Source organism: Indicator indicator, chromosome 1, assembly GCF_027791375.1.
Source record: "Indicator indicator isolate 239-I01 chromosome 1, UM_Iind_1.1, whole genome shotgun sequence".
NCBI classification, from domain to species: domain Eukaryota; kingdom Metazoa; phylum Chordata; class Aves; order Piciformes; family Indicatoridae; genus Indicator; species Indicator indicator.
In genome coordinates this window covers 22,707,704-22,996,061 of record NC_072010.1, presented here as the reverse complement: position 1 = coordinate 22,996,061, position 288,358 = coordinate 22,707,704, and the positions used below count along the sequence as shown (strand labels likewise).

General features: G+C 40.8%; 3 protein-coding genes across 3 annotated transcripts; 1 reads left to right on the top strand and 2 right to left on the bottom strand.

Moving 5' to 3' along the window:
- Positions 1–1,318: 1,318 nt before the first annotated feature.
- Positions 1,319–9,901, bottom strand: POMP (proteasome maturation protein). Its single transcript, XM_054382063.1, has 6 exons — positions 9,870–9,901; positions 8,242–8,339; positions 7,249–7,309; positions 5,041–5,142; positions 3,151–3,244; positions 1,319–2,148 (listed from the first exon to the last, which is right to left on the bottom strand). Exons 1-6 carry the CDS (start codon positions 9,870–9,872, stop codon positions 2,081–2,083), a joined length of 426 nt encoding a protein of 141 aa, XP_054238038.1. The 5' UTR covers positions 9,873–9,901; the 3' UTR covers positions 1,319–2,080.
- A 45,528-nt stretch (positions 9,902–55,429) lies between these two features.
- FLT1 (fms related receptor tyrosine kinase 1) lies at positions 55,430–169,631 on the top strand. Its single transcript, XM_054387153.1, has 30 exons — positions 55,430–55,470; positions 65,042–65,155; positions 65,467–65,687; positions 75,570–75,694; positions 82,355–82,517; positions 82,605–82,741; positions 84,276–84,450; positions 86,961–87,078; positions 88,991–89,160; positions 89,573–89,732; positions 106,047–106,161; positions 115,580–115,688; positions 123,356–123,646; positions 128,794–128,940; positions 130,832–130,963; positions 136,946–137,052; positions 140,093–140,231; positions 148,299–148,403; positions 151,816–151,929; positions 152,668–152,756; positions 154,481–154,640; positions 155,077–155,174; positions 155,738–155,860; positions 156,960–157,071; positions 158,642–158,741; positions 160,046–160,151; positions 160,238–160,368; positions 160,776–160,860; positions 161,731–161,822; positions 167,239–169,631. Exons 1-30 carry the CDS (start codon positions 55,430–55,432, stop codon positions 167,441–167,443), a joined length of 3,984 nt encoding a protein of 1,327 aa, XP_054243128.1. The 3' UTR covers positions 167,444–169,631.
- A 4,084-nt stretch (positions 169,632–173,715) lies between these two features.
- On the bottom strand, positions 173,716–252,399 carry PAN3 (poly(A) specific ribonuclease subunit PAN3). The gene is given in 22 exon segments (XM_054381098.1): positions 173,716–174,649; positions 177,530–177,668; positions 178,466–178,530; positions 179,937–180,066; positions 181,389–181,528; positions 187,216–187,303; positions 187,721–187,886; positions 194,506–194,607; positions 194,710–194,826; positions 194,977–195,138; positions 196,225–196,288; positions 196,928–197,032; positions 197,683–197,930; positions 207,028–207,178; positions 214,516–214,677; positions 223,533–223,595; positions 225,669–225,739; positions 227,577–227,643; positions 238,996–239,117; positions 246,391–246,453; positions 246,456–246,533; positions 251,985–252,399. Coding segments are annotated over 22 exon segments (2,859 nt in total). The 3' UTR covers positions 173,716–174,508.
- Between the last annotated feature and the right edge of the window lie 35,959 nt (positions 252,400–288,358).

Here is a 288,358-nt window from a genome sequence, read left to right as displayed (position 1 = left end):
AATCATTGAAGAAAACCACCTAGATATTACATGCAGCCTTCTAAGCTGTGGGCACTTTTTGCTGCAATAATGAGAAACTCTGTTACTTGTCTTAATGTAGTTCTGGTCTGATACAATAGTATCCATCTTTCAACCAACACCAGGAAAGGCCAACTAGGGTGGCCACTGAGGTGGGAAGGTATAAGGTACCAGTAACTATATACAGCTATGTGATGGCTCCCTGTTCTCTGGAATAATGCTGGTAGGAAGGCAGATCCAAAAACCCTCCTAAAAATCCATGTCAGTACCTTAATTTGCAGACTTGGCAAGGTAATCCCCTCAGCCTTTCTATCCTGATTCTAGAGTAAAACAGGCTACTGAACCCCAAGCTTGCTTTATAACAACTGTTTACTTTTGCTTTTATACAAAACTGCTAAGAAGCCTGTCAATTATAAAATAGCAGCTGATTCTGGTATTTAATAAAAGGTATCAGCTCACAAAAGGGCCAGGACAGCTATGGAAAACAAAACAGTGAGTAGGTCTACACTTGCATATGCGATGTATTGGTCCAATGTTTAACCTTACTGAAGTACATTAAATAGCTTGTATTTCATAGCACAAGCCTCTAATCTCTCCCTCTCTGAAGAAAAAGACAATTTTAGAAGCTTCACTTCTTAAATGAAACAAGTTTAAATACTAAACTAAATAATACCACCAGCAAAGTGCCTCATACTCATCCCAATGTTTTTAATTCACTGCAAGATTTTGCAATACATGCACATAAAAGCACTGTAAAATTCATAGGATGGAAGCTCAAGGCTTTTGCCCACATGGATAGGGAAGCTGTTGCAGCTTTAAGCACACTGAAAAGCACAAGAAGATATCTGGACTGTGAAAAGAGGTTTAGAACACTAAGTGCAGTTAGCAGTTTAACCAAATCATTTTAAAACTGATGAATAAAGGCAGCTCCTGTCTTAGAAATATTGCTTCTACCTCTTTCGTACTGCCTTTTTTTTTCTTCCAACATGCCACATCATATTGAGGTACCCTGTAGGATTTGTAACAAACATACACATACAACATCAGAAAAGTTGTTACAACCCTGAATTTAATAATACCCCCATCTTAAAGCCAGCTTCTTTAAAAGGTGTATTTAAGTATAGGTCTCTCATGCTCCCTTAATGAAGGGAGATTTTGGTAAACTCGCAAGAAGTATGTGTATTTATCATCTAAGTACCACCATATCTTCATGTTCTCATTGCAGCAGTACTGTCATAATTAGGCACTGCACTCTTTCTTAATCTCTGACTACTAAAATACCTAGATCTAGGAGTGCTCTTTTGGATTATACTCCCAAATGGATTTTAAAATACCTCTTTAAATTCCAAGGGGAACTTGCTTCAGAAACCACAATATCCTCTCAGGGACACATATTTAAAAATCCAGACCATGTAACTCCCTTCTTACAGTAATAATTCCAATTCTACAGAAAAACTTTAACATCTCATTCATGAAAAACTCCACAGGGCAGAGGTGAAAGATGATAAAATGTACATAGGAGGATTCCATCAGCAGTGCAAAAGTTAAAGATGTGAACTCTGTGTTGGGGATAAGAGACTCTTGCTTTATGATTAAATATATTTTGGAACGCAGTAGCATTTATAGCAAACTTTTATTCAATAGTTTAAAAACTGTATGGCAATTTTCATGAACAAAGAGTTACTCAATGGAAAACACCTTTTTTTCCCCTCATAAAAAGTTCTTCTGCAAACATTCGTTAAATGCATTTACCTACAGTAATCAGTTTTAAAATGCATGGGTATTTCTGATTTCCTGTACACATATATGGCATTTCCATAATTAAGAAGCTATCGTCCTGAGCAGTGTATGAAGAGACATCATTTAAACTACCTAGTTACAGGACATTTATATAATTAACAACAAGCACAGAACACTTTATAGACTTTAAACATTTAATATGCCTTTTCATCAAGGAAGGCAAAAACTGCTTAACACTCTGAGTGTCAATGTAGTTATCATGCATTTAGATCTGCAGTATAAAGACACACACAAAAAAAACGTTTTTGTGGAGTACATTTTGTTACAATAAACCAAGCTTGTATTCCATCATCATGTGTGGTTCTCCCATAACCTCACTCTGTGAAGGATCTGGGGGGAAAACAAAAAGAAAGAAAAAAAATAAATAAGAAAAAAAAAAATCAACAGCATGAGGCTTTTACCAAGCTACAAAGAGCAACTATAAAAATGACCTTTTTATTGTCTCTTTTTTTCCATAATGCTTAGTGCAAGTTACTTGACTGATCTTTGACAATGTTGTGCAATGCCAGTGCGTAACTCCTAAATTGTTATGCAAAGCAATGATCTGGTAAAACCAAGTAGTTATACAGAAGCACAATCTCCTATAGCCTGACTCTTGTTCTGCATTTAAGAAAACTCGGGGCTGATTGAAGCCTTTCCCCAGAGGTACCCCACATCCTTCCAGAGCAACTTCACTGCCCAACATAAGCTCACACTCCTTCCTCCTGTTAGCTGGGACATCCTTCTTTCTTTTCTCCACCTTATCACCTACTTTCACAGAAATTCTATGCCCTTAAATACCTCCAAGATTTTCTTCATTCTATAAAGCATGGTTGACATTAGCCACTGTACTGAAAGGTTATCAAGCAATGCATAGAGGACACAAGAGATAACCACTGACACTATGATCTTCATTTCCATATGAAAAACTTGAATTAAAAAAAAAAAAGCCCACAAAAAATATTTTGGCTGCACTTTGGTAGAAATGGGTATAGCAGGAGTGTTTTCCTTCCATAAATAAAGCATGTTAATGCCTCTGATTCCTTCAGAGATGCCAAAATTACCTAATTCAGCTCCAGCTGATAAATAGAACCTTTCCAAAAAAACTTTTAACCCACTCACTCTTAGCACTTTATAAATATGTGACAGCTTGTTGTAAGCAATGTTAAATAACCAAATTCCTATAAATTATTGTGGACATTGCTCTGTCCCCTGAGCCTCTAGGAATTCAATTTTTAATTTGTATTTTGTGTGTTTAATTCTCTTGTTCTATAGAGGCAAAGAACTTCAACAGTTCCCAAATTTTACCTTTAAATGTTTCCATTCCATATATTCAAAATGAAATATATTTACCATTAAGGATATCCTCAAAGCTGATGCATTCATCATTTCCCCTCAGAGTATCCAGTGCCATGTTTGAGCTGTAAAGAAATGGGAAACGCTGGACCTGTAGAAAGATAAGAGTTCAAGTTTCTGCAAGTCTGAAATTCAGAGGACTTATATTTGCATTTCTCAGTTAGAAGTGACTGAGAAAAGCAAAAGACAAAGTAATTTCCTCCTTCAAAAACAACAATGAAATAAGAGAACTACTCTTAGTAGCTCACAAAAAGACAGCAAAACTCACCTAACACCACCATCTTCTATTATCTCTATTTTTAAAACCAACAGCCTTTCAGCAGATTCTTAGCTTTCCCTGCAGCATGGCTACTACAGCAAATAGTGTAGTTTAAAAGTAGGTTTTTTAGTTCTCTGTTATCACATAAAACTGGGGAGGCTGACTGCAACAAACACATCTATACCCTGAGGTTAGTATTGGGCAATTGATCTATACTGTAGTCTTTGGAAGCAACATTCCAAGTTTCCTACATCTCTGACACAAGTCAGGAATCTAAGTGAAAGCGCTATATTGATTGTCACATTTAAACATTGTCTATTTGCAATTAATCTCAATAATTATTTCCCTGATCCCCAACAATTCTCAAGCTTCAAGTCTATTCCCAGTCACTGTCATCACTCTCTTCTGTACCTTTCACCCACAGCATTACAAAAGAGTTTCAAGTGGTACACACAGCATTCAGACCCTAAATATGCTGAGAATGGCATATCTCTACTTACAACTGCATTCACTAATAGTAGTGATACTTCACTCATACCATGAACACCTTTTGACAACCATAAAATTACCATGTAGCTATCTCTTTACAGATAGAACACATCAGATTTCCATATTCACTACTGGTACAGTTGTCCAAAATTCAAATACACTATTTCAGTAAATATTTCACAACAGTGAAATTAAACCACAGGAGAATTTGAATATCTAACATGAAGCCTCATCTATCTCATTTTCTGCCATGTGCTAACAAGTTAGGAAAATTATTTTTCCTCACAAGAAAGCACATCTAAAAATCCAGTGGTACTTTCATACATCCTGGCTGACTTTCTTATCTTCAGAACCCAGTATTTCTACCAAGTTTAATGCAGCTCCCTGTGGTTCAGTAGCATCTGATCCACTGGGAGTATAAAACTCAATTGGAAAAACAATTCTTAATAGCCTGACAATCATCAACAAGCCAAAAAAGATTTACTAGGGCCAATGAGCTTTCTGTGTTTCCTAAGAAACAGTCTCCCTCCAGTTACTCTTCATCCTAAGACAAAAAAGCCAAACCAAAACCAGACCCAGTTTACCAATTAGGAGTTAAAACCTTTGAACTTAACTCCCTGTAGACCTCCTCTGATCTTACAAGAAAGACTATGGAACAAATTAAGCACACAGCAAATTCTCTGCCTCAAATTTCACATTACCATGTCTCCCATATCACTACCTGCTTCAGACCTCTAAGTCTCTTTTCCCTGCAGGTGCAGAGATTCCTTCCCATGAAGGTCATACATTCTACAGAGCAGAGTATTCATTTGAGGAATTAACATTCAATTCCTCTTGCTTTTCTCTGACAGCTTAGACGAAGCTAGTCTAGAGAAAAACTACAGCAGTTATCACTTCACCAGGTAACCAATAAAACCAAAAAAACAACAACAAAACCACCCACAGCAGCAGAAAGGTTTTAGCACATTGACAGTTCTGGAAACTATTGGTTGGTTTTAACAAAAGCAGTCCAGTGAAAGAATTTTTTGGAAACACCATAAGGTATTTCCACAAAAAAAAGATGTCTTTTTGAAAGCATGTTTCAAAAGGAGAATTTTTGCAAGTGACTTAAGGTATACCAGTTGAATAAAAATGCCTACCTGTTTCACTGCTCTGAATTCCATCTGCAGCTTTAAAGGTGCATGAAGTCCTTGAATATTTCTCAGTGTAGCAAAGTTTGTTTTATCTTGATTTAACTGGAACTAATACAAACAACATAAATCCTTATTTTAGAAAAATATTACCACAGTGCAACCACAGAATATTTACGATACCCTACTTAAACAAGTTTGCTTATTAAATTCATATGCAAAAACTCAGTGATACCATCATGTGTCTCAAATGTACACAAAAGATGGTGATACAGAAATACCTGCTTTATGAAACCAAAACTGGGTTTTGTGGGATTTTATTATAAACCAATACTAGCAAACTTATTTTGTTATTTTTGACAATCAGAACATGTAACACCACCAAGTGGTGTAGTTTTGCACTACTTTACTACAATACTGTCAGCACAAATTGGAAGCTAAGTGATTTAAAGTAAGAACATAAACTTTGATGACTAACAGTTAACATCAATTATAGATTTAAAGACTCTACTTGAAAATTTTTCTGATCAAGTACAGAGAACCACATATATTCTATATGACTCAGGCAAAAAAAAAGCTGGTAAATTCACCAACTGCTCTAAACCTAGTCAAGAAAATCTATTTAGTAGAGGGTTCTTTTAATAAGAAAGTGCTGGCTCACTATACTGAAGAACACAAAAGTAACATGCCTAATGTTTAACCTAGACTTATATAATCCACTCTCAGACTTGGTTTTTTTAGTAGTGACTACACGTCTGTAATGTTGACATAATGCAATATTGTAAAATAAAACAAAAATTACAAATCTTTTATTTTAAAACCTGTACTCAATCACCATGACAAAAGCCTACTAATATGAGAGTATCATCCTGTTTATGCAGAGGGATTTTAAAAGGAAAAATAAATAAGGAAACCCAGGAAAATACAAGTCAAAGGCGTAAAATGCCTTCATAACAATCTGTCTTGAACCTTCTTCCAAGTTACCAGAAGACACTTATTCATATGCCTTACCCCAAACTTGCAATACTGGTTATGTTGTTTCCCATTTCTTTTATTTTATAAAGGTAGGGGTCCTTATATGGGTAGCATAAAGATTTTGGTTCTACCAGTGCTACCTGAATAACTTACCATTTATGGCAGTAAAAACAAGCATAACAATCTCAGGCTAAAATAAGTATTTTCCCATTCAAATGTACATGAAAATAATTACTGGCTAAATTAGCCAAACAAACTTTCAGACAAACTAATCAAACAATAAGTGAAAAAAAAAAACAAAACAATTTAAAAGCTTCACATACTTCTTAGGGGGTCACATAGTCTATTTTAATTCTTTCTCTGCACTTTTTCTCTCTAGCATGCAATCTTTTAATTATGCAGGTTTCATTTATTGTATTTATAAATAAGCTCCTGAAAGGTGCCACATTCGCGTCATCCTTTTAACTCAAGACAGCACTAGCACTGGCTAAAATTAGAACACATTAGGCATTGTATTCAGATCTTGTCATGATGATTAGCTTAATTTGGAACATTGCACCCAAATATTGCTTTTGCTTCAGGATGTTTTATTACACCAGATCTTCTGCGTTGGTAAGAGGCACCAGAGCTGAGATTCAGCCAAATCAACTCTTTAGCCAAATCTGTCAGGCATCTCCCTTTACCTTCAACCTACGGTCCACAGACCACTCTTAAGCCATCCACAAGTGATGACTAAGCCAGACAAGACTGTACGCTTACAGCAATCATATATGCAGAATTTCTAGATGAGATCAAATAATTTAAGGAAACGTATTTACAGGTTCACAGACTAAGAAGTCTGAAAATAAAGATATATGGCAGACTTACAGACAAAACAGAAGCATCAGCCTTCCAGAGATGACAGGTATGACCTCCATCTAGCTACAGAGGCTGCATACACAACTAGATCAGTAATTTCTAGGTAACGTAACCTTACTAAGCAAACCTCTACTTGGAAACCTGCTTACATACCTTACGTGGGTTTAAACGGGGAAAGTTACAAGTGGGAGATTAACCCTAGAAAAATTTGGCAACAGTGTTATTTGTAGATGAAATTGTTACTGTTAACATCTTTCTTCTGGTTAAAGGCCAGACCCTGCTCATTACTTGTTACCTTAAAAAGTGGTCCCTCTAACCACATTGTTAATGCAACCTTCAAAATTAGTTACGAGTGAAGACAGCTAAATTTAATGTTCTACTTACATTTTTTTCTGACAGCTCCAGAGGGTGGCTGGGCAACAATTCACTTTTCACACTCCTAAACCTAGAAATACAAGTAAAAAGAAAAATGAAATAAAAACATAACAACAACAAAAACAAAACAACCAACCAACTAGCCAAACCAAAAACAAACAAACAAACAAACAAACAAACAAACAACCCCAAACAAAAACAGATTGAACTTCACTTTTTAAATTGTGTTACAAAACTAATCCTGGACACAAATATCAACCTAGAGACAGACAAGTTTAGCACACTTGGAACTACCAAAAAAACAAAAATTAAAAGCTTAAGTGTGAAGCAACAAATAAGATCTCTAATTAATTTCAAGTGTCCTTTTTTTTATGCTTGACAAAACAGAATGATAGCTTTTGTTACTTCATCACCTTCAGAAATAGAGAAAAATATTAATAAGTAAAAACATTGCAGGTTTAGTTATCTCCAATCTACATGGTATCTGATGTTAGAATTCTCCAAGCTTTTAGAACCAAATACTGTACATCCCTCTCAGAGCTGTATTACCCACGTTTTAAACTCCATGAATTTATTTTACATTCATTATGCAAGATGCATATGTAGTTTCACACTCGTGTAAAATGTCAGTAAACAAAGACACTATTTTTCCTACATTAACTTTGTATTTTGTACCAATACTGAAATTAACGATTTCCCATAGTGCTATGGCATGCTCATATACATGTACTTTATACCTAGCATATCTTGCTAGGTCAGCTTCCTTCTAAAAGGGTCAAACAGGTTAAAGTACATTAATATTACCTACTTCTTGAAGTGAAAGGTTTCACAGAAAAATTCAAACTTGAAACGCAATCTACTAAATAATATATGCTTTAGGCTACAGCTTCCAAGGTACATCTGCTGAAACTTTCCTTAAAAGTCAACATCTAATACATCCTTTCTTCCTCTGTCTTAAGTAAAACACCAGCTATGGCACAATTCAACAGAAGTCAAGCGTACCCTCTGCGCAGAAGATCATGACCTTCAAGTGTTTCTGAAGCTGAAAATTCAGTAATTGGGATACTATCCTTCAACAGAGAAGAAGAGCCTCTAGAATTCTGCAACAAAACCAAACCAAACAAACAAACACACAAAAAACCCAAGCATTAGTTTAACAAAAACAGATCCCTTTGGTATAGGCCATTAGGCCAGGCAAGTGAAACAAAGCCTCCTTCAAGTACTCATATACACGTGTGTGTCCCTGCCCCGCAAAAAACCCCAAATCAAACATCTAAACACAAACCCCACACTAAATCAGAATTTTTTCAGAGTCTGATGACAGTTAAAGGTACTGATCACACGTTTTTTGGATATGCCTGAAACAGCTGAACTTACAATTACCCCTTGTTCATTCCCACTCTAGGCTACAGAGATTGAAAGGAAGACGGCAGGTCATGTTCAGCTGACATGACAGGAAGGCGTATATCTGAGCATTCCTTCATTGACTTCAAAATAGAGATACAATCAAGATGAAAGTGATTTTATCCATGGTTTACGGCTGCCATGAAGAGCACAAGGCATATTGAAGCAGTCTAGTATATCAATTAAGAGAGAAAACAAAGTAAACCCAGTAACTTGCAGCAGAAGACCACAAAAACACACCTCCAATGACTTACTAAAGTAAAGCCATCTTAACCCAGACTACTAATTTCAGGCCAGCTTGCCTGATTTTAGTGAAGTAAATTTAGGATTGTTCATACAAACTGCTCCAGCAATAGGCCAATGTATAATAAATTCTGAAAGGTGGCAGCAGTAATCTCTGACAGGCAACAGTAATGAGTTGTTCAGCACAGGAGTTTCCTCCAGCAGTACTGTCAGATCCAACTGAAAATTCATGCTTATAGTCAAGACCTTTTATACAAACGTGTTAACGGTCACTAATTTAACAGCTATTAGAAAATCCTAAAATACCTGTTACTATATGCATAGAAAGCATACCAACTAACGTACTCAGCTGTTACCAGGCCGTTCTGAGATTGCTCTAAGTGAAACTACTAAAGATACACTACCTAGATGGTGACAACAGGAAAGCAAAAATCAAACGTTAGGAGAAAACCAAAATTACTCCCAAAAAGTAATGCTCTCAAGTCACGCCAGTGCCCCGTTCCTCTTAGGTGATCACATCACAGGACTGAGGGATCACCTCCTGCCACGAGAGTTATCGCGCTGGCTGCAGCTCCGTGAGGTTGAGCATTATTAGAGCTCTCGCCTCCTCATTCACGTTAACCCCCCACTCCCCTTCCCAAGAGGGGTTTTAAACCCGGCCACGCACCCTTCCCCGTTTCCTGGCTCCAAATGTCCATGAAAATACCTAGCGGATACCGGACCGCGCAGGGAAGGACGAGGGACGCCTCTCCCCCAGTAAGGGCCCCAGCCTGGCAGTACGAGCACCCGCCGTGACCACGCCGGACCCCCATGACTCAGCACGGCCCTAGCGTCCCCCGCCCAGTGGCCGCCACCCTGCTGACCCCAAAGACTGAGTAAAGGGCGGGTGAGATAGACAGGCGCCCGCGCACCGAGCCGATCCATCTCGCTCCCCAGCGAGGCCGACCCCCGCCTTAGCGCCACCGCCACCAGCCCGCGCTCACCATCTTGGCCCCGCACACTCAGCCACTTCCGGCTCCTCCCCCTCACTTCCGCTCCGTAGCTGGCACGCTGCGTCAGACGCAATCAAGGGACGGCACCTCTGCTCGCGTGACCGGCGGGGGGCGGAGTCGCGGCTGCCCCGGGCGGGTCGTCTGCTTCTGGCCAGAAGTGGTGTGCGGGGCGACGGTTCTCCCTCTTCCCGGGCTCTTGCTCGTAGGCTGACCACCTGTACCCATATGCCGGGAGAATCTGGCTGTTCTGGTATCACAGAATGCATCAGGTTGGAAGGGAACCTTGAAGGTCATCTAATCCAACCCCCCTGAAGTAAGCAGGGACATAGTCACAGAATGGTTTGGTTTGAAAGGGACCTCCAAAAGTCATCTAGTCCAACCTGCCATTCTTGCACAAGATCAGGTTGCTGAGAGCCTTGTTGAGCCTAATCCTGGAAATCTTCAAGAATGGGGCCTCAACTACCTCCCTGAGCAGTTTGTTCCAGTGTTCTACCACCCTCATGGTAAAGAACTTGTGCCTAACACCCAATCTAAATCTACTTGTAATTTGAAACCATTGCTCCTTATCTTATCACTACACGTCTTCTGTAAACAATCTGCCTCCAGCCACCTTGTAGGCCCCCTTCAAGTGCTGGAAGACAACTATTAGGTCTCCCTGGAGCCTTCTCCAGGCTGAACAATCCCAGCTCTCTCAGCTTGTCCTTGTAGGAGAGGTAGTCCAGCCCCAGGATCATTTTCATGTCCCTCCTCTGGACCCACTCCATCAGGTCCAGGTTATTCAGAGCCCCATCAAGTTTGACCTTGAATGTCTTCCGGCATGGGGCCTCCACCACCCCTCTGGGCAACCTGTTCCAGTATTTCACTACCCTCACTGTACAGAGCTTCCTCCTAATGTCCAATCTAAATCTACCCTGCTTGAGTTTAAAACCATTGCCCCTCATCCTTTTGCTACATGCCCTTCTGAACAGTCCCTCCCCAGCTTTCTTGTATGTCCTCTTCAGATACTGAAATGCTGCTATAAGGTTCCCATGGAGCTTTCTCTTACCCAGGTTGAACAACCCCAGCTCTCTCAGCCTGTCAGCCTCAGAGGGATGTTCCAGCCCTCTGATCATCTTTGTGGCCCTCCTCTGGACTGCTCCAGGAGGTCCATGTTCTTCCTGTGTTGAGGACTCCAGAACTGGACACAGTACTCCAGGTGAGGTCTCATAAAAGCAGAGCAAAGTCTCTCTCTCTTGATCTGCTGTTCACACTTGTTTGATGCAGTCCAGGATACAGTATCACCCAGCAGGAGATGGAGTTGGCTTCCCACAGTAGGCCAGGGAAGCCATATTGTAATGCTAGGGGGTTGTACTTTTCTGCGTTGAAACCATCCTCCCGCAGTGGGCCACAGGCAGCAAAGGCAGAAAGCTTGACTGACCCCAAAATGTCACAGCACTGATGGGCCAAGGTAGTGAAATGAGGCAGCAAAGTTTCATGAGGTAAACACCACCTCAGGAGCTGGGCCAGCTGCAGAGCCTCCCTAGGCAGCACTGCATGAACAGCAGGTGTTGAGGTGCACTGTGTTACCAGAGACCTCAGGCAGCCTTCAGGGCCCTGATGTGTCAGTGATCAACAGGGACAGGTCTGTGGCAGGTTAACCTTTGGAAGTTAGTTTTGTGAAGAGTAGGTAAATGCTGGTTTAGTATGCACATAATAATAGCAATGGTAATGGTATGGTAACAGGATTAATATTAGCTTGCACTTAAAAAAATTTGAAAGACTCCCTGGCAATCATGAGAAAGTTTTCCATTTTGCTACATAGCTTCAGATGTACACCTGGCATATTTGTTTTACATATTTCTTCTGAGACCTGTAGCTCACTCAGTGTTTTTAGATCTTGCCCTGGTGCTACAGGTTCTGCGCATGACAACTGAACACCAAATCTTGCATGAAAAGCAATATTTAAATGCTAACTTTGTATATGTTTTAACGGCACACACAGCTTTTGAAACAGTTACTGAGAACACCATATGCTTTATGCTGACTTTTCTTCTTTCTCAGGCAAAATTAGTTCACCACTTCAAAAAAACCCCACATTCTCAACCAAACTTCTGGCCCTTTGTATTCAGCTCTTAGCTTAAAGCAAAGACTTCAAAAGAATGAGAATGGAGGATTGGGGTTTTCAAGTAATTTTTAGGAAAACGGGTACCACAAAGGTTTCTCTGATCTTATAATTATAATGGGTACTCGGATATTGTGATGCTGAATTCATTATTATAGAATAGATGTGAATACAAAAAACAAATCAAGTTCCTGTTTAACTGCAGCTTACAGAAAAAGCTGGGTTTGTCACTAAACGTATTTATTTATTGACTGAGTTTGTTGATCCAGGATATGACTGTAGAGATGAAACATCTAACTTTCAAAGTAATTCTTGCAGGACACAGACAGGATGCAATCACTCCATGTACATTTTTGACATCACTGCAATCCACAGTCTAGGCTGCATAACATAAAAGAACATACGTTGCAAGAAAGATCTGGTTTTCCTTTAAAGGCTTTCAAGCTAGGGAAAACTTCCAGACATAAACACAAATCACACACATATTTTCTCATCAAATTACCAAGTATTTTCAATTGCAGCAAGGTTTGATTTTTTTTTTTGCAACCAGCTTTGTTTTAATGCTCTCGCAGTGAGAATCCCAGTGATGGATGATTAGAGCAATATCTCATTTCTCTTTGCAGCCCCACTGTAAGCTAAGAGGAGGAACAGGAGCCACTGTTGGGCTGACCAAACCTTTGATCAGAAATGAGAATATGGTGAGCAGTGAATGCCTTGACTGCTCAGAAGCAGTAGGCATGGCTGCTCTCTGTTTTAGACTGCCCCCAGCACTGGGCTCACTGGAGTGCAGAGAGGAGCCTGTAGGCACTGCACCAGGTGTAGCAGCCCCAGCATGCAGGCTCCTGTGCTGAAACCTCCTGCTGGGGAGTGTGGAAGGTCTGGATACTCTGCAAGGCCAATAGTGAGAGGGTAGGAAGTGAGATGCAGTGGCTGTGGAGGAGGACAATTTTGTATGTGAATGCTCTTAGAAGAGTATGTGGACATACTCTGAAATGTGTGGTCACTCTGAAATTAGTGTGAAAATGGCTATTCTCCTCTAAAATAATTATTTCTGTAAAGTTAGGATGATTAATTTTGCATGGTCCTTTTAAAGATACTCTGCAAATTATTATTTTTTAAAGAAAGAATTATTTTTTATCTCTTTTTTTAATAGAAAGTCTGAAATGTGTGAATGTTTTAAGTATTTTCTGGATGTTTTTTACCTCAGAGTTTTTGGAATGTCAAATCTGGTCTTTTTGGTTTAGCTGGGAAACTTCATTGAGGTTTTAAGTAATCCTTAGACCATGGATTCTTTCATCTTTTTTTAATGAGGTAAGTCTTTACTTTTTTTTTTTTTAGGGGAAAAAAAGGCCATTAAAAAAAACCATACTGTTTCAAATGCTCTTTTACCAATTAAATTGGTATTAACAAACATAAAACTTCATTAAACAACATTAGACAGCCTGACTTAAAGCAAATTCCTGTTTCACTTACTTAGCTTTTTCTTGCCTGGATCCCAACATGGCATCATTTCATGAGAGGTCTGTACATTTCTTGTTCAAACCTCAGGGAGAGACTCAGCCAACAGACTCAAAACAGAAGCACAACGTGGCTGGTGGGGCAAAGGCTGCCACATACCAGCCTCCTCTGCCCATAGAAGAGGAGATCTATGCAAGCCAGCTCTCTTCTGGGAACTCCACTGCTATGTTAGAGCAGTTTCTGAGCTAATATATCCTGCCTCTCCACTAAATTAAGTGGTGCTTCTTTCCCATTCCTGGACTTTTTGTGTATAGAGAGATGGAAGATAGAAATACACATTGATTCACACCACATCAATCCTACTTCATAACAGCAGAAGGAGTATACTGTTCAAGGAAACTTGCCTTTGTATTCATGGTCTTTAATATGGATGCAGTTTTGTTGCTTTTCAAAACAGAATTCCTTAGATGTGTCAGTGGGCAATCTGCTCCGAGTACGTGAACCTCTGTCAGAAAACCTTTGTCCTGTGGGACTGGGAAACTTTTTTGCTGGTTTCTGTCAACAGCCAGTTATAACCCGTTAAAGTGAAAGTACTTTTTATTTGCTTTTAATCAAATCAAATAAACACATTTTCTTTGATCTTTAAGAAGTCCTTTCTTGTTAGCTTGCTTTATACTTTTATGTTTTGGCATTCATTGTAAATCTAATTATTTTTAAAGTTATTTTGTTTTAAATTATTAAACCTTTTCTGAATTTAAGATAAACAGGGGCATGTTTTTGCTAAAGAGTAAAAATAAATTTCACACAAAACTGCAAAACGTAGCAAAGATAATAATGTGTAGGCGTCAGAGTGTTCCAAAACAAGACTCTCTAGGGGCCCTTCTGAACACATGGCTACGTTAAAACCATGTTCTGAAAAGGCTCAGGAAACCCCTGACTCTAACCCACCCTTTCCTGAAGCTGGTGAAAGTATTTAGAAAAAAAGCTACTGTTGCAGGGACTGGGGGAAAAAAAAAAAAAAAAGGAGAAGAAGAATCCCACATATTGCCAAAGCAGATGATTCTTTTCCTGTTTGTTTACCAGCAAATCCTACAGTTTATGAGATTTTCTTGAGTTGAAACTTGCCCAACTTCATCATTCAAATTCATTAAGCAGTCAAATAGATGACCAGAAAAGGCACATTTTTATCTCTCTCTGAAATGTAACTGGTTTAATGTGCTGTAGGATCCAATAGGGTAGTAATATGAACAATCCTTCATTTCTTTGTTTGATTTATAAGTCATTAGTTAATTTTAATGAACAGGTAGTATGTCTGTAGAAGTGTCTTCAGTTCCTTTTTTAAGAGGTCAAACAAGGGATACTAATTGTTTTTTAATCCAATTTATGCACTTGGATTACAAAGAAGTCCTTGTTGTCTTGAAGTTATGACTTATTTTGTAGCCTGTCAATGCTTTTGTAGGTCTAGGGCTTCTTTACTTGTAGTAATCTGTTGTTCGGACTCTGAGAAACCTGGGGTTTTCTTTTCTGTGCTCTTTTTTGTGGTCTCAGAAAAGCAGGAGGCTGTAATGGGGAAAACCAGTCACTAGGGGATGCTCAGTAGCCAAACACCCTGGACTTACCTCCTCGGCACTCGCCAGCCTCTTCTGTTCAGGCTGGCTAGGAGTTAGATGCTTGTGACTTATTTCGAGTACTTTTTCTCTTCGCTCGCAACGCTCTGCGAATGATGAAAAAAAAAAAACAAAAACAAGGTCGAAGGATAAAAAACAATGTATACACAGCAGCTGAAGCTACGTGAGCAGTTCCTGGGGGAATGATGGTAATTTTATTTCCCTGTTAAAGGGCTGAATAACTATTTTCAGTAAACTCTATTACCTCCTGGTGACAATATTAAACTAATCCTTCAGCCTGAGTCCAACCTTTACCCTAGCCAGTATTCACGTAGTCAGTACCTCACTGCCCTTTTTTTGACACTGAACCCAAATCCCTCATGAGAAATAACAGAAAAATATTTTTCCCTTCCCTGTTAGCCTGGAGTGATTTGCCTCATAGAAACATAACCACCCACCATGTATAGGTGAGACTAAGAGCACGTTTCCTGTGAGAGTGTCTTCCTAAGGGAAACCTTGAAAATAATTAATAGTAGTCACAGCTGAAAGAATTGAATGTAACATCACTTCCCATTCCTGCTACTGTGCAGGAAAAAAATCACCCAAGAGTTTACCAAAATGCCTGGCAGCAAAAAGGGAGTTTGAGACTGCTCTGACTCATAACCACATCCATTAAGCAGCAAGATAATCAGCAGTCACCTTAATTTCCTGTAACAGCCGAAGACAATGAGGCAATAGTCACCAAACTGAAAAGCTGGCATTTTGCACAGAAAATAGAGAATTTCAGGGAAAGGAATAAAAAAAAAAAAAAAAAAAAAAGGAAAGAAAATAAGAAGGCATCACTAAAAAGAACATTTCTTTTCCCTACAAGAAACTGTGAACAGAAGATTTTCTCCATGTACTTTTTCTGTCAGTCTAAAACCCAAAGTGTGACAGCTTCTAATCCAACCACAATGCACTGCTTAAGAACGTTAAGTCATTAGTCACGTGGATGGCATGATGATGGCTGGCTTAGCAATGGTTAAGGCTCAATCTTCAAAGATAATTATGCATTGAACTTTTCAGGATGTGAGCCAGCTTGCCTAAGTTTAGCCAGCAAAATCAGAAGTGAGTCTAGTGTCTCCTGAATTTTGGCGAAGCTTGGACTTTTATTTTAATCTGATGCCTCATTTCTGCCAGAAAACTGTAGTTTGCTTGCATGTAGGTGAAGAGAAGTTGTAGCTGAGAGTAAAGAGCTTGTATGCAAACCTTGACACATGTAGAGAGCTTGCTTGAATTCAAAAAGGGCTGCACATGGGTGCAACGATCCCACGGAGTGGACCTCTCTGAGTCGTGGCTGGAGCTAAACAGCAATGTTGTTTTTGTACAGAAGAACTATTTTCTTCAGGAAAAGCTTTTATGAAATTCAACACCATGATATTGTAGAGGGTGTTGGCAGTTAATTAATTGTTTCTATGGAGAAAATGTATTGCAACTTTTATTTTTGTTCATTTTTCTGGAAGCTATGATTATACATTTTCCATGGATGATTTTATTCATATTTCCTTACTGCAGGTTTTCCACACAATGGACTTAACTTTTCTTGCTCTTTGTATTGCATCTCTTAATTCCGAGGCTGTACAGCTACTAGTTTATAACATTAATTACTCTTTTGTTATATGTGTGATACTAACAGCTTAAGCCATGCTCCTCTGCTCAAGTTTAGTGTTGAAAGATGCTGAAAGTGTGTAGCTGAAACTTTGCTTTACAGTGAGATATCCTATTAGTTTATATAGCACCGTGAGGAAATGCTTGTGACAGAAACTGTCAATGAATTCAAAGAATGGCAACCCTATACCTATAAGGAAAAGAATGTTGCAGCAGATAGCTTGATACAAGGTTATTTGCACAAAGTTATGGCAGCACATACCTCTACAACCTTGCAGTTTTGTAGAGGGATTTTTATATAACATATTGAACTAATGCTAAAGGGAAAGGAAACCAATTACGATAATACCATCAAGCATATTTATAATTTAGGAATAAATTAGGAACTCCGTTTTTGTAATGTAAGATTGTGAATTGGATTCAGAATGAACTTCCAGGTTTAAAAAAAAAAAAGGCAAATATTTTAAAGAATTAGATTTAGGCTGGAACAAAGAAGATGCAAATTAGCTGTGAAAACTTGTCTGGTTTCTTCTTCAGAAGGATTTTTTTAAGTTGTAAAAGATTGCCGGAAAAACAAACCCCAAGCCATTCATTCAAAGGAGCAAACAGTCCTGAAAGGGTTTGGGAAATATATACAGTGGACATTTCAAGAGAGACTGTCATATCCTCCTCTGAGAGTAAATTTGTGTGAATACCTTTGTGGTGGAGGATCAGAGTGGGCAGATCAAAGTAGTATATGGGCTCAAGGGACACGAGGAGGGGGAAGGGAGGTTCACATAGGATCACATTTGGATTCAAGGGCTCTCCTTGGCTTACTGAGTGCTGTCCACTGGTGTTACAAAGAGTCATGCTCTATAATTATTTTCATAACTTCTTAATAAATTTACATATGAAGTTAATTTAATCCCGTTCCTCTTTCTTCTTCCTTGAGTGTTCTTATTATTCTGGGAGGTTGTGCTGGAGCCTCATTGCTTTGATCGTGAAAATGTCCTATCTGGGCAGAAATCATTCAAAGACAGTTTATACCTGTTTGTTCCAGTATATTTTAGTTCACGTGATTCTTCCCTCATGAAGAGGACATGAAGCCTCCAGGCCATCTGTTCCTTTCATAATCCCAGTAACCCTTCCCAAAACACTCTCCACTTTGTCATTTATTGAACATAAAGAAGTCAGACATTTGTAGAGTGTTTCAGATGAGGTCACACCAGTCCATACAAAGCTATGGTAATATAGTTCTCATATCCATATAGGATCATGTGGGTTTTTTTAGTAGTTGCATCACACTGGTGCTTCATAGACTATTCTCAGGCTTTCTCTTCATCACTGATCTTTAACTGGCAAGTTCCTGGTTTGCTACAGAAAGTCTTGTTCTTAATCTCTAGTCAATGACCTTGTTTTATTCTGTTATTTTTCTATTATTCTAAAGTAATCTGCAGGTTATTAGTCTGATGTTCCTTTGGTTTGACACCTCCTGACTTTCTGGGCTACTATTAACTTTATTAGCATATTTCTACTTGTGGGACCATTAGTTATGGAAATGTTGTATAAGACTTAGGAAGTCAAATATGTCAAATCATCCCATTCCAAGGCACTTCATTACAGTCTTCTCTCTGAGTAATATTTTATTCAAATTTCAGTTCCACTATTAGCACCCTTTTCCTCCATATTAAACAATATTTTTCCTTGTGACATTGCATCAAATACTAAACTAAAATTATGCTAGATGAGAGGTGTGCTTTACTATTTTCAAAGTCTCCTTTATACAATCAAGGAAGGCTATTATATAGCTTTGACACAACCTCCTCTTAGAAAATCGATTTTTTCAGTCTTATGTTATTTTCCAATTACTCAAAGCCTAATTATCCTCTCATCCAAAGTTTATTCTAAAATTATTTATATTGTTAGAATCAAATCTATCCCTTCCATCTCTTTCTTAAATACAACTCCTACATGAACCACTACTCAATAGACAAAACTACTACAAATTTATAAGACTTATTTGAAATCTTTATTTTAAGATTTGTGAATGCTGTGCTGATTATTTGGAAGACGAAAATTACCTAAATCATTAAATTTAGTCTATTTGAGTTTTAAAAATTTTCTACCACCTTGGAAACAGACATTTCCAGTTCTACAGATTTCTTCAGAATTAACATCCAACCTTGCTGCCATGTTGTATCTTCTTATTCTGCTTGGAAAGTGAGACAGAATACTCATTTTGGGCAGCACTGCTCTTGCTAGAAATTGGATCTACACTAGATTTTACAAACAACTGTACCTACATTAAAAATATGATTGTTATTTTTCTAAATGCTTCTGTTTGAGTATAGGAGACTGACTATCCTGAAAAGATGAAAAAAAACCTTTGAAAAAGAGAGGAAGGAAAGTGTCTGGAGCCTTCTCCCCTGGGATATTTCTGTCTAAAGAGCATAAATAAGGATAATGCCCTAAAAGGTGTGCTGTAATGTTGCTTCTCAGTGCACAAGATTTGGCTAAGGGAGGACAGAATTTTCTTTTTCTAGTCTAGAGGCAACATGTGGATCTGCTCTGTGTTCAAGGGAAACAACTTCATTTTTATTAAATGCTGAGAAGTAGCATTGGGATTGGGTGGTAATATGTTTCAACTATCCTCCCCCTCAGAACAGAGATATTTCTTTCTTATTTCACAAGTCACAAAATTATGTTAAAGAATTATATCCATTGTGTTCCCAAAGCCCCTCAGATAAGCATTTCCCCATTCTTTATTAAATAAAGAAAATATTATTGACATCAGGAGTAAAACTTTAGCATTTTGTGTTACCCATATTTAGGTCTCTCTGCCAACACATTTTGGTTATTCCTTGAAGCAGTCCTCAGCTCCAACCTAAAATATATGCTTCTGCACTTTTCCTGGATGATTGTCAAAGACAAATTAAAAATTGCACTCTGTTCTTGAGTTATGTTCCCAAAAGTCTACTAAATGGAGACCACCAATTCCTTCATTAATAATCTCAACTAACTTCTTACTAATCTGACAGTGAGAGGCTAATGCACTAATCTACTGTTTCCATGGCACGTTTCCCCAGGCCTGTTCTGGCAGTTTTCCTTAGCACCTTGTGAAGTTATTCATCCTTCATTTCATACCCAATGCTCTTGCTTTCTTTAGCCTAATGACAGATATTATGAAAAAAAATCTGTTGTTAGTCAATGTCTTCATCTGCTCTGCTTCCAGCCACAACTCGCCCATGTTGTTGGGACTGATAATTTATTGAGTTTGCTATTTCTGTGGTTTCCACAAAAGCTGCCCCAGATTCCAAAAAAAGAAGAGAATTCCTCTGAATGTAGATTACAGAGATAAGGAGCATGAAATGATGTGTTTGGCCTTCATTCTAGATAGACTTATCTATTATTAACCTCTGTCTGGCATATTTGAACATAATAAGAGGTGAATGGTAGGTGATAAGAAAGAGAAGATTTCAGGATTAATTCTGTGTTCAAAGGATTTTACATATGTCCTACTCCCCCACATCCTTTCCTAGCAGTTTAAAATCATTGCAAGCTACTGACCTGTTGTAAGTAAAACATCAATACGATAGTCTTCATAATATTGTTAACATAATTTCATCATTTGGAGAATTATGGAGGAACTCAATACATTTATTTGGAAGTAAAAAACTGCAGCAGGAATCATGGAAGAGGGACTCCTTGAACCTGTATCTGTTTATTCACAACAAAATATTAGAGAATATGGCTGTCTTATAGCCAAAAGAAGGATATTATGTGCTTACCTACTGGACTATGGAAGGTAAAAAACATTTTAATATTGTCTCCCTCTCATATTTTTTTTTGCAATTTGTTGTTGTTTTTTTTTTATTTTATTTTATTTTATTGTGGCAAAGTCTAAGCCACTGACCTTGCAAAATATGTTATCAAAATTTTGGAAAACACATCCTATTTTGTCTATGAATTCTGTGAATGCAACAAGGGCATCTTTTTCTTGAAACTTTGAGAGTTCAGGGAGTCAGTGTGTAAAATGGAGTCATGACACCTCATTGGGAAATCTCCCTGCATTACCAGGTCACCCCTACAGCCTCTTACTTTCTTTGTCTTTTCCTGAGTGAAGAGCCTTTTGCTTCTCTTGCAATATGTATTCTGCTTTGCCTTTCCTCCTTACAAGCAGTGAAATCCATATCACAGGTGTATTTTACGAGGTTTTTTCCCAACCCAAGCAGGAGAGAATCAGAAGAGGAAAACAATAAAGATGTAAAATAAAACATTTGCTTCTTGCCATCTAGGTGATTGTACAGACTCATTTATAGCAGGCTATGCACCTTAACTGCAAAGTTTATAGGTAGGTAATGTTTGGTCCTCACACTGCAGCCTCTTCCTTCCTCTCTGCATTGCTGTTCCTTGGAGCTCACAATGTGTCTGCATTTTCCTAAAAAATCAGTGCATCTTCCTCTCCAGGAAGTGGCTTGTTCTTTTATAGCAAAGCCAATCTTTGTCCTCTTTAAATGCCCTATATCCTCTGCTGTCTAGGGACAACACCCCTGAACACATCTGTCTAGACACACTAGAGACTGCCTTCCCTCTTCCTATACTGGAAAACTCACATTCCTTTAAAACAGACTTTACAGCAAACTTCTTGTGTCTATTCAGGTGGAGAACTGTGATTTTGAAGAGTATTTGTCCTTACACACAGTTGTTTTCATAAACATGAAAATGTAATATGAACTGTAATTTTCCTAAGTTAGCCTGTATGGGTCACTTCTCATTCATTCTTTCCCATGCTATAAAAAACACCCCAAACAAAATAAAATACATCATAGTATTTTCTAAGTAAGCTGGATCCTAACATTTCAAAAATAAAGGACAAACTATTAGTTCCCTGTTGATTCTTTGTGGCCCACTGGTAGGGAATGTGGGGTGTCCTCTAAATGTTATTTGATAAAAGCTGAGGCTAGGCACCCTGCTGTTTTTAAGGATCACGCTGAGACAAACTGCTGGTAGGATATGCAAGACAGCAGATTTGTTTATCCTTATTTCTCCGCTCACATCCCTGAGCACACATGGTTGCTGTTTTTGTTTTGACTAATTTTGACTTTTTTAAATGTGAGAAAAGTGGTTAAAATGAGGTAATCCCTGTCTGAAGCTGGGACGCGTGTGAAAGAGTGGAAATGCTGACAGGCCTCTCTGGCTGGAGCAGTGTGAATAGCTGTCCTCCAGGGCTAGTTGCTCTCCTGCCCTCCCAGTCCCATTCATTGCATTGTTCTCAGGGAGGAGGAAATCAGACAGCAGTGTAAGGAAGCCGGCATGCTTCATACACACTGGTTCAGTGGGTTTGTCCAAGACCTTGTAGCAGCCCAGAATGTGGTGAAAAGCTAGACTGATATATTTGGTGCTCTTATCTGCTTGAATCTGCCTTATGATTTTCCCAAGACCCAAGCAGTGTGGGGTTTAAACTTCTTAAATTATAACCCATCATTAAAATGTACCATCAACAAAAATGGATTTTGATAACTTTTTCTTTTTTTGATCTTGGATTTTACTTATCCTTGAATGTATAGGTTTCAGTGGTTTCTTCAAATAGAAATGATTTTCTTCTTAAGAAAAGTCAGGAGGTGAAGTTTGTAGACCATAAACTCAACCTTTAATGTTTTTGTGTCATTCTGAGTAAGTGATGTGGATCTACAACGCCCTAGACATAGACTAAGAAGCTCCTGGGGATAGAGACACATGCTTATAAGACTGTAAGTAATACTGTGGTAGAACATGTGTACATCATCATTATGCTAATTAAATTAAGCCAGGCTAACTGTAATTCCAGGAAGAATGTTGGAGTGGAAGACATTAGAAGAGAGAGCTGAGGCAGGGCTTTCTAGAAGCATGGTTAGGAAAATAGATGTGGCAGCACATAGTATGTTGATGAATTAATTTGCTTTTTGGGAGAACTCCATGCATTTATATGAGTGATAAAGTAGTTGGAAAACTGTTTTGCTCTAAGATGGATTTTTTCTTTTACTGAACTCAGGGTTGTGCTAGAGACTCACTTTTCCTTTACTTATGTATTGCTTCAGTACTGCATCACACCTGGAGAAGTAATCACATTTGGATGTGTGGAAAGTGCAGGAAGATAGGCCACTAGTTGCAAATACAGAACACAGCATCTAGTACACTTCATATGGAAGAAGTCGTGTTTCGTTTTTGTGGTGATCCTGGCATTAAAAGAGCACAGAGCAAATTGAAGAGTGCAAGGGATTTGTGCTGTTTTGAAGAACTAGCAAAGATCTCTGTCTATATAAGCAGTCAATGTACTTTTCCTAGGACAATTCCAAAGATATTTTTTCCCAACCCATCATTCATATTTAACCCAAGTTTAATTGGAACCATTTGTTTTTCATCCAGAAGTTTATTTCTTGGAAGTCATTGGGACAGACTTGTGATTGTAATAATCTAGGGTTTTAAATACAGAGATTACAGTGTGTTTTTGTCAATGTATTATTTACAACAGTGCCAAAAACATAAACAAAAAAAAGCAAACCCCCCTGAAACAAATAAAAAAAAATCACCCCCCCAAAAAAACACTTCACCAATTGCAATTATTGAGAGATTGAAGAAAAGAGACATCCATTTTACTTCTTATTCTGCTCTGATTAATTCTACATCTGAGGGCTTCTGGCATGAGGAAACAGTTTTGCATCATAGCTTCCTGGGTGAGATTCTTCTAAGCAAGTGCAGATGTCTATATGGTAGATGTCTACCCTGGAGCTAAACCTCCTAGCTTTGCTTTCAATGATGCTCTTATGGCACATTTTGTCTTAGCTAAGATGCATGACTCAGAACTTAAAGAGCTGCATCCTCTCCTTTGCCCAGTTGGAATCTACTTATTAACTTCATTTTAGTGTTATATGAAGGACTTACAAATATCTAAGTATTATTAGATTTTTCCTGTTACTTGATAAATCAACAGATGATTTATAGTGAGATTAAGTTATTTGCCCCAAATCACAAAAGAGCCTATAAAAAATGTCAGAAGTGACAAATGGTCTCCTTGGTTCCAGTCTGGCAGGCTAGACTAGGCATCCTTCTCCTCTTCAAGTATTTTTGAGGCTATTTATAGACACTTTATCTCTCTACATCATGGAGCTATATTTATTTCTTGATTCTGTTTCAGGAATAATTCAAACACATGCTTAAATGCCACTGAAACTAAACTTCATTTTATCGTCTCATTTAGCTGTTTCCCTACATTGTGTTCTTGTCAAGATCTCGCAAATCATAGAATAATTAAGCCTGGAAGGGATGGTAGGACCTCATTTGGTCTAAATCCAGTCCCCCACTCAAAATGGGCTTTGAAATTACATGTTGCTCAGGGCCTTGAGGCCTATGAGGATTCTGTTCCTGCCTCTTCTCTCACCTGAGCATCTCAGTAGGAATTTTTTTTTCCTTATATCTAACAAAAGCTCCCCAGCTACAGCTTGCCTACCTGAGAATAAACTGTTTTCTATAACCACTGATTAATTAGTTGTAGACAGCAATCAGACCTTTTGCTTAGGCTTCTGTTCTCCAAGCTGAATGAACCCAGTTCTCTCTACCCTCACTCCCTATGTCATGTACTCCATCCCCTTAAACATTTTGTATCTTTTCTCCCGGTCTTGCTTTGGTTCTTCTGTGTCTTTTGAACTGAGGATCCTTAAAATGGACTTAGTCCTTTAGATTCTATGATTCTATGATTTATCTCATAAATGCTGAGCAGAGCATGAAAACCACTTTCCTCAGTCTGCTGGCTGTGCTCTTGTTAATGCAGTGCATGGTTATTATTCAGGGAGTGCACAGGAATGCTGATGCAGAGGAGGCAATATAGAAGAGTAGACATATCACTACGCATGTCCTGTTTTTATTCATAGCCATGTGAGATCATTTCTGTTTTGTTACCTGAAGGCTGACTCCTGCCACAGGCAAGAGTGAATCCACATTGGGAAAAGTCCACAAATTCAGCAAACACTAACTGCTTTTGACCTTTGTTTCCAAAACCTTTCTTGTTTCAAAACTGTATTTGAGAAATTATTCTGTAGTTTGTCTCTGATTAATGCAATGTATTACTTTAATGTATGGTTTCCAAGAGTCTCAACTGAACAACAAATTGTTCTCATTAGCATTTGTGAAAGATGCTGAATGCTCTGAGTAAGGGTTGTGCTCAGTGGAATTTTGGCAAACTCAAGTATCCCAGGGAAAAATCCCATTAGATTTGGGGATTCACACCAGAAAAAAAAAAAAAAAAGTCTTCATGGTGTAGTTTCACTTTTGACTGATACAACATAGTTATGTCAGAGTATAAGTGCTGAGCAGAAGACCAAACCATTAAATCAATGAGAAACGATGCTGCTCATCTTTTTATATAGGTGCTGGGTAGTGATGGCTTCAACCTCTTTGAAATGCAAAGCTAGAGGAAAAAAAAATGGAGAAAACAGAAGGAGAACAATAGGGCAGAGCTGTGGGTGACAGCATCTTCCAGCAGATGTAGATAGCTGGGAGATGGGAAGTGCAGAGCACTCCACCAAGTGCATCTGCCATGTGGTTCAGACACACCCTTTGATATCACCTGCAATCCTACAACTGGTCAAAGCCAAAACACATCCTAATAAGCTTTACCATGCCCCAGACTCTTGCTGATTTTCTGCCCAGTGTGTACAAGATTTTCCTAAATAAGTCTGTGAAAAAGTGTGCAGACTGGAGTGACACGTGCCCTACTGTACTTCTGTACACTCTACTGTACTTAAGAGTGTAAGTTTAAGTTTCTACCACTAATTATTGTTTTCATCACTTAAGTAAATTTCCTTCTCTTTTGGATGACTTGGCAAATGTTTAAAACTCTTTTAGGTGCTTAACTTTTCTTTAAACACACTTATTAATTTTTGGTGGTGGGTTTAGTTATTGTTCATAGCCTTTTGTGGTCCCTGACTGACATTTCCTATTATTTAAACAGCTAATTAGCTGTAATTTATGAGGTGTAAATGTGTTTCCATGCTTTGACAGGCCAATGCTAATCTCTAAACTTCAGTAGCATGTAGGAATTTATTGCCTGTTAATTATGCCCTAGGGCATAGTGACTTTTAAAAGTGTAATAACAATCATCATGCCTCCTTGTATAGCTATATAAATACATATATATATATTACTCCAGTGCTTGTATTGTTGTACCATATGTCTAGTTGGCACTATACTGTCAGTTGGTTGGCAGGCGTTCAAAACTACACTGATTTTTCAAACAAGGTGGAGTTTCAGATATTAATACTAATATAAAATACAAAGATGTTTTGTAACACTTCTGTCTACAAGTGGTTGCTTTAAATGGCTTTACTTTTTTTTTTTTTTAATTCTGTTTGTCCTAATGAACAGCAAAAGTGCCAGATTGTGTGGATGTTACCTGATTTTACTCATTATGTGTAAAGCCCTTCACATTCTGTTGCTTCTGTAAGGGCTTGTTTGGCATTATCCTATATTCTTTTGATATTTTCTATGTTCTGTGTCAGCAGATGTGCTTCTCCATGTGTGACTCAGTGATAACACACTGAGTTTTCACTTCACTTATCAACGGATTCGCCATTATGTCATAAATGCTGAATGTTTTGTGGGATCTTATTCAGCCACCCACTCTTTCTTCCACAGGGTTTTTCTCAGAAACACTAAAATTAGTCAAGATTCCTTTTTTTTTTTTTTTTGTGGCTTGAAATATATTTCTTAATGTGACTGTGAAGTCATGCAAGGATTCATTATTAGTTTATGGCAAATTTACTATCAGTTCTCTTTGTTTTCTAAGCTGATACACATCCTTCAAAAACATACCAGATGGAAAAACATGAAGGGACTAGAAGAACGATACCATGCTCATAGTGGTGAATATTTTAGTCAAGGACTTCTGATGCAAGTTTCTGTAGTATCAATTTAATGCATTGCTTACACATTTTGGAATCCAAATGTGATTCCCTTAAAACTCCTAAGGAAATGACTCTATAACTGTGAGTGATTAGATACAATATATAGAGAGAGTGTGTGTGATTGGAAGGGGAAGCAGTGTCCTTGATTGCACAGTTATATTCTGTTTGGGCCCCATTCCCAAGCATCTAAAAATATGCTGTGCTGATCCCTTTGATTCTGGTGCTATATCCTACCTCTTACTTCAGCTGCCACTTCCTTTTGGCTTACCTTCTTTGCGTTCTGACCCCACAAGATACACTGTTTAAAATTGCTTCAACCATAGATATCTAAAACTAGACACCCAAGTAGGTAACTGTGTCCTGTTATTGCAAAGGAGGCAGAACATTTGTACCTTCCATTAACTTCATTGAACAATGTCAATTCTTAGCACCTTTAGAGTTAAGGAAGTGTATTTTCATGCTAAGAACCTAAGTGAACTTTTTAACCCATGTCACTCTTAGGAGTCAGGCAGAAAACACAATACATTCTTCATATTAATCCTTCCACAAAGTAGATTGTGCCTTTGGTTTTTGTTCAGGAAAAAAACAAACACACCACATTTCAACGGCAAACTTATGTTCCAAATAATGGCACGTTCCTACCTACTTATTGTACTGCTGCTGTAGAAGGCATTGGATAGATGGATTTCAATGGGAAAAGGAGTGCAAAGAGAGACTTGCTAAAGGCTTTCCAAAGTGTTCACAGATATGCTGCACATTTTTGCATGTCTTACAGAGCATATAGAAATGCAACATTTTCATAGGCAGATAGACTTTGAACAGTAAGTTACATTCTCTAAAACAAAAGGAAATAGGGAATGAAATCATATGGAATAGTAAATAATACAGGCAATCTGACAGTAAAAATGGTCAACAGGAGATACTGAAAGTCTTTAAGAAGATTTTCCCTAATTTCTTCTCACAAACACACTTTTTGTATCACATGAAAAAAAAGGCTTTCAGGAGGGTTAGAGAAATGTCATGCTTTTGCAGCCATATTACAAGACAGAAGATCACATCTCATCTGTCCTGAGGGACAACTGCAGAGGGAGGTTAATGCAATGAGCTTCTGCACTCTGTGAGCTGGAGAATATCTCATACTGTCACTGGACATGGCTGGAGTTGGCAGGGTTGGTGTTTGAGTGCAGCAAGGCTGTGTACATTTTACCTGACCATTAGCTGAGGAAACAAAACCCTCTAGTGTTCCTAAGAGGTCTGTTTTCACTCTCATCTAATATGATTTTTATTTATTTTGTGAATGGTCTGTGAGTCTAAGATCAACAAATTACTACATTTAGTAGCAGGAATGGAAAGGGCAATTCTACTGACACTGTGTGGGTTGGGATGGAGGAGTTTTTGCACTTCTCCTCAAGTTGCTTCCTCATTAGCTTAACAGTTTCCCTGCTGTCACCAATGTATCTATGTTTACAGTCTTTTCCACTATTGCAGTCTTATCTCCTGACATTACTGTCATCTCTCGCTTCCCTGACACTTCTTCTCAAGAAGTGAAGTAACTACTACACTTACTGATCATCGGAGATGATGTTGTTGCCTAATTTTGTGGGCAGGCAGCTTACATGCCAGTCTCTGCAAGTCTTGACTGTCAGCCCCCGCTGCTTTCTGAAAATCAGTATACTTCCAATTAAGCACTTCACTGATGGTAATTCTTGCTGTGATGGGTGCATCCATTCCCTCACCAAATTAACACTGTTTAGCAAGGCAACACTTTTCTCTGTATTCTCACAATGTAGAAACTGAGATTTGGGTCTGGGATCTCACTTTTCTCATGCTCCAAGTATGATAATGATATCGACTGTTATCACTGCATTACTGATGCTTTCTGTCTCTTGTGCAAGGGATACCCCATGATGATTTGCTTCCAGCCTGTCTTCTTTACTTCTGAAGCATATGAAGCTTAATAATGAAGCTTAATAATGATACTGATGTCCCTGAGCAGGTGTGTTCAGACACATTGCTTGTATTTGTAAGTAAGTTTTAGTGCACTTCTTTCTTTCATGAATAAGCATTTGGCACAGTGTGGCTTATTGATTGCCAAGATCCTGCAAGGATACAGAAGCCCATCATGTAATGACTGTATACAGCCACTTCCAGTGCTCTGTGGAGATTCTACCAGCTCATCCACTGAAGTCCATGAACCCAGAGGAAAATCCATCAGTAGTCCATTACTTCAATGAAACTTTGATACATTGCAATAAAGGTGGGGGTGTAATAACGCTGATAAAAATTAAAAACAACAAACTAATACAAACATCAGGCAGTTAAGTGATAAGAACATATTACATATGCCCTTCAGCTGAGATATGCTGTCAGCAGAGCGGGATGGGTAATTGCTTATCCTTTTCTGTAGTTACTGAAATCTAGGTTTGCTATAACCTGTTTCAGTTATATAGCACAGAGGTTGTGGTTTGCCTTTCAAGAATGGCTTTAATTCTGGCCAGTTGAATAAAATCATGCTGAATAAAAGTCAAGCTAGGTTAAGAAACTGTTGGACATGTGCAACATGGGTCATGGATGTCCCCAGTTCTTTCTTGGCAGGAAGGGGATAAATAGCTTCTGTTCTTGACCTTTTTCTTCACAAAACAAAACAAACCAAAACTCAAACATTAAGCAGGTATTTTGAAACAAACCAAACCAAACCAAACCTTTTTATATACATTTTGGTAATGTTCCTAAATCTTCTCCTGTCTTATGTTGGTAACGTGTTCTGCAAGTTCTGCTTACAGTGCTCAAGGGTGCATTATTAACCACTATGAGCAAAATGAAAATATAACTTCTTGCTTTGTTTTTTCTATCAACTTCCAGCTGTCTGAGCAGAAGAAATAGTTTTTAATATAGGTTTCCCATATTTCTTCTTATCAAAAACCTATACTGACAAAGGATTGGTTCATCTGCCTGCTATTAATCATCAAATCACCAAATCAGCTGATTTTTCAGAGACTATTTTTAAGTCTTTCCTCATTCTACAGCATTAGTTTCTCTAATATTCTTTGATTCTGATACTAGTCTTTCCTTTTTTTCCTCCTCTGATTTGTTAATGACTACTTCCATTTCTATAGGAATCATATTACTAATTTTTTTTTAATGCCTTTGTGCCCAGGGCCACTTCTGTCTGTCAATACACTTCATGTTTTCTTTTTTAATTACCATCTGGAAACACCTAGTAGAAAACCACAAAAATTAAGTATCACCATATTCTGGAGCAGTGATGGTGATATAGCTTTGAGGAAGTACTCTGTAAAACTATTAAAAACATTTTAAAGGCTTAAATATTTAAACATTAATATTTAAAAGGGTGAAGTGATTTATGACCTGGACATATTTCTTCTGTAATTGCAACAACTAGAAAGAGAGATTGAAGAAAAGATAAATGTGTGGTTAGGATACGTTAGCCCGATGTCCTGGGCTCTCTTTGCTGTTCCATGAGAGATTTTTTTTTTAATTATACAGAGATGTCATTTAATCTTCTTGCTCTTCTATTTCTTTCCAAAAAAAGAAGGAAGATGCCAAGGCCCTGTCAGCTGATACTAGTAGCTTTGAACCTTCAATAACCATTCCTGATTTCCCAGCAGGTATAGCTTAAATTTAGATAGAACAGTGTGAAAGAAATAGAACAAATGAAAGGAAGCAGTAGCCTTTCTAAACAAAGAAGCAGTTAAAAGTCTCAATTAAATAAGAACCAAAGCACTAACAAGAAGAAAGAAGGAGAAATATATGGAAAACCTCATCAAAGAAGCCATACTCCTTTGTGAAGAAAAGTGAAATGGTCTTTCAGATCTTCTGACTGGTGAATTGACAACAAACAAGATGAGTCCTTGTAAATGTTCAAAACAAAACAAGCAAACAGCACTCCAAACAAACAACCACCAAACAAACAAACCAAAACAACAACAGGGAGAAACTATAGGCATAACACTCTTTAAGAGTGCCAACAGAAAATGAAACACTCTACTAGGCACTGTCACAATTCCCAGCACAATGGAAGTGAAAGATGCCAAAAAAAAAAGTCAACCCCCCAAAAAACCCAAACAACCAAATTAGAAAGGTGCAGGTGAAGACTAACTTATGGAGAAACACTTAAAGGTCCTGATGGTCATGATGAGGAAATGTCATTAAGTCTCTGTTCTCTGAAATAAAAGGAAGTTGTAAACACAATGACAAAGAAAGGTGACCAAAGTGACTGTGGCATCTGAGTGTGTGCTATACTCTGTTCATAGGCAGACAGGCCCTCTGCAGTATTATCCAAAGCAAAATAAAGGAAACAACTGCTGACAAAAAAGGGAAGCACAGATTGAATATCAAAAAGGAAGATCAGTTCTTCAACCACAATTCCTCAAGCTACTGCCTGTGGGTTAATTTTGATCCTGGAAACAGTAAACCACAGAATGATTTTAATTTCCGTATCTCAGCCAGAAGAACACACATGTACACATTCTTCACTCAAACAGGCAAGCCAAATGAATTATGGAAAAACAAACATGAAAGCAGTTTAGCTAACTTTTCACTGAATTAAGTGAAAAGTTCTGTAACAACCCTACTAGCAATTGTCTTTAGATATGCCTTTTTTCTAAAAGGCTGGGTATTCTTTCCATTAACAAAAGATTGACAAACCCTGAAAGAGAGTTTTAAATGGGGGGGAGAGAGGGGGAGGAGGAGGAAGGTAATACAAGGTGTTTCTCATTCTGGTTTTAGGTATAAAGACATCATTTAGGCAACCACCACCCCAATATATTTGGGGATATCTTAGGTGCTATGGTATGCCTTTGTAGCAAGAAACTTCATCAAGGGTTTATGTAAGGTTTTATGTAAGGAAGTAGAAGTTGCATCCAATTTAGGTTTCAGCAAGAGTAGAAATCAGTATCTGTTACTTACCACTTCTGGTTTAAATTGTTGCTGACATCACTGAGAGAAGAAGCGTAAATGAAGACAGAACAGGCACTGCTAGAAAATCTTGATTGCACTGGCAATACAGCACCACAAAAAAAGGATAGGAGAACCAGTATCAGAGCTTTTAAACACATTCTCTCAGAAAGGAAAAAGGTTCAGAAAGAGTTTCAGTTTTCATGCCTTCTAAGATGTATGTTTCTATTGACAGCAAAGCAGCTGCATTCACCATCTTCAACCAGAACTGGTTGCTAAAAGAGACAACCTAAAGGCCTTCCAACTTAGCTGCTGTTCACCTTTGCTTAGGAGAAAATACAAGAAAAAAATTCAAAATTTATATCTCCACAAACCAAAAGAGCCTGAAAGGTAGATACTCCTTGTGGAGACCAGGCAAAGTCCCTGTACTGGTTGCAGTAGGGCAACTTAGATCAGAAATAGTTTCAACTAGTCTACTGTTTCCATATCCAGGCTGGTTTTATTGAGTCAGTTCAAAGGTTAACAATATCACCAATGTGATTTGAGGTCTATCTGTATCTACTGGCATGATGGTGGTTGTGTCCTGTCTTTGGTTCCCGTGGCTTGTGTTTACTGTCAGCTCACTCCAGGCCTTCAAAAGTGTGCAAATAGTAGAAAATATTGATTACAAGAACTTAGCCTAAATCTAGGTCTAAATACCTTTGAAAGTAAATTGCTTTAAAAAATCAGGTGTTAAGCGGTATTAAATTACACACATTTTTAAAGAATTCAGCAGTGTCTTAGCTAGAAGATAGAAAGTTATGAAACACGCTAAAAAGGAAAAAGGAGTCTGGGGCCAATTCAGTTATCCAGCCATTGTACAAATGCCAGGGAATCCCTCCTGGACTATGGCCATTTCTCCTGAGAGACCTGGGCATGCTGGCTCTGTGCCACCTCTGTGTGGACAGCTCACATGCCCCATATTAATACTGATGGGATTAGACACCTGTGTTTGGCAAAAAAAAAAATGAGTGTTGTGTGTGGTCCGGAATGGCAGGGATGGTGAAGGAACATGAAGTATCTGACTGAAAGATTCCTCTTCTCAGCAGGGCTCAAGGGAGAATATTTCACATCACAGGTCTTCAAGGAGCACTTCATCCTGGACAGGCAAGGCCTGTAAAGCCTTTTCATGCCCTCAGTAGCATGCAGTCACTGAGAAGTACATTTCTGGTATGTATTTCCACAATGTCACAAATGTTCATCTGCTGATTTTTTTTTTTTTTTAAGTATCAAGATCGTTACCTGGAAGGAGAGACAGAAATGTAACCAAGTACATTTTCTGTGGGACACAGAACTAAGCATTCACTTTCAGATCCACGTATTTGTTTTTTAATAGACTAGAGTTTTGCAAACACATTTTTGTTTCAATTGTGTAGCTGGTTTCTGAAAGGGTATGGAATTTTGGTGGTTGAAAACTGTTTCAGTTACATTTTTAGAGGTTTGTCTCCTGGAATAGCTCTCTGTTTTGGTTTGGTTTTGCAATATTACATTCTTCTTTTCTGCAGATAGCACTGATCTCTTTTCTTGGCAAGGTGAAACAGAACTAGTTTTCATTCCCTGTAGTCACAAGCCTCACATTACAAATTTCTGTGTACATATTGTGTGAGAGAACAGAAAATCTCCAGTAAATCCAGCTTTCAAAATGCAAAAGTTTTGTACATAATGCTTAAAATAACTTACCAAAATCTGTGAGTCAGCCTATGCTCACAACTTCACGAGACTGGGAAGCAGAACATTCAATGACTTCTTTTCTGAGTAAATTCCTCTAAAATATCTGCTGTAAGTTTGGCAATCATACACTGGCAATAACAGGGGAAAAAGAAAAGAAAACAAAACAACAAATTGTATTCAGTGTTTCAACAAAACTGCAGTGAAAAGGAGTGGTGGTTTTGTTTTTGCATGTTCAACTAAAATGAGGTAAACCTGGGGTAGGTATAGGGAATGATTACTAGGTGATTCCTGTCCTATGAGAGGAGGCAATTATAGTCAAAATAAAGTTGATTCTATGTCTGACATAAGTATTTGTCAAGGAATAAATACCTGGAAATAGATGGCATTTAAGCCTGAAACACAAAGCAAGCATAAACCCAGAAAATTACAAACTTGGCAGTAATTCACTTAGGCTAGAAATTTGAATAAATTCTCTAAAGTAGGGGAATAAGGTTCTTCAGTAGCTTTTCTTTAGAGAGATCTGGGACAGCAAAAAATCTAAGTAATAACATTGTTTTATAAAGAGATTAGAGTTGTATGAGCAACCAGTGTATACTTACACAGTTCCTACCTCACCAAAAAGGATTCCTCCTCCCTTTGGAATCTGTTGATCAATTTTAATTATAGCTGATATAAATATATTTTAAAGGTGGTTATATTCCTACAGTTTTCATTTAAGTAGGGGATAGTTAGAATACAGAATCATAAAATCATTTAGGCTGGAAAAGACCTTTAAGATCACCCATCCAACCACTAAGAACAGAAAAAAAATAGAAAGGGGTAGATTCAGATTGGATGTTAGGAAGAAGTTCTTCACCATGAGGGTGGTGAGACACTGGAACAGGTTGCCCAGGGAGGTGGTAGAAGCCCCACCCCTGGAGGTTTTTAAGGCCAGGCTGGACGTGGGTCTGAGCAACCTGGTCTAGTAGTGTGAGGTGTCCCTGCCCATGGCAGGGGATTTGGAACTAGATGATCCTTGAGGTCCCTTCCAACCCTAACAATTCTATGATTCTACTAAGTCCTCCCCTAAACCATGCCCCTAAGCACCACATCTACAAGTCTTTTAAATAATGACAGTGATTCCACCACTTCCCTGCAGCAGCTTCTTTCAGTGATTGTCAGCCCTTTCAGTGAAGAAATCCTTCCTAATGTCCAACCTAAACCTTCCCTCGTGCAACTTGAGGCCATTTCCTCTCCTCTGGTCACTTGCTACTTGAGAGAACAGACTAACAACAACTTCACTATATGCTCCTTTCAAGTAGTAGTAGGAAACAATAAAGTCTCCTCTCAGCCTCCTTTTCTCCAGACTAAACAACCCCAATTCCCCCAGCCACTCCTCAAAGGACTTGTTCTCTAGACCCGTTACTAGCTTCATTGCCCTTCTCTTGTTCCCTGTTCCAGCAAGGTCTTGTAGTGAGTGGCCCAAAACTGAACAGTGTTAAAGTGTGGTATTATCAATACCAAATACAGTGGTAAATCACCTCTCTAGTCCTGCTGGCCACGTTATTTCTGATACATGCCAGGATACCACTTACCTTCTTGGCCACCTGGTTAGAATGAACCTATATGAGAACCAACTGAGGGAAAGGCTTTTGTGTGAACCCAGACCTTAGTTACCCAACGTGGGCTTCCTAGGGCATTTAAATGCCTGATGAATGCTGACCCATGGGAAAGGCATGGAGCAGAGCTCACACTTTCTCAAACATAGAAACCTCAAGATAAGTAAAAAAACAAGTTGCTGTAGTTCCTGTGGTCACAGCACTACATTTCAGTCACCGATACGTGCTGAAAGGGCTTAAACAATGTGCCTATCTGCAGAAGGAATAGTTTTAATGATTTGACTGAGAGAATTAATTTTCAGACCCCATTGCTTGTGCTGTGTGAAATGAGACATCTCATTTCCTCCTCACATGGCACTTAGAATTAGAACATTTGGCCAGATTTACCCCTCCCAGACCAGACAAACTGACACTTTCAACTTACAGTGTTTGAATGAGATCTGTTACTAACAGTAGGTTGGTTGATTTTTTTTTGACCCCTATTAATGATAAACAGTTACAAAATTGTCCCCATATATATGGACTGATTATTTCAAATATACTGAATTTTTTACAAAGTTTTTAAGTTCTGGGAAATTGCAAGTAGAGGAGAGATTGCCTCTTGGGTTTTTTTATTTGACAATTATGAAATATTTCTGTGGCAACTTCAACAATAGCTTTCATAAAACAGGAAAACAAAGAGTTTATTTTTAGGCTCTTTTGGTATATCCTATCCTTTAGGACTGTGCCTATTTCCTCTCTTAACAAGCCTCATCCATCTCACCAAAATAATGGACATCGTAACTCCATTGCTGTCTGAATCCAGTGTAAAGCAGCAGATGACTAGCCAGTTCCCAAGGTTCTAAATTCACAAGCATGCTTTGTATTTGTATATATGAGAAGGCTGGACACACAGACAGGTGGGTACAAGGAAGGGATCCCTCTCATTTCCAACTTGTTCTGAACATGGGCTAACATGATATTCCATGGCTTGATGATAGATGTTCCAGTAGGCGTCTTCTGATATCCAGTGACCAGCCACCATCAGAGAGGCAGGAGAAACATACTTGTGACATTACAAATTTACTTCTCTTGCCAACCCTGAAAAAACCTTCAAAGCAGAAGGTGGCTGGGGGGTGCTGAATGCACTCCTGTTCTCCGAGAGCTCATGACAATCTTTCTGTTGTTACCACTTCTGTGTCAGAAGCACTTGCTGTTTCTCAGAATACTTTTGCCTGGGAAATCTCAAAAGTAGAACCTGGTCTCCTCGTGCTCCTTCTCCCAGTGAGTGCCTGACTCCTGGCTTGGACTAGTGAGTACACTCTAGCATGGATGTGGAATACTAGCAGCAGCAGCAGCAATAACACAGAAAACTTTACTTAGTGCTTGGCTTGTGTCATACTGTAGGTACTTACGTGATCTCTGTTATACAAATCGTGAACAACTTTGTAGATTATCAGTGGTATTTAGACAACTACATCCCTCATTCTGGTGGGAGTTAGGCACTTCAATGCCTTTAAGGATATGTGCCTCTGGGGCTTATTCCAGATAACAGAAGCCTATGACAGAGTCTTTGGGAGATAAACTTGAATTGCCCACATCTAAGGGCTGGGGGAAGGGAAGGTACTATCACAGGCAGAAAGACCGCAGCTTTTCTTGCCTGCAGTACGCTTAGCCTCCGTAGGAAGCCTGGAAAGAGCCTGAAGAGCTGGCATGCTGACAGCTTTAAAAACGACTGTATCTGTTGTTAGATGGGGGCTAAGGACCATGGACCAGAGTTAGGCACGGTGCTAGAAACTGCAGATCCAACCCTGTCTCTGTGGAGAGAGGCAAGTGTGTGTGGGTACAGCTATAGGATTGGAAGCTTCTCAGTGATACTCATCATCATTCACAAAAACAGCTGTATTCAGCAGTAAGCACCTTACGAGATAATGGAAACCCGGATGATCTGTTTTACTTCGGGGTTTTTGTTCTGTTCTGTTTTCACAGCAAAGGAGGCACAAAAAATTTGCAATATTTAGGATTAAAACAAACAAACAAAAAAAAATTCTGCTCTTGGTCATAGGAAATTCCGTTCTATTTTTATACAGAAAAGATTTCTAATCGTTCATGAAGCTCCCCCATATCCTCTTTCCCTAAAACGTCCTTAAATCAAGCTATCTACATGTGTGAAGAGGAACATTAGGTTTTCTTTTTGATGGCAAGCAGGCACATTTAAAGAAAATGATTTGCATTTTCTCATAATGAGCCACTGTCAGTCATTAGTCGGCCAAAGTGATTCCATCCTGCAGAAAGCTGTCAGGCTACAGTCAAAGCAAGAGCCTGACAATGCAGCTCTTGCTGGATGTATACTTCCCTTGGAAATAGGTTTTGTATCCCATTAAGAAAGACTGGAACTTGCCTTTAATAAGAGATAATAAGAAAGTTTATGAGAACTATTTTAATAAGAAGAATTTTCTTTTAAAAGCTCATTTAAGGAAAGATTAACTCTTTAAAAGTGATAGAATCGGCAACGCTGAATGAACCCATATATTCAAGGATCCAAAAAGCCTCTTGTAGACTAGTAGGAAGGAAATGTCTTCAGCCTTTATTACTTATTTAAGGGTAAGAAAGGCATGATAATTTTAAAGCCTCTGATACGGACAGTCTCCCAAACTGCTTTTGGAAACATCGTGCGTCTTCTTTAGGTATTACTTCTCTTTTCCTTCTAAGAACCTGCTGGGGCTCGCAGCTGGCCCAGGCACGCTGTGCCCTGTGCCCTGGACAGTGTGGAGGGGAACCCCCCGGGCAGCCCGATGGCCCAGTGGCTGGGATCCTGGAGCCGTGAGAGGTGGCAGCCGCCGACGTGTGCCAAACTGCTGGGCGACGGTAACGGGAGGCGCCAGCACTGCCTGTCTCCCACCTGAGAGGACCGGGACCGCTACGCAGCCGTGTCCCCGAGGCCCGGGCCAGCAGAGGGGTAGCCGGGGCAGCGCCGGCATCGACGGGGGAGACATTAGCTCCTTCCCGGTGTTCCAGGCTTTTTAAGTCATCTGCTTCAAACTGGGGGATGGGGGTGATGGAGGTTGGAGGGGGAAGGCAGGAAGAGGCTCTTAATCCCTGGTGTCTTTGTTCCGGCTCGCACACATCGGAAGCAGGGCTGAAGCTGTGTGATCGCTTTTTATGGAAAAGGAAAGACATTTGCAGGCACTTTGGCGCATCCTGGCCTCCAGTGCGAGACTGGAGGCACGGCGATGGGCACCCTGGTACCGGCTGGGGCCGGACGCGCCGCGTTCCCCGCTCCGCCCGGTGCATCCCTCCCAGCCCCCCACGCCCGCCCGCTTTTCTTTCTCTTTTTTACCTCCCTCCCCACTAAAGATCAAAAGCTCCTTGCTGTTGCAGAAGGACTATTTTCTCAGGCGTCCTTCCCCACCACGGCTTTGTGAAAAGGACAATAGACTCCTGTGTCAGTGTTGTTGGCACCAGCCTTGCATAATACAGGAAGCAGCATTTCCTTTCGGGGGTGGAAAATTAGCTTGGATCGTGCGTTTCTCTTTTTATTGCTGACCGTACACACCCCGGGAAATTCGGTTCTCTGGCTCTCGGGATGGGAAGCGGTAGCAGACTCCTCTCTTCATCCTCCCCTGCTCAGGGAAAGATCCGAGTGCTGCTCCGCTGCCTGCGGGCACGGCCGCCGCCGCGGAGGGAGCGCGGCTCGCTCCACCCCGCTCCTTCCCTCTCCAACCGCCACAGTCTCACCTGCCCTCGCTGGCCGCCTCTCCCGCCTGGGGCAGCCTCGGGCTTGGGGGGATCTTCAGGGGACTCCTTAATGCCAGAGGGCAGCGGCGTTTGCTGCGCCTCCGAACTCCTGCCCTAGGTTCGTTCCGCTCTGCCTCTGCCCGCCTTGGGCTGAGGGTGGCACGGCGAGTCACAGAGGCTCCTCGTTCTCTGGAAGAGGATGCAGCCTGCTTATTTTTTCCTTTTGGGGGCGGGACCGGTGGGGTGGAAAAGAAAAGGAACGAAAGGGACAAAAAGGGAAGAGAGAAGAGAAGAGAAGAGAAGAGAAGAGAAGAGAAGAGAAGAGAAGAGAAGAGAAGAGAAGAGAAGAGAAGAGAAGAGAAGAGAAGAGAAGAGAAGAGAAGAGAAGAGAAGAGGAAAAAAAAGGAAAGGAAAGGAGAAAAGAAAGGAAAGGAAAGGAGAGGACAGGAAAGGAAAGGAAAGGAAAGGACAGGAAAGGAAAGGAAAGGAAAGGACAGGATAGGAAAGGAAAGGAAAGAAAGGAAAGGAAAGGAAAGGAAAGGAAAGGAAAGGAAAGAAAGGAAAGGAAAGGAAAGGAAAGGAAAGGAAAGGAAAGGAAAAGGAAAGGAAAGGAAAAGGAAAGGAAAGGAAAGGAAAGGAAAGGAAAAGGGAAAGGAAAGGAAAAGGGAAAGGAAAGGAAAGGAAAAAGGAAAGGAAAGGAAAAGGGAAAGGAAAGGAAAAGGGAAAGGAAAGGAAAAGGGAAAGGAAAGGAAAAGGGAAAGGAAAGGAAAGGAAAAGGGAAAGGAAAGGAAAAGGGAAAGGAAAGGAAAGGAAAAGGGAAAGGAAAGGAAAAGGGAAAGGAAAGGAAAAGGGAAAGGAAAGGAAAAGGGAAAGGAAAGGAAAAGGGAAAGGAAAGGAAAAGGGAAAGAAAGGAAAAGGGAAAGGAAAAGGGAAAGGAAAGGAAAAGGGAAAGGAAAGGAAAGGGAAAGGCCACGGACCCGGCCCGTTGCCCTTCCCCGTGTCCCGCCTGTCCCGGCCCCTGTCCCTGTCCCTTCCCCTGTCCCTTCCCTTCCCGTTCCCCTGCCCCTTCCCTTCCCTTCCCCTGTCCCTTCCCTGCCCCTTTCCCTTCCCTGCCCCTTTCCCGTCCCTTCCCCTTCCCTTCCCTTCCCCGTTCCCTTCCCTTCCCCGTTCCCTTCCCCTTTCCCTTCCCTTCCCCTTTCCCCTTCCCTTCCCCTTCCCTTCCCTTCCCCTTTCCCTTCCCTTCCCCTTTCCCTTCCCTTCCCCTTTCCCTTCCCTTCCCCTTGCCCTTCCCTTCCCCTTCCCTTCCCTTCCCCTTCCCCTTCCCTTCCCTTCCCCTGTCCCTTCCCTTCCCCTTTCCCTTCCCTTCCCTTCCCCTTCCCTTCCCTTCCCCTTCCCTTCCCTTCCCCTTTCCCTTCCCTTCCCCTTTCCCTTCCCTTCCCCTTCCCTTCCCTTCCCCTTCCCTTCCCTTCCCCTTTCCCTTCCCTTCCCCTCTTCCCTTCCCTTCGCCCCTTCCCTTCCCTTCCCCTTCCCTTCCCTCCTTCCCCTTCCCCCTTCCCTTCCCTTCCCCTCCCCTTCCCCTTCCCTTCCCCCTTCCCTTCCCTTCCCCTTCCCTTCCCTTCCCCCTTCCCTTCCCTTCCCCCCTTCCCTTCCCTTCCCCCTTCCCCCCTCCCCCCTCCCCCTCCCCCCCACCCCACCCCCACCCCACCCCCCCCTCCCCTCCCCTCCCCTCCCCTCCCCTCCCCTCCCCTCCCCTCCCCTCCCCTCCCCTCCCCCTCCCCTCCCCTCCCCTCCCCTCCCCTCCCCCCCTCCCCTCCCCGCCCCTCCCCTCCCCTCCCCTCCCCTCCCCTCCCCTCCCCCCTCCCCTCCCCTCCCCTCCCCTTTCCCCTCTCCCCCTCCAATTTCTCTAACCCCACAATCTCCATCCCTCACAGCCCAAATCCCTCATCATCACCCATACCCCACATCAACCCATCCCACTCAACACCATGTACCACGCTAAATGTACCCCATCAATGACCCCAGCCAGGCCACCCCATAAATACGACGCACCATAACCATGACATTCACACATCTGGCTCTCCCCCAGAAAAAAATCACCCTTCTATTACAGGGTTAAAAAAGACATAGTGAGTCCTGTATAGATATAGACCTTTTGGGCAAGTTTTACCTCAACAAAGCCTCTGTGTGTACAGAGCATAATACACATTCTACAATTGTTCTTTGAATGCTATTATGTGATTCTGTGATTCTTCTTCATTGCCTTGTGTTGTTTGGGCAGATGTGGGTTTTGATTCAGTGACTGCAACCCAGACTTGGCTTCTTCATCTTCCTTCTATCTACCCGTTACTGGGACTGAGGAGAAATCAGTGCAGGCTCTGAGGATCTCAAGAAAAGTCCTGTCACCAAAGTCTTCTGGTCTGCTCATTGTGTCTTTTGCCAACAACAATCTAAACCTCAGCTTCAGGGGTGAGTCAGTAGTTTTGCGAAGGACATGTGAAGTGTATCAGCATCTCCTATAGAGTACTTGTGAGATTAGTTTATGTGCAGACCATTCTCTCTCCCAGACCTATGCTGGATCCTGTCTGCCAGACCTGGTGACAAGAGTGCATTCCCAGGGTTTCAGAGCACCAGATGAGCAGTTCTGAGGCCTTCTGAGTCAGCAGGCCACCCTTTTCTGCCTCCCCTCTGTGCTGATCTGCCAGTTATGGTTTTCCTACACTGAACAAAGCAAAAAATACTCATTTCATAGCACGGAAATGACACTAATAGCTGCCTACATCACCACAAGTATCTTGAGGAACTGGACATTGAACAATCTTTTAACTATTCCTGTGAGCTAGATTTTTATTTAATATATAAACTTTCTAGAAAACACTTCTTGTCTTTTAAATTTGTATTTATTTTCAAGGAAATAAGTTGTGGGAAAGAGCTAACTTAAAACTGTCTTGAGAATTTAAATCACAACAGGAGAACAAAAGAAAATTCTCGTGTATTTCAGAGGAAGCTTTTTAATCCCTTGAACCAGTGCAGCTCTCCTTTGCTTTCCTCCGTAAAACATCATCCTTGCTACTTGCAGATGGAACTAGAGATAGGTCTGACATGTTTCTGCACCAACAGTGTATGGGCTCTCTTTCTTTCCCTCCACCACTTGCACTGCTACTTATTTAGCCCAGTTGAATATCCCTGGCACCAGAGCTCCAAACTTGTTCTCTGGATCCTCTCTCCTGAAATTGCTCTGCTTGCAGTCATATAAGTGAACTGGCACCACTGGAGCAGGGAGTACACCAACCCTGCTATTTGGGGCACATGTGGTGTAACCATGCACATTACTCTGGTGCTGTAGGACCTTGTCAGTGCTGCACGTATCCCACATTTCCCACTAGAGCTCCCAAGATACTCCTGTGAACATAATTTCTGTGGTCAGATAACTGTTTGCTTTGCTCACATTTTGTATCTGATTTGTTCCAAAATAATCAGGACCTAGGCATTTGTGCACATCACTGAGTCACCAGCTTCTCTGTGAGCAGCAGCTGCACGGGCTCCCGGCACGGAGGCCTGGTTTATATTACGGCGAGGGAAACACCAAGTCCCTAGGGGCTAGTGTTTTGGATGGTAAAAGGAAAAGAGCTCTTCATTGTAAGGTGGGTTTTCTTTTCATGGCCCAATATTTTCTTGGGTAGTTTTCCCTTTTTGACATGTTTTGGTTTGGTTTTGTGGTTCTTTTGCTGGCCTTCTGATTGTCTTTCCCACTGAAATGCAGTGACCTTGGCCTGATTCCACAGGGAAGAGATGCAATCCATCTTTTCATGTGGTCTTGCTTCTTTCTAAACACTTATCCTGGAACATTCATGCACTGATGGCTCCAGGAAAGACATAAATATATCCTCCTGGATAAAAGGATGAAGTGGTGGCTGAGGGGCTGGATTTGTGATGCCTGAGAGATGAAGCTAAAAGCACTATGTCACCACCACACTAACCCAGCTACGCCAAAAGTAGGTCATTCCCATATTGATGCAGGTGTGCATGCGTGTGAGTGGGGTCCAGCATACAGTGGAAATGCTTACTAGCATTCTTCTATTGTGTTTATATTTTTCAGGGACAAAAAATTTCTTGTTCCACTATTTTTTCTTTTCTTTTTTTTTTTCCTGTTTAGTGAAATAATGCTGAATGCACATATAAAATCAATTGTGTAGCATTTTGAAAGAAAATGTATATTGTAATAGTTTGCTTTCAGTAAGGGGAGTGAAATCACTGGCATTCTGCCCTATGGTCCCGACAGGAAAAGGAGATGCAGATAGAGCCAAAATCATGCTGGATGTGTCAGGGAATAGTGAGGGTGGGCTAATTCCCAAGTGAGCCAAGAGCAGTAAAAGACAGCTGGGAGCAGTTGCTACACCAGCAAAGAGCCAGAACAAGAAACACCAAGTCCAGGTCAGGATCAGGTCCAGAGACAGTGGCCAGAGTCAGACAGTTCCTGGTGATCTCCCAGCAAGGCCACAGTGGTGGTACAAAACCAGGCATGGATATAGCTGCTGTGAACTATGGTGTAGCATAAGCAGGGTCCAGTGGTATGGCCTCAGTTTAAAAGCAGCTCCCAAGGAACTGGGTGTAGATGCTCACCTATAGCTTGCTCCACAACAGCTAATGACACAGAAAGTGTTGATTTTATACTCCACCAGCTAAGCTCCTCAACCCAGCCACTAGAAGGAGGGTATTCTGCATGCCCAAATATTGCAGGAGCTCTTACTCATTAGCTTTCTAACCTCCCATTAAAATACCAGGTAATTTGATTAATTGCTTGTGCCAGCTGATAAATTACAATAAAAAATGAGCTATGGCAAATTACATGCCTCCACTGCCTCTACTTTCTTGCTATGGTTAGACAGCTGCCTGCTTTTCTTACCCTTAAAAGTGGACCTAGTTTTGATACAGGTGGCAAATTCAGATGAAGAGGTGACACTATCACATACCTATGACTGTGCCTGGTGGGCACAGTCCCAGCAAACAGTGTAGAACAGAGAAGAGGTCTCAGGTTTTTCTCCTCACAGGAGAAAACTAAAGAACTTTGGTTTGCATGCAGCTTTCAGTGTAGTAGGAAGATCCAGTAGCAGGTAAAATTGTAGTGATGATGGGAAGTGGGATTTACTTGATAATGTGCTTCCTAAACTCTGTGCCTGCAATAGGGATCTGGGATCAGAGTATGTTAAACTGATGGCAATTGAAAATCCCTCATTAAAAAAAAAAAAGAGAAGAAAAGAGAGTCAGAGCCTTAGGTAGAGAGATCCAGACCATGTCACCCTAGGATATTTATCCAAGTTACAGTCTCTCCAATAGCTAGATCAGTATCAAAAGCTCCAATATTCTTGTGATGGTCACAGTTCACTGGATCTCCCATTGTCTGGGTGTATTGTGAGCTGTATCAGTGAAATGACCCAGGTCGTAAGTGACCCTCCATAGAAAGCAGGCAAGTTACAAGACCTGCTGGAGAGAATCCAACGGAGAGCCACTAGGATGATTAGGGGACTTGAGCATCTCCCCTATGAAGAGAGACTGAGATCCCTGGGGCTGTTTAGTCTTGAGAGGAAAAGACTGAGAGTGGATCTGATCAATGTCTATAAATATCTCAGGGGTGGGTGTCAAGTGGAGGGGGCCAGGCTCTTTTTGGTGGTACACAGTGATAAGACAAGGAGCAATGGGTTCAAACTTGAACATAGAAGATTTCACCTCAACATGAGGAGAAACTTCTTTACAGTGAGGGTGACAGAGCACTGGAACAGGCTGCCCAGGGGGGTTGTGGAGTCTCCTTCTCTGGAGACTTTCAAAACCCACCTGGATGTGTTCCTGTGCGGACTATCCTAGGTGATCTTGCTTTGTCAGGGAGGTTGGACCTGATGATCTCTTGAGGTCCCTTCCAACCTCTGATATACTGTGATACTGTGTTACATCCTGAATTATTTGACCAAACTGTTTTATACTGAGCCCCAGAAACAGTTGTGCGTTCTAGATATGGTTGTGCCAGTGCAGCTGACAAGGGACCCTGTGGATGGAGGAGGCTTCCACTGGTGGACAGAGAGCATTGGACACTTTCCTGTTGGCTATCAAAAAATTGTAATGTTTTTGGATAATCAGTTGAAATACTGCTTTGTTTTAAGTTTTTTGGTTCTGGGAGCACGCAGTCCTCTTAAAGGAAGTCAGCTGGCAGATGCAGATTCCGCAGCAGACCTGCAGAGGGAGATCAAATCTGCTCTGCTTTGGCATCTTCTCTTCCAACAGCTGGAGTCTGGGACCGTCTCAAAGGCAGTCTAAACTGTTCCTGTGAGGTGTCTATCTCTCTGCTACAAGTAACGGGATCAGCAGATATCATGAGGTCCCTCAGCTGTAACTCTGGCCCATGCATCTTCTTCTGTGGGCAAGCACCTGCTGTGCAGGTTGTCTTTGTGTAATGCCCTGGGCATAGGAACCAGTGCCACAATGAAATATTTTGAGCACTGGTGCAAAAAATGAATAAATTGCTTTCATGATTGGAAAGAGTCAGATCAGGCTGGGAGGGTATTGGCTGCTGGTATGAGTGGGGTTTTCCAGGATCTTTATTTTTGTCAGATCCACGGGAACTATTTGAGTGATTCCTCCCAGGAGACTTGGCTAAAGCCTTAACACAGGATGCTCCAAGTGTCCTAATTCCAACGGGGGGTAGAATCCACAACCTCAGGATGTATCCCAGTGACTTGCCTAAGTCATATCCGGGTTGAGAGGAGTTTCTACTCCACCTAACTCTTGAAGCCAGACATGCAAGAGTCATAAAGACTGGTAGAGAGCAGACAAGAGGCAATGCCCTGGTTAAGTATTCAGCTATGAAAGGTCCTATGTGCTCATGGTGGTGTCTGTGTTTCTTTGCAGCATGGTAGTCTGCTGCTCATGGCAGATTCAGAAGCCAAATGCCCTGATTACTCATCTTTTCAGTCAAATTTCCTGTTACCCATTTTCTGTGTTGTTCCAATGAGTGTTGGCCAGGGAGGGGTAAGAGATGCATATTGGAAACTTGGTACTGCTTCTGCCTGACAACTCGATGTCAAGATGTGTGGGCTGTTCAAGCAAAAGGCTTGGTAGAAGCCAGCTTCCTCCAGAGAAGGGTAACATTCAACAATAACAAGGTACTGCTGTGCTGCAAGTGAACACTAAAACCAGATGTTGTCTACAGTAAAGACTGTTTCTCCTCTCTTGTTTTGCAGCTTCTGTAATGCTGAGATAGAGCAGATGAGCTGCCTTGCAGCAAGGATGTTTGCCGGATATGTTTCAAAGAGCCCTTACTCTCAGCTGCTAAATTTGGCTAATTTCCTTTCTAGTATTTAGTAATAGTCTTCATAACAAATGCTAGAAAAAATAAATTTCCTATATTTCATAGATGAAGGGAACTCAACAACAGTTATGTATCATTTATTCCAAGGATAAAAATTGTCCTACCATATGCCACCCACTACTTGTCAACCAAGGCCTGAGATTCCAGTATGAAGAGATTATACTGCCCTCAGAATGGACATTTGCTTGGGACAGGTCTCTGACGAGTTCCTTAAAGTGTTTGTTTGGCCACAGCACCTAAAACTCCAAAATAAGTTTTCACCTTACTAAGTGTTGCCAATTACATGGTAGTACATAAGAAATAAGATCAAATAGGTTCTCCCCTTCACACACACACTGTCCATCTGTCAAGATGCTTTCAGCCTATGTGTTTAGAGGTGCCTTTCATCCTGTTCCAGCCGCATACAGGCTTCTCACTGTCCCATTCTGTTTTATAGGGATGTCTGCTGCCTCTTTCTTCCCCATATCTCATTATTGAGGTCAGTTTTCATGCAGGCCCCACATCTCTCCCTGGCTTTAACATATGAAGATTAGGGATTAGGAGCAGATTTCAGGTTTGCCCTCCCTGGTCCTCAGATCCTAGGGTGGATCAGGAGCTGATGACATCTGTAGGAGAAGGAAGGAGATGTGTCTTGCCAAAGCACTTGTGGCCTTTGGAAGGCCATGACTGAATGCAGCTGTGATGTAGGAGGTGTGAAGAGGGTGGAGAGGAACTGGTGTGGCATGGCAGCTGAATTTGTGATGGGACCTGCATCATCTTAGACTCAGCATGTACTCAGCACTGGGTAGGTCAAAGGCAGGGACATACAGTTCCCTTAGCTCCTTCCACAGGGACCCCCTGCTCCTAGGGTTCTGAGCAGTCAGGATGGCCAGTGTCCTAGTTCTGGTTGCTCTGTCCTCACTGGCCAACTGTTTTCCCAGCTGCTATCCTCTCTACTGAAGGAGGTGATTTCTTATGAGTCATCCTCTTCAGGAAAGAAACCTCTGGGTTCTTCACCCCATGGTGTGAGCAGATGAGGAGGAAGGTGTCTATAACTGTTCTATTTCCAAGGTCTCAGCTAGGGGCAGGAAGACTGGAAAATGTAGGCTTAAATTCTTAGCTTAGGGTGTCGCTTATGAATAGGAGTCAGATGGAAGCATACAGGAAATATTCTCACAGACTTTAAACTTGAAAGCCAAACAGTTCTTAATTTTAAAACAACACCAACTTGTCATGTCTCTTCTTGCACAGGATGGTCTGGTGGGACATGGGAGATCTAAGTTCTATTTCTGTCTCTTGTCACCAGCTTCCTATGACCTCGGACTAGCCACCTAACCTCTTTGTGTGCCTCCCTTCCCTTCTCTGTAAAGTGGGGATGATCACATTTACCTGCCCCATGCAGGGTAACTTCTTGTATAGCATAAAAATACAGGAAGGGCCATACCAGGTCAAAAACAAAGACCTGACTCACCCAACAGCCTTTTTCTGTTGGTGGGGAAAAAGTGGAAATGGGACTTGAGTTTTGCTGTCACAGGCTTTCTTCTGGTCTTTCATAAAATAAAATACATACTGAAAACATGAGGTAAGTGCATAGGGAGGATAAATATATTTTTAGGATAGTCCTGCATGCCACAGGGTCAAGTGAAGGCCAGCAGCAGCGCTGGCAAGGAAGACTCCTGGAGCATCCTTAGCTAGTGCTGCCCCTTCCTGGCTTCCCTGTCCCGACCTCTCAGACCCATGCTGGTCAGGGCTAGGTCCCGCAGTGGGCAGGCTGCCCCACTGCTCCCGCTCTCCTGAGAAGGCAGAAAGAAGAGCCTCGGGCCCCGGGGCACGGGCAGCGCTTTGGGGTACTCCTCGCACCGTGCCCGGCAGCTGGGGAAAGGCTGTACAGCACTGGCCTGACCCAGCCCAGGAGCCGGAGCCAGGACGCGGCGCTGCCGGGGCCTTCTTGCGGAGCAGGAGAAGGGCTCTGGGGGACAGGGACTCGCAAGGCTTAGCGTTTGGTCCGGGAATCGCGACTTTCCTGGAGGAGCCCAGCGGCATGAGGGCGGCGAGTCCGGCTCCTCGCCCCAGCAGCGGTGCGGCCCCAGCGGATGGAAGTTCCTCAGCGTTGGGCTCTGGCCGGAGGGCACAGGCAGGCTCCCCGGGGCAGCCGGGGCCGGCAGATCCGCGGGAAAGCAACCCTATGTCCGCCGGCGGGCGGGCGGGGGACACGTCCCGGGGAGGGCGTGCTCCCGGCAGAGGATGTGGGCCGGGGGGGCGGAGGGGGTGCGCGGTGAGGGGTGGAGAAGTTATAAATCAGCGGGGCTGCGGCTGGCTGTTAATTGATGTCCGCGGGAGGTGAAGCTGGCAGGGCGGCTCGCAGCGGACACTCCCTTTCCGCGGGCCGGGACGGGTGGGGAGGGCTCGAGGGCTGCTGGATGCGGACCCCGTGCCGCGCGGCGCCGTTATCTCCACCACCGCGGAAAAAGCCCGGGACCGAAGAGAACCTGTCGGAGCCCAGCCAGTGCCGGTGCTTCTGCCTCGGTGCCGTCGCCAAAGGAAGAGCCCTGCGCTCCCGCGGGCAGGACGATGCCCCGCCAGCTGCTCTCAGGGACCGTGCTGCTGGGAGCCGCCCTCCTGCTCGCAGGTAAGGGTCCGCCGGGAGCCGCTGCCCCATTCAGCCCCCGCTCCGCGCCCAGCTCTCCGTGACGTGCCCTGAGCAATGTGCATCCTCGACAGCGTCTCCCGTGCCCCGACCAGCCCCGCCGCACTCCACTTGTCGGCTGGAGCCGGCGGGCACCTGCGTCCCCTCCGCCCCCGTGCCCTGGGCAGGACAGGATTCCGAGGGGGTCCTTAGTCTCCGGTTCCTCGGCGATGTGCGCCGGGAGCAGCGCCTCCGGTGTGCTGGCGGTGCGGAGCCGCTCGTGTCTCCCCTCCTGTAGGCAAGGCGACGGGGCCGGCAGGGAGGCGAACCTCTCCCCGGCACGGGGGAAAAGCCGTTCCGGGAGATGTCCTAATCGGTGCATCATGGAATGAAAGCATGTCTTGGCTACAGGGCAGACTTCTTTCCTCCCCGCTTTTTTTCCCCCCGAGTGTCAGCCTCTCCCAGTTCTGCCCGTTGAGAGCAAAAAAGGTGCGTGTTTCCTTCGCAAATGTTCTAGTCCTGCAGCTTCCAGTCCGGACAGGACGGCGAAGCATCGGTCGGGGCAGCCGGCGTAGGGTGGCCGCATAAGTACCCGGCGTCTGTCTCTCTGGACAGTGGCATGGAGCTGCTCTCTGGCGCCTGCAACCCGCAATGCTGCGTGTGCTGTGTGCTGGGATGGATCGGTGCAGATTTGCTTTTCTCAATCGAGTTTTAATTTTGCTTCGAAAGAGAACCTGTCCCCGCTGCGCCGGAGCGCCGTGGTTGCATTGCTGGTCAGCCGGGTGGCCTAGGATGCGTGGGGGCCGGGAAGGGCCAGTCCCAGGTGGGCTTATCGCACCCCCGGCCCATGAGGTTGCCCGGCGGAGCGGATCAGCAGACCTGCAGGCCCTCTGCATGCGGCGTCCCGGGGCGCGGCTGCTGACAGCTTCCGCAGAGGCAGGGCGCAGCACCTCGCTGGGAGCGAGAGCAAGCCCCGGGTGGGGAAGGGAAAACTCGAGTTCCCCTCGGACAGGTGTCGAGGCCGGTGGACGAGCAGCGCGTCGTTTCAGGACTTAATGATGCGGTTCCCCAACCCGCCACGGCTCCTCTGCGCAAGTGGGCAGCGGCTCGGTCTGCTCCGCACCCCTGAGCCTGCGGGAGCGGTTCCGGCGCGATGCCTGCGGGAGCCGTCTCCCGGGTGCTGCTTCTGTTACTGACCGGAGGCAGCCGCGTCGCAAGGCTGCCCGGGAGTAGAGCAGGCGGGGACGCCCGACGAGACGTTTTCCCGCTCGGGAAGTGCTGATTCATCAGTTTTGATATAGATACCTATGTATTCTTTGTTTTCCTTTCTTTTCCCCAGGAAGGTGCTAATTTCCCCACATTATTTGTCTCTGCCAAGGAGGTTCTTATGCCCAGGATGAAATAGGCATAGGCATGGGACACCCACCCTGGATACAGGAAATGGAGATTCAAATCCTTGCCAGGCTTCCTTCACAGCTTGAGCTTGAACTTCGGAGTCCCGCTCCCACATGGGCTCCTGCAGTGACAAGCCATGCTGGGGGACTGGCTTCCTCTTTCCTGTCAGGAAGATTTTCCATTGTGAAAATCATGGCAAAGACACTGCCCAGGGAGAAGGGGGACTCTCTGAGCCAGGGGCTGTTAGAGACCCTGGTTCACCTTCCTGTTATAGGGACTGTTGGGGACATAGGCATTCAAGACCAATTCCAATGTGAAAAACTTGTTTTGTTTAGGGGAAAACCTGGTGCTCTGAATGATGGGGATGTACATTCTGGGGCTGACTCAGGTGCAGTAAGTACCAGAAGGGTGCTTCTCTGTAGTTTGCCTGGGAATTTGTATTTCCCCCTTAAATGGAAAGATCATGCTCCAAATTAGAATTTAGACTTTTTCCAAGCTCTTTGATTTTTCTACATTTTCTTTTTGTTTGTTTGTTTGGGTTCTTTTTTGGTGGGTTTTGTTTTGAAAGAAAATCATGCTTGCACAGCTTCATTTGGACTTTCCTGGTAGGTTGATCATGCTTTCTCTGGGTTGATCATTCATTTGCAGGGAGAGTTTCAAAGTTATTGGTGAAATTGTGTACTGTGCATCTTTCGATGCTTTTCTTCCCATTTCACCCTTCTTCACTGTCTATTTACCTTACCCAGGCTGTCCAACACTTCCTATTTCATTTGTTCTGGGTGAAACTTACTTCATCTCTACTTTACGGTCCACTCTTGTAATCCAGTTGCTGTGGCTGGCTGCTGAGCTTCCAGACCAGAGGAGATTTGCAGAAATTATCACTGGTTCAGGAGCTACTGGGACAGCTTCAAAAGGAAGTGACTGAAGGAGATCTTTTAGCTTATATATTTCTATTTAATAATTTAAATTGGCCCAAAGGCACATGCAAGCTACAAGCTTAAGAGCCTCCACTAGAAAAATGAGAGTAAAGAAATTATTTCTTTGACATCTGGGTTTTGGGCTGTCTTGCATTTCTACACACATGCATATTTTGGCTATTGTGGGAAAGAATACTTCTGTCTGTTTTGCATGTTTATTCCACAAATTGTATTACATACATTTATGCCAAAGACTGTAGATGTTCAATATGAAGATGCTGTTGCCATATTAAATTCAGTCTCCCAATCCCAGACTTTTAATGACAATAATTCCAATGAATAGTGCTTGGGAATGTGAAGGACTGGGTTTAAACCCTGAAAAGACTGGATTCTGCAGTCTGAATCAAGGATTATGTGGCCACATTTCCAGACGTGTAAGATGGTAATTTGGCTGTATTTCTAGCTTTCCACACAGAAGCAGCAAAGCCTCACAATTGGCAGCCAGAAGGTAAATAGGCTCTGTTAGAATCTTATCTGTGAACAGTGCTATATTAATCTCAGTTATTCCAGTTGGACCTAGATCATCAGAATCTCTAGGAAATGGTGGACTTTTCAATTTCATGGTCAGACAGAAAAAAATGGTGGAAGAAATTTCAAGTCAAATCTAATCAGTGCTGAAGTTAATTTCTTGGAATAACTAACATGATTTCTCTGAAAGTGTTATTTAGATGGAAGTTCATACATTAAAGTATTGATTTGAGTACTCACTGAAACACCTGTACAGACACACAGTGGTCTCATTTGAGATTAAAGCTAGAGATCTTAATGGAGCCCAGAAAAACTGTGTTTCCCCCTTCTTCTGGATCTTAATGGAAGCTGAGCTCTCTTTAAAATTCCAGACTGCAGTCACAAAATCCAGAAGAGTTAGACCCTGCTGTATAACACAGTTTTTAACAAAATATATATGTGGGGTTTAGTTGTCAAACTTCAAAATTACTTGCAGCACTTACTGATGCTTTTCCTCACAAACTTTACACAAGGCTATTTCATTCTCTTATAGTTGGTGTAAATCTGGGGCAATTCTTTTGGGCTGGGCTAGCATCTTCTAGATTTACAGTTCTTGCTGGAGTCAGTCAGGACTTGGCCTGTGCCCTGTAAAGATTTTTATATCCAGAAGCACCCAATACACTTAAACCCCTAAAAATCTGCCACTGAGGACATTCAAGGATTTTTTGATGGTGGTGTTCTTTTGTTGTTGTTTTGTTTTTTTTTTTCCACATGTGAACAATAATAAACAAACTGAACCTATTTTTCGTCAGATGCTTCAAAGACTGAAACCAGTAGCCCTTCACACTGTGTGGGTGTATAGGACAAAAGGAAATTGTCCAGATTTTCAAGACAGTTGTTGATTCCTTACGCTTTAATGTGGGTTGGAAACTTTAAACATGGTGTTTATCAACTTTTGAGTTTCCATGCCCAACTGAGATTGGGAAAGGAGGAAGCTTTAGCAGATGAGAGTTAAGGTTTGGCATTTCAGAAGTCTCTGTCCAGTGGGTCTGTGGTGAGGCTTTATCAGCAGAACTGTTCCTTTGAATCACCCAAGTTATGGGTGGGGACTTCCTACTGCAGCCCCAGAGGGAATGGAAAGCCAGACTGCTGCAAGAATAGCTTTGACATGAGGTGTAAGATACCCAGTCACCTCACCTCTTAGAGGTAAGTCTGTCCTATTGGTGTGAGACCTTCAAGAAGGAAGCTACTCCCTCCACAGACATGCTTTATCTTTAGATTTCACTTCCTTCCATCAGTCTCTTTTTTTCTCCCAGTATCTTCCCTCCCCCCCCCCCCCCCCCCCCCCCCCCCAGTATTCTATCAGTATGTGGGGAAATGTTTCTGTGTAATTTGAGCATGATTCCACTCATGGACAACACTAAGCTCTTCTCTCTTTGCCCTTGTGATGCGTCCTTACTACACATGTTTCTGCAACTGAGAAACAATGTTTCTCAAGCATTTCTTTCTATGAATGGTCTTATTTCTTAATCTACTGTTATGGGAACTGCTCATCCTGAAATTGGTCCAGTAATCGTCAGGAAGGTGCCTACACAGTTTCATTCCCCTGTAGCTGGAGTTCAGCACTGTCTACATCCTGGTGGTTAAAAGAAAAAGATGCACTGCAGGCAGCAGTTTGAAATGAAAATACAGGCATTAGTGCTCTCTGAAAGGCCAAGCATGGCACAATATCATGCCTTTTCTCTCTGGCAGAATGAATTAGTGCTAGAACTAAGCAAAGTGATAACAGATTGAGAAACAGTAGTGTGGGGGAAGAGATTTGAAACTATACATTTCAGATGTACTTTTGTCTGAAACTTATGTCTTGAGTCATTGAGATGTGTGGAGAAACTTGGGCTGGGAGTGTAGATGACTGTTTCTTCTATATTAAGTCATGTTTGGTATTTGTATTGTTTTTTTCACCCTGTGGCACAGTGGGTGGGATTGTGCCAGCCTAAAGATGAAGAGGAGGATGATTTTGCTGGTGACACATCTGTATTATTCAAGACCATTATAGATGCTTGTAAAACAGCTAACTGATTTATTCATCTTTCCCAGACTAGTGGTTGGCTTGTGTTAATGAAGGAGTTCACATTCACGATTATGTGATTTTTTGCTATCTCTGTTGGTTTTCAATCAATTCCCAGCTGATTTTCTTTACCAAAATCAGTTTGGCCACGTCCACAGTGTTAAGTCACTCTTGTAACATATTTGGACAACCTGATATGGCTGACACTGATTTCTGTTCGCATGACTTTCATAGATGGTAGAGCTGCTCTTCCAACATTCACTGACACATTGCACTAAGCACTCCTAAACACAGTCCCTTTCAAGCTGTATTCCTTCTTTTGGAGCTATGGCCTTGAAACAAGGTGCTCTTTGCTGTTAGAGCAATTAAAAGATGGAAAGTGGTTAGGAGAAAGCTGTTCCTAGGACTTCTCTGGGTTGAAGATGCTGTGGCAAAATGGTGACATTATTTCCATGCTGTGCCCAGAAGCAGGGGTGGAACAGGCAGGGCACAGTGGCCCTCGGAGAGCCAGTGACCTGTGAGCAGATGTGTCTACTTCTTGGAAGTTCCCCTGGGAAGCCCATGCTCTGGGAACAAGACCCCCTGCTTAGTGTGTGGGGAGTAGTGAGGGATGAATGTGAGGGCGTTTCATGAGAGGAATTTCACAATTTCACATAGTTCACTTAAGCATCCTTCCTGTGGGATTCTTTCCTGCCACAGAGTGAAGGAATTTGCTCCTTTTGTTCCCATTGTCATTCCTCTGTGGAAAAACTCTTCATCAAGAGCATGGTAGACTACTGTTAACAGAAGCATGAGAGTTGCCATCCTGGATCAGACAAGGGCTCTGTTTAGCTCCAACTCGCATCTCTGGCAATGTCCAACATCTGATCTTCAGGGGAGGTTCAAGGAAACTTGCAGGAAGCACTTATCTGATAAAATCCTCCAGAGAGGAAATTCTTTTTCTAGTATGATCTAGAATCCACTATTATTTACTAAGAAACCATGGGATTGAGGGTCAAGGAAACTAAAATTAATGTTTGCCAAAATGTAGGTGTGGACTATTGCAAACTGATACAATATAGTGGGATTAAATTGCATTATATTGTGTAATAAAAAGAATTTTCTTCTGTTGTGCTGGCAGCATTTGGGGTGAAAGCCCACCTTTCTTTGTTTCATGCAGTGCTGCCATTAACATTCTTCCTAATCTGTTTTACAAGTATCAATGTTTATAGTTTTCCAGTGTAAATTAAGCCATAGGCAAGCTTACCTGGAGCTTCCTGCATGTGTACCTACTGTAGGCGTTGTGGTTTAGATGGCATTTAAGTGCAGAATGTGTTTACCTCTTGAGCTACTGCAACTCTGTCCTCCATGAAGACTTCTCTGCTCTGCACAGAGAGAACCAGACTATTCTGGTTCTTCTAATACTCTCTGGTTTAAACTGTTGTGTCACATTACTTATTTTCTCTTGTTTTGAACCCAGGGCCTTTGCTTATAGCTCAGTTTTATGGGTTTAAGTAGAATGGATGGAAAGTCAGTTCCTGACTTTTGTCTTTTTCATCTTGAAATGTTACATGGCAGTTCAGCCATCACGATGGAGCATTGGAAATAACTCTTCAGCCATCAGCAAAGTGGGAATCCTGCAACTTTGCTTTACATTTTCTTTTCTATAGTTCCTAATTAATTTCTGTGTGCACAGCTTAATGAGTAGTACTGTCCATGCTGCTGGCTGATATGGCAGGGTACTGGCAGGTAGGCAGCTTGCCTGCATATATGAAATAGTCTTCCAATTCAATCCTATTATATTGCTTAATTTGTCCTGCTAGGGAATACGTAGCAAATATTAAGAAATTAAACTTGCGCAAGAAAAATATACAAATACGCATACTTACTCTGTACAGGAGTTCTAAATTATTTTTGTGACTGTTTTTAATGTATCTAGCTCCCCTATGAGGATACACTGAGAGAGTTAGGATTGTTCAGCCTGGAGAAGAAAAGGCTTCAGGGGGACCTTCTAGCAGCCTTTTAATAATTAAAGGGAGTCTACAAAAAAGATGAGGAGAGACTCTTTATCAGGGACTGTAGTGATTGGATGAGGGGCAATGGTTTCAAACTGAAAAAGGGTAGGATTAGATTAGGTATTATGAAGAAAATCTTTACTGTGAGAAAGGTAAGACAATGGAACAGATTGCCCAGAGAAGTTGTGGGTGCTTAAGTGTTAAACGCCAGGGTGGATGGGACTTTAAGCAAATTGGTCTACTGGAAGGTGTCCTTGCACTAGACAGTGCAGGGGTTTTGGGAGTAGGTGATCTTTAAACTCCCTTTGAGCCCAAACGGTTCTATGATTCTGTACTAGGTTTGTCTTTACACTGTACCGATACTTTCCTGCTATATTTTCTGAAATAATATAGAACAGATGATTATGTGCTGGGATCTGTTATGGTGAAACTAAAGCAGAGGCACAGTAGTTGCTGAAATGTGTCAGTAAGTGACAGAGTAGATGGCTCACAGATGTCATATGGGTAGGGCTGCCTACACTCCTGTAAGCAGCACACCCTTAATCATTTGTTGAGGCGTGAAACCATACTTCTGGGTGAATGCCAGTGGCTGATCATGCAGTGTTACTTTTGGATAGGAATTATAACCACTTTTCATCAGGCAGTGGCCTGAACAGGGTCTCCCAATGGGGGCCAGGACAGGCACAGCAAGATGGAGGGATATGTGAGCCATCTGTAACAGTTTAGTGCAAGGGCTCAACCCCCTGCTCCCCCCCGTCACAAAAGTGAGGGGAAGAGTGACACACCAAACTCAGGGCTGAGATAAAGAGATAAGAGTTTAATATAGCATAAGATATCATAAGCACAATATGTAATTACCTTAGCTAATAATCTAATTAATCTAATAATACAATACACGATTACCTTACCTTAGCCTACCTAATTGCAGAAGGGAAGTGAAATGCACAGGGAACAATCCAGCATAAAACAGAAAACCAAAACCAGCAGCTACCTGACTCCTACTCTTTCCTCTGCCATGCCTGCAGAAAAGAGCTCCCTCCCAGGCAGCCAGAACCCAAAAGCAGCTACAGGAACAGGAAGCCTCCCATGTTGCAATCTGAACTTTGAGCCCCATAATACTTTGCTCCAGTTAGCACTTTCACTTTTCGAAGCTGGCATGCCTGCAGCATGGTATGAATAACAGCAGCAGCTTCAACTCAGTCCCTGACACCCTGTGAACCTACTCCAAATGTGGCTGTGAAAGCGCACTACAGCTAAGCTCTGCTATAACCAGTTCTTGCTGAGAACAGTCTCAGCAGAGCTGGGTTTTTAAGTTGTGTTCACTCTTTTGGAGTAAAGATCAGACAAAGGTAGGCACAGCTGTGATACTTGTTTTTCTCAATGCACACCACATATATATATATGTACATGTGTTTTGTCCCCTGGTGTGGTTTACCAAACTGATGATCTCACAAGGGTTCGTTATGGAGGAATTAGACTGCACATTTGGATTCCCATTTTCAATTCCATAGGCTCAGTGGGAAATACAGTTTGTGATTATGTCAGCCTTTACTTCTTCTCTGTAATCCATATATAGCTAATGAAATGAGCACCTTTGTCAGGCTAGGTAGTGACAAAGGTGCTCACTTCAGGTGCTAAGTTTCTAGAGTTATTAAAATTGGATGTATAAATGAGGAAAAAAGATTTTTTTTTTTCCCCTCTCAGATTCTCAGAATGATAAATTTTATTTTTTTTTTTAAATTGACATTATGTAGAGTTCATGCACAAGTTACTTGGTGACTTTGGGGCAGACAGAACAGAGTCTTCTGATGAGCTGGTAAAGCAGATGCCTTCAAGCAGGTGTTAGATGGGCACAGTGCACTGAACTGCATGGCCTTGGTTGCTCAAGTACCATGGGAAATGGTAATAGTTTCAACAGTAGTAACTAAATCCAGATTTGTTTCAGATAAGCAACTGTGATTTCAGTTTGTTACTTTTCTACATCTAAATTTTTAAATGAATAACCCCCCTGCTATTGGATAAAATGGCTTTACCACAGGGTTCTGTAAGCACAGCCTGACTTAACTAGCAAAACATTTGGCAGTTATTGGGGAAGTAGATATTTGTTTACATGTACAGCTGTTGACTGCATGGCATGGTAGTGTGTGCTGCTCAGAGGTGTAAAGAAGTGCTGTCAGAATTGCACTTCCTCTGTTTTTAGCTCTGTGTTATGCTTTGCCTCTGTAGCATCTAATCTTATGTTAATCTGTATAGACATCTAGGGTCAGCACATGCATACAGATGAGCTCTTATCACTTGCTCTGAGATCCAGAGCTGAGATGGGATGGTCATGCTTGCTCAGATAAAAGACATACACATCTATCAGTGCCTGTGAAGGCCTTTTTTGGGCAGTAGCATATCCATTTGCCCTGCTGACTGACTTTTTTAGTTCCAGGGCATGGAGTCAGGGACAAGGCATTTCTGTCTGCCCAGGACTCTTCTCATCTACTGTGATAAGCCTTATGTTGTTCAGACTATTATGATACAGCAGCCCAGTCTTCTCCTCCATTGAGTAACCTATCCATTTTCTTGGTTGGCTATTATGTTTTAATAGTACTTTGTATTCTTAAACTACAATTGAGATCAATCAGACAAATTTGTGGTTCAGAAATCACTTGGCACATGTTGCAGAACATCAGGCTTGATAATCAGAATGTCCCTTCTGGACCTGCAAGGGATGAAACAATGAACTGATTACTTTTATGCATCAATGTCTAATTTGTAAGCAAACAGCTTCAACAATTTTCTTGATCTTGAAAGCAAACAAGAACACCTTTCAGTGACAGAGGAGGTGTGTGTGAATGATAGATCTGTTGAAGAGTGAGTGAGACAACTTGAGCTGCTGCTTCTGTCCTGAGTTTGCTGGCTATGGCTATGTAAGCTATGTGCCAGCACACACAGGCCCTGTCTTTGCACAAGAGCCGACAGGGAACAGAGACAAAGCTACCTTGCAGTCCAAGGACCTATGTCTCTTAACCCTTGCAAGTCCCTATGGTCCTTAATTGCCCTGCAAACCTCTACATTGACAGAAATAGAGGTTACATTTTGGTGCTTCAGATCATGAACTTGCTCATCTGGACAGTTGCCACAATCAGCTTCAGAGAAAGGCTCCTTGGTCTCTCATAGATTAGCTGTCCCAGTTTCTTTTCTGCAGGCTTCAGGTGTGAAGCTTGATTTTGCTTCAGAGAAGTGGTGTGAAATTAGATATATGAAGGACTGTGAGGTTTGCTTTAGAATGGAGACCCAGATGGCATTTGAAAGATGTGGAGATTTTGCTTTGAATTTCAGGGTGTCTCATAGTTTGGCACTGTAGGTCTTTCCTGGACGCTATTTCTATTGCTTATTGGCTTATAAGCAATGGAGATCATGCTTTTACCTCTGGGTGCAGGAACCAGACAGTGATGTCTACTTTCCTGTGACTGAGCACTAGAAACTCAGGTAACATAGATGAGATGAGGGCTGTGGCTGCCATGGAGATGGCATCATTCTTCTTCCAGTAGCAGTTCTTCCCAGCCACCAGCAGTCACAGAAATAAAAAGCTTTATTACCCATGGTCCCTTCTCCCTCTGGTCCTGTGTCAGGACCAAGCTAGATATTCACACTTAGAACCACTGAGGTTTCCTTAAAAAATGGAGTAAAGCTGTGTATCCCATATGAGATTAGCTGGTGATCATGTTCTGGTTAAGGTGGTGTTGGGGACCAGAATGAGGTCATTTGCACTGGAGACACACTAGGTTCTACCATGCTTTGCTGGATTCTGAAATTGCTTGTTAATTGCATACATGAATATTCCCATTCCCTTCAATGGAATGACTCATAAGGAAGTGCTCATAGGCAACAGTGAAATCCTGGACTGCATTTGGACTGAATGACCCATGTTTTAAGGAGCACAGAGTGGTGAAGACCTTATTAAGAAATCACATGCACTCTCTTTCCAGTGCATGAATGTCGTCTACAAAATACATTTTTGCTGAATGCGTTTTAGTCAGGAGGAAATTAATTTAATGTTAAAAACCACAAAGGGTCGGTTATGTTTAACAAGCTTTAAAACATGTGCAAGTCTAACAATGACTGAAACAATTACTTACAATGATAGATAATTTTATTGTCCACAGATGGCAATTTAAGCCCAGAAGGTCAGATTCTTTGTATACACTAAAGCTGCAAAGATAAACTGTTCATTCTCCTTAACCTCTTCATTGTGCATGTGAAAAAAAATGATTAGTCAACATGTTCAAGATAACTGGAGTGGTTGGAAGACAGTCACTTAGCCTCAAATTATGAAAAAGATGTTAAAATTAAAAAGCCACCAAACCTGTTAACTTCAAGGAAATTTCTAATAACCTCTACTACTGTTTTGTTTTGTTTTAAACTAATCCATAAAGATAGCTGTTTGGTTTACCTTCTGTAGTTAAAGGTAGCAGAAATTCACAGTGTGTAAAGGGAAATTTAAAAGTAGAAGCTGGAAAAATCAGAATGGGGATAATAATCCAGAATGTGGTCCAGATTTTGATTTCAGCAGACCTATTCTTTTAAGATAAATCGGGATGGCGTGAGAACTAAACTCACACATCATATTGGAAAAATATATACATGCTCATTTATTTACCTTCCCCTCCCCTAATTACTTGTAATCAGTGATTTTGGTTAACAGATAATCAAATTTTTGTTCATTCATTTTACAAGGCAGAAAATAATTGAAGAAAGTTTATTCTTTTGTTGCCTTACAAATTACAGTTTATACCCTCTGCCCTCTTAAAAAGAAATAGTTATCCTTCCCTTATTTTAGACAGAATGGTTAACTTTTGCAATCTAAATTAAAGCTGCTCATTAATTAACTGACCTTGTTGACTGACTTTCACATGTATCTAATAAGCCTTCCGAAACAAATAGAATATGTCCCCCCAGATCACCCCTTTTCCTATGGGATGAGATTCCTCATTTATCAGGATTAATTAGTTCTCTTGTTGTCACATGAAAAGAAGTTGTACCCCCCCCCCAATGTAGGTCAGTGTGAGGGTAGGCTGCTGATGGTCGCTTAGTGACAGGCACAATGATAAGAGAGAGTGTCCTGTTGAGCCATGACCCTTCAGAAAAGACAGTGTCAAGTAAAATGACCAGAGAAGGTACACAGAAGGCATAATCCACTTCTAAATATTGACACTAGGAATTTCCCTGCTATTCTTCTTCCTTTTTCTTTTCTGGTGAACATGTCAAACTCTATTGCATTCATACTCAGCATCAGTTTTGAAGCATTTAAAAATGTAAGGAAGCTAATGACCCATGAATAGATAGGATGCCAAGTAAAGCTATTTTTCTTCAAGATTTAGCATCTTGCTGGTAAAAACACTGTCTCACACACTTGTAACAGCAACAATATTGGCTCAAAATAAGATCTTTTACTTCAACATCTTCACAGTAAAAACAGGCAAAAACATTTTGTCAGTAAAAACCTAAATAAATGAATATATATATAAAAAAATATGATGTCAAGGCAAATACACCAATATTAGGTCTTGAATATTAATATAATAAACTACTGAAGTTAAGTGTCTAAAATGTACTTGAAATTAATGATGAAACTCTGGCTTATATTAATGAGAGCAAAGTTAGACAAACACTGGGCACTCCTTAAGATCTCACCCACAATATTTACAAATACTGTGGTGTCTTTTAGATATATGTAATATGTGTAAAAGGGTAAAAGCTTGAATATGAATACAGCATTTCTGGGTTTCTTTTTTCGCCTGCAGGATGAAATTAAAAGATCAGAGTATTGGTTTTGTGGTGTTTTTTTATTTTTTTTCAATTTTCTTTTAATAACTCTGAGGTAGATCTCACATACAGGCTTCCAGACTGTCTTGTTTTGTAAACTCAATTTAAAATAGGTCTTGAGATCTTCACATGGACGTCTTTGCTTATTATCATCTTATGGTTATCAAGAGAAAAAAAATTATAATGTTTTCTTGCCCTTCACCTTTGGCAGACTTTGAAAACAGCAGCAGCCCACACTCCCAGGGCTGGTCTCAACATGGGTCTGGCACAGATACAGTGCTGGAGGTCTAGTTTTGGCTCTTGGGAAGGGTGCTGGTGCTGAGCAAAGCCAAACACTCAGCGCTGTAGGCATGAGCAGGCACTGCAGACTTGCTTTCCTGACTTGCTTTCAGCACCTGTCACTCACAAGGATTTTCCACCTTTCCATCAGTTCTACACTGGAAGCAATCTACATGTTGCTCTCTGGCAACTGGGTTGAGTGTTGCAACTCTAGCAGCTCAGCTTTGGTCCTCATGGGTTCCTCTCACAGACCATTTCTGATGTGTTTCTTTTCCATACAGATCAAACTGTTTGTAAAAACCGTTCTGTCCTTTCAGCTTTTTATAGCTTGAAATAAGGAGCAGCTCAAAGAAGCTTGAGGCCAGGTTCCTCCCTGAATTAAGGAACAGGATTCATAAAGCTGGATATAAATGCTGCCTTCTTAGGAGAGCAACTGAGCCTCCAATTCTGGTATGACAAGAGGATTATGAATGAAATGCAGGAACATGGTGGCTTTGTGAAACCATCTCATTGTTTAGTTGGAGGATATTGACAAACCTTCTCAACCAAAGTGACTGGCTAGCTCTTCAAGAAGCTGCCTAAGCTCTTGTAACATCTTTTTCCGGTGTTTAGCTTCAGGGACATTGTTTCAGGATGGCAAATGAATAGACTCACAGACTGCAAGGATCCATTGGAGACTATCCCATAAAGGCATAGTGTGCTCTTTGGGAGGCCCAGCATTTCAGAATTGAGATCCATAAACGGTAGGTGAGAAAAATGTGTGTTTGCAATACATCACATAAATTGCTTCTTCAAAGGTTTGCTGCATCTTCTTCTCTCTCAACAGCTGGCAGAATATATTAATTTCTAGTGAGAAGTCTAGACAAATCACAGAGGATGTCTGAATTTGTACAGGATCATCTGGTAATGTCTGTGGTACAGTTCAGAGGACCTCTTTATTCTCAGAGGACCTTGTTATGCCCTTACTTAAAGCCTGTTCAAGTGAGCTTTAAATCTTGTTTTGAATTGGGATGGATAATAGTAGTACATGCAGGAAAACTAATGGAGCCATTAAATAGGATATACACGGCTAAAAAGAAAAATTTAGACAAATGTAAAGTGTCACTAACTTAGATGCCAAAGGTTAGTTAAAAGTTAGTTGACCCCTACAGTGTACATTTCCTGTATTGCTAAGGAATCATAGAATCATAAAATCATAGAATCAAGAAGGCTGGAAGAGACCTCAAAGATCGAGTCCAACCTGTCACCCTAAACCTCATGCCTATCTAAACCATGGCACCAAGTGCCACGTCCAATCCCCTCTTGAACACCTCCAGGGATGGTGACTCTACCACCTCCCTGGGCAGCCCATTCCGATGGCCAACCACTCTCTCTGTGAAGAACTTTCTCCTCACCTCCAGCCTAAACCTCCCCTGGTGCAGCTTGAGAATGTGTCCTCTTGTTCTGGTGCTGGTTGCCTGGCAGAAGAGACCAACCCCCTCCTGGCTACAACCTCCCTTCAGGTAGTTGTAGACAGCAATGAGGTCTCCCCTGAGCCTCCTCTTCTCCAGGCTAAACAGTCCCAGCTCGCTCAGCCTCTCCTCATAGGCCTTGTGCTCAAGGCCTCTCACCAGCCTCGTTGCCCTTCTCTGGACATGCTCCAACAATTCAACATCTTTCCTAAACTGAGGGGCCCAGAACTGGACACAGTACTCAAGGTGTGGCCTAACCAGTGCTGAAAGAGAAGAGGTTTCTGAAAACCTCTAGCAAACAACCTTGCAGAGCTAATCAGCTATTTGCTTCTTATCATTAATTGTGCTAGGTAGTCCCATAAGGTGATTTAAACCTTTTGTCTCCACTGATGTTACAGGGAATGAGTAGGAAATACTGACCAATGGAACACAGCAGAGTGACAACCTACCACAAAACCCAGCAGATGAAGGCACTGCCTCTTTACCTTTTGTACAAAACCCCTGTACTTTTCACTTCTTTCTCCAGAAACACAGGCCTTTTTCAGACTGAAGGAATCTCAGTACAAAGTTTTGATATACAGCCTCTAATCTAAGACTACATCTGCTGCTGGGCAAAAGCTGCTAGATCTGGAACAACCACTGCCTTCGGAGGATTTAGACAGCTGAAATTTAGTCACCAGTCTCAGCTGTGGAGTTGGTGTCCAAAAGTTCCTTCTATATTCAACAAAAGAGGGAGGACTTTTCAGTGGGTGATCCATAGCATCCAAATAAGGTTCATGTATTTCTGCTATGTTTGATGCATACAGCTGTTTGTGTTTGGCTATGTCAGGGACCTCTTGGAGGGGCTTAATAAAACTTAAACCTGAAACTGTACTTGACTGAGTTCTAGTGGAAAATCTGCATTACCCTTGTTTATGTGATGCTGTTTCTCTTGTATGTTGACAAAGAAATACTTTCTCTTGGAGTAAAGTGATCTGGAGTACTCTCAACTCCACTCTAACAACACTGAAATCTTCACAAATTGCACTCAGGTCCAGATTTAGACTTAAAGTGGTTTTCAACTCTTAACTGTTTCAAAATATTTTCTTGTTATGTTCCCAGCTTCTGGAACACTTTGCTGTCATTGTGAGGGCAACGGAATGGATCAAGGACTGTTTCTTCCCTAAGGCATGCATTTCTGTCTGCTTGCCATGAAAGCTTTTGTGGCCATAGCCTGTTATGGGGCAAAGATAAAAACATTAAGCCTTTCCAGAACTTGCTGTCTTGATGAGAGGGAAGGGCTGGTGTCACTTCAGTCTTCTGACCATAGGGCTTTTTCATGAACATCCCCAAAATTGCCTTTATCATGGCTTGTGAGGAACCTGACTGGATGTTTTCAGGTGTCCTAGGCCACCTCATGTGATACTGACACCCAGGATTTCACCCACACCAGAATGGTCTAGGCATTACTGAGGCCATGTTGGTATGCTTGCTTTCTCAATAAGCAGCAAATCTGGTCTATAGTGTGCCTTGACCTTCTATTCAAAATTTATTCCAGCTACCTTCTGACACCACTTCATTGGTAGGAAGCCTGCGGCTAGTGGGGGACCGTAAGTAACAGTTCTGTGACCTTTAGTCAGGAAGTTCCTTAAGCCTCTCTCACTTCTTCCAGAGAAATTCCAGCTTTGCAGCAAGTTGTAGAGTGAGAGTTTGGTATCTTAGAGGTCAATACGTGGCATTTACCATGGAAGTGGCTGACTTTTGCCCTTCCCATTGAAAGGGCTGCCATGGTGGTGTTTCCTAAGGAAATGCAGCTAGCAGTGTTTCCTTGGTTAGCTGTGTAGCTGCAAGGTCCTGAACTTTCTTCATGGTAAGCCCAGTGAGCAATTTGAGAGCAAAGTCATTGAGTGAAACTTGCATAGCTTTCATTCCTACTTTCTTTCCCGAATAATTTTCATGGAAGAGTGTGAGTCTGGAGTCAGGACAGCAGGAATTTTCTCAGAGCCAGAGTCTGTGTGGTGAGGGGGACACTCTTATTATCTTTCCCCTTCCAGTGTAACATCATAAATGTGAGTGGATTTGGAACAGGATGATTTGTCATTGTTAATGTGTTTTGTTTTTTTTTTTCCTTTGTTTTTCTAGGATCTAGTTCAGGATCAAAATTAAAAGTTCCTGAGCTGAGTATAAATGGCACACAGCACGTTGTTCAAGCAGGCCAGACTTTAAATCTCACCTGCAGGTAACCAGCTGAGTTGGATTCTGATAATTTGGCACCTGACACTTTTTCATGCACCTGACACTTTCTTTTTTTTTTTTTTTTTTAACTGAAATTAGAAAAAAATGAAGCCTTATGTTGTGGGGAAAGGTGGGGAGTGAACTTCAATGGCAATTGTTCAATAGTTCTTTGTTGTTTCTGTTGTTGTTTTTGGAAAACAAGATAAAAGACAACCCCAGAAATAGCCTGATATAATAAAAAAGAAAGCTTGGGAACTGGAGCTATATAACTGCAGCCCAACATAATTGTTTCTGCTTCCTTATCTGTATTTGCAGGGGGGAAATGGTTCATTCATGGTCTTTGCCTGAAACACTAAGTAAGGATAGCAAAAGGCTGAAAGTAATTAAATATGCCTGTGGAAGGAATGGGAAGCAGTCCTGCAGCAGTCTGACCTTGAGCAGAACTCAAGCAAGTGACACTGGAAACTATAGCTGCAAATATCCAACAAGTCCAGCAAAAAAGAAGAAGGAATCTACAGTCTACGTATTTATTAATGGTAAGATTACAGGTTACTTTTCTTTTTCTTGGTACTTGCACTTCAATACAGTGGAACAGATGAATGAGGCAGTTCAGCTGTGGTTAAAAACAGGATTTTGAATGTTTTCAACCTCACCAAATGTCATGATAGTTTACCAACTGATGTAAAAAATTTGCTCTCTTAGAGCTTGCAAATACAATGTTAGTAGTTTATCTACTAGGAAAAAAGATTAAGAAAGAAAAAGATCCAATCCAACCAATCTACTAGAGTAAACAGTACTCCACATGGAAGTAGACTGTGAAATGGGTATTAGAGAAATCACATCTTACAGAATAGGATGATGACTGATGAGAACCATGTATTTGGTGCAATGTCCACATTAACCTGTCTGGAAAAGATTATAGATTCCTAGTCAGCTAGAGGATGCCAGAGATGTCTGTACATATCACTGAATTATCTCATGCTGTAGAAAATAACTATTTGCATGGTGTCAGGTTCAAAAATGTGCTGTGTAGCCCACACTACACAAATTGTAAAAAGCTTAGAAAAAATGGAATCAAATGGAACACAGAATCATGTTCAGAAAAGAGGCATTCTGTAATGTATGGGAAATCCCAGAATTAGGTCAGTTAGGCTATAACAGAACAGCTTCTTCTCAGGTCTTCTCAGAACAGCTGAATTCAATAGACACAATGGTAAAAGAAGAAATTATAAACCCTTTGGGGATTTAATTTAATGTTCTAGTTTTTCTTGATTTTACAGAATAAAATTCATAGATTATTTTAAGGTATCAGGATTCACAGACTTTGAAAGAGAATGTGCATATTACAGAGAATGTGGAACTGGAAGTTTTCCAAATGATGTGTCTGCTGCTTCTAATGAGTTCACATTGGAGTGAATTAGCCATTGTTTTAATTTTGTGACGTGAAGAGTGGTTGGTACTGTGAAAAAACAAAGAAGTGGACCTCTCACTACAGTGTTAGCAAATAAGATATCTCCCCCCACTACTGCATGTTGCTTTATTGAGAATTATTGAATTATTCATGACGTTCCTCCTCCTCTCCTTCCTCTGAAATATACTGCAGAGTGTTTTTCTTACCCAGCTATTTTCATTTCATTCACTGAATATCTACAGATGCATCCATGGAAGCACAACCAAAGTAAGGTTATTCATTTAGTGACCAACATTTCCTACTGTCTAGGAAAATGTACAATTTTCCTGGATGACTTTTGCAAATTACTCATCATGGGACTTTCTTGAAACTCCTCCCTTGGATGTCATCTCCATCTGAGATCTACCCACAGTCCTCTCCACACAAGAAGAGCAAGGATGGTTGTAACTGAAAACTTCTCTTCTAAACCCACTTTAAGAGATTCCTTTATGGGTTTGTTTGGTCTCTTTCCTGTTCTAAGTGTTAATTTTTCTGGATCTTGAATTTTTACACGTGGAAGACACAACCCGCCCTTCTAACTCTTCACTGCTTCCAAAGTTGAAAGTAGTTGGCTTGCATCTGAAAGAGATCCTCAATTAGGTTTATATGAACCAAGATTATTTGCCTAATTCACGTGGTGGTGGAAGAGAAACATAATTGGAGAAATAGCTTTTGGACAGCCCCTTCCCTCCCACCCAAAGAATCAGTTAAGGAAGACTGCTTGGTTATCTTAGTTTTGTTGATTTTTTCAGGGATGTTGAGTCATTAGATGTTGATGAAATGGTTGAAGATAGGTAGGAGGAGAAACAATCTAATCCTTACTTACCAAAAAATAGTAAAAGGCTTAAGGGACAAACACATATCAAGCTTATACATCTTTGGCATCTTAATTTTCTGAATTTGACAATCCTTTTGATTGAAATCCAATTGATTGTGTCTTGAATGTGTCCTAGTAAGTACAAATGAGAGTTAGGTTGAACTACTGATAATGAGGAAGCTTCAAGATAAATGCTTATTTTAATGCCTATTGGAAGTGCCACCTTGCCCTAAGGTGGAGAAAGGTATATCATATACCTTTCAAAAGTTTAGGATTTCAAGAATTGTTGAGGAGGTTGAAAAGAAACAAGGCACCAAGTACCAAATCTTGCCATTTCTGCTCAGTGTAATATTAGCATTTGGAAAGAAAATACTTAAGGAATCTCTTAATATAAGTAATTGTTTCTGTAAACCTGCATGAAATTCAATTATCTGGCTCAAGTTGGGGTGAGATGGGAATAACAAAGCCCTCTGTGAAGACTACCTTTCCTGAGCTGAATTTTACTTTAAAGGAATTTTGGGGTGCTTAGGAAATAAACATTTGTAAAATTTGGGTCCCTCCTAGTTTTGTATTGTTTCCTGTGGCAGGACATTGTGTCAGTCCATTTCCCATATTAGCTCCATGTGGATCACCAAGATGCCTGTTTCCCATGTCTTAGCATGCTGCAGAGGAGAACAAATAGTTGCTATTTACAAACACAGAATCCGAATCAGGAAAGTTGATATTGTTTGTACAGGAAGTCATCACTTATTGTTTTAAAATTGTTATTCATTTCCGTAATTAAAGTGATACTGAATATGAACTGCATTAAAAAAAAAAAAAAGGCAAACCACAACAAAACCAACCCCAATAAACCTACTTTGGCTCAGTAATGAGAATATGCTATGGCAGAAGATGAACTTCTATGGACAAAAACAAGATGCAAGATGATAAGTAAACTGCAAGTCCTACATGCTCAAGGATGACTTGAAGTCCTGTGTTTAGGTGATCAAGAACAGGCAGCCTGGTGACTTCTCCTGCAGGAGCTAGTCCTGACACCACCCTTCTTTCAGCTGGAGAGGTCACTACTGAGTTGCACTTGGGGAATGAGTGTACAGTGTGTGCCGCAGCAACTCTTGACCACACACAGCTCAGGAATTGAGACATCAAGTGAAGGAAATGAATTCTCTTAAGAGCCCTGGACTTTGCTGTAAGGAAACTGATGGCCTGACTTCCACCATGAGCCATGGGAAAATTCTATGAAGCAAAGCCTTTCTGCCAGTTTCTAAAAAAAAAAAAAAAAAAAAAAAAAGAGTTTGTTTTGTTATGCAACTGCAGCCTAGAAGTAAAATGGAAAGACTCATAATGAACATTCACTGTATACATTGGAGTAAGGCATAGGGAATTTTCTGCTTGGAAAGAGATAATTATGGAATAAAAACATTTAAGAAGCACCAAATTATAAGCAGGTTGGTTTTAAACCTATGTAGATTTCCCTGAAGACAGTGATAAAGGCCTTTCTTTCTGCCTGCTTTTGTTATGGTGTCTCCAAGAATTTCTTTTCCAGTTGCTAGAGATCATTCACTTTCTTCACAAATGTGCAGTTCTCTTTATTCTCTACTCTCATCATCTCTTGCCTTTGATCAGTTGTTCCTATGGGCTGACAGAGGAAAAGCATGTAAGTTCAATTACGTTGATATACCGGGGTAAAATTTTTGCAAGAATTCAAAAAACCCAACTTTGATTCAAGTTGAAGTGCTGCTACTTCTTGTGATGGATCATAGAATCAGTCAGGGTTGGAAGGGACCACAAGGATCATGTAGTTCCAACCCCCCTGCCATGGGCAGGGACACCTCACACTACATCAGGCTGGCCAGAGCCTCATCCAGCCTGGCCTTAAACACCTCCAGGGATGGAGCCTCAACCACCTCCCTGGACAACCCATTCCAGGCTCTCACCACTCTCATGGGGAAGAACTTCTTCCTCATGTCCAGTCTGAATGTCCCCACTTCCAGCTTTATTCCATTCCCCCTAGTCCTGTCACTACCTGATAGCCTAAAAAGTCCTTCCCCAGCTTTCTTGGAGGCCCCCTTCAGATACTGGAAGGCCACAAGAAGGTCACCTGGGAGCCTTCTCTTCTCCAGACTGAACAGCCCCAACTCTTTCAGTCTGTCCTCATAGGAGAGGTGCTCCAGCCCTCTGATCATCCTGGTGGCCGTATGAAGACAGCTTTCAGCTATTGATATACAAGTGTAATGTCTTAATTTTGCTGTAACAGCGAATTCTTCTCTAAGGGAAGTTGTCCTTGGATTTAGGCTATTAATACCATTTCTTAGTCAATGCTCTCCCTCTGCTTGTGTTTCCTCATCTTCCCGCTGTGCATGTCTGTTGATTGCACGCTTTTCCTTGCAAAATGAGACATGTACTGGTTAGTACTTCAGTCAAGTACTGTTCAAAGTGGTCCCTTTTAAAATCAACCCCTAGGCTGAGTCACTTGTCTGTTCTTTTTCTGTACTTAACAGAGAGAAAAAAACCCCAACCTTCTTGTATGTGTTTCTCATCACTAACTTTACAAGTAATTTGGAGAGCAAGCTTAGAATAGATGTCTTACTTTGGGATAGTTTAAGTCAGGTGACACAAATCATAGCAGGGTAATTAAAGGTGTAAGTCCTGAAAGCACTTGTACTCATCGATGCCTAGAAAGTCAATTGTGTCCACTAGTTTTTGATGTTTGGCTTGATATGCATCCCAGATTGGACAGCCCAAAATGGAGGACTCTAGCATTAGTGAATGTTTCAAAATGTAAGCCTTTGAAGTGGCAAAACATCAGATTTTGAGTGCATCTTTAAACCCTAGAGTTTTATTCTGCAAGTGCTGAGCATATGGCATCTCCCTGGGAGGTCCACTTGCTGACAGAAAGCTGGATTCAGCCCCAGAAATGGCATGGATCTAAGATTTAGTTTGAATGGATTGGCTCCTGCAGCCCTAAAGCTACTATGCTACAGAACAGGGAGTGCACTCAAAGAGTTCTTCAAAAGGCTCTCTTAAGATCAGATGTGTCAAAATAATTCAACAGGTGAAAAAAAACAGTAAGACAAAACACCCTGAAAGCTAAGAGAAGGGGAGGTTATTTATAATTCTTCTTTTTCCTTTTGCTGCTTATTCAGAAATAATGTACTGACAGAAGAACCTTCTGAGGCCTGGGAAACTCTCCCTGCCTTGTACCTGTTCTCTGTCACTGCTTTTGGCACAGTTTTAATGTATGAGCAGCTCAGTTTTGGCTCACACTGTCAGAGTCAATAATATGATAGTGCTTCTGTTATGAAAAGGAAACTAGTTGAAATTAAACTATGCTACAGCTGTATCAAGTATGTGGACACATTTTTAGTGTCTAATGAGGTTCCTGTTACAAAACAGAGCCCTCTAGGACTTGCTGACGTCAATCATCTATAATTACCATGCTTTTGTCATGGACTTCACATCATAGTGCACTGTTGAGCTGAGCATTTGTGGGCACCTTGGCAGCATCAAAGACAATGCACTAAGCCCTCTGAGGTCCTTCTTCCTCACCAAGGCTTATAGCTTCTACTAAAACAGAAATAGATTTCCAGATGAACCATTATGGGGAAGGGATACATCTGAAAAACTGTTCCAAATATCCATTAACCTTTCTAGAGATTGTTTTCTGAACATAATAATTGGTCTAGTGTAGATTTCCTGGTTAATGTGGGTAAGAATATTTTTCCTGAAGAGTTTTAACTGTGGTTTATGTCTTTTATGGACCTATGTTGATGATAGCGTAGTGTAACTATCCCCAAAGGAAAACAGAAAATTCCCTGCCTAAAAATCACAGTACAATTATACTAGCAATGCCTTGTGTCTGCAAATACTCCAGATATAAAGCATTGCCCTGGACTTCCATGTCAGTTAATTTAAATCTGAAGTCTTCCTTCAAGGTTTAGAAATCATTTGAATTTGAAGAGTACTATTTTACAGGCTAAGTGGAAAAGCCTTTCTTGCAGGTAAGTACTGTGCTTCCAGACATACAAAATGGGATTTGTAATATTTTTTTTTTCCTTAAGGAACACAGGCAACTATATTTGAGCAGGCTGAATAGATGCATTTCCTAGAGCATGATTCATTTTATCATAAAAGAGGCATGTAGAAGAGGTCAGATGAGTTCCATGGCATAATTGCTCCTTTCTCCCCAGTAACACTAAGAGTTTGGGTGCCTAGCTCAGTGAGAAATGTCCGTATGTTCGGTGTGTGAGACGACAGCCGCTCTGGTGCAAAATTCTTTTCAAATGACTTCTGAACAGCCCTACTAATGTAGTTGGGATAAAATAAAGTTAGAGTGAATCCCTAGAATGGAAAGAGGAACTTGGCAGTTGGCCCATTAACTTTAAGTAAGCTTGCATATCAGTAATTTAGTAAAGACTTAGGTATTCCTCACATGCATGAGGGAAAAGGGTGCTATGTGAATGTGAAGAAACTGTTTTGGCTCTTCTAGCCTGAAAAAAATATCTTAATGATGAGCCAAGTGTACGCAGACATTTGGGAAGAACTTCAGAAGCCAAACTTTCAGAGATTTCAAGCAGCTTATTTTCCTTCAGAGACTTTTCTTATTGCAAATGTATGTGTAAGTGCTCTGACTTACGTAGCTCAGATTATTAAAACCAAAACCAAAACAAAGCCATGAACAGTAGCTGAGGCTTATGGAAATAAAGACCTCTCAATTTTTACTGAATTTGGCATTTCAGCGTTGGCTAATTGAGTTGTTTGTGCAAACCCCATAAATAGCCTAGACAGGTTACTGATACCAGACATAATATTGCTTGTGTTAAGTCTCTTATCAAGAGTGTATCTGGCTGCCAACCAACTTAATAAAAAGCTGCTATTTATGTTCTGTAACAATATAGCAAGTGACCTTTGTGGATTTTGTGATTTTACAAATGCTTTTTGTGGTTTTGTGTTGATTGTAATTGAGAGATTGTAAGGAACGCAGTCAAACAAGCAGTCATTAATTCCAGGCACAATTTAAAAATGCACTCAACTGACTTTTAAAGTAACCTTTAACCCTTTGCACGTGCAAATATTCTGGCTGTTCATCTTTCATTTTGCTAGCCTGGCAAGCAAAAATCTGAAGCAAAAATCCCCAACACCCAAAAACAAACAAAAATTTAAAAAAACCAAGGTCAACCCTCCTAGATCTTCAATTCCAAAACTGTGTGGAGCTGAACGTGTAACTTGGATGTAGTTTTTAAGATAAGTCAATCCACGCAATATAAAAAGAAGGTTAATCCAAGTTGCTCAATGAGGTGGTAGAAGCCTCATTCCTGGAAGTTTTTAAGGCCAGGCTGGATGTGGCTCTGGGCAACCTGAGGCCTAATGTGAGGTGTCCCTGTCCATGGCAGGGGGGTTGGAACTAGATGATTCTTGAGGTCCCTTCCAACCCTAACAATTCTATGATTCTATGATGTTTGTTTTAAGTCCAGAGCTTTATGAACGTAGACGTGAAAGAAGCTAGCCCAGAAGGCTGCTGGTGGGAGGTTAGGTCATCCCACATGCACTGCTGGACAGCTTGCCTCCCAGTTCCTCCTTTCAGGAAGGAACTGGGAGGCAATGTAGCAGGAGCCATTAGCAATAGCTAGAGCTATGGTGAAAGGGAAAGAGGAAAAATGAAACAAGGGTTGCTATTATTTGGGAGTGCAGAAGGATTCTATATCAGTTGCATGCCCTGACAATGTGGCATAACCTGTCCTGGTCCTGCTGTGGATTTGGCTTTGCCTGATCAAGGCTGGTAGACCCTGCACCGAATTCTGGTCTTCAGGCCCTGAGAGTATCCCCTTATGGCCATTAAGACAGAAGGAGAACAAAATCAAAGGGAATCAGGAAAAGCCTCCACACTCATTATGAAAACAAAACTGTGCTAGGAAACATGATGCGTATTTCTTTTAATCAAAAGCAGGAAGACATTTGGAGCACTTGGGGCCATCGATTGCCCTCTGGCCGATGGCGGAAGTCCCTGGTGATGTCAATGGGAGCTCTGCACGCGAATAGCGGGGGCACAGAGACGCCTTGGCGTACCGCTGCAGGGACTGTACCGAGGAAGGCTGTGCTTTAACGCCTACCAAGAGCAGCCAGGCTGTTTAGTTCCATTTTATGGAGCAGTTCATTGACTTCTTCAAGCATGGACGTGCTTTTCCATTGAATAAGGGAAAAAAAGGCAAGCATGGTGTGCTGTGCTTGTTTCCTGTCCTTGCCTTTGGAAAGGCAGGAATCTTGTGAGTTCTGAGATGCACAGCCCCTGCTGCCTTGATATTGGCATCAGTCAGTGGTGACAGTGTGTCTGCAGACAGCACCGGTAGTCCCAAGAACAGCTCTTCCTCACACTTGTAATGATCTGGAGATTATGATACAGGAAACTACTTTGCAAAGCTTGCTGGTTTTGGGCAGGAGCTCTTAATTTTGTGACAAAGACAATTGAGTCTTTGGGGAGCAGTAAATCCATCTGGTGATATTAAGGGGCAGGTGACCTCTTCTGCAGCCCCTGAAACAAAAAAAGTTCTTTTCACCATACTACAAACGGGTTCATTCTTGGTCTTTCCTTGAATCATACTGCAGAGGAAATGTCAGCCTAGCAAGTCCTTAGAGTATTTTTTCATTGCATATGTATCCTCTATTACTCATAAGTTCCTTTTGCCGTCTCAATGGACATTTAACACCTATTATTAAATAAAGCATTGTGGCTTTCATTTCAGAAAGTTTGTGTAACAGTTTCATTAAACCTCTTTAAGAAAAGTTTTTCTATACGTCAGGGTACATTTGAGGTACTCTAACTTAGCATTTTCCCCAATATAAATTAGAGTAGAATTTGCTTCTCTTCCTGTTTGACATCTCAAATAAAAATATTATTGCATACAATAAGAAGATCCTAAGGGCAGAACAGTTTTATGACACAGGGAAATGCAGATCATACTTTGAAAGAGCAGCAAAAGTAATGTATTTCAAGAACTATTTGAGTGAACACAGGTCAGCATGCAGATGTCTGGGACCAGAACACTTGAATAAAGTATTACAATTTGAGGTTTTATAAAGAAGTCAGGTTTTGCTAGCTTTATTAATTATTTTTTGTTATTGTTATTATCCAGGAAAGATTTTCATTGTATTTGCAAGATTTTTGGCTGAGTGAAAATAATAGGATTTGCCTGAAAAAACACTGGAGTTGTAGATAAGCATGGAATTAAGATCAAAATGTTCCACTTCTTTTTAAGAGTTAAAAACCAGTCCTTATGTGAATTTCAAGGTAGTCTGTCTGCAATGTTAGTCAAACTGAACCTTCAGATCTGAACACCTGCAAAGAAGATTTGGAGCCAGAGCCTGTGGCTTGAGCCCCTCTTTGTTAAGTGGTCCAAACAATAGCAGCAGCAATGTTCCCTGTTCCCAGCGCAAGCTATTTATGACAATGCCCTTTGTTAAAGAGATTGTTCAAGGGACGGTAAATTACTCTGCCAAGCTTTAGTTATCGAGACAAAAGGAATTCATGTTTTCCTGGCATTTTCATTTACCTGGTCACTTAAAAAAGGGACATGTAAGTATTGTGATAGTGGGAAGGAGGAGAATAGTTAACTCTCAGAGCTGAAAATACGGCTGGATAATCACAGGCGATTCTTTCTCCTGGTTAAGTCAATGGGGTAGATTCTTTCTCCTGGTTAAGTCATTGTGAGTTTTTCCCCATCCATGTGCTTGCAGAGAGCAGGAACATGTCCTGTGTAGGGATTTCTTGATAAGTCAATTTTAGCTCACTTCCCACATAATCATTTCTCCTGGTGATAATAAAATAGAAATGCCCTGAAAGAAGAAACACATATTCTCGGCGACAGAGATGATGCTGTAATGGGGAAAGCGTACTTCAGTTCTCCTGGATTTTAAAGGTGATGCTGAATTGAAGTACTGCTATTGATATTCACTGATAAATGCATGTTCAGGTATTTAGTAATATTTTACCAAACTTGTTTAGGCAAAAATAAACAGAAGATTGATTTGAGAACTTTGTCTAGCTTTCCTTATGGACAGGGCTAGTCTGTTCTTTCAAGGCTGTATGCATCATTACCATTTACATACACTGTTTTAAGATTTCAGGTATTAACTTTTTCTTTTCTTCTCTTGCAGATACAGGCAATCCATTTGTAGAGATGCACAGTGATATACCTAAAATCATACACATGACTGTGGGAAGAGAAATGATCATTCCTTGCAGGGTCACAGCACCAAACATTGCTGTTACTTTAAAAAAGGTACCTCAATTCAAGCATGTTCTGAAAGTGTTGTTGCTTTTATTTGTTTGTTTATAACTATTGTAATGCTTTAAGATATTTCAGCAATTTAGTGTTTCTTAAACAAAGTTTCTGGGTATCAGTGTGTTTAGAACTATTTCAGCCCCCGGAGATTTAGTCTCATATCTCACAGAAGAGCTTCATCAGATCTTTTGCACTGGCTAAAGCTTTTCATACCATTTGATTAAATCTTCACTGACAAAGGTTTCTTAAGCCCAAGAAGGAACTTCTTGTTAGGAGAAGAGGTTTCCTCCCACCTCTTCCCCTGCCCTTCCTCCTCTTTCCTCTTCTGTCCTCTGGAACAGGCAGTAAGTGCAGTCCCTGGAGACTTGCTGGGGCTATAGAAGGATCTCTGCGAGCCTTTGCCCTGCCTCACTCCCGCCAGTGACTTTGCTGCTTCCTTTTCCATGTAAGTGCACTTATCAGACAAAGGATGCCTTCTCTTTGTAGAGAACTTGTGCAGAGTTTCAGACAGTGGGGTTAGTTTTAGAAAAATACAGCATTTTGTTATGCTTTGAGGAAAGAGGAAACTTTTTTTTTTTTATATATACCTAATACTTTGAGAGTTACATGGACAGACAACTGAACTTATGTGTATGTAGTAGAGAATCTGGTATCAAGATGGAGAATGGTGCTTCTTTTTTTTTTTTTTTTTTTTAAAGTTCCTTTGTTTGGTTTAAAAATTAGGTGGAGGTGCCAGTGATGTAAATGTCAATACTATTACAATGAAAATATCTATATCTTTTTATAGAATAACATGCAACTAAATAGTATCAACATAAGATGCTTATCTAGGTTAAGACAAGTCTTTGATTACTCTGACTACAGAGTTTTACTCCAGCCATGGAGTTGATCCTCTGTTTGAACTCAACTTGGAGGTTTACGAATTCTAGCTATCACTGTTTTGCTACAGATTTTACCTTGTGGTTTCCACCTGTTAAACCACATGAAAGCAAGCAAAATGCAGGGAAAGGAAACTAATCTCACAAAGGTTGTTACCATATATGTTTGTGCACATGCCCACAAGCCCACAGTTCTCCTGGAAGAAGTGCACTGGGGTGCATGATGTGCAAGATTCTGTGGCTATTGAATCAAAAGTAAATTAATCTTGGCTTTCTGTAGGGTGGATGTTGTAAAGTGGGAACTTATTTTGGCACTGTGGTGTTGCATCTGAAACCTCAGCATATTAAATCCTCACCTGATAAAATCCCTCTTGGGTTTTTGGGTTTCCCTCTTGTTAAACAATATAAAAATAGCTTTTCTTCCTTATTTGGAAGTGATCTAGACATCTCCACTCCCCCCCTTTTTTTTTCATATCAACTTGCATTTAGCTTGAGATTGTTGTGTAAGGCACCACAACGCCATCAAAACCATATATAATACTCTAGGAAGGAGAAAGAAGAGGTGGAGCCAAGTCTTGAAAAAAGGATTGGTTGCTTACATGTTTTGCATTCCAGGAAAAATAAACGTTTTCCCTAATTAATCCCAGAATTTCCTGAAGCATGTAAGCTACAACGCATTACATCATATCTTTCTTTATCATCTGTAACATCCATATATGAAGATTCCAGCAAGTTTTCCTCACATAGCAATTAAGAGGCATATTAAATGCATTTGACAGCTGCAGGCTTGCTGCTTCTGGAGAACTGGAAAAAGCTGTCCAGTGTTTTCTATTCAGGATTAAAGGAAGAAGTTGATGTCCCCATAATGCAAGCCTCTGGAGCTATTAAAAATCCCTCAGTGGTAGAAACATTAGGTTCTTCATTCTATAGTGGCAGGAAGTAAAAATATTAAATAGTTTATGGTAATATCTCTCATTGGAAAGGACTTAGTACAGTTGCATGAGCACTGCCCTCAGCATTTTTCTCCTGTGCGGTGCTACTGCTCAGTTTTACTGAGCCAAAAGTTTATTATCCATCTTTAGAATAGAATAGAATAGAATAGAATCAAGAAGGTTGGAAGAGACCTCAAGGATCATCGAGTCCAACCTGACACCCTACACCTCATGCCTATCTAAACCATGGCACCAAGTGCCACGTCCAATCCCCTCTTGAACACCTCCAGGGATGGTGACTCCACCACCTCCCTGGGCAGCACATTCCAATGGCCAACCACTCTCTCTGTGAAGAACTTTCTCCTCACCTCCAGCCTAAACCTCCCCTGGCGCAGCTTGAGACTGTGTCCTCTTGTTCTGGTGCTGGTTGCCTGGCAGAAGAGACCAACACCCACCTGGCTACAACCTCCCTTCAGGTAGTTGTAGACAGCAATGAGGTCTCCAAGTTATTTTTTTATTAAAACTGCATCTTCATCTTCACCTTAGTCTACCCCACTGAGATAATGTGTTGCTCTATGTTTCAAGCTGAGCATCTGTACAAATTGTATTTAATAGCATAGCAATCATAAACAAGATGGGAGGAGGCTTAAGAATCAAGAAGCTAATAAACCGAGGATTGGACAATGAGAACAGAGCTCTTTATTCCTATTTCAAATTCAGCCTTTGGGTCCTTTAATAGCCTGTATCTGCAATATGATCTTCTTCATCATAAGAAGACCTGCGAAATAAATTGATAGTTTTGATCTAATGCTTAATAGACAAATAGAGACTAATGCTTAATAGACAAACAGAGCCTGGGAAACCGTCATTCCTATCAATATGATTCTGGCAGCCTCATGAAAGGTTCCTAAAATGAGATAAACTTTATTGCAACTGAGGCAATTTCATTTACTCTAATCTTGCTAAACAGAGCAAGCGCCATCTTTTTGGTACAATGGTTTGATCCCTTCATTTACTCTCTCTTACTTTTGGATTATCTGTCATAAAATCAATGATGACATTCATGGGAATAGAGGTAAATAAGTTTCAGCATGAGGAATTAAAAGAGGAAAAATAAAATAGGATGCTGATAGTCACACAGCTGAGTAGTCTGAATTCTTAATGACACCACACTGATGGAAGGCAAAACATTAAAGAAAACAATCATTCAAAACTATATATATATTTTCAACTGGCTTTTTCCAATACAATCTCACTTTGGAGATATGGGGAACCATGGCTTGACTATATACTCTTGACCATATGTATATACCTTGTAGGTAGTACAGCATTAATGCCACTGTGTACCAAGAAAGGTTCAGTGGTTGGCACTGAGCAAAGAAGGGGATACAGACTATAATAAAAGAAGCTGAAGTCTAGTTTGAAACAAAGTATAAAACTTAAAAGGCCAAGACTGAACCGGTAGCCTCAGTAATGTGGTTCATACAGATGGGTATGTAGACAATAAATTCCATGTTTACTGCAGCCATTGCAACAAATTGATTCTTTGAATACCTCTGACTATCTGCTGGTGCTCATCTGTGAGTGATTATTTAAATTGCATTTGTCCTCTGCTGCTTCATTTGAAATACCACTGTTGTCAGCACTGTGTTTCCTCACAGGGTTTCTACTTCTGTCTGTGATGACCATATGGGCAAGTCTTAATTGACAAGGCCCTGAACAGCCTTGCGTGGCAGGCGGACCAGGTGACCTGCAGAGGTCTCTTCCAACCTAAATTATTGCATGATCCTGGGATTCTCTTTCCTGTACCATGCATGCAGTGATCATTATGGTGATGATACTGTGTCTCCAGGTGTTGGCCTGAAAGCTTATTTAGGGCAAAGCAAAACAGTGCAACTCTTACTTCTCTAAGTGGCAAATAGGTCATCTGAACTAGTATGGTTGGCAGAGGGGAGCAGCATGGAGGAAACTAAAGCAAGTAGAGAGAGAGAGTAGTGCTGTGAATGGCTGTGAAAGTTAACAGCCCCTTGTTCACTTCTGAGACAAAATACTGGTGTTTCCACCTATGAAATGGACTTTTTGGAGTTTTTTTTTTTTTTCTCTCCAAGACTTGGAGACCAGTTGTGTCACTCTAATATTTTGCTAGATACGGATTTCATTTTCCTAAAGTTTTCCTTACAGTAACTTTAAAATGTCAAGTTATGCTTTCACATGTGACTGCATGCAGCTTCTTAGTCTTGGAGCTGCAAAAAAGTGAAAAAAAAAAAAAAAAGATCTAGCTCTAACTGTTTTCAGGACTATTAGATGAGTAAATTGGGCAGGCAAAGATTAGCCTCTGGGGCAGACGAGCTTGTTGGATATACAGACAACTCATAACATTAAGTCAGGCAAAACAGGATCACATTTATGAGTATGTTGTTTACAAGAGCTGGACCCTTCCTGGATGTTTTGGTTACTTTCCCATTCCTGGAGTAAAGCTAATTACAAATTCAGCAATCCATCAATTAACTAATTAATGTGAGGTGAATACATTCCCTGGGAAATGTATGTTAGTCTAGGGGGACTGTGAGGCTCTAACTTAACTCTTTCTTTATGGTGTATCTGAAAACTTGTAGAGGAATAGTTTGTTGGTATTTTGGGGTTGGGTTTGTTTGTTTTTCTTTTTTTTTGCCCCAAAGCAACAAGGGGATAAATGCAGTTGAAGCCCTTGAAAGCATAACTATCAACTAGTTAAACCAGAGCTTGAATATTTGTTTTATTTAGGACAGGAATGGTAACGGAGCTCTTAGAGTCCAGGATATTGTTGAATGGTAGCCAGCAGGCTGTAACATAATGGACTTTACTTGTGTGTGTGTAACACAAACTTCCCCCGTGATCTACACACTTATTATGGTGTCTTATCAACTGTTGTAAAGATAAGGAATTCCACCACAGCATTTTGTGCTCTGCAATGATGGCTCATTTGATTCATCGTATGTTTCTGTGGGAGGAAATGCCATGAGATGAGTGGAGGTGACCTTAAGGGTAGCTTTTGGCATGTGCTGAGCAGGCAGCATCGAGGGTGCCACATGCTGTATCATGCAGGAAGGTGCCGGGCAGCTTACCCCAGCCTCTGGCAGCCACCCATGCTTGCTTTGGCTGTAGAAAGGAAGAGGGCTGGCCAGCATATAAGTTCTCTGCTCAAATGAAGGGGAAGAAAGAGATGAAGGGGATGTGCATGAGTGGGTGCACACTGAGAGGTGATAGGCTGCAAGGGACTTGTTGACCCAGAGGTGTTTGATTAGGGCACTAATTCGCTGAAGCTCTGCTCTGTGCCATCTTTAAAAATCTGCTATTTGATTTGTACTCATGGCTGACCTCTATGTTATCCAAATGGTGGCATTTATTCCATTGACAAGGCATAACAAAAATAATATGATGTGAAGACAATGCATCTTGTCTAAGCTTCAACACCTACTTTTTGTTTTGCCTTTTCAGGGTTTTCTTGATACCTCATTAAAATTACCTCATTAAGCTCCATTGAGCTTAAAACTCAAGGGATAGTAATATAAAGTAAAATTAGTACTGCTGATCCCATGTGGCAACATTTTCATAGAATAGAATCATAGAATCAACAAGGTTGGAAAAGACCTCAGAGATCATTAAGTCCAACCTATCACCCAGCACCTCATGACTAACTAAACCATGGCTTCAAGTGCCACGTCCAAGCTTGTTTTGAACACCTCCACGATGGTGACTCCACCACTTCCCTGGGCAGCACATTCCAATGGCAGATCACTCTTTCTGTGAAGAACTTTCTCCTCACCTCGAGCCACCACACCCTGGCACAGCTTGAGACTGTGTCCTCTTGTTCTGGTGCTGGTTGCCTGGGAGAAGAGACCAACCCCCACCCATCTACAACCTCCTTTCAGGTAGTTGTAGAGAGCAATAAGGTCACCCCTGAGCTTCCTCTTCTCCAGGCTAAACAACCCCAGCTAATCTGTGTTAGATTTCAGGTCTCAAGTTTATGACCACCTGATGGCTTTACACTAATTACTTGTTTGGTCCCCAACTTCTGAGGGGCATGATAGTGCCAAATGTTAAGAAAGGGTGTCTTTTTGAAATCTCTAGTCAATATGATTTTTTTTTTTAATTTAGTATGAACAGGAGTTCTCAATTAACTTAAACATTTATACTTCATATGATGATTTAGAGATGTGTGACCTGTCAGCTGTGTAACAGCTACTCATGTCCTTAATGTATTTTCCCCCCCCCCGCCCCCAAACTGTCAAGTTCTTTAGACAACATAAAACAAGAGAATCATCAGATGGAATCCTGGAAGGAATTGGTTAAAGCCACAAAATGACAGCAAATTAAGTCCATTTGTTACCTCCATTAAAAAAAAGAAAAAAAAAAGATAAAAAAGAAATAATAGGAAAAAAAAGTGTATTTATGTCTCAGTGGTGAAACCAGGATACTTAATTGCAAAGGTTTGCCAAGAGGAGCAGTTCAGCTGCCAGCCAGGAGCCAGCAGAATAGCAGCCCAAAAGCTGAGGCTAATGATAGTGTCAGTCTATTGTGTCATAAATTACATCCTGTTCTAAATAATGAAATCTTGGAAACGAATAAAGCATTCACACTCTTCAACTAAATTTTCCCTCTATTTTGTGATGAATATGTGACTCGAAAAATCTGCATAACTAAATGTTATCCTTTCTACCTTGATTGGCATTTTGCAGTTTTTGTGGTGTGGTGGTGGTTTTTTGGTTTGGGGTTTTTTTTTTGTCCTTTCCTTTTTATTAGACTGCTTTGATTAGAGAGTGGCATGAGGATGAGTTGTGTTTATGATGCTTGTTTGACACTTTCAGATTCCACGAGAAACCCTAATTCCTGATGGCAAGACAATAATCTGGGACAGCACAAAAGGTTTCAGGATACCTAAGGCAACCTATAAATTCATAGGGCTCCTGAGCTGTGAGGCAACCGTCGGTGGACACAAGTACAGCACAAAATACCTAACACACCGAGAAAGTAAGTAGTGCTGTTCACTCCCCATCCTCCAAAAAGCGTTCAGCCCTGGTGATGTTGTTCACTTTTCTTTTTCTTCGTCATGTGCAGCCAACACAATTTTTGATGTTCAGTTAAGCACCCCACGTCTTGTCAAGATGCTGAAAGGAGACAGCCTGGCAATTAACTGCACTGTCACTGCAGCTTGGAATACCAGAGTGCAGATGACGTGGACTTATCCTGGAGAGGTGAGTGCTGTGGTTGTAATGAAGAAACCTGGGGTTTCCCATAGATTACTCTGCACCTAGCATCCTGGAAGGAATTTTGCCTGAAAATACTTGTCGTGATTCACGTTCCATCATTCTGACCCTTGCTGACATGACATTAAAGGTCTCTTTTTTTTCTTTCTGGTGCCTTAACTGAATAAGTAAACATGTTACACAATGTACTCTGGTTATACTGCATAATCCCAAGCAAATGCTAGAATTGTTTCATCCCTGGGAGCTTCTTTTTGACCTGGAGGAATGGTGCAAATTTATCACTCAGTGCCAGGCAGGGGCTCTTTTTTTGTGACAAAAAAGTTTTCAGCGAGGCTGTCTTTCTCAGCACATCCATTTGAAAGTCTGGCAGACAGTCAGGCACCCGACTCAAGCATGTTTAGAAAAGATATTTTGATTTAGTTAGCCAAAATCTCATTTGTTAAGTGTCACATGAACAATCCTCTTGTTTTGACAACTACAGGAATGATCTTGAATGTGCTTCTCCTCCCCCTGCTTTGGGAGCATCCTAATAAATATTTGTCACTTACAGAATAACTGCCAGGGAGTCCGTGTAAAGCTGATAAGAAATTTGACATTATTTTAAGGTTTACAACTCCCATTCCTTTCATGTCAGTTTGATTTATGCTGGTGATTCAAGTCATGATCATTTATTATGCCACTCATTGTGCCTAATCACAAGCTGGAATTATGACTGCATTATATGGGGAAGATGGAGGCAATTGTTTCTTGCATACAGTAGCCATTTTCCCTGGCATTTTTTTCACCTCAGAAATAAACAATATAGCAATAAGAAATAATCCAAAAACATTTTATGGCTCGTTGCTGCCTTACGGAGCCCTAGACTGGCATCACACTTGTGAAATTCTGTTTTGTTTTTATTTGGATAGTAACTGAAGGGTGCTCAGTGTTTATAAGACAGCAACAATGTCCTGGGTTAAATAAACTTTGAGGCCAAAGGCTGAGGGGGAGTTGCAGGAAATAACTCCTCAGACTCACATTATCTTCAGTTCCACCCTGTTATTCCTTTGCCAAATCTAGTCCCTTTTCAGTCTATAATGTTTCCAGAATTCTCCCCTTCCCGTGTTAATGTTCTATTCTTCTGTAAGTCTGCTGCCTATGGACACTGAATCCAGGCACCAAACTATGTGCCTGTGGCTCCAGGGATTTTTATGAGCAAAACTGGACAAGGAGCAATGGGGATCTGGACTTGTTGGTATGGCAGGCATACAAAAGGGATGATCTTCATCCAGAAAGAACTAGTTTGGATGTTATTACAACTTTGGTGAGGATAGGAATGAATTGTTATATAATATTAATCATCCTTCTTACTGTTGACCCTCTGGAAATGTTAGACATCTTTTGCATGTCTGTGCTGCACAGTGGGATCTGGATTATATTTTTTTTTAATTAAAGTATGGTGGCAGTACAATAAACCACAAATGTTAATAGTAACAAAAGCTGGTTTGATCAAGCTCTTTATTGTCAATTTTTGCTTTTATAGGGAAGGAGGAGAGCTTCTGTAATGCAGCGCATTGACCAGAAGAATACAGAAGCCAATATTTTTTACAGCATCCTCATTGTTGACAAAGTGAGGGATATTGATAAAGGCCAATATACCTGCCATGTGAAGAGTGGGCCATCAATCAAAGCTGTTAACACAACAGTCATTGTTTATGGTAAGAAACATTGCAGATTTCTAGAATGCTTAATGTTCGTGTACCAAGCTCAACCATACGGTAGTTTTACACCTTGACACAAAGTGGAAATGAATTTATAGCACATTAATCACAGGCAGAAGAAGAAAGGTGTCCAGAGAGAATAAGTGCCTTTTCTTCCATGACTGTTTTGTATTGTTGGCAGTAGACATGTTAATGTTCAGATTGATCACGCTTGTCTGCTACATACACGTCGAGTATTGTGTCCGGTTTTGGGCACCTCACTGCAGGAGAGATGTGGAGGTGTTGGAGTGAGTGCAGAGGAGGGCAACGAAGATGGGGAAGGGCCTGGAGAATAAATCTTATGAAGAGCGACTGAGGGAGCTGGGGCTGTTTAGTTTGGAAAAGAGGAGGCTGAGGGGAGACCTCATTGCTGTCTACAACTACCTGAAAGGACATTGTGGAGAGGCTGCTGCTGGTCTCTTCTCCCAGGTAATTAATGATAGAACAAGAGGGAATGGCCTCAAGCTGTGACTAGGTACGTTTAGACTGGAAACTAGGAAAACATTTTTCAGGGAAAGAGTGGTCAGGCATTGGAAGGGGCTACCCTGGGAGGTGGTGGAGTCACCAACCCTGGATGTGTTTAAAGGTCGTTTGGATGTGGTGCCTGGGGATATGGTTTAGGGGTGAACCTTGTAGAGTAGGGTTGTCGGTTGGATTTGGTGATCCTGAGGGTCTTTTCCATTCCAACCTGAACATTTTTGTGAGTCTGTCAAATACTGTAATGACACTGTCCTCAGTCACTTCTGGCATAATCAATCAGTTAAACTACAGTTTGCATAAAACCCCAAACATAATGTGCAAGCTGAATTTAAATAGAAGAATCCAACGTCATCTTCTATGGTACTTACTGGTTTCTCTGAAAAATGAAGAAGATGCACAAAATCTACACAGAGCAGCGAGCTGCTAGGCCATTTAAAGAAAAATGAAACAAGCACAAGATACTGCAACTGATTGATATGATTTTACAGTAGGAGCCTTAAACCAGTTCCTTCTGGTTTATAGTTTGCCTAGGTCCTTCCGTGAAATCTGGAAATTTCCAGTGTTATTTCAAATGTATGTAAATTAGGACTTCCGTGCATTGAGTCTCAGTGAGAGGCTACCTTCTTTGTAGCATCCTGCTACAGTTAGGTCTATCCAGGATCTTTAGGACATCGTTGGTATTAAAGATCAGGCAGTTGGTGGGTGTCCTCTATGGCAGATGACTCATGGGCAGAATTCTGATTTGCTTCATGTATTCAATTGTCTATTTTTTTTCTCTCATCTGGAATTGTGGAATAAGCACCTCTTGTTGGTATCTTTGGAGAGTATTTTGGTCTTTTTTTTTTGTTTGTTTTAAAGACCGACTAAGTCACTGGGAGCATAGGGTAAATCATGATATCTTCTTTCCTCTTCTATTCTAAACAGATAAGCTGAAGCTGTAAGAAACTGAGTTTTAGATTAAAATTAAAGTTAGTGAAGCTAGAACAGTTGAAGATAGCCTGTAAACTGTTGTTCACATCAGCGTCCCCATCTATGGGATACCCATATTAGAAAGAGACTGTGTGAATAAAGGTTTGTAGAATGGTGGTTATATCACTAGCTTGACTTGTGTAATTAGGGACTTGTTCTGTGCGTTCTATTTTCAATGTACGTGGCAAGTGTGACTAAATACTGAAATTGTTTAATAAATGCCAGACATCCTTATGCAGTCCAGAATGTAAGTAAATGTTGCACCATGGGTGCCATCAAAAGGATACTCAAACTGCTTTTCATGTTTTGTATGTTTTATTTTGCTCAAGTGCTGTCTGTGGAGAAAAAAAAGAAAAAAAACCCAACAAAAAACAAACCTGAGATATTTTCCAGTGTATTTTGTGAAGATCGTGTCCTATTGCCTCTGGTAAAATCCATGAAATTGCCAGAGAGTTTGAACTATGGAGCAGTACAACTGGAAAATAAAATAAGAATAGTACAAATGGAAAAATTCCAGTGGGTTGAGGTTGTTACAATGAAGTGATAAAAATTTGTTTGTTTGATGAAACAGCTGTTTACCAATAATAGCCTTTTCTTTGCTATTTCTCTGAAGGTCTCTTAAATCCTCTCTGGCAGAGTATTTTCATTTGGAACATTCATTGATTCTTAACCTTTAGGAGTGGAAGGGTCATCTGATCATCTAGTTCAGCTTCCCATGTGCCACTTTATCCTTTTTTTTTTTCTGACAGAAGCACAATTTTAATTTGGCTAGAGCATATCCTCTCCAGGCAGATTCATGGCATGGGAACTGTATCGTAGTTTCTTGTGTATTTGTGGTAGTCTTCTCTGTATTTTATAGATCTCTAGGAGGTTAGGCTTTTTATTCTTGGTCTTGCCATGTCAGAATGCCAAAATTATTAAAGACCATTTTTATTTGGATTCCTGTTTTCTTTTGTAGAGCTACTCATTTTGCAGGCTGAAAATCAGTTATAGAGTGCACTCTTTTTCTTTTCTTTAAGACAAAATGTTCATTAATTTGAAACGTCGAAGAAAAACTGCGCTGGAGACTGTAGCTGGAAGAAAATCCTATCGTTTGTCAATGAAAGTGAAGGCATTTCCCTCTCCAGAGGTTATATGGTAGGACAACAGTTATTTCCACATATATATATGCTAGACCTATTTGTAGTTCAAAAATAATATCTTGGTAAAGTATTCAAATAAGACCCCTTGAAATGGCAACGAGGAGATGATACAGCTAGGGAGTTTTATTGGAAGTTTCTGGTTTGTCCTGCGTTTTATCAGTTTAAGAGAACATTATCCCCATCGTATAAGTGCTAAAAAGGAGATCTGAAAAGTTTAAAGCTGAGATCTTCAAATGTATTAGATACATCTCCTACTGAAATCAATGGACACTCTACAGATAAATATCTCTACCAGTCTTGAATGAAGTGTTGCATCCAACTTCACTCAGACCTGAATAAGAGACCTGAGCTTGTTTTTCAGACAGTAGGAGAAAGAAAACAAGCTTTTCATTAAAATAATGGAGTTGAGTCATATAGACATGCACTATTAGAAAAAGAAGGGCAGTTTGGTTTGTCATATGGTGATCTGCAGGTTGTAGATCCACTTTAGTGCCTGCAGTGTTCACTTTGGCTCATGCTAAGAAAACTTTTGAACAGTTTTTTGTATTAACCCAAACCACTTTTATATAAAACAATGTTATCTATTCATGATCTCATGGGTTTTTTTGTTTAAATAATTTGAAACACCAGTAGCTCTGGCTCAATTCATTGAACTTTAACAAAGGGTCAATGACAACACTGATTAAGAAAACAAACCATACATACATGGACAGTGAGAATTCATGTTGCTCACAGCCAGAAATTAGTTTTGCTCCAACGTTTTGTTTTGTTTTATAGCTCCACATGGAAAATTAAGGGGTAAAAGTGGACCTGATGCCAGCCATTTAGACAGCATTTTCTGTTTCTTTAATCGTTGGGTTTGTAAACACATATGGATCCAAAATTTCTGAAATATTAAAAAAAAAAAGTTAAGCAAGGAATTTAGCTTATTTTTTTCTCAATCAATAAATAAAATTGGTCAAATGATAAAACAAATAGTCCAGAGAGGTTGTGGAGTCTCCATCCCTGCAGATATTCAAAACCAGACTGAAAATGGTCTTGATCATTCCTTGAGGTTGAACTAGGCCATCTCCAGAGACTCTTTCAGCCTCAATTATTCTGTGCTTCTGTAAAATACAGATACAGTGAAATGCTTAAGCCCATAGTCCTGAGACCCAGTTTTTGGTGCTCATCTAATAACAGCAAGGGCTTTCTGTAAATAATTAATGCATTCCAAGAATCTTGTTAATCAAGTCCATCATAGCAAAACCCCATTGCATTCTTCTGCTAACATGATGCCAATTTTCATACAGCAACCTATTAAAATGGGCTTGGCACTGGATTTGAAGAAAAGTATTGTGCTTCTTCAGCAATCTGTGTGTGAGCGACAGATTTTCTGTTATCTTTAAAAACATTCACTTGAGAGCAGGATATCTGATTCTTAAGTGCTTATCTAATCTGTTTAGTCTTCCCCTTCCTAAAATCACAACTGTGCTTAGGCTACTGTAATACTTTGTCCCAGGATGTATTCTGAGGTCACAAAGAAATGGTCAGTACTGGATGATGCAACATTTCTGTGAATGATTCTTAGCCAAAATGGTTGCCTTCTGTCCTGAATGGCACAAGCCTGGAAAACTGTGATCTTCAGAGACAGTTCCAATTTTCAACAACTCTATAGAGCCTTGCAATAACCTTATCAATTTTATTGCATAGAATGTTATTCCCCAAAATGCTTTATAACTACCAACAATCTTATTTGTAAGGGAAGGATAAGCTTCTGGTAAACAGAATCTCAGACTGCAAATTAAATCCTATTTTTATCCTATAAATAAATTGCCCAGAGATCGAGAAATGTTGTGAAATGACACCACATAGACAGTTGAAGCAACATTCTTTCCAACTTTGGTTTCTGAAATTCTTTTAAACAGGTTAAAAGATGGGCTACCTGCTGCGGAGAAGTGCGCCCGGTACATGGTTAAAGACTACTCGTTAATCATAAAGGATGTTGCTGAGGAAGATGCTGGAAACTACACTATAATACTGAGCATACGGCAGTGGAACTTGTCTAAGAATCATACAGTCACTCTCAGAGTAAATGGTAAGTTTACAGCACGTTTCCATGCTTCTTCTGAACATATAAATGCAAAATTTTCATCGAGCTAAATTTTTATCAGTCTTGCCCAGTTCAGGTCATTGTGGGTTTTCTTTACTGACTTTCATGGATCCAAATCTAAGCCCCATATGCAGGGTGATAAACTCATCCTGGAATCAGAAGATGAATGCTGGTTTTCATTAGAAGGGTTTCTGTCTTCCACGGTCACATACTTGTTCCTGATGACTTTAATGTGTTGCTAACCACTTACCCGACTTCACTTAGGCCGGCTGCTTTTCTTTGTTCTCCTGGTGATTTTTCTTATTACTCACTCTGCAGGAATGTAGTGTTTTCATGATCATGCAATACATTGGAAACGAGCTGGTTTTAATTGCTGTCCAATTTTTACCCTTTACAGTGAAACCCCAGATATATGAAAATGCTGTGTCATCGTTCCCTGATCCCAATCCATATCTACTGAGCAGCAAGCAAGTGCTGACGTGCACCGTGTATGGTATTCCTCCGCCTAAAATTATGTGGATGTGGTATCCCTGTAGACAAAACCATTCCAAAACAAGGTAGGACAGCTCCCTTGCTTCTATTTAGCATGTCTTCCCTTTCTATTACATTTAAACATTTACTTATTTTACAAGAATAAGCTTGCCATGACCATTGCTTAGTTAGTGGTTTGTATACTTTAAATCAATGTTTGTTACTAAACACATAGGCACAATGCAATTTTTTTTCCTGCATAATTATTTGCAAATGGAGGGTAGAGTTGTTACTTTGTATTGCCACTTGGGTTTATTTACAGTCCACCGCTATTCATGCATGCAGTAATTCCTTTTAACTTTTATGAGGGAAGACTTGCAACATCTTGCAAAGTTCACACACTTTCTCATGGAGCAGATTACTGTGCTTTCCTCCATGCACCGTGATTCCCCTGTGTAGTTTCTTTTGAGATTCAACAGAAATAATCTTGAAGATTTTTTTCCATTATGAAGGTCAATCTCTCTTACGATAACGTTGACTCATAGGTTCAGTTCAGTGAGCCAAATGTGCCCAGCATTTTCCAGATGATATTTCAACAGGGGAAAATAGAAATGGCATCATAGAAGCATACCTGATGTTGATGTGGTATTTAACTAATCCTCTTCTATATTTAAGCTTTCTTTTGAACACTGTTTCTTATGATCACAAGTCTGTGTGTTGACTCATTAATCCAAAGCTCTTCTCCCATCATGAAATCTGACACAATCTTAATGATTATCACTCAGCCTCCACGACCGCATTAGCATTAAGCTACTGTTGGAGGGTTCAGATATGCAGGGTATTTGGATCACAATACAATGAAGATATTTTAAAAACCTAACAAAAGTTTAGGAACCAACATTTTCTCAGTTTCAGTTGAAGATAATCACTTTACATAGAATTTAACTTCTTTAACACTTTCACACAGAATTTGGGTTTATCGTGACAATTCAGTCAAATATTTGAGAACGTATTTAACTGCCAGGATACAAAACACTAATTCAGTTAAATAAGAAAAACACCTTATTTCAAATTAAAGGTGCTTGTAAGTGCTTTGTCATCAGTGAGAGAGTGCTCAGCACTTCCTAGAAGTGCACATAATATTTCCAACTACACCTCGACTGGCATTATGCTAATGGCTGGCTTTCTGTGCCCCTCTCACCAAGAGGTGGCACTAGCAATCTCTCCTTTTGCTGGAATAGGTATAACCTGAAATTTGACACTTCCAGGACAGGTGAGGGCTGCATCTCTTCTGTCTGTTACGTTACCTTTGAAGGACAAGTCGTAAAATTCTGAGTATTAATTTATTCTTGGTTGTAGGTGCAAGGTGTAAGAGAAAAGAACTCGCAATATCTTTTAAGTAAAGGAACCCTGTGAAAGGCATATACGAAAATTTTCAATCTTTTAGTTCCTTTTATACATCTATGTATAGTCTGGATTGAAATCACTGTGTGGCACTGATAAAGCAGCTGGTTCTTCTTTGGCAGTTGGGGTGGTGCTCGTCCATTGTCAAATATTTCCTTCTGTTGACAAGCACAAATCTGCACTACATCACAGAAGGCTGTGTAATCAGAAGTAGAAAATAATATTTGCAAGCAGGTGTTTAATAATGTGCTAACTGTAGACTCAATTAAATGCTAATCAGAAGTGTGTTTGAGCAGGTGATCAAAGGAGAAATGTAACAATTTGAATCAGTTGTTGGCTCTGTTACAAGATTGTTTCCAGACTTGCTTCCAAACTGCCTTTATAATTGTTCTGTGACGATTCTCTCTAGCCCCCTCCCCTTCCTTCTAAATGCTCATTGAAGAAGTAGTTTTGAGAGCACAATTTTTAATGTTTTGCCTAAGACTCCTCCTGAATAATATGGTGATAATTAAGTATGGATGAAAGGCAGAAATACCTGAATTACATTTTTTTCTCCTGCTCCGGAAAGGGAGCAGAGTGAACTACCTCAGCAGCTGACGTGAGTTGCTTAGGCTCACGTCTATGCCGGTTCAGGTGTTCTCCATGAAGAGCTGGAGAACACTTTAATCCCACCTATTTCATTATACTTACATTTTTGTGTGAGAGAAGGTTTGCCTAAACAACAGATTTGAGGTCTGTGTACTTTGTGCAGCAGATGCAAAATGTATCTTATTCTGCCACTACAGCATTTCTTTGGATTTACCTGCTCAATGTTAGCTTTCCAAGGCTAAAATGCTACTCTCTTTGTGCTCAAGTAGTACCTGTTTCTGTGCATGGATATAGTTTTTACCTTAAGCTGATAAACACCCACAGCTTGCCATTATTTGGTTTATAACGGTGGAGATTATAATCAAGATCCTGATTCCCTTGCCGCAGGACAAAGTTTACACTCTGAGTAAAAAGTTAGTGTGGGTGTGAAGACCTTACAGTGCACAGATCTGTTTGCTCCAGGTTTGGGTATGTGCTGAACTTCGCATCACATGAGTACTATCAATGCAAGCTGGGGAATGAAGCATAGCACATGAATCTAGATGGTTTTGTTTTTGAAAGATTGTTGTCTGTGATTTCCTTAATAGAAACCATTAGGTTATTTGGCTACTTCTTGCAATTTCTGTTCAAGAGAGATTTCTGTTTCGAAAAATCTAAAAATACCTCAGTGGATTCCATTGCTTTTAAATAAAGTGTATATACTTTTTAATATTAATACAATCAGTTTGTATAACTCTCCTCTCTACATCATTTAGGCCAGTAACAGGAAGCTGGCCAAATAAAACAAGTTCTACAGTTTCCTGGTAGCAAATTAAAGAAAAAAAAAAAAAAGGCAAGCTGTAAAATTATTCAACAAATTTGACTTTTTGAAATGTGGAAAGACCAACTCCATTAAAATTCCCTGTTCTTTATTTTCTGTTAAAATGGTGTTTCTTAAACCAACTCTGTTGGTATTGAATAATGTTTTGTTAGCTAGCTAGCTAGGTAACTAGATGGATGGGTGGAAACACACTCTTCTGATCTTCACCCCAGAAAGGAAACACAAGAGTCAAGAAAAACTATCGGGGGGGAAGGGGGGGGGGGGGGGTGGGAAGTAATGTTTGGGTTTTTTTTTTTTTTTAATGCTTCTGCACAACTAGGAAATTCTGAGATGGCAAGCAAAAAAAAAGACAGCAAATCATACAATAAGAGTTAAAATGAAATGCAATCAAAATATTAAAGATTACTCTTTCTTCAGTGGCTGAGAACCTTATTTTCCAGTGCTGTCTTATTCCAGTTTACTCTGCTCTGTAGCAGACACACACATTCCCGGGCTGGGCAGCCCTCAGCTGCTCAGTGAATACAGTAGAAGACAGCTCATGGGACACTTGTCCTGCAGTGTCCACCACCCTCCTTGACCTCTTCCCTACCACCTCAGAGTTGTTCTTTCTGGCCTTGTTTTTGCTTGGATTGGGTTGTTAGAAGAAAGGCACCCAAATTAGGGCTTCCCTACAATCTCCAGCACTAGCCAGGCTGGGCTCTACTTAAAACTCATCAGGTCTGAGGCTGCAGAATGAACATCTGCTCATCAAGAACATGCTTGATGTTAATGGTTCCTAACCTGTCTCTCTTCAGCAGATTTGTGTTTATCTGAAACTAATTTGGCAGAAGTTGCCAAGAAAGGCATGTGGGATACTGATGTTGCTCAGTGGAAGCACTGGTTTCCTCAGCGGTCATGCAGTGTTCTTTGGGGCCAGTTTCTGTCTCTAGACATGTGGGAAGTTCAAGAGAGATCTTCACCATGCTTTGCCCAAGATTTGGTCCTTCAGAAACTGCAAACAGATACAGCCCTGAAACTCTGAGTGTTCCAACTTCCAACTCTCTGATCACCCAGCTGTCTCTATCTCTCTTTGAGCTATCAGTTCTGTTTAGACTGAATATTAGATTATTATTTTACAACCTTGCAGTCATGTCAGTCCGCAGGTTTTTGGCTTTATTGTCCCCTTAATGGTGGGATTGGGAATGAAGGACTGACTACATGAAGGTGAGGAAAGAAGCAGACAACAGGGACCAGGGGCTGTGCAGAGATATCTGAACTGGCACTGCTGCCAAAGACCTCCTCTCAGGAAACTACGAAGTTGTAGCACTTTGATGAGTGGGGGTCTTCATTGAAATCACTGCTAATTTAACACAGAGTGATAAGAAGGGAGTATTATCTCCCTTTGCAGCTTGTCTGCAGTGCAAAAGTAGGATCACATGGATGATTTTCTACAGAAATAGTTCTTCGGCACTGCATAGGGAGGAAGAGGATCATGTCATGGATCTTGGTGAGGCAGAAAACAGAAGTTTTTCCCTTGAAACTTTTGCAGAGATATAGAAAGCCTGAAACTACCATAGCGGAAATTCATGGTCAGGCTCCCAGCAGCTTTAGTGAAAGAGGAGGCAGGCCATGTGTGCGTAGCAGTCTAATTGCATCTCTGCATTGTTTATGTCAGTGTATTAATAAAGGATTGAAAGGCAGAATCATTAGGATGTGCTTGGATAGATTATCAGGGGGAAACAGATTTGGAACATCAGTGAGGTATGTAAAATGAACAAGTAAAGAACAAATGTTAATTGTACTTAATTAGAAATGTACTGAACCACCCAAATTTAATTGTTGGATGTCTGCAAACAGTGATGCCCATTAGTTTGTCCACAGCCACTGTTTTTGTTCCCCATGCCACCTTCTATTTTCGGGAAGGGGAGGCCTAAGTCCTTAGAGCTGGTAAAAGTAGGTCAGATGCCATTAATAAACAGGTAGTTCAAAAATGCCTTTGTTTTATTTGACGTGTGGCCAGATCCTCTACTCTAAATTCACACTGGCTGAGGATGTAGCTTGTAGCCTTCGTGTCTTCCACTTTCTACTATAAGAAAATCTTTCAGCAATCTAGTAAAGTATAGGTACCTAAAGTAAGTACATCAAAAAGATATGTTATTCCTTTATTTTTCTGTGGTTGGGGAAATAGATTAGCACAAAAAAACTCCCAAACCCTGCATTTGTCACGTGTCTTTCAAAAAAGATAGAGTAACAGCTATAAGTATACATTGCAGCAGTATGGGCTTGCAAAGAATTTGTAGCCAAAAGAAAGAGAGGAGTGAAACAGCATCTGGTGTGCTGAGGCATCCCCTTCTGAACTTCCACTGTGAGCCAAAAGTCAATGCTTGCTTGTGAACACCTTTGATCCTCTGAAAACGCCTAGTAGGGCTGTATCCCACTCAGTATATTTTTTTAATATTTTGCTTACAAAATGCCATATGAATGAGACCTGGCATACACATATGAATAAGCAAGCTTGACAACTATATGCTATGCACTGAGCATAGTTTGCCCCAGTCTGTCCTTTGGGTAACACAGTGAATGCACTGATGAAGTTTTCTGCAAGCTGTAAATTATTTCTGTCTTTTGGGTAACGCAGTGAATGCACTGATGAAGTTTTCTGCAAGCTGTAAATTATTTCACTATGGGTCTTAGCTGAACCAGAAGCTTAAGCTTTTGCTTTTGAATGTTGATACTGATGTTTTTTAAATCACCTTAAATCAAAATTTTTTGAGTCTGTTTCCAGAATGCATTAAACCAAAATGCATTATGTTGCCCAAGTAATTTTTTAACTGATCATTGATCAAACCTAGCACATAAAGACTACAGTAATAAGTCAGGAGTTCTCTGTTTACTTTTCACCCCAGCTTTCAAGTCTTTTTTTCACTTGCTGTTCCTCATCCTTTTCGCAGTTTCTTTTTTTTCCTCTTGTTGCCTTCACACAGTGGCCTCTGCGCTTTGCTAGGGACAGTCTGACTCCCAGTTTTAGGGAAGAACACATAAGGCTCAGGTGGATGGTGAGATGTTATTGCTTGATCTCTTGCTTCCTGTGGCCCAGCCCATAGAAAACAAAGCGTGACCGGCTGTACGTGGAGACTGCACGTTGTGAGCGAGGTCCCGCACGCTGACAGTGTCCAAGCCAGTGGGACGCCCCAGCCCATAGCCAGAAACCTGCCTCTGCACTAGCCAGGGGCTCTAGGCCAAAGGAAGGCACCAGGTCAAACTTTGTGTGTGCTTAGGAGTGATTATGCATGGGATACTATTACTGGCTCTAGTACACCTTTTACAAAAATATACAAACTTTAGTTAGCATCCTTTTTCCTTTTATGTGAAAGCCTTTCAAAAAGCCTTTGCAGAAAGCTTTGAACAGACACCATGCATGAGCTAAGAGTGCTCAGAAAAAAATATTCAGTTAAAAAACACAAAACAGAGGTTAAAAGAGAACAGCCAGTTCTTGGAGCACAGGGAGGTGACCAGTGAAGTTTTTGCGGAGCGGGTTCTGAGGTCTGTACTTGTCAATGTGTTCAGAAATAACTTGGAAAAGATGGTAAGGAGGTGACAAAGTTTGCTGATGATATTAAGTTATTTAGATTTTAAAGGATAAGGGTTGATTATGAATCTGGGTGTCTGAGTGATAAAGTGGTAGATGAAATTCACTGAAGAAAAAAATGTTCATGATGCACACAGGAAAAACAATCCTGTAAAACATAAGTGTAAAAAAGTCTGTTGGCTGATCATTACCTCCACAAAAAGGAAGCTGAGTGCTGTAATACATTAGTTTGTTAAAATGCATTCATGGCAGTTCTAAAAGAAAATCAAGTGTTAGAAATTACTAGGAAAGAAATGAAGAACAAAATAGAGATCACCATGATAACTCCACACAAACCTATGAATTATTGACATCTTTTGTGCTATGAGCATTCCTGGTCCTTTCATCTAAAAGGATGCAGCCAAACTCAAAGGCAAACCAGAAGGAGCAACAAAAAGGATCAAAGGAATTTCAGGGAATGAGAGGAATGTGTGAGGAATGAGTGAGGTCAAGGCTCTGCAGACCTAAAAAGAAATTACTTGGGGGCTACATGACAGAGATCTACAGACTTGTGATGGGCACACATGGCTATCGATATATTTTCCAATGCAAGAAGTAGGGGACTTTAAATGAAGCCAGGAAGAGCACAATTCAGAACAGAAAAAGGAGATGGTTCTTCGTGCAGTGGGTAGCAGATCTGTGAAACTCTGTGCCAGAGGATTTTGCAGGAGGTTTGAAAAGTTTGCAAGAAGTTTCAGAAGAGAAATCCACTGAAACATAGAAACAGCCTCCATTGCGGGAAATTCCTGAGCTGATAATAATTGGTGACTGGGGGAGTATAAGGAGGAAGTATCTGAAGTTAGTCCTGCTCTTACTCATCCCCAACCATCTGCTTATGGTCATTGTTGAGACAGGATATGGGGATCCTTGGTCTTATATCCACATTTGTCAGTATTTTCTTTTCCTGTTTTCCTTCTAATCAACTCCTCTCTCCCCTTAAAAATGTTTCCCTCCATTCTTTCTCATCCCTTCCTTGTTTTCTGCCTGCACTTCCAGTCCCTCGCTCCAATCAGCCCAGAGTTACTCTCAGACCCCTACTTGCATTGAAGCTGAAAACAAATCATCCTGAAAACCACAACCTCAGTGCAGCAACAGCTCTTTCATCTCTTCCGCTGACCACTGGAAAATGGAAAGGGTGTTAGTTGTGCTTCTAACTGGTCAGCAAGATAGGGAGTGTTAAGGGCTCTGTAAACAGATTAGTAAAGAATTACTCCTTTCTAGAGCCTAGAGGATTCATTCAGGACATCAAAGGAAAGGAGAAGGAAGGTGTTGGGGATACCTGGAGGTTGGAAGGCTATAGATATAAGGTTATGTCAGGAAGTCAAGTGAGCTGTTAGGAGTGACTTGTGCACAGAAAAGAGCTTCTACCAGAAGAGTCTGAATGATATCCTGGCCTTTATATGTAGGAACATAGACTGGAAATAGAAGAAACAGATCACAAGAATGGACATTGTATGTAAAGGTTTCATGATCTTTCTCTTTAGGTTTCTGACTGCTCAACCAAATCAGAAAACACTTCCTTTCAGTACAACAGACTACTAAAATCAAACAATTATTCCCCCCCCCAAAAGAAATTCCGGGTGCTTGTAGAAACTTCATGCTTTGAGTGACAATGATGTAGTTCCAGTCAACATCCAGCTCTTCTGTGGAGGACATCGTTGTCACTTTTGAATAGAGAAAGTGGAGGCTGAGTCACAGTGACTGCATGGGAGATGAGAGCGATTAGTCTAGCAAAGGATTGAAAGGACAAGAAGGAAGGAAGGAAGGCTGAAATATGATGGTATTCTGTGTCCATGAAGAATGCTAAGCAGTGCAAGGCAGGAAATTGAGGGTCAAGAAGCAAAACCATAATTGTGATAAACTCAAGATGAGAATATTTCAGGTCACCTCAAGATATGCAAACATCTAACAGCCATTGATCTGAAGTACTAGCAAAGAAGTTAGAAACAAAATGTGGGTTTTGGTGACCTTCAGCCTCAGGCATTTGCCTTTTTTGTTGTGAATAGCTGCTGTTGCAAGGTGCTCAGGTGTACGGATGTAGCAGTGAGTGTTTTCCTGTGGAAATGCAAACATGGGTTGATGCACCACTGAAAAGTGGGATAGGTAAGACTTTTGTTGATACTACTACTTCTTCTGAGATAGTTCAGTCAGCTTTTTGTGAATACTAGATTAGTCCAAGATAAGCCGTGATGTTTGGAAAGGTTGAATGTGAAAGGGAAACATTATTCATTTATCTGGTTGCATGTAGATAATAGCAAAAAAAAAAAAAAAAAGGCAGTGTCCACCTGTGAAACACTTTCTTTTTCCATAGAGGCTTGGAAATATGCAACAAAGCCATGAATGCCATATTCCCTGCTATTTTCAAAGATGCTTACCAGAAGGATGAGGCATTCAGGATATTGGGGATCTCCCCTAAAGAACGCACTTTCGCTCTAAGTCTTGCTCTCGTGGGAACACAGAGCATACTACAAAACAGAAACCAGCTCAGTCCTTACTCCGACAGCTAGGCAGTGCACCAAGGCTCCAACCCAGCTCAGTACATGGAAGCTACTGAGAAATCTTCCAGCCACCCTACACTTTGTCAGTGAGTAACTTCTCAGCTTAGCTAACAGTCCTTGGTCACAAGTTGATCCCATGCTGAGACGGAGGCTGAGAAGTGGTGAGGGAGAGTTCTTTGTTCTTTGAGAGTCATGAGCACATCCGAAGTGAGATGGGCTGGTGATATGCCACTGCTCTTGGCAGGCTAGTAGGGACCAGTGGCACCAAGAGCAGAGAGGCAAATAAGACATTCAGAGGAGATCCTACACCACTCTCACCAGGAATTCTTGTTTGGCATTCCTTCTCAAGGTCCTAAATAAGTATAAACAAACTATAATGTATGGTGTAAAATGTATCCAGTTCCTATCATTGTAGAAGACTTCTTCCTCGTCCCACTAACCCATGTATTGGGCAAAGTGCTTGGGATGAACTCTCAGCTCACTGCAGCTTTCCTATCAAATGCAGTGTGGCCAGCATTCCAACCTTTAACTGATTATTTTTGACCTGGAGTAGGAATGCTTGGACCATAGTTCCTTAGGATCATAGAATCACATCCACAGCCAAAGCTCATGGAGCACGCTGGCAGGGAGCCAGCACACATTCTCCCCCTCCACTCCACCCCCATAAAGCACGTTTCACAACCTGTACACGCTCCCTGCTACTATTGTCACTCTCTGTTTCCTGCCTCAAATCTACTCAATATACCCCAAGACACGTGGCTACACCAGCCCTATGCTAGCAATCACACGGCACTGAATGCCAAGGCACAGAGCAGGCAAGGCCCATGTCATTCAGATATTTTTGATAACTTCCCAGTGGAAAACCATTCCTATATATTCTTTACAATTCCAGGAATTTCCAGAGTTCCTGTCTTAAAGTCAGAGTCGTCACGACTGCCTCTTGAAAGACATGAGTCAGCCCAACTTGAATTTGTAATAACATTGCCATGATGCTGCTAGGAATAGATTGCTTTCCTAATGAAAAAATAGAGGCTGAGAAAAATACTGTATTTGCCATTAATCACTCACAAAAATGGTCACCTTCAGTGACAGGATGGCTTCCTCTGGCTTCTAGTACTGGTGCAATTGCCAAATACCACCTCAGTAAACATGAGCATCACTGAGGCTGCCAGTGGCTTTGCCAAGAGGAATGTTCAGAGAATTGAGTGGGGTATTATGGGAAGGAAAGGTTGCGATAGCCTCTGGCATCACACTGGAGGGCTTGGGAGGAAGGAGCTGAGAAGATGAGGTGACAGAAGATGAGTATTTTCCCAAATGATATGGGGATTGGGGCTCTTCCACTGGTGTTTGTCACTGTACCATTTGAACCACAAATTGCAGAACTGCCTCCAGAATGGGGAAGAGTATGTCTAGACAGAAACAGGATCTCCTGCTTTCATTCATTTAGGACTGCCTACCACAAAGAAGGTCGAATCTGTCCTGTGAATAATTAAATAAATCCTTTACCTCAGCTCCTATACTCTGCCTCAATTGCTGCAATGGCAACAAAACCACTTTTGTTCAGAGACCAGTAGTTTCACACGCAGGACCTCAGCTTGGAGCTGGTTCTAGTTTGATTTCAGTGAAATAGATCAAGATGACATGAAATACACTCCTGCCCTGGAAACTTTTCCCTGTCCATAGTTATAAATATACCACACTATTGTGCTTGGCATGCTGTATGCTAATAAAGGTGAGGGCTCTGAAACTCATTAGGAAAGGGAGCGGGCTGCAGCGCAGAGTGAGGACAGTGTGAAGCTAAGGTTGATAACCATGGCCTTGTCCAGAATAGGCCATGGGAGTTTTCTTATCTCACTTTGGCAGGAGGTGCTGCTAGCTTCCTGTGCGAAATCAGGAGCATATGCTGCTTTCCTCTTGTTGTTTGGCTTCCTCCGCTACACAAGACGGTTCCCAGCACTGTGATTATCTTTGCATCTTCAAACATGGCACACTCTGCTTCCTCAAGGGCTTGATGTATTCTTGAGAAGCAGGCTGGCTCCCCTCCCCCAGGCCACTTCTCTAGGGCCCCTGCCTGTGCCAGCTTTGCACATCACAGAACTTTTATAAAGCTGACCTTAACTTCTGGTTGCATAAACCACCCCTTCCAAAGAAGTGTAAATTCCCAAAGCTAAGGGTGATGAGCAGGTCTGCTGGTGGAGCTCGCCCCACACTGCAGGCAGCTGGGCAGGCAGCCTGTGCTGCCAGCTTCCTTGGCCTTCAGCAGCAGCAGAGCCACTTGCAACCTTCCTTCCCATCATACTGGCCTTCCCTCGAAACCTTCAGGAGAATGGCATCTGTTTTACAAAGGAGTAGGCTCATTCTCATGCCCTCAGCACAAAGGATGAAGCCTGCCTGTGCACATGGGGGTGTGTGCACGTGGGCAAATGCGCATGCGAGCACGCACACAGGCATATGGAAAAAAATACTTAAGGAGTGAGAAACCTGATTGCTGTGCTTTTCCCAGTGCTCAAATAAGGCAGCAGAGTCTGATTACCTTGCTGTTACATTGCATAATGTTTATAAACATACATTTGTACATGTACCCCTTTAGCATTCATTTTATAGGATCACTATGCGTCTATAGTTGCACCCACAAAGCAGGGACATGAAAGGATCTGTAGGGAAACAGGTATAAGAAGTGCTTAGAAATGTGCTGGCAGATGTTGGCTTGTTTATCAATCTCTGTGCACACTGTGTGCTTTTTCATTAACCTGGCGGTAACCCTGGTGTAATCTTTATCATAGAATCATAGAATCAAGAAGGCTGGAAGAGACCTCAAAGATCATCGAGTCCAACCTGTCACCCTAAACCTCATGACTATCTAAACCATGGCACCAAGTGCCACATCCAATCCCCTCTTGAACACCTCCAGGGATGGTGACTCCACCACCTCCCTGGGCAGCCCATTCCAATGGCTTTCCTGAAGATCACAGTATCACAGTATATCAGAGGTTGGAAGGGACATCAAGAGATCATCAGAGCAGAGCAGGATCACTTAGGGTAGTCCACACAGGAATGCATCCAGGTGGGTTTTGAAAGTCTCCAGAGAAGGAGACTCCACAACCCCCCGGGCAGTCTGTTCCAGGGCTCTGCCACCCTCACTGTAAAGAAGTTTCTCCTCATGTTGAGGTGAAATCTTCTATCTTCAAGTTTGAACCCGTTGTTCCTTGTCTTATCACTCTGAACCACTGAAAAGAGCCTGGGCCCCTCCACTTGATACCCACCCCTCAGGTATTTATAGACATTGATCAGATCCCCTCTCAGTATTCTCTTCTCCAGACTAAATAGCCCCAGGGATCTCAGAGATGCAGAGCAATGAAGGCTCATACCATAACAAAACATTTAAGGAATTCAATGTGCTCGAGAGACATCTGGAGTAAGATTCAGATATCCAAAATTCAGTGGGATTTCCCTGAAAGCACAGGCAGTTCTTGCTACAAATAGGATACCCTTGCTATTTGACTGAGTGGATAGTTTAAACTTGTAATTTCTTTACAAAGCACAAAAATATGCAGCTGATGTTATCTGAGGACACATGCAGTGAAACATCAATTGAATTAACGGGAAGATGATTGTGTATTTTGGTCCTAGCCAGAGCAAAGTTTTATATTTTCATTTTTCTCTCTTTCTTTCCAAGCGTCTGTGCTTAACACAAATATTTGGTTTGATAACTGCATCTAAGTGCACCAGAGCCTTTTCTCTTTCTGTTACAAAATGCCTTTTGTTAGAAGCTGAAGTCAGACCGAGAGGCAAGACTTAATTACTTCCATTTGTCCCTTTCCCATCTCTTCTTGATGCTGCTGGCCTAAGCAGTGGCTTTCACATGGCATCACTGGTGGCATCAGGGGGGCAAGATGACCAAGCACTGACCTGGGTAACCAGCTCAGAATACTGGAAGTGGCTTGTGTGCTGTCCCTAAGATATGTTATTGTATTTAAGGTTAAAGTGAGAGCATTTAACATCTGAGAAGAGAAAGCATCTGGGTTTGCATCCAAAGGGATGAGCCTGAATCTTGTCCTAGACTTTGCCTGGCAGCTGCAGTGCGACTGATTGGTAAATGTTTGCTGATCCAGCAGACCATGGAGCTGAAGTGGCACATACAACAGTACTTACAGCTCCCGTTGTGTGCTGTGGGTTGTTGGATAATGTATTCTCAGCTTGATTGTGTCTCCTTTTTCATTAAAAGCACAGACAACAGCTATTCACCATATTCAATTTTCTACTATAATTGCACTAGCACTACACTCAGCAGTTTGGAGGTAGTATGCTATGTGAAGTCAGTAGAGTTCATATGTATGTCTCCAGGGCTAATATTTCATCTAGTGTTTTACATGTGTTTTTCTTGTTATTATGAGGTGTTTTGTATTATGTTACTAATAAGTAGTCAGCGCCTCATGGTGCTAAGACGTCAACAAGACGTAACGCTGATCCCTAAGACACTGCAACTTAAATATATACAATCTTTTTCAAGGGCTGATGAGGACAAATATAATGGTAACTATGACTGGAGGCTGCAGAGCTGCAAGAAAGGAGACTGCAGATGCCTGTCAAAGATCCACAAGCAGTTTCTGAACATGCATTATAACTTCTTTGTGACCTTTACCACAACATGTTTCTCTGTAAGGAGCATAGATTTTCATCATCAGAACAAAGAAACATAAATTCATCCTGTGGGGAAAGGAAACAAAAAAATTTAACTAATTTTTTAGCATGGGTGAAATGAGATTCTGCAGTCTCTGTCTTCTGTACAGAGATTGAGTATCCAGTCATAAGGATGTGCCTTTGATACTGCCTTGTTTTGTGCCTGCAGTACTGGCATCATGAAATAAGTTTTGATATCTGCTTTGGGGTGGAAATGTTATCAGCCTACTAACATTATTTTGTCTTCTGAGTTCTAGTCTTGTTATAGAACCAAGCTTCTTAAGGTGTTAATGGCACCTATTTTTCTGAATAATTTTTAACCTTTTTTCCCAATCTGAATGCATCAACTGTCTTGGAGAAGAGAAGGCTCCGAGGAGACCTTATTGTGGCCTTCCAATATCAGAAGGGGGTCTACAAGAAAACTGGTGAGGGACTCTCTAGGGTGTCAGGTAGTGATAGAACTAGGGGGAATGGATCCAAGCTAGAGGAGGGGAGATATAGATTACATGTCAGGAAGAAGTTCTTCACCATCAGGGTGGTGAGATGCTGGAACAGTTTGCCCAGGGAGGCGATGGAAGCCCCATCCCTGGATTTTTGTAAGGTGAGGCTGGATGTGGCTCTGGGCAACCTGAACAGGAGGGTGTTCCTACCCACGGCAGGGGAATTGGAACTAGGTGATCCTTGAGGTATCTTCCAACTGTGTCTTAATGCAGCTGGTCTTTAATCCACCCTGGCCTCAACAATCAGGTACAGAAGTTGGCTTTTAAATCAGACTGTAGAAAAAGGGGTTGTGTATATAGGGCTTTCTTGCCATTCTATTGCTCCCCGTCTATTCTGTGCACAAATCATAGAAAAGACCTTTAAGGTCATCAAGTCCAACTGTCAAGCCAGCACAACCATCCACAGCCGTTACACCATGTCCAGAAGTGCCACCTCTACACGTTTTCGGAACACTTCCCAAGTCAGTCACTCCACCACCTCCCTGAGCAACCTATTCCAATGCCTGACCACACTTTTGGTGAAGAAATCTGTCTCACTATCCAAGCTAAACCTTCCCTGGCATAATTTCAGGTCATTTTCTCTCTTCCTATCACCTGATACTAGGGAGAAGAGACCAGCTGCCACCTCTCTACAACTTCCTTTCATGTAGTTGTAGAGAGCAATGAGGTCTCCCCTCAGCCTCATCTTCTAAGCAATCCCAGTTCTGTCAGCAGTTCCTCATAAGACTTTTTCTCTAGACCAGCTTTGCTGTCCTTCTCTGGACATGCTTCAGCAGCTCAATGTTCTTCTTGTAGTGAAGGGCCCAAAACTGAACGCAGTACTCAAGGTGCAGCCTCACCAGTGCTGAGCACAGGGGCACGATCACTTCCCTACTCCTGCTGGTCACACTGCTCTTGATACAGACCAAGGCCTGCTCCTGTTTTCTGGCTTTTTCAGCTCACTAAGCTTCTTAACATACGCTAAGAAATTTGGGCAGAGGATCATCTCTGTGTTCATGATTACAGCCCAAGTTAGTTTACGTATCATAATTTCTTTAAGCTGTAATATCTGCTAAGAGACCGGGCAGTTTGACGCAAAGTTGCACAATTAAAAACAAGCATGTAAAGAGTCTACCATCAATGCTATAAACAACACAAAGTTTAAGCAGACTGCACAGTTAGCTGAAGGGAAATGAACCTCATTCTTTGGTCAGGATTGCATCAGATGCCGTTACCCAGGCAGTGGGCTTTAGAGGTCGTATCTCCAAACAACTGGTATACATGTCAGAAGTATTTGATTGCAGATAATACAACCGTTATCTTTCAAATCCATGGAAGATCAAAGGAACATATCGTATCTGAAAGAGCTGGTCCTTGCTGAAGGCTTAAGTTGTACTGATGAAGCTGGAATTGAACAAGCAACAACAAAATCTTGGATGAAAAGCAAAACTAGATATCCTCAACGAAGAATAGGGACAGACATCATTTAAGAAGCATTCCAATGTTTTTGTTTCCATGTGTACCAAATTAAGCTTTGGGAAAGAAATTAGCTCTACCATGACCCCACCTGAATGTTCTGATTAGAAGCCAATTTGTTGCATAAGGCAAAAACATTTTTTTCCCTGAGATTTCCATTCATTAACAAGGCTTTGATTTTTTTTTTCAGATTCAATGAACATTTAAATCCCTTTGGCAATTAAGTATACTTTAACTTTATTTTGCTAATTTGCAGGATTATGGCTTCTGTTTTATAATCATTGAACTCCGATATTTATATCATAGTTTGCTGTTTTGTAAAATGAACTAAAGAAAACATTCAGAAATGAGAACTTGCATCTTTTTGTATGATAACAAAAAGAATCTGCACACAGTGAAACAGCATCCAATACATGGATCTTGAAACAAATCTAAGTTGTTTTGAATTTAAGGCAGAAAGGAATATGAACTTGTGTTTGAAGCCAAGCCTGAACCATGACAACGGCTAAAAACAGGAGCATTGGAAAAAAGATGCTGCTCTTGCACATCCCAACAATTAGGCTCAGACTGTAAATTCTGACCTTCCAGTCCACAGTGGGTTAAATGTTAACACTTAATCCAGAGAGATAATACTCAAGAAGAGGTTATGGAAGTAGATCAGGCTTCATCAGGCCCCAAACTTCAAGATTTGATGAAAAGTGAACTATACTAACTATACTTGTCTGGTCATCACAGCACCTGCAGCTTCCCTAACTGATCACTGTTTTCAAAATAATTGTTTTGTGTTGTATGTTGAATGCTTCACTCTATCACCAAATCAATAAAACTTCAATTTTTGTTGTCTTCAGGCATGGATTTTGCTTTTATACTGAAGGCTCTTTTGTCCTGAAAGCTGGCAGCAACATGGGAAACAGGATCCAGAGCATCACTGAGAGAACAGCTGTAATAGAGGGCAAAAATAAGGTATGATTCCCTTCTGTGTGACAGGCTGTGTTGAAAAGCACTCTGAGGTGCTGATGAGACAACATCGAAGAAGCCAGTATTTGTATGTTGTTTAGATTTTAAGAGCTGCATACGTACAAATAACTTTCATAATTGGTATTTATCTGCTGAGATGTAGAGATGTACTTATGTCTGCATGCAGTCATATTGAGGTTAAGTGATGACATGCAAAGAGAATGTATCACAGGATTCACCATATCTGCTCTGGTCTGTAGTATTTTGGGGCAGCTCAGGAACACAGGGGCAGGGTTCCAGGCCATCTTTGCTTCATTTTGTGACATTGCACAATTTCCTGTTGTTTTTCCTATGAGAATTAAACAATTTATTCTCATTATAGAGTTTATTCACAGATGTGGTCCTAGATTATTAGAAGGCCAGGTCTTTTCTTGCAATAAAAATGTTAAAGGGCCAAATAAATCCAAATTGCAAAAGCAAAGTTTGAGAGAGATCTCAGTTAGAGACAGCATGATGGTTGTCCCAGCATTAACCACCTCAATGTTAACTGTCTAGTCCATCAAACATCCCTTTATGGGCCATGCCTGTAGTCTATTGGTGTCCAGTTCTGGGCCCCTCAATTCCAGAAAGATGTTGAGCTGCTTGAATGTGTCCAGAGAAGAGCAACAAAGCTGGTGAGGGGTCTGGAGCACAAGCTCTATGAGGAGTGGCTGAGGGAGCTGGGGTTGTTTAGCCTGAAGAAGAGGAGGCTCAGGGGAGACCTTGTTGCTGTCTACAACTACCTGAAGGGAGGTTGTAGCCAGGTGGGGGTTAGTCTCTTCTCCCAGGCAACCAGCAACAGGACAAGAGGACACAGTCTCAAGCTGTGCCAGGGGAGGTTCAGGCTGGATGTTATGAAGAAATTCTTCATGGGAAGAGTGATTGGCCATTGGAATAGGCTGTCCAGGGAGGTGGTGGAGTCACTGTCCCTGGAAGTGTTTAAAATAAGACTGGATGAGGCACTTAGTGTCATGGTTTAGTTGATTAGATGGTGTTGGAAGATAGGTTGGACTTGATGATCTCCGAGGTCTTTTCCAACCTGGTTAATTCTGTGATTCTGTGAGAGAAAGACAGTGACATTAATTTGCTAGGGGTCATGGAGGACTGTCCATCTGTTAATACCTTCAAATGAAGGATGCCCTAAGACAGCTGCACTTTCCTGGGTTAGATATGAGACCAATTTGGTGTGGTTGGGTAGTCTGTGAGGAGCTCAGGTTAAGAGGCATAATGCCATGTGATTGTCACAGCACCTGGTTTCACAGGTTACTCTGGTTTGTGGCAGTAATGACTGAAGTCAGAAATTTTAAAGCCTACCTTATTCTAGGCCTCTCGCTTCTAAGGACACTGAAATGCATTTTGTCATTCTAAGGGCATTAAGGATAGAGGTTTCCTTTCCTTGATGGCTGCCTTCATTCTTCTGCCTACAAAACTGGGTATAAACTATAATCATTCTCATGTTAGGGCCCTTTCACATGCCACAGAATGAGTAGGGCTTTGCGTATGGCCACGGATCAGGACTGCGTTTTCTCCTGCTGTTGTATTATTTAGAAAGTACCACAGGTGTTCATGGCACCATTCCAGCACATGGGAACAGGCTGGATCCCAGTGAGGCATTTGCTCTATTTAGCTGGCCACCCTTACGTGCTTAAAGATCACGGCAAAGATGGGAGAAAGCAGCTTCCTTGGGGAGACTATTGTAGGAAAACACATAAAAAATGAGATATAAGGAGGGATTTGAACGAGGAAAGGGAAATAATTTCAGGCACAGGAAGACACAATCTATTTCAAAGGCAGAATGATAAACAAAAGATGATAAGAACCAGTTATTTTCCAGAAGACATCTAGTCATGCTCTGGGTGAAGTCCTACCTATTTGCGGGGTGCAGAAGGTGCTGTCTAAAGACCAGATCTCATTCTCCTTGTGTACCATGCATTTTGGAGACAGCGGAAGAGGAGTGGCTGAAATGTCAAAGCAACTTCCAGTCAACAGCAAATAAATTCCTCCCTGGAGGAAGATGCTAATAATGGGTCCTTGCAGCAGAACTGCAGGTTTTGTTTGAAGTCTTTGGCAGGTAGCCCTTTTAAAAAATGTGCCCAGAAGTGAACCAAGGAATGGTCTCTGCATGTGTTACATGGAAAGTTTTGCAGTGAAACTTAGAGGTTTTCCTTGATACTCCTTGTCTTCATGTAGTTTAGTTAAACTAAGAAAGGTCTACCTTTCATTGCTTTGTTCTTCTTGGTGCCGACAGGGAATGGGAGGTTAATGAAACAATCTCTTTGCTCAGCTTATTCACAGCTTTCCTAAGATTTCTTCATTTCTGCTGCTCTCTAATCCTGGGTTCCCGGCCAAGCTGTGAGTTGCATGAGCATGAAGGATTTTTTTCCTTGGTTTTCCATGGAGTCTATAGCTTTTCACTCTTCGCAGTCGAAGAGTCATTCTTGGTCTCTTAGAGGAAATTCAGAGACACAGTTCAGAGAAAGCCCTTCTGCTGGGCTATTGTAAAACTGCTAATAGCACTGAACTCACTGAATGCAGCATGTCATCACAAGCTCTGATGTACTGCTACTGTAAGCAGTTCTACTACTACAAACAGCTTTCTGAGACACTTCAACATCAACAGAGTCCTGCTGTCTAAAGAGAGTGTCTACCTCAGTTCCACATCCAAGCATAGCAAGTGTGGTAAAAACAGTGTCAAAGCTCAATGGAAACAACAAAGATGTAGGAGACAAAGCAGTAGGAAATGGATGAAGAAACTTAACAAAGCAGAATATTTGGTTTAGTAGGAAAAGAGAAATGGGGGCGAACACAGGATGAGATTATTGTAATCAAGGAAAGAGATGAACAAGAAATAGTCAAAAGGTTTCTTTTAGCCATCAGGCTAGCTTTTCCCACCTTGCTTAAAGACATTGTACCAGTTCTTTCTGTTTCCTGTCTGCATGTGAATCATTCAAGTTCCTTCAGTTTGGCTTTTTTGCTGTGGTATGTTGATTGGTTGTTTGTTTGTCTGTGGTTATCAAGGTGGCAACAAGTGTACTTTTAAAGTTAGAAAACCCTCAGACTCTGTGTCTGTTTGGTTAAAGTAATGCAGGAAGCCTATGCTACATTATTCTTCTGGTGGCAGAGAAAGCATGACAGTGTTTTAGTAACGTTTCCGCTGAAGCCTTTCTAAACAGTCGTTGAGAAACTTGAGTGGTATCATGGAAGAACTTTGTACCATAAGCTGTAATACTTAATCACGAGACAACTCTTGAAGTGATTTGATTCCCCCACCCAAAGTTTTCATTCTCATTCTGTTGGACATTTCAGTGACTTCCTACAAAGCTGGGCTATTCTTAGGCTTGTCGTGTAAACAGATCACAGACACTGTCCTGTCATTCAGCTGCTTAAAGCCATCACTTCTTGGTGTTCCCAGCCAAAGTTAATTGTTATGTATAACTTAGGGCTAATACTGATTATTATTATTAGTAGTAGTAGTATGATCAATATGTTTTTAAAATTGTCTGTGAATGACGTGCAACAATGAGGTCCAAAGAGCTGCTGTATTCACTGGTATCACTGCATACGTATCAGGCATGTGTTCTCTCCTGTGCATGCAGGCACACTGGTTTATCAACAGCTTTAAAAGAGGTTGGTACTTCTTGTACAGGAGTACAAGGGCCAAGAAATACTGGAGTCAGTACTTCTTGTACAGGAGTACAAGAGCCAGGGAGCTGCAGGAGAGGTGGACAAAGATCCTGGGTGCAGAAAATGCAAGGAAGAGTGATGAGAAGATGAGTTCAGATATGGGAGAAAGTAGAAAGTATTGGCCAAGGAGAAAGAATGTGCCAGGGGAGGTTTAGATTGGATAGCAGGAAAAATTTCTTTACTGTAAGAGTGGTGAGGTGTGGGAACAGGCTGCCCAGGGAGGTGGTGGCGTTGCCATCCCTGCAGGTGTTCAAGAGGCATGTAGATGTGCTGCTTCAGGATATAGTTTAGTATGGTAGTTGGGTTGCAGTTGGACTTGATGATCTTGAAGGTCTTTTCCAACCTTAATGGTTCTGCGATTCTGTTCTATGATAAATCCAAGGAAAGGAGGCAGTAGACAAGAGGGAGGGCGGTTGAGTAGAGTGAAAATTTGGGGTAAGTGGAACAACACTCCCTTATTTTGGGGACATAGCCTGCTAGAACCACATTTTTGAGAACCTGAATTGGAACAGAAGTTCCCTGACTGTCTCATCTTTCTGTTTCTAGCAAATGTTGGGGTCCCACTGGCAATAACAGATTCCATGGAAGCTGAGTCTGTCTTGCAATATGCCAGGAGCTCCAGGAGCTGTGTATAAAGAATAGGTGTGGTTTGTCATTCCTATGTGTATGAGTGTGTGTATGTACATATATATCTGTATGGCATTGCTTTCCACTGTATAAACACCTTACTGACACAAGTTTTCAGTGGTCCCATCCCTTGTGAGTGACAAAGCCACTTGACTTCATGACAAATGGAAAGTAATGGCCCTGTAACAGGATTCTGCAAGACCAAACCTAGGCTTGCCTTTGTCCATCTCTAGTTTGGCTGGCAATGACGAGTCAACCTGAGCTGTGATAGCTGTACATAGTATTTAAAACTGTGACCATTTGACATAAAATTGGAGTGTTAGATAGTCAGAAGAATCGATCCTCTTGGACATGACTGATAAGGTGTGATCATGCAAAATAGGATGGGTCCATCTCTCCTGCATATTCTATGCCAAGCCCTAAACCTTTAACTCTCTTCTGTGTCCTCTTGTTACTGATGAGGTAAAGCAGCATGTGTTGAGTTGGTTCTCAGCCTCTCCATGTGCCAGCTCTCTGGCCAGTACATCTGTGCTAATTTGCTGTCTGGAACCCAAAGCAGAAAGAAAGCTGTTTAGCTCAATACAGCAACAGTAATTTTAATCTTTCTCCTCTACCAACAGCTGATTTTCATGAAATGCATGAGATTTTTTTGATCTTTTTCTGTCTAGTTTGGTTGAAATTGGGTAATAAATTAAAATAGTACTGAACACATGGAGGAGTGGAGGATACTGGCAGACAGATGGACAGACAGACATTCTGATCTTACTAGGAAGCTAGGCTAAAGATAGCAGTGAGAGTGTAGCTTGCCTCTTTTTCAGCACGTCATAACTTCTCCTGGGGCCTTCCTGAGTGCTACTAGAATCTCTGTCAACACTTCTAAGCAGATCATTGGGAGGTGCCAGCTGAGCCAAGCTCTTCGTGAGACTAAAACCAGCAGAATTTGGCACCTGTGTCTGCCAAGCTGTGGCTCCCTCCAGCTCCTGAAATCGATCCCCTCTCTTGGTGCCCAAGGGAGGGCTAAATTGAGCTCTGTCTCACTCTGCTTATAGCCCTGGGGAATAGGGCAGGGGGTGCCCATGCCATTGCTGTCTGTAGCATGGTCTTCTCACAAGTCAGCCAGATGCATTCATTCTGGTGGGCTGTTTGAGCAGGACAACACAATGTGCAGAGGGAAACAACAGCTCTGCTTGCTAAACAGCACTGACTTGCCTGTCTGACCCCAGCAGGGAAGAAATTGCTTGCCTCTGAATATTCATGTTGTGCTATTGAAGATAGTTTGGTGTTTCTTCTATGGTGGTCCTGAAGGTGAAGCTTGTTGTTCCAGATGTTTTGCACTGATGTGTGCCAACATGTGAGGCATGCAGATCGTGTCTTTGGCATAAGCAGACCAATCCAATAGTGCGCTGCCAGTGTTTCAGTATGGGTCTTCCTAAATAATACTCCTTTAGACAAAAATAAATTGAAGGAGTTGAGGAGAGCACATATTCTTTTTCTATATTTATTTATTTATATTAACTGATACATCTTCTTAAAAGAATAATCAGGAGGGAATCAACAGTGTTTGCCAGATTAGCCCTAATCTGTTCAGTGTTGAAAGGGCAGTGTTTTGAGTTTTAAATATGTTGACTGTTTTGAGAATGAGGACAGCAATCTCTGAATGGAGCATCTTCGTGTCAGTGTCTGCAGCAGCCTTCTGTGAGTTAGGCAAGACTGAAGTTTCCAAACATTTTCTGAAACCTCTTGCTTCTCTGCCATCAGCTGGAGCAGTGAGAATCTTCCATCTACAATACTTTGAGACAAGAGAAATTCAATCACAGCCTCCAGGGGACAGCTTACCCCACCCTGGCTCCAAGCACAGGGATCATGCCAGTTGCTCTACATTCTTTTTTCTCCCAGTGTTTTCCTTATCAGTTTTCACTGTGAACAAATCTGTAAATGCATCTTCCATCTCTCAGGATTTCTGCTTTAGCCTCTTATTTTCTGGCAGAAACAGCAGCAGTGTGAGATTTACTTCCCTAGACCCTGCTTTGAGATGAGCTGGTAGCACAGTGCTTCAGTTGAGGTGAAGGTTGCAGAAATGAGAAATACAGGATCAAAGCTTTGATGGTAAATGGGGTTTGTGGACAGATGATGCTCAAGATGCTGAGCATGCCAGAAAGGATTTGCCCTGTTCTGTCTGATCACGGCAACTGGGTTCAGACTTTCTGTATACAACGTGGTTGTAAATCCAGGGCCTGAAAGACTGTTGCAAAGAGAGACAATCCAAGGCTGTGAGAGCTTTTTCTCTTACTCCTTTTGCAACAATAGCTGTATAGAGAAATTATACAGCACAGGCTAATCTCAAACAGCCATAATTGCTCAATGAAGAGCAGCATGCCAGGCTTAGTTTTGTACATACTGCATCTCTGGTGGGTTTTGGCTGACATCCATAATGTAGAACATGGACTGCACCACTGGAGGGCTCACAAACTATTTAAAGAGATGTTATCTTATCCTTATGACTGATTTATAAGCTGAAAGATTTATGCAGAGACATGTTGTCCCTAAAATACTCTGTTCTGTTGCAAAGTCAGTCTTGCCTTTTCCTGGACACTGTGGCTTTCTTCAAGTAAACATATCGATGGCTGTTCTCTGGCACTAAGGCCTCCGTTCATAACATTTACTTCCCTTGCTCTCCAAACATCTTCAGCTGCATAGATGCTGCCTGTTGGAAGAGATCCTTTGCCCATGCTAGAGGAGTATTTTGGACAGTGCAAGTCGGTCAAAACCAAAACAATGGTGGGGAAGAGATAACAGTTTAAACTGTAGTTTAAACTGGGGAATGTTCTCTGAGGCCATTTAATATGCAAGAAAAAGGCTTAACCTGTTAGCAGTCTGGTCAGTAGCTGCAGTCATGTTGCTTTGCTGTAACTGTATGTGCCATCTTCAGCCTAATCAAAGTAGTGCATTGCAGTGGGCTGGAACAGTAAAACTCACATAGGATGCAAAATTTTGCATTAAAACTAACACCTGATATTGTCAGGACAAAATACAGTTTGATACTACCAAAAAACTTTCCAAACCATTGGAGTAATTGACCAAGGAATAATTGACATGTATTTTTCAGGCTCAGAAATACTCTAGTTGTGAGTGTAGTAGAATAGACCAGTGCCCTGAAGTCAAAGAGTAAGAGCTTCCTTCTCCTTCATTGTGCATTTTAGGTAACTGTTCCAAAGTGGGCAAAGTTGCTATGAGATAATATGAACTAACACAAAAAAAGGTTAATTTTGTGATGGAAAGTCTGGGATGGCAGAAGCGGTGTTTAACCACCCACATTAGGCCTCTGGCAGATGTTGTGGGACTTCTTTTTATTCTGAGTCAGAGTTGATAAAACAGCTGCAGGACTCCTGGTGCTGTGCACTGTATTCACACTTCACAAAATTAAGTTTAAGCACTGGAAGGAATTCAAAGGGAATGACAAAATACTGGCAGGGCTGGACCCACACTTTATAATTAAGAATTTGTAGAGGTCAACCTACTGAATATAGCAAAGGGCTAAATGCAGGTTGTAATTATCCATCTGGTGTTACTGAACCTCTTTCATCTCACAGAAGAGGCTGAAAAATGGGTTAGAAAAATTCTAGATAGAAATGCGATGTAGTTTGTTAGCAGACAGGTAGCTGACCATTGAGATAGCTGAACAGGCTGAAGTTGCTGTTAGCATCATTTGTAGTCTTGAATCTGCTGTGGGGCAGTTTTCTAAAGCAAATAAGCCAAAATCCAATTGCATGATTCCAGTCTGGTTGCTCAGGTAGTAGGAAAAGTCATAGATGCTTTGTACTAAAGTATGTTTTGGAAAACCAGAAGATCTGTATTATTTAGGGGTTCAACAAGGAGTACAGTGATACCATTGAGGTCTCTGAGCAGGAGACAGACAAACAGTGCAAATGTTCAGTGTTTAGAAATGTAGATAGCTGGTCCTTATTTATTACTGACTTACCCTCTTATGCTTGTCTCTGGGCTCTAGCAATCAGGCAGACTTAAAAGAATGTATTAATTGCACAAAAATTATTTTAAAAGTTTTTCAGAAAATCCAAATAATTCCAAACAATGGCATTCTGTGGCCAAAGCCTGTTTTACAGAAGAACTAACATGGAGACAGAAAGATAGAAAATTTACCTACCAAGTTATATCTGTCAGTATGTCCCATTGCTGGGCTCTGTGTGCATACCCCATGTCCCAGCTCCATATCAGAATGATACTTCAGTTGCTTCTGCATGACTTTGTTCTTTCATTTAGTGCTCAAGCCATTAGACTGTGGTTTTCCATCACCATAAAGGTATAACTTTTATTATTACCATGAGCTGAATATTTCTTAAGGTGTATCAGATGCTGTTGGTCTTTCAAGGCCTTATCTTACAAATCATATTACTTTGTGAAAATATTTATTATGATGAACCTCTTAAGATGGTGCTAAGGTACACACAAAGAAAACCAATATGATATTGTTGTTTGATAGTAGAAATATTAAGTCCAAGAAGAGGAAGTAATTAAAAAAAGGATGACTAAACATCTCTTTTACTGCTGTCCTTTCTCACCTGACATGTATGTGAGAAAATGACAGAGAAACCAAATACATTTAGTGCCATACAGATGTACTTTCCCTCCACCATTATACAAGTGCCTGAGGCACACCTCCCCTATTCCCTTTGCAGTCTGGCTCTCCTACAGGCTGCTTATCTCCTCAGATGAACCATGCTGTGTCACACTTCACGTTTTGTAGCTTATCGTTACCTCAGCAGCAAGAGATAAATCACTCTGAAGACACATTCAAAGATTTTTGGTTATGATGACTCTGATAACATGAAGGTCACCCAAGGAGCTTATTTCCTGTTATTCTTCCATCCTTTCCTAAACTGTACATGGTGACATCTCCCTTAAATAGCCTCAGTGGTGCCCATCACTGAACAAATGGAAAGAGTGGATCATGGGACTGGGAAAAAAAAAAAAAAAAGAAAAAAAAACAGGGAGAGAAGGGAAGGTTTTAGCTGAGTTCCTCAGCCAATGAAAGCTAAACTTCTTCTTTCCTTTGCAGACTGCTAGCACTCTTGTTGTAGCTGAAGCCAAATCTTCTGGAATCTACAGCTGTGTGGCATCCAATAAAGTGGGAAAAGCTGAAAGAAATGTCAGCTTTATTGTAACAGGTAAGAAATAATCACCACTGCAACTATGTGCATTTCCTGGTCCTGAGAGTCTAACTGTTAGGCTGTTGTGGCTTTTTCATATGCCACAGTTAGAGAATTTTAACGTGTGCACCTGTAAACTCATACCATGCTTTTGGGTGATCCTGGAACGGCTTTTGAGAGCAGCTGGTGTGGATTTCTAAGAAGGACACCAAATCTGATGAATGACTCATCTCTCCACCAAGTATCCAGTGTGACACAACTTTCTCACAAATACACAAATCTGTAATCACCTCTTTAAAATCACTTAGTCTCTGCAATCATTCTCTACATGAAATTTTACTGGCCAGTAAGTCAGTTTCATGTGTGACATTGATGGTGCCTATAGCCTCATCCCGCTGTCAAGCAGAAGGTTGCATAATATGGTGTCCAGAGCAGTGCCAGCATCTGTAGGAAGTGTGTTGTCAGAGGAGGGATGCCTGGGGTACCTGGGCAGCCTTTCACAGCTCTCAGGCACTATGGCAACTTGCAGGTAGAAAAGTGGCAGGGAATAAACTAGAGAGTTTTGTTCCCTCTACGGAGAAAGACAACCTTGGACGTCATTTGAGCTGTGGCATTGACTTTGTTGTGTTAGCTGCATGTATGAGTATGCTTCCAGCTATTTTTCCATTACTGTTTTAAGGTTTAGAAACAAATTATTAAATATTTGCCTTCAGGAATGACTGAAAAAAAAGCACAATGAGTTTTTGAGAATAATTACCGCATGATTTAGCAGTATCATGTCTGTGTGTGCCAGACATTACAAAAGGACTTGTTTTCCTGTGAAAGATTTTATTTTGATCCTGTTTACAAACTGGTAGTTCATAGAGCACAGAGGCTGATGAATACTTTGAGGATAAGTCATTAAAGAAATGTAATTCATTCAGAAATATGAGAAAATATGAGAAAGGTTAAAATATTATGATATTTTAATCCCAAAATTATAATTGTGGAGCGGAAAGGGGGAAATAATTTTACTGTATATCTTTGAACTATTTTTTTCTTTCTTTTATGTGTTTGTTGGGTTGTTTTGTGTTTTGGTTTGTTTTTTTGTTGTTGTTGTTGTTGTCAGTCTCTTGCTTATGATTCTGATGAGTGATTTTAGTGAAACTCATTCTGAAACTCATACTGAGAGATATCAAAAGAGAGTAGATGCACACTAGTTTTGTTTGGGGAAAAAAAAAAAGGAAGAAAACTTCTTTGAAAAAAAAATATCCCCCCTCCCAATTTTGAGGACCAAAACTTGTATTTTTTGAATATTTTTACTAGTTGTAATAGAGTCATGGAACAGCAGGTTGGAAGGGACCACAAGGTCTAACCTTTCTTGGGAAGAGTATGGTGTAGACAAAAAGCTCCAGCATGCTGTCCAGGTGAATTCTTAAAGTGTCCAATGTTGGGAAATTCACCATTTCCCTGGGAAGATTATTCCAATAGCTGATCTCACTGTGAAAAATTTTCCTCTTGTGTCCATCTGGAATCTCCCAGGAGTAACCCATCATCCTCTCCACATGACTCTTTGTGAAAAGAGAGTCTGCATCTTTTCTGTAGCCACCTTTTAAATACCAGGACATGGTGATAAGGTTTTCCTTGAATCTTCTTTTCTCAAGGCTAAACAAAACCAATTCTCTCAGCCTTTCCTCACATGGCAGGCTTCCCAGTCTTTTGGTCATCTCTGTGGGCCTTCTCTGGACCCCATCCAGCCTGTCCACACCTTTTTTTATAGTGGGGACCAAACTGAACACAGTATTCCAGATGTGAAAAACACTGAGTAGAGTGGGATAATGACTCTTTTTCTCTGCTGGTGATGCCCTTGTTGATGCAACCCAGCATCCTGTTGGCTTTCTTTGCCACAACAGCAGCAGTTCACTCATACTGAGGTTGTTGTTCACTGGAATCCCCAGGTCCCTTTCCATAGACCTACTACCTAGCCAGGTATATCCCAACCTGTGATTCACACCTGTATGATATTTTCCTTGGTGCTAGACTTGAATGTTTCTTGTTGAACTTCATAATGTTCTTGTTAGCCCACTCTTCCAGCCTATCCAGGTCTTTCTGAAGGACGGCTCTCTCTTCCTGTGTGTCCGGTTCCCAACGCAGCTTAGTATTGTCAGTAAAATTCCTCAGAGTAGACTTGGTCCCATCCCTCCTGACCATTTATGAAGATATTAAACAGCATTGGGCCCAGTTTTGATCCCTGGAGGCACCACACTTGTAACAGGTTGCCAGTTTGAAATGGAGCTATGTACCACCACCCTCTGGTGGTGGTCATTGCAGCCAAGGCTATCACTAACCCAAGATACTACAAAGCAGGATTTCCTGGTTTGTGAGTAGCAGTGTCTTTGTGATCTTTCTTGGGTCTTCCCAGGTTCCAGCTTGCAGAGCCATTTGTGCCTACATGAAAGAGTAGCAATGGATGGTAATCTGTTCTCTTGACAAGTTGATGCACTCTCTCAGTGATGTCTTGGACCTTAGCTTCTGGAAGGCAGCATCCTTCTCATGACTCCCTGTCAGTGCCCCTTGACAGAAAGTCACCCACTACAAGCACTCATCATTTCTTTTTGCAGCATCCACTGTGTGCTCCTTGGTAGTTTCTTCTTGCAGACCTTGCTTGTGGGTGTCTACAGCTGTTAAAGCTTCATATCATAACACACATCTACATTTAGAAAGTGCCAATTATCTATAAATATAGAAATTTAGTTACAAGCATGAGAAGTATAAACAGATAAGTGACACATAGGCAGGTTGTTTATTAAAATGCAGAAACAAGAAGAACATCTGCACATTCTTTTAATGGATGTACCAGGAACATATGCCACCTTGAAGATGACTGCTGTCCTCACTCTCAAATCACAGTTTTGTTTTCATTCTCACCCTTACAGTGTGTCTATTTGGGCAGAAAGTTAAACAGCAAGACAATTCTCCATAAATTATTGTGCCAGTGGTGCCACACTATCATCTTTAGTGGGAACTTCATACACAACTTTGAGCAGTCACTGAGACTCATTCTCTAAGGCTGTTGCTCTTCTAATGTGCATGATGCTGAATTTGACCTTCTCTAGCTCTTGCAGCTCAGTCTTCAAAATGCTGGATGGAAGATCCTGACATCAAATTAAGCTGTAATTTGATGGGTCCCATCTGATGTGTCCAAATCTTCCTCTCAGTGTTTTGATGGCAGTTTCAGATATTTTAGTGCAGTGACATGAAGGAGTTGGTTTCCCTGCTTAGATCTTACATTCTTAGATGTTGCGGATAGAAGGAAATCCTTCTCCTTAGTACCAAAGCTTGCATGAGAAGATGCAAAATATTATGACTTTTCTTTGAAGATTCTTGTCTTGGCTGGTGTTCAGAAAGAGGAGTGGCAGCTTTATTACAACTTGGAAATTTTTAATGTCTTGGCTGGTGGCAAACTTGCTATAGAGTGGCAAAGCTGAAATGTATTTGTCCTTTGATTTCCTGGAGCTGAGCACCTCAGTTGTGTGACATGGAAAGTTCTGATCATCCACTGACACTCAGTTGCACTGATAGAAGACACTACTGCTGTTCTGTCCTTACAAAAATCAAGTTAGGCTCGTTCATGTGTTTTGCACACATAGTACACCAGTCAGGCTTGCGTGGTGTAATCCCAATTCTCCATCAGGCTGAGACCAAACTGCTGTGGCTGGGTAACAGCCTGTGTTTCATGTCAATGAAACAAACACAGCCAGCATTTGCTGAGAAGCACACTGAGGGAACAGAAATATGTGAGCCCTGAATGCTGATGGATGTGAAGGATGTGAACAGGACACTGCAAAGTATTTCCTTCTGATGAGTACAAAACCAATACGTCAGGACTTGTGTGACAGTTTGGGGCTAGTTTATCTTATGCTCTTGGATCTGCTGGCGCCACATGAAGCCAGCCTGAAGCACACCAAAGTAAGTGTCTAGGATAAGTGTCTTAGCAGGAGAAGGTGATCTGCTGTAGGAAGAGGAGCTACTGCCGTCCATAAACGGGACAAGCCCAAAAGGACTCCAAAGAGCAGATGAAGGCAGAGCCTGTCCTGAACAGCAAGAATCCCTTTCCCTGGAGGCAATCTCTTTCAGGCCTTGACCTGGGAATGTGAAAATGCACATGCTTCAGTGAAGCAGCTGTGGTGGTGTGAAGAGCTTTTCTATAGGCAGAAACCACTGGGAAGGTTGCTGGAGGACAGAACTTGTGCCAGAAAGTCTAATTTGGTGCTGGCACGTTCCACCGCTTCAGGGAAAGGTAGATGTGAGGAAATAAGTGCAAGAGAGTATATCAGCGAGGACCCAGTAAGACCAAGCACTTTCTTAAATTACTGTAAATGTCATTATTTATGACCTTTAAGTGCAGCTCATGCATGTTTCTCTGGGAGATTTGAGCATGGTATAATTTTATACGGTGTGCCTGAGGGTGTGGGACATGAAGTCCATGGGCTCTGGAGTAGCTTTTCTTTTCTATGGCCTCTGCCAGATGAAAGGCATTTTTGGAGGTATTTGCCACACTGACTTATTTCTAAAAGCAAATCTTTGTTCAGGGCACAAAAGAAGCTGTGAGCCTTATATAAAAGCAGTGTAGAAAGGTGATTTCTGAACTCTTTCCTCATGGATACAAACCCAGTTTCTGTGACACCTTCATGCCAAATGTTAACTGTGGTCGCCCCCTTCCTTCCAGCCTGCCCCTTTCCCTACATTTTGGGCTGTTTTGCTGGCACACAGCAGGGCCATGGGTGTGTTTGCAATTACAGAGGGTGAAACAGGAACAGCTCTGCCTTATCTCCCTGGTTTCCCAATGTCACTAAGCGCATTTTATTTTGAGATTCCTGATGGTGCTTGGCAAAGATAAACAAAATCTTCCATCAGGAAACCTGGGAGCTATTTCCACAGGAAGCTTCAAATCACTAAAGTAAATAAAACCCTTTTACATTATTCCCAGCCACGTTATTTAGCTAGCTTGAGCCTGTAACAATTGGTGAGAGGTGTCATATATTAGGGGACTCGTAGCCTTTAAACAAATGATTGTCTTGGAATCCTGTGCATTTTGCTTTTGTCCCTGGGTTTATTCAGAAAGTGGTCATTCTTCACAGAAGACACATCTAGGAAGAGCTCCAGACCTGACAACATGGAAGTAGTTGCAACTATATTATTCTGTTGGCATGCTACCCTTTTACCTTAAAAATAGCTCATTTGCCTCAGTCCCAGGGGATCTTAGTTTCATCTGAGGAGTTTTGCTTGGCTCTTTGTAGCTTTTAATGAATACTGGCATATGCAAAAGCCAAATATTAGCAGTATTTCAGACCCATACCCTGGGTTTCTCAACACACATCAGAACAATTTCAGATGTACTCTGAGTAAGACACAAGCAATTTATTTCATCCAAATATTTATCCATTATCAACACTTTGGACCCTTGAGTGATTTTAAGTGTGTCTGAATTCAGTGCTTTTTAGCAAAATCAGAGGATTCGCTTCTTCTAACTTAAGCTTTGAAGATGGGCATCTAAGCCTAAGCTGGTCATGTAAAATCTCTTCACAAATAAGTATAAAGGATCAGGATCTCTGGAATTTGGCTAAACCTAAGGCGATAGGTTGCATTGCCCTCTGGAAGAGCCTGTGGCACTCCATGGGCTGCAAACTTTTGCCCATATGCAAACCAACTGTTCAGGTAGATGTCTACATTTGGTAACTTAGGCTAAACTTGCTGGTCCCTTTGTAAGGAAAGGTTCATCTCAGTAGTACTTCCAGCAGACATGTTCTTCACTGAGATCAGAATCTGACACCATGCACTCTTATATATTGAAAAGGATGCTGATGGTAGTCACTCATACTTGAGTTTGCTGTATTTAAATTTTTTCTTATAGTTTGCTTTGATGGAGACAGGAAAAAAGGGATCCCAATGAAATGTCAGAGGAACAAGTCAACATAGGCTTTAACATCCAATCTGTTAGTGTCACTGCCTCCATTAGGGTTATCTTTGGACTATGCATCTGAACTACAACCGATGGCAGGCACACTGCATTCAACCAGCAGAAATCAGGCCTCTCCCCAGAAGACAGCTGCAGTCAGAGGAAATTTCAATCCAGGACTTGCAGGAGCTTATTTGCCCTGTGTTTAACACTCAAGGCTCTATGTGTGGAAAAGAGAATACTAAAGGGAGCAACTGATGCCAGACTTTCAGCAGGCAGAACTTTGAAAGGCAACACTGAGCAGTCCATGCTCATGGTATTCCTAGGGAGGCAAGGCAGCACTGTTTGCATTGTGGGGATTTAGGGAGAAGTGTTCTAATGGATTGATTAATCAATAAAAGAGGTTAGTGGAAGAAAATGTTATTCCCTGAAGAACTACTCTTTATGTGTCCCTGGTGACGTGACATTAAACCCAAAGTGACATTTGTAAGCATGGAACTGAATTAAAGTTGGCACTGAGCTGTTCATGCTTTAAAAGACAAGAAAAGAAGGCATAATTCTCCCTTATGAAAGACAAAACTATTCTTATGATTTTGAGTCATATTCACAGCCAAGTGAACAATTATCGGTGAAAGAACAATTGAAAATGGCCAAAGTCAATGTCACTTGACCAAAAAGAAGGAAATTACTTTATCAGAATATTGGCTACAAATAAAACAAGAGAGGCTGCACTCTAGGAGTAAAACTTGGAAGAGCTTTCTCTCAGGAACTTGCTTGTACTTTCACTGAGGTCAGTGGCGTAGGTCTCCCTCACTTGGAGGCATGAGCCCCAGGTGGAGGCAGCCAGAGGCAGTCAGCGCTGCTGCTGCTCTGTGCTGTTCCCCAGGTGGAAGAAGCTGCAGTAATGTTACAATGAACTTTTTACATTGTTGACTGAATTATTCTTGCATGAGCTATATGCTATGAAAAATCATTGTGAAAACCTAAGTCGTATTCACACTTAGTGAATGGTTAGTGCAGTGACCCTTAATTTCTCTCAGGTGGAAATATTGTTCACCTATGTTTATTGTCAAGCAGCCTGAATAGAGTGATCTTCACCTTATGACACCCCTGCCCAGCTGGCCATCCAGGTCAGAGGGAGCTGTTGAGTGGCTGACACACTTTAAATGCATGGAGGGTAAATACCCCAATTCCAAAGGAAACCTCAGGCATATTATCACAGATTCAGTAGTTTTTTCAGGATTTGAAGCATTTTTAAGAAATAGACAAAACTTGTCCTAATCCTTATGAGTATCAAGAAAACGACATCACCCAGCATGATGAGCTGCTGTATTTTCCTGCTGTTCTCTCGAGGTTCATTTTCCCTCATGCAGTTCACAAGCTGGAGCTGAGATCCAACCTTTCCTCCTGTTTTCATAGTCCCATTGTGCTGTCTTGAAATAATTCTGGTTTTGCTGCCTTGCCCCAGTCTGTCTTAACGTGACATAACATTTATACAAACTCATTAATTCCAATAGTGACTTCAGTTTACATCAGCTGATGTCTGAGCCCAAGTGTCTCGTAGCTCCAAGACAAATTATAGGAATAGCTGGAGCCTAGCTTATGAAAGGAAAGATTAGGGACTTCAGCAGGAAGACAGTGACATTGATTAGTTCAAAGGCTTCCTGATAAAAGGGAAAATATATGCTGTGTTAATTTTGGCTCATCCATTTCATATAAACTTAAAAGTGCTCTTTCTTTTTGACAGACATACCGAGTGGATTCCATATTAGTTTGGAAAAAATTCCCATTGAAGGAGAGAATTTGATACTGTCCTGTTCGGCCAACAAATTCCTGTACAAAGACATTGCTTGGATTTTGCCAAGAACGGACAACAACCAAACAAAAGTAAGAAGGTCTCTCAACAAGGAGTACTCCATCACCCTCACTCTGACCATCAAGAACGTTTCCCTGGCACACTCGGGCACCTATGCCTGCCGAGCAAGGAACATATACACGGGGAAAGAAGTGCTTCAAAAGAAAGACATTACAATCAGAGGTGAGCACTGCAACAAAAAGGCTGTTTACTCTCGGATCCTCAAATATAAGAGCACAAGGAATGATTGTACAACACAAAGCAATGTAAAACATTAAAGGACTCATTAAACAGTAACAGGTGTCTCATATCATCTTGATTTTCATTACTGTTGCTACCTTTCAGGCCCTGAGGTGGTGCACAATCCCCCATGGGTTGGACGTAGGAGGAATAGCAAACAAAATCGTAACACGTGAGCTTCCAGTTGAGTTCAGACGGGTGTGTTCTGCTTTGACAAGGCACGTGGAAGCTGGGGTTTGGAAGATCCCCTGTGCTACATTTTGCATGTTGTTATTTTTTCGCTTGCTGTCTCCTACTGAGCGATAAGGAAAACTTTGGATCAATCTTTTCTTCCACTTTGATATCGGCCTCATCAAAGGTGTCAAAGCTGAATAAACTGATTAACTTTAAAAACTGCTATTTTCAGTCAACCATGGACATTTATTAAGTTAACTTGAATGTGCGGAATGAGCACAATTCAGTTTGAGATTGACTGGACTATATATTTTTTATTTTAATCTGATCTTGATGGACTTATAAATATTACCTGCTGAGCAAGTTCTAATGCTTATTTATTTGAAATTATTTTCTACACTAAAGTTCATTAATCTTAAAAAAGTATCTTCTAAAAGAAGTATGCAGGGAAGAAATAAAACTGTTGATATAATGCACAGACCTACCATTTCATTTACAATAATGATGATTTTAAAACTGACACACGTGAACCATGTTTCTCTGAATAAATCCAGGTAGACTTCCAGTTGCTGTGTTGGTCAATTTTTAAAGTCAGTTCTGCACTAATGTAAAAAGCTACTGATAAAAGTGTGAATATTGCTCCTAGCCTGAAGATTCAGGAATTTGTAATGTTGTAATTATTTTGTTAAATGAGAAATATTAAACTAACACAACTGACAAGGTTGCAGCCAGCACAGTGAGTTGTTTAATACATTTTTAAAAATACAAATTCAAAACTGGAGCCATGAAAAATACTCATTACGTTTGGTATGCAAATGTCAATTGGATTTATTATGGGGATTAACAACCAGCCAGACTGCTGAAGGAGAATTAAGGGCAACCTAAGACTTCCTTGTGAGTGTTTCTCCCTTTTTACATTCATCCTGATTCTGCTATGAGATGTTTCTGTGTATTATAAATTCTGTATAAGGAAGAAGTTGCTATTTTTAATAGATCTGATAACTTTATTTTTTTACAATACATAGCTTTTATTATTTTTGGTTACATTTATGATTGATCATTTATATAACATTTACATAAGCCATAACAAAACAGGCCGTAGCGACCAAAATAGTTACAGCAAAGGAACAAAGTGGCTGTGCTTTTAAAATAGAGGGTGACAACATGACAGTTTCTTGTGCTTGGGAACTCACCAGCCTATTTCCTCCTTTAGGTATCTAGACTGTGTCCCACGGCTAAACTTGTCTTTCACGTGGGAATTGCTTTTGTCAAGTGTGAAAGGGTAAACAATAGCATTTCCCCATAATGCCAGTTTCATGGAGCCTAAAATGCTTACAAAACAATTGATAACCTGGAAGTTGTCAGAGTAAAGAAAAGAATAATCATTTATATTTTGAAATGTCACCTATACCCTGCTTGTATACAGTGGCTCTTTTGTTCATTATTAGTGTGATGGCTTCCAGAAACAATGTGTCCTTGCAAAGGGATCTGGCTCTCTTGTTTTCTAAAACATGCCTAAAAAGCAAGCAAAATCATTGGTGATTGCTTAAAAATGGATCAATGGCACTCTTTAGCATTTGCAAATCTTCAGAAGAATTACCATACAGAATCCCCTTTTTTATGAGGTTGTTTTGTGAGAAAACATTTGATGGCAAGGTGGGCGGTGATGACAGGACGTTATGAATTTTCCATAGCCTTGAGAGCCGGAGTGCAATGACTTGCAGCAGCCAGTTGCCAGGCAATCTGAGTTTGAGTAAAAAAAAAAAGAAAAAGAAAAAGAAAAAGAAAAAAAGTGGCAATTAGATTGTTCTTCTGTGAAACTGCTGTGAATTACAATGATGTGTATCAGTGCTGGGTGGATGTGTCCTACCAGCCTGGTCTCAAGCAGCGCTTGAAGGGGCCCACTGTGCAAGGGATGTGTTGTAATGTCCCAGTGTGACTGCTCATGTTGGGAGGCACAGAGAAACCTCACTAGAAACATCTGAGGAAAGCAGCCCTTGGAGGCCAGATAAAAACTACTGATGTCACTTTTGATGTCCTCAGATGACTGGAGAATCTCATCGGTTTGGGGAGTTTCTCTGCCTTCTGTTGTATAATATATTATGTAGGGAGAAAGGTATGAATGATTTTTTTTTTAAGTGTTAAAATTAAAGCTTGTATTTATATTTTTGTACTGATTAATAAAAATAAGTGAACAGACAACATAATCATAACAGGGCAAAAATGGGTGGAATGCAAAAGTAAACCCCAAAAGGAACAAATTGTATAGTTTTCCCCTTGTTTGCCATTGTTTGCTTTCAAGAGTGCAGATTTTCCCTCCTGATCACCCTGGGTTGGCTGAGTGCTCTAACACCAGTGTCCCCTTGTCCCTTCTGTGACTTCCTTGTTGCTCCCCTGGGCCAAACTCTGCCTGCAATGAAGTTCCTTGGGGTAACTGAGAGCAGAGTTTGGCCCAGCAAAGTAATGTTTGAGGATAGGCATGAGGGCTGGGGATGAGCCCAGGGGGCTGCCCTGGGCACTGAGCCCTACACTGTGCATGTTGGTGGGCTGGGTGGACACTCATCATCAGGGTGAGTGGAGCAGGGCATTGGAAACTGCCCCTCTTGGCTTGGCTGAAAAAAATGAACTGGAGAAGATGGGTGGTTTGCAAAAGAGGATAATTCTCAAGTTGACCAAGTCCTTGAACAATCAGTTGATTGTAGCAGTGAAATTATCAAAAGCATGTGAATGGTAACTCAAGTTTTAAGCAAAAAAAAAAAAAAAAGTTTGGTGGGTTTTTGTTTTGTTGGTTTTGGGTTTTTGTTTTTTTGTTTTTTTTTGTTTTGTTTTGTTTTTTTTAATATGAAACCCCATCTTTAGTGTATGGCTATAAACAAATTAAAATTAATCACAAATAACTCACAAGAATGTGTGATTTGCCTTTGTTGCGTCATCTTGTCTGCCTTCAGTTTGGATGTCTGGGCTGGGATGCCCATCAGGGACTGTGGAGCTCTTCTTGGTGCGTGTGTGCAGACGTGCATCAGACGGTGCCTGTTCATAGCTAGTGTCGTGAAAAAGGAGAACCATTCAAAAACTGAGCGAGCTGCCAACAAGAAGAGGGCAGTCCTCTTGGCTGTAAGGCAAATACTCTTGGCCATGGCATTGTGTAAGGGTGTGACTGAAGAACTTCAGTCTCGCTGATGAGCATTGCTTGTTTGGGAAGAGAGTACAAATTGTTCATACTGTAAATAGAATTGTCTGTGGAAATTACAAACTTGTAGCTCAGAAACATCCGGACTGGTCATGGCACAGTCGTGACTATGCTGGAATTAATTTTGAGGAATAAGACCACAGCAAAGATAGCCTACTTTAAAAGTGCTTTTAATCCTATGGGATTCATGCATGCCGCATAAGCTGGTGGAACCCAGGTGCTTAATGTTTCTGCAGTTTTTGTTTACACCTGATAACAGAATGATAGTGAAGATGGAACTTCCTGAAAGTCAGGAATTCTGAAAGGATAGAGAATAATCTTCCAAACACAGAATATCAGAAATTCATCTGTTATTATACTTGAACTCAGTGTATGGGTATCTATTGCAGTCTAAAAGAAAGTATTTGCAAAGAGCTGTTTTCTGCTTTGGTTTGGTTTGTTTCATATTTTGTGATATGTGTCTTACCATCTTAGTTACTGCTGATCCTGGCAGTGTCCTTGAAGGGAAAGATTGCAATAATTGTTTCATGGAAGACTGGGATATTTGAGGGGATGTACAGAGTATATGCATCTGTGAGATTGCTCAGGATCTCCCTGTGTTCTCCATCACTACTCTAAAGGGACCAAAATGGCAAAAAGAATGATGTGAGAGTTGCAAATGTGACAGAAAGATGTTTCCATATAATGAGCATAAATGTTGCAAATATCTTGATGCATGTCAGAACAGCCTTCGCCTCTGTACCAAACAGAAGAAGGAGTGACAAAGGGTTGAAATAATGATGAGCAAGTTTTGCTGTTTTGCTTCTTTCAGAGATGACTTCAACATGATGTTAATAGAGTGTTTTTGAAATGCCCTTCTGGGAGGCCTTTGAGCAGAAGCAGAACTGATGAGATGTGCCTCCTCTACTCATTGTCACTGACTGTCATGGAAATGTGTTTTATTACATGGCGTTCCTATGAATGTCAGTAGATAAAAGTAAAACAGGAGCAGTGTTGCTAAGCTCTCAAGCCTGTTAGCACTCAGCTCCGGCCCCTGCCATCAGGATTTCCAGCGCCTGTGGGATGCCGGAGGACATGGGCGCATTTCTCACCAATGCAGTTCTGGCAAGGAGGTTGTGGGGTGGTTTGGCCAGGCCTTGCTGCCTTCAGCCAAATATGTGAAATGCAAAAGTGGAAGAATTTATGAAGACTTTGGGACGCATAACACAGTGGGTTTGTGCTTATGGTTTCTGGGTTTAGATGATGTGTCTTACTGAATATGAATTGTAGCGGTACTCTTTAAGCAAATTTTTGAAGTCACATTCATGAGTATCATGGTGTACAGAGCCACATGGTGCTATCAGTGATGCAGAGATAAAGTGCTACAAGGGTGTCCTGCTAATTGTTAAAAACTTGGGTGCCACAGTTTGTTTTTCTTGATGATGCAAAACTGAGCTTTCATAGAAACACAATGCTAAACAAACGTGGTTGGTAATGGAACTGAGGAAATCTTGTAGACAGTGTCATCACTGGGTCTTCACTGGTCATCATAACCTGCTGCTGCTGAGTAACAGTAGTACCGTGTACACACCAAATGCTCTTAAGCAAACTGGAACGGTAAATAAAATCTGTGAACAGGCTAGAAGAGCTGTAGCAATCCCTAATATCAGTAAAATGCTGGTAAGGAAGATAATTAAACCTCTACATTTACAAGAATATAAATCAAGGATGTTATTTTGTCTTATAGCTCAAGAGGCACCAGCCCTGCTGCGGCATCTTACGGATCAGACAGTGAACTCCAGTAATTCTGCCATACTGGAATGCCAGGTTCGTGGCGTCCCTGAGCCCCAGATATCCTGGTTTAAAAACCATGAGGAAATACAGCAACAATCAGGTGAGAGTTCTGTGTACTCACCTACCTTTCACAATATTTTTATTTACCCCTCTGCACTAGGCAGCCATTTGCAGAGTCATTGGCATCAGTACCTAGACATAAGGAAGGAGTAGTTCCTGGGCAGGCTGCAGCATGGGTGCTTCAAATTACTCTGCCTCACTCCAAAACTTCAGCCAGACTGGAGGTGTAGAAATGACAGGTCTCTATGGAATCAGTGGAAAAAAATACAGCTCTCAATTTGCATCTAATAAGATTCATCACCAGAGAAATATATTCCTCTCCATTTACTATAGAGGGAGCCTAAGGATTGGGTGTCTTGGGCAGCTTATAGCTAGACAGGAAAAAAAACAAGCTGGTATGATGTGGGTAGGAGTTCCAAGGACAGTCTGTGGTCAGGCATGCAAAGTCTATACTTGATTCACAGCTTAGCCATGTCCAAAACTGAAATGTGCCTGCTGGCAGCAGAAGAATCCAGGTCTCAACAGCAGAAAGCAACAGCTTTCAAGGCGTCATGCTGCAGCTAACAGGAAAACTTGGAGAGATGTTTACTGCTGTGTCTGGAAAGTGGCTTCAAAGATCGGCTAAGACTACTTGTCAAGCTCTACTGGCATCACAGTCACAGGAGTGATCCTTAGAGATTTCAGGTGGAGATGAATGATAGAGGAAAAGGCAAAACCTTTCTTGTGGCAATTCATCCACATTTGGATCAGAAGCACCAAATGAGCTAGTGTTGCAGGCTCAGCAAAACTTTCAAGGACATTTGGTCCTTAGCAACTTTCATCATCATGTAGGAACCCTACATCATCATGTAGGAACAGTATTTTAGAGGGTTTGTGGTTATGGTTCTGTCCTGCATTATTGGAAATTATTGTAACACGAACAATGGCAACTGAGAGAAGCTCTAAGGGTTTCTCCAAATGAGGTATAAGCCCATACAGATTTGCAGCCCAGGCACTGAATTTAACCTAGAGCCAGATTCTGGGAAGCTTTACGGTGACCACGTCATTGTAAAGTTCATTATTAAAACAATCTTCTAAAACAAATGTTACGTGTCTAACTTGAGTGAAATGCAAAGTTAGGAGCCAGCCAGATGTGTCTAAGGGTTAGGTCAGAGCACTTTAGTTAGATGCCTGAAATAGATGGTGGGAATACATTCTGATGGTACAGTAGTTCTAATGGAGCCAAACACACAAGTGTGTACTTGACTGCGCATTTCCTGGCTAAATGATGCCTTAGAGGTAGTCCTGAGGCTAAATCTGCTTCTTAACCTCTTCCTCACTTGCTGGAGTGTTGCCCAAGCTGGCTTCTGGGTTGAACTACCTGGAATAAACAAGGTGCTGAGAACTTCAGGTAACTCCTGTGTTTTAGGGTACACCTCATGGGATGTCTCTTTACGCTAGCTGGGTTCTGCTTATTGTTCTATGCCACATGGGTAAGTGACACTTGAAGTGACTCAGCTGTCTGTAAGGCCAGTGTGGATGCATGGAGCTGAGTCCTGTAAATGGTTTAAGCTTGGGTCACTTCTGATTCAGACCTATATACATAAGTGCAGTAATCACACCACCCGTTTTCCAAAAGCTGGAGACTTACTAAAAAGCTCACCTGGGTGAAAGTGTAGGCACAGTGCTAATCTATTGACAGTAGCAAATGATCCCAAGATCATCCCTTTAGGCTGATCTTTTTCGCTCACACAAGTGCTCTGTAAACACTGATTTCCAAAAGATTCCCAAAACAGCCAAGTGTATTTGGCTTTCCTGCAGATAACATTGTGCTGTGCAGTATGTGGCTCAGATTTCTTCTGAGAAGAACTTGAAAGCAGATACTCTTACACAAGGGCCTGTTTTTGTTTATATCTTGGCTCCCTCTCATTGCTACATCTTTCATTTTGCAGGAATAATTTTAGGGCCTGGAAGCCGAATGCTGTTTATTGAAAGAGTAAAAGAGGAGGATGAAGGACTTTACCAGTGCATAGCCACCAACTTAAAAGGGTCTGTGGAGAGTGCAGCATATGTCACAGTACAAGGTAAAGCAGAACATTAAATGGGAAGGGCGAGCTTGCCAGGGTGATGTTCTTACTCAGACTGGAAGCCCAGGGATATGACTTAGGGCTCATGTGGTGATCTCTGAAGGCAGCAATTTGAAGGAAGTCCTAGCAAGGGAAGCGTACCAGGTTGGAAAGGAAGCCTAGCAGGAAATGCTAACTCAGAGCATGTTTACACTGACCTAAAAAGAATTGCTTCAACCCAACAAAGATCAGGTCAGGGTAGAAGACAAATGTAAATTTAGTATTGTCAAAACAAACAAAAAATAGAATAAGGAACACTCTTCTGCCCACTCGTTTTCCCATTTCAGGTTAATTCCATAGAAATTGCAGGCTTGGGATATTTTCATTTGTTTATTTTCAATGTAAAGTGAACTGCCAAATTGGACTAGAAGATATGAGCGATAGCTACACATGCATTATCCAAAGATACTTGTAAGAAGTAGGTATGATCTAGATATTTCTGTAACCATTACTTGAATTATTTTGCTATTCATTTAAGTGTCCAGCATCGTTCTGCCTTCTGAGAAGCTTGGCTCAGGCCTGTGGCAGTGAATTCCATCAAGTAATTTTACACTGCTTAAAAATAAGATTTATTCAGTGACGTTTCATAGAATACCATTTTGGCTCATATATTACGAGCTAAAAGAAGTGGATTGGCATTCTCTATGTAAGTCACTGCCATGTACCAATTACTTTTGACATAACCTATCTTATTGATTTCATGTGTTAAGTAAATAGTCCTAAATGCATTTAGTTTCTCTTCATAGAAGAATTTGACTACCAGCAGGTCTCTCAGGCAGAGATTGTGTCTTTCTGGATGTTCTCATACAATTGCTAAATATATCTGAGCACTACAGAGTAGTTGGATAATACCTACAGGTAGGAAGACAATTGCAGCTAGTAAATCAGTATTGATTTTCTGCCATGAGTATGTTAGCAGTCTCAGTTAATGGTGATTGCTGATGATACAATGATAGTCTTGCTTTAAAAGGTCAAGGATATGTGTACATGTGTATGTACATGTGAGCTGACCTATCTGGTGTAATCATGGAGTTAAAAACACCTCTCTCCTTATGAATAATGTTAAGGTTTTTACAGCTGTTATAATAGCTAGAAGAATATCTTGTGCCTAAGTGCATGCTGTCCAATGCATCCTACTAATCAAGAGCTCTGGACAATGTAATTCATTATCGTATTGATTTTTTAACATCCTTGTATCTTGGCTATTTATTACAGCCACAAATGTTCTATCAGATGGCTTCTAGGAAGTCATATCTCCTAGTCTGTGATCCAGAGGAGAGCAGCCAGGAAAGCTTTTCTGATTACATGTCCTGAGGGACCACTGGCAATCTTCTTGTGTGACTCCTATGGGAACTCTTAAATAAGCAGGAGATGAAGACTACCATATTAAAATATATGGCTCTGAGACTGAGTGAAAAAAAGAGAGTTTGTCTTATCTACCACAATCAAGGAAAATCCTCCCTTTCCACTTTTTTTTTCTTCCTACTACACAAAGGAACATCAGTGGAGGCTTTTTTTCACTCATTCCTACGCTGATCTGGAGTGCCTGTCCCTCTCCAAGGGAACAGCAGTTTCTCACCCCATCCCTGAGCATGGAGAGGTGACATCAGGGCTTAGACATGGGGCTTTTTCTAGGCTTTACCATTTGCCTTTCTGAGAAATGCAGCCCCTGCAACTGCCACTATGAGCACCAAAGCCTTCCCCTTGCCCTGCCCTTGTCCCGACTGCTCTCCAAGCATGCGGCTGGAGATCAAAGAGAGCAGAGCTATGCCTCGTTTCGATGGCTGTGTTTAGCAGTTTGGAAGAGTAGATTGTGAATGAGTCAGGAAGGAAACTGTCTGCTCTCTTTATTTCCTCTGGGGGAAAAAAAACCCCAACATTCTTATACTCACAGATAAAACAATGTGTTATTTCTGTATACAAGATGGATGAATGGATGGTGGAGTCAAAGGGACGTCTTTAAATAATCGCAGCTTGTGTTTGGTTTGGAAGCTGTGCTTGCTGGGCTGTCTGGGGAGAAGAGGGGCTGCATTGATGGGACATGTCAGAGTAAGCTGCATGCTTGCTCTTCGCCAAGGACCTGAAGAGGCAGCAAATCTGCAAGGATGAAAGGGAAGGCTAAACAGCTGCCAGAGCACCCGGAAAGCAGAGGGGAGTGCGTTCCCTAAAAGCCTGTGGACACAAGGAGTGGACACATGGAAAGCACAGGCTGTCTTGGGCAGGGGTAGAGCTCTTGGCGGGTCACCCTGTCCACAGAGAGGATGACTTGCCATGAAAGCCTTGCCCTGCTTCTCCTCCCGGGTTCCCACACACTCCCTCTCAGCAGGAGCCAGTGATACAGCTAGTTGCAAAGGTACTTCACCACTTGAAGGGGATGTGTTGATGAAGGAAGGAGCATCTTTTACAGCTTATGTTTACTGAAGTTTGGACATACAGCAAGCAAATGAATACAGCAACACGTCCTGTTTTAAAGCTGGTGCTTTACAACTTAATGTGATCTCTGCTGATGAGAAGGAAAGCATCACATTTCTTAAACAGTCACTGAACTGTTCCAGCACTATGAAAATGTGTTATTGTCTTTGATTTTTAAATAACTTTTTTTTTGTCTAATTACCTTTTGGACTTTGTATCTCAAAAAATTGTTGTGCCTTTTGGATCACTAATTCTGAAGTTATCAGGAACGTTTCCATGAAGTTTAACTGGAATTCCTTTGGCTACTGAATGAGGTTCAACCTGGGTGACTGTAAACAAAAAGGTGAACATCTGGGGATGTTCACCTCCTGTTACCTCAGAGGACCACCAAAAGTGGTTGGAAAGGAGTCCTGGAGGTCTCTAGTTCAACCTCAGCTCAAACCAGCATCAACACCAACTTTAAATCCAGTCAGTGATGACTTTCTCTGGCCAGGTCATGAAAAACCCCAAGGATGGAAGTTCATCAGTATCTCTGAGCACCCAACCCAGTGCTGCACTGCCGTGATCATGGGATCACATGGATTAAGCAGAGTATATCCCCTTAAGCGTAGGGAATTTGGGTGTAGCAAAGTGGTATTGATGATGCAGGCATTCCTTTTTCCCTGACTGACACAGGATACAAAGCTGCACCTCAGTGTGTAGAGTAGAAATCCTGACAGAGCCTACACCAGCCCAAGGCTTGAGCTGAGGACGTGAGGGGTCAGGCAGTTCAGGCTCTCGTCTCTGCATGCCTGCATGATCCTACTGACTCCAGCTGCTGCTGAGAGAATTTGCTGCCGGTGCCACTTCTTCACTTGCTCTCTCCTCACTCCTATGCAGCACTGCAGAGATATGCAGCAGAGCAGGCAAACTTTCAGAAAGGCTCTGGGGAAGGAAGGAGGCAGCCACTTGCCACAAAGAGTCAGGCCAGTGGGGCACAGCTGCACATGGAGGAAAGTCTGTGCCTAATGAGATGGCTGGTGGGTAAAGGTCTGGGAGGGCTGCAATGGGGACCCAGAAATCTTTGGCTACCAGGCAGAGAGAGTGATTTAGTTGTGCTTAAACATCTCCAAACTGTGCTAATCCCAAGCCCTCTTCTGAGTGTTTCTGTCTGTTCTGCCTCAAATCAACCCTTTTCTTACCCAGCTGAGAGGCACTCAGCCAGCTCTGGCTGCAAAGCTTTTAGCTAGACTAGGAATCTGGTGTTTGATAACCCAGCCTAACCTCAGCCTGAAGAAATGCTTTCTGGTTGCCTAAATTCACTCAGACATTTCAAAGGCAGCATCTCTTTGCTAAATCCTGGGCAGCATATGGTAGCAGTTAGGGAGTTGCTGCCTTCCACCCCAAGACTGACCATGCCATACCCCACAGGCTTTCTGCATCCTGCCATACAGAACAGTGGCAACAAATAAACCTTCAGCCCCTCCAGATTTTGCTGAATACACGTCAGAAACTATTACTCACCATCTGCATGGCTCCTGCTCAGCAGGAAGAGGAGAGTATTCATATGTAAAAGGAAAGCCTTGTGCCAGATCATAGGCAAGCTGCATTAAGGTGTATCATTTATGTCATCAATATGTCCCATACTAAACCAAACCTTTATGAAAATACTTGTGAAAAACTAACACTCCTGGTATTTGGGAGAAATTCATACTTTATATCTCCATTTGTAGTTGCAGTCATATTTTTCTTTATTCTCAAAGCTCCAGAATGGACTTGCCAGAGAAATCTTAGATATAGAGCATGAATACAAATCTATTTATCACCTCTAGAGAGGGTATCTATTATGCTAGTTAAGCTACAGCAACAGGAAGTAACTCAACCTCTGAACAAATCTCTGAAGCCTTGCCTAAAACCAGACAGCTCATCCCTCTGCATTACCCAGTAAGTCCATCAGTGAGGCATCAATCATCCCTTTTTCATCTGTCAGGAGTAACACTGAGAAGCCTGGAGTCTGAAACTGCTGCAAGTACAGTCGACAAAACTACTGTGAAATCATGTTCAGAATTACTCCTCCTTGTCCTTTCGTTTTTTTCTCTCTGGAGGATGTATCAGAATAAGAGGCAGAACATGAGGGTTTTTTTGTTTTGTTTTGTTCTGGTTTTTGCATTTGCTACCAATCAGATGGAGAACATATTGTGGGAAGTATGGTATTTTGACACTGTCACAGGCTTTGCAAAACAGACTGCTCTGAAATTGTTTTACATGTCCCTGAATAGCAGTCTGAAGTGAATTTTTTTTTGGCATTTTTTTAAGATCTATCCGTGGGGTCTAATACTCTCCAGATTTCTCATATTCGTGTTTTCTTTCTGCTCCATTTTCAGTTGTTGTTGTTTTCATTTTTCCCTTTCTGTGTGTAATTTGTTCCCTGATTTGAAGAACTCTTCCAGCTCTCTGACATCTGGGTTCTGCTGGGGAGGGTCTCATGTTGCCTCAGGGAGCTGCTGGTGTGATCGTCAGGAGAGCTGAGGGCCAAAGCCTGCTGGGAGACCATCAGCTTTGAGGGAGCACCAGACCCTATGCCCCAGTTTTCTGCCTAGTAAGCACAGGGCTCAAGACTCCCATACTATGCTTTGTTTGAGCTATGCTCACAAGTGCCAGACTCCATCCATCCAGGCCATGAGAGGAAGAGCTCAGGGACTCTTGCTGGCTGTGCTGCTAGCCTCCAAGGGAATCTCCAGCTCTGTCTCAGTGAGATCTTCGGTGAGGGCTGATGTATTTTCAGTACGGCTGGAATGGAGCTGTGGGCTGCAAGGCTCAGAATTGCTCACTGAGTTGGGGCAGAACTGGCACAGTGCCCCAGGAAAGGCATCGAATGTCCTGGACAGCAAAACCCCAGCAGCAGCACTGCAGCATGCCCTAGGTCACACCTGGATTCACCAGTGCCCACACCAGCACAAGCTCTCCCTGGAGCTTCTCTTCCATGCTCACGCCAGCATTGCCCCAGAGGAAGGGCCAGCACAGCCATGCCCTCCATGCAGCCACATCTTCTGAAGCTGCTGAGGAGTGAGCTTTTCGAGACCTCTGCTCCTCTCTCGGATGTGAGCTTTGGCCAGATGGGTTTCACTGTTGGTGGGAGTGTGGTGTGGTGAAACTGCCTGCAGAGGCCCACACGCATTCTTATACAGAGAGAAATTGGCTAAAAATACCCTGCAGCTGAACTTCCACCTCAAAAGGAAATTATTATCTGACTGGTCATCCTCAGTCTGATGTGCTTCACCTCCTGCACCCCAAGGAAGAGCTGACTTTTTACTGAAAAACTTACAGATGGATTAAATGCAGGTTTGCTGTATTCAATACAAGGGCTTTGGTGGAGGGAACATTTTTTTGTTTTTTTTTCCAGGCTCTGCAAGCCAGTCCAAACAGAGATTAATACCCCATTGAAAAGAAGCTGGTCCTTCCTGGTATTTTATTTTAATGGCAGAGAAACATAAAGTGACCTTGCTTTGCAGGCCATTTTCTAAAATGTTTACCACTTGGTTTTCCCAGGCACATCGGAGAGGTCAAACCTGGAGCTAATAACCCTGACCTGTACCTGCGTGGCTGCGACACTATTTTGGCTCCTGTTGACCCTCTTCATTCGCAAGCTGAAGAGGGTAAGAACAGACAGAGAGCTCCTGGTGGCACCTGTCTCTCCTTACCAACCCTTTTCTTGTGTTAGAAAATCCTCCCCAGGCCACTGGAATTCCTGAATTTACCAGAAAAACATCTAATTCACTTACTTTGTTCCCTGCACAATCACCAAGCTGCTGATGAGTGCCTAGGGGACTGTGAATCACAAGGCCGTGTATGAGTAAGCCAGAAAGCAAAGCCTGAGAAGGGGTAAGGCTCTGAGACATGCAAGGATTTAGGTGTCTGACTCCCACCAAAGGCATCCCCGTTCCCTTCAAAGCTGTGAGGGTTTGGCATCTTCATGTCTTTGAAGATCTGAGTGAGTGGGAATGACAGATCTTCACAGAGCATGCTGAGGTCTGGTTTGCAGAGTGTGTCTGGTATAATTACATCACTTCCAAAGTGATGTTTTACTGAAGTAGTTTTGATAGTGCAACCTCTAGAGCAGATGATCCTGTATCAGGGTGATAAAGTTAACTGCTCCTGCAGCTGACCATCCTTCTTGTCCAAGGCTGACAGCACCACATCTACATTGCATGCTGTGAGCAGGTTAAACCACAGCAGCTCTCAGAAGCAGAAAATACAGTTCCTCAGTAGTGAAGAAAGCTCTCAGAGCAACTTGTGGCACCAGATAGATTTAAGTGAAAGGAGCTATTGGACAGTGCAGACCCTGAGATGTGGAGTGGCTGCATGTTCCCTTCTCCCTCATCCCCATATCGTAGCAGTTCTGAGCCTTGGCTGCCCTCCTTCACCCAGTCAGAGAAGTACCACATCATGGTGCCACCACAGCTGAGTGTGTTCCAGTTGACCAAGCTCCATGATGATTCTAATGGTTGACTGCAACCTGCCAGACCATTTTTTTCTCAACCTGCAACAAGACCTGTTTATATCTTAGGTTTTACACTGAGAAATCCTATTGAATGATGGGAAAGCAGGAGCAGACCTCTAAACCAGGGCAGCATGGCAATAGCCACTCTGCCTGCCTTCCTACTGCCACAAACTTTTGTAAGAAGAAATGCAGGACATTGTTTGGGGGAAAAAAAGTAGAGGTCTGCTGAAGCTGTGAAGAAACTTTGTAGCTATGAGAGAAATCACAAAGCAAGTAATGATGAAGCAATCCTCACCAGTATTGATGAAACAATTTCCTAACATGACTGGAAACCGTTAGAAAATTTTAAGTCTTAAATGTAGCAAAAGCTTGCAGAATTTTTTTTTTTAATGATACCAAAACTTAATATTTGCTTGTTAGATTGTTAAAAGGTAATGAAAATAATGATTGTTGCTGTAGAACAATGAACTTTAACTAGATGACTTACGAAGACTCCTTTCCAGATGAACTTTTTCAGCTAGTTTTGGCTTATGTTTATGGCCTTCTCTGTGTTTCTATTGCAAATCCTTACTCTCAAAGATGTCTGGAATTAGCTCTAAATTAAATTTCTTATACAAACTACATTGCCACATCAGAAAAAAAATACTTAGATGATCTCTGAGAGGATTTTCTTGAAGCCTGTCTATGTTGCACATAAAGGCACAAATGACATAACAATTCTTCATCATCAAAAATGTTGTTTCAAAATCTCTAATTGTGTGAAGGATTTGATATTCTGTGCCTCTGACTAATGAACTGTAGGAAGCTCTCTGCACCATCCCACTCCCCTATTGCTTTTTCTGGGATGGGTCCACTTAAAAGCTCTTCTGAAAAGACTGGTAGGAGCAGTCTGGCACATGTGTCTCTGTCAAGAAATGCTCGTTTTGGAGCAGCACACATGCTTCTGTTTCTATCCATATCCTGTCCAGTATCAGTGGATGGTTTGGAGCTGGGATTTATGCCACCTGACATTTCCTCAAGCATCAGTGGAATCCTTCCTGGGACTAACTTTCTGGTTATTTGGGATGGTGAATGTAACTCAACCAGGAGCTATTGGCTACTATCATTTAAATTTAGTTATATTTGTAACCAATGCATACACAGCCAAAAACAAAAGTCTGGAGCATGTGTATTAGGGACATATTTCCAAGCTGTAGAGAAAAAAAGATAAAAGTCCCAGGGGGCAGTTGAAAGGTATATCTATGTGTTTGTTTCTGTGGCCATGGGCTGTTTCCATGAGTTTAGGAAAAGCAACACCAAGAAGATTAGTTCAGCAGATTTTCTATAAGTTCCAACCAATAGCCAGGGAAGTAGAACAAACACTGGACCTTTTCTATAGCAATATAAGCACTCCTGTGGCAAGAAAAGTCCTGTGGATTAAAATGGCAGTCTAGGTGCTCTTTGAAGGAAAATATGTTTCAAAACAGATGGACAGCAGAAAACTTTGAGATTAAGTTGGCCTGTCCTGACGTTTCTCATGTGAGCTGGACAGTCCATTTGCTCAGTAGAAAGTGAACTTCTGGTAAACTCATTTGAAATTATGTGCTTGAAATTCCGTGGTTTGAGTCTGGGTATTTATGAATGCCTCCAAACTCGAATATTTTCAGTAAACTCGTCAGAAAATATGCCAAAGAAATAAAAAAATCCTTAAAATCTGTAAACAGTTTCTGAAATGTATAATATCTAGCCTCCTGGCAACTAGTCTTGCACAACTTCTAACCACATAGGACCTATCTTTGCTGGGTGTATGGAAAAAATAAACTTGGCCAGTTGAACTCCATCTGTTGCATATGGCCACTTCTTGCTTTGCACAGTCATGAAGGAAAGTTATTTTTATCAGCAATGTTTAGTCATTTGATGAAAATATTTTGCTTGACTGTGCTCTGGGCCTGTATCATAGCACCATATGTTAATACAAATACACATGGATTCCATTGGAGAAACCAGTATGTCACACAGGAGGAAAGTTAGAGGAAGGAGTTTCTTTTACAATATATAAAAAAGTCAAAAAGGAGCTTAATTAAGCCCTCTATTGGACTGTGAAACATGCAGCCCCATGAACAGAATTAACTTGGAGCCCTCCATCTAAACAAGCAGGTGCTGATGGATGCTTTAAAACTTTTTATATTTATGTTGCAATATTCTTTGTTTTCTAGCCTTATTCCTCTGAAATGAAGACCAACCATTATCTGTCAATCATAATGGATCCTGATGAAGTCCCCTTAGATGAACAGTGTGAACGTCTACCTTATGATGCCAGCAAGTGGGAAATTGCAAGGGAAAGGCTTAAACTAGGTAATATTGTGATACTTCACATTGAGTTTGCAGTGACTGGATAAGATGAACCTGTAACTACAGGTAAAGAGGAGCTGAGTGTGTTTTAGACATGTAGCACAGCCTGCTGCCAGGTTCTGTGCAAGAAATTCCATATCAAATGTGCTGGTCTATAGCTGCATTTAGGACTGACTAGCTGCATCTACCTGACTTTCCATATGTATATTTTGATGCCAGACAGGAAAACTACAATCATATAATCATAGAATCATTGAGATTGGGAAAGACCTTTAAGATCATCAAATCCAACCTAACACTTCCAAGTCCACCGAAATTATCATAGAATCATAGAATCAACCAGGTTGGAAGAGACCTCCAAGATCATCCAGTCCAACCCATCACCCAGCCCTAAGCAATCAACTAGACCATGGTACTAAGTGCCTCATCCAGTCTCCTCTTGAATGTCTCCAGGGACAGCGACTCCACCACCTCCCTGGGCAGCCCATTCCAATGGGCAATCACTCTCTCTGTGAAGAACTTCCTCCTAATATCCAGCCTATACCTCCCCCATCACAACCTGAGGCTGTGTCCTCTTGTTCTGTTGCTGGTTGCCTGGGAGAAGAGACCAACCTCCACCTGGCTACAATCTCCCTTCAGGTAGTTGTAGACATTAATGAGGTCACCCCTGAGCCTCCTCTTCTCCAGGCTAAACACCCCCAGCTCCCTCAGCCTCTCCTCATAGGGTTTGTGTTCCAGGCCCCTCAGCAGCTTTGTTGCCCCTCTCTGGACACGTTCAAGCCATTCAACATCTTTCTTGAACTGAGGGGCCCAGAAATGGACACAGTAATCGAGGTGTGGCCTAACCAGTGCTGAGTACAGGGGAAGAATAACCTCCTTTGTCCTGCTGGCTACACTATTCCTGATACAGGCCAGGATGCCATTGGCCTTCCTGGCCACCTAGGCACACTGCTGGCTCATGTTCAGTCTACTATCAACCAGTACCCCCAGGTCCCTTTCTGCCTGGCTGCTCTCCAGCCACTCTGTCCCCAGCCTGTAGCACTGCATGGGGTTGTTGTGGCCAAAGTGTATAACCCTGCACTTAGCCTTGTTAAATCTCATCCCATTGGCCTCTGCCCACCCATCCAGCCTGTCCAGGTCCCTCTGCAGGGCCCTTCTGCCCTCCAACAGATCAACACCTGCTCCTAACTTGGTGTCATCTGCAAACTTACTGATGATGGACTCAATTCCTTCATCCAGATCATCAGTAAAGATATTGAACAGGATGGGGCCCAGCACTGATCCCTGGGGGACACCACTAGTGACTGGACGCCACCTGGATGTGGCACCATTCACCACCACTCTCTGGGCTCGGCCCTCCAGCCAGTTCCTGACCCATTTCCTATGCAACACATCTATAGTGTTTTTTAAATCTCTTCAGGGATGGTGAATCAACCACTTTCCTGGGCATCCTGTTTCAATGCTTAAGAACACTTTCAGTGAAGAATTTTTTTCCTAATGTCCAATCTAAACATCTCCTGGGTCTCTGGGGAGAGCAGATTGACATCCTCCTTGCAACAACCTCCAGCTGTAGAAACCAGTGAGCTCTCCCCTGAGCCTCCCTTTCTCCAGACCAAACAACCCCAGTTCCCTCAGCTACTCTTCCTAAGATTTGTGCTCTAGGTCCCTCATTAGCTTTGTTGCCCTTCTTTGGACTGACTGCAGCAACTCAATGTCTTTCTTGAAGTGAATGCCCAGAAACTGAACCCAGTATTTGAGGTTCAGCCTCACTAGTGCCAGGTACAGGGGCATAATCACTTCCTTATTTCTTCTGGCTGCACTATTTCTAATACAAGCCAGAATGCTGGTGGCCCTCTTGGCCACCTGGCCAGCTGCTGGCTCATACTCTGCCATCTGTCAACAAATACTGCAAGATCCTTTTCTTTTGGTCAGCTGAGCCAGTAGTGTTGCATGGGGTTGCTGTGACCCAAATGCAGGACCTTGCATTTGGCCTCATTGAACCTCATATAGTTGGCCTTGGCCCAAAGATCTAGCCTGTCCAGACCCCTTGTAGAGCCTTCTCACCTTCTAGCAGACCAAGAGTCCAACCTAGCTTGATGCTGCCTGCAAGCTTACTCAAGGTACACTCAATAGCCTCATCCAGATCATTGATAAAGATATTCAAGAGAACTGGCTCCAAAATTGAGCCGTGGGAAACACCACTTGTGACCAGCTGCCAAGTGGGTTTAACTCCATTCACCACCACTCTCTGGGCCGGGCCAACCAGCCAGTTTCTAAACTTGTGACGTGTATGCTCATCCAGAGCATGAGCAGCCAGTTTCTCCAAGAGAATGCTGTGGGAAGCAGTGTTAAAAGATTTATTATAGTCTAGGTAGAAGACACTCACAGCCTTTGGCTCTTTCACTAAGCAGGTTACCTTGTCATAGGAGGAGAATACAGACAAGAATGCTACACTTCGTTTTCTGCAGTGTTTTACTTAAAGTACAAGATAAAAGCGGGGCAAGCAAAGGCTTCTGGATCAGACTGCTGACCTGGATGCTTCTCTCTCCAGACTCAGGAGTCTGACCTTTGGCATTTACTGCAATGTTCTTCCCTTGCAAAGTGAATGTTTATGTATTGGCTATGTACTAATTTGGAGAAAAGCCCATGCAGAAATGGGTCCACACAGTCCATCCTGTACCCTTCCCTGTTTCTTCCTTTTCTCCTCTCTCCAGCACAGCCGCACAGTTTTCCTTCTGGGCTGAAGATTTATAAAAATGATTGTTAATGCAACCATAAAGTGCAAGAATGCATCACATGAGCCCACACATAAATAAATATCCATGGAAACTTTGAAACTACAGCTAGCTCGCCTACAGATGCCTTGGTGAAAGGCATGGGTTTGGGAGCATTCCTAACTTACTTAGCCTAGTGCAACACTGATGAGGAGAGCAGGAGGGTAGGTGCCAGATTTTGAAGTTGAAGAATCCCTCCAGAAATCACACTGAGTTTAGCAAGATGGTCAACATTAAAATATCAGTGACAAGCTCAGCCTATTGCTGTAGTGCTGCTTATTCGTTTTAGGCATGCATTACATTGGTCTTACAGCAAGGTCTAGAAAATCCCTGCACTTTAACTAGGAGCAGTAACAGATTCTTTCTGTCCTCTGGGGATCAGAGACAGAGGGTAATTAAAACATGCATACAATTAGGATCACAATTGGTCACAAGGTGACCAGATGTGGATAAGCACAGCTGAAATACATTGCTGGTGATTTGTAATTGTCATACACAACTCTGGGAATGCTGGAGCATAACCTTGTGCTGGACTGTCTTCAATCTTCAAATAGTTTTCTTACAATGATGGACCAAGAGCCTGATGTGCAGACAATGTAATCATTGTTTTATGCCATGTTTTATTTGTGTGTAAATCCCATGGAAAGAGTCAACCAGAAATGGAATGTAAACACCAAGAAAAAAACCACGTCTTTGCAGGGTTGGTGTTTGGAGTCTGGAGGTGAGGAATGATGACCAGAGAATGAGTTAAAAGTGGAAGAACTGGTGTAAACAAATAAAGAATGCTGGCAGTGAATGAGAACCAGATTCAGAGAAGTTGGGTATGTGCAGTATGTTAGATTAGCTCACTGCAAGTCCTGCTTACATGGCAGTTGGCTCAGTCTTTGAATAACCTCGGCAGCCTCAGAGGACTAGTGTTTCACAAACGCAAAATGTGCTTCTATGGTTTTTAAAAAATATTTTTACTTAGAATGCAACCCATTCCAGCATCAGATAATGTCTGTTTTTCTCTTTCCACCTACTTATCCTCTCCGATACATATCTATTGTAACTCTAGCAAGTCTCTCCTTTCAGCCCACATGTCCTTTGCTGTGTGTTCCTCCAACAGGCACACACACTGCCCACGATGCTGATGCAATGCTTATATAACAGGACTCCCCTCTCAGCTGCAAGGGCTACAGATTAGTCGAGAGCAAAATGTCATCTTTTCATTAGGCAGAAAAATGCTGGTGCTATAAATCACTGTCAGTGCAGCTGGCGATAACATTGCAGTCCAGCACAAGCCTTAGCTGAGCCACCACTCATTTCTCACCTTACTCTTGGGTTCCACCTTCCTAATCTATGAAAGGTCACACACTGCTGACGTTGTGATGAAGGACCCCAAGGGAGTGTTGCCACATGGCCTCAGTGCAATGTCAAGCATGTCAGCGGTAGATGGCTTCCTGAGCCTGTCCCTCCTGTGCACTGCAAGCCCACAGTGTCAGCATCAAGCAGAGTTCTTCCTGTTCTCCTTCATGAGCAGAGCTGTTATACATAACATAATGGAAGATCTGGGGAAAACCCAGATGACTTAAGCTGTGGTCAAGGACCTGAGAAATGAGCACATCTTTGAATCTCTGCCTTTCTATAGACATGAAGAGTGATGTCTGCAAGGGCTTTCTGCTGATGCCCCAGTCCATCAACACATGTTCTTGAAGGATCCTGCTAAAATGGGACTGAAATGGAAACCTCCTGATCCCAAACTCCTTGACTGAAGGATACATTCACTTAATGAGTTCTCAGCTGCCCCAAGAAAGCAAAGTGCACAAAATGTAATTAGAGCATTTTGCTTTTTTGGTCTGGATGTAAATGCTGCACCATTTCATCCCCAAACACGTATCTTCTTGAAGACTGTGACAAGTTGACTGTTCAGATGTCTGGGCAACTTAATATTCCTCTGTTTAATTGCTCCATATAATAATTTGGTAATTACTTCATGTGTCAAAAGAAGGAGCTTTTGTAAGAGCAATCTCTTAGAGTCATAGACACCACCTACATACTAAACACTCTGCACTGGATTAAGAACTGGCTGGAAGGCTGAGCCCAGAGAGTGGTGGTGAATGGTGCCACTTCCAGCAGGCATCCAGTCACTAGTGGTGTCCCCCAGGGATCAGTGACGGGCCCGATCCTATTCAATATCTTTACTGATGATTTGGACAAGGGGATTGAGTCCATCATCAGTAGGTTTGCAGATGACACCAAGCTGGGAGCAGGTGTTGATCTGTTAGAGAGTAGGAGGGCTCTGGAGAGAGACCTTGACAGGCTGGTCAGATGGGCAGAGTCCAACAGCATGAGATTTAACACATCTAAGTGCTAGGTTCTACACGTTGGCCACAACAACCCCATGCAGTGCTACAGGTTGGGGACACAGTGGCTGGAGAGCAGCCAGGCAGAGAGGGACCTGAGGGTACTTTAAGAAAGATGTTGAGTTGCTTGAATGTGTCCAGAGAAGGGCAACAAATCTGGGGAGGGGTCTGGAGCACAAGCCCTATGAGGAGCAGCTGAGGGAGCTGGGGTTGTTTAGCCTGGAGAAGAGGAGGCTCAGGGGAGACCTTATTGCTGTCTACAACTACTTGAAGGGAGGTTGTAGCCAGGTGGGGGCTGGTCTCTTCTCCCAGGCAGCCAGTGACAGAATGAGAGGACACAGTCTCAAGCTGTGCCAGGGGAGGTTTAGGCTGGATGTTAGGAAGAAAGTCTTCACAGAGAGGGTGATTGCCCATTGGAACGGGCTGCCCAGGGAGGTGGTGGAGTCACCGTCCCTGGAAGTGTTTAAAAGAGGACTGGATTAGGCACTGAGTGCCATGGTTTAGTTGCTTAGATGGTGTTGGGTGATAGGTTGGACTTGGTGATCATTGAGGTCTTTTCCAACCTGGTTAATTCTGTGATTCTGTAAACCGTAGAGTTTGATCTGCATACTGAAAAGTTAAAGCAGCCCTATTCCATGCTAACATTTAGCATGGTACAAACAATGGCACAGCAACAAAGACTAATATGTCAGGTGTTACTTACAGTTTCCCATTAAACTGTTGTTTAGAGAAGGAAGTGTTTCCAGTGCTCATTCTCCTTTATGAAACGTCAGCAGCTTTCTGGAGCATTCTGAGCTAACTGGTATGTTGGTTATCTCAGTGTGGGAAGTGAGTTAACACTGATGGAAACAGACTAAAACTATGGACTAAACAGAAGTATGATGGGTTTTATAGGACCTTAAACTGTAACTTCATCATATAGAAACCATAAACAGTCAATACATTTTAGGACTAAGAACATCAGTACAATAAGAAAACAGAGACCTTTATGTTGCTTTGCTTATACATCTGCTGAATGGAGAAGTTTATATGTGTTGACTGATAAAAGTGACTGTAGGTTTTCAAAGATATACACTGATTCACCTGTATTTGTGTGTCAAACACTAAGTCCTTCACAAGGCTCAGTCTGTTGATGTTTTTTAGCTGTGTAGATTAAATTCATCATGATTTTTATTTTCTATAAAAAAAACCCCAATCCAATCCAACCAACCAAAATAACCCAAAAAAACCCACAACACTTCTGCACATCTAGTGAGGAAAAACATTTCTGGGGTTTTTTTTGGTGGTGGTTTTTTGGTTGCTTGTTTTTTTGTTTGTTGGTTGGTTGGTTGGTTTTGGTTTGGTTTTGGGGGTTTTTGGGTTTTTTTGCATATCATATTCCACTTCATCTTTCTTTCCATTGCTTTTATAACATGCTATTTATTTCTGCTGACATGTGACATGTAGAATTGTGATACACACATAAGAGGTAGTACCTATTTAATTTAGAACTGACAGCAGCTCTTTATCTCTGCTTCTGAGTGTCTCAATGGATTTAATCTCTCAGAAATCAACAAGGTAGATGTCCAGATGTAAGCTACTTAAACAAATGCCCATCACAGGAAAAGGAAATTATGCTATGGAAATGGCTATGTCATGTGTGCATATCTGAGAGAGAAATGTAGGACACATGTTATTCTTTGTTTTTATATGAAAAGTTAGCCTTTATTTTATGCTTTTCTCTTCTACACCACAAAGTCTGTTGTTTCATGCCTGGGTTCTGCTGAAGGTGAAGCGCAAATACAATCAGAAAATAGTCACTTGGAAATAAAATTTATTGCTGGCAGGTATGCTGACAAGATCTCTCTGATCAAAACTCCTCCAAAACCTTAAGAAGGGCAGAGACAGCCAGGCTTGTCCATGTTAGCACAGAGGCAAAGATGTAGTCAATATTCTCTGCTTCAAACGCTAATAAATTATGAAGGAGTCTTGTGGAGGACACAAGATTGGCATAAAATGTCATGAACTCTAGCAAAGTTATAGCAGTACCCTTGGAGTCTTACCTGGTTCTGAACATGAAGGAAGAGGACACTCATATTCTGCTGCTAGAGAACTTTATTGATGCCCACTAATTTATCTCCAGACCTCTGGGGTCTGCTCAGTAGCAGCACAATGATGATACAGCACAAATGTCTGCCTGTAGACACCTGGGAGCATTGTACTCACCATGAACAAAGTCATCATTTGTCACTAAAAGTCCTTTCTCACTGAATCCCCCCTCATTTTGCAGATTTAAAGGTCTTATTTGCAGCTTCTCTCCACTCCATGATCTCAACCCGTGAGGACTTGCTAAGAAAGAGCACCAGGGGATGTGCATGCATCTCAGGGGATGTGCTTGCACTTCAGGGGATGCCATGCAAAGTTGCAGCTGTGTCCCTGGAATGAAGATAATTTTAAGACACCCTGTTTGAGAAGGAAGAGTTTAATCTGCAAGAATTATCAAAGGGTGTTGCAAGCTTCATCTTACTGTGTGTGTGTTTAGGCAGAGGCCCTATGTTATTGAGGACATAACAGTATCAAGCCTGCTGCATGGTGCAGTGTGCTCAGAGAAGAGAGGAGCAAGTCTGTCTCTGGCAGAGATAGATTGCAAAAACTAGGTCAGGAGCAGGCATACCTCCACTGAACAGTTGCATTCATGTAGCACCATTCTCAATTTTTATCACTTATTCCCTTTGATGACTCTGTCTTCTGGTTTGTCTGCTTATTCTTAAAAACAAAACAAAACAAAATTAAAACCCCCAACACACAAAACAAACAAAAAAACCTCCAGCCAAGCAAAACCCCTAAAACACCTGTGTGTTGGAAATGTACATGTGGGAGTCATTGTAAAGTACATTTCACAATTCATTATCTGTGACACCATCTGCTGACATGATTTCTTTCTGGATCTCTCCAATTTATTTTCTTTATAGGAAAGTCTCTTGGACATGGAGCCTTTGGAAAGGTGGTACAAGCATCTGCTTTTGGAATCAAGAAATCACCAACATGCAGAATAGTTGCTGTGAAAATGCTGAAAGGTATCTTGCTTTAAAGCTGGGCTGGGAAAAATGATGCTGTATACAGTACCTCACTTTTAATATGATTCTGTTGAAAACAAGAGTGTATGATGTTATCCCCCCACCAATAACTCTCTGAAATCTCCAAAATGTGTACACCAAGTTTTGGGTTCACCACAGCACAGTGACAGACCCATGAAATAGAAATTGCATCAACAGTAAGAAAGGTGAGAAATTGTCACACGATAAAGGAGAATGTTTCGTAGATTCATAGAATGGTTTGGGTTGGAAGGGACATTAAAGTTCATCTAGTTCAAACCACCCTGACATGGGCAGTGACATCTTCCACCAGACCAGGTTGCTCAAGGCCTCATCCAACGTGGCCTTGAACACCTCCAGGGAGGTGACATCCACCACCTCCCCAGGCAACCTGTTCCAGTGTCTCATCAGCCTTACTCTAAAAAAAAGCCTTTCTAATATCCAGTCTAAATATACCTTCCTCAAGCTTCAATCCGTTCCCTCTTGTCCTGTCCCTACAAGCCCTTGTAAAAAGTCCCTTCCCAGCTTTCTTGCAGGGCCCCTTCAGGTACTGTAAGGCCACTATAAGGTCTCCCTGGAGCCTTCTTGTCTCCAAGCTGAATAGCCCCAGCTCTCATAGCCTGTCCCCACACAGGATGTGCTCCAGCCCTCTGCTCATGGCCTTCTTCTGGACCTGCTCCAGCAGTTCGATGTCCTGCTCATGCTGGAGGCATGAGATATAGTGAGAACTTGATTGCCTAATTTTTTTGAAGATCTGGTTCCATTACTGCAAATGCCTGAAAGAATGAAGTGGTCACTTTTGCAAGACAAGAAGGAACAATTAGGTTTCCTGCACACAGCGTGTTGTACATTGTGTTAGACTGACCCTATACTGAACACCATAAATGAAATTTAGCTGAAGCACTTTGATGTGAAGACACTTGGATGGGAGCTTTTGTGTTTTCCTTAGTCATTAGTTCCGATCATTAATTATCTGGTTAAAACAGGTGCCTTATGTTTCATTTGCATCTGTCTGACTTTCACTTCTCATTCTAACCTTCTCCATTAGACTACATCATTATTTCTCTTCCTGAAGGCCCTTTCATTAAGCTGAAGAGATTGAGCAGCTTCAGTCTTGGGGTTGTTGTGCAGGTGTGCCCTCTCTGAACTGTTTGCAGGGTCATCACACAGTACTCAGGATGCTGTCACTCAGGTTGTGTAATGGATTTACCAGCACTGCTCATACACCAGTGCTCTTCCCAATGTGAAATCATCTCCCAGCTATTCACTGCCACTTTTCCCACTGGAGCAGAAGTGTTCTGGGAGCTGATAGTGCATTGCTTGTCTGTCTCAACATTTGAATTCTTTCAAGTGTCATTCTTCGCCGGGACGCATTCTCTGTTCTGCCAGTAATGCTTAGACTCTTTGTGTTCTCAGCTGGGCCTGTTCAGGAATAGTTTGAATACATCCCTCTTACCCAGTGGCTTCTAGCTCCACAGCTGCATGCTGGGTTATCAGTTATCAGGAAGTCTATACATGTTAATTCCAGCCTTTGGAGGGGCATGCACAATACTATGAGACCTACAGTCTGTGTCTGCAACATTCTACCTGAAAAAGCTTCTGTTTCTTGCCTGCAATGACCTGGCAGATGTACTCTGTCCAGGGTGTACCCTCTTGATAATGTCCTTAACAGGCTTGCTCTGCAATAAAGTACCAAGTGCTTTACCAGGGAGTGGCGTGTGCTACTATGATATCCAGGATCATCCCCAAGAAAGGAATTTGCAGCTGAGAGGGTCACAAACCTTTCACCTCTATCTTGTGTCAGAAGCACAGAAATACCCTGCTGCCCAATGCCAAATGAACCACCCTGCAGCAAGCATGTTTGGAAAATGGGAGGAAACTAAAGCTTTGGTCTCTGTACAGACCTTCTGCAACAGTGGGCCAATAGCCATCTGTGTCATTGGTTTCAGTAGATGGCCTGTCACCCGACCCTTGATTGACTGAGCTGTTCTGTTCTACCAACATGCAGACATACGTGCTGGCCAACTGGTCTGCCAGGTTCAACACTACTGTATGCACAGCAGCAGGCTTCTTGTGCCAGCCAGCACCATCAAGGCAGCAGAAATTGCTCCTGGAATAGATAGGAGCAGGCAGCAGCAATGTAATGTCCTCATGGTGGGATTCTGTGTGCATGTGCAGGGTAGGTGCTTGCACCTGAATTAGTTACTCAAGTTCCCTTTATTGTCAGTGGTGGTATTCATCCTGACCTAAGGCAGATCTCTGTATTATGGTGAGCTAAACACTTGTTTAGTTTTGCTGACTATGGATAGAGCCTGTGGTGACTAGATCCTCTGTAAGTATCTTCACTAAGGACACCTAAAGTTAGGGGAGATCTGCCCCATTTCTTGTGTCCTCACTAAATCATCCAGGAACTTTGCAGTCATTCATGGGCTTTGTTCTCACAGAATTCCCATGAGGTGGAGGGAAAACATTATCACCTATACAGATGAATGTCACCGAGTAAATGACAGCTTTTGTGTGGGGCCACCATTCAGATGTTGAAACAAAGCCCGTAAGATTAGTCATTTCCACCACACTGTTCTTCTTACTCTTGGTGTCTCTAAACTGAAAGGTCCTTTCAGGTCTACACAAAGCAGTGAGGTTTTTCTTGCTTTCTCAACAAAACAAAAAACCAAACCAAACCAAACCAAAAAAACTCAGAGGGAATTCTAAATTTCACTGAACACTAAATAGAATCTTTTGGGTTTAGTCATGGGATTTCTTATGCTGTTAGTGTTGCTAATATTAATACTGATCATAACTAGTAAGGGTGAGATGCAGTAACCTAACTTTAACCAATTAAAATCTGCTTCCCTGGCCTATCTTAATACACCAGCCTTCTTCTGTAATGAGCAGAACCAGACAAGTATCACCAAGGGCTGGTTCATCTCTTCCCTGTACTGGTGTCTAAAGCTGTTGGCTGCACCAGCCTCTGGAAATGCTTTGCTCTTGCCACCGACTCCTTGAGATGTTGATTACTTCAGGCTAGTACATAACCCTTAGACAGCCAAAGTCAGGTCAGCTGAAATCTACTTCATCTAGATAGAGTTAATTACAGTCATGAAATCCCTTTTTATTTGTTTTTTTGGCTGAAATGACAAAACTATTCATGTGGGAAAAAAATTCTGTCATTTCTAAATATAACAGAGTCTACCGGGAGGAAGTTGAGTGCCTAACTCTTTATGGATTTTATTGCAAGTCAGAGGATGCTGAGGAGGGAGCAATAGAAAAAGAACAGGAATACATCAAGTACATCTAGTAACGAAAGTTATTTCAGTAGAAAGTAACAAGAAGTGATAAAGCTCAGCAGGACCATTTTTTGCCATTTTACATTGATTTTATTTTGTGTGTACAGAAGGGGCCACAGCAAGTGAGTACAAAGCACTGATGACTGAGCTGAAAATCCTGATCCACATTGGTCATCATCTCAACATTGTGAATTTGCTGGGAGCTTGCACAAAAAATGGAGGTAAGAAAATCTTCCCTGAAATGAAAATGGATTTGGATCACCTCCCAGTAAGCCAGTTGGCCATGTTGGTTTTTTTATCCAGAAGTCAAGCTATTAACTTCAAATATTGGAGCTCATCCTGTGGCTGGTGGGGAAAAAAGTGGAAGAGCAAAAGAGATTTTTAGTCATCTAATCAAGCAACTAAACATTTTATTTACTTAAACTCTCTTAGTGTTAACTCGAGTGGATGTGAATTTGGACTCTGCCACTTGTCCTTTATCTCACTTCACAGCTGAAGCTCAAGTTAAACTGATTTGGAAAGGCTGAGAACAAGAGATATCAGCTGTTGCCTCTGAACAATGAATCACAAGGCAACTGCTGTAAAATCCTTGATGATATTCCATTAAGAATATCAAAGGGCCAGTATGAGCAATGGCTTGTTTTAGATATGTCACTCGTTTTAGTTCAACAAGCATGTGTGGGCTGCAGGACTCAAGCCTGAATGCAGACTGCCCAAAGAGGAAATGGAGAGTCTCTCAGGAGACAGGTTCATGATCCAGCTTTCAAAAATTAGGCTCTTCCTTAACTTCCAGAAACAGTGTTGTTTTGCTAACATGTCCAGTGTCCTTCAAGTAGCCTTCTACTTCAGTGAAGCATATTGTTATTCAGGACTCTAGGGCATGAAAGACTATTCTTCTTGGAACTGATGCTGCCTTGTATTGCTTCATGCTGCTCAAAATGCACTTTCCTTTTGCCCAGGGCCTCTGATGGTGATTGTTGAATACTGCAAGTATGGGAATTTATCAAACTACCTGAAGAGCAAGAGGAATTTTTTCTGCCCTAACAAGGTGAGAAGGCAGATACTTCTGGTAGGTTTCATTTTGCCTAATATAATTGTCAGTAACATAGATGTCAGCCTCTGAGCTATCCTCCTCTCTTCTACCAAAGGAGAAAAACAGCTCATGGGTTCAGTTCACCTCACCTATTTCAATATTTGGTGTGGGGTGTGTTGTGCCAAGAAAGGACTGATTTCTCTCCTCTGACTGCAAGGAAACTGCTGTGAGTAATTTGGATGCAGCCACCTAAAGCAAGAGGAAGTGAATCCTATCCAAAGTGTCCCCATATGCCCTCACCCCACTGCTGACAATCCCATTCCTGCTGAGCTTGGGGTCACTTCAGAGGCTGGTGTCAGCAAAGCTGAAGGAAGTGGTTTTGCCCACTGATTTCAGCACCGCCGGGAACTCAACTGAGATAATGTCATTAAAATCTCATGTTCCAAGCCAGACTAACATTCAGAGATTTGCAAGTAATCTCATTATTATGTGAGGAGAAGGGCTATCAGGAGGAAAAGAGCTTCAGAATCTTGTCTTCACATCCCACAGCCCCCTAAATCAATTCTGTGGTGGGTTTCTTATTGCAAACCTGAACCCAAATGTGCCAACTGTATTGCTGCTTGTTGCACTTTCATTAAACCTCCCCAAAGGATTACGGGCTCTGAAATGGGATTTAGGAGCCTGTAGCCAGAACAGCATTCCATGAATCCTGTGCTCAACTGTGCCTAATCCTCAAGAGCATCGTGGGGATTGTTCAGGAGGGCTCTGCAGGAGGGCAAAAAAGGAGGACATCCCCCTCCAAAGGGCTTTGTCTGAGTCTCTGTTCCTAAGGCTGTCCTTTGAATAAGACAGAACAGCCACATCCTCCAGCATGCAGTTGCTGGTGTAAGATGCTCAGTGGGGAGCATGGCTGTGCAGGATCCACCCCATGGGGAATTGCTCACCTTTCCCTTACTGAAGAGCTCACTCAGACTCAGTGCTCCAGCACCCCTGAGAAGGCTGTCTGGGCAGGAGGGAGGAAGGGAGCCCAATTCTGCATCAGTGTGAAGGAGAGAGCAGTCACAGGACAAGAGGAGAGGAAAGAGGGGGACATAAGTAAGGCCAGGCAGCTAAGCTGCTCTCTGTATAACAGCAGGAAAGCATTTTTCAAGCTGTGTTTTATGTGCCCCATTAAACCATCACGGGCCATAATGTGAAAGCACTGGTTAAAGGCACTGGGGAATAGAAGCAGTCATTTCCAGCAGCAGCTCTGTTTCAAATACAAAGTGCCCTTGCTCCTCATTGCAAGGTCTTACAGCCAACACCAAAGCTGCACAGGGACACAGAGACACTTTAGGCACACCTACACTGTCGGCACAACCTTCTCAACTCACCCCACCATGCTCCTTCTCTGACTACCAGAGAGAGACAGTCCCTTTCAAATGTCTCATTTCAGGCTGAGATGAGTGACAGACTAACAGACATGGCCATCCATGAGCCCTGAAAATCCTTACCACATCAGAGGTAGCCCACCAACCTGGCTGCCCCAAAATCATGAGCTAGTGCCCTCTGTGGATGGCAGCCTTGGTAGAATGTCCTTGGCTGCAGTGGCTTTGGACACCTGTGCCTGTGGGAGATGTGACCACACGTGCCACAGACCAGCATTTTCTCCCAGTGGAAAGGTGACAAAAGTCTGACTTGGTTCCTCCCCCACTCACTCTGTTGCTCTGAGGTAGCACCTCTTCTCTGTTTGTTTGAAGGACTCCTCTCTGCAAGGAGAGCCAATGAAAGAGAAAAAGGATATTGAGTCAGTGGAAGGCAAAAAACAAAGGCTGGCCAGTGTCACCAGCAGCGAGAGCTTCGCGAGCTCTGGGTTCCAGGAAGATAAAAGTCTGAGTGATGTGGAGGAGGATGAAGAGGGTAGGTATTAATTCCTTCCTGTCCCTACATGGTCTGTGATATTTTTACAACATACTGTGCATCCCTGAAATTTTTTTCCTCATTTATCACCCTAATAAACATCCGTGGGAGACGCTCACAGGGTCATGTCCAAAGGGTAGAAGATTTTAAAAAAAGATTATTTCCAGGGTTACTAAATCTGACAGGAAAATGTGTGATTGTTTCTTCTGACTGCTCCTTATCTTTGGGGAAAACACAGCAATGTCCAAAGCACAGGGTATAAAGCAAGCACTATTTTTGTTTACAGTGACAGTGAGTTGACCTTCGAATACTACTCTACGAAGACTGAATTTATGGGAGTAATAGGGTCGGGGGGGGGGGGGGGCGGGATGATGGTGGTGGAAATAGCTGCCTTGTGAGCAATCTTTGTAACAAACTGCACTTTCCACCTTTGCAGATGCTGATGAACTCTGCAAACTTCCCCTCACTATGGAGGACTTGATCTCCTACAGCTTTCAAGTGGCCCGAGGCATGGAATTCCTCTCCTCCAGAAAGGTGAGTTTTGTGCTGAGGATTTTTCCCTGCAGAAGGATGAGATTCAGAGGTGAGATCACATCAACGTTTTAGTGATACCTTCCTTGGGAAAGCTCCCAAAGGAAGAGCTGTTTTCCTTTTGGTGTTATAAATATAATGGTGTGTTTATCCAAGTCTCCATAGTCCATAAACACAGGATCGTGGCTGAAGGCAGTGGGTCAAGCTCATTTATTCAGAGAAGATCTTCTGGGGGTGCGGTGGGTTTGGGGTTTTTTTGTTGTTGTTAATTTCAACATACATTAAGTAGGGAGCTCCAAATGAATCAGCTCTTTCCCTGCAAATGTCAAGGGGTTTAAAAATCTCTCACTTTCTGGCTTTGGGAAGCTTTGGTGTTTTTGCAAGGGTTGCCACTGTTTACAATGTTTACTTTGTGTATAGTCTGCTTCCCTAAAAAAAAAAATATTAAACTGATCTCTTAATAACAACAACAACAATAGTAATAATAATAATTTAAGAAAAAATCTGTCAGGAAATTGTGGGCATGATTGGGGAAATGCAGTTTGACTGTGAAACTTTTATTGCAGTGCATTCATCGTGACCTGGCAGCCAGGAACATCCTTTTATCTGAGAACAATGTTGTGAAGATCTGTGATTTTGGCCTCGCAAGAGATATTTATAAGAATCCTGATTATGTGAGAAAAGGAGATGTAAGTCAAGATGGTGTTTACTTACCCAAATGTTTATAAGATATCATTTCAAACTGTCCACTGTCCAAAATCTTCTGTAGATGTTCACATTTCCTGAAGTTGAAAGAACTTGGAAGCTATCATGGTTTTTATATGAAGATGAGCTATCCAGATGCTTCATAGATCCTGGACAACATTTCTGTCCTCAGGCATAAGTCTTGGACATAGTAACCATTTCACAGCTCTGCCCTGTTAATACTTCAGACATTTTTAGTCTCTTTTCTTGGCTGGCTTAGCATAACCCCCTTACTCAGTAAGCTGTCTTCAAGGAAATCAGTCCCTCCAAATCAAAGTGCCTGGTCCCTGGTGCACCCTCAAGGGGCTGAGCTGGACTTGCTGCCTTCAGCACCTGTTCAATTATATTTTTTGCTTCTGTTGCTAACAGCAGGCAGTGAGGACCCTGCCAGGCCTGCCACGAAGGCTGGGCCAGCAAACTGTCTGCACCCACCACCATGATGCCATGGGAATTTGGTGCGGGCATGGGGGTCATGGAAGAGTCTCCTTCTGGAGGGCTCTTACACCTGCCAGCTATTTCCTTATCTGTAAACAACTTTCAAGGCTGACAGCACTACATATTAGCTGGGGAACTTTGTTCACCAAGCTTGGGTGTTGCTCAGCCTAAGAAGCTGCACTCAAGAGTTTTCTGGGGTTACTGATATACTCCTGCAACACAGGCCCTGAAAATTTCCCTGGGAACATCTCCAACACCACCACAGAATGATTTGTGCTTGGATGTAGGGTTTTGTCCCCTGTCTCTAGGATGCTGGCAAGAGACCTCTACTCTTGCATATCTCCACAAAGAAAAGGCCTCATCACTCTGGCCACAGCTTTCCAGTGTCTGGTGTTTTGTGCCACACGTTTTAAAAACAGCCTCTTACCCCAGCAGTTTATTAAGAAAGTGTCTGAATGAGTGTGGGTTTATCTTGACTGCCTGTAAGGAAATCCCACGGGTTCCTGTTTGAATGGTAATTATTTACATAACAATATATAGTTGATTCATCTACGATTAAATTCTTTTTGGCTTTGAAAATAATAGTCAGGTTTGTCCCTTTCACTCCAGGCTCGACTTCCTCTCAAGTGGATGGCTCCAGAATCCATATTTGATAAAATCTACAATACAAAAAGTGACGTGTGGTCCTATGGGGTCTTGCTGTGGGAGATATTTTCCTTGGGTACGTCACCTCTGCACCCTGGGAGCTGGACTCAGCATTGGGGGCTTTAGCCTGGGGAAAAAACATCTATTACCTTCAATGAGCTTTTGCCAAATCTTTAATAAAGACAGACCTAAATCAGGCAGAGGTGGGGTGTGGGGCAGAGGGGTGAACTGTGTGTGTCATGCCCCTGTGAAACAGAAATGTTTGTGCTTGTAAGAGCACTGAAAGCTGACTTGCCAGGCTGACAGGCTCAAGGGATAGCACAGATGATAAACCCTTGAGAGAGATGCAGGGCAGTACAGCCAGAGAAGCTGCAGTGCTTTGTCTGACTGATAGCATAAACCAGAAAAATTGGGCAAAATTTTAAGTGTTTTATTTACTATGGATAACAGAGAACTGCGAGCTTGGGTCAGCAGCCACCAGGGACTGAGGCATCGCTTCCTGTGCCACAGATAACATTCAAGTCATGGAGTGTCATGGGCTAGGTGTTCGCTCAAGAGCTTCTTACTTCTCTTGGAGCAAGGGAGCTGAACACACACACAGAGGCTTTTGCATATCTTACACCGTGTCATCTCCATTTCCAGCCTGAGACCAGGTCATCCCCCCAAGCCCAGGAGGGACCCAGCACCCCCCTCACCCAGACTGCTGGACATAGCAGGCAAACAAGCATCTGCGCAGATGCCACAGGACGAACTAGAGCATACAATCTGAAATTAAAACCCAGTGGAGCTTCCTCCCCCCCCCTCCCCTTTTCTTTCACATGGAAAAGGCAGGATACAAGATGTACACTGAAGGAGAACAACAATGACTGTCAGAATAGAAGAATCTTAATTGGGTTCAGCATAGAGGCTGACAAAAGAGGTGAACAGCAGAGGAAACAATACTATACAATTCTCAGGACAATCAATCATTTATTAGTTTAAATACGTGTTGTTGGTCAGCCTGCCAGCTCTTGTGATTTTATGGTCAGCCTCATAATACCTGCTATTTTTTACTTAGAGCCCCAGCTCCTTGAACCTGGCGACTGCCTGACTCTCTGAAAGGTCTTTTTGGTTTGTTTGTTTTTCTTTCGTTTTCCCTTTTCCTTTTTTTTGTGTGTGTGTGTGTGTGTGTGTGTGTATGTCTATAGTAAAAAGAATAACAGCATGACCAGGCTGCAGCTTAAAAAAACACAGAAAATAGAAAAGTAATGCAAATGTATTATGATCTGATTTTATTTTAAAAGTGGCTATGAGCATTTGGAGTTTGTTAATAGCCTGCTTGCTAGAATTTGGGATGGTCCAAGTCAATAGAGAGATCAGACTTGGCTTTTCTTCAGCGATATTTTTCAAGTCAAATTGACGTGCCTTTTTTGCATTTTGGCAAGGCAAGCACCACCAATGGTTCTGGGTTTGTTCCTGCCTTCCTCCAAGGACTGGGGCTTGGAGTACCATCAGCAGTAGTCCCCTACCTGTGGTAGCTGGCATAGGCCCGAACCCACAGAGAGATACACTCCTAAGTGTTTGAGGGGTATGAGTAGGGTCAAGGCTAGGTCACACGTCCCCAGCCTCAGGCACATATGACCCTGTTCTCCCACTGTCACTTCCAGGTGCCTCTCCTTACCCCGGAGTCCAAATAGACGAGGATTTCTGCAGCAGGCTAAAGGAAGGCATAAGAATGCGAGCCCCGGAGCAAGCAACTGAGGAGATGTAAGATGCCTTTCTCTGCTTGCCCTGTCTACTGATGCCCTCCTGGTCTGCCTTGCAAAAGATGTACAAGGAGAAACAACTCAATACTGCTTGCTGTCCTCAGCATCTTCTTGCATTCACACCTTACCTTGGCCCTTCTGTGGGGTATGAGAACGTGAGGAAGGACACGGACTCAATCCCAGGGCACCACCAGGGCTGGGCTCCAAGTGGAGCTGAGCGAGCAGCCCAGAGGAAGGTCATCCATTCCTCCCCAGGTTTAATTCTTACCGACGCGCACACAGATAAGTGCTGGAGGAATGTGACATTATTAACATCGGCTTGACTTAGGAAGCGACAGCAGAGGCTTCCTCGCGAACACTCAGATGACAAGGGCCCACCCCCACCCTTTCCTGGAGACAATGTCTGATGGCAGAGGAAGCTGACAGGGACCCACAGCCCCCAGATCATGTTGCATGGTGGGGGGTTGTCTGAGTCCTTCCAGCACGACATCAACTGTCACTCCCAGGTCCCCTGCCTTCAGGTGCAGCCTTAAGCTGCTGTTTCATGGCTAACACTGTTTTAGAGGGATGGGGAGGTCCAAACGAGATGCCATTTTTATAGCTCCTCTTCCCTCCTCCCTGCCCAGGGAGACACCAAAGATACACTCCATGGCACAAACCATTCAGGAGTATGAACATATCCAGGGTGTTTTACCTCTGTAGGCAAAATCAACTACGTGAAGGTGTCTTTAGTGCCTTCCGAGTGCTTCGTCATGACTCTAAATAGCAACACTTACCAAAAAAATAGTTCTGCAAAAAGGATGTAAGCCAGCCATGCCTATCTGGGAATATTACCCATTGGCTCATTTTATTATCCTAGTTACAGGAGATAAGAGCTTTTTTTTCCCCCTTCTCTTCCACATATTTTATTACAGGAAGGAAAGCTCAACTCAACCAATACCAGGAAGTGACACATTTATATAAGTCATCTTAGGATGCCTTAATCTAAACATCACCAGTTAATAGATACTTAATACAAAGGTTTAGTGCTTAATTAGGAATATATAAAGAAAGTATGACCAGTTAGTTAAATTATTCTTTTGATGTAGTCTTCCTAGTGTCTTGCGGGAAGAAAGTTTTTTTCCTTTTTCTGTGGAAAGTTTACTCTTTCAGTAAAAGGCCTCAATGGTGTGGGAGAGTATCTTTGAAAAATCAGGCAGGCTCCAGAGTTAGCTTTATTTATGACAAACTGTAAGGGACTGTCCTGCCTTGGGCCAAAGTGAGCTGCAAACCCACTATGTGCTTATTTTACTTTTGTTCTCACAGCTACCAAATCATGCTGGACTGCTGGCAAAACAACCCCAATGACAGACCAAGGTTCTCTGAGCTCGTGAAAAAGCTGGGTGACCTGCTCCAAGCAAATGTCCAGCAGGTACTGATGTCATGATCATCACAGAGGCAGGGGTGACCAGCCACAAAGCCTCAGGAATAACACTTTTGTTGCTTGTTTGCATTTAGGAAGGGAAAGACTACATACCCCTCAATACCGTGTTTACAACAGAAAGTGGGTTGCCCCCTGCATCTGATCCTTTATGCAATGAAAAATTCTCTGTTACAAGTACAAATTGTGGAAGCACTGAGAATATCAGGTGAGATAAGCAAAACTAAGTTTGAGTTTGTTGGTTGGGTATTGTAGCTTGCTGCATAGCCTGGTTTGGGTGAAGACACTCAAGAGACATCTCACATGGCCTGAGTGTCTCACCAGCCACCAAGGCACCACCACAGGGATTCCATTGGGCTGGGACAGCCCTCTGAGGTGTTCCTGCCCAGGGAGACTATGAGGTCAGTGGGCTCAGGCATTGTAAGACCAGCAGCTGTGTGCACCCCAGGGTTGGGGAGCGATGTTTGGGTGGAGTATGGTTAACAAGTCCCTTTTGTGTAAACTACCTTGATGACAGTTAGGCAACTGCTTAAAGGAATGGAGAAACACCCAGTGCTTCCTGCTTACGCACTTCACACTCTCACCAAAAACTGTCCTGCTTTTCTTGTTGAACAGATACATAAACACTTTCAAAATAAACCCTCCCCAGCGCATGAAGACATTTGAAGAGCTTCCCATCAAGGAACCGCTTGTGTTTAATGTAAGCGACTCTTGTACCAACTGGTTTGCCATTTCTTTATTTGTGAGACAGATTTACACAGAGAGAATCAAGATGGGGTTTTACTGCTTTGTCAGCTCTGTTGATATGAGGTGCAAGATTAGCTGTACTTGTAGCACAGTGTTACCCCACTGTCCTGCAAATTTGGGTCAGCAGATTCTTGCTGACCATGCAACGGGTTTCGAACGCTTGTTCCCTGCTCAGGAATGTCTTGTGCCATTAGGCCTGCAAAGTACAGCTGCCAAAGTCTTGCCTGTGTCCCACTGGTGTGGGAAAAATCACTAAAATTTCCTTGAATATGTGTTTCCTTTTGAATAGTAGTGCACAAATGGGAATTGTGGGTCACATTTCCATCAGAGGTTCCCAGTAGGAATAAATCCCCTTACCAGGTGGACAAGCTATGGAAATGTTTACTAATGGGCCACATACACTGTTCTGGTGAGCACAGGCAGGGATAAGATGTCGGATGGAGCTCTCAGTGACCTAGGCATATGCATGGAGTGGCGGGAGGTGGGAAAGGCATCGTGTTTCATGCAGGGATGAACCAGAGGCTGGCCAGAACCTCATCTTGCATCTAGACACCTTTCTTTTAACACCCTCTATGTGCATTAATGGCATGTGTTTGCTGCTCCTCAGAGACACCTCAAAACAAGGAAAGCTGGGAAAGGCATCGTTAAATACCTGGGCACTGCAGCATCTCCAACAGCCACTGGAGCCACTGTCTCCTACTGCTCTCATTATAAACAACACAACCGATGCTGAAAATCAGGCTGAAGAGTAATTGATCCCACTGCAAAAGTAACTGTTGAGAGTTAACACCTAATAGGGTAATGTGTTTCCATTCCCTTCCAGGATTATCAAGCAGACAGTGGGATGGTGCTGGCTCGAGAAGAACTGAAACGATTCACATGGACAGGAAGCAAGCAGAAATGGACACTCTTTGGGTCTGTATTTTATGTTTCCTTCTCCTTCTTCCTATAGAGGGCAAAAGAGTATTCAAGGCCCTTGTGCTAATTCATGCCTAATGAAAGTAGCTGAGATGTCTAAGTCCATGCAAATGCTCTTGCTGACGTGTGTCCTGTTCAGTTGAGTCAGCAGTCAACCGTCTCCTACATACCTAATCTTCCATATGCCTTCAAGGAAACAAATAACCCTCAACCTCTTTAATGCACATAGCATCACGGAATTGTTTCATTTGGAAAAGATCCCTGAGATAATCAAGTCAAACTGTCAACCTAACACCACCATTACCATTAAACCATGTCCCAAAGTGCCATGTCCACGCTTCTTGAACATCTCCAGGAACGGTGACTCCAACACTTCCCTGGGCAACCTATTCCAATGCCTGACCACCCTTTCAGTAAAGAAATTTGTCCTAATGGCCAATTTAAATGTTCCGTGACACAATTTCAGGCTGTTTCTTCTTGTCCCATCACTTGATACTAGGGAGAAGAGACGAACCCCCACCTCAGTACAACTTTCTTTCAACTAGTTGTAGAGAGCAATGCAGTCTCCCCTCAGCCTCCTCCAGGCTAAACAATCCCAGTTCTTTCAGTGGTTCCTTCCAATACTTGATCTCTAGACCCCTCACCAGTTTTGTTGCCCTTCTCTGGACACGCTCCAGAGTCCTTCTTGTGGTGAGGGGCCCAAAACTGAACAGGTAGCTGTCAGAAACAAGCCCTTGGCAAGGAGAGGAGGAACGTGTGGCCGTGAAGGATTTGCAGTTGTTTCTGCAAGTCCCCAAGGGCACCCCAGCTGGAACAAGGCTCCCTGTGCTTGTTTTTGCCCTTCTTTTCTATGACTCAGCTAAGCACGGCCCGTTTAACACCCATGGGCTCAGGATGCTAAAGTGGCAACTTTACAATAGATGGATGTGAGGGCCTCACTTCTCTTCCTGCCTTTAAGCGCTTAAATATATTGGCCACCTTCCTCCACCTAATTCCTGACAGCTGCCCAAGCAGGGAACTAGGGCTGCTCAAAGACATGAGTTGGGAAATGTTTATTTTCCCAATGCCAGCAGTGTCTTAGCTCACAGCCACTGTGAAGCTGGCAGTGTCTGTGCCTGGCTTGGGCTCACTGCTTTCAGCCAGCCCAGGACTGCCCAGACCCAACCCATCGTTCATCTTACACTGGCAGGAGGTCAAGGCCATGCTGCCATCCTGCCTCTGCTGAACTTGTCAGTGACTTGCAGCTGGGCAGGCTGGGAGGTGTGGTATTGTCTCAATGAACAATTGGAGCTGGGTGAAACGTGCAGTCAAGGCAGAGAGGACTTGCTTCAAGAAAAATTCCAGTGACTAAGAGGGCGTTGGTTAAACGCACAGAAAGACATGTACAGGAGTGTGCAGGCTCCCACGGCCAGAGCACACAGCATGTGGGGTAAACGTGCTGCTGGCAGGAGCCTACAAGGGACCACTGCTCATGTGTGCAAAGCCAGGACCATTCAAGCCACTCCAAACCAGTGCTGGAAAACCCTTCCTCCTGCCTTGACCATTCATGTTTCAGAAAAGAAGTTTGTGAGCAACGGTATGGTGCTTTGATTTTACATAGGCAGTTCTCCATACTCTCTTTTGAGGAGCCAGCTATTACAGAGCTTGGAATGCATGTGGCTACTAGAGGGCCCCAGAGGATGCAGTATTTCCTAGAAGTGGTTTAGCTCAGTTTTAAGTAAATTTGATGTTTGTGAAAGCTGCTGTCAGCTGCATGGACAACACGGCAATTTCCCTAATGGAATGTATGAAACGCCTTTTTTCTTTGAATGGAATGGAACACAAGGAGCGTTCCATAAGCATCCCTCTGGAACTGCTTTAAGAAGTATTTTCAGATGCAGAATAAAAAAAAAAATGCTTGCATGGGGAAAAATATTGAACTTTACAGTGGCTGCTAGAACATAAATCTTCAGTGAAACAGCAGTTGGCTGGGAACACACAAGGTCATCTGGCCCACGAGCTAAACAGTGGTAGTGCAGCACTGTGCCAAAAAGCAGTCATGGATGTGAATGACCTTTTAGTCTGTACACATTCCTAAAAGTGGTAGCTTCTTAGCTAAGTATCCTTTATTTGGGCTACATTGGAGCAATAAATAAAAAAGTTGTACTAAACGATGGACAGGGAGGACCCTGAAGGGTTTTGACACCTGTAACCAGATGCAGAGTCCTGCTTCCTCGCTTGCACCCTTCTCTGTGGTCCTGCCCCCTGTACTGACATTTCTGCTTTGCTCACCTTGCAGAGAGGGGGTTCAAGGTGCTGGATTATCAGAATGGCCCCAGAATAGGTTCAGAGCAAGCTGTAGCAACTCATCATGAGGGCAGCTGGTGCCAGCACCAGGCGAGGTAGGGGTCACCCCGCTCTTAGCAGCAACCTACAGTCAGATCACCTCCGCTGTAACACTGAACTGCTCACAGAGCACTTCTCATGATGCTGCACAGCATAGCACAACACTGCAGTTCAGGATGCAGATGAACCAGTGCATGGGTTCTGAGCCAAGGCTAAGGGTGCTGCATGCTCCTGCAGCTCCCTGCTCACCTGCAGGCTAGGGTGAGCTAGCTTACCTTCCCCTAAGCTCCTGTCTTTCCTTACTGCTCAGGGCAAAACGATGGAGCTTAATGTCTTTCTCTCCCCCAGTTCAAAGCACGTGAAAACATGTGTGAGCCATCCAGCTGGGGTGATGCTTTCAGACCAGCACAAGGGTGTGTGTGTGCCCTGAACTGTAGTGTCAGGAGATTCAGACTTGTGTCTCAGCAGTGCTGAAGGACTGCATAGGGTGGAAAGAGACAAACTCAGTGCACACTACCTGTATCCAGGAGTGTACCCAGGGGACTGTTTCAAAGGGAACTAAGCAGCTGACTCCAGGAGAGAACCAGTGCTTGCACGGGTGCTTACTCAGTGTGCCCAACCCAAGAGCCAGGCCTGAGGGACAGCAGAGCAGTGGGGCAGCTTACCTGATGGTGCAGGGGTACCCCACTCACCCAGCTGAGTGTCCTCCTCTCAAGCTTCCACTGTTGTGGAGGCAAAGGCACCAACATGCAAAGCTCAGCCTCATTTCCATAGAAGAAACAACCCAAACCCTGGGGAGCCTCTCAGGCCCAGGTGGTTGCCAAAAGCACAACAGAAATGCTTGCTTGCATGTCTTGGGCTTGCGACTGCCATTGGGATGAAAATAAGAGACACTATGAACAGGATAAAGAGAAAAGCCTTTACTAATGTAAGGCCTCAGGTAACAAGACCCAAAAAACCAAAGGTTTGGGGGCAGAGAAAGAACCACTTTCTGGGCTCTGCTCCTAACCAAGAGAAAAGGATCCCAACTGCAACTCTCCCCTAACTTTTCAGTATTGGTGAAAACACCCAACCCAAGTATGTCAACATCTTTGGGCTTGAGCAAACCTCTGCATCCAAGCAAATCACTAAGTTAGAAAAATGGCTGAGAACAACACCACCAGTGAGCTGCACTGCAGTCAGTCTCTAACCTCACCCAGTTGTTGAATCTGTCAGAAAAGCAGCAGCCTGTCCTCCAACCAATGATCCCAATTAAAAATTAACTAGAGAAGAGTTTCTAATTCACATTCCGAGAGTGGAAAGGAGATAGCATGCAAGTACAGAAGCCTATACTGACTGTAAACTCAGTCTCAAAATGAAGCCTGACTATGGATACCAAAACCCCATGGGCTCCCTCAAAGCTCACTGTGGAGTGTGGGCCCAGATACAGCAGTGCATTCAAGGTAAAATTAATAGATGTAGCTCTAATAGCATAAATGTTTATTAATTACAGTAGAAACCACGTCTAGTTCACAATAAAATTGTCAGGATACAAAAGCTAATGAATGCAAGGATTAAAGCCTAATTATTTTAAGGTTCATAACTTAGCATGCACACTCCCTGCCAGCCAACCGCTCACTAGGACTCCAAATTACATCACAGAAGCATTTCTCTTTAAATCCATCAGAAACAGTCCATTGACTTTGTGACTAACCTTATCACAGGGTTATAGAATTTATCCCAAGGCAATTACTTGTCCATCTGCCAACAGATGCAGTATAAAAATATGGGATGTACTGGCAATTCTCACCATGAGGGTTTGCCCTCATGAACTTCATCCATCTACTAATAAACATAATGGGGTGGTCTTTTGGGAAGGACCCTCCAACATCCTACAGTAGGACAGGAAAGGCTCTGTGCTACCAGTTCTGTACTTACAAGACCTAACAATGTAAATTAAAATTAAAAGCAAAATGTTGGGCTCCAAAAGCCTTAACAGATGTCCTGACTGTATTCTCTGGAATTCAAGACTAGGGCCGCTAACTCTCCTGACCTTATAAATGGAGTGGAATGTCCATGAACTTATAAAAATATAGGGGAGGGAATCTATTTTTAGGCGTTGCAGTCAAGCATTTGTTTATATTAGGATTCCACATGTAATCAATGGTGGAAAATTCTCTGAGTTGTCCTTTGTCTACAGATAAATCTTTGGTATATAAGTTCAATGCTGTTCAATTCTCCTTGCCTTAACCTTCTTCAAATATTGAAGGAGTCCTGTTAAGCACTGTACTCTCTGAACACAGGTGAAAAAGTGCTGCAAGGTGACCACTATCTTGAAGAGTGGTTCAGATGAGAAGACATTAAACCTCTCTTGCAAAAGGACATCTTATAAAAGGCAGCCTCCATGAGAATTTGTCCTTTGGGGGAGAGCACAACTCTTATTCAGACCACTAGTTCATGTCTGCTGCCAGGAGAAGCCTAAGAGAGGACATACCTAGACCTTGTGCCTTTCTTCACAAACATCAACCATTGATCTTAAAAAAAATCATCCAGCATTAGGTTTTGGGAACATCTGCACTAGTAACTTTCTGCTTTTGCCCCAAGTCTTGAGAACTTCTGTTACTTCACTCCTACACAAAAAAACTCCAAGAAACAAAACCCACTTCTCTTAGGAAGAACACTTAAATGTGGGGACCCTATGGGGATGCACAGCCCAGCAGCAGCACAGCTGACAGATTCTCCCACACTACTTTGCTCCGCAATGAAATTTCACTCCCTAGACCTTGCCACAAATGAGCAAATAGAGCTTAGGCTGAGCAATCTAGTACTTCCTGTAAGCACCAAAACTAATACTTGCAATGAACACAAGCACCTTAATAATAATGTTCAGTCACTGCATCTCTGGTCAGAAGGGGACTCAAGGGTGACACAGAAGGGCTCTTTTAGTCCTCCATTCTGCTCTCCCACTGAGCAATCCCATCTGCATCAACGCCACTCGCACCATCTGAGAATAAACAAAGCTGCTTCTTGTGATGTGGCTTTGCCCAAGTCATTGAAACAAGCACTTGTACATGTTAAATATGCTGACAGTGACACTGCTCTGTTACAGTGTAAAAGGTGCCAGCAGGAGCAAGGAGTCTGTGCTTTCTGGAAGAATCAAGCCAAGAAGCTTCTGCAGTTTCAGCTGTGATCAGCTCAGCGACTCTGAGCGGAGGCATACATATGGTAACACAGCACTGGAGAAAATGAAAGCAAACCATTCTCCCCCTCCTGACTACAACTCTATCAACCTTTATTCTCAGCCACCTGTTTAAATACTTCTAGGCCAAGATTTAAATACGCATTGAATCCTGAAACGTTCTTCTGAAACACTGTCAGTTTAAAAACTTTCATTCATTTAATTTTCTTTATCCAAAAATTCAAAAAGGTGTCACTGGCTTTACCTTAGTGATCTGCTTTTCCACAGGCTGCAACAAGCATATTAAAATACAGCAAAATACTAATGCTTACAGAATCACAGAACAGCAGGGGTTGGAAAGGACCTCTGGGGATCATCCCATCGATCCTGTTCCATGTCTCTCTGTCTCTTGACCAGTTCCATCCCTCTCTCCTGACAAAGCAGGTTCACCTAGGACAGTTTGCAAAGAAACACATCCAGGCAGATTTTTATTATCTCCAGAAAACGAAACTGCATGGCTTCTCTGGGCAGCTCTGTCAACCTCTAAGCTTTTCCTTATGTTCAGATGGAACTTACTAGGTTCCACTCTGTGCCCATTTCTCCTTGTCCTGTCACTGGCCACCACTGAAATTAGTCTGCCTCCAACCTCTACATATTTATAGGCAGTGGTAAGATCCCCTCTTGTAAGAGAAATGCTCCAGTCCCCTAATTATCTTCAGGGTCTTTCATTAGATTCTTTCCAGTAGTTTTTTTGTCTTTATTGGACTAGGGAATCCAGAATTGGACGCAAAACTCCAGATGTGGTCTCACTTGGGCAGAGGGAGAGAACATCCCTCAACCTGCTGGCCACACACTTCTTAATGCACCCCAGGATACCACTGACCTTCTTGGACACTGCTAGCACATGGTGAACTTTGGCTTAGACTTTCACTTTCCCAATGCTTGAACACTGACAGCTGCCATTAGAATTGCCCAGTGCTTCTGAAAAATCTGGTCATCATTACAGAGAAAACCAGTTCCCTGTTTGGTCCCTGACAGCAGAACTGTATTTCATGCTTTAGTCATGGGCTTTGCTATGACTTGGGTGCTGCACTGGTGTCCTAGTTGGACACTAACTGGGCAGCCCTCCAGAACCCCTACCTCATACACAGGGGAATCTGGGGCCTACATAGTGCTGGAAGCCATTTTTGGATGATAAATGCGTTAAGGAGGCTCGCAAGGCAAGACTTCCAACTTTGTGTTGCAAAACACAATTGGCCAGGATAGAGGAGAACTAAGATCAGAGGAAGCAAGAACAGGGAATACAAATCTGGTTTGGACAAGCCTGCTGAAATCAAGTAAATACTCTTGAAGTTTTGCACTTTGTCAGTATGCCAACAGACACACTGGAACCAAACCACAAGCTAGATATGTCAAAGCCAAGCTCTGTCCATGAAACCTCATGAACTTTCTAACACTGCACTGATTACATTTTACTTAGGGGAATCTGTCTAACAGACAGGATGGCTACTAAACCGCACATACCTTAAATGAATTATCACTAGAGAGTTTGAAAAGATTAGTTAGAAAAGACAAGACACTCTCTTTAGAAAGTTAGGGCAGCTTTTCTGTGAAAACAGTCAAATTTCCATGTTACCAGTTAATATGTACAAGAATAAAAATATACTATTCTCTAACTATAGCACAGCACCTCAGCAAGGGCATGAGTGTTCTTTGCTCAAGAAGTGTAAGGATGCACCATCCCCTTTGAATGCAGTATTAAAATGAGAGCTGGCCACTGAACACAGTAGCACTGATGTCTTCCAATTCAGTAACTACTGCCCAAGCTCAGCCACTCATGGTCCACTATAAACATGCATTAATTCAAATGCTGTAATATGGTTCTGACCTCTTATAATTCAGCTTAGGGGCTGTGAATTTAACCCACTAATAGATTTAAAGGCAAATGACCTTTTGCGTGTTTACAAAGAAAAATTATCTTGGGAATTAATGAAAAACGTAACACTACTTCTAAGTATCAATGCTAGGCCTTCCTGACCAAGTATCTATTGCACTGTTTCTTGCTGGTAAAGTATATTTGATCTTGTTCAAAACAAAAGGAAAGTTTAAGAATTGCTTAACTCCAGATGAGCAAAAATTAGTCATGGGATGATGCATTTCAAAGAAAATGTTTGCACAGTGTAAATATATAAATACGCTTTTTTAAATATTTAAGAAAACTGGATTGCAAAGATTAGTTTTATATGAACTCCTTCAGTTTCTTCAGATGTGAATAACTCTTATTTTGCCTTGCATTTTCTGTCTTCATGTAATGTATTTGGCTGCTAAATTCATACAATAAAGTTCGCTTTTGAAAGAATCGGCAGAGTTAGAATCAGAATTGTTTCAGCTGGAAAAGGCCTCTAAGGTAAATGAGTCCAACTGTCAACACCACCATGGCCATTAAATCACACTCTGAACTGTCCTGTCTACACAGCTTTCAAACACTTCCAGGGATGAGGACTCTACCACCTCCCTGGCCAGACTAATCCAATGCCTAATACCCAAGCTAAACCTCCCCTGGAGCACTTGGTACTCAGGACAAGAGACCAACTTCCCCACCTCACTACAACCTCCTTTCAGGTAGTTGTAGAGGGCAAGAAGGTCCCCCCTCAGCCTCTTTGTCTTCTGACTAAACAACCCCAGTTCCCTCAGCCAACCCTCATAAGACTTATTCTCCAGGCCCTTCACCAGCCTCATTGCCCTTCTCCGGATACACTCCAGCAGCTCAATGTTTTTCTTGTAGTGAGAGGCCCAAACTGAATACAACAGTCGAGACGTGTCCTCACACAGTGCTGAGTACTAGGGCATTACTAATTAATCCAGTCTCAAAGACTGCTGCAGAAGATGATTCAGCATCAGCCAGCACTAACACATCTGGCAAACAACCCAGCCCATGGGCCAACTTTGTGAGCAAAAAAAAAAAAATATGGATTAACTGCACAGAAGGCACACTTCTCACACAGCAAAGCAGATACATTGATGGACACTTGCACTGCTCCCTGTGTGCGCGATATCCCCTAGATTCAGCATATCTAAAGCGTTTACTGTCTAGAGGCAAAAAATTCAACTCTGCTTCTGGGAGAGGCAAGATTTCATGGTAAGGGAAGAAAAAGAAGCCCATTCATTCAAATGCCACCCATATTCTATTACTTCTGCAGCTATATCTGGAACAGACAAAAGGACAGCAAACAGCTAAGGTGTCCCCAGCAAAGCCTGTTCTGAACCAACTGTGACATGATTTAGCACCTTTGGCCTAGTAGATGCCTTTTCTTCTTCAGAGAACCTCTACATCCTCACCCCACCCATCAGAAGCTGAGGATGCTGCCTCCACAGAGATGTTCAATTGAATAGTCTCTGCTATACAGCATTTTACCATTTGAGGGGATCTCCAAGTCACACTGTAGTTAAACTACATGCAAGTGCTGCAAGGAAACAAAGATGAAACTTTCTCTGGGGAGGCAGGACATAATGGGATCAGCTGCTGCTATGGAATTTGTGTAGCTGCTCATTACTAAGGAGGAAACTGGAGCCTAGGTAAGCGCATCCATCAAGCCCCCTGCAGGTTATAAAACACAATTGCTAAAGCACTGCAATTTCAGGGATAATGACTCCATGCTAAATGCATGCAGGGAGTATTGACAATTTCATATATATTGCATAGAATCACAGAATGTAGGGGCTGGAAGGGACCTGGAAACACCATCTTTCCCAACCCCCCTGCAGAGCAGGATCATGTATACCAGATCACACAGGAACGCATCCAGGTGGGTCTTGAATATCTCCAGAGAAAGAGACACTCCACAAGCCCGCTGGGCAGCCTGTTCCATTACACATACTTATGTTCCATTACATGACCATGGTATGGTGAGATTTTGCCCCACCAGTAAACCACCTCTCACCTTTGCTGATTAACAGAACATAAAAATAATCCTGGGAAATGCAGCTGTCATGACTCCACATGCAAATACTCAGAGAAAAGAATACAGTTAGTTATTGGGTAAAAAAACTCCAACAACGTGAAAGGTACTTTAACTGAGTTCTCTTGTCTAGTAAAGCAGATCTGATCTGACAGAAGCAGATGGGACTTGACTTGGGAGTGAAGGAAATGTGTATAGTATAATTCTAGTCAACAACATCTGTAAGTTTCAGGACAGCTGGCAAGCACTAAATGCACTTGTGACTCACAATTGTTTAAACTTTGCATTGCAGACGGTGAATAGAAAAGAAATGTGATAGAATGAAATAACAGTTCTGGTGCCAAAGTTTAAAAGCCCTGTATCCAACTTCAGAACTTCACACTGTCAAAATCAGGCCATGTTATTTCTGGTATTCTTTATTAAAAATACTGCTGTACACATGAAGAATGAAAACAGGATTAAAGATGAGTAACACATATTGGGATCATGACATTAGAACTTAACATACTGGTGCTTTTTAGGGGAAGCAGTTGACACCTGAATTACTGAAACAAGGGCAAATCAAAAAATACATAGGTACCCTCAACAAAATATTTACAATATAGTAAATACAGCAACAGAATTTAAAACAGGTACAAAAATTAAAATGACCAACATCAGATGATTTCAAAGGTTGTCCCTTCTGTGCTTTTAGCTGTATAAAATAGGAAGGTCAGAATTAAATTTCCCATCTGGGAGGGCACATCCTGGTGGTGCTTCTTTTTAAATACAGATACACAGTTCTTCCTATGAATGGATCACCTACAACTTTAGGACAACCTTCTAAAAGGAATTAAAATGGGGTAGAAGGGCTCTCCCCCCAAAAAAACACCCAAGCTGAACTTCAGACTGTTCAAATCATTCCCAAATATTGACCGAGTGAAATAAATAGAAAACAAAGCTCAACTTGTTTTTTTATTTTATGTATTACCTGACACCAAATATCTTCTGGCTGACGTTATGTATGAAAACTTATTAGCTGTCCATCTTTTTATTTTTAAACCAAGTCCTGAGGTTACTAGGGGCTGAAGCAAACTGACATTATGCAAATACACACAAGTTTGCAATTTAGACATGTCTTGCAGAGGGTGGTTTGCTGGTCTAAAAAGGATGAGAATTCAAGCCCTATTTTACCCCTGCCCTACACTTCCACAAAATATTGGTCCACAAATTAAATTTGCAAAGGTTCCCAAACCCCAAAACTGAACAGATGATCCCCCTTTCATTTTCAAAGAAAACAATACTGGAAAAAACCTCAGCCCGCTTATAAATTAAGCATTTCATATTTCTTCTAGAATACAAGTACTTCTTTTTTGTACAAAAGAATTACAATATGATTTGTCAAAAAACATATAAAAGACAGCTGCTCTTCCTCAAATACATGAGCTAATGATAAAAGACTGTTTTGCATGTTCACTTCTCAAAGTTCCTGTTCCTTTTATATTAAAAAGAACATTCTGGCAACTGTTATCGTTTGAATATTAAACATTATGTTCCTTTTAAAAGTCATTCGATCAAATGCAACAATAATCGATTTTTAAACTCAACAACTGATGCTACCTAATGTGGATTCAACCACATTTTCTAAAATGTGTAAAGCATGTCCCTAGTCTTCAAAGCTTTCGATGTGAAGAGAGTTGCTTTTTTTCTTGATGCAAGTCTCAAGGCGGAGAATCATTTTAAAGCTTATAAAAGTGGACAGAGAAATATTAAAAACTTCTCTGAAAACTACAAATATTGAGAATTATTAAAATTGATGTCAGTAACATCAGTTGCAAGTGCTTAGAGTCTGTCCTGACCTTTTCAGTTTCCACATTTTCTTCATGTTGAGCACCCAGTGCTATTAAAACATTCAGTGCTGGGAAAGGATAGATACAGTCTTCACTACTGCTTTAAGAAATGAAATTCCTACATATTTGGCAGTCTTCAGTATCAAAGTGTAGGTGTTTAACTAGAAATCCCACGAATACCCAAGTTTGGAGATAACTGCATGTCCAAATATTAGAAAGGTAATTGAGGAGGAAAATTCCAGACTTTTGAGAGACTGAATTACTTCAGGAATATTCGTGTGTTGAGTATTATCAAAAGTAGTATTACTTTGGGCTAAGCAGTGACTGCAAAGGCACAGCAGATCATTATCTCTCCAGATTCAGGCTGTAAAACTTGAAAAGCTCTTGATGCCAGACAACTGCTGTGTTTAGTTAATCTTCTTTTAACAGTGTCTTTGTATCTGTATCCAGTGTAGCGTACCATAATAAAGCTGTGGTTCAAAGAACAGAACTTTATACAAAAATTATACTGTAAATAACCTAAAGTAATACACTCCTGAAAACTTCAGGCATTTAAACAATTTCTTTAAAAAAAAAAAAAAGAAAAGGAAAATCTATTAAAAAAAATTGCATAAATGTAAATGCTTCTGACTAGCAGGAAAACACACAAACAGTTTTTAAAAGGCGCTGGTTGTGTTTAGAGCAGGTTTGATATGCTCTGTAAATTATAGATGTTTCCCGTTATGTTATTTTCGTCACTTCGCTTAGACAAAGTTTAAATCAAATGGCAGGGGACTTTCTTTCCTCTTTTGTCAATTCACTGACACTTCACTTGACTGGTTTTAAAAAGTTTCGCCTTCTCACATTTCTGTGAGCTAACAGTGGGTGGCATACAGAGCTTGCATACAACACACTTTTACAGAGGTTATGAACTAAATGGGCATTAAGAGAACGCAATTTCTATTAAATTATTTACCTGGTCCTTTATGCTATTCTGGGTGCAAATAATATCAAAAATGAATAAATTTTGCTATATCCTCAGTGACAAAAATGTATCCCAGAAATGTCCTTGCAAAGAGTTTCCCTTAAGTATACAATGTGGCAAAACTTCAGAGATCAGAAAAGTCTTAAAAAAATTAAAATTAGTGCATATACAAGTGGAAAAAATAAAAGCAGGAACATCATGCACCTGATGTGTTCCTTAATCTAAAATAAATTCTTCACAGATAAAGCCTCCAATGGCAGCCTTAGCTCTAGGATAAGTGAAACATTCTTCCCTTCAAGTAACAGTGTACCTGACTGAAGTGCAAGCAGCTTTGCTCATCTCCTGTTTGTTTCCCAAATGTGAAATGAGATGACAACAACAATTCAGCTGTAGTGCAATTTGCTATTGGTTAAGTTCCTCAGCAATGTCCTGCATGCTTTCAGCAAATACTACAACTGACCATTTGCGGCTGCAATCAGTTCTTGAAAAGTATTTTCAAAGCAGCGTTTTAAATCGCTGTAAGTTACCACAAGTACACTCTTCTCATCTCTGGAAATGAGGCTTATTTTTTCTGGCACACCAGCATCTAACTGTAACAAGAATGCAAAAGATAAAATAAAAGAAGTGTGAAAGAAATGACAAAACATTTCCCCAATAACAAGAGCAATCAATTTCTTGGCGAGCACGTTGCTGTGGTGCAGTTCAAATCTGCTAACACCACAGAAAGGAAGGATCTGAATTCCGCCACAACAACAGGCTTGCCAAGAAATCGAGACATTTTGGTCTTAACCTGATGGACATTCCAGACCTTTGGACTAGGTTACCATTGTTTTCTTCCCTTTCCACAAAGCTAATAATCCTGCAATGCTATCTTTCCCTGGGTAGAAATCCTAGCAAAACTTCCACACTTGATGAACAAGACCATGTTTGACACTGGATTTGCACATACAATCTACAAACCTTCATGTAAGGTAGGTAAAGTACTTCTTGCCCATTGTAAATTAAATAATGGATGGATCTGTCTCAGTCTGAAAACAGGTAGAAAGATCAAAGCTCACGGTTTTGGAAACAAACTAGGTCCTAAATTGGATGATATATCTGAACCCTTACTTCAAAAAAATATTACCTAGTTATAATCATTAACAAATAGATAATTTGGGGTTAAAGTCTCTTCCACGTTTGCTTTGTTCTGACCTCAGTAGTTAAAAGAAACTGTACGTTACGCCATGTACTTCAGAAATGTACCACTAAATCCCAGTTTGGGAAAGAGGAATATCCTGCTTTACATGTCTTCCAACGCTACATCTTACATTCTCCTCACTTTGCAAGAAATGGTCAATGGAGAATTGTCAGACTGTTAAAATGCACCACTTGTGTAGCTCTGTTTTAGTCGATATAGTGATATTTCCAAATACTTGACACTACAAATGTTCTTGGTCCAATACAGAAGGTGTGACACAAACAAGTGGGATATGACACTATCGAGACCATCTTTGGAAATACAACCCAAGTAGGATCAAATAAATGTATTACAATGTTGTACTGAATAGCAGAAGAAAATTAAATTTGCAGGGATGTTCTACCATTTGTCTTCTAAAATAATGTTCTGAGCATGACCTTAAAAGCTGGAACCTCCTTAATTTAAACTTCCTGCTTTACAAATAGCTTCAGCAGGACAAAAGCAAGCCAACTAGCTTTTGATAGAGTAGGATAAAAATCACCAGTGTCTTCCAACACCCATTACAAAATATTATCACAATTGAGGTATTTCTGAAATATTATCTATTGTTCCAAAATCAGTGAATTACCTTACTGAATTTAAGATATGGAAGATATGTATTAAGAAAGTCTCACAGCTAACTAGAAGCATCAACATTAATGCCTCCTGTGGAGGCATAAAACAGTATCTCAACTTAAAAGACCCCCAAAACATCAAATTGAAAAAAGTATTATTTTTTTAAAGAACAAATTAGAGTAATTTTCATTCAAAAGGACCGTTTCTGGACTCTATCAGGAAAGTCCAAATAACCACTTCTACTAGTGCACACTACAGTTTCAGAAATGTTTTTCAGAGTGTATTTCCAAAGTAAAGTTCTGTAAGCTTTACATTTTTTGTGTGCTGAGCCCACAACCACAGAGGAGAAGAGTCTCCATTTAAAAAGTTAAGCCATGAACACTTACAGAACAAGGCATTCCTTGACATCATCTCTTACCTGACCTATGAATTCAGGACTGTCCCCTCTTGCTACAGTACTGTACAGGTCACTGTTTTCAAATCATGATGGCATTTCACTGCCTATTTGAATATCAACATGCTTTCTTTTTGATTTAGCCTCAATCCCTTTAATGTCCTTTTTAAAGTGATTACAGACACCAACAAGATAAAAAGGAGGTTAAAGAAATACACAGCAGTGGTCTGATAGGAGATTAGGCCTTCAGAAAAAAATTTAACTACAGTTAAGTCAGTTATTACACATCAAAAGATCTGAATATATTAGTTTTTTTTTTTTTGGAAGACAAAGTTGGCTATTTTAAACCTAGGAAAAAAAAAAACCAGCCACTAAAACTAGACACTGTCAGTATCAGCATTCTCTAGAGAACGAATGGAATGATCAAACAGCTACAAATAAACCAACCAAAACCAGGAAAGGAAAAACAAAACAAACCAAGGAATAAGTAGCATAGTATCATCTTCAGCTCCTATGAATTATTGACCTTCAGCAAAACAATGTAAGGTAAGTTAAAAGCTGATCTGCTAATTAAAAAAAATTAAAAAACAGCTCATGTAGTTTAATTAATTGAGCAAAACAAGTTCGACAACTACTGAGGATCTCACACATCTCCTGCTATTAATCATGACAGTTAAAATTTTGCTAGGGGTGCAGCTCTTGTAAACTATAAATAGCTTTGTTAAGTCAACCTTGGAGAACGGAGAGGCTAGAGAAAGTTACCAGAAGTGGATGTAACAGAAATTTTCTAGCATCATCCTAGATAGTAAGAATTTTGCAGATTTCTATTGCAGTTTCCCTCCTGTCTTCTACTCTGGTTAGCATGGTTTAGGAATGGATCCTCCTGCCTTATGAACATCCTCTCTGATAAGTATCATCAATAGAAACCTCCCCCCATTAAGGGAGTTTTATGGATCCTTTATGCTGTGTTGAAAGACCAGAGTAGCATAAAGGGACCAGCATTGCTTATCCACAGTATTCAATGCATTCTAGGGTAAGTTAATACTGTATGTCATGCTGTATTACTGAATTCCAAGTTTTAATATTAAGGTACTAAGTTTAAAATATCCATAAATGTTTGAGTATTAGCTTAGTGATTATATTTTTTCAACCCAATCAGGGGGGAAATAACCATGAATTAAATCAACATTAACCTGCCAATGCCCACTTGCTTCAAAGTAGAGTCTAATTTTAAAGAAAGTTAACTCAAATTTTTAAAAAGCTAACCCAAATACAGTGTACCTTGTTAAGACATGAGATAATGTGACTGAGGTCAATCCAAGGAGTACCCGCTTCTGTCACCTGATGGAAGAGGTGATCTCGAAAGAGCTTTAGTAAATACCTGTCTCCAGTTTCTGACCATGTTGGGTCCTTCTGAAACCTGGTGTAAAACAAAGGCTCATATTAAATCTCAGAAAATGAAAAAAAAAAAAAACAGACAAAAAATCCCCCATAAAAAAAACCCCAAACCAAACAGAACACCCAAACCAACCCCCAAAAAAAAAAAAAAAAAAAAAATCAGAATTCAGATGTATCTGAATCTGAACAGTAATCTTACTGCTCTGCTAAGGTTTTTATAATTTACAATTAAATTAGTCTCCTCCCTGCCACAGACAGAAGATCACACATTCAACGTTTCTCGGCTGCTAAAGCTAACAAGCACCACAGAAAAGCAATGGAAGAAAGCAAGAGTTGTATTCAACAAGATTAATGTGCAAATGTTAGAAGCCAACATTACAAACAAGTCTATTCAAAAAGATGGAAAATAGACCACGAACAGCTCATTTTCATGTAGTAGCTGATAAAAAAATAAGCTAAAAATTAACTGGCTTAAGACCAACATCTACACCATTTGCTACAGCTAAAGCAAGCTCGCAATTTCCTCAAAAACTGTCACTCAGAGACTGTTAAGAGACCAGACTGAAAAAAAAAAACCAACAAAACGCAGCAACGTTGGAATTTCTATTTATAGCCTTCTCTTCCATTTTACTTTTAGTCCAAGTTGCTTTATTTGATTTTTCTCAAGGCTTCTTAAATACTCTACCCTACTCAAGACTACTTAAATACTTCAGGGGCAAAATACGAGGAAAACATTCAGCTTAAATTTCTAAGTGAAGAAATTTTGCACTGCAAACTGGGGTTTACATATGCTACACCATGAAAACAAGTATTTCTTACTCTGGCCTCTCATTGATTGTTCCCAGTTTCGCTAGAAGCCTAAACAACCTTCCATTTTGCACCTCCTAGAAAACAAGAAAGAGGTTATTGAAGTTTCTGAAACAAAATTAAAATACTTATTTGCAAAACAAATAATAAGTATTACATAAACAACTACAAAAAAGTAACTTATGCCAATAAAGCACTATTAATTGCAATGATTTATTTATTCAAATATGACAGTATTTTCCCCAGAAAGAGATGGAATGAATTATATTGTGTTTCTGCAGCCCAACGCTCATTTTAGAATTTCATAGTCAAATTATAATGTGGAGATTTAAAAACTAACACCACCTTGTTGTCCCAGCAGGAACTGGATCAGGCAGCCTATTTCTTTGTGGAAGAGTAAGTCTAGTCTCTTGCCAGTCTATACTTACAGGTATGGTAAGATATAATAAGTTAAATAAGAATATGTTAATAATCTTGATAACAGTTATAAAGAGTTGTAGAAGTATATGGTATGATACCTTATTTGAGGTAAAAGATGAGAAGGAACATAACCTATCAGATTTTTTTTCAGAAATGTTTTGCAGGCCATTATTAGTACATCTTTAGCAACAATATCAGACTAACATTCAAATTAAAATTGATTTCAAATACAATTTTGAAACAAGTTTTTCCAAAAATCTAGAGTTTAAGTCTTAAAGTATAAATTCTGAGCCCATCTATGACAGATAAAGCAGTGAGAAACACAAAAGACAGAACATTAGAATTATAGATGTTTAGAATACATGCAATTGAAAAAGTGATTTCATATATTTTTCCTAATTACTTAGGATATAGTAAAAAGAGTCACATCCTAGCTTACCTTACACTAGGTTAATCTTTTGCTTAAATAAAAGTTGCTCAAAGTTAGCAGAAAAAAGTTTCTCTCTTGATACTATCCATATTCTCCAATGGCCCAGCTCATTGGGCCACCTTAACAAGAAACAATCTTAAACATCATCAGACCAATGGAGCAGGCTACCATCATCCAGGCCTCTGCATGCAAAGTAGATACTGCCTACAGCTCTTTGCTTCTGATAGATTTCAGTATCTTTCACTAAGGAGGGAAAAACTGTTGTCCAACCAGCCAGTGGTGGAGAAATTAAGGCAACTAGGCCAGATCCCCAGTGAAGGCACATAATGGCAAGGAGTCGTGGGGCTTGATTAACTCCTTCAAAACTTAATATCCTACCTCACACCTCTATAGCATCATAAAAGCCTTCTGTAAGGTATCTCAGTCATATTAGAATAACCTATGATTGGTGGCTTCCAAGGAGCGGACACACCCATGAGCTCAAAGTTCTCAAGGCTGCAGGCAGATTATTTAGGTTGCTAAGCAAACAAAAGGAACATGATTGGCACACTGTAAGAAAACCCTCCCTTTCAAGCTATAACTGTAGGAACACTGACTACAGGTCTTCCTGTAGGGATTACTAAAATGACTTACCTTTGCAAGGTCTTCCTCTATAACATCATTTCGCATTTGAGCAGCATCCAACTGAGTATAGAATCGTGCACCAATCATTGGCATGATATCATTTACACTGCGAAGCCTGTTTTGGTCAGTCAGCAGATACCTGCCAAAATATCCCCACCCCAAAAAAGCTCACTTAAACATGCTGCAAATGTCACAGAGAGCATTCTGTCATGATTTTAGAACTATCCTGATGTCCATTTAATGCGCATTAAACTCCCATGCATGCATCCAGTAAGTTACTTATACAAGATAGGAGAACTATATAGTTCACCCAACTCAAACACCTGGAACATAATCAAAGAGAGAAAAGACATGAAAACGGAGATGTAATGCAACTGGTTTTCCAATGAGAGAAGGGCCTGAGATGTCTAATTTTATCTCTCAGGCTGCAAGAAAAAGGCTGACTGTATTCAAGAATGACCCAAAATAATATGCAGCCAGGAAAAATGAGAACTAAGCCTTTTGGTCAAAAAGGCAATGTGCCTGTTTCTCAATGCCTTCTGAAATGGTAAGTTAAGGCTAGCATGTTGCTATGGGAGATAATAGGTAATGAAGTCCAGTATTGAACATAACCTAAATGCTTGCTTTCTTTAAGCTCCTGTGATGGGTTGAAACTGTCTTTTTAATTTTTCCTTGCAAAGTTCAGAACAGAGAAAGTGAAAGAATGTAAATAAGTCACTATTGTGTGTAAGAAAGCAAAATACTGATTGTTCTAAACACTTCCATTATATAGATAGAAATGTTTAAGAACTATTACCCAAAACAAAGTGGGCACTCTGCACATTCTGCGTTCGGCAGTGGGGGCAGTTGCTGGGCTGTCTGGCTGCTGTTTCTTCTTCTCTTCTGGCTGAAGATAACACACACTGACCTTGGCAGCTAAGTTAACAACTTTCTGCTCTAACTAAACTCTGCTTCTCTGTCCAGGGGGGTCTGGGGGGGAAGCTCCTGGGAGAGAGAGAGGCCCCTTTGGGAGGGTCCCCTTGGGGGGAAGCAAAGGGAGATCAGTTGTGCTTTTCTGTTGATTGTATATATTTGTAAATGTTGTGAATTTTGTATATTTGTACATATTCATTGCATTTCATCGTAGATTTTAGACTCTGCTTGTAAATACAGCCTTCTCATTTGCTTCCAGACTGGGCTAGCCTGGTTATTGTTGGTGGGGGGGGGAATTTCAGCTCACACTGACACAGCTCCTAATTCTTACTGGGACCTTTAAGAGCACTTAGAAAAGTCAGGACATTGATTTCATAAGCTATAGAATAAAAATACATATTACAGAAACAAATACTAAATTACAGTGTTTAAAAATGCATTGACTGTACAGACAACTCAAGTCTTGCATCTAAAAGTATCATTTGACATTTTCATTTGTATGTTGCAAAAAAAAGTAATTGCCTTTAAAAATTTATTAAGCAAACTTACAAAATTAGATTCTTCAGATCAGAGGAATAGTTGATTGTCACCAGTTCCATTGCTTTCTGCAAATTCTCTCTCTGAATTCCTGACAAAGAATTGCAGGCCAAAGCCAACACAACTTTCCCCAAGGAGATCAGATCTGCTTGCTAATAGGGAAAACACATAAATAAAAGATTTATAGTATAGATAAATTATTACCTGTGGTACTAGATGTTGTTTAAAAACAGACAGTTCTTCAATAACCTTAGAAGAATTTGAGTAATCAAATTAAGTGCTATTCAAAGATATTCAATTATGATTCAAATGAGTTCAATTACTGTCCGATTTACAGTACTTTATAATCAATGTCTAGGTCATATAACTGTCTTTGAGCACTCAATATTTACCTACTTTTATCTCAAGGACAGCATCAGAGAGAAATCTTCTGCAGTGATCAGAAGCTCTACAAAGAGTTTCTCCTTACCACCCACCTGCTCACTCCTGATGAGTCAAGGAGTTGGTGGCAAATAGAGCAAGTCTTCTCAATATGAGATGCAGAAATTCCCATTAAGGATCATTTGTTAAAACAGAAACAGCATTTACTGGACTTGTATCTTTTCACACTGGCCATCCAATGTGAAATGCACACTGGAATCCACACTGGATTTCAGCAAATCATGTTTCTGTTTTAACACAGAGTTCAGAGATTTTAATCTCTGATGGCCAGTCTGAAAAGACATGAACTGCTTAAAATAACTAGACAGCAACAGGCCTGCATGGCTGACAAATTGAGCAGAATCTCATTTTATAAAGAACTACTTAGCATTACTAAACACTTTCCTTAAAAGTCGAATTGCTCTTAAAAGATGAATGCTGCATACAGGTTGCTTTGCCACAACAGAGAATCCTGCCAATTTTAATACCATCACCGGTAGCAGAGAATTATACTTGTAGCAAAGACTGCCTGATTCTTTCCATGAAAAGGCCTTCAGCTACACACAACTTGGCCAAACTTGAAACATCTGTGGCTTTCCATGCTGGATGACCCCTTCAGACTGAACTTAGAGGTCAACTAGAGATACGTATTTACTATTTTCCTGGGACTTTTTTTTCTCAGAAACATTTTTGCACAAGTAAAAAAAAAAAAAGTGAAAGCTACCAATTATTGAGAAAATCAGCTGTATAAGCCTAGAGCAAGGCTTTGCTGTTTAGCAGAGAACACAGTCATTAAAGGAATACACCTTCTGTCATTTCTATAAGAAAGACAAAAAAGTTGGCAGCACCACAATATTAAAAGTCTGACTACAGTTTGACAGCTTCAGAGAAGTGCCATGATGGTGAACATGCCACAGCTCCTCACAGTTCTTCCACCCAGACGAGTAACCATGTTTGCTGCCTCTGGCTGCAATAGCCGAGCTGTACTTTCTCTGCAGTCACAATTACCAGGCACTGGGGGACAGCAAAGAAAACCTTTCCAAGTCTCTCAACGTTCTGCTGTTTCTCTATCACTTTAAAAATGGATATGCAACATTGCAGAAGTTCAAGATCACAGTTCCTTTGTAGCTAATGAAGACAGAAAATGAGACTGAAATAAGAAGGACAAAGTGGTGGCGAGAGAGATGGCCTGGCATTCACTAGATTCAGTTTCCCAAGGAACCAGGAATGCCTGAGTATCAGCATTCTTTTGTACTTCAATAGAGAGATGAACCAGAGCAACAACACTCCTTTTTGGTGGGACTCACTTACTTTCACTACCAAGCAGTCAATCTGAGTAGCAAAGGACACCGCCACAGCACAAAACAGAGGAAACTTGCTGATGCGGTATCGCTATAGCGACACATCACCTAAAACCTTTTCTCTGAAAAGCTTAGAAGAAATATGTATTTCTATTATCCATATTTTTTTTTCAGAAACCCCCTACCTTATATTTAGTACTTTCCAACTTCTAGTAATTCCTAAGAATGTATCCTATATCAATCCTCTCTCAACACAACCCTGAGACACTGAAAATATACAACTTCAGGCAAGACCCTATGAAAACGCAGACTTTCTTTACATAGGTATTTTCATAATGCAGACTGTATTAGATTTTAAAAATGGTTGTGTAAGAGTCTTACATTAGCATCAGTCAGGAAATTCTACATTCAAGCTTTTGGGGTTTATTGAGCATTTACCTCAACCTTAATTTTTGTTTGTTTTGCAAATGACATCTAACAGAAAAACTGGCAGAGGACACAACACATCAATGCAGCTTCAAACATACACACACTTCAAATTACAGTCAGTGCTTAACCTGCTATAATTGCAGAAGTGGCTTGGATTCATCCCACTAATTTGAGCAACTTAAAACTTCAAGCAATTCAGTTAAGACTGATAATTTAAGATATCTGTAATTCTGCAAGACAATTCACATTCAGAGTGAGCTGAATTCTTTCTGGAAATGCTTCAACAACAGCCAAACCCCAAATTTGAAGTTTTCAAAATGCACAGACAGACAGTAATTTTCCTGTGTGATAGGAGAGCCATAAGAATATCTCAAGTTGGAAGTTATCAGGATTTATGAAAGTCAGATTCCTATTTTAGGAGGCACGAAACTACCATCCAACTACCAATTCTATCCATGCAGCCAGGGTATGCAACTTCTCAGAAGCAGGGGACACCATCCTTTCACTAAGAAAGCAATTCACATAAGCCTATTAAGCCCTAGTCTCCTCTCCGGAAAGAACAGGTTCAGCTTTTCCTGCTTCTAGGCAGAGAAAGGTTAAAAGGAGGCACATAGGAACTACTAGACCTCCTTGGAGCAGGGACATCAGAAAAATCCTGTATTCCTGTAGAAGCCTTACTATTGCAAGGTACAGATCAGCACTGGGCACAATCATTTCCCTGTTTATACTCCATAACACGCTTTGCACATTTCTATGGATCACACCAGTTCCTTTTGCCACAGACCTGCCAGAAGACTTTTGATATAGTAACTATCAGCAATGACTATTAAGTCATAGTAAGGTGTCTCAAATTCAAGGAAACGTTTTACACCTTTTAAGTACAGGCTGCCTTTTGTTCAAAAATGTACCTTGCATGCAGCTAATGACCACTTAATTAGTGGTTCTGTTCATAGCTGTAACCTGCACCAGCCTATGATTTTATCTCCTGAAAGCTAGTTCACTGACAGAAATGTTAAATAGCATTAGACTAAAACTCAGCCCTTAGCAGATAAGCTCTGAAACAGTCCTTTTTACTAATGCCTCCCTATTATGAAATGAATTTCAACTATGTCAGTGGGCAATCTAAAAGTTAACTAAACGGGTACCCTTTCCCTTCTCCATATCTTTTTTTAATATTAAAATAGTATGTGCTACCATGCCAAATGCACTAGAGATCTAAGCATTATATACACTTAGCTTTTCAGACAGACATGTACACTAATCAGAAGTTATTTTTGACAAGATCCATTTTCCATGAACTCTGAAACTGACATTATTTTTGTTTATAATTTTTCACTGCTTTACTTGGATCATTATCAGCTCATCTACTCTACAGTTTTGTGGATTCGTTTACCCTTTAAGTTTTGGAATTGCCCTTAGAAGTTCCTCCATGTTCCTAATTGGTTTTACTATTTATTGTTTTAAAAGCCAATATTAATACTTCAGATGCCTCTTTGGCTAGTTTGTTTAAATTTGTGGATATGCATGTGAAAGTTATTTTTCTTTCTTGAATTAAAAATATTTACTTCAAGCAAAGGTAATCGTACAGCCCTTCTTAAATCAATAAAACATATGCCTTCATTTCATATGGAGAAGACTCATTCTAAAACCAGAAATATTTATTAAACCTTTTTACTGTTTCCTGCATCACCGTTTACAGTTTTGCCATCTGTATATTGTAATTGATTGACAGGAGACTGAAGAATTGGGAGCCAGGAAGTGATGTGATGGAACTTATATAGGTTTATCACCTTGTTTTTAATGCATGTGGGGATTCAGATTTAATTTACTGCTTCTGAGCTTCCCTTATTGTTGCCTTTATTTAACTCTTAAAGGACCATCTAAATGAATGTTTAACACAGATTGTAAAGAACAATTGCATTCCTTTTACATAGCCCCTTGCTGTTCTGGCCAAACTCTTTCCTATCTATACGAACAATGGGAAATAGCCAGAAAGTGACAAATACTAACAAAAATATCTTCCTCCACTGAAGACAGAAACAAGGAAATGCATTTTAGCTGGGCAGTAAACCAAGAGATAACCTACATTTTTAACAGTCACAGGAGTCCCAGAGGAATTCAGGAACTGGGTCATGGATCGAGAGGAAAAAGGACAAGCAGCAGCTGTTATTTTGTAATTTTATCTGGCTAGGGCAAGCAAAGGTAAATGATGATAAATGACTCCTGAATTTCAAGGAATAAATTCAGTCCAGAATCTCTACAGGAACAAAATAGATAGTGAAAGCCTAGCCCTTCTAGAGGAAGTGACAAAAACAGAAAGCAGTGTTATATTTTTCTAAACTCCAGTTCACATCTTCTAAAAGACTACCTCTTTTCTGGTTTAGCAGTGTTACCTGAATAATTTGGATATTAACAATGTATAAAACATGCAAAAACATCCCCCCTAAACAAAACTAGGCATTACCAAGCAAGTTAGTTGCCAAGTGTTGGGCTGCTATGGTGGCAAATGCTTTTCACAGATTCGTTTACCTGCGAGTATTTTTAGATTTGTAACTCCAAGTACATTAAACATTTTGCTTTAAAATTACTTGAATGTCATAATATCTCAGGAGGATCTCTTTCGCAGCTGCAATTAAAATAAATTTGAAGAAGCATTTAGATTTTAAAAAAACAACCAACCTCATTACATTTTTAGGCATAGAATCCCTTACTTGCATGTATTTCTATCTTCTCAGCTGTTTTCCACTAAATTATTACCAAAAGTCCGTTGATATGTAGCTGGGGCAGGGAGAAAAATCCACTGATGTACTACTCAAAGCACACTGAAAACTGCTTTACTGTTATCATTGAAAAAAACAACCTCAAATTTACTATGTTCTAGGACATGGTCTCCAATAAACTAGTTTTCACCTGGCCAAATTTGAAACACTTAATTTATTACTGAAAGAGTCTGAATGTGCAGTTCTCACAGTGAATAAGCTCAATTACGGAAATTAATTAAATCCAACTCCCTTCTGTAGCCTTTTGCTCCCAGTACGGATAGGGTATGTGACGACTGCTGAAGCTAGGGGAAGAGGCAGTTCTGTACACAGTGATGCTCCAGATGTCTGTGATAGTTTTTGTTAAGTCTAAAGAGATTCTTCATTCAGGCATTATACAGAATCTGCACTTCAGAGAATGCCAGGAGATCATAGAAAAACTAGGAGCTTAAAATAAAGATATACTAGAATCTTTTAGGAGTGAGAAGGCTTAAGTGCAATTATTTAAAAGATTTCTTACTCCTCTGTGAGTAGGTATTCAGCAAAAACTGGTACTGAACCATTATTTTTTGATCTCTAACACCATATGTAAGAAATTCTAAAGGAGAAGGGAAAAAAAAAAATCTTATTTCCAACTATTTCTGACTTTAGCTTGATAAACACTAATAGTTCAACCTGTTTGGTGAGTTTGACAAAACTTTGTAAGCAGAACCTAGCAAAATGAGCATTCACATTTCTAAACTACAAGCAAGTCTGAATTGTGCCTGGCAGAATCAAGATTAAATCAGGAATGAAAAAAACAGTCATTTAGAGACAGATACACTGGACTACAGTTTAAGTACAATACTTGTCTTCTAAAAGGAATCACACACTGGTTTTCAGTACTTCCCCTGCCAAATATCCAGTCTAACTATGATGCTGTTGTCTTACCTGAAACTGAGCCATTAATGCCAGTGGATTATTTTGACTGTTGTCAAATGTCAAAACGTCGAAGACTCCAACACAATTAACTCGTAACCTTTAGGGAAAAGGAGAGAGAAGGAAGAAGTGTCATTGAATTTTGTTGGTGACTCATTTTTTTCCTCTAGCATTCATTGAATGCTTTGGTATGACAAAGAAGTCATCAGTATTCAGTATATTACTAGGAAGCAGAAAATGCTATGTGGTAAGATGCAACAGACAGTCTTGAGTATACAAATGTATCAAGGGATTTCTAATTTATTTGTAGTGGATCTGAACAATACTTTGAAGATAATGCACAAATCTCCCCAAAATATGTTTTACAATAACTTCCTTAAAAACACAAGTTTTAGTACACTGTCTCATGACAGTTAAAAATAACAGAACATTCTAGTTAGACTCTATTTCTGTAACAGGTGCACAGTCAGCAGCTACCATGAATAGAGACCACAGTGAGAGTGGATGCTTTCATCACCTTGTTTTGCCTGTTACAAGAATCTTTGTTGGATCCATAACTCGACATGCCAGTCCTGCCGTATGAATGGTTCGTAACGCAGAGCTGAGCTGCACAATATATGCCCATATCAAAGACTCTGGAAGCAATCCAGCATGCTGCCGTGGTAGAGGTCCATCATGCTGACCTAAGGAGGAAAACATTGTAAGCATCAGTTGAAGGCTACTGCACAAAATTTAAATCAAAACACTTTGAATTATACAATTAGCATTCATATTTCTTTTATCAAACTCATAAAAGTCATTGAAAGACATCTGCTGTGTTTTCATGGTTGGTTTGGGATGGATTTGTTGGGATTTCTTTGGATTTTTTGGTTTAGTTTGTGTTTTTTTTGAAGGACATTGTATTTTAAAATGCTGGCAATTCATTATTTTCACTCTCAAATTCAGGAAAACCATGTTGATTTTTAAAGTTTAAGATGAATAAACATTACAAAAAGAGCACTAGCTGGAAAGTGCTGAAAGGAGGAGGTACAGCAAAATATGCAGGAGTAAAAAAGTCAGTATTTTGAAACGATGACCATGTACCACAACAGCTGCAACAGGTCCCATTTTACCTCCTTTACTGTAGAGAGATTTACGAATTAAATACTCTCTGTCATCTGGTAAGAAAAAAATAAAACAAAACCAAACAATCACAAGCTACTTTCAGATTACACGGGCAAATCAGACTGGAAGATCTGGTGACTAAACATCACTGAACACAACTTAATGTAGGTTCTGCTGTGAGCCAACTCCCTAACAAGTCATTACTGCATGACCCTGTTCAATGGGCCATATCAATGTAATGCATCACATCCCCTTCTAAATGGATTTGCAGTCCTCCTTTCAAAAGCAAAACTAACTCTTCACAAACACACACTCAAATTAACCAATATTGACCCAGAGATGAAAAAAATAAAGCTATAGATAACAAATGTTACTTTGAGAAAGAAAACATATCTAGAATAAGACACTGTGTATCATGTAGAAAATACGATAGACATTTCATTTTTGAGACCAGTAATATCATCAATATTCAGTAAAATCATGTAAGCATCCAATTCAGTCATAAACTGACTGAACTCCTCTCCTCCAAACATTTGTTTATTGAGTTTTTTTTGGTGGCTTTTTCCTCTCTCTATATAAATTTACCAAAATCTGTGCATTTACTCCAAATAAATTTGTGTTCACATTCATGCTTGGATGTGTATGCACAAACACACAGAAATATATGCGAGAAAAAAAAATAAAGACGAAGGATATAACTGAAAAATTTTTACTTAAAATTTTACTGATTTGGAGGTTATGGGCTGGGAATGTTCTCAGCTGTAATTTTTTTTTTTTTTTTTTTTAAAGCCTTAGTCAATTTTTCAGGCTTAAGGTGCTTTGGTTTAGATTATAAAGATCAAGACACTAACTCCTTAGAACAGCAATAAGCCTGGCATGTCTACTGAAGGCTGAATATAACGAAATGTTCTTTGTTTTTTCTGGCCTCCTGATGAATCACTATGCAAATCACTTCCCACAAACCAGCATACCACAAGTCTCACGTAGCAAACTTTCTTCCCCTCATGATTCTCTCTTCAGCCTAATAAAAATTATGTTAAGGAGATATAATCTCTTTTATTAGTCAAGGCTCTTTCTCTAGTTACTTCTTGCTGTAGAATATATTTTATAATTAATAAACAGCAACATGCATGATATATTTGACAGGAATGTGTATGGAGAATGTAAGATAAAAGTTACATCTGTATGAAATACATATGGCCTTCTAGAACAGACCTGTTGCTATATATCCCAAAAGAGAGAAAAGCCAAAACTTGGGAGTTACTTTTCTGTACACAGCTTAAAAACCACACTTGCCCTTTGATTTCCAGATAAAAGCAATGTAACCAAGAGAATATTCAACATATGTTGGAAAGCTGAAAGATCAGAGTTCAACACAGCTTCTCCTTCTCTACCACAAAATCTCAATCAAACACAACTTTTTACTACTGGAAAGACTTGCTTGAAGCTACAACCAAACCTAGGCTGTTGCTTCAGACTGGCTGCACCCCATATTATCATACACTGAAGCTACAAGCTCAAACACCAGAAGAATCAGTTTTAAAATGCCCTCTATGTATCTATCTATTCAAAACAATGCAAATTAAAAGCAGTTGAATGTGATGCAATGCCAACTACAATATCCTTCCCATGCGGCACATCTGGCCTGCCACAGATGGCATTTGATCAGTACCTCCAATGATACGAGACCCAAAAGCTTGCCCTTCAGGTAAAACAATACAGGTGAAAGCTTCCCAAGCAGTGCTGAACACAGTAGAAAGCATAAAAATTATCAGTCCCTTTAATTTATATTTGGTTCTGTGGTATGATGTTCTCAATCAAATAAGTGTGCCCTCCACACTGGGGTGGTGTGTACACTTTTTTTGTTGTTGTTGTTTGTTAAAAAAAAAAAATGTTGAATACCTCAGAGTAAGGAAAAAGCCAGGGAGACTCTTGAGGTGGGAAGAGGAGCTGAGACCACTGGCAGTAGGACCTGTTTCATCATCAGGAATGCTGTCAGAAAGCATGCTAAATAAGCTGCAGTGCTTGGACAGTTATGAAAAGAGTTATCAGAAGCCAAATGAAAGATTAAGCTGCTCATTAAATTGAACTTCTCAGTCTTTTACACTGAGAACTGTGAATTGTTCAGTGTTTCCTTGGTGCTCCAGTGTTTAAAGTACTGAAAGTAAGATAAATGCAGTAGCTTTCATTTTTCCTCCTTCTCCAGAGACACCTGGGCTTTGGTTTACATTCCCCACTTTTCAATATGCACAAGGGTTCTGAACTGCCGGTGGCAGCACTACCTTTTGTAAAAAATCTAAAGATGTTGGAAACATGAACTTACTTTGAAAAAGTTGCAGCTTTAGGCAAAGGTATTTCAGGATAATTATTAGTCACATATTTTGTCCTCCACAGCAGGTTGACTATATATACTCCTATATTCTTTTTCCTCATCACAGCCTAAGTACACAATTTCTTTTTCCATGAAAGGGGTACTTTATGAAAAAATATTCAGAAACTGGGGATGCAAAACTTCAAGTCAGCAGTGAAGTTCATTTTTGTGCATTACATACTGCTACTAGGAAAACAAGGTCCAGGAGACTTGCTTATCTTCAATATAAAGTACTTGTTTGCTGAAAAGCAGAATCTGTGGTGCTGAAAACTACTACTAAGTATGTACACATTTAATTGCTCAGAGACTTTTTAATAAACATACTGAAGGATATATCAAAGGCATTCTTATCTCTGTCAACCACAAAAACTCACCAGGACAAAGAAAAAAAAAAAATCTTACTGGTAGCAGTGGATAGTTATTGTCAACTCACCAGAATTTTCTAGATGACAATTGTAAAGTAAATACATTCAGAATGTGGTTTTCCATTAAATTATTGGACTGTTGAGAACAGTATTTCAGTACTTTTGGGTTAACTTGCTCATTTAGAGAACAATTTCTCTGGAGCTAAATGCACTAACATGCTAAAATCTGAAGTTACAAAATACCAGAAAAGTGGAAGAAAACCACAAATTCCTTAACAGACTTTACATTTCTATTAAAGAAGTGTATTGAGAAAACATGAAGGAGACCTGAACAAAAGGAACTTTTATAATAAATGTGCTCTGAGTAAGAATTAAGTCAGCCTCTTGATTCTAAAACTTGAGCAAACTCAGTAAAATAAAACATTGGATTATCACACTGTAGCACTTGAAGAGGCTATTTCATTGCATAAAAGAACACAAGCAATAAATTTTGTAACATTCAGAAGTAACAGAAGTCTGTGAATAACATGGCAAAAAGAAAAACTCAAGATTGACCACACTGACACCAGTGACATGCAAGACAGCTATGTAAAACATAATCCTCATCTTTTAACTGTCAAAGTCGCATCTTGCCAACTGGAGTGTTCAACATAAATAAGGTTGCATACCTGAAATCAAATTCTCTGAGTTCACTGATCAGGTTCACAGTGTTGTGCCTCCTAAAATCTTTAAAAGCAATTGTACTAATCTGGGCCTCATGCTGCAGAGTACCCAACTTCCATCCATTCCCCTGCTTCTCTTGGGAGTCTCCTCTAGGCAGGCAGACGGCCAAGAAACTCTGTGAGGGGATGGAGAAAGGATCCGTGAAGGCAGGTAATTCTCAGAAATCAAGTTATAGGTATGCAATCTTATTTTTCGTTCTTAAATTGCTCCTTCTACTGAGGACTAGACTAAGAAAGCAGCAGTTATAAAAAAAAAAAGAAAGGCCAAAGAAATATGTGTAGAAAGATTTGGCAAATTTTGGGAATTTCAGGTAACTTTTTTCCTAATTTATCCAATAAAAAGACTAGAAGAGCAAATAATGAAAAGTGCTGCCAGCAGGAGAGTTTTTTCCCTTATATATCTGTACATTCTGGCACAATAGTTCATTTTAGTTAAGTAACACTTTGGATTGGCTAAACAGAAATTGATGTCTTATTTTCACTTTCAGAAACCATCCTTGCCCACAGAAGGAAGTTGTAGTAGATCAAATAAATGGTCCAGATAGCCCACTAGCCTCTTTCAAAGACCCATACACTAAAATCAGAACAGTAGTTTGTAACGGATACCTGAGCATATGAATGTAAACTAATAGCAGGTTCTAGTAGCCTCTAACAATTTGCAACTTGGAACTCCCCAGAGATAGTGTTTTTGCAGTTACCAGACCTCATGTATCTCTCCTTCATGAGCAAGCCCACTTTCCTCTTGAAGCCATCCACAATAATATCTGACAATGTTCCATGGCTAAACTATTTTTACACAGGTTTTGAATTTGCTACCTGGCTAGTTTCATTTAACAATTTTAGGCCGGAAGAAATAGCAAACTACTGTTGCATAGTAATTTTTTTTAATCCCTGATGATCTTTCAGACACCTACCACATTCCAGTCATTTCTAACCTCCTCATAATCCTGTCCATCCTCGACCATGAAAATCACTATTCCACTTTGCAGTTCTTTGCACAGAAGCTATACCATGCCCTGGATTGTCCCTGTCATCCTTTCTCAACTTCTTTGCTGCTCTTCTACATCCTTCAAAATGTGTAAGGAGGCTGAGTCTATGATGCACCCACATCTTGAATAAATCTTCTGTTTCATTGTTTTTTTTCTTAATAATCTGGAGTAAGCCATTTCGTATTTACTAGCATTCAGCAAGAGGACAATTTTTTCTTTAACGTACTTAGCACTCAATAATAGGTCTGGTGCTATAGTTAAGAGCCACAACAGAAGCCATCATTTTACTTTTAAAGTTGTAGTTACGCTTTCCTCGATCACTTTGGTTTACTTTACATCACCTGCTAGATTACAGCGGAATAGGCTCCCCAGCAAGACAGTTGAATCTCCATCCCTGGAGATGCTTAAAAGACGCACAGACGTGGTGCTAAGGGACATGGTTTAGCACCAGACTTGGTAGAGTTAGATAATGGTTGGTCTCGATCCTAAAGGTCTTCTCCTACCAAAACCATTCTGTGATTCTATTATTGCCAAGAGTCCCCATTCTTGTAAGGATCCTTCTCCATTCCAGCACAATTGGTCTTTGTTTTTCACGCTCCAAATAATTTGGTATTATCAGCAAACTTTGACAGACCATCATTTATCTTCAGTGCAAACAAGTAAATGGATTAAGAAACAGTTCCCAGCACATATTCTTATGAGACCCCCATGAGTGATATCCCTGTCAAAACCAACTGCTCACTCTGGTTCTTCTAAGCAGTTGTTAACCTGAGGGCTTTCTCTTGTATGTCATGGTCACTTAGTTCCTTTTAGAGACTCTGATGGACTTCATAGAAACCCCAAGATCTTATTTACTGGATCTTCCTTCAAAAGGACTTTAACAGATCAATGAGACATGACTGCCCTTTATTAGGAGCAACTTAATTCTTTCCAATATGGCAAAAGAGTGTGTCCCAAAGGATTTCATTATATCTTCTAGTATTTTATCTAGAGCAAACATCATTCCTTTATGATATTCCAGAAAAGTATAAAAACATAACAAGGGCTAATTTACATGGAAATTGAAAACCATGGGTGGGGAGACACTCAGAAGCTTCACCCTGCTGCCCATAATAGTCATTAACCTGACAGTAGTTGTTTCAGATTTATCTTACCAAATTAGTTTCACATAAGGCTCAGTGAGTTTGTAATTACATTCTTTGACTTGCTACAGAGTACAAGAACCAAACTAGGGTTTCCTTTGTCTGAGATACTACAACCAAAACCAGTGGTGGAACTGAAGTTCCAACCTCACTTATACCAGCCAGCTCAGTGCAAAGACAGTGAGAATTAATATATGAGGGATCTACCAGCCTTTGAATTGCATTCACATACGACCAATCCATTATTCTCTGATCTACCAGTCAGACAAGTTTTCCATGTCAACCTAATAGCTGAGGGCAGCTGATCAGCAAACATCAAATTGATGTAGCATACCTGTTTTACAGTTTTGGAAACATCTCCATTAACTAGTTACAATTTTCTGTCATTTAAAAACAAAACAAAACCAAACCACAAACAAAAAAAACCTCTCGTATTTCTAAAATTTCTGAATATAAGTGGAGTCCTCTGATCTCAATCAGCTTATGATAAGACAGAACTGATGAGCTAAAAAAAATAACTTGTTGAATGATTATTTTTGACCAGCTGTTTAGTGCTTAAATAGTGGAAATAGTTTACAGAAGCACTGCATTATATTGTGTTTTTCTTACCCCATTTTCGTTTTGTGAAATAAGCATCAGCACTAGGGTCATTGAAGTGTCTGCTCATCATAGTCTCACCTCCAGCATGAAAATCATATGCAAACACAAGAGCTTAAAAATAGAAACATGTGACAATTACTAACTCAAGCATATTTAGGAAAAAAAAAAAAAAAGATCTCAGCACATTAGTTGGGAAAAACACAAAAAGCTTACAATGTTCTCCAAATGCTTTTGTGGTAAACACTTCACGCAAAGTGACTATATTTGAGTGCTGAATTTTTTTCCACATGTCAACCAGTACCATGCACTTCGTGTTAACAAGACGAAAACCTGGAAAAGAAGAAATGTGTTTAAAATTCAATGTTAGGGGGATCATTTTTTAACATTCCTTCTAAAACTACTGGAAAGTAACCAGATATTAAAATATGACTCCCGTGCTTAGGAATGAGAGTTCTACTGAGACAGCTCAATTTTTCTCACCATGTATCCTCCGAAGGCAATAGGGCAGATCATCTTTACTATTTACAGCTTTGTAGCATGATGTAATATACCCAAAGTTGCTTGTTTTCTGTATCCTATTGGGTGGTGGCAGTGGTTCCAAAGGAAAGAGACTGTGGTAGCTGTCCACTTCCGCAGGAACTGCTAAAATCAGTTTATACAAAGAAACATATTAGGTGTCAGTTGACTTGGAGAAAGTTGTTACAGTAGCAGAGAAGATTAAAATTACTGTCATTAATACATCAATTTTTTGTACCATCTTGTAGGTGCATGTAAAGTTAAAAATCACTCCTTTTCTTTAATACCATTATATAGATTCCTGGCAGCAAAAATAACTGTCTTTGGAAAAAATGTTTGTACCAGGTAAAAATCAACAGTATAGATGCACAGCCCCATCAGCCATTTTCTCATTTGCCTTAAAAGTTCACTCTTCTGAATGACCTTTTTTGGTGCTTTGTTTCCTGCACAGATTCATAAATAAGCACCAATTTCCATACAGGCTTCCTACCACTGTTTTCATCACAAAAAAAAAAAACTGTAAATCTGAGTCTTGCATGTTTTAACATGCTGGTTTAGAAAACAGAGTGAGGCGCTGAAGGTTTACAAATCAGACTAAGCTTACCCTTGTAAGAAGAAATGTACTTATACTTCATCTAGATTAGCAAACTAGATTGCATTTTTTATCATAATAATCACATATTTGAGAAGGGTACTGCAACCAAAAAAAAGAGGCAAAGTTTAAATCGAGTTGAACAATCAACTGTATAGTCTCCAAAAGCCAAATGACAACGAATGGTACATGCTTCTCTCACCTGACAACTAATACAAAGCCTTCTCTGATATACCACTCAAATCACTTTAAAACCAAATTTGCTAGTTTATATACACCTTTTGTAAGTATACACATCCTTTAAAGTAATATCTAACTCATACAAAGTCATACAATACTGTTCTTAATGAGGCTTTTTTGCCTTAGTAATTTTTCCTTTCTCAGTTTTAAGTATTCCCATCCATTAAGATTGGAAGACAATTACAGAAAAAAAGAGAACAAAAGCAAAAAATAAAATGTTTTATTTCTGGACTAATTTGTATCTAGTTATCCACAGCCAAGGCTAATGATTAAAGACTTCACAGAAAATTAAAAAGAGGTGTTTTTTGCAAGATGTTGTCAATACTGTTGAACATGCTTGGCTGCATGACTGTATGATAACAGTTTAGTTTGTAAGAAACACTCACCAGGAACATCAGCCTGATCAATCTGGGCCATAGTTATTAAGTGTCTGTTGATCAGTTCCTGAAGAATAAAGGAAATCCAGTTTTGAACACAATTCAGGTCATCTTTTTTGGTAGGTTAACAGCACGTTGGATTTTAAGTATCAGTTACTAGTACTAAAATAGGGAGTTGACAAAAGTGACTGGGGTGGAGCAGGGGTGGGGAAAAAACCATGAGCTTGAAAACATTAATGACAATAAATTCTTGGAAGGAAGCAATTGCAGAAAACATTACCTAGACTTAGCACTGACGGAGGCATCTACTACACTAAAGCTAAAACAAGTCACAGACAGCCCTCAGAGATGGGCTTTAACACATGCATGTACTTTCATTTCAGTGAAAGATTTAAAAACTGGATAGGATTACAGCTTAAAGGCATGCTACAAAAATGAACTCATGCACACCAAAGCAATACATAAGAAGTAAGAATACATAGCTGAATAGTAAATCATGACAGGTAAATTAAATTGCAGTCACACATGTTGAAACCCACCCTCACTGTCTCTTGTACTTGATCCATTACAGAACTTTATTTTCTTAATTCTCCACAGGGAAGAGTGGCTGCACAGATTTTGAACAGATATTTCTCTTCTACTGTTTGCAGTTTTCTAGTTTTTGCCAAGATATGCAATTTTCCTTTAAATTCTCTTTAATTTTTACCTGTCTGAGCTCATCTGCCATGAAGAAGGAAGGTGCATTTGCTTTTGGCTGCATATAAGCAACATGAGGTGCAGCTGGATGGTAAATGTGGTAGTTTGGAAATACCTGAAAACAAAAAAAAAACAAAAACAAAAACATCATTTTAAGAAGTTTAAAATCATTAAGGATAGGAGAAACAGTTTTGTCATCCTTTTAGTTTGAACTACTGAACTACGAAGTCTTCACACACAGTACATGCCACAAATAGGCTGTCAGACACAGTGCAGTGGTATTCACTAATCATGATTTCAAGAGTTTGTGTATGTATATACATAGGTTATATTAACATTTTTGTAACTGTCTTTTCCCCTCCACTGTGTTACTTAACCCATCAGAAAAAAAATAAAGACACAAACAATTCCCCCAAAAACTCCAAACACAAAAAAACCCCAAAACCCAAAAAACAATTCACAATCTACATTTTTGATGTTTTCTCATTATTTATGTATTCACTGACATACACATACTTTCTTTCTATAGTTGTAAAAAAAAAAAAAACAAAAACAAAAAAATAAATCCCAACCCAAACCTCTACACAGAAGTAAAAAGAAAAACAAAACACAAAATTCTCTGGTCCTTAAATTTCAGTGATTTTGGAGAACAATTAAAAGGCTAAATCTTCTTACAGAATAAAGGTTTCAGAGAATAATCTCTCTAGCAGCAATTAATTCAGCATTTAGGAACTCCATGCACTTCTGTATTGAAGGCAAACATACCATTCCTGTGACAGGTGCTGGAGTTGTATCAGTGTAGAAGTAGGTTGTTCCACCCACTGTTTCCTTCTGGATCACCTGGCCAGTAGATGGAGGCTGAGAGACAGCATTAGCAACAGAAGCAGAGGCACTAGTAGGCACCATATAGTTTGCTGGGTTAGGAGTATGACTTCTTCTTCGAGGAGCAGGAGATGTATGAGGAGTTATTTTGGGGGAATGAAGAGGAGAAGATCCTGCTGACAGTGACATTCCTTAAAGAAATACAAGAAGATTCTTGATCAAATCTTTGTAATACATAAATTAAAACAGCAATTTGGAAAAAACAGCCTTTGCTATCAATACTGTGCTGAGCAGGTGAGACACTTAAGGATTGCTGCATCCATAGGAAGACTTAAGAGGTAAAACATTAAGAACAAGACTGAACAGACACATTTTCCCAAAAAATTTCTCTTAGTTCAGAAAAGACTTAGACACTTCTGACCTACATAGAGAATTAGAATGAAAGGGGGAGATAAAAATTAATGCCGTGTCTAGAAGAAAGTTTAGTAAACTGCAAAAAGACAAAATATTAATGACTACATAAGCAGATGTTTACATAAGTTACATGAGCAGCAAAAGGAGTTTGCCAAACTATGACATCACCTAATTATGTGTATCTTTTACTAAAAGAAACCGCACAGCTATGAATGAGTATTGGAGTTAGGTCTCTAGTAACTACAGCACTCAAACAAGTGAAACACAAAATGCTACTTTTAACAATTTCAGGAGATAAATTACCTACTTTCCCATAATTACTATATTCAAAAATCACCCTCCAAAAGATCTATTTGCTATGCAAAGATAGGTAACCTCCCTGAATATAAAGTCTGCTAGGTATTCATGCTGAGATTTTCAAATTTAAATTTGTTTTATCAATTGATGTTCACCCCCAACATTAGACAGGCAACCCAACTGAAAGGCCAGAAGCTCAGCTTCTCAAAGTCCATCAGTGGGGAAAAAATAAGGATATACATTTTAGTTACCAAAAAGTAGTTTAGGTTGTTCAAGAGTCATTGTACACAGTTCTCAGATATGCTCAGTTATAAATAAATTTAGAATGCCAAGACAAATTTCCACATTGAGAAAGATTCTCCTTCAGAAAACTCCCAATGTTACTAGTAGAGGAGGCATTCAGATTAATACAAAGGAGGGCACCTAGCAGATGGAAACAGGGAGCAGTATAGTGCCCCTCAAACTACCACACCCTGTAATCCAGGAGGAAGCAGTTAGAGACATGCTGAGCCACTTGGATCCCCACAAGTCTATGGGACCAGATGGGATCCATCCTAGGGTAATAAGCAAGCTGGCAAACAAGCTCACTAAACCACTCTCCATCATTTTTCAACAGTCCTGGCTTGCTGGTGAGGTCCCAGATGACTGGAAGCTGGCCAATGTGATGCCCATCCACAAGAAGGGCCAGAAGGAGGAGCCAGGGAATTAGAATCATAGATTCAGTCAGGGTTGGAAGGGACCACAAGGATCATCTAGTTCCAACCCCCCTGCCATGGCCAGGGACACCTCACACTACATCAGGATGGCCAGAGCCTCATCCAGCCTGGCCTTAAACACCTCCAGGAATGGAGCCTCAATCACCTCCCTGGACAACCCATTCCAGGCTCTCACCACTCTCATGGGGAAGAACTTCCTCACGTCCAGCCTGAATCTCCCCACTATCAGCTTTATTCCATTCCCCCTAGTCCTGTCACTACCTGATAGCCTAAAAAGTCCCTCCCCAGCTTTCTTGCAGGCACCCTTCAGATACTGGAAGGGCACAAGAAGGTCACCTCAGAGCCTTCTTTTCTCCAGACTGAACAGCCCCAACTTTTTCAGTCTCATAGGAGAGGTGCTCCAGCCCTCTGATCATCCTGGTGGCCCTTCTCTGGACATGTTCCAGCATGTCCAGATCCCTCTTTTAATAGGGGCTCCAGAACTGGACACAGTACTCCAGGTGGGGTCTCACCAGAGCTGCGTCCTGTCAGCCTGACCTCAGTGCCAGGCAAGACTATGGAGCAGGTCATCTTGAGTGCAATCACACAGCACCTACAGGATGGCCAAGGGATCAGACCCAGCCAGCACAGATTTAGGAGGGGCAGGTCCTGCCTGACCAACCTCATCTCCTTCTATGACCAGGTGACCCACCTGGTGGATGTGGGGAAGGCTGTGGATGTAGTCTACCTGGACTTCAGCAAGGCCTTTGACACCATTCCCCACAGCAAATTCCTGGCCAAGCTAGCAGCCCATGGCTTCGACAGGAGCACTCTATGCTGGGTTAAGAACTGGCAAGAGCAGGGAAGTCATTCTGCCACTGTACCCAGCACTGGTTAGGCCACACCTTGAGTACTGTGTCCAGTTCTGGGTTCATCAGTTTAAGAAAGATGTTGAGTTGTTGGAACATGTCCAGAGAAGGGCAACAAAGGTGGTCGGGGATCTGTAGCACAAGCCCTGTGAGGAGCAGCTGAGGGAGCTGGGGTTGTTTAGCCTGGAGAAGAGGAGGCTCAGGGGAGACTTCATTGCAGTCTACAACTACCTGAAGGGAGGTTGTAGTCAGGTGGGGGTTGGTCTCTTCTCCCAGGCAACCAGTGACAGAACGAGAGAACATAGCTCAGGTTGTGCCAGGGGAGGTTTAGGCTGGATGTTAGGAAGAAATTCTTCACAGAAAGAGTGATTGGCCATTGGAATGGGCTGCCCAGGGAGGTGGTGGAGTCACCATCCCTCGAAGTGTTTAAAATAAGACTGGATATGGCACTTAGTGCTATGGTTTAGTTGATTAGATGGTGTTGGGTGATAGGTTGGACTTGAAGATTTCAAAGGTCTTTTCCAACCTGATTAATTCTGTGATTCTGTGACCTATGGAGCTTACTGCTGCTCAGTTCAGACAGGGATGTACTTTCTCTTCTTTAACAGAACTGTATAAGTTATATTAATTTTTTGAAAGGATGTAAGAAACACAAACTAGTTTAGTTACTTCAGTCAAGAGCTATTGTGCACAGGATTCTCAACATGCATCATCAGTAACATGTAGGAGTGTTTTTACACTCATGTCTTGTCTCCACAGTAGTCACATACCTCCTACGTTTACTTCTTTTTGTTTTAAACAAACCACAAAAGCAAGTAATTTTAGCAATGACAGTTTAATCAGTGGAGAAAATTATTTTGAAGGTCTATTATGCTAATGATATAAACAGAGTATTTGTAACCTGTCCTTTAACTCCAATGATTTACTTTATGACATCTCAAGAACTATGTGTATTAATTCAGCAGTTATTTCTTTTGCTCCTGGAAAATGAAGAGTTCCAATAAAACAGACAAGATCTTTTAATGTTCATATGAAAACCATATGCTCCTCTCTTTAATTGTCTCTTCAGTCACTTATTTTTATAAAAATAATATAAAATAAAAATAAAATAATATAAAAATTATACAAATATAAAGTCTAGACTTTTCTGGTCAGAACTTTTAGATAAACATTGTGGAATAATTGCTTGCTGATTAGTGTATTAACTTCATAAAATGTAAACAGGCATTTCTGAATATTTAATTGTTAAAGTACTTCTGAATAGTAACGTAAGTAGTGTCCTAAAAAACTTTTACAAACCAACTGTATGACCATAGAACATCATGCGCTCTGATAGAACTGGTTTATGCTACAAAAGAAAGTAAGTTTCCATTATGGTAAAGCTTGCTGCAAGTGAAAACACTTAAATATTTCAACAGCTGCTCTACAGATGGTTACATTTTTAACAAAAGATGCATTCTTAATCTACTGTAGGAAATGAGCAATTTGAAAGGAAGCAGTATATTACTATTAAAATTTGAAGGATGACTAATTAAAAATGGCCATACAACTCAAGCGGCTCTACAATTTGTCTAATGTTGAAGGGAATTTCTTCATCTTAGGAAAGTCATTGATGCATCTTTCTCGCTCTATTCCAATAAAATATTAACTGAGCATGTAATCTTTAGCCAGACAGAAGCAGCAGCTTCTGTTTCAACAGAACATTCAACTGCAGGAAAAATACCAGCAGCCTTCATATATACCAAAGAAAAATTAACTACACACTTCTCTACTTCAAAATAAAAACTGTACGTATAAGACAGAGTATACCATAAAGCGTATCTTAGAAATGAAAGTGATGACTTGCAACCTTGCTAAAACAATACTGCAACCTTCTACTGGAAGCCTCTCGGGGAAAAAAAAAATATGTATCACTAGCAGTTCTTATTGATAATTTCAAACAATTCTACTTTTAAAAATATTATTCCTGCCAAAGAAAAAAGTTTGAAAGAAAAGGAAGACAGTTACACAAATCCTTTCAAATACCCTTCCAGACTCAGTCAGGTGATTTTGGAATGACATTGATAGCTCAAAATCATTTGGTGGGAAGACATGCAGCCAAAATACAATGTTCAAGGTATGAAAGAAGTCTGACTGCAGTTTGGCTTTATACTACTGGAACAATATACTACAAGTATACAAGTAGTAATAGAAATTTGCTGATAGTGCTGTGGTGGGTACCAACATGATGAGACAGGAAACATACCAGGTGACAGATTCTTCCAAGAGAGCTGCTTTAAATTCTGAAGAGTCTGACTAAATAAGTATTCATTACTAGAAGTCCAGTATCACATAAAGAAAAAAAAATCCTTTTAATACAGCAAAACTGCATAGCTGAGTACTTATGAAAGCAAATAATTGGGTGCACAAACTCAAGCAGATTCCACCAACTTCACTGGTATTTCAATTAGTTAAAAACACACTAATATTAGTATGTAACCACAACAAAACAGATTCAGATGACAATAAAGGAAAAAGGCTGTACTAAAAGGTGAACACATATTCCTATCAACTCATGCTGAAGGAAGAGGATGGCACTGAACATATAAACAGTAACAATGTGCTGAATATGGGATCACCTCTCACAGAATTAGATATGCTATTTTCAATTCAGCATTTCATATTATTTACTTCAGGGCTTATGAAAAATTGAGGTTCAAATAATCTAATTACAATTTATTATTAGATATATTTCATACCAGTGATCCTGACAAAAAGTTTAACGTTTTTAAGCTTTCCCTCTGAGACAGTTTAGTGTTCCCCTACAGAAGTAATAAGACAAACACCAAAAAGCCTGTTCCAAATTCTTCTTCATGAGACTTCTCTACTAGTAAATGTGGCTCTCTTGTCTCAGTGAATCTTAATATTTATCCTTCATGAAGAAGTAAAATACTGTCTTGAAATGTAAGCTGCAAGGAGAAAGGGCTTCTTTCACTTCACATTTACATCTAAAAAAGTGTCATCATATACAGCCGTCATGGAATCATACAAACATGGAAATGCATGCAGGATTTGAAGGTCTTTTCATAATATTCACAGTAACTATACACACTACCTACACATTACTGCATCTCCTGCTGCTATTTTCATTGTAGGTGGCAGTCATATTTACATATCTTTCTCTACTATTATATTTTCACATGTACTGTTTTTTTCTTTTAAGTTACACTGTGACTGAAGGGGAAGTGGTAGACTTTGAAATTCAGCTGAAAGCACTGAAAGATGTTCTATGGGATTAACACTTCTCATAAAGCTTTGTAGCATGCAAGGTATTTGAATTAAAATCTAGGCTGTCTTTTGAATCTGAGAATTCACGGGGAAAAAAGGATCAAAGAAAGGGCACTAAGCATGAACTCTCAAGCTCATGTGTACACAAATCAGATGGCCTACAATATAAATACTTTTCAAAAAACATAGGAATCCAATATATGTTGTACGCATACTTTCTTACCTTTGCCTACAAATTTACTCATCTACAGCAATGTATCTGTGCCTCTAAGGGTTGTAGCACATTTCAAGGTCAAAAATTAAGCATTTTCTATTTTATTACTATAATGTTTTGTACTTCAGAGAGACTCTAGACTGCTAGGTACATTTTAAGGAATGAAGCAAATTACAAAACTACACTATTTCAGCAATCTCTTTCAAGCAGCATCCTTAAATTCACTGCATGTTTCTTTTTATTATAAACTATCAGGTCATTAGCATTATAGGTGTGTATTTCCCAGTATTTAAATGCTTAATTTCCTCAACAACTTTAGAATCATAAATTCCCTCCTAAATTTTATTTAGGATAAAACTAATTCTACGGTCTCTGCCTTCTTCCTCTCTTGTACTATTCTGACACAACTGTGGAACTTCCTCAGAACAGCTGTGCCATACTTGATATGAGAGGTCAGAACAAGCACTCTGTGCTTTAGACCACCCAAAACACCTCAGCTGAAAGTGGCTCATTTCCAGCTGATATCATGAGCAACTACATAGTCATGAATGTCAAGTACATCACCTTCATGCTCCTGGCTCCCTAAGCCTGCAGGTTCACACTGTCAGCAGAAACAGCATCACCCACATTCTGCATGTAAGTTCAGAGCTTGTCTTCCACTAAATATAGAATCCACAGCAATTTGCTGTCATCTCCATTAATGACAAAGGCATCACTCTTTCGCTATAGCCTAGTTTAAGCAAACCCAAGGCCAGGCAAAGATTTCCTCTGCTGGGGGCTATACATCTGTTCTTTCAAGTTTAGCACAGTAACGATGTCTTATCACTTCATTGACATTCATGGATTTCTTTCATATGCTTTGTGACATAGTTTAATGGAACTATTACTCTGAAATCTTGACACAGAATTTGCCTGTCAGCAAATGTACTACTTGAAGACTGTCAAGCCATTAGATTTCCCATAGAAATGATATGTTTGCTAGCAAGAGAATGGAAGGAGTGAAAATAAGGTATTGTCCACAGGAGCTTGAAGAAAAAGTTCAGGAAGAGTCAAGGAAATGTGTTCAAAGCTTTTCAATAGGACACAGCTATTTGTGCAAATTCCATTTATCTTACTATATTTTTCTAGTCTATCAGAAGGCTATGGAGATGAACATTGACTGCAGTGAGATTATGCTAGAAAACACTTACCTAAGTAAATACATATGAAAATATAATCTTTATAGCTACACCTTAATGGGTATGTCAGATGTGGATACAAGTTATTTACGGAAATATGCTAGGTTTCAGCTGTCATTTTCCCAGTATTTCTGCAGTACTGCTAAGACAGGCAGAACAAATATTTTCCATGGACAATCAATTTTGTGAACTGTTATCTATGAAATCATAGATGTCAAAAGTGGTCTTGGTTTACACTTACCTTTTGGGAAATCTCAAAAGTTAGAGATGTGGAAGAATGTATTTTTTTCCATGTCCAAGAGGGAAATCATTATTTACCTATTTTGTCATGGAACTTTTAAAAAATTATTCCTGCCAGATTTCCTTATTCCTTATGAAATATTAATTTCCTAAGCTACTAGAAGCAATCTTCATCTCATGCAAATGCTTAATCTCACACACATTTCTTGGAAGTTATTCTACTGGAGAATATTCAACATTTAACTGAAACAAGACTAACTAAAGGAAAATTCCTATAAACTCTTTACATATTTCATTTGTTTTCACTTATTGAAAGCTAACAGATCTCAACAACAATTTTTAATGACTATTTCCAAACACTTAAAGCTTGTGTTGTTATCCAGTATGATCTAAATGGTGACATTTCCCCACACAAATACTGTTTTCTTATTTAAGAGCCTAATCTTTTAGAGCACCTAACTCACCTTGAGATAACAGAATTTTGTGAATGTGTACTACTGCCAGCTGAACCATTTTGATAAAAATAAATGTTTGTGATTATTCTTTACACAGGACATTCGGATTCAATATAAAGAAGGAAACTCCCAGAGAAATTAAGCATACTCAACCCAGATCCCTATTCTGAACTATACTCCTTTTAATGATTCAGGAAGAGAAGGGAAGCAAGCTAACTTTGCTTGAAGTTAGCTCTCATGAAGAGTTCCCCACCCCTCTCATCCATAAAAAAATAGTACTTGAACTCAGAGAGTTTTCAGCATTATATTTCTAGGAACTCAAATTGTTGTATGAACTTCTTTCATCACCAGTGTTACTTATCCTTTCAAGTATTACTTACAGATAGTAAAGAAATTGGACTGTGAAGGATCCCTCTGAGATCCCACTCGACACTTTCCAAAAGCAGATCATTTTACTGTATTCTATTTACTCCTTTATACACTTTTCAATCCAGGTGACAAGGCTGAGAGGCATATAAACACAACAGTTTTCCAATAAGACTGTACAGCACAATATAGTATAGAGCAGACAGTACTGCAACATGTTCATTTGGTCAGCAGAGGTATCAATCACTTTCCTAGCCTGTTCTGATAGTTTTAACATGAGAGCTAAGTTCTTGTTCCTTTCCATTAACACAGATTTATCCCCTAGCTTCAGGAAACACTGAGGTTCAGTTCAACAGGTGGCAATTATCAACACTGGTTTAAAACAAAAAACCAAAAAACCACATTTACACTATTTGCCCATGTGTCTTTTGGCAGCTGCCTCACGTTTCTTGTCCATCACAAGAGATTGCCCAACATTTAAGTACATAATACACAACCTTGCTAAAGGATCTGTGATGTGTACTATCCAGATCTCCTGACGGTTGTATCTTAAAACTATTCTATTTTTAAAATAAATTATTAGAATGAAGCTAAGCTTTTAAAGATCAGAAGTCCAAAAGACACACAGAGAACTTGAACTTTAAGTGTAAAAATGACTTAAATTTTGTCAGTCACAATTCCATGACTGCATGGAACACATTTCAGTAGGAGTTTTATATGACATGACAGATACAATAACAATTAACACTACTTTGCAAATAATATTTTTGACAAGCTTATCTTCTACTTTTTGTTCCTCATTAAGATTTTAAGACCTTATACATACTCCTTGAAAATGATTACTTCTAGATTACACAGTCCAAAAGCAAATCAAGAGTGGATCAATATGTGGCAATCAGGGCATACACTCACTGCAGGCTGTAGTGTATTTCTAGTCTAGGCGTAAGTCAAATCCTCATCATATACTACTCTGGCAAGGACCATAAAGAGCACAGCATGTGGTAACTCAGCACCTCTTTTCCCCTGAGAGGGCAGAGTAAGTTAGGCTGAGTTAATTTCAGTGCGGCTGTGGCTGAATAGATTTTACAGCCTGCAGTGATTCCCATACTGAGAGACAAATCCCAAATTCCTGCATTTTGTATGTATGAAGATGGTCTTAATATTAAAAGCTATAGTAAGAAGTGGCTACATTTAAAGCAAACAAACCTGATCACTACCTATACAGGTAGTGACCCCTACATAATTGCAATTCAGAAGCAGGAACTGTACTGCAAATCATTACTGTCAACTTACCTGGTGCTAGCCCAGCAGCAGCAGGACTTCCCATGGAGGGGTGAGAGAACAAGGCTTGAGAGAAGGCAGACATACTTGACTGGGATACATTACTCAGCCTGGAGGTTGATCCTCCTTTAGGAATAAACTCACTTGCAGAAGGATTTGGTGTCTGTTTAAAAACAAACAAATCAGATGTTTCTTTTCCGTGTGATGAGACAAACAGTGCCTACTTGATAGCAAATACCTTCTAGGAAAGCCTGTCAAGGACAGGGGACATTTTTAAGTTACATACAGCTTCCTGACAAGAGAACAGCAGACAGTGGAAGCTAGTCTTTGTGAACAAAAGTGAACGTATTTCCAGTTTACATCTGGAGAAACATTAGCAAGCTTTACATATGAACAGGTGATGTACAAGTTCATAAAAACACTTCACAAAAGGCTTTTCATAAGCATTATAAAGTGGGAGAACAGAAAAATCCCTAACATTTGTAGGATCTTGCTAAAATCACATTTGGAAGAACTACACAAGATCTGTTTTTATACTGCTAAAACTAGCCATGACACACACAACTCTATCACACCCAAATACAGTGTCAAGGACAGGAGATGGCAAAACAAAAAAAAAGGAAGCATGCAAGTGGAGAGACAGTCACCTTCTGGAAGATAACCTCTTCTGGCTTTCCTAGAGCAACTCAGACTTTCCAAAACGCACCCTTACCATTCTATCCAAACTCTTACCACTTTCACCAAATTATTCAATCAATGCCCACATAATACAGCTGCTTTTTATTTCTAAAAATATTCTGCAAGATTTCAAGATTTCATAGACCATTTTTTTGCCTCTAAAAGTAATTTAAATATCCACTATCATTTTAAAATGATAAGGCTGCTTGAGAGCTCCACTTTCACTGGTAGGTATTTTATAGTTTATCATAGAATGGTCTGGGTTGGAAGGAACCTCCAAAGGTCATCCAGTCCAACCCCCTCTGCAATAAGCATCCTCAACTAGATCAGGCTGCCCAGAGCCCTGTCAAGCCTCACTTTGACTATCTCCAGAGATGGGGCCCCAACCTGTTCCAGTGTTCCACTATTCTCATGGTAAAGAACTTGTTCCTAACATCCAATCTGAATCTGCTCTTCTCGTTTGAAGCCATTACCCCTCCTCCTATCACTACACGCCTCTTGTAGGCCTCCTTTGGGTACTGGAAGGCTGCTATTAGGTCTCCCCAGAGCCTCCTCTTTTCCTGGCTGAACAACTCTAGCAATCTCAGCCTGTCCTTGTTGCAGAGGTGTTCCAACCACCTGATCATTTTTGTGGGCCTCCTCTGGACCAACTCCATCAGCTCCGTGTCCTTCCTATACTGAGAGCTCCAGACCTGGAGAGTACTCCAGATGAGAGTAAAGTGGCAGAATCACCTCACTCAATCTGTTCATCACACATCTTTTGATGCAGCCCAGGATGTGATTTGCCTTCTGGGCTGCATGTGGACACTGCCTGTTCATGTCCAGCTTCTCGTCCATCAGCATCTCCAAGTCCTTTTCCACAGGGCTGCTTTATATCATACCTTATCCCTCAGTCTGTATTGACAGTGAGGATTGCTCTGGCCCAAGTGAGGAACCCTGCATTTGCTCTTGTTGAACCTCATGAGGTTCAGCTGGGCACATCTCTCCAGCTTGTCCAGGTCCCTCTGGATGACATCCTGTCCCTCTGGTGTACGGACAGCACCACTCAGCTTGGTGTCATCTGCAAACTTGCTGATGGTGCACTCGATCCCACTGTCTGTATCATTGATAAGAATATTAAACAGCACAGGTCCCAGTACAGACCCCTGAGGAACACCACTTGTCACTGCTTCTCCATCTGGACTTCAAGCCATTGAACACTACCCTCTGGATGCAACCATCCAGCCAATTCCAAGTGAAAGAGTCAAACACAGGAATCTGCTAGAGCAGTTGCAGTTTATGCTGGAGAACATGAGTGGGTCAAGCCTGATGGAAATTCACTTTTCATTCAATGACAATTCAGGATCAGAAACAAAGCCTGGTAAGAAGACATTTTTTCTATATAACTTCAATGAAGGTTAAGCTAGACTCTTTACTATAAATCCTGGTTTACTTCTCTGTGATTTACAAAGTTGCAACCCAAGATTTTCACCATTGGTAAAAAAGCCATTAAATTTTGTTTCAAATTTTTAAAGCTCTTTCCACATTCAAGCTGTTTTTTGAATACAGAAAAATACCTGAGTTCTACAATGATCAGTGAAAATAAACTAATGATGCACTAGCACAACAAAATTCAGTAACTCGTGGTCAAAACAAGTCAGAAAACATGAAGCTTAAGCCTCAAATGTGACATCTATGTGAAGTTGCAGTTCTTAAATCATTTCCAAAAGTTTTCATCTGAGGTCAAACAAATTTTTCTGTATATACTCTGCTTCCAACAGAATAAAAACAAATATCCTGGGCACTTTTATAACATGTGGGCTAGAATAAATGACAAGATTAGACTAAGTGAGGGAATGGAACATCACTATTAGTTCTCCTATATTTTAATTATTTTTCAAACTTTGTAGACAATCTATTCTGTACCAATGATAACACAAATATGCCAAAAATGAGGAAGCCACATTCTTCACAGCTAATGATTCCAAAAAATCATGTTCCTGGATTGGGAAAATATCCTACTTTCATTCTGGCAACTCATAACACAAAGCATAAATTTCAGTGCTAGTTTTAGAGGCTTGAAAATTTGCTTAAGAGGAGACTATGCAGAGCATTTTTATAGTTTCTGTTAGAAGTTTACCAAACTTCCCCAAATGAAGTAAAGTTAAAAAAAAAATAAAAAGAATGAAAATAGTCTGTATCTGATAATAAAGAAAATGTTTTTTTCAGTCATGTCTAAGTTTCCCACAAGTACATTTTGCTTAGGCTTGAATTCCTCATCTCAGACTAAAGTAACTTATTGCTGTCAGTCCAGGTTTAAAATTTTTGAGTAAACCAAGACTCTTAAGAAAAGGTATAACAAAGAGGTCTTGAAGGCTGTTATCAAACCTTTGGAGTAAATAAAAGGATAGAGATTCGTTAAATACTTAAGAGAACATGTAATGAAGTACACAACACTGATGTTAAAAACAAAACCAGCAAATGCACTTCTGAAGTCCAACCAAGAAACACAAAGCCAGCTAGCACTGTCTGCACTGTGCCACAAACTAAAAACTGTGGTTTGTTTCAAATGCAAAATGCCCTATTAAAAGGCACATAAAAAAATACTTTAAAACATTGATATGTTTTCAACAACAGCATTACAACAGAAACAAGTACAGCTTTGTTAACTGTTAGATTTTCCTAGAAATCCACCTAAAGTAACAGCCAACTCAAACACTTTGTAAAATAACCACCATTACTTTTTCCTCTCAGCCTGGCCAATTCAAATCTCATTCTCATCCTTCCAGTATATTAATCAATATACTGTCAAACTAAAGCAGAGCAGCAACTTCCCTGGGCATTATTTGAATTAATAACTGCATCATACATTCTTACCAGAATGATTCCATACAGAAATTTAAAAAAACCCTATTTTCAGACTTTATAACTGTACTCCTGGAGAGAAGAGGCTCTTTTCAATCAGCTTTGTAAAGAAATTTCCTTAATCAGACCACAATACTGAGTCCATCCAGCCACACAAGAACAATTTCTACACTTCTGTACATCAGAGAATCCAAAATGCTATGAAACACAAATACAGTCCAAATGAAGGCTGAATTTAGTCATGATGAAATTAGGAAGGATGGGACCATAAGAAGTAAAAAAAGAGAACTATAAACCAAATAATTCATGTTACTACTTAGTGCAGCATTTATCTGTCTGGTGGCTTTTATGCTTTTAAATACATGAAAGGCAATACAATTAAAATATTGTGTGAAAGGGAAGAAATATATTTTGCAGGTGCCACCAAAAAAACAACTCAAGGCAGGTAGAAAGTAACGACTAAGCCAAGGATGTCAACTGAAGACCAGTAGGAGGCACACAGCAGCATGCAGCATTCCTGTATGGTGAGGAGTTGCACGTTATCAACCCGTGTACATAGTTAAGAAGTAAAGGGGAAATTCCTGTTTCATCAGTCATCAATTTCAATATGTATGATTTGTCTTTACGCTCCCCTGAGAAACTACTAAGACTCCACTGCTGCACTTATTCATAAATAAATCCTTGAAGTGCCATTAAGTACAGAAGTAGGACAGGGATGCACACGTTACGGAAACTTCAGAGTTTCATGCAGGGATCCCACAGGAGTACTGGAAGACACTTTTCTCTATCTCATTTCCAGTTCAGCATTTCATAACACCAAACTCTGCAGCAGCAGAGCCACCACCTCTGTTTCAGTGGCTGTAATGCTACTTTGTTAGATCAGTTCTGGTCCCATGTTTGACGACAGCCCAAAATCAGCTACATAAAGCAAAAAGCAGGTCAACATAAATTTATTTTGGAAGAATGCAGTAATGTACTTACCATGCTAAAAGCTGGATACAAGCCTTGTTGTTCTCTTTTTATGTTCTCCTTCACCTCCAAATTCCTGATTTGTTCTGACATCCCAGATTGCATTATCATGTAATGGGTGCAGAGAAACACCACTAAACCATATTCACACTACAAATCTGAGCAGTCCTCTAGCAGTCTATTTTTGGCATAGCTTTCAGAATATCTCTTAGGAATCCAAGAGCATGCAAATTGTTGCTTTGTTTTTGTATGTGTGGTTATTTTGTTGGTTTGGAAGGCTTCTTTGTTGTTTTTAAATGGGCAGATATGCCATACAAGGAGCTTCAGCTTACATAGACAGCACTGTTGCAATTCCTCCATTACCAGAAGGATTCCTTGTTAATATAGTGTCAGAGATGGACATGTTCTGTGATGTCAGAGCAGCCTAGCAGACACCACAGGTCATCAAGAGCTTCAAAGCAAGTCTCTTTCCCTCCCACTACTGGATTTGTGCAACATGCTACCTTATTGCAATTACTGTGACAAGTCATCACATCACCCACACAATAAGCTCTAGTAAATTTCAATTCCCCAAATTTTGAAGATTTGGAATATTTCTACATGTCATTAACAAAAGTCTTTCAAAGTACTGCAAAAATTCTAAAGTTTTAGAAGTCCATGTTCTTGATGCAAAATATATGAAAATTTCACTTCTATGACTTCTTTTGTTCAAGAAAAACAAAGATCAGTTATTGATGGTGCTTAAGAATCGATCTGTATAACTAAAAATGTAACTGTTCCTACTTTAAGAAAAATTCCCATCCTGCTGTGGTACAGCAGCTCAGGACATTTGCTAATATAGGGTAGGATGTATCACTACAGAACAGACTTGGTTTGGGATTTTTTGGGGCATTTTTAATGTACAACCCAGCTTCACTTTTAATCATGTAAGTATAACAGTATTGAAAGGTAATAGATCAGGATTATAAATTCATAGACATGCATAGGAAATTTAGATTGCTTTACGGTACACACTGTAAACTACCTTCCTTCTTAAAACAGCTGCTTTGGGGACAAAAACCTCTAAACATTGCACCTTGAAATAGTGTATTCTCACACCTTAAATCACGTATTTTCAAAGTGAGGTTGGATGGGGCCTTGAGCCACCTGGTCTAATACGAAGTACTCCTGCCCATGGCAGGTGGGTTGAACTAGATGATCCTTAAGGTGCCTTTCAACCCCAAACATTCCAGTATTCTATTTGGAATAGTGGATATTAAATAGAAACATGAGCCTCAACACCTGCCCAGTATTGAAACCCCTTATCAACTCTGAGATGTAATTCTGCTTTCTCATCTATTTCCTACGACTGGAACATCCTTCTGTTCTCATTTCTACCACATATGCATACACACACTTTCCTGAAGTCCCACATCTCCACAAGAAGCTATGTAACTACATCATATAATACAAAATCTTATGCTGTACACAGTTTAAATAAATAATGAGATTCTGGTACAATAAAGGAGCTTGGATTGCACCCTTCAAAAGCCACATGTTCTTCAGCTCATCCCAAGATATTGCTGCTAACCTCAGAAAGCCAAAAGACCTTGGGCTTCCCTTTGCCACACTTTCAAGACAACTTTGGAGGGCATAGGTACCAAGGAGACAAGTGCTCCTTGCCAGAAGCAACTTCTCAGACTACTGGCACTCCAGCCTTTGAAACATTTTCTCCTCTGCTCTGATTAGATCAATTGCAAGCCTTGCTGCAACACTGAAGAGCAGAAGAAACAATGGAGGGTATGAGTGCAAACAGTGCTTTTCCTGCCTTTTAATGCCCACTTGAAATGCCAGGCCAAATCTCGATTCCCTCTTCTCTCAGAGCAACTGTCTATTAGCAACTGTTCACACTCCTATTAGATACACAGGATAAGTTCAACCTGTCAGTCTTCTCACCCTTTGAGAAAAGCAGTGTTCCAACCACTCCTCTGCAACCTTACCTGGTCCTTCTAACAATGTTTTCTTTATGCTTTCTTTTCCCTATCAGTGCATGCACTGCTTTCCCAGCAGCAAAAGGGCCAAAATAGACCTAAGGCCAAATTTTACTTCACAATGTAGCATCAATTTGCCTCGATCACTGTGTCCCAGACTCCCAATTCCAGTAACACAAAGATGTCCAAACATCAAGTAATGCAAAACTAGCACTGGGGAAGGGCTCCTGTGGGAGTTTCATTATCAGCCCTTCCATGGCAAACTGAGTGAAAAAGCAGTGCCACAAATTCTACTTGTAAGCCTGTTGTCAATTTACCCATTTCACTCACTTAAAAAATATCGAAAAGAAGATAACCTTCATAGAAAGACTAAAATAATGATCTTTGAGGAATTAAAAGCACTAGACAGTGAATTTCCACTAATAATTTCTATCTAAATTCCATTTTAAGCGACATGAGGCAGATTCCTCCTAGATTAGAATTATCCTTTATTGTCATCCCAATGGTAACTTGCTACTTCTGTACAGAAGTGCTCAAATACAAGAAGCTAAAGAAAATTCAGAAATAAAATAAAGTAACAATAAACAAACAAGTTGAGAAACATAAACTATCCCAACATAAGAATTAGGAATTTACACTCTCTGATCATGGTGATTAGATCTTCCAATTCTGTACTGAGGAAATTTATTTGCATTAAGAGTCAATCATCTTAACAAAGATCACTAATTTTAGCAGTAGAAACCTTCCTCATGGGAAAATTAAAATAAAAGGTTATGTTTGTTTGCTTTTAGAATATATTTAATGATTCTTTTCCTCCTCCAAAGATTACACCATAATTAAGCAAAGTACACAGCAATGAGTGAAGAGAATAAAACATCTCCAAGTTGCTCTCCTGGAGGGCTGCTATGCCTACTTTGTGAAATAAAAGTTTTAATCTGACCTTGACCCATATTCAGAGTTACTGCTTCTAACATTTTTCCAAAATTAAAAATAAAACATCAAAAATACTGAAGAAGTGACTAGTAAAAAATAATTTTACCTGTAAATTGTTTTCTGTGACTCTGTTCCACCAAACCATATTGATGGGTACTCCTGTTTTACATCTGTCAGCCAGACAGCCAATAGGGTTCTTTGATTTTCTTGCTTTTGATCCCACTGGAACTATCCTCTCATCCAGCATCCCCAGTCGATACTTCCTGGGCTACAAAAAAGAAGGAGAGAAACCAGGCCATTCCTAACAACCCTCATCTAAAGCTACGCTAAAACAGACATTACACTGAGATATGATTTCTGGATTGGTGGAATAGGAGACAATTTGCAAGTAAAATTTATCTGAGACTGTTTCCTTTCAATCCTGACTATTTGGTTATCATGCAATACTTTTTTTAAAAGATGAAAACCAACTTCAGGGACTACTGTTTCTAAGCAAAGCTGTTCATCACAGGTCAGACACAAATACAAGCACAAATTGGGGAAATCTGTAAAAATGGGGAATTGTTTAACAGAAAACTGTATTTCTCAAATAGATACCTTCAATCACATCATAAGAACGAACACTTCCCTTGGGATTTCTATCCAGGAAGAAATTAACATTGGCTTTTGTATGTTTCTTTTTAAATTCAAATTTGCCAGGACTCATCTCCTGAAGACTTGCTTTTGAAAAAGCAGGCAGAATTTGGTAGCCAATTGCAGTAGAACTGAACAAGAAAACCACTTCTGCTCAAGTGTATATTTCAACCACTGTCTTAAGCGGAAGCAAGAACTACCGTGACAAATGGTAAAACGTGCTTGAGGAAGTGAACACGCAGGAGGTACTTGCACCTCAATAGGAGAGACATTTCTCTTACGTTGGAAATGATCTCTACAAACAAAACTGTTTTTAAATTCTGACATGAACATTAAATTTAAAATGCACACTGTAAAAAAAGTTGATCTGTTAAATACTTTCAAATACATTAAAGAACAGAAATTCTCCAGATTTCTTTATGCTTTCAAACCTATGTGTACCTACCTAGACAGTAAACACCACTGAAAGAAATGTTTAGACCAGGACCTTTTATATTGATTATATGAACAATTGGACCAAACAGAGAAAGTTAGTCTGCTTTTCTTTTCTTTTCTTTTTTTTTTTTTTAATGGAAATACAAATATCAGCTGGACACAGACCACTTCTAAGTAGCCAAAGCTTAACTTACCTTCAGTCAGCTATCTAACTCATCTGGCACCTTAACAAAATGTACCTTGATAAATGTTTTAAAAATCGTTCCTCAAGAAACAAGGCAAGAATCTAACTGGAAAAGATTCCCCACTCACACAATATGAAAACACAGGACAAAGCTACCATAAAATGCTTGCAAAAACAAACCCCAAACAGATTCCCTCCTCTACTTCCCTAAAAACTTTTAGGCTGAAAGCTTTGGAAAGAACTAAAACTGGGAGGAGTTACTAGTATTTCATTTGCCAAAACAACCCCAAAACAAAAACCAAAAAAAAAAAACAAACCCCAACCAACCAACCAAAAAAACCCACAAGAAAACCCAAACAAAATACCTCACAAACAAACAACAAAAAGCCCCCAAGGATATCAACACTGACCATTTACAAAGGCAATAAACACATGATGGTCAAGTTAACCAACTTGAACAGCAATATGCAAGACTGAATTTTGCCATACCAATTAGAAATTTCATAAACTCTGATGGGTAGCACAAAGTCATCCCACAGTTGAAATGCAAACCTGATTACAGTACATCTAAGCATTGGTTGTTTTCTGGGAGAATCACTCAACTATTGGGTAATTTACAATCTCAGTAATTCAGAAGGACTACTAATATCATAAATGGCAAAGCTGTAAGGTTAAATAACGTTGGACTTCAGGGAAAGGTTTGCACTGTGTTCTCCTTAGCCTGGCTATTGGAAATAACATAATGAAGAGTCAGTTTCCTTGGCAGCCTCTCCATCTCTCTCTATGTTCTATCAAGTGCAGGGGCACACTGCCTCAGACTACAATCCGGTGTCCAAACATGGTCCTACTGTAAAGGATTCTTTAAATCCTCCATAACGAAAAATGATCTATAAGTACTTTTAAAAGAAGGAAAAGACAAATGAAAGAGGAACTAAGCCAACATGGAGAGGGGCTATTTAGGTAACAAAAAGACTCAGATTCCAGATAAAAGAATGAAACTGTATTTTAGACTTTATGATGGACCAATACTGGAGGGTTGTGTGAGCAAGCAGTAGTCAATTTTATGCCATAAAACAATGCAGAGATAATGTGAGTTAATACACCAGCAGTTTTGGGGCTAGCGGTATGAAAAAAATAAAGTGGGTGAGGCTAAAATTTTACTTTTGTTATCTACTAAAAACCAAATTTTTAAAAAATAAATTAAAAAATAAAATCACCAGAAGATTACTAGGCTGGGATTTCATTGTTAAGATAGACATTAGAAAATAGAATATATCATATTAACATTTGGAAACAAATCTCAGGCTATTTGCATCAAAGTAATTTTACATTACACTTATTTCAACGAGCAAAATGGTGTCCTCTTCACAAAGTTAAATCTAAGCTTATAGGAGACCAGAAAATACTGAAAACTGTCTGCTAAGAGATTAAAAAAAAAGTGAAGACCAAATAGATTTAGCAGTTTGAATAAGCATTTAAACCACAATACCAAATTTACTACATTTCTGCCCTCAACACAGTAGCAAATAGAGCAATAGAGAGACTAGAGCATCTTGAAAACAAGCAAGAACTCATCAACCACTGATCATTTCTGAACTAACACATCTTAGGCATGCCAAACTGGACAAAGAATCCAGCTTCTTGGCATGGAGGCAGTTTCTCTTGGATGAGTAAAAAATTGCAATTTTGCATTCCCTAAGGCCTTTCAGTGGGGTGAAAAAACCTGTTCAGCCATACAGATGAATGGATAGATCAACATAATGAACTTCATTTTGAGAAGGAGAGGGAAGGTGGCTAAAGCATTTTAAAACTTTATAATCCCTTAGCAAGTATTTCTCAAACTAGGTTGCAAGTTCCAAAAGAGTTGTGAAAGCTCAAATATCACAATTATTTTTAAATGGGAAAATAAGGTTAAATTACAGTAATTAAAATGAAATCTAAAAGAAAGACCAAAAAAAACCCAAAGCTAAATTACTACAAAGCATTACTAGAACAGTTCAGTTCCTCCAGGGCAAAGAGTAAAGCAGTAGTAATTACTGGCTGCAAAGCCTATATGAGGCAGGGAGGAGCTAACTACCCTTAACTGCTAGCAGTAGCTTGGCACCCTGTGGTGAGAAGGGTAAGCATTTTCAACCATAGCTAATAATCACAACCCTGGACCTGCAGAACCAAGCTGCTGTTAACAATTAATAGGAAGATATTGGTTGGCATGATTAGAGGAAAGATACTATATTAGAAAAGATAAACCCCCAAAATCTGAGAAACATTACATGTGAACAAAAGAAATGCACTCTAAAACCAGAAAGTTCCTTCCTGAGTAGCATCTTCATATCACTTCATTGCAGGTGATTAACTTAACTAGTCCAAGCTAGAAAACAGTCCTCAAATTATCCTAATTACTTGCTTTCCATTCATTCAACAAGTCTGGGGCCCCCAACACAAGAGAAACATGGACCTGTCAGGGTGGGTCCAGAGGACAGCCACACAGATGATCAGAAGGCTGGAGTACCTCTCCTATGATGACAGGCTGAAAGAATTGGGGTTGATCAGCCCTGGGAAGAGAAGGCTCCAAGGAGACCTTATAGCTACATCTCAATATCTGAAGAGGACCTACAGGAAGACAGGGGAAGGACTGTCTAGAAGGGCTTGGAGAGAGAGGACAAATGGCAATGGTTTTAAACTGGAGCAGGGTAGATTTAGGTTGGACATAATAAAGAAGTTCTTTACAGTAAGAGTGATAAAATATGGGAAAAGGTTGCCCAGGGATGTGGTTGAGGCCCCAACCCTGGAGCCATTCAAGATCAGACTTGCTCAGCCTGATCTAGTCGGGGGTGTTCCTGCTCACTGCAGAGCAGTTGGACAAGATGTATTGGGTTCGAAGGGATCCTCAAAGGTCAATCTGTGAATCTGTTCAGTGAGTCTATTTTCTTCCTACTGCTTTCTGTAACTATGTCTCTGCCCCCTGTTCCTCCTCTTTTATAAACAATGGGCAATGTCACACCTCTTACTAATAAAGAGTTGGACATAACACTGATTTAAGTGTTATAAGCCTAACCTAGAGGAATAAAGCTCAACAAGAAAAGGTTTACAAAGATTCAAACTGCAAAGGCTCCTCTTAACTTCCACAAATGTTTAAGTCTGGATAAACCAGCACAACCAAACTACACAATTTCAACGTTTTCTTCTACCGAAGATCCGCAATTGATTTTGTTTCAGATTCAGTGACGTCCCAAATAGCATTTCTGTCTCTTAAAATGCACTTCTGGTGGACTTTGAATTTTAGGTTTACAAGACATTTTCTGTAGTAAAAAAAAAAAAAACAAAACAAACAACCAAAACCAACCAACCAAAAAAAAAAACCCCAAACAAACAAAAAAACCCCACAGAATCACAGAGGTTGGAAGAGACCCTTGGGATCATGAAGTCCAACCATTAACCCTACTCCACAAAGTTCAACCCTAAACCATGGGCAGAGTAGAGAGGTAGAAGAACTTCAGTAGACCTGCTGGACACACCTTTCTTGATGCATCCAGGATCCCACTGGCTCTCTTGGCCACAAGAGCACATTGTTGTTCCATGGAGAACTTGCTGTCCACCAGCACTCCAAGGTCTTTCTCTGTGGAGCTGCTTTCCAGCAGGGCAGCCCCTGACCTGTACTGGTGCCTGTTGCTATTCCTCCCCAGATGCAGGGCCCTGCACTTGTCCTTACTAAACTTGATGAGGTTTGCCTGCACCCAGCTCTCCAGCCTGTTCAGGTCATGTTGGATGGCTGCACAGCCTGACAGGTGTCAGCCAACCCCCCCAGTTCTGTATCATCAGTGAACTTGCTGAGGGTACTCTCAATGCCCTCATCCAGGTTGTTGATAAAGATATTGAACAAAACTGGACCCAGTACCAACCCCTGGGGACACCACTTGGCACAGGCCTCCAAGTTGACTCTGTGCCACTGATGATGACCCTCTGAACTCTGTTGTGGAGCCAGTCTGCAATCCACCTCACTGACCAGCCACGTATGCCACATCTCCTGAGCTTTTCTATGAGGATGTTATGGGAGACAGTATCAAAAGCTTTACTGAAGTCAAGATATATGACATCCACTGCTCTGCCCTCATCTACCCACTTGGTCATAACTTCATAGAAGGCTATCAGATTAGTTAGACAGGATCTCCCCTTGGGAGACAGGAAAGATCACATACACACTATCATATTCTCTTTGTCCTACTTACAACAAAATTAAGCAATATATGCAATTTTAAGTTTCAGTGCTGACTTCTTATGTTAAACTGAAGTCTTACAAAAGTTAGCAGCAAAGAGATCACTAGAGAAAGAGGTTAAGCACTCAAGAGGGTGCTAGCCTACTGAGAAAGAAGTAATTTTTGTTGCATTAGGTCTGGAAAACTAGAAGCTAGCTACAAGCTATTGGTATTGTCATTGCTATTTTCACCCAACAGCCATAACTGCTTGGCTGAAATAAGCTAGCCCTTGAAACATCCAGCTATGGATATGAACTTCAATGTTACTGAGGAAAAGCACAATAGTCTGGGCAGAATCCCTCTACAGGCACAATCTGCTAAGCCACCTCTTAATTGTGAATACAATTACGCGGCTGGATATAGTAGTAAGTACCATGAGGTGTTACACTAGAACATTAGGCACAGTCAACCTGGTAAGATGAAAATGAAAAAAGTTGTTTTGTCATTACTTTTAAAGCTTTGTGGTCAATAAAGCCACAAAACCTTTCACATGACAAAGAGGCAGATGATACTTGTTTTCTGTAACTCAACTTCAGAACACTGGAACCATTTTTTTTTTTTTTACTTTGATACCACCACCAAAAAAAAAAAAAAAAAAAAAAAAAAAAGAAAGGAAGCCTGGTCAACAGTTTAAAAATAATTGTGGTTGGTTGGTGGTTTTGGTTGGATGGGATTTTTTTTTTAATTAAAAAAAAAAAAGGAAGCATGCTAACATTTATATATGTTTATAGTTAATGAATTTAATTGTTCATGAAACCATTGGTTTGGCCAAGAATAAAACTTCCACTAGCTGTGAAGTACCATACAGAGAAAAACAATGTAAGATTCTTCTGCCTAAAAGAAAAGTAAAATGCACAATCTGGCCTGGAAACAGGTCTTATTGTAGAGCAACATATTTAATCACTGAAGGAGGAAAAAACCCACAAACAAACAAAACCCACAAAAAAACCCCCACCAACCAATAAAACAACTATTCACTAAAATTTAATTGAACCAAGAAAGGTGCAGCAGATCAGACATTACATCATGCATTTTAAACTACATAGGAAAACTTTTCAAGTGTACATACTAAAAAGTATATTTAATGGGTATACATGCTGAAGACAAATATCTTGAAAAGAGCTTAGAAGGAGCTAAGGAAAAGTGACCTATATTTACATTAAATCTATTCTCCTCAGTTCTGCAGCCCAGCTAGGTAATTCATGAGGCATGAATTACCACAACTAAGAGAGCAAAAACACATAACCAAGAAACAATTCCAATAGTTAACTATTCCAAAGAAATATTTGAAACAGGTTAGATACCACACCAAGAAAATACATTTTACACCAAGGTAAACATCATACTACCTGCAAAAAATTACTAGTTTTCTCTAGAAGCATAGTTTGTCTTTCTATTTTTCTGCAACGTTATTTTTGCATCACTTAGAACTGTAAGGTTTTATTATTGCAGTAGAGGTTTATTATCCCATAAGGAAAACTTTGGGTTTGAATTATAAATTTAACCCAGGTACATAATAAAGTCTGTGCATACATAATGCTGTAGTTTACAATGCATGATGAAATGATGTGGTGTTCAGTAATGACCCCTCAACTTCTCAGAACATGATTCATGCTTCTCAGATGGTATTTGGGAAACTATGAAAAATGAAACACCTGTCTTGGCACATTTTTCTTAAAAAGTAAACACGGCAAATTCAAACATGGCACACATGGCTTTTTGATGACCACCACTTAAACTACCTAAAGATCAAGTATCAGCTTAAGATAGAGCTGGAGATGGGAAGCTGCAGAGACATATAGCTTTCCAACAGGTAACAAAACTAGATGGAGAACAGGGCACTCAAGAATAAACTATCAATAGCTTAGGTCTTAAGGATTTGAATTCCACAGGACCTCAAAGGCAGCTTTATTGCTGTGTCTGAATAGGAGAGGAAACTTACCTTGTACTCATTAGAAAGTTTACATTTACACTTACAGGCAGTCTTTGATTTAAAAAAATCATTCTCTCTGCACATTTATTACTCCTGAACAAAGTATACTAATTAAAGAATTCTGATGTTCAGTCTCACTTACTATGGATCTCCATAGCGAGCACTAAAGCAGCACCCTGTTCGGTGTGAACTTCAGTCCGAATAATCTCTTTTACACTTTCCATCCTATTCTAGTTTTAGAGTATTCTGATCCTGGCTTTTACCCACCTAAAACCAACGGAAGGAGTTAAAAAATAATAATAATTGTCTTCAAAATAAGTATGAGACAGCATTTGTATTGAAAGTTGTTCACTAGAGCAGTTGGTTTACTCCTTGCAGACTGCAGTGGATCTCACCTTAATGACTCTCCTCTAGGTGTGACTGAACAATTGAAAAAAAAAATTCCAATAAAACAATGTTAGGAACTTTTCAGAAGAGTTCAGTTTTCATGAGGACTGAAGGTATGAAAAAATGAACTAAAACATAAGAGCAATGCTTTTCACCTGTGAGGCTGACAAGTAACAAGTAGGGGAACCCTTTAGCCTGGATTGATGGCAACAGTCTCGGAACAAATTTAATCAGAAGTTTCAGCATATATTTTCTCTCTAGTGCTTTAAGCTGTCATTCCCCTGGAAACAGATTCTGATCAGTTACATTGCACATGTATTTATGAACTGTTTACCAAAACCACCAAAATGAACACAAGGAGGTTTCCAGACAGATCATTTCAGGGTTTAGAGAGGAGCGTTTTTCTAGATAATGGCTACAGCCAATTTAGGAAAAAACACCCAAGAAGTTCAAGTTCAGAATGCCACCTTATTTTTAACAAGCATATTATATATTTGAAATTAAAAAATAATGTGTGACATCATTATTCTCAGGAAAGATGGTTAGTCTGTTGCTAACTCTAGCTTTTGTTCCATGCTTCACAAACCCTATTTGTGCATTGTAGATTAATACTTACCTGAAAATCTCTTATAGGAAATTCACTTTAAGGTTGCTTGTCTTACTGCATGTGGAGTTACAACAACCGGACAGTAAATCCAGAAGGTTTTACAGTCGACAGAACCTCCACCAAGGCTCCATCTACAGAAATACTTAGCTCCTTTGATTTCATTTTAAGTATCCTATAAAAATGTCTTTAAATAGTAATCTTAGCTTTCCTGAAATCTAAAATTGAAATGCAGTTTAATAACTTCTAAACAAAGGAAATAACCTCGAGAATATTCATAAAAATTCAATGACTATGTTTATTACTTAACAAAAAGTAGAATGTCAGTAAGCATCAAAATAATCATAAGCAACTTAAATAGCCCACACTAACTAGTTAAAAAAAACTAATTAAAAAGCAAGGATATTCAGAATTACAATCATCAAGTCATTTATTTTTTATTGATATCATTATTTACATCCATATGACTTGCCCATTGTTAAAGGGCTGCCAGGATAACACAATCAGCAACATCCAAAGACAATAAAGATTAATAAACTTAGCTTCCTTCCTTAATGCATCTATTACATGCTTTTACAGAAACTATTCACACAAACATGCAGTTTCTACACAGTTACAAATAATTCAGTTCTTAATATTTAAAATATCACAATTCTAATTTGTAAAGGAAAGCAATCGCTCTTCATTCACTTACCAAGACTGTATTGTATCTGTCCTCCAAGTCAGTGATAAACGAAGGAAACGCTGGTTTTGCCAGCTAGTTCAGAAGAAAACAAACCTTAACCGTGGGCTCCCAGCAAGCAAATGGAAAGTGTTTTTTCAAACAGTAGATGTTGTAAACACCTACACTTGAGCTAGTCATCAAGGCTCCCTTTAGAGTCAATGAACAGTAGCACACACCTCTAGAAATCGGTCTTGTGTTAAAGCAGGCATCAAACACTGGCATGATAAACCACACGGCTCAAGTGCTAAATAAACCCCAGCTACTGGGGTGGGAGGGAATCACACAAGTTTTTAAATACCTAGCATTCAAGTATTTAGGTCTTTTGAGGAAAACATTAAGAAGCAACATTCACAACCACTTGCAGTGTGTTATCTGGCAGTAAAAAGTCAGTTACAAAAGTGTAATTAATTTCTCATAACTTTAGCCATCAATTTTTATCCACTTAAAGTAGTCACTTAGATCTAGTCTTTCCCAAAATACTGTTTTTGGTGTGACCTAAATGTTCCTTTAAGCTGCTCACCTCTGCCTGCTGACTATAGAGGGAGCCTAGATGCCTGGATTTTAGACATCTCAAGTAATTTTAGATTAAAAGTTCCCCATTACTATCATTTAACAACTTTTTATACAAACAATCACAAAACAGCAGACAGTCATCAATAAATTACTACTATGCAAAGCAAAGAATAAACCTTTTTCAATTAATACCAGTTATGTCTGAAATATTAATTAGAAAAAATCCAAGTCAAACAGTTTCACAGATAAACCTCTCTTGATACTATTTTAACAGCTTATTTTCCAGATTTTCTTGGGGGTGGGGAAGATCAGGTCAGAAAAGATTCCACATTAGCATTTGAGTTTTGAGTTGCTTGAGCTTTATGCTCAAACGTTAATTGGTTTGAGTTTTGTACCATTTAATTAACTTTTTTTTTTTTTTTGAGGCAATGGTCATTGTGTCAATACTCCTACATGACAGTTCTCTAATGCATACAATTTTAATATGTAAACACTCACATGTACATACATCTACGTGAATGTATATATATAGTTGTTGCAGACTATGTTAAAAAGGAATATATGCTTATTTTCATTCCTCAGTAAGCAGATAAATAGATTTATAGCTGTTTATACCCAACTTCTAGGGCACTATACTGGTGTTAAAGAAAATGGCAATTCAAAGATTCTAAGTAGCCTGGGTACATCATATTAGGAAATGAACAGTCTAAACCAGCACTTCATTTCAAGGAGTATCAGTCTGATGGGCCAACTATGATAATTATCTTTAAGCTCAGTCGTCACCTGCAGGAATAATAGAGAGCTCCCAATTGGCCAAACACAAATGAAGCTCTGTGAGAAGTCTCAAGCATGCTGATGTAGCTTGCTTTCAAGACAATGCATTGTCCACTACAGAAAAGTTCAGGATCATGTGACTAATCATAAAAAACATAAAACACTGTCAAAGAAAGTAAAATTTGATAATTGGATGGGACAAGGGACATGACAATGTCCTTATTGACAAACCAGTTCATAAAAATGAGAAGAAACTCTGGTATAACCAAACTTTTGTCTCTTATTCCAGCCACTGCAGTTGTGTCTAATTGGAAAATACCACAACCCAGGCTGATGCAGGTCAAAGGTGTTTGAAGAGACTGTCTAGTCCTGAGCAAAAGAAAGATTTCGCAATAAGGATTAGATTGGAAAAAAAAATCCCAACCTCAAGCTTCCCAATAATATCACAGCAAGAATTACTTTTATATCATACAAATAAATGGAGGAATGATCCTTAGTGTATTCAGAACTTGTTGCCATGGAGGCTTGCAGGTGGCTTGTGCCTCAGTACAATAATTTGTTTCCAAATTCAATGGGCCACGTCCTAATTTTCATATTCAAAACATTCTTTCAAACTGAAGTTTGTAAGAATCCAGCAGCAGTCTGATCTGGTGCAGCAAAAAAGTGGCAAGATGTTGTTTCTATCAGGAGCGACATATTGTAATAAATCTAGTAACATTAGAAGAATCATCCTTATTTGATCTACCATTTCAAGTTATTCCAGATCTTCTTCTCTGTCAAGTCACATAAAAACATACTAAAGATTTAGTTATCGTCTACCTTCCTCCTCTGAGACACACTGAGGGCAGCAAAGTCATTAAACAAGGATGAATTTGGTGAAGATAGTGGATCTGTAAAAAGAACATGAAACAACATGTTATATATCTCTAACATTAAAAAGAAATTTTACATTTTAAAACCTTATTTCTGTATGGAAAAATCCTATTGATAAAACTAAGTTTAGTAACCACACTGCTAAAAACCCCCACAGTATTAGATTCCGTGCAACTGCTCAATTCAAATGGTGCTCATCAGTAAAATTTAGTAATTTTAATTGCTGTTGACATGATAGTGTCAATTAAACACAATGTCCATCTAACTTTTCAAACCTGATCTAGTTGAGTATGCCCCTGATTACTGCAGAGGGGGGTTGGACTATATAACCTTTGGAAGCCCCTTCCAACCCAGACCATTTTCTGATTCTATGATTTTTCATCTCCAGTTATCTGAAATTAGCAATCTCATGTATCTTACTTATGCCATCAGCAGTTCTGCACGAATTTCAATCACAACTAAGGGTAGCAAAAGTCTGCATCCTGTTTAGTAGCTTTACGTTGCTACTTCTTTGTCCCTATGCATCCTTTCCAGACTTGAAGCACAAAAAACTCAGTAACAATCACAGATGCAACTTAAAACTCTCAACTGTGTGGATACAGCTGTGAAATTAGCAGATGACTACTCGCTGTGTACACTGGTGCGTTAATGAAACTTTCTTCAACAACAACTAATACTCCTTCAAATGGTAATTCTCCAAGTAACACACAAAGCAGTGGGGCAAGAGAGAGTGGAAGGCAAAGGACATAAGAGAAGAGAATTTAAACTCGTTTCCAAAAGTCAGTCTAGTTTTTCTCTTTCGCATGCATCACCATGACTATTTGGACTGTAAGAGTCGAACTCTGACTGCATTTAAAACTGGAGACCTTCACTGCTTCGAACAGCTAATTGTTCAGTAGGACAAACAAAACAAAGGCAGAATTAATCACAAAACCTACTGGAAATAAACCAGGAGGAAGAACAAACAACAAACCAAACAAAACCCCCAAACAACAAACCCCACAACCACACCAACAAACCACCTTATAAATTTTGACTCTCAAGCAAGTTAATTTTGTAGTAGTTACTACCATGCTTTTAAAAATTATAATCCTAGTAAGGAGACTAGCTGCAGGGTCAAACATGTAAACGGAGTTCTAAAACATGATTGCTTTACACAGCAATTTTCAGAGCAAGAATGTGTCGTAAATGTATGCCCGTGCCATAAGGGAATAGTACCCTCTTCTTTAAAGACCTTAGTTGGACAGCTACAGCTGAAATGATATGCTGTATTCTGAAGCGTGCATTAGAAAAGTTCAATATACCCTCAGCAATAATTTGGTGACTTTGTAGGCCTGCATTATAGAGACATTTTGTTCAGCTGAAAACTATGTTCCCTATAGCAGGGAAGGAAAAATATTGTAACAAGTAAGGTACTGCTTACAGGACAAAACTTAATAGCTATTAAAAAGTAATCAGACACATGACATTTCACAAAACTTGTACATCCTAAATTTAAGACAAAAACCTGCACCTTCATTCCACACAATTTACTTGAACAGTACAATAAAAAGAGATACTATTGTGGAGCTTCATAAATGCTTTATAGTAGATATCCAAGCTAGGATTTTCTTTAAAGTAACCAATAATGGTTTGGTTTTTTAGATTTTTTTTTTTCCTACCGAAGACAATGCTGAAAATTCATGAGCCAAGCAGCACTTCAGTTTTGTTTTAAAAGCAACATAATACTTTAAAAAATTCTGCTGCATTTCAAATCAAATCAGAAGAGAAAAACCTGCCTTAAGTTTCAGTTGTGGAATGTGAATCTCCTACTCTTTCAAACCTACTTTAATATGTTACTGTAGAAGTACTTACCATGGCCTGCATACTGCTTGGCACTGTCATTGAGAAGGCTAGGGGAGCTGCTGCTATTTGTCATCCTCTGCAAAAATAAGACAAGAGCATATAGCTTTATTATACATCTAAAAGACTAAGTACCAGTGAGGGTACTGGGGGTGGCATTTAGAAAGTTCAAAGACTAGGAAGTTTGTGCTCATTCTCCATTTAGTAAATACTCTAGGCAGACAGTAGGTTTCAGCTGACAATAAAGTTCAGTAAAATAAAGCATTTCACAGGAAAGCAATGAAAACAAAAATAGAACTATAAATTAAAACCAAACACTATCTTAAATTTCTTCTGCCCTGGGAGGGTCTACCAAAACTACAGTTCTCTTTCTGAACATTGTCCAAAATGTTAGATAAGCCAATTACTTATCTCTTTTAAACATTCCTTCACACTGCACTCCTGAAACAACTCCTCCCTTTATTATAGGCTATCATCACAACATGAAACTTCTTCAACAAGAAAATGCTCAAATTAGTACAGCATTTGAGAGATTCTTTTTTAAAAGGAGAAGAATATTTTGAGACCTTTAAGCAAAATCGTGTGATTCTTGTAAGCCAGTGGGAACCTGAAACCCTCTCAATATCTAGGCTCCACCTGCTTCTCTGTCCTCTAGAGATACAGGCTAGCAACAAGATGGACTAAGTAAGGCCATGCTACTCTAAGAGCGACCACTGCTTTGATACAGAAGTTTAAAAGTGTCTCTTTTTACTCTTGCTTATTATTTTCTTTGATCAGTCTCCCAACAGGAAGAAAAAGTGTGAGAAGCAAGGCAAGGTCAGGAAGTGTTCTTCACCACTGAGAGAGACCATCAACAATTTGTTAAAATATTCCCTGGCATGCTTTTAGCCCACATCAACCAGGAAGCTCTCAGCCAATTTCCAGGCATTATTCAGCAGTGAAAAGGTTTGAGATCCTTGAAACAGACAGTTTGCATGCAGCCCCTGCTTCACTGGGTGAGCGTACACCAGCACAAACAGGCCGTTTTGTACCAGCTGGCCCTAAGCATAAAGGAAAGTTTACAGGCATGTTTAATTTCGTAGTCTGTACAGAGATAAAGACTCAAAACTGGTCACTGGAACTGTTCTTTATGCTTACATTTTTCCAAGGCCAATCTCAATGTTAGTGACAGAGGGTAAGAAGCTAACTACATTATACTTTAATGCCTTCTCAACTGATTCTTGCCCAGAAAGGTCAATATACAGAAGTAAATTTGGTAAGAACAAAAGAGAAGCAACAGAAACCAGAGTGATATCCAACACAGTAGAATTGTAAATCTACTCCAAGTTTCTCAACATTTGCAGTTTTCATACTACCACTGACTTCTTTAGAGCTGCAGCTCTTAATACTAGTATCTAAAAAAAAAAAAAAAAAACCCAACTAAACAGATTGTAGAAATTAGTTACTTTGTGGAAAGCAAGTTGTTAAAAAAAAAAAAAAATCAGGGAGAAAAGCTTACAACTAGGAAAGTGCCTTGAAGAACATCTGGGTAAAAATCAAGGTATTTCAGCAGGTATCTTCAAACATTACCCTATCAATAACATGTTCTATCCCTCAATGCTTTATTCCCTCATGTATTTTTTCATTACCCATGCTCCACTGCTACCCCAAGCCTTCTACAATCAGTCAAGCTTCTCTGACACAGCTCTTCATTTACTATCAGTACCTAGTACTATTATGAAGAAGCATAGCACATGCAGGTGTCCCAGGACAATATGTAATATATGTACACATATAAATAATACATAAACCTTCATTTTTTTCTAGACTTAAATGAAGAAAGCTGTCTGCTATATGGTCTTTTCCTTATTTTGATGCCACGTGTATCATGGCAGAGGGAGCTGGGGTTGTTCACCTTGGAGAAGGGAAGACTCTTGGTGACTTTATAGCTGCCTTTCAATACCTGAAGGGAATCTACAGGAAGGCTGGAGAGGGACTTTTCATAACAATGTCTAACAATAGGACAAGTGGGAATGGTTTTAAACTGAGGGAGAGTAGGTTTAGGCTGAATCTTAGGAAGAAGTTCTTCAGTACAAGGGTAGTGAGACTCTGAAACAGGTTGCCCCAGAGAGGTGGTAGATGCCCCCTCCCTGGAGGTGTTCAAGGCCAGGTTGGATGAGGCCTTGAGCAACCAAGTCTAGTTGAGAGGCATCCCTGCCCACGGCAGGGGGGTTGGACCAGATGACCTCTAAAGTCCTTTCTAACCTAGGCCATTCTATGTTCCTAAATACACTGCATTGACACAATGTAACTGTCACAAAAGTCAGTGATCAACAATTCATTCTTTACACAAGCCAGATGCATCTCCTGAAACAAAGTTTACTTATTTCTACAACAAAGTAACACTTTGGGAGAACCACACTAAATTGACAATCTTGAGCAAGTTCAGGAATGCAAGCACCTTTCTGTCCACCATCATCTAAACAAAAACTTGTCAAAACAAATAATTTCTTGATTATAGCAGCGCAACTATTCATACTTCCTAAGCAATGAAATAAAGTTAAATTGTTTTCCACAAGTATTTGAAAAGCATCCCTACTATCCATCTTTATTGGCATTTGCTATATCCACATTGATCCTCATACCAAGAGAAAGTGGTTTAGAAGCAAATTTCCTAAACGGAACCCTTTCTGATTGTCACCAAATTTGTCCAGGTGTAAATAAAAATAATGTCAATGTCTATTTATAACACTCAAATTTGCATAATAATTGTAATGCAAAAGGTAACAATCTGCCAGAACAGGGATAAATATGATACTGAGATCTGGGATGGAATCAAAGATGGTTAAGCATATGTCTTAAACACGGAACAAAGCACTTTTATGCCATTAATATTCTCCTTCTTCAAGTAAAGAAGTTAATCAATAGACTTGCAATGTGAATGTGTGACTGCAATGATGAAAATCAGCACTGATATGATCTCTAAAAACATATAGTACACACAAGACAGATTCCAACAGCACATGTTCTTCAGAATTCTGAAAGCACAGTACCAAGCCCATGAATATCAACTGTGCTTTTAGTAAGTCAAGTCTTGTTCAAGGTGCAAACGTATTGTACATGACCCAGGATTCTTAAAAACAAAAGCTTCTCTCACCAATCTTGGGGAGCTCTCACTTTAACTGCTTGTAAACAGTAGCTTGACTGAGGTTAACACCCTCCACTTCACAGGTTTTAAGGAATTTTTCATTTTGCTCACTTTTACTCCACATACACAAGCTTCTTACCTTCACATTATTCATAGAAGACCTGCATGTAAAAGGTACAGGATTTTAAAACTAGTTTTAATATTAAAATTTCTACCACACCTGAATGCATTAAGTCTTAATGAAGGTTATTCCTGCATCTAATTTTCACTGAGTAAAGCTGAAAATATCTTGGAAAAAAATCAAACCAAAACAAACCAACCAAGTACTATTTGTTATTTGCGTTTTCTGGATTGCAGTCTTGATTTTAAATAACACTTCTCAATCTTTTCTAATGGTGTTAAACTATTTTTCATACAAACTCAATTTCAAGAGCACAGTCGTAAGGAGCTCAAGACCAAAGGATGAAAGCTTCAGAAACGTAAGAATTACCATTAAGGGAAGAAGAAAACATTATTCATTCATATTCAGCCTTCTAGGCAAGGCAAGCATGCATACATATATGAGAGCTTCAGACTTTTCTAGTGCATCATTACTTTCACCATAGGGGAGTTAATACAGAAAGGCAGCTCTGTCATAACTGAGCACCACACCAATGTCACTCAGTTTCATGTAAACTCCCTTTCCTTGCCTGCCAATTGCTATGATTTATGAAGGTTCTTTAAACACCAGTTAAAATTCAATTAGGCTGACTGGCATACATCCTACCACTCCCTCTTTAAAAGAATTAAAAAGTTGTTCTGTTCACATCTCGAAAGAAAGCTACTGCAAAACTAAACTGTCACATTCATCACTCTCCAAGGATTTAATCTGAGGCTTCAGCTTAAAGTTCTTTCACTGCTGAACCTTCCACCAGCAACAAAAGACTGATTCTTTCATTTCACAGAAAAAAATAAAGTTTTTTTCAGAATACTCTGTTAATTCCTGAATATTAAATTACAAAATGGGAATATACTCATTCATAAGATTTTACTCCTGTTAGAAAAAGACTATGTAAAAAAACTTTTGTCAAAGTGACTGATCTCACCTAGACATAAAAGCCTACTGTCTACTAATGTTTCCTACTCAGAACCACTGCAAGGCAAGGCCTTTTAAAAAAAAAAAGTAGTACTTTCACATAGACTTTCGGACAACACTGGCAGCAGATCCACATGACTATAAAAATAATTTCTGTGTTATGATGCTATTTTAATAATAGTTTTGAGGATTAGATACTTTTCAGAGGACTCAAGATTGAGGTGGGAAGGGACCACTAGGGGCTGGCTGGTTCAAACCTCCTGCTCCAGCAAGGCCACCTAGAGCCAATTGACCAGGACCATGTCCAGACAGCTTCTGAGTATCTCCAAGGAGGGAGACTACACCATTTCCCTCAGCAACTTATGACAGTGCTCAGTCACCCTCATATTCGAAGGGTGCTTCCTGAAGTTTAGAGGGAACATCCTGTGTTTCAAGCTTAGGCCCATTGCCTCCAGTCCTACCACTGGGCACCACTGAAGAGAGCCTGACTCTGCCCTCTTTGTATGCTTCCTTCAGGTATTTATGTACAAGGATGAGAATCCCTGAGCCTTCTCTTCTCCAGGCTGAGTCTTATCTCTCTCAGCCTTTCCTTACAGGAGATGCTCCAGTCATCTTCATAGCTCTTCACTGGACTCTCCAGTATGTCCATGTTTCTCACATACTGAAAAGCCCAGCACATCAGATGGAACTTCACCAGTGCCAAGCAGAGGGGAAGCATCACCTCCCTTGACCTGTTGGCAATGCTTTACCTAATGTAGCTGAGGACAACCATTCACCTTCTTTTCAATAACTCCTTGGTGCAGCATGCTAGGAAGAAAGTGTTACACGAAATATTCCCACCTTCTGAAGGGGGATCTCCTTGCCTCAACCCTTCAACGTCCAATAGTGAAATCCAAGATTACTATGTGCTTTTAAGGCAAGTCTACTTTGCTTTCACCTCCCTCCACTAAAGCATAGAGTTACGAAATTTTCATCAAGATAGAGGATAAATAAAGCTTTATTGCACACAAATACATCTAATCTAACACAGCTTGTGTTACAAGATCTAGCTTAAGATTTATCCATCATTTATCTTACCTTGTATCTTAAGACTTATCCACCATTTTTTTTCCACAAAATACATAAAAGATGATTATTTCTTTCCCCTGTCTCTCTATTCCCTGCACTAAATCATAGAAAATCACAAAATCATAGAATGGTCTGGGTTGGAAGGGACTTACAAAGGTCATCTAGTACAATCCCCTCTGCAGTAAGCAGGGGCATCCTCAACTAGATCAGGTTGCCCAGAGCCCTGTCAAGCTTCACCTTTTGAGTGTCTCCAGGGATGGGGCCCCCAACCAACTCCTTGGGCAACCTGTTCCAGTGCTCCACCACCCTCATAGAAAAGAATCTGTTCCTAACATCCAATCTAAATCTGTTCCTCACAATATCTCAGTACATTAGGGGTTGGAAGGGATCTTCAGAGCTCATCAAGTCCAACCCCCCCTGCCAAAGCAGGAGCACTTAGGGTAGTCCACACAGGAATGCATCCAGGTGGGTTTTGAAAGTCTCCAGAGAAAGATGCTCCACAACCTCTCTGGGCAGCCTGTTCCAGTGCTCTGTCACCCTCACTGTAAAGAAGTTTCTCCTCATCTTGAGGTGAAATCTTCTATGCTCAAGCTTGAACCCCTTGTTTCTTGTCTTATTACTGTGCACCACCAAAAAGAGCCTGACCCCCTCCACTTGACACTCACCCCTCATATTTATACACATTGATGAGACCTGCTTTTCTCTAGTTTGAAGATATTGCCCCTCATTCTATCACTACAGGCCTTTGTAAACAGTCTCTCTCCATCCTTCTTGTAGGCCCCCTTCAGGTACTGGAAGGCCACTATTAGGTCTCCCCAGAGCCTTCTCTTCTCCAGGCTGAACAACCCCAGCTCCCTCAGCCTGTCCTTGTAGCAGAGGTGTTCCAACCCCTTGACCATTTTTGTGGCCCTCCTCTGGACCCACTTCATCAGGTCCATGTCCTTCCTATAATGAGGGCTCCAGACCTGGATGTAGTACTCCAGGTGAGGTCTCGCCAGAGGAGAGTAAAGTGGTAGAATTACCTCTCTGGATCTGCTGGCAACACATTTTGGATGCACCCCAGGATGTGATTAGCCTTCTGGGCTGCAAGCACTTTCCTCAGGGTCATTCCTGTACTAAATGTGTTACCCCAAAATATGTTGTAGTAGGTCAGTTATTCTCTTCATCTTAATATCATTATACTGGAAATACATTTCAAAATATTTCTTTGTCGGTTTTAGAATAATGTTAATTGGACTGTAAAAGAAGTCATCCCACAACAAGATTGTCACTGCCAGACAAATCATTGTTTAGTTGTCAGATTGTCAGATTCTGAGACCTATAAAGGATGATATCTTTTGCTTTCCTTTCTAAATAATCCAAAAGTTGCCTTTGGCAGTTCGCATATTTGGCATCATCTACAGTATGTCCCACTCAACTGTTTGAACTAAAGCAACTGGATTTCTTCAGAAAACATTATGTAAACAACTGCATAATTTTATATTTAAAATAGCACATCTGTAGTTCCACTCAGTTCTCGACAGTTAAAAAAATGAAGACGTTTACAAACTTGTTTGCTGTAAGGAGAGTTTTATTACACTACTGTTGGCAGATGCAGCCCTGGGAACAAAGGTCTTTATGTTTATTCAGCTGCAAGGCTTTGAAGTGAGCATGGTTTCTACTTCTTAGGCTTTTCAAGAATGCTTAGTATATCAATATTAGCATGGCAAAAGCAAGCAAGACCAATTCTTCTCCATTGCTTGGCCTTGCCAACTTTAACACTGAAGAGTGTCACCCCACTTTTTGTTTTGATTAGAGTGATTAATTGAGAAGTCGTGGGTTTTGCTTTCTGCATAACCTGCAGTCCAGATGGAATCTCATACCATCAAAGTAAGAAAAAACAGGTTTCTGTGAAGCAACATGCACAAAACCATCTTCTGTTTTATGCTCTCACAGCAAATTTCTCAATTCTAATACAACACTAGAAGTTTTAACATCAAGATACTCTCCTGCCTCATCCTGATATAATATCCTTTTAACATACCAACAAAATACTACTAAAGCTCCTTCCTGCACAACCTGTATCTTTGATCAAGCCATGAGTTAGCCAAGGGGCAGCACTGATGCCAGAGGAATACAGACACCAGCCAGCCAAGTGGCACATGGAGCAACTGAGCAAATAGCCAAGCATCAGAGGCATCCCATCCAGCCAGCTCCTGCTTCCTCACTGCTGGGAAAGCCAAAAGCAATGAACTGCTTCTTGAACCACACCTCTGACTGTCTCTTGGCAGCTGATGCTATGCCAAAAAGAAAAAGAACAGCTTCAAGAACAGCATGCAGCCTCATGGGCCATGTGTTGTGCAGGTCTGCTCTGTTATTAGTTAAGAGAAGGGGAAAACAGAAAATATAAGCTGGAATACAGTACTGCTAATGTAGCATATATGAATGCACATGCAGATTTAGGGAAGAAAGATACATGAAACAAAACTGCATTACAGGAAAATGCAAACCAGTGAGGACAGGAGACTATTAATTAATAGGAAACTTGTCAGTAGCAACAGAAGAGGCCAACAGAGAGCAATGAAAGGTTGAGTAACAGCAAAAACCTTTGAGGTGGGAGTGGAAGGATGAGGCAAAGACATTTTTCAGAAAGCAAAAGAATGAGAGCCACAGCTATTTCAAAAGTCCTGCATCTTCCAAACCATACCAAGGATATTTACTCATTTTCCCACTGAAAATAAAACATTTTCATCACTAATCTTCTCATCCCAGTGAGATGTTCTAGATCTTGTAAAACACTCTTCAGTGCATATAAATGAAATCTCAAAGTGAGAAATACCCATTTTGCAGAGATGCTAACCACTAGTCACCTCATTATTTATGATCAAAGAAGCACACCCCCTCATGTCATGATACAATCCAATTTTACTGTCCTGCCTCTTGCTGCTTACTTAATATCATAAAACAGATTATGCACTACACACAAAAACATGATGATTGCAAAATTTGGATATAGCTTTGCTTGAGGCAGTTTGGCTCCATTACATGTGTTATGATAACCTCAATATGCACAGTCAAAAAACCTCAGTTTTATTTACTGCAGATGACAAATACATTCTGAAGATTAATTAGGAAGAGTCCAGAAGACTCATCTATTAAATCCCTGAACACTATGTTGAAAGATATCTAGTGAATAAAGCACAGACTACAGAAAGATTATCTCATGGTAAAAGAAGAGACTTGACTCTTGTATTTGCTAGCTTTCTACAGGTGATCATTAACTTCATTCTTCACCTTCCAGCTCTATGGGTTAGTTTAAAAAACTGGGGTCTCTTGTTTGCCAGCGCTGTTGGGTGGATTTTTTTTGTTCAATTGCCATCCTTTTTCTTCCCATGTCTCTATGGAAATGCAGATTACTTCTTTCTTTCATAAGGAAAGCATTCCACAAAGCTGAATGGAATAATCATAACCTGCACAACAAAAGCGTGCTGCCAACTAGCAGTCTTCATGAGAAGGATGTGAACAGTAAGGAGAAGCAAGGAATAGAACAATAAGGTGAACACTTGATCAGCTATCTAATGGACGCTCATTAAGCATGCACCACACACCTTGTGCCTTAAGTAAGCCTCACTTAACAGTTTTCCTAACTGAAACAATTAATACAATGTTATGAGGAATATTTCTCAATATATGGCCTCAAGGCTGCATTGGCAACCTAAATTTAAGGTTCTGAACATCTAACTGTATCTTACTAGCAGGTTTCTAGCAGTGTGTTTATTTGTACATGCGTGTAACTTCCCAGTTTCAAAAACCAGAGAAAGTTTCCTCATATTGCATCACTGATGATCTGTGAAAGGCACAGATCCACCCAAGGAGACTAAGTAACTCATAGATGAAACTAACATTTTTCATCTGCAAAACTGAGAATTAACGATCTATTTAAAAAAGACAACTTCTAACATTTCTTCAGTGGCAGAACATGACATTTTCAGTATCTTTAGTTTGACTGAAGGACTTGGAGAGAAACAGGAACACGGATTTGTTCGTTCTACTCTGCCCAAACTTTTCACAATGCCAGTTTGTTTCTTTGTCCTAATTTGTACGTATTTCAATTGTACAATTCCAATCTCCACTCTTCAGTGTTCCATAAATGTTTCCTCCCTGCTTCAGACCTTTATCTCAGTCTTTCTTAGCTCCTTATTCGCTTATCTTCAGCTCAGTTTCTCTAAGCCCTTAAAACAAACTTTTCCCTTCTACACCCTTTCTGCTCCAATTAACACAGATGTCTCACCAAATACAGATCCACTTCCATGCTGCTTCAATCTGAAGTGGAAAGAAAAAGGAAAGAGGGAAATGAAGCAGATCAGCATTCCTACTTACTGTTCAGGTAAGGCCTAGATTAGGCCAGAGCTGTAGCTGCAAGTACATACTCAAGCTAGAACATGCCAATGTAGACTACATCTTTTGGAAGTAGTCTAACATCTAGAAAGTCTCCAGTGGGTCTATATAAACCAGTTTTACAAAGGTTTAATCAAGTTTAATCTGGGCAAATTTACAGAGAGAGCGTGAAAGGTCTATCATTGACACAACCACCAGTCTGAGATTTAAAGTCTGAGTTCCAAACCATAAAGCATTAGTAGTATTTGAAGTAGAAGTCACTAAGATTTTTCCCTCATGTTGTTCTCTAAGGGGGTGAATGACATGGAAAGCTACACTCCAAGCTGAAATTTGTCAGCATGGACTTAATTTAGCAGCTGGCACACATTCAGAACAGACAGCATTACCAGATTTACCTACGCAAACAAAAACCTGAATTACATGATTCGAAGGGGGAAGAAAATTCAATATAAGAACGCTTTTTAAAATGTAGTTTAATACCTGTAAGTACTTTCTCAACACTAATTAAATCCCTCTTCAGAAATAATTTTCCTTAGCCTCCAACAGGTAAGCAGCACATCAATTTCTTCACTTTTCTCAGAGAAACACAATGCCTTGACACTAATCTTGCAGGCATTAGTAATGTATTTAAAAGTCCTGTGAGCATTCTTATTAGATCCATGCTTTGTCTTTCTAGAAGAAACAGTTATAATTAAAACTGTGTTTAGAAAAAACACCAGTGTTGCTGTAGAATACACTTCAAAGATACACTGAAAGGATAAAATTTTATGACCTCAGTGATAAAAAAAATCTGTAACTTCCAACCTCAGTAGTACATTTCAGGATCAGAGATTTAATTTTTCCTTTTTAAAATCACACATCACTGTCAGTAATAAACAATTCCATAGTCTGCAATTCTGTTGAATGAGAAAAATCTAGCCTTCTTGAAAATACGCAGTAAAAAAAATTAAAAAAAAGAAGAAAAGGGAACACACCTCCTTTCCCACTTTTTGCTGAATTATTTTTCAATCTGTCATAAAGCCACAAATCAAAATGAACTCAGAAGGAAAGTTTCCAAGAGTTGTTGTCAGGACTCAGTGTAAACTGTTTGATTTGCACTGTCTTTCATTTACCAGAAAATAATTTGTCAAACCTTTGAGTACAGGGAGAGACCATCTTCTTTTCAGCTTTGAAGGAAAGAAGTTTGAAGGAGTTAGAGTACTTCATGTGTTAATTCAATAGATTCCCATTAAGATTTTAAATATGACAGCCTTTTGCTACACATTTTGCATAATACTACCTACACAATAAATTCCACCTCATGGGAATTCCTACCACAACATCTATAGAACACTACAAATACAAGAATACATTTCAGATGACTTAAATGTGAATTCACAACTGACCACCAGAGACTGAGTTTACAAATTCTAAGGCTTGACAGCTCACATTTTGCTTCAGTGACTTTTGATCTTTGAAATGTTTCAAAATATAGTTTTTATATATTTAGTAAAAGGCTATCAAAATCAGCCATGATCCTGAAAAGAAATCTTTAGAACACAGAGTTAATATACGTGGCAAAGCCCAATGCAACAGTTCAGACGAGCTCCAATAAAAACAGACTAATTTAGCAATAAAGCAATGACATTGTTTCGTTTCCATTTGCAAGATTAAAGTGAGTTTATATCCTGTATATCCTACAGGATTATGCATTCTGGTATGCTTAATTTTTCCTGCCTCTGAAACATTTTTCCCTTCTGAGCCAGCCAGAACTAATGAAACACTATACAATTCACTGCTATTACCTGCATCATGGGATACTTTGTTTCAGCGGGATTTCCAAATCCATTAACGCCAATGAAGCTGGTACTAAAGTAGGAATCTGTGAGACTAGCATCAGCTAACCCACCGCCATCTATTCCAGGAACTAAAAGGAAAAAAAAAAAAAAAAGAAAAAAGGTTTCAGGAAAAAAAAAATAGTTTACCATGGGTTTATTTGCTAATATCTCTTACAGAATTCTTTTGGCAGAGAGTAGGATAGGAAAAAGTTGGTAATACTGTATTTTGAAACTGTCTTTCAGGAAATCAGCTAAAAACATATTAGTGCACAGAATGAAAAAAGAAATGAAAGCAGGTGCTAAATGACAGCATGAAGTTACAGCACAAATGCAGAAAGCGGCAGAAAAGTGAAAAGCTTTGACAGGGATGAGGAGTTTGAACTTTAGAAACAAGAACAAGAAAATAAATCAACTAAAATAACCTAGAAGGCAAGCTTAAGAGAAAAAAAAAAATATTCTTGCATACCCATCTTGGAAATATAAGCAGAGCTTTTAACTGGATGTCCTTTAAATTATAACACACCAAAATAAATAATGTATGTTTAAAAATATCTTGAGTCCTTTCATACAAAACACAAACATTTTAAAAGCACCATTTACAGTAGAAGATTATTTTCATTATCTCATACTTCATAAAGTGATAACAATTTTATGAAATGTGGGTAAAAAAACTGAAAGAAAGTGAGAAGGATGTAAGAAAAGTATTTAAGAAACTGTTTTTATGTCCAGAAACAAGGGCTTTGACATACAAACACTGTACTCTAACCATAAATAAATTCCACCATATGAAACTGAACAACAAAAAACATTCAAGCAGGTATTACTCTACTTAAAAAAACAAAAACAAACAAAACCCCACAGACACCCCAAAACAAAAGACCCCAACAAACAAAACCAGAGTCCACAACAGTATACAAAGCTGCAGTTCAAATTTAGCTTCTGCAAATACACCCACAGCAAATTACAAAGACACTAATCAGTATGGCCAGGCCACTGCGAGCCAACAGGCATGAGTAATTGGTAGCTCCAAGGTAAGAAGGCACACATCCAACTTAGAAGAACATCCTGTACCAAACTATCTGACTCGAACTTCTGGGAGAATTCACAGCCAGCTGGTGACACCCGGAAACAACTTCCTGATCCCAATCCTCAAAGGAAACAAAACGAAACTTTGTGACAGAGCTAAAGGAATGCATATTATAAACCCTGAAATTTCATCAGAATGAGAATTTTCCCTAAAAAAAAAAAAAAAAAAAAAAAGAGACTGCAGAACCTGATGAGCCATTTCCATGCTGCAGGCACAGGAAGCAGCAAAAGAAGTACAGCCAGATGAAATCATAAGAAGGGCCAAAAGAGGAGAATGACTAGCAACATCCATACTGCAGCCAAATGGAAACACTGCCCAGCTACACTCAGATGGAGAGCTATACATGAGAGAGATCAAAGAAACTGAATACCTCAGTGGAAATAAATATCAGCTTTGCAAGCAAAAAAAGATTCCTAAAGCATTGCTGTTCTAGATGAACATTATTTGTGTAGCACGCAGGATTAAGGGAAACATCTATGGAAAAAGATGCCAATTACTAAAAATAATTTTAAGAAATTCCAATGTCTTAAAATTAACTAATTACAATTTCTTAAAGTTAACTAAGAGACTAGGAAAATAAAACTCCCTCTGCTATCAATGGTCCAGATCTTCATTATTTCAAAGGAGCAGCCACACAAACTTCAGAAGTCCTCTTGCTACAACTGTATAAAGCACAAAGCTTTTTGGATCTGTCTTTTGCTTTCATTTGGGAAATTTACACTCAAAAGCGTAGAAAAAGTATTTTATGGTTGAACCACTGTATCAGGGAAAATATTAATGTTTGCACTAATGCCAACTGTCTCATTCAACCTGCTACAGTCAATCCCTAACTCACACTGCTAAGGTTAGAATTTTAATGCAATTACTTACTGGCATCACGAATAATACTTGGACTCTTTCATACAAGAAAATTGAAAGGCAGCAAATCCATGTTTACTTATGACTAGTTTCAGGCTAGTTTGCCAATAAATTATTCAGGGTTCATATCACAGCTTTTATTTATTTTTTAAATACATTTCCAGTATAGCTTTCTCTGCCTGCATTTCACCCATTACCAAAACCTGCTGCAGGTTTTATGCTACTTCTTGACTGTGTAAGAGCAAGGAAAGCAGTTTAATTTCCAGGAACAACTGTCATTTCAGAGAACACTATATAATTTTAGCAGTATATCTGCTATTTCATCTTATACTTCTACCAGAAACTCCAGATTCTATCAATTTTTAAAGCACGCTAGTAAACAACTCCCTCGGATTACACTATCTTTACAAATCCTTCAGCCTTTTCTGAAGAATTAAGAAACATGATTGTTTCTGCTTCTCTCACTGCTCCTCACTATGCTACAGTCAGTGTGAGAACCCACATACCTTCACTTCACTGTTGGACAGATACACAATCCTTGAAACTGGAAAAGGCAAGTGAAAGCTTTCAAGTTTTGCCACATTCAGCAGTAAGGTATGCAAAGAGCCCCTTCTGCAAGTAGAAACACTAGAGCTGATCTCCAATAACACACGATGCTGATGCTGGTGCTGGTGCAGGTAGCCTTGCCATGGCACAAAATACAGCACCAGGTGCTCTGCTCCTACTCTGGCTGAAGCATTCCCAGTGCCAGGGAGCTCAAGCTGCAAGCAGGAGCAGGCTTTCAGGCAGCCATCCAAGATAAGCAAGGCTGAGGACACTGCCAGGAGTCACAAAGTTGATCTTTGACACTGCTCAAATGCTGCTGCCTTCCAGCTGCTAGTATCTGCTAAGCTAGCCAATTCAGACCACTTAAGACTGCTCCAAGCCACAATGCATTGTAGCTTTGCCTTGGCACACTGATATCTAACTGGGCAGTCCAGAGAGCAAAAGGTACTCCAGAACATTGTCTTTTTTGTAGCTGTAGGAAGACCTCTACTGAAGTACATTGGTTTGGCCATACCAATCAACCTCCTTGTGCCATTATAAATTGCTGTGCTTCAGTGCTGATCCACCTTTGTACCACCTAATTGTACTGGTACCATGGCAATTTCAAGATTGTTTTCTATTGTCTTCTTCCAAACATTCTAGAAATGCTCACCTAATTAATAGACCAAGACCACAAAAAAAGAATATTCTACAGAAGCATTCAAAAGAAAATCATCAGAAGGTTAAGTTCACTGGATGAGTTTTCATGGCAGTAGCTCATCTTTAGAACAGAACGCTCTGAAGTGGTAAGTATAACTATTGCTTTCAAGAACAAACTCAACACTAGCTTCCTTAAAACTAACTTCCCTATAGTAACAAGCAAGAAAATGAAGACTATCAGAGAAAAGATGTAGCTTACATAGCTATAAATTCCTGCATTTCCTACAGAACCAAAAATGCGTCCACTATGTACACCATTTCTGTTCAAAGGAGGGCTGTTCACCTTTTACAGTGATGAAAGCTCAACAAGTATCTGAAGAGCCAAGGCAGTTTCACTGTTTGGCATCTGACCTTCTCCATAAGAAGTAGAAGGCTTTTATCCTCCTTCTGCCAAACATTTGGCAAATCATAAATTCTCACTTGCTTCTGGAAGACCACACTTGTTTAGAACATGAAAAATAGAAAAGCAATTGTGGCAGTTTAGGCTGGGTGCCTAACACTACTGCCATGTAAGTTACACCTCTGGTGTCCCAAGTGTCCAGCCCAATAAGGTGGACACGGGAAACGGCATATTTCTACCCATAAATCCTGCACCATATAAATCCATCTGCAAAATCACTCTCTTCCTCTTTCTTCCCTTTCTGCTCCCATGGGAGATGCTTCCTATCGGATAACTGTGGGGGAATATCTCAAGGCCTCTTAGGCCTGCCTAGGCCCAATGCCAGGAGGAAAAGGGTGGGGGGGCAGTGCCAGCCTGAGACTAGCCTAGCAGTAGCAGGGAAGAAAGAGCCCTGGGGGTTTTGGGTATACCCTCAGGTGGGGAGAAGGGAAGTGTTGGGAGGCCTTTGGGAATTGTAAAAGGGATTCTGTATACTTTGGGATTCTTTGCCACTATGCTTGTAGTTTTTTGTAGTTTCACCAATTGCTTTTCCATTTAAACTTTCCATCACTCTTCAATCTGTTTGTGTGAGTGTCATTCTTTTGTCCCTCTCAGGGCAATAGAGGGTCCATCTGGCCCCAAACCAGCATAGCAATCCATAGGTCTTCAGAAGTGGATACACTTCACCACATGAGCAGTGTGGCATTAAAAAGAAAAAAATCTTATGTGTTCCTTAATTTACATCAGGCATTCAACTTGTCTGTCCAGATCTTTCTTGCATAGTGAGCACACACACTGCACCCAGTGTTATTATAATGACAGATTGAAAACTTCTGAGGTTAATGTCTTTTCTCCTTTAAAGCACCAATTATAGCTTTAGGTTAAGGCATAGTTTAGACTATAGGTTTAGGTGTAAGTTTAGACAATTTCAGTTAAGTCTTGAATTGATTATTTTTGTCAAAGGAAGATGGCTTTCCGTTTTGTAAGTTTACATTTACATTTTTTCAAGTTTACATTTTCAATAGACTCTTCCTTGGAGAGAAGCAACAACTTTCTTATAAAAGCAGAAAGGTTGACTAGGCAAGTCTGAGGAAAAAAAAAATAGATGCGCAAGGAAACAACTAGGAATCCAGCAGAGAAGAAAATGCTAACACATTATGTAAGCACATATGTGAAAAAATAAATTTTTAAATTCCATCAGTATTGTATGCAGACTGTACATATTGGTAACTCTGGAAAGAAGTGAAATAAAACATCTTGAGAAATTCAGAAGATGTTTTCTACTTTTCATACATATATTATCGAATATTTTTTTTTTTGCTTGGTGAGTAACACTGCAGCTTAATGTGACAACTGCAATAAAAAATAAATATCTTATGTAATTCTTCTCCCACAGAATTTTAGCAGAAAGTAGCTTCCCATCAGATGCAGGCACCAAAGAGAAAAAAACCCAGATAGTTATTTTGTTTTACTTATTATAAAGATACTTTTTGGGAACAAAGGATCTCAGTGCTTGAGTACTACTGTGACAAACTCAACACATGCTTCAACAGAATCAGTGGGTTTCAGTCAGTTTTAGCTTAATGCTTGTCTTGTCTAATACTGTCACTATCTGGATAATAATACTAATGCTATCTGAAAAGACAGTGTTTCTGATATTTTCATTTTAACATTTTACTAACTAGTAAACAAATAGTACAATACCCTATACAGCTTCTGTTCTGAACTTAGTATCAGCACTGATAATCTTAGAAACTGTTCTTAACATAAAAAAGGATTCTTTACAGTAATGTGATATATTGCCCGAAAAATCAACGGACTAAAGTAAAGATCACAACTTACTATTAACGTATTTTTCCAAACAGTTCAAAGATTTGACAAAGTAATAAAACATGGATTGAAATAATTTGGTTTGCTATTATCACTGCTTTAAAAAATGTACTACAGTTTATGCTGTGAAAAAGATTTTATATAGTGGTAATCTTGATTTAGACTCATAGCACTGCTACAGTGCAAGCACTTTTCACCTCAGCACAGCTTGGTAAACTGAATCATAGGTTCACAGCACACATATGCATACAAAGGACAAAGAGTTACCTCAGGCAGATATAAAGCAGTAAAAACTAGTGCCTTATCTCCAGTGGAGTTTTACACAGACATAGCTATCCTAACATTGAGACAAAAACAACACAACTTTTATACAAAGCCTATCTATGGCAAGTAATTTAAGACTTGTGTCCTTTCAGTTTCCTAGAAGCACAGAGGTGTCAGTAGTTCATGCTTGTCCTACTTTGTTTTGTCACATGCTGCAGGTGCTAGCCTACTTGCACACCTCTGCAACAGTTCATAAACACTTTATATACTAGTATGTGCATCTCAGTACTGATTTCTCTACAGTGCCACCACTGTGGCAGCTTGCTACAGAAAGTGGATTCTCCGGTGTTTTTCTGCCTCTCTCCTTTAACACAATGTTTCTGAAACACAGACGAGGAATAACTGAAATAGACACAACAAACAAAAACTGAAGGACACCCCCAGGCACTAGAGGCAAAAGTAAAAGCACATGCCCGGGTTAGGATGCCGAGGCTGACAGTGCCTTTGGAGGGCAGACAGCACAAACGAACCAAACCCGCTGAAGGCAGGCAGGCAGGAAGCAAAACAGTTTGGGAAATGCTGCCTTATTTACAAACACTCCCACGAAGTGATGAGATACTCATGGGCAAGCAAAGGAAAATAGCAATCTTTATCATAATATTAAATGATTGGGCTGTCTTCCTTCTGTGTTTGAATTTATGTCACACATCACAGAAGCTTCTGATAAAGATTGAAGAAAAGAATAGGTGCCATTCTTCTCCTCGTCATGGACCGAGTCCAAAAGCACAGTGATAATATAAATTAAAACTGGTACTTTTTCAAAAGAGTCATCAGAACTACTCTGTTATCAGAAACAGCAATTCAAAGTAATGCAATTGCTTAACATCATCACTGTCAGAGCTAACCTTTTCTAAAAGCTCTCACAATTCCTAAAATAATGCACCAAAATATTCAATAAACTGCACCAATTTTTTTCAAAGCATATGTTTAAGCTTCTGTTTTTAATAGCTTCCCTGTACCTAAAACTCAAAGGTTTTTATACATACATATATATATAGACATAAAATATGTGCAGATAACCTGAACAGAATGTTAGGATACTTTTCACAGCACTGAAGACAAACATAAAAGAAAGAACGGGTCTTTCATCAGCATTAGGCTACCTGAAGTTGAGGGCATCTACCCACACCACAGATTATATGAACTGCATATCACATAACCAGCCCCACAACTCATACAATGCATGTCTCTACTATCACTTCTGTGTATCTGTACTTTGTTTCTAAATCTCCATTCTCAAATGAAAGAAAGAAGCCACCCAAAACATCAGGACTAAAAGGCCGTTAGGAAGAGAACTAAAAAATACAGCTAAGTTCTAAGTACAAAGTACCTTTGAAGACCAAAGGAAGCAACCATATCACTGAAACTAACTCCTGAAAGGCTTGAGGAACAAACACGTGTGTACACACAGAGCATGATCTATTCCAACTCCAATAGAGTGATTCACCACACCATTTTTCTGGCAGTGTAATTCATTACATCTTTACTAGAAAGCAACAGATCAGAAAAACATCAGCTTACTATCTAAATCCCTTCACTGACCCCCTTTTCATCAGCTGCCACACAACCAAGATTATTTTTTTCTGCCTACTTCTACAGAAGTACTGCTGCCTGTGTTTATCACCCCACCCTCACTAACCATTTGTCCACTTTTCCCGCAGCAGTCTCAATTTGCTTCTAGGTAGTTCCTTACACATGGAACTCTGAGTGGGTCCCCAAGGTCACTATTTTCTGGACATTCAAATCCTTCCTGAAGACCCACTCCTACAAAAAAAATATCAGCTAATACCAGCTAGATAGAAACTAAATGGAAATGCTCTGTTTCTTAAACATTATGAAAACTTGGTATTATTAAGACAGAGCATATAGAATTTGTTAACATAACTATTCTGCACGCACTCTTCCTCATCTTTGCCTTTGAAGCAGAACAGCAATTACAAAAGTCATAGTGCTTTCTTCAATACTCAACACAGCTAGTTGAGAGCTAGTACACACTGGCTACTACCAGAAACAAATAATTACCAGTACTCCTCATATGCTTGTAATTCCTGTGGAATATTTGGACTTTGACTGACTTCCCATACAATAAGGAAAACCCACAAAGTATACAGATACAATCACTTTCAAAGCCAATTAATACTGTATCTTTAAAAAGTTTCACAAACTGCCCCTCATTTAATTTCCACATAAACATGCAAAAGCAAAATTCATGTTAAAAACTTTCCAATTTCTGGAGCTGACATACAAGACAACCATGATTAAGTACAACCAGTAATTTTTATTTTCTCCCATACCTCTCTAAATGGTTACTGATTTTATTCTTTAGTTCTCAATTGTCTCTATCTCTGCACAAATCCCAAAAGCCTCTTCAAACCTCAGAATGGTCTCCCCATTTCTTAAAAAAATTCAGAGCAAAAGAAGATGAAAATTGAATCAACTCTCAACGCCTGCAAAAGGCATCACAAAAATTAAAAGGGAAATATCTCTCTAAAAAGAAATCAGAAGTATACAACAAGTACTACAATAACACTTGCAAAAAGTACAAACAAGTTTGGAAAAAGAATTCTTGACCGCACCCCTATAGTTTCTCTATAAGCAAAGAAGAAACATGCAGGGGAAAGTGACCAGTATATGACAATCTACAGCTTTACCTGTAAGTTTGAGATAACTCGTCTGTTTCTAAATACTTCAAGTCCTAACTACTGAAATGCTGTCAACAATAAGAAATATCCATATTTAGAATAATCCTGGCCATTGTTTCAGTGCATTAAAAAGCATAATCCAACAGATTACCTTTGGTATCTGTTTTGCTGAATAGTTTATCTTTCCATTTTTTCTGTATCTACTGCTTAATTTTTTTCAAAAAGGAATTAACTGGTAAAGACTTAAACATCTTTTAAAAGCCAACAACACACAAATGCATAGGTCTTTCCACTCCAAGGCACATATGCATTTGAAAAAACCCTAAGCTGTAATGCCCAACAAGCTAAGCACCAAGTGATTGTATACAGAGTTGCTGCAGCAGTGGCCACCATCCTCTGCTGCCCTGACCAGCCGCATGCAGGTGTCAAGCGTGAAAACAGACATACTTTTATTAGGCTAAGGACACAACCCAAACCTTGATGCTCCTTTCCACTTTCTCTTGGGCTGGCAACAGTCCATTTGCAGACAGGCTTTTTCAGCAGTTATGAAGAAACAGAGCGAGGTCGGTTAGGGAAGTATTGTGGGCACCTCGCAGAAACACAGCCCTATACTCCAACCATGAATTTCCAAGGAGACTTTTGAGAAAGGCTTTCTGGTGAAGAACCACATGATGATATCTCACAAGGAGAGGGTGAGAGAACCTCTGGCATGGGGATCTCAAGCATCAGCAGCACTGCTGCTGTGGCCAGCTCCTTCACCTGTAGCTCTGCAGACAGCACCTACCTGCTGATGCTGCCACCAGGTCCAGATAACACCAGGAACTCCTACCTCGATGCCTCTGTTTTGGTCTTATTTATGGGAATCCAAAACAGAGTGAGTGTTATGGATCACATACTTTATACTAAGAAGTGGGGCAGGATTTAGTCAATGTTTAGAGACCTAACTCAGATCGTATCTATTAATAAACAAATTCTGCACACAAGAGAGTAATACATCCACTAAACAACCAGAAAAGTAACAGAATTGCAGTTGCCCATGCAACTTTAACTTGTCTATCTTATGTACAGACATGATACATTCTAACACCATACTGACATTTTTCTCCAGGCCCTCCCTCATGTAGCATCAAAAAAGGACTATGCCCTAGGAACTAGCCAGCAGCCTGCAGGAAAGATGGCTGCCAGCTCGCTTCTTACAGAAGTCAGAAAATGACAAACAGGTACAAAAGGACACATTTTTCATGTTATTATGCCCCTGACCCATCTTCCCCTGGGCTGTTGCTTAAAACCCTACTAATCAATCCTATCTTTTCCCCTAACTGCCAAGCAAGTCATTTCCCCCCCTGCTCCTTCTAAAGCCTTCTCAGATTCAGTACTGCTGCCACTGCTGCTCACTGGACTGACAAGAGAGATGCATACCTATTAGCAAAGTACCATGTACAGATTTTGACAGCTAACAAACCCAGAGGAAACTTTTTCTGGTTTTCCTTCTATTTTTTGTCATAATGGTGCCACAAGAAAATTATCAGTTTGTTTCAGATGTTATTGTTGGCTTTTTTAAAATGAAATTTTAGACAGGTAATACCAACTATTCCTATTTTGTAGGCAGTCAGCTGGCCACCTGGAAGGTGAACCACACAGAAGGTGAAGCACTAACAGCTTCAGGGAAAGAGGCAAGAATTGTGCTTCAAACACATGTGCTCCAAATGTCAAGTAGTTCGGGGGCAGGAGGCAGCAGTGCTAGCTTCCAAGAGTAGTCAGAGCTCATCAGCATGGTCACCAAGAACATAAAGCCACACAGTGAGGCCAAAGCCACACTTAGCCCACTACCTCATCTCTGACACTGGATGGCAGAGGCTATGTGGACAAAAGCATAAGCATGAAGCACAGATAAAGCAGGATTTCCCAGCAGGTTCTCAGTCATATGTAGGGGAAAATGAGTCTTGTTTCAGATTTTTTTTTTTCCCAAATTTAATAATCTCAAGCAGAGTTTTCTTCCAAGAATTTCAGATTACTTCTGGAATCCTTGTCAGACATTAGTATCTCAAACATCTATGGCATAGAGTACCTTAACCACACATCACGCGAGACACCTCCTGGTTAACTCCAAGGATGTCACCTGCCCATTCCACTCCATTACATAAGTATATCAATAAGGGGATGGAGTATTTCCTGCATTTTCATGGTCCATCTTCCCCTTATCACTCAATATTCCTATCACCTACACCGCAAAGAATAAGTATTTGGGGAGCCCTTGTGATTACCACAGAAAAACCTATAAGTAAATTAATAATCCTGTACTCAAAGCAGGATTAGAGTAGCACGCATGTTAGAATGAGGCACTGACCCACTTTTAATAATAAATAGGACTACACAGTTAATTAGTCAATGAGCGTTATCTGCTCTGTGTACTGAATGACGCTGGGGTCCAGAGAAGAAGGAAGAGAAGGTGGCATCCACAGATCCCAACACTGTCAAACGCTTTCGAATTAGGAAAGACAGTCAGTGAAATTGTACAGGCAGGTGATTTTTTTTGGTAATTCCCAATTTGACGTTCTTAAACTAAGAACTTCTCTATTCAACACAACTTTGTGTATTACTCCCTACATGCACAGAAATAAAACTTTCATTTGGAAATGTCACTGTTTAACACCATGGATCATAAGCAACACAAGGATTTTAGACATTAGCTTGTCAGTACCTTTACAGATCAGCTATACATTTTGAACAACTATTTTCCTTATTTGTTTCACAATACTGAAGTAAAGCCCACCTGCCTGCCCACCCACTCTTTGGCTTTTCAGCTCTTCTGTTCCTGGCTTCTTTTTCCCTAGTTATACTCTTTTGTTTAGGATCTTCCATCAGTCCAAAATTTTTGCCTCCTGAAACTTCAAGAGCAGTGACTTTCCCAGCAGGCAATCACTGACAACATCAGAGTGGGTTTGTCCATTCTTGGTGTCCTCACTCCTTACAATGGGTGCAACTGCAGAGAATTCTACATAGTTTTAAACCTCTGACATATTCAACAGAAGCAAGTTTTTCAAGTAATTTACCTATCACTATCAGCCTCTGAATACAAAAATTCTGAGTTTTTTTGTTTGTTTTCTTAAATTTAGGCCTTGGGCAAATCTTAGAAGATTAATCACAAGAATGGCTTCCATACAGGAGCTTTTACCCCAAAAGTCTTCTCTCAAGCCTGAACCCCCTAGTTTAATAGATTGTAGTGATTTCCTTCTGCATAGGGAAAAAGTACATTTTGTGCTTAACTCTGCCCAAAAGAAAAGTTAACAAAGATCAACTCATCACTGCCAAATCTTTCAAGACAATTCTACCTGTTAAAAAAAAAAAAAAGACAGACAAGAAAGACTTCAGCTTAAAGAGCTGAATTTTCACAAAATGAACAAAATCTGAAAACACTGTCTTTTAATAGGAAGCATTAAGCAATTTTACATTACAGGCTCTTCCTGAAAGGGTATAGGACAGGCCTGTGTTAATGCGAGACACTGACAAGCTACCAACTGCAGAGACAATACTGTTCATGTGGCACAAGCCCATCACACCTGGAAATTTTGCAGCAGCTGCAGGTTCCTGAAATGCACTAAAATCCTAAATAGGGGATGTTCAGCATGGCTGCATCTTACTTTCAGAAAAAAATATGGTTGTGACCATTTAGTAGAGTTACTCAATGTAACGAAATGCTAGGTTTATGACACAAATCAATAATGTAGGCAATTTTAACACACTCATTTAAAGAGGCACAACTTTTCTAGTATCTTTTCCTAGCTGCCAAGGGCTGCTTTACCTACAAAATGAATGGTTTTTAAAAACAGTTTACTGCAAACACCATTTAACTATTGGACCATATATTAGGAAGATGCATAACTAGCAGGAGTTATGCTACTCTGCATGGCATAGAGGCAACGTGAACCCTCACCACGAGAAGAAACTGCATATGGAGGGCTAAAGAAGCCTTGGGAAAAAAATTTGGAAGCAATTTCTACTCACAACAGCAGATAATACAGATCTATATGATTACTACTTTGAATATTTTCCAAATGTTAATGCAATATTTCAGCTTGACTATGTAACACTTTCGAGAGCTGAAATTCAGCATAGGTTCTTCGGAAGAGCCCATCCGAGGGTACTACTCCTGAAACCGTTGCTACCACTCTCTGCCCAGCCTGACTTCGGGTAGAGAAGTCCAGCACTGAGCCTAGGGCTGAACTGACCGATGGGCAGCTGCCCGGGTGCCCCTTAAGAGCCAGCCAAAGGAAAACCTCTTCCCACACACCTGCCCGCTCTTTCCCATCACTACCGGCCCAGCCCTTTCTACGTGCCCCAGCGGGGCTGGCACAGCCGCGTCCCGCCCGTCTGGGATCATCACGGCACCCAGCACCGGCTGAACCCGGGGGCACGGCGGTAGCGGGGGAAAGGTCCGGGGACCCCCGCCTCCACCGTATCTGTTGTTTCCGGTAGCACCATAGCGTGTCGGGGCGCAGAAACAACGCGTCGCCCGCCCCCCGCCGCCCCGCTCCCAGCGGCGCCCCCGCCCCACGCCACCCCACCCCCCACACCACCCTGCCGCACTCACTCGCCAGCCGCGGGCCATCCAGCCCCCCGCCGCCGCCTCCGCCGCCGCCGCCTCCCGCCCCCATCTCGGCTTTCTTAGGCCCCACCACCGCCGCCGCCGCCGGGCCCGGGCTGGCCCCGTGCGGCGGGTAGCCAGGCCCGGCGGCGGCGGCGGCCGGGGGGATGCCGAGCGGGAGCCCGCCGAGGGGGGCGGCGGGCCCCGGGCCGGCAGAGGCGGCGCCGGGCTCCTCATGCAGGAACTGGCACTCCTCGCCGTAGAAGCAGGTCTTGTCCTTGGCGTAGTAACGGCAGAACTTCAGCTTCACGGCGCCGCCGCCACAGCCAGCCCCCGCCCCCACGACGCCGACCCCCGCCGCCGGCGGCGGCGGCCCCACCACCGGCGACGGCGACGAGCAGGGCAGGCCGCTGCTGTTCATGGCAACCGCCCGGCCGCCGCCGCCGGGGTCGGCACCATGGGGAAGGAGGACGGGAGGGAGGGGGCGGGGAGGGGGAAGGGGCGCGGGAACCGCCGTCACCCCGGGCTCCGGCTGCGGAAGGGGGAGGAAGGGGCGACTCCGCGCCTCTTAAAGGGGCCGCGCGGCCCGCGGCGGGGGCGGCGGCGCCTCCTCAGTGGTCCCGGCGTTCGGGGTTGTTTATGCCATTTTCCTCTTCCTGAGCGGCCGCACGGGCGCGCCTGCGCCGGCGCGGGGCATGCTGGGTAGCGCCGCCGGGCCCGGGGCCGCGACCGAGGAGGGGCTGCTTGCTACCGCGGGCGGGAGTGGTCGGAAGAGCGGCGGACGGGGGCTGTGGAGCAGCAGGCGGCCAAACGCAGTTTCCGGCGGGGCGAGGGAGGCCGGAGGCCGACGCGGAGCGACCCGACCGTCCCGCTGGGTCGGCTGTGTTCGCGCGGGCGGGCGTTAACCGTCCCGCGCGGCGGCAGCCGGCCGCTGGGCAAGCCGCGGTGTGAAGGCGTTGGCGCCCATTTCAAAGGGGCAAAAACGGCAGGTGCAGGTGACAGCCCAGCCCATCCTCCGCCTCCCACGGGGCCGGGCAAGGCAGACCCCAAGTCCGGGACCGCCCGGCTGTCGTACTGTGTGCCAGGCTGTTACTTTAGCCTTCCCCCGCCTCTTCGTAGGGTGGAGGTTAAAGCACCGCGGTCTCAGCAGGGTCTCAACAGATTTTCTCCCCCAAAAAAATCGTGTCCTGCTTTTCTTCTGAAAAACAGGCAGCAGCCGGTTGACTTTTTCCTGCCTGCTGGCATAACGGGAATGCAGCCCGATGGATTCCCTCTAGGAGTTGAATCGACTGGCTGTTTTTAAGGGGACATTTGAAATGTTTTCCCCTGAGCGTGGAGAATTTTTTTTTTTTTAATTTTCAGTGGTTCACTTGTTAAGCTACTCAAGATTTTTTTTTTTTCTCCAGTCAAATTGTTGGCATAGCTTATGGTGCAATCGCTGAAATTTTATCTATAATGGGAAAACCATCATATATTAAAGCACACTTGACGTTATTTTAGTAAGAAAAACATTTACTGTAAGAATAAGATTTTGTTTTTGTCTGTGATAGTTCTCTTGTATTACAAACAGAAAGAAAATCAGAGCTTTCCTGTTTTGACAGTTTGTGCAAAAAGGCATTAAAAAAAATAGCTTTTAAATGTCACATTGGAACAAAGTTTTTCTTCCTCAGGTAAAGTCTTTAAAGTCTTCAAGAAGTAAGTATGCCTTAAGCTGAAATCTCCAGATCACCATTTTTGAAGTCAGAGCCATGGCTTCTCCAAGCTTATGGAGAAGCCATGGAAAAAAGTTGCTCTGCAAAAAATGGTTGAATCATAAAATAGAGAAGGCCAAGGCTACAGGACTCGGCTCCAGTTTTAGCCTGATATCAAGAAAAATAGGCTGAGGGTATCATCTCAGTTCTTCAACAATTTTTAGCCTTTTACTTTCTTTCAGCTCTATGACAAAGAGCTCGTTGCTTCTGCAAGTTTATAAAAGTAAGCAAAAGTGGGAAAATGTGCTATGGGTTTCTCCGTTGGGATCTCTGGGTAGCAGCTCAGACAAACAACAGCAGATTCCCCATGCAAGAATCCTTATAAAAATCTCAGCCATGGGAGTCAGTCCCAACTTGTTCCTTCTCAGACAACCAAAATAGATCAGTTTTATTAAATGGACCAGAGGCAGTCTCAGCTCCTTTAGCTACATGTGGTGCCCCCTGTGCTACTTCACTGTGTATCATGCAGCCCTCTGTCATCAGTGTTATGCCTCTGAGGAGCAAAACCAAGAGCTTCCTTGCCCTGGGAGCTGTTGCAGCCACACACTGGCACCCATAGATGACAATTCCTGCAGCTGTTGCAGTAGGAAAAGCAGGAGTCTAGCAGCATGTTTTTTTTCTCCCTTTATCTTGCTCATCCATGCCCTGGGAAAATGCCAGCACAGGGTAGAGATCTCAGGCAGATAGAGCTTTTGGGGTGCACAAGTTCATAGAGGGGAATGGGATGTAGAAGATGTGTTGAGGTAAAGTCATGTGTGGGGGAAGAGAGGAACATGATATCGCCTTCCACTGAAGTCTGGTTATCAGCAGGCTGTTTATCAATCCATATTTCAGGTGTGATGTACCCTGGAGAAAATGTCCCGTCCCTCCAGAAAGGTCAGGCTGAAGACAAGTTATATGTGCATGTGAGGAGGCTGGAAGGAAAAATCTCATCTTTCACTTAGAGCTTTCCCAAGCTCTGTGGATCTTTTATGCAGTGCTTTAGTGCTGTGGATTTAATGATATCAAGTTATCTTACAGAGATTTCACGTCTTTTCTGGGTAAACTGGTTGAACATGAAATTAATTCTTCCAAGCAAAGGCTTAAATTGCATAGCCACTCCCATTGCTGAAGTGTGTTCTAACCCATGTTTTCAACCTTGTGAATCTGCTTTTCCCACAGCTCTTTTGCTGATCTATGCATATGTCTAATAGTACATACACACAGTGAGGTTACAAATAAGGACACAAATGGACATGTGTATTCCCACATTTTTTTCTCTCTGCATGCTGTAGCTTGGGTTGAAAACATTCCCATTGGGTGCAGGAAGAGCTGAGATAGTAGACTGGGAAATATAGTGTGTGATTCTGCCAACCAGAGTGCTCAGATAATCGATGAGGCATGCAGTATAGTGCCAAGGATGTTTGCGTACAAGCATTGTACCTGAGCCACTGAAGATCAAGCCAACTCATCTTTTCTATCTATTCTTGGCCTGCAGAACCAAGCCAATGGTGGGAAGAAGCTCAAGATGGCATGAACATCTTTCTGTGGCTGGCAAAAATCTCACCTCTCCTGCCTTTTCAGTTCCATTAACTGATAGGAGGACTTGGCCTGAAGTCTGACTTGTAGCTACAAAGAGTCAATACAAGAGCCTGACACATTCTCATTAATCATAACCATATGTTCCTCTCCAGCGTTTTATTGCTTGTACCTGCTGGTCAGCCAGAGCGCTGAGGAGTCCTGCCAGCCATTCACTATCTTCTTGAACCAACTCTACTGTCCTGTGCAGTGCATAGACTATTCCTGGGCATTCCTGCAGAGTAGTGATTGATGATATTATCTTTTTCTTTTTTTTTTTTTTTTGTTTTTGTTTTTGTTTTTGTTTTTGTTTTTGTTTTGTCTTTCCCACAGAACTAGGTGCTCTGTTAATTGAAGCTGGCACCTCTATGGTGAGTGCTGATGTTCCTCTCTTGTGCACATACATGGATTTACTTTGCATGAGATCCAGGAAGGAAGATGAAGCAGAAACAGATAGATGCCCCTGGGTCTTGTCCCACTTTGTAGTCAAGTCCTAACTGTGCTATGCTTTTCAACCGAGAAATGGGAAAATATTCCTGTATGCACACAGTTAAGCCAGAGCTAAGCGTCAAGAGTTTTTATGAGCTCTGACAGAAAGACAGAGCTGAACATCACGAGATTAAAAATATGGAGGTGGGGGGAGAAATCCTTGGGAAGGAAAGCCGTGCCAATAACTCTTTTCTCCAGCCAAATCAAGTCACAAGTACAAAGTAGCTCTCACCTAATGTTCAGACCAGCGCAAGAAAGCCATATCTGCTATTGAGAGTGACAGTTTCTCTTTGTCTTAACCCCAAATTAACAATTTTAGTAAATCACATGGAAGCAGATCCTGAAGTACAGGCTGACATCAGATAATGCAATTGAAAGGGATAGAGTTATTGTAGCCATGGGGTTTTTTTTAAGGCATAGGCATGACAAGTTTTGTAGGCAGCAGTGTTGTTAAACCAACCAAGTAGTTAGTAAATGTAATGCCTGAACACTGTTCTTTACAACAGTACCAGTCTGTCTGTTAGAAGATATTATCTCTACTTACAAAACTGGCCTTGCTTGATATTACTGAAGCAGATCAAAGGACGTACTTCTAAAAAGAGTATCACATAATCTGAATTTAACCTTTCAAGTCTATCATTATATCATTAAGAAAAATGTTAGCAGGATTTAGCAAAAAATATAACCAAGATCAAAGTCCATAGTAATATTAGACAACAATTTAGCATTTGGCCATTTATTTTTTGAAGGAAGTGTAATAAGGTCTGATAGTTCAGAATATACACCAATTACAGCCTGAAGCCTAAGGGAAATTGCAGCTCTCAAGGAGATTATTCCACAAAATTAGGGATTTTTAAAATCTTCTTTTAAAGTGTTTTTGAACAACCAATATGACAATCAGCATATTGGAATGAATGGACCAACCACTGTGGCAATACCCATGGGTCCCTAACTAGATAGTTGTCTTTACTAAAAAATATCTGTGTGAAAGTAAATTCACATTCTCATTCAAAAAAGAAATTCATTCTGGCTTGGTGAAGTTTTGAATTCAAATCAGTTAGCAAGTCAGGAGCTGACCCTAAAGTGCCTCTGCTAACACATGTGTTAATGATGTATGCTAACACTGATGTTAATACTGTGTGAGGGAGGAGGTCTAGCCCTATGACAGAGTTCATATTAGTTAAAGCACTAAAATGTAAGTCTAGTTTCATTGTGCCAGCTAGGGAGTGTCTTACCATCTAAGCTTCTTCCACTGGAGATGGCTTTATCTAACTGCTTTATCTAACTGTGAAGACGAGTCATGATGAGACATAAAATACTCAGTAATAGTACTCAGAAGATTGCTTTACTGTCATATACATATATGACAGAGTTGTTGAACCCTTTCCACCCCTAGTCCAGCAGCTTTAGGAATAAGTTAATATGTCAAAAAAATATTTATTTTAGCTTTTTCCAGTAGATATAAACTAGATGATTGCATCTTTCCCAGAAGTCTTTAAGCTGGAAACATCACATATCCATTAAGACTTCTAAGACTACATCAACTGAATCACCAGCAACAGATTCTTGTGGTTACAATTAAGAAAGTTAATATTAGTTTTCCCTTGTCTGAAACACAGAAAGGCAAAATATCTTCAATGAAATCTCAGCAGCTTCCAGTGCTGAATGCATTAGGTGGAAGAGAAAACAAAGTACTTTGCTCGCTTGGCAATTTGAAATCAAAGAACAAGTATTCACTCTTTTTGTGTATATGTTAAGTGTTTGGTCATCCCCATACCACCTGACTGCCCGTGAGCTGTAAGTGGTAGGGATAAATGTCTGGTAATTTCAAAACAGAAGCACAATCTGTCTACCTTCTGGTTTCTGAGGGCAAAACCTGTACATAGGTGTGGTCTTGGAAGAGATACAAGAAAGTACAAGAAAAACTTGGACTCACTGGTGTAAGTTGAGGCAAGAGCCATGAAGACGATAAGGGATTAGGTTATTTGACATGTGAAGGGGTTTGGACTTTTCAGCCTGGAGGAAACTTGGGGCAATCTTATCAATGTCTAAAAACATCTGATAGGGGTGCCAGACTCTTTCTCTGGTACTAAATTACAGAGCCAGAGGCAATGGGCACAAACTGAAACTCAAGAGGTTCCCTCTGAACATCAGGAAATACTTCTTTAACGTGAGGGTGGTTGAGCGGTGAATACATTGTCTGGAGAAGTTGTGGACTCTGCATCCCTGAAGATATTTAAAGTCCTACTGGATGTGCTTTGGGGCAACCTATGCTAGCTGATTGTGCTTTGAGCAGGGGGCTGGACAATCTCCAGAAGTTTCTCCCAACTTCATCCATACTCAGACTGTGTACCAGTGAGGGTAAAAGCCCAGAAAGCCTGTTACCAGCACAGCGTTTCTCTGCTTGAGCTTGCTTCTCTAAGGCATATAGAATCCTGCACTTCCTTTTCTGATGTTTACATCCATTGTGCCTCCCTATTTTTCATAAAATTTCAGCTCCTTCCTTTGAATTGCATCACATACTTGACTTCAGCACCAGAGTACAGTGCTATTGCCTCCATCTTTATTATCTTGGAGACATTTCCTATGGTTTCTTTTACCTGTGATACACCTGTCCAGCTCTGGTCTATCTACTCTTTTATTTGATCTTCCCTAATGCAAAAGAAGCTATTTACCAGGTATCAATAAAAAACAAAAGGTGAATCTTGGCATCGTCTCTGGCAGGTTTTAGTCAACACCTACTGACATCAAGTATATTTGCTTAGGGGTTCTATTTATCCAGGTTCTGTGCACTTGCAGAATGGATGTCTAGTACCCAGCAAGTAAAAATCTAACAGCTGAATAAATAATAAAAATCCCTCAGCATATCCTGGGGGATATGATTCATCTTATCCCTTAGAACTGGATCCACTTTCTGCCCAGGGGCTGCAATGCACAGCTAGGGAAGCTACCCCTCTGCAGTGCCTTGTCCCCATACAAACCAGAGGACATTGCTGGGGCAAGCAACTTCAGCCACAGGCCATCTATTTTGACCCTTTACACAGTAGTGGCTGCAAGACAACAAGGAGGCAGGTCCTGGAGTGCAACACTCCAAGAGAGGCAGTGAGCAGGGACAGGCTGAAGGCAGAGTGTCCCTGGAAGCTCACATCTTGGAGCAAGCCTTGAGGCCTTTACTTTTATCTCCTAGGCAAGTCATCTGAAAAATTACTTCAGAGCAGCTGTAGCTTAGTTTGAACTTTCCTGTGGACAGTGCTAGTTCCCTTTTCCCTGTTTAGTAAACACAGCCCCACGCTGCAAATTCACTCCCCATCTGGGCAGCAGGCCCTTGCTCTTGGAAGTGACTCTGTAACCATCAGACCAAGTGTTCACCCAGCATGGGAAACCTCCCTCAGCCCACAACTACAGGTACAACAAAGTATTCCCATGGCATTGCTCAAACTTCATTTGGATGGGTGTTGTAGCTCTGCTTGGCAGTGCCACTTGTTCTTCCCCTCACCAACACTCAGAGAAATTACACAGACTGCCAGTGCATGAAAGCAGAAACTACAACTGCTTCAAAATTAAGAACTGAGGTGAAACGGCAAAAAAGCCAGCTGCACCAAATTTACCCAAGAAAATGTGTTTTTGTAGAAGCATGAGCAAAGGGCTGAAGGAGCAGGCAAGGACCGCGCAGCCAGAGCAGAGACATCTGCTTGGCTCAATGGATGCAGCATCCTCCAACAGAAGGAAGACACTCCCTGACCCCCAGAGAGGCCCTCTTCTCCCCGTCCCACAGACGTTTCCTTCAGGCTCAGGTCTTGGGCCCTCATTTTTGAAGAAGTGGTTTCTCTGTGAGCGGTGATGTGCACTCTTAAGACAACCACCTGCAGGGCTCAGTTTCACTCCCCGGGGATGGGGGATGGCAGGGCATTATCAGCCATGGCAGAAGGCTGGCCCCATGGCCACCTTGCTGGAAGCCTGTTTCAGCTAGCAGGTAAGATCTCCTTGCACCACTCCTTGGAATGTTTCCTCTCTGTTTCCCAACCTCTTACTGCATTTTTTTTCACTTGTTCCCTTTCTTCTTTGATTTTTTCAACTATTCATTTTCTCCCACATCTTTTATTTTATGACCCACTTTTCTTCTCTCTCCTGGGCAATCTTTTCTCCATCCTTGTCTTGCCCAGCCTAGCCTGGCTTTTGCTCTTACTGCATCTGATTCATTTCATGCTCAAGGCAACAAGTATTTAAATATATTGATTTTTTTGTTGGTTTTCTTTTTTCTGATGTGAATGTATTCCCTGGTGTTAATGCTAGCTTGACCTGATCACTTCAAAATATCTGCAATTTCTCAGGTAAATAAACTGTGAACTAGATACAATGACTCATCTAGTAGCTACTGCCAGGTTTTATTGTAGTTCAATGATCCAAATAGAAGTGTCTTTGTTTTGTTAGAGGGAAGAGTTTGAGATTTTAAAGCTTGATTTCCTCTACTGAAAATCACCCCAACATTTAACTGTTAAGAGAAAAGGAAATAACATTTACTCCCATCTCAAATGCCTGAAGCTATTTTTCTCTATCTCTAAAATAGATGGCTTGCTTCTATCAGACATTATCTTGCTGATTCAAAATCTGGTGTGTTCTTATGCATGCCTGGGAAAGTTATTTAACAATCTGTGGTCCATTTTAAACTTCATATACACAGGGATAATAATATTTGCTTCAAAGACGAATTGTTAGATATTATTCATTCATGGCTGAAAGTCTACATGAGCTATTCGAAGAGAAGGTGGAGAAAAAATGAAAATTAGTATTTTATGATCTCCTGCTTTGCATGACTGCTGATACTACTACTGCACCAACCAAAGAGGGATTTCTGTTTTCTCCCTGACTCTGTTTTGCTACTCTTGGAGGCTGTATAACAAAGTAAATAAAAATTACTAGCATCTGGGATGTGATGGTGCCCAAAGGCCACTATGAGGGACAGACTAAGAGACAGTTCTGCAAAGAAAGAGAAAAAGGTGTGAGAGGCTCAAGGTGTGATTTACCTCCAGGAGGACTGGTGTTCTTTCCTTTGAGATTTTATTTAGTCAAGGTGAGGTATATAGAGAGGTAATGTTACTTCTTGTAAGGCTAGCTGTTAAAGGGGGGAAAGGCAAATTCTTTTGGACATACAAACTGCCTAGGATTTGAAGTATCGGAGGCATAGCTGACAGCAGAAATCCTGAGAACTGCCAGCTCTCAGTATCTCTCTAGTAGATCACTATTTTAAAGCAATTTTGATGTAAAAAAATGCTAAGAATTTGATCAATTATATGTAATTTCTTAAAAATGCATGTGTTCCCTTTAAGAATCTATCTATTCTAGAGATAAGATATAGTAATAAAATCTGCAGACAACAGACAGTATCCAGATGATGAACTGGAATCATCAGAAACTTCAACAATAACCGGCAAAGAAAAACTAAATTATAGTAACAGCTAGAGCAGAACATCCACAATACCTGCAGACCTAAGGTACCAGTTCTGTCTTTAAATTATAAGCTCAGAACTGTAGGAAAGATAAAGCATCTTGACTGTATTCTTTTCTTGAAATAACTGCTTTGCAGCAGCAAGGAATGTAATCCCAAGAACTTTTAAAAGCAATATGTACAATACAATATGTATGTAAATACAGTGATATATTTTAAAAGCACTATTCTAGTTCCTCATCTTCTTAACTTTTTCTGGTCATCTCAAGGAAGAGGTTGTTAAAGAGAATCTTATACAGCATACAACTAGCTTTGCATTAGTGGATGAGGCAGAAGGGTGGATGGGATCTGGGAACTGAGGCAGTATCGTAGAACCATAGCATGGTTTGGGTTTGAAGGGACCTTAAAGATCATCTAGTCCCACCCTTCTGCCATGCTCAGGGACAACTTCCACTAGATCAGGTTGCTCAAAGCCCCATCCAACCTGGTCTTGAGCACTTCCAGGGAGAGGCCGTCCACAATTTCTCTGGACAACCTATTCCAGTGTCTCTCCATTCTCATAGTGAATAATTTCTTCCTTACATCTTATTTAAATCAACCCCCTTTCAGTTTAGATCCATTACTCTATGTCCTATCACTATATGCCCTTGTGTGTAGCAGTTTCATGTTTTGCAAACTGGAGAATTTCATGATGAACAGAGACTTTCAGTGACCTTTCTCAACAGGGGAAGTTTTCCAGTAACAACCACTCTTGCTCCTTTTGGTTTTGTTGCACCCTTTCTTACTAAGAGCTATTCATGGGGTTACTTGCAGCTTAAGGGCACCTCAGAGAAATGAAGCTATGAGATGCTGACTGAGATCTGCATGTGGCTGGCAAATGAGAGGAAATTTTATATGAGCAGGCGCTGCAAGCTCAGGCTCTAATGAGCTCTAAATGAGATTATGGTGGCCTGATTGCACAGAAACTATAGGACAATACTGTTGAAAAGAAACCTCACAGAACATGCAGGTGTCCACTACATTCCTGTGTCAGAGACACAAGAAAGTATGATCTGGGACAGTGCACTTCTACAATTTAAGAAGAACCACAGAAATGCTTGGGACCTGGCAACCTGAAGCATCTGCCCATCTCCCAGGAATACACGGATTTCTCTTTGACAAACCAGCTGACAAACATTCCAGAGCAAGTTCAGGCACCAAGCCCTGCCACAGGCAGTAAGGTGAAATCAATGAGCAACGCAGGGGGAATCAAGTTTGATCCTGACTACAGTCTCTTTCCCAAAACATGCAAAAACCTGGGTGGAAGCCCGCTGAGAATGCTGGATAAGGCCAGCACATGGTCTGCCTGCTCAGGGGAACAGTTGTACCCAACAGAACATATTTTGGGGTCATCCATTCACCATGTATTTCATATATCAGAAGACAATGTATCACTTTTGAAGCGAAGATTCCTGAAGGCAAAAGGATTGTGCAGAAAAAGGGTTATTTTCCAGTGAAAGTAAATTAAGTAAATTCAACTTAAAACTATGGGTGTTTTTTCTCTTGAGGTTTGACCCCATTTGCTTTCCCCACTTTTCTCCAGAATGTTCCTCAGGTTAATAATATTTCAAGCTACTGAGAAGCTGGAAGATGGCCAGAGCACAGCCCAGGAGCCAGGGCCACCCCCTACATCTCTGCTCAGCTGCGAGTGAGTGTGCACTACTGTGACTGCTCAGCAGAGGCAGGTTTGTCAGCAGAGCAGGGCTGTTGGCATTCTGTCCTTCTACAACATCCCTTCCTGTGATGATCACTAAATAGCATAGGACAGAGCACCTCTTATTCACGGGTTTTTGAACATGTAGCTTTCAAAATACCTGGAACTTCATGGCATAAACTGTCTTACATTTCAGGTTCCACTTTGTTAGCTGAAAAGCTGTTTTGGGTCATTGAGTTGAGCTAGATTTTCTGGAAATCTTCATGGACATTTTTGCTGCAAAAAGCAGGGATGAAAAAGTCCAGCAAACAGCAGCAGAAATTGAGCTGAAGAGTAAAATATTTACAGAGCAAAACTGTGGAAGAGCAGGAGTGGATGACCAATGAAGGCAGAAAGCAATTTCATTTTTTTTACAGTACCACTAGAAAAGCACAAGGACTGTTTAATCCCCATGATCAAATGCTTCTAAAAGGAAAAGAGGGACTAGAAAATCACTCCAGAGCCAACAAGCAGCAGCATTTCTCAAATGGACAGGAAAACTTTATTTATCATGTGACTTAATTCTATTGCTGTTACTAGAAATGCATTTAAGAAGATGCTATAGGACTCTAAACTGAAACATGATGCAAAATGCTTCCTGTGGAATCTGTAGTCCTTCAAAGAGAAATAACACCCTAAAACTTGTTGGTGTGTTTGAAGTATAGACTATTCTTTTCTTGTATTTCATGAGAAATAAGATGGTCACAAAGTCAGACAGATAGCTGGATAAACATCATGTGCCTATTTCTCATCCAAAGGAAGGAAGAGCTCCCCCATTTTTTCTAAGATTTTTCCTTAAAAACTGCTGAAAACACTGAACAAGATGAACAGATAGAAAAACTAGCTTGTCAGATATTTAGCTCTGTTACTGTTGTAAAAGACATTATTTACTCCTTTGTAGTCTAGGCTTAATTACGTAGATAAGATTTCTAATAGGTGAGATACAAGGGCTGGTTTGAAAAGTGCTTTATTGTTACAACATGTGGCCTAAGGTGTATGGTGGATTTTACATTTATACAACTACTCAGGAGTTGCAATTGTCTTTTACCCTAGCATCGTAATGATACAATATGAGCAAGTAGTATTTACTTTTTGTTGATTTTTACCAAATTTGGTGCCAAATACCAGCTACCATTTTTATCAAACACCTTGGATTCATGTTTGTATTTTCATATTTTGTAGCACAACCATTCTCTCCCATTCTCCCCTTTCTGTCCATCCTTCCCACACACACAATTCAGTGTTCCCTCCTTACTCCCTACTCCAGGAAAGGAAGAACAATATACTATAGTCAGTTGGGGAAACCATTGTTATCTTTTAAAAGGGAAGTTTTACAAGTAGTATCATTTCATTATGTCATCTTCTGTTTTCATTTCTGTTTTGAGTAGATACTTTTCTCCTTGTTGATGAGGTGCCAGGACTCTTAAGTACCTTTACTTAAAGTAGCCCTTGCTTTCAAGAGGTTAATAATTCCATTAATGTCAGTAAAAGTACTAGAGTGTGTCAGGTAGCAAGACTTAACCACAGAGTAGTAACTACTTAACCACAAAAAAAAGTACTTGAAGCAAACTCACTGATGTCATAAGACATACCTGTTTGCTTTGCTTCAGGGTTGTCTATCCGGCTTTTCAAGGACACAAACATGCCTTTCCCACAAGCAAACACCCTCTAGGGAACAGTCAAGAATGAGGACAACCCAATGCCACTTTTTCATTCATATGGGACCTTTGCAGTGGCATCACACTTTGTCCACAGAATTGTCCCTTTGTTCACAGAAGGGACCTTTGGAAATCATCTGGTCCAACCAATCTCCCTGCTGAATCGGGGCCACCTAGAGCCAGATGCCCAGGACCCTGTCCAGGTATTTTTTTAATATCCCTGAGAGTGGAGGTCAGCACCTCTCTGAGCAACCTGTGTCTGTGCTCAGTCACCCACGTGGTGAAAAAGTTTGTGCCCCTTGCTGTTACTCCTGTCATTGGGCACCCTCCCCTCAGATATTTACATACATTGAAGCAATCCACCCAGAAGCTTCTGTTCTCCAGGCTAAACAGTTCCATTTCTCTCAACCTTTCCCCATAGGAGAGATGCTCCAGTCCCCTCGTCGTTTTTATGGCCCTTCCCTGGACTTTCTCCAGTATGTCCATGTCCTTCTTATGCTGAAGAGCCTACAACTGGACACAGGATTCCAAGTGTGTCTTTGCCAGTGCTGAGTACAGGGGAAGAACCTCTAATTGCTGGCAAAAAATACCTCCTAATGTGGCCCAGGATAGAACTGTTCACCATACTTAATGGGGTGGAAAGGTCTGGGTGATGTGGTAACCAAGAAGAAGCTCCCTTGAGAGGATGGAAGATGTGGGCAAGCAGAAGAAGAACCAGCCGCATGTAGGTCTTTCATCAGAAAGGAAGGTTGCCATGATACTGAGCTTCATTGCCTTTTCAGCCACTTTTCAGGGACTTCCCCAAAAGGCGGCTCTTCAGCTGTCCCAGTTATTCTTTGTAACTGGATCACAGTGTCTGGAGTAGCCCAAACTGTGGAAAGAGCAGGGATTTCAGTGTGAGCATCAGCCCGTGCCCATGTGGAACAGGCTGCCCAGGAGGGTTGTGGAGTCTCCTTCTCTGGAGATATTCGAGGCCTGCCTGGATACATTCCTGTGTGATCTGGTGATCCTGCTCTGGCAGAGGGGTTGGACTAGATGATCTTTCGAGGTCCCTTCCAGCCCCTAACATTCTGTGATTCTGTGATTCTGTGATCACAGCTGGGGGTACCTGTGGAAAGGCTGTAATTTGTTCAGCTAGTCCCATGCAAAGCAGACAAAACAAATAACAAGCAAGATAACAGTTCAGCTCTTTTAGCAGTGCCTTTATCTCAGACTCACAGGGAAGGTAGATGTAAATCTGTTTTAGTGAAATGAAAGGCAAATAAGCATTTGAATACAACCCTGCAGTCTTTCCTCACGCAAGCCCAGGTAAGCAAAATATGGAAGAGACAAGACAGATAAAAAGGGAGCTGTTTAGCTTGCTTGCTTCAGCATTTAGCATTTGCTTTGTAATAAGGAGATTCTTTTTTTCGTCAGTTAAAAACCATGGGACACTGACATAGACTGAGAGCTCAAAAAGCTGATTTCAAAGCAAATCTGTGAATTAAGGAGCAACACAGTGCTAGGGCCAGTTTATATTTAGCAAAGCAGCCTGTAACGCCTAAAAGGTTTGGGCTGCTCATAAACATACACAATCCCTCACCAACAGCAACTCATAGCCAGAGGAACAGGAAGCCTCCTGTATTTAGGTGTATGATCAGGAAGTCTGAAAAATGATAGAAATATATAAGTAAAACTGGATTGTTATTATTCTTGGCTTAAATGAATGCTGAAATCACAGTATGAATCACAGAGGATGATCTAGCTGCCAGTTTGCCATAAAGTCAATGGCAAAAGTAGTCAATAAAGTTGGATATGTAATAGTATCACATGAAGAATATTCCTGCACTTTGTGTCATTAGCTTATTTTTACTGCGTAATGCACTGAAGCAAACGTATCTGTAAGTAATCAGAAAAAAGCAAGAGTAGCTCAGCTGACTCCCAGGTACCTGTTCTGTTGGAGAAGGTTTTGTTTGGCTGTCTGACAGAAAATTGTAAAATACATACCTGATGTGATTCCTGATTTGAAATCTTCAGCCATCTCACTTATCCTGTCCTTAAATCCCTACGTAATTTATAATCTGGATGTGGACAGTCCTCCTCTAAAAAGAAAGGTGCTAGGGTTTAAAGGCATGATTTTATCCAAAATATGAAGTTTGTTGAAATCTGTACCAAAAAAAAAAAAAAGTTAAGACATAACAAGACAGAGGACAAACTCTTGGAAACATTGACCAAAGATTAGATTAGCTGTACAATAAAATGTTGAACAGTAAATTTCTTGCAGCTGTTTTCATCCGAGACCAAAAGTGGAATGTTGAGGAAAAGATGAAGAAAACAAAACAAAACAAAACAAACAACCCCCCCCCAAAAAAACCCCAGAAAATTACTTTGTGGACAGAGTTTTTCCTGCTGAACATGGCAAACTGTTGGAGCAGATGGGTTTTGGCAGTGTTGTTCCTGAGACAGACTGAGCAAATTTCTTCTCTCTTTCCCATACATTGAAACGAGATCTTTTACTTTCAGGCATAGATTAGATTTGGGAGGAGTAGGGATGCAAATGCCTGAGGCAGAGGCAGTGTAGCTTTACTACAGAAGCTGACAGAAAGTAAGTTATCAACCATCAGAACCTTTTGCTGGTGCTTGCACTGAGTGAATAAGAAGCAGTTATTCACTGTGACAAGTTCTGGTTTAATATCTCTTCAGGAAAAAAATACCTTCCAAGACCACTATAATAAACAGGGCATGACCTGTTTGAAGATTGTCTATTGAGTAGGAAGCTTTTACTGTACATGCATGAGTTATTCTTGTACCAAAAAAAAAAAAAAAAAAAAAAAAAGCCTTTTAATTGTTTTATTTATTTTTTTCCCTGAATTGAGTTAGAATCCTATCTGAGCCATGAAAGGAGAGCCATGGGATCCCCCCAGGAAGGGTTTTAAGCATTCTGTCTATTTTAAATATTAAATCAGAAAAGTTTGCTGCAGATCCCATGGAAGAAAAGAAGAAAAAGTAAAATTCGGTTATCTGCCATCAAGAATTTAATCAGCGTATGGACGAATTTACAAGGAATCTTCCTATCAGGTTTTATTTCCTAATGAACAAACGCCGGGCAGCTCCTTCGCAAGCAAACAGGAGCCAAATAGGTCGAGTGCAGTCATCAGCCGGGAAACTACCCCTACGCTTCCCCTGTTCTTCAAAGGGCCGTGTGTGTGCGCGGTCAGGACTGCCTCTGCGGTCTAGCGCAGGCTACCGAGCAGTTCGGCGCCGCGGGCAGTTGGTGGGACTGCGCCGAGGGGCTGCGCGGGCCTGAGCGGAGCGGCAGCGCCCCCTGGCGGTCGCCTCCTGTCCCCCACCTCGGGGCGGCCTCCCCGCCGGTGCGTGAGTGTCCACAGTTCTAGGTCCTCCTGCAACGGAGCCTACTCTCTCGGGTAGAAAAGCCCCGGCAAGAAACGGTGCGTAATACCCAATCCTGAGCGGCGTCAGGCAGTTGAAATAGGGTGTGGGAGAGTGGGGGTGTGGATCCAGCTGGAAAAATAATCCAGGTGGAGTGTTGCAGGCAAGGGCAAACAAGGCTGACAGGTGACAGCAGCATTCAAGGTGCTGTGGATTGTCAGTGTTGTTTCTCATTCTTACGTTAAGCCTAATTAAGCCTTTCCCAAAACTGCACAGCCTTCCCGCTCCCCTCTCTCACTGCTTTCCTGCTCATTGATTCAAATCTAGAGATTCTTGGTTCCCTTCCATTGAACCCTCCTAACAAGCTACCACACTCTATGTGCATTTTTTGCCATCTCAGAATCTCAATCATGCTTGAACACGACTATCATTAATTATATCAACTCACGTGGTGTTTCTTCTAATTAACTGGTAAAACCAGATTAATGACTGGTCCTAACCCTATCCAGTGTTACAGCAACTAGTCACAACTACCATGAGCTGGAACTGAGACATCTTGTCACCCACCTATCTTGTTAAACCATATCCTATCAACTTTATTATTCTGCAGCATGGTGCAACGCCTCTGGCCCCTTCATCATGTAACAATGAACTCAGAGGTTGCATTCCTTTGGAAGCTGGGAGTTATTTAGGTAGAAAGAGTGAAGATACCAAGGATGGAAAGCGTGCTGAATGGAAAGGGAAAAGTTTGATGGGGAAAAAAATGAGTTATGGATAAAAGATAGAAATTAATTTAAGATCAATTCTTTCTACCTATCCTGCCTTTATCTGATTAGTATCACATTTATACTGAGTAAAATTCTCACTTCAGGATCCACTGTTTTGGGAGTGATATAGAGCCACATGCAAAGGTGGAGGGTTTCTAAGAGTAAGTGCATACGTATTAGACTTGTCCCTGTCACCACTACAGATTTTTTTTCTGGCAGCAAATGAGTGTGGGAGAACTATAACTTTCCTTGAAAATAAGGGTCTTTCTACCTTCCCTGGTCAGAATGAAAATTTTGGAAAGTTGATCCAGAGAGTCTCACCCAGAGAAAAGATTCAGAAGCCAAATAAGAAACAAGACATACTTTGTTTTACACATCTTCTGGGCTATAAGGAGAGTGAAAGACTGTTCTATGCCTAGGAAAGGCCTGACATATGTGTAAAATACTAAACCCCATGAGCTGAACACAAATACAAGATGCTTTCCTTGATAGCAAGATAAAGGTTTTCTCTTCACTCTTCACAGGGCTCCAGTCCCTCAGTTATCCTCTTTCTGACAAACTAGGACCTGCAACGCATTTTGGAGTGGCTTTCTCAGTTTTACAGAGACCATTTTAGTTATTCCCCATTTGAAAATAAAATTTTGGAGGCACTTCCATTAGGTAAACCATCTGATAGCTGAACTAGCTTAAACACAGCTGCTTGGTTTGATACGTCTCCAGGAGATCAGAGCTTCCTTCTCAGCTCTGAAACATGTAACCCCACTTTTTGATTTGTACAGGCATTTCCTCATGCATGTGCCTGCATGCTTTGATGAAATCCGGGCTCAGTTTATTGCAACTAGAGGTTTGTCTGACCTTAGTGAGAACAAGATTTCTCCTATTGCGTTTATTCAATCACCTATAAAAATGTAATGAAGATGGAAAGCAGACATAAACAAACATTGTCCTGAGGCAGAAAGTTATTTCCATTCCATCTTCAGGACAGTGTGGCAATACACAATACGATTGTGCACACTAAATATTTGGTATTCATTACCCAGTACTTTCAGTCTCTGCACTTCTTACTTTAGGCTTCCAGGAGAATGACTGATGTGCAGATCATAACAGCAGCCCCTGAGCAGGCCAGCCAGAAGCTGAAAGGTCAAGACAATAAAGTGGAGAATTACTATTTGCCCAATATTTCATTTCCCAATTCTGCTTCTTCTGAAAGGCTCCTTCATGTTCTCATTTTCTCTTTTGTCCCTGTAATATATTTCTCTAAGACCTACCCATGTTGTGTAAATACTTCTGGCTATCACATTGCTCAGGTTTTTTTCCACTGTAAAGCAGGTGGAATCATCTCAGATTAAAAATATCCTTCCTTACCCTAAAAGCCTTCCTGCATTTTACAGGAATAAAAGCAGAGGACAGCAGTGACAATCTCTAGCAGTTAATGGAATAAGGAATGCCATTTATACATGAGGGTGTCAGGGTGCTCACTATTCCCTCTTCCAGCATGTACTCCCACACACTGTTCTTTACAGGTGCAGTTCCACTTCAAACAGCTTGTTTGCATGTTTCATTCACAGTCTAGTTACTACATCTATCTAATTCTGACTAACTCCTAGCCACAGATCTTTCCCCTGTTGGTGTTTAAATGCGTCTTTCCCTTTCCTACTGCATCCTGCTATCAAGATGATGTTAGTGGAGTAATGCCAGGGATAAGTAGGCTCAGTTCACACAATCAGAAGCTAAAACTATTTGCAGATTAGAAAACCAAAGCAAGGGAATGCTCAACAGAGCTTTTGAGGTCATATTTTCAAGTAGTTTCAGCTGATACATCTTGGAAATCAGTGGACATACGTGGGTTTTTGTCAGCTAAGCCTCTGGCAGTGAGCCTGACATGATCTCTGTTTTGAAAAGGGTGAAAAGTAAACTGGCCAACAGACAGCAGTGGGGAGAGCTGAACAGAGAAGGATTTGGTGAAAGGCTGGGAGTGCTGGAAGCCTGGGCTGAATCAGTGGGGAGGAATTCAGCAAAATTGGTGTAGATACCTAATGCATACCTGCCTTTCAGCTATCCTCTGGCATTTCCTGTCTCAAGAAGTGCCAACATTATCTTTATAGACAGTGAAGAGAGAGAAAGCTGAGGCTCTGGCCAGCCTGATCTAGTGTGAGGTGTCCCTGCCCATGGCAGGGGGGCTGGAACTAGATGATCCTTTGTGGTCCCTTCCAACCCTGACTGATTCTGTGAAATCTCCACAAAGAATTCCTGCACAGCTTTCTCAGGGATCAGAGACAGATGGACACTGTCTTCCTCAGAGGTCTGCAAAAGCAGACTATTGCCTGTGTATGCTGTGGAAAGGTGGCACCCAATACAAAGTGTGTTACATGCCTGAATAAGAAGAACTCAGTCTTAATCTACATTTGCCAAGAGGGCTGAGGTGTTGCTGAAGTGCTGCCAGCTTAGAGCTCAGACAGCTCCAGAAGGCACAAACATCGAAGAGGAGACAGCAGCAACTCTTACTTCTTCCGTTTTGCTCTTTCCATCACCTGTGGAAGCAGTCTCCTTACTTTCATGCTTCAAGCATTTCTTGACGTATTTACTTTTTTCCTCTTTTCAACTCTGCACTTATGTCCAATCATGCCAGGAGCTGAGCTAAAAAAAAGCGAGAGAGAGAAAAAGAAAGAGATGAAAAACAAGACCTGAGGCTAGAAATTTATCAGGTCACCAGGAGAGATGTGTTTTATGATTCAGTGCTTATTCATACTCTTGGAGTATGATTTTAAGGACTTAAAATTTGACACATTTCACCAAGCCAACTGTGCAGTCTTACTTCTGTTTTTCTAGTTTATGTGCAATGATGGGAACACAGTTACTCTATAGCTCCTTTAAGGCTAAAAGCTGACTTTTCAAGGTGCAGAAAGGCTCCTATGAAGCATTCTGAAGAGATGATGCCTTTGAGGCATCAGAAACTTTCCCATACTGCTCCTTATATGTAAGGAGAAATGACATTTACTACTCCTGTGAAGGCTGGGAGCTGGCAAGTGAGCTGCCCTGGCTGTGTAGGGTCCCAGAACATGACAGAACCAGGGAGGTATGGAGGAGGAAGGCAGGAGAAAACCATGGGCGTACCCTTCTTTCCGACCACTTTCTCTGTCTGTTTTCCTCAAAACAGTGGGAATTGCTGCCTTGTTTGCTTCCCAAAAGGGAAAGAGCACAAGTCCGTCAAGGGAAAAAGCATCTAACCTGGACCTCACTTGGTAGCTTCTGAGGTGCACAAATCCATGCCAGGAGGGCTCAGGAAAGAGCCCATTATAGTAAATCAAATGCACCCTACCCTGGAGAGAAAGAAAAGGGAAGACTGGATCTTGAGTCCTTGGGTGATCTGAGCATGGGCTCTAAAGGCAAATTGGAGGACTTTATTTTACCATTGCTCTGAGGAGGCATGAAAGATGTTTGTATACCTCATTAATGCTCACGGAAGGGACGGTGCATGATCATCCACTGGCTCACAACAGTCAAATGCTGGCCTGTGAGCTGCAGGTTTGGGGGCTGGAGGGTCCTTTCAGACACAGTGAAGTAGTCTGCAAGAGGGAGCCTGTGTTTTATAATGTGGTTGTTAAATGCGCCTCCATAATACATAGATCCTTTTGTCTTCAGATATTTTCTGCAATGTAACAGGACATACTTCTAAAGTGTGATGTAGCTATGCTTTAGAAAGGTTCTTCAAATAGTCCTTCCACTCAGCTTCAATATACAAATACAAAGCTTGCAAATGAATATAGTATACCTGTATACCTGTATATTCCTTTTTGTCTTTTTCACTTTTGGGGGGAAAAACAAACAAGCAAACCAACAAACCTGTAATCTTTCTGTAGTTTTGTTGTATCTTATTTTTATTGCTATCCCTGAGTAGACATCTAGACATGATTACATTTGTTTTCTATTTCTGTTTTACAGTTCTTGTTATGACAGCAGTTACTTTCACTTCTGCAGTGAATCAAAATACATCTGAGATTACATGTGTGTTTATCAGCCAGAAGGATGAAGGTTCAGGAAGACGAGGGACATCGGTATCAACAAGTTGCTTATAAAATATTCTTGTCCATTTCAGAAATACCTGCCCAGAAGCTTACAATGCTCTAAACCCCAAGGCTGTGGGGGTGTCGCAGTCAAAATAACCAGGGTTAGGGAAAATATGACAACAGAAGTTTAGAGGGAAAAACATAATACAATTTACTGTGAATAATAGATAATTTACTTTGAATAATAGATAATTACTAGCTTTCTCTAAAATAAAAATTTTTAGTTGCTTGCATTGATACTGCCTCACATCATCATGCCTGGATATTGCTGAATGTTACTGGAAATATATCTATGTAAAAAAAATATACGTCCTTGCCAGGGCCATGGTGTGAACTGGTGGCTTACCACCATGTATGTGTGCCACAGCTGCTGGGACTGATGAGGAAGCTGCACTACCCTCTATTCCCACCACCAAAGCTCATAAATCACTGCCTGGGCTAAACCTTGACTGAGATGTTCAGGTTGGATAGGGAATCAAATATGATTTTTTTTTTTTTTACTTCTGACTTGAAATAGCAGAAAGCTAAGAAAAGGTGATATGCAACTAAATCATAAAGTGACTGAGACCTGTGATTAAAACATTTCCTGAGGATTCTTGTTTCAAGTTAGTTTCATGAAAACTTTCTCATTTCTGGACAAATAAATCAGAACAAATGACAGCATACAAGTTAAAGCTGTGCTATTCTTGTATTAGACAAAGTATAATACAGCTGTTATCTCTAGATAATTCTCAGATCGATAGAAGGAAGAAAGAAGAAGCAAAGAATAAGAAGAACCAGCTGACCAAGCACAGTGCAGGGAAGAGGATTCAATGAACTTTCACAAACTTACACCATATAAATATTAGTCACCAAAGTAAGGGAGACATTCAGGACCACTCTTCTGGTGGAGCTACTTACTTGCCACCTTTTGCTGTAGCTAAGCTTAAAGACTCATTTATCCATCTGTGGTTTTCAGAATGACAGTGAAATATTCTCTTTCTGTTTGCAATTCTCTTTCAGCTGTATGCAGTGATGGGGAAATGAAAGCTGTGAGTGTGCTCAGCCCAAATATTTCTTGCTTAGCAAAGCCCCCAAGGTCCTGAGGCACAGCCTAGCCAGATGGTGCAGTCACAAGCAGTGGGATGCTTGAAAAAAAATATTCTGGCCCTGCCTTTGTGTTGAGGTTGCAAACAGAAAGGTGGTATTATAGTTCTGTGTCTTCCTATGGTTCCACACAAAAGGAAATGAAAAGGAGAATAAAGAATAGCCTGTATCACTAAGGAAAGTTTTCATGCTTCTGACTAAAATTATTTTGTGTTGTCTGTCTAGAAAATAGAACTAACTAACTCAAAAAGAATTCTGTAGCAGAATTCAACATGTTTATGGATAGGCACATTAGTAGGGGAAAACACACAACACCACAGAAGGTTATGGATATGTTATGTCAATATAATTTGTGTTCATATAATGCCTGTTTATAAGACATTATTAATTTATGAAAGCTTTTCTGGAAAAGCATCCTTTAAAAACATTTTAATGCAAAGAAAGCAAATAAAGATAATAAATGCATAACAATCTGTTCTCTTGCACTGCAGATTTCTAATATTTTCAAAGATCTTGGGTGTTATTTGAATTCTCAAGGAACAGAGAACATCTATGAACCAATTAAAAATGTGGAAGTCAATGTGTTTGAAGATATTGAATTGAGAGTGATAATGAATATTTCAGAGATCATTTCATGCTTTTGGTTCTTTAAAGAGAGCAAAGCTTGCAAACCTTCTTTGGACTCGGAGAATCGGTAAGTTAAAGGATGTACTGAATCAAAGATCCATTTCTTATAGGATGCAAATGGAATATTTTCTGTGGCTGTGTTTGCACTTAATTTTATGTAATGCTTTATCTTTATGTCTTCTCATCCTTACTGTTGCCACCCAACACATCGCAGATTGTCGTTTCAGACATATACACCTATGAACCTTAAAGGCTAGAATACTTGGAAATAAGCTTATTCTTTTCATTTGTACAGCATTGTGTATGGGGAGCTCCAGGGACTTTCTGAGAGTGATCAGTATGAGCTTTGCAGTGCTTATGATTTTATTGTCAATGACACTGTGGCATGAAGAATTATGTGACTTGTTAGGGTCACATTGCGGATCAGGAACAACAGCAGGAATAGCATGCTAATTCTCACAGCCAAACCTGGGACTGTAGGTAAAGCATTTTCTCCCCTCCCAGCTGTCCTAAGCTCTGGAAATCCATCTCTCCAAATACTCAGTGTCAAGCATACAGCACCTGTTGGTTTTAAGTTCTTGCATGCTACTTGTGTAGGAAGATACGGGATGAAAACACTTCAAGTTGAAGGGCACTATGTAAATAATGAATATTCACATCTCTGAAGAGTTTTTGCAAGAGCTAAAGAGCTAACATCTTATTGTGTGTGCTGCATATTACCTTCTAGATAACAACTTGTGCTTTAATTTCTGTTTTATAGATATGTTACATCTTTGGCTTTTTCCCAAATAAAAGAAGCACAAGCTGGAAAATACACCCTCTCAGTCATAAGTAAAACTGGCAATTACACAGTAGCTCTGACTGTTCTCATCCGAAGTAAGTATATCTCAGGAGAAGGATTTAAGGGATCTCATCAATAGGTTCAAGGGGAGAGATTCAAGTCCAGTCAAAGCAATAAAGCTCTCACGTCCTGCATTTTGAGCATTTCCCTGCATTTACATAGGACATGGAGCTGTTTTCAGAAGTTGAAGTCAATACCACAGACTGTGTGAGAGTCAGTTTGCACTAGTACCTATACTAGAGGAACGAACAAATAAGATGTCAACGTGCAGCAGCTCTCTTCTCCCCTATGAGAGATTCCCCTCCATGCTGAAAGGGACAAATCAAGAGTGTATTTTGTGTGCTCTCAAAGTTTGCAGTCTAGATTTGTTTGCATTCATCTATCCTAACCTGCTTATTCTTGGTGTCGCTGGCTGGGCCATTGCCTGGACCGGATGAGGACACTCCTTTTATTTGCTGTCTCTGGCACTCTGAAGTGATGATTTGTCCCACTCTGCCACTTCTTCACCTGTGCCTGCCTCTGGGTCTCTTCACACTTCTCTCATAGCTTTTCCTTTCACAGTTCTTTAGGCAGCAAGAGTCACCACTGAGGGAAAGGGAAAGACAAAGTCCCTTTATTCAACGCCAGCCTTTACTTGTTTATGGGGTTTTAGGGTAAAACAACACTACCGCAGATGCTTAGCATATGCTGAGGTTTTAACTGCTATTAAAAGCTCATGACAGAGCATACACAAAGTGTGATGTTTTGAAAGGCTCACAGTGGAGATTTGCTTGCATTTTCTCAAGGATCACACTAGAGGCATCTCTGATGAAAGATAACTGCTGCAACAAAGTTCAAGCTTCTGTTTCTAAGTAAAGGTGTCCAACAACATCTTAAAAACAAATACCCATGATGAAATTATTTTGGGACATACAATATTGTTTGTCTGAAAAGGGACAAATTTAATGATGAGGTTTTAAAAATGCAAAAGGCATTTCAAAGAAAAGAAGACAAAATATCAGTCAAAATAGCTAAAAGAGTGTCAAACCCTTCTGGAGGCAGATTTAACAACAAGCATCATTATTTGCCTTGTTTTAAGCAAACTATGACTAATCAATGAGGTTTTATTCCCTATTTGTTTTTAAATCATTTATTCTCTTTGACTTTTTTTCTCTTGTGCGTCTGAAGTATCACCTCCAATCTCTTCTTGTTTTATTTGAAGGCCTATTGCATGTCTCAGTTATAATTTTAACAGCTCCAATGAAGGGAAATGTTACTAAACCTTTAATTTAAAATTACCTTATTTACTATATCTATTTGGCTTTAGAGGTAAAAACATTAAATGTGCAAGCGAGTGTAGTTCAAAACTATCTCAATAAAACCAATTGCTTGGATTGAATCCTCTCCAGTTCTGTGAATCTAATGTAATCATTACATCTCTCATAAAATCCTCCAGGCTAGATATGAATCCTTCAACTGAGATGTGAATCTTTTTAGGTGAAAAAAACCCCATAACCCTTCTAGGCCCAGCTTATAAGAGATAAATGAAGAAAGATATTAAGGAGCCGAAAGTATTGGTTTCACCTCAGCATATCACCTTGCAGGCAATGGAAGTAGGACTCTAAAGAAAATGTCACTTTTCTGTGTGGAAGCTGTAACTTCATTGTGAAGTGACCTAAAACCAGATTCAGTGCTTTTTGTTTTGAGTCAGACCTTTAGCAGTTTTAGTACTTTAAATTTTTCTGCTAAGTCCAGGTCTGTGTCTGACAGAGTTCACGGAACTGGAAGTTCTCTAAAAACCTTATTCCTCTGGGTTGCAGATACAGGATAGAGCAGCCTGCTGGTTATCAGAAGTCATTATCACTCATTGTGTTTTCATCATATATATGATTGGACTGAGTAGTATACAACCATCCCATTTTGTGTAGAGACTTCAGAATCTCCAAAGATACTCCACCAAAGGCCCTGGACTTGGGATGTGATTTCAAAACGTACCTGTGCTCCTGCCCAGCGAAATGAGCAGCATCCACAGCAAATTAACACCTTTAAGTATCAGTCTCAGGATTATTCTGTAGTATATAGAAGACCTTTGATAGAGGGAAGCTGCACGTTTAGCAATCAAGGCTGAAAAGCTCATGAGTCAACCCACAATGTTCCTAGAGCAGAATCGTTTTTCTATTCCCTGTGTTGAAACCTCCTGAAACAAATTACAGCTCTGTAACTTCATGAACCATGAAATGAGCGAATGACTTAAACATGAGACACTTGCACGATTTTTAACAGGGAAACCAGGCAAACCCTATTTCCGGAAAAGGGAAAAATCAGATGCAATCGAGTGCCTATCTGAGGGCTACCCCCAGCCCTCTGTGGAGTGGATATTTTGCAAAACACCTGAAAAGAGGTATGGTGTATATTTACATGCATTTTGAATCTTTAGACTGACAGTTATGAAGGAGAATGGGGAAGTTTTGTACTGCTTAGTGTGCCTAGTGAGATAGGGAGTTAACTGAAGGCGAACTTTTGGGTTAGAATTTTTGGAGGCTGGCTCTGCTGGGTTGCACACTCATGTGCTGGTTGAAAATTTGTGTCTGCATGATCTAGTTTTGGAGTGCTGCAACGTATTTTTCTTATAAATGCATGGCTGTTATGCTCTTCTGGAAACATTTATTTCTTGGCTTGAAAAAAGTTAGTCTGGTATTTGAATGTCACAAAAGCATTTGCTCCTAGGTTATCTCATTTCCATCTAAATTGGTTTTTTTTTGTTTGTTTGTTGTTTAATGTGAATCATGCAATTATAAAATGATTTGGCTTGGAAAGGGCCTGCCACCAGCAGAGACATCTTTAACTAGATCAGTGTGTTCAGAGCTCTATACAACCTGACCTTGACTTTTTCCAGGGCTGGATATTCTACCGCCTCTCTGGGAAACCTGTTCCAGTGTTTTGCCACCCTCACTGTAAAAAAAAGTCTTCCTTATATCTGGTCTATATCTCTACTCTTTTAGTTTAGAACCATTACCTCATGTGCTACTGCAACAGGCCCTGACAGAAAGTTCATCCCCATCTTTCTCATAAGCCACTTTTAAGTGCTAAATGTCCACAATAAGGTTTCCAAAGAGACTTCTCTTCTGCATGCTGAACAATCCCAACACTCTCAGCTTTTCTGCTTAAGAGAGATATTCTAACACTATGATCATTCTTGTGGCACTCATCTGGAGCCTGTCCTACAGGCCCATGTCCTTCCAGTGCTGAGGACTACAGAACTAGACACAGTACTCCAGGTGGGCTTTCACAAGGAGCAGAATCACCTCCCTCAACAAGCTGTCATGCTTCTCTTGATGCATGGATGAAGTTGGCTTTCTGGGCTGTAAGTGCACATTGCCAGGTCATGTCCAGGTTTTTGTCCACCAACAGCCATCTCCACAAATCTGCTCTCAATCACATTATCCCCCAGCCTGTATTGATGATCAGGGGTTGCCCCAACCCATGTGCAGGACCTTGCATTTGGCATTGTTCAATCACAGGAGATTCAAGTGGTCCCACTTCTCAGGCACGTTTTGGTCCATCTGGATGGCATCCCATCCCCAGGCGTGTCAATCACACCACTTACTTGGTGTCCACCAAACCAATTCCTCATCCACTGAACAGTCTACCCATCAATTCTATATCTCTTCGATTTAGAGAGAAGGATATCGTGGGGGCTGTGTCTAAGGCCTTACAGAAGTCCAGACAGATAACATATGAAGTTCTTCTCTTGCCCACTGATATAGACACTCCATCATAGAGGACTGCTAGGTTGGTCAGGTAGGACTTGTCCCTAGTGAAGCCATGCTGGCTGTCTTGAATCACCTCCCTGGTCCTCAGTGTACCTTATCACAGCTTCTAGGAGGATCTGTTCCATGATCTTCCCAGATACAGAGATGAGGCTGCCTGGTCAGTAGTTCCCAGGGTCCTCCTCTTTAACAATGGGTGTTACGTTTCCCTTTCTCCAATTACCAAGGACTTGACCTGAAGTATTAGAGCTGGGAAGATGTTGCAGAGGATCAAACTTTTCAGAGCCAGTTAATTTTTTCCATCGTCTTAACATATGAATTTGATTCTATTAACAGCAGGCATCATGACTTTCTATACAGAGTTTCAGAGAAATGGCCACTAGATTTGCATCAGCTTCCTCCATCAAAAATTCAGGGATGTAGTGTGAAAGCTCAGCCTCTGTTTTCACTCTTGTCCATGTTTTAGTCACAACATTACCTGCCTATAATCCAATCTGAGCATATTCATGTCATTTCAGCTTGTATTTCTGCCCAGGCTGTGACATTTTTGTTTTCTTATCTTCACCTTTCCTAGTTCCTTTTTATTCAGCTGTGTAAAATCCAGTTTTCCCACTATTGTTTACATATTCTTAGAGCTTGGAGATTTATCAGATTTATTTGTTTGAGGTTAACCAAATGGGTCAATGAATAATTGTGCTTGTAATTGCAGTTGCCCTGATAAAATGAATGAAGAAACTGGGGAAACAGATGGCATAGAGAAGTCACAACATGAATTATTTCAAACTTACATATGGTGCTGTACAGTTAATGACCTGGGCAGAGAATGCACCAGCCTCTTCTCGATAGGTAACTTCTTTAGAAGTTTTATTTACTTGTGATCTGGGTCCAGCCACTGAGTTTAGTTGTGCTACTCATCTGAGACTGCTTGCTGGCCTAACTACCTGTTTGCAATCACTGGAACAAATCTAACAGTGAATATGAGTGCTCTGATGCATGTTTAAAATCTAATTCCAATATTTACTCGTGTCCTCCATGAAAAATGCCTTGCCCTTCTATGCTCATTAAACATTTACGAACTTTTTCTCCACGCAGTTAAGACTGTGTTGCATGGAAATGCTCTTCAAAGTGTTCTCAAATATGTAACATTTATATAGAGTTACAAATTTGTCTCTACATTTAGTTTTGTTTGCTGTTTATTTTCAATAAGCCTGACCTGAACTAAGCTCTGTGCTGAACTGTGCCCTATGGATATCTTGTCAGTTATGAGAAAGTTTTATTTGAGACAGTTAAATACATCAAATTTACTATTTTCATGATCTGAGAGTAATTTTTCCAAACTTTAATTTTTGTTGCAATGTAATAATCATGGAATCATAGAATGGCTTAGCTTGGAATGACCTCAGATCATTTACTGCAACACCCCTGCCATGGACAGAGGCACTTCTCAATTGATGTGTCTATGCAGCAGGAGAACAAAAGCATTGAGCTAACTGAGCGTTTTTTTCAAGCAAAGCCACAGTTGTTTCAGGGACTATGTTTTTATTTTATAGATTTAAATGGAAGACAAGCAGTGCCATTACCTGAATTACTTCTTAAAGTTGGGGAACCATTGCTGATCAGATGCAGAGCTGTTCACCATAACTATAAATTTGGAATAAAATTCTCTTTTGAAAGCAAAGAAGTTGAGCAGGTAAGAAGACAGGGCATATTTTAAAATAATCACAGAATCATAAAATCAACCATGTTGGAAGAGACCTCCAAGATCATCAAGTCCAACCAATCACCCAACCCTAACTAATCAAATAGACCATGACACTAAATGCCTCATCCAGCCTTTTCTTAAGCACCTCCAGGGACACAGACCCCACCACCTCCCTGGGCAGCCCATTCTGATGGACACTCTGTCTATGAAGAATTTCTTTCTAAGATCAAGCCTAAAGTTCCCTCTGCACAGCTTGAGACTGTGTCCTCTTGTTCTGGTGCTGGTTGCCTGGGAGAAGAGACTAACCCCCATCTGGCTACAACCTCCCTTCAGGTAGTTGTAGACAGCAACAAGGTCTCCCCTGAGCTTCCTTCTCTCCAGGCTAAACAACCCCAGGTCCCTCAGCTGCTCCTCATAGGGCTTGTGCTCCAGACCGCTCACCAGCTTTGTTGCCCTTCTCTGGACATATTCAAGTAACTCAACATCTTTCTTGAATTGAGGGGCCCAGAAATGGACACAGTAATAGAGGTGTGGTCTAACCAGTACTGAGTACAGGGGCAGAATGACTTCCCTGCTCCTGCTGGCCACACTATTCCTGATACAGGCCAGGATGCCATTGGCCCTCTTGGCCACCTGGGCACAGTGCTGGCTCATGTTCAGCCAGCTGTCAACCAGTACCCCCAGGTCCGTTTCTGCCTGGCCACTCTCCAGCCACTCTGTCCCCAGCCTGTAGCACTGCATGGGGTTGTTGTGGCCATTGTGTAGAAGCCGGCACTTAGATGTGTTAAATCTCATGCTGTTGGACTCTGCCCATTTGAACAGCCTGCCAATGTCCTTCTGCAGAGCCCTCCTACCCTCTAACAGATCAACACCTGCTAGTGTAAGTAATAAGCAATATTTGGCACTGTCAGCACATTAAATGGGAATCTCTGTTGGAAACTAGGATCGTCAGTTTGAAGGATTAGACTATCAAGCGGATTACTCAGCAATTCGGATCCGATACGTGTTCGCTTCAGCGGCAGGAAGAGGTGATAGTGGACGTTACACCTGCTCTTCGACTGCCCATCCGAATCAAACTGCTTTGGTCACAGTTTTAGGTAATTCCAACCCCCAGTGTTAATTTTGTCCCTCTATTGGTTGTTTTGCTTTGTTTCCCAAGGGGCAGCTCCTTGCTTGCAGGTATGCAGGGTATGCTTATAGTTCCTTATCAAAGAAAGAAGACTGCACTTACTGGCAGTCCAGGATAGCCAAGACAGTCATACTGGTACCTGAAGATAGTAAATCTTTTCTTTGTATTGCTTTTCATATAACTCCCATTAAAAGAGAGTGCTTTTAGAAGTGAAATTGTCAAAACCAAGACAGAGCTATTTAGAGATCTAGTCTGGATGAGTGTTTCAATGGTATACCTGGAAACGCTGTCTGGGATTCATCTCATATTATCATAGGTGACTCTCAGCCACAATGACACAAAGTCATAGTGATTTTTTATGGGGACACAAAGCTACAGAGTTCCCAAGAGGCTATGCCTTGGAATTTCTGAGCAGGCAAGAGTAATGTGGCTGTGTAGCCCTTCTCTGTGCCACCAACTCAGATGTAGGCAGCTGCAGAGCAGGTACAAACAGCTAGAGGTAAAGCACTACATAAAACACCATTTCTGGAGCTGGCCAAAAGTATATATACATGACGTCCCTCTGTGTTCAGCTGTTAATGCTCTGTGTAATAGTTTGGCCAGAGTCTGGGATGAGCAGTGACTGGTTTCAACTAATATGAGAAAGGTACAACTTGCTGTGACTTTAATATAGGTTTTGAAAAGCTGTGCCATAACTTCAGTCTCCTCCTCACTTGCTCCCATTCCATCTCCCTTTCAGTCACACATGGCACCTCCACTCCGCCTTTGCTGCACCTTCAGAGGTAGGGAGATAAGGCAGAAGTTCTCATGACCTCTGCTCTGTTGTTTTGGACGGTCCCTTCAAGTGCTCATTGATCTTATAGAGAAAAAAATCCAGATACAAAATCTGTACCAGGCCTGACATGGGCTCAAAAGCAGGGTATCAAGCACCTGGAAGGCTCCTGCTGGTGGGCTTTCCCACTCAAAACCCAGAACAAATGAGAAATTAACGTTTTCCCCTTGTAGCGAGGGAGCGACTGACAAGTGACCATTGGAGTTTGCCAGATTTTTATGAGAAAGTAAATTTGGGGAAGAACTTTCGCTTCAAAATCTGTGCAACTGGTATCAGATAAGGAATTAAAACTTTTGTGATGGCAAACTGCCATGCAGAAGTGCTGCTGCTGCATCTGTGATAAACATGAAGGAAAACCTGAAACTAGAGACACACCTACTCCAGCATTACTGGTTGATCTTCACGTCTCCTGCTTTTCAGACACCGAAGGAAAACCATCCTCCTAAACACCAAGCTACATGAGGCCTGAAAATTTTAAAAATCAAAAGCATACCAAAGGAATCCTCATTCTACTTAAGCAATGCACAGATTTAAAAGCCAGTGGTGCTGAAGTTAGTCCAGAACAGCCTCAGCTACAAACTTTGTTTCTCAGATGTAAATAATACACAAATAGGCAAAGTTTGTAAACAAGGCATAAAAAGGAAATCTGTAATTAGGATTGTGCTGCTGGAGTAAGCATTGGGAGTAGTTTTCTGACTGATGTGCCTGGAGTTGGAGTCTGTAACCCTGAGAACAAGGCTCTCTGAAGCACTCGTGTGTTGGACCTTAGATGTAGTTGCTCTCAGATTTTACACCACCTAAGACAGGAATGGTGGGAAGTGGGAATACTTACCCTAGTCTCTTCAGAAATTACTTTCCCAGTACAGTATCCTCTTTTCAGTTTCTGCCTAGCTCTGGGTGGGAAGTTCTCTCACCATTTACAATAACTGAATATGATACTTGGGCATTTTTTCTACATGCACCTTCTTAGTAAACAGGAAGGTAGGGCTGAGGGGTACTGTAGAAGTAGGGAAAGATCCTCCCCTTATCAGTGTTGATGCCTAATTCTGAAATAGTAGCTTCTTCAATCCATAAACTAGTAGGTATGAATATGTGTCAATAAATGGGGATATTTGGGTCACTGTCCCTGGAGGCTGAGTGGAGTGGTTTTTGACAGGATATGCCAAGCTACAGTGATTGTACCCTTCTTGATACCCTTTATGCAAAAAAAAAAAAAAAAAAAATAGAGGGCCCACTGGCTTTGCTGATAAAAAAAATCTGTTTTTTCTTTACATGATGGATTAAAGCAGGGGAATGTTGTTATATCTAGCTAACAGCCATGCTTCTCTCTCCAAGGTTGTACAAGGACATCCTGTACCTCTGATCTGCCCCAGCCTTTAGCTTAATCTATTAATGACAGCTCTTGTTGGTGTGAACTCATACTAGCATCCCAGGTTGAGTTCTGACAGTGATACAGATACAGATTTCACTAAGGTGTCTATGTCATAGGGTAGCAGTTTCTGAAGTGATCGGTGTCCTACCTTTAAACCATCACTGTGCATGAGTCAGCATCCATAGCTACATTGGGAAACACCAAATTAACTGTGCATGAGTCAGCATCTATAGCCACATTGGGAAACACCAACTTAACTGTGCGTGAGTCAGCATCTATAGCTACATTGGAAAACACCAACTTAACTGTGCATGAGTCAGCATCTATAGCTACATTGGGAAACAACGCCGTGATGTAACTTAGCGAAGAGAAAACTGGTTTGGTTGGCACGTACTGAGTTGCCTGGGTAGCCTGGCTAGTGTAGCTATCTTGAAGGGTGGTCTTCTACTCTCTAATAACACCTTGGAGCCAGAGACCTCTGGTTTGCTCTTTGCTAGCTGATACTTCACCAAATTATCCCATATTGTGTAGCTGGTGAGGTCAGGCAGGGTGGTTAGGCCACTTTAAAGCACAACAGACATCACACCAACAACTACAGCATCAAAGCCTGCAGTTCTTAGTCTTCTGCGGTTCTTAATCTCAGTTTCCACCACTGTTGAATACAGAATTTCCAGGACTACACAATCTCGATTCAGGAATACGCAAGCTATTTTGCAACACATCTTTGCTTTAAAGCAACAAACACAATAAACACAAAGACTTGAAAGCTTTGATTCTAGTCTCAAGAATTTCATTTCACTTCCCTGTCATTACTGAATAATCATGTTCACTGCTTCTCTAGCAGAAATACAGTTAAACCTGCCCAAAGAATGATAAGCCAAGCATTGATGTGCTATTTTATTTCTCCTTCAAGAAAGAAAACTACTTTTTCTTAGTTGTTTTCCAGAGAAATGGCACACCTTGCTCCAAAGTTCTTGTGTGCACTCTGGAGAAAGCTTTTACTCTTGGCTGCTTATGTTGTTAACATTATACACAGAGATGACATTCTGCCTGGAAGAATGAGGTCCAAAATATCTTTCAAAAGACAAAGATCTAATTTGTAAAACCAATAAGCCTTTAATATTAAAAACTAGGAGAACAGTCATAAACAGAATTGCTTCTTGATTTAAAATACTGAAATTTTTGTGGTTTATATGGGAGTTTCCAGATGTGGGGTTTTTTTTTGTTAAACCAGTCAGCTATACAGAGATAAAACATGCCAAGCAGAATATAGGGTTACAACCAGAAGAAAAACTCAAAAGGAAAAACACAGTCCAACAATATTTCTACAGTGCAGTTTTTTACTACATGGCTGATTAAACACTGCTACAAGTTTCCCAAAGGTTGTAGAGTCTGCATCTTTGGAGGTACCCAAACTCAACTGGACGTGGCTCTGAGCAACCTCATCTAGGTGAACCCTCTCTGAGCAGGAGCCGGACTAGACATCTCCAGAGAGCTTTCCAAATGTGTATGAGTGTGATTTTCACAGAGCTGATCCCAGTCCCATTGATCCCCTTAGGACGACCTCCCACATTTGTCTGCTCTTCAATTTCTTTGGATGGGGTTTCATTTCATGTCATGAGACATCTAGCCCAAGCAATTGCTTTGATTTCTTCAGCAGTCTATGTCAAGGTGCAGGTACTTCCAGAAGCAGTTCAGTACATCTTTTTTGTCTTCTATTTTAGGATGGGATACAGGCCTCTCTCATTCTACTCAGTTTATCAAAGGTTCAAAGAAGTAGCTTGATTTGGTCACTAAACTTCTGACAGCTCCATTAGGTGAAACTAATATCACACTTGCAGAGCAAGTACCAGCAGCTTGTGGTTCACACGTGTCTTCAGAACACTTTTTTATGTTTCTGTTGTCCTGCATCAAAGATGCCTAATTTAGATGGAGAAATAAAGGAGCAGCTACAGGACATTTACAAAATCTTCAGTTCCTTCCAGGGAAGGAGAAACAGCTACTGCCAACGTCTTATTATGCTGGTGGTGATAATGGGTTTTGTTGCCCAGTAGAGAAAAGCCAGGAGATGCAGCTGTTGACACCTGGAACATGCACCTGAACCAAAACAAGTAAATAATGACGTTGTTGGCCTTCTGGCTCTGTGGTGCAGACTGGGGAGAAATGTTAGACCATCTTGGAAGGGCTCTGATATGCAACTTCAGCAGGCTCAGACTGTTTGTCTGCAGCTGAATATGGTGATGTCGTTTCAATGCTATTTTGAAGCATTACATTCTTGTGATTAACTGGATGCCTTTTATGATGTAACATGGTGTGTGGTTTTTTCTTGTGACAATCAAAACAGAAAACATACAGATGTCAAAATTCCTTCATTAAGCAGTCCAACTTTTGTAATATAATATCAGGTTTATTCTCTCATTATTTTTTTCAGAAAAGGGATTTATAGATATCATGGACTCTAAAGAAGAATTTGAAATTGGTGAGGAAGAGTTTTGCTTTGAAGTTAACTTTACAGCATATCCACCAGTAAGATGCATGTGGCTGTTTTCCAAAAAAACATTTCCCTGTAAACAAAGTTACAGTGTGGATGGACACAGGTACTTGAATATTTTGAAATAATTGGATATAATAATGTTTCCTCTTTATATCTCATTTGGACTACGTACTATTCACCACTACCACCCCAGCTATGGGGACAGGCTTGAGAGAGCTGGGGCTGTTCAGTCTGGAGAAGGCTCCAGGGAGACCTTATAGTGGACTTCCAGTACCTGAGTAAGGGGCCTACAAGAAATCCAGGAAGGGACTTTTTACAAAGGCTTGTAGTGATAAGACTAGAGGGATTGGACTGAAGCTCAATGAGGGTAGATTTAGACTAGATATCAGGGAGAAATTATCTACAGTAAGGGTGGTGAGACACTAAAACAGGTTGTCCACAGAGGTCATGGATGCCACCTGCCTGGAGGTGTTCAAGGCCAGATTGGATGAGCCCAAGATAAGCAGCCTGGTCTGGTGGAAGATGTCCCTACCAATGCCAGGAGGGTAAGAACTAGATTATCTTCTGGGTCCCTTCTAAGCCAAACCATTCTATGAATCTATGAATCTGTGTATCTATGAATATTTTGTACTCTCTTTGTGCATTTAAAATGTGGATGGGCCATATCATGAAGATATGTTAACAAAAGGCACTCAAACATTAATTTGGCTTTCAGCAGCAGTTTATGCACCTATACTTCTAGAATCACTTTATTCTGCACGTTAAAATAAACCTTTTGGTAAATTATCACAGGGTGTTAGGGGTTGGAAGGGACCTCTGGAGATCATCGGGTCCAACCCCCCTGCCAGAGCAGGACCATAGAAGTTATGCATCCAGTAGCCCTTTAGTTTTTATGTTCATTTTGCCATTCCCTTTCTTTTTCCACATAATTTCTCAGTTACAGGTCTGTTTTAGTTTTCATAGTAGATCACAAGTTCTACACGTTCCCCTTTCGTCATCTTGCTGTTGATGATGTTCCCAGTGTCTTTTGGACTGCTTAAATCACGTCCAGGGCTCTGTAGATTCCCAAGGCACTGTCAGATCTGTTTGAGTGTGCCTGTGCCACAGAAACATGCCGTTCTGCTCATTACCCAGGTCATGTATTCTTCTGCTGCTGCAAAACATGTTTTGAATAAACCTGTTAGTTATCTACCTTTTCTGTCATTTCCTACAACGAAGTTCTGGCATGAATCCTGTTTAAGGCTAATGTTTTCTCCATTCCCTAGGCTTTCTAATTTCTTGATAACATTATCTAATTTCCTTCAGAGTTGCTTTCAGAGTAGTCCCATGGCTTTCAAGGTAACAGCTATTATTTACCTCAATGAATCATAGAATAGAATCATAGAATCATAGAATCAACAAGGTTGGAAAAGACATCAGAGATCATCAAGTCCAACCTATAATGAAAATAAAACCAGGATGCATTTTTAAAGTTTTAGCTTTAAAACCAAGCAGTACCTAGACAGAAGTTAATGTGGCTGCACCAATCTCTTCTCTTACCCTTAAAACCTCTCTTGGCACCTGCATAAAACTGTGTCACAGATTTGATTACACCTTTTATGGTTTCTTTCCACAGTATTTTGGTACACTTAAGTTTATTCACTTGCTTTTCAAGTCATCTTTGCAACCGACCTTTTCATCTGCATCTGGTGATGTATTGGAGTCAGCCCCTC

Bases quoted from the DNA above. Each gene is read 5' to 3' on its own strand.
- POMP (XM_054382063.1), bottom strand. The intron at 7,310-8,241 runs GTACGCTTGACT...TTGTATTTCTAG, and splicing joins CATGATCTTCTGCGCAGAGG to GTTTAGGAGTGTGAAAAGTG. The intron at 5,143-7,248 runs GTAAGTAGAACA...TGTTTGTATTAG, and splicing joins TGGAGCTGTCAGAAAAAAAT to TTCCAGTTAAATCAAGATAA.
- FLT1 (XM_054387153.1), top strand. From the start codon at position 55,430: ATGAGGAGAGACTCTTTATCAGGGACTGTAGTGATTGGATG. The intron at 75,695-82,354 runs GTACCTCAATTC...TGACACTTTCAG, and splicing joins TTGCTGTTACTTTAAAAAAG to ATTCCACGAGAAACCCTAAT. The intron at 160,152-160,237 runs GTACTGATGTCA...GTTTGCATTTAG, and splicing joins TCCAAGCAAATGTCCAGCAG to GAAGGGAAAGACTACATACC.